The sequence below is a fragment of the Apis florea genome, unplaced genomic scaffold (genome assembly GCF_048593485.1).
Source record: "Apis florea isolate Af1SG1 unplaced genomic scaffold, ASM4859348v1 contig_3078_pilon, whole genome shotgun sequence".
Classification (NCBI taxonomy): Eukaryota; Metazoa; Arthropoda; class Insecta; order Hymenoptera; family Apidae; genus Apis; species Apis florea.
Genome location: NW_028256702.1, coordinates 3,004,030 through 3,269,164, shown reverse-complemented (window position 1 = coordinate 3,269,164; position 265,135 = coordinate 3,004,030). Strand labels below are relative to the sequence as shown.

Genomic DNA, 265,135 nt, shown 5'->3' with positions numbered 1-265,135 from the left:
GACAGTATAACCAATAAATACAACATACGGATTTGGCGGAATAAATATATTTATTTACACGCAATTGCATGTATCTGCTCACGAAACATGAAAGATGAAGATCTGTATCGGCGAAAAACAAATATATATCAATTATGAAATAGTGATGCTACTGGCAATATTCGATCAACATTCAATTTCAAATAAAACTTCAGTGAATGGTTATTATCCCCCATAAAATTATCTGTAATTTTTTTCTATCATTTATTTCTTTAATTACATATTGTTTATTAAATCATTTTCAAACTTCTATAATATCACAATGCCAATAATCTATATAGTCTATCATTCGAAAATATTAAATATATTAGATAGATCTTCTTATATATATATATCTTATATATGAGATCACATTCTATTCTACTTCTATATTTTCGACGATACTATGTGAAATATTCTTGATTTCAAATCTAATCTATTTCCGTCTGAATTTTCAGCTGGTAAAGTTATCAGCTCCAAATATGTGTATCTGTATCAATTTTACCATAGTCAGACTATCGGGATCTAAAATTTTAATGTAAAAAGAAAAATTTTTTTAAAAAATTAATACAAATCACTTTACCGATGCCTAATATATTATTTTTTTCATCATTACATAATACTATTAATGATAATGTTTTTTTGATACTCTTAAACTATTTTCATTTAAACTCATATAACGATTCTAAATTTTTCTCACAATTTTGTATCAGTGGCAAATACACAAATATGTGAAATGTGCAAAAATGTACGAAACGTTTACTTGAAGAAACGTTGTGTTATATCTGGTTTGCGTTGTTCTGCTGTTTTTCGTATACATTTCTAAATCAATTTTTTACGTTATCAATAATATTTTTAATTATAAATAAATTTTGTTTTTCTAAATTTTTAAACGCTTTACTTACTTTAAATGTAGAAAAAGAACAAAAATAACGATCTTCGATTCTAATGTTCGCCTATTTTAACTTTCTAACAAAAAGAGAAAAATGAATATTTTTTACCTGATGGATGTTTAGGTCAAACTTTATGCCGTTTATATATATATATTTAGATACATGTTGTAATAAAGAATCTAAAACTAATAACCAAATTTTCTGCTTCGTTTATTATTTACGATTAAAGACAGTAGAATAAAATAGCCCTAAAGTTAATGGCTGTGCTCCTGCATAACATCTTAAGACTGCCTGTATAAGTTGACGTACAGCTACAAGCATATTAGATGAATATATGAAAACAAATTCTCAAAACATTTTTTAAAGCCACCAGTCTCATAAAATTTCAAAAGGAAAAAAAAAATTTTAATTATTCACTCTATTCTACACCAAAAAATGTAGAAAAACATAAGTCAAAATATATGTATAAGTAAAGATTTCATGTTATAAAATGAGTCCAGACAGTTCATCCTATGATATTTTTTTAAAATTATAGAGTAATATATAAATAAAATTAAATCTGAAATTAATGTTGAAAGGACATACGAAAACACCAAACAGTTTTTTATATACAGTAGTTTTATATAAACTTATCGGTTATATAATCACTTATCGGTTGGTCATAGACATTTGTACTATTGTAAACATTAAATATATGTTGTAATTGCTAATTACAAGTATATAAAGACTCATAATAATTATGAGTCTTTTTACACAAATTTGTAAAAATAAAAAAGTTATATATATATGAAGATGAAGATAAAGTACAAACTGAGGATATAGTACAAGAGGATGAAGGATAAGTTGAAAATGAGGATAAAATACAGAGTGAGAATGAAGAACAAGATAAAGATGAGCATGAAATATAAAAAGAAGACGAGGATGAAGTATCAGATAAGGATGAACTTCAAGATGAAGATGAAGTAAAAGATAAATATGAGGATGAAATACAGGTTGAGTATGAAGTACAGGGTGAGGTCGAAGTAAAAGATAAAGATGAAGTACAACTTGAGGATGGAGATAAGATACAAAATGAACACGAGGATGAAGTACAAGATAAATATGATGATGAAATATAAAATGGTGATGAGAATAATGAAGTACAACATTACGATGGTGTGCATGAAGATGATGATGAGGATGATAAAGTACAAGATGATGATGATTTAGAAGAAGTATAGAATGATGATGAAGATAATGAAGTACAAGATGATGATGAGGATGATGAAGATCAGAATGTTAATGAGAACGATGAAGTACAAGATGATGATGATGAAGTACCACAAGATAATGAATATAGTGAAGTACAAGAAAAATTTGAAGACGATAATGATGAAGTACAAGATGATGATGATGATAAAGTGCAAGATGATGTTGAGGATGATGAAGTACAGAATGATGATGAGGATGACGAAGTACAAGATGATGACGACAATGAAGTACAGAATAGTGATGATGATGATGATGATGAAATACAAGATGATGATGGAGATAACGAAGTTCGGAATGTTAACGAGGATGATGAATTACATGATGATGATGATGAAATACCAGATTATAATGAATATGGTGAAGTACAAGATGAATTTGAAGACGATAGTGATGAAGTATGAGCTGAATATGATGTACAAGATGATGATTGCAATAATGATGAAATACAAGATGAATATAAGACAAAATATAAGATGATGATGATGAAGTACAATGTAAATATGAGGATAAAGTACAAGATGATAATGGAGAAGTACAGGATGCTCATGATGAAGTACAAGATAATGCTGATTTTGATGAAGTACAGGATGATGATGAAGATGACGAAGTACAAGATGATGATGAGGATGATGAAGTACAAGATGATTATGATGAAATACCAGATGATGATGATTTTGATAAAGTACAGGATGAAATTGAGAATGATGAAGTATAAGATAATGATGATGACAATGTACGATATGATGATGACAATGAAGGACAGAATAGTGATGATGATGAGGTACAACATGTTGATAAGAGTGATGAAGTACAAGAAGATGATGATGATGATGATAAAGTACAAGATGATGTTAAGGATGACGAAGTACAGAATGATGATGAGAATGATGAAGTACAAGATGATGATAATGAAGTACCAGGCGATAATAATTTTGATGAAGTACAAGATAATGATGATAAAGTACCTGATGATGATGATTTTGATGAAGTACAGGATGAAATTGAGAATGAAGTACAAGATGAATATCAGGATGAAGTTTAAGGTGAATATGACGATGAAGTACGATATGATGATGATAATGAAGTACAGAATAGTGATGAAGGTAAAGTACAAGATAATGAGGATGATGAAGTACAGGATGATGATGAAGATGATGAAGTACAGGATGATGATGAGGATTATTTGTGGGTGAAATCTGGTCTCAAGAAAATATAGGATCATGAAGTCCCAGGTTTGGATCGGCGCCCCCAATGATTCCAGTGTCTTGAGTTGGGCAGTACACTCATTAAAGAGCGGTTGCAGTTCCGCTGCCGACCGTGATCGCATCTCGGGAAGCTCGAACAACCGTCCCAAATGATGCCTTACAATGGCGTTAGTTTGGCCGTAGTTGCTACGCACGAGCTCCCAGACTTCCTTATAATTATCCTCCGACATCGGTACCGATTCCAGAACCCGCTGTGCTTCACCCTTCAGGCTGTCTTGAGGTACTGGAACTTCTTCATGTTGGTGAGTAAATCATCGCGATTAACCATGGATTCAAAGCGGAAGTAGATCCACTCACTCAAGTTGCCATTGAAGGATGGTATAGCTATCGGAGGTAACCGTTGTGGTTTAAGTGATCGAGGGACCGGTGTGGACGCGTGTGTGGACTCGTTCGCGAATACCGACGCTGCTCGAACGGAACCTAGGTAATCCCTCATCTCCGACGTGATGATATCGAACTCCTCGTTAATCTGGACGTACGCTTTCTCATCCGCCGTGTTCCAAACGAGGATCTCAATTCAGTCCCGCACGGGTTTAAACCGATCCATGAGCTCCATGGCCCGATCCAGCCGCTGCTGAAGAGCGGACGCCGGAATCAGGTCACGGTTTGCCTCATAAAAGGTCCTAAATCACGTCAAGCTCGCCTTAAGCCGACCGCGCTCCTTCACGAGTTTGCGAAGTTCGTCGCTCGACGGCGCCATTGCTAACCCGAACAAAGGAATGAATAAACTCCAAATTCACCGGAACGATGGAATCAAGACAGGTATCGCCTGTTCAGTCCCTGCTGCTGAGGTTGGATGAAGGCCAAAGTCTGCTGTCCTTGATCTCGTGTCCTCCCAGTGAGGAATCTCTCTGACGTTGCTGGGTCTGCCGAAGATGAATGCCGGAAGTCCGTTCTTGCTCGAAAATCCGACTCGAAGGACCAATGGTTTCGTCGCAATGTTGAGATTGGTCGTGTGCGGCCTACTCCACCGGACGATGGCTTTTGTTGAGATTACTATCTCAAACTCGATTGTGTGATCGTGTCCGATGACACGATGCACAATTTACAATAATGGTTGATTGCCCGAGAAGTGTTCGGTAATGTAAACTACCTAAAGGCCTAATCGGTAGTGAGTGCTAGCCAGGAAGAAAGTCGCTCAGGTAGACTCTTTTCCTGGCTGATTGGGAGTGTCCCAATTATGAGTGGGGAAAATGTCGGTGTCGCAATTAGGGCACCGACATCACCCGATGCGCGATGTAAGTCCAGGGCGAGCAGGCAGGTGTTTAGATCCAGAATATTCGACGAGGCGAATGTTTTGGGTAACCTAAGTAAAAACTTTAGCTGTTTTTGCTCGGATTTACTGACGCCTCACCGCGCGGTCGCCGGGAAGCCCGTGACCGAAACCTTCTGGAATGTTCTATTTACAGGTCGCAACAATGCTCGCGACCAAGCCTATCATTCGAAAATATTAAATATATTTAGTTACATCTTCTAATAACATAAAATCACATTCTACTTCTATATTTTCAATGATACTATGTGGAAAATTCTAGATTCTAAATTGTATCGTTCAATCCAAATCCAATCTATTTTCATCTTTCGTGAATTTTCAACTGTTAATATCATCAGCTCCGAAGATGTTTATCTGTATCAATCTTACCGTAGTCAGACTATCGAGATCTAAAATTTTAATATAAAATGAAAAATATTTCTAAAAAATTAATACGAATCACTTTACTGATGCCTACTATTTTATTTTCTTCATCATTACGTAATATTGTTAATGTTAATGTTCTTTTAATACTTTTAAATCATTTTCATCTAAACTAATATAACGATTCTAAATTTTTCTCACAATTTTGTATCGCTAGCAAATGCACAAGTATATGAAAAGCAGAAAAATGTACGCAACGTTTATTTGGAGAAACGTTGTGCTATATCTGGTTTACGTTGTCCTGCTGTTTTTCATATACTTTCCTAAATTAATTTTTCACGTTGTGAATAATATTTTTAATTATAAATAAATTTTGTCTTTCTAAATTTTTAAACACTTACTTTAAATGTAGGGGAAGAAAAATAACGATCTTCGATTCTGATGCCTGTTTTAATTTTCTAACAAAAAGAAAAAAATAAATACTTTTTATTTGATGGATATTTAGGTCGAGCTTTACATTTTATTGCCGCTTATATATATTTTTAGATATACATTATACTAAAGCATCCAAAGCTAATAACCAAATTCCTTGCTTCGTTTCATTATTTACATTTAAAGATGATAAAATAGAATAACTCTAAAGTTAATAGTTAATAGTTAAAAGTTGTGCTCCTGCATAATATCTTAAAACTGCCTGTATAAGTTGACAACTACAGTACAACTACAAGCATATTAGATGAATTTTTTTCTTATAGAAAATAGATTAGAAGAAAAAATATTCAAATCTTTATTACATAAATGTCATTCATATTAACTGTCTCATTTTAATAATATATAGTTTAATTTTTAATTTTATAGTTTTATGAAAACTTATATGACATTTAAGAACATTATGATCCAACTTCCTTCATGACAAAACACAAGGCAGTGGATTGAGAAACGAGCGTTTTCATTTCATTACAAATTGCATTTATTAATAGCAAATGAACAAATCCACGATAATCTGAATATTTATTTCCAACTCTTCCGCAGAAGAAACTTGAACAAAATTTTAAAAAGAATGTGAGAATGTTCAATATAACAAAACTATCAAAATTAATATAGATACAAATTATACGTGAGATTTATATTTATTTATATTTTAAAATTATTATTATTATATAAGCGATTGTTAGTTTCACAATAAAAGTTTGTAAAAATACTGGAGAGAAAAATAATTAAATTATTTACACTTTTATACTTTCAAATTAAAGAAATAATATAGACATAAGAAAATTCAAACACTTCATTAAACACTTGTTAAAATATTACTCTTTATTTTTTATCTCAAACGATTCATATTTCATTTTTATTTTTTTTAATGTTAAATTTTAAACTTTTATAGGATAGTTATAACCTTTTCGTATATATGTTATAATCATTAAAGATTACGTATTATTTTATTACGTATTACGTATTACGTATTCATAGTAATTTTTTTCAATTATGCGTTTAATTACTCTATACTTTATAATTTGTATTGTATTTTTAAATATATTATTATAATATATATGAATTATTATAATATATATATATATATATATATATATATATATATATATATATATATATGGATACATTGTACAAATTATTTGAAAATATAAATATCCAAAAGCTATTAATTATTTTGATATACAATCTTAATCTCTTTTATTTATATATGATTTATATAACGTATTTTTTAGTTGATTTTGATAATCTTCTTTTACTCGTGGTAATGTTCTTTGAACGGTTTTATTTTCTAATTTTTTCATTTTAATTTCATTTTAACATTTCCAAGTTTAGTCCATTAGTACAGAGATAACTTGATGAAAGATTTAGAAATCGGAAGTTATATACGAGGATCAACACTAACGTTCAATCATCAATTTGATTTATGCATGTAATCATGCATCTTAGATCGTTGGACACAATAGAATTGCGTGTTATTTATTGATCAATTACGATTTTATTTGTATAATAATGATCATCATTAATGATTTCGCTTTCCGATTATAATAATGAAAATCTGAATCCAGTGAGTTTTCATGCTGGTATGAATCAACATTTCATTTTTTTATCGAACAAATTTAATAATACTACCTCCAACATTAAATGTAACGCGGTGGATAAAATCTTAAGTCTATATATATTACCAATGCAACATAGAATCAGATTTTTACATATATAAGATAATATTTAACGACATGTAGCACAATATATTAGTCGTTTTCCGGAATCACACAAATGATCAGAAATTATAGAATCTTGATTTTGACTCAAGCATATATGAAATATCCTAAATCATTAAGAAATCTAAAAAAATTTCTATAATGCTATAGTTATTAGACATATTCCAATAACTTTGGAACATCTCGTAAAAGTCAATACGATAATTAAGCAATTATTCATAATATTGTCAAAAAGTAATATTTATGATGTCAATATCTATGAGAATAAAGGGATAATATTTATTTTTAAATACATTAATTATATATTTTATACATATAATTTATAAATACATTAATACAACACATACATTAAAAATACATTAAAAATACGTACTCGACATGCATTATATATAGTATAAACACATGAGGCAAATACAAATAAGATATACGAATATATAAAGTAAAAGTCCGATTTTTTTGTAGAATATCATCAAATTAACTTTTCATTTTAATTGCTATAAAAAAAAATCATGTATCGACTCTAAAATTTCTACTCTAAGATATTTGAAAATAAATTCTCAAAACATTTTTTAAAGTCAACAATATCGTAAAATCTCAAATGAAAAAAAATAATTTTAATTTTTCACTCTATTCTACAATAAGAAATTTGGAAAAACTAAAATCAAAATATATATATATATATATATAAGTAAAGATTTCAAATATAGAATGAGTCCAGACAGATCATCCTACAATTTCTTTTTAAAATTATATATAAATAATATATAAATAAAATTAGATCTGATATTAATATAGAAAAAATATTCGAAAACACCATGCATAGTTTTATATACAGTTTTGTTCCCTTTTCGGTTTGTCAGAGTTCTTTTGTAATATTTATAAACATTAAATATATGCTGTAATTGCTAATGATTAGTATCATAATAATTTTGAGTCTTTCTATACAAATTTTTAAAAATAAAAATGTTATATATATATGAAGATGAAGTATCAGATGAGGATGAAATACAAGATGAAGATGAAGTTAAAGTGCAAGATGAAGATCAGAATGAAGTACAAAATGAGAACGAAGTACAGAATGAAGATATAGAAGAAGTACAAGATGAAGATATATTACAAAATGAAGATAAGGGAAATGTATACGATGAAAATTAAGTACCCGATGAGGATGAAGTACCAGATGAGAATAAAGTATCAAATGAGAATGAAGTACAAGATGAGGATAAAGTATAAGTGTAGGTGAGGACGAAATACAAGATGAGCATGAATTAGAAAATGACGATGAGGATGAGGTACAAAATGAAGATGAGTATGAAGTACAAGTGAAGATGAAGTGCAAGATGTAAATGAAGTATCAGATGAGAATGAAATACAAAATGAGGATGAAGTACAACATGAGGATGAGGATAGTTAGAAGATGAGGAGTTAGAGATGAGTAAGAGGATGAGGTTGAAATACAAGATGAGAATCTAATATAAGATGAGAAAGAAGTTGAAAATGAAGATGTAGTAAAAGATGAGGATGAAGTTGAAGATGAAGATGAGGATGAAGTTCAAGATGCCGATGAAGTACAAAAAGAAGATGAAGTACAATGTAAGAATGAAATACAAGATAAAGATGAGGATGAAGTACAAGATGAAGATGAAGTACAAAATAGAGATAAAGAAGAAGATGAAGATGGAGAAGGAGAAATACACGATGAAGATTAAGTACCCGATGAGGATGAAGTCCCAGATGAGGATGAAGTATAAAATACGCATGAAAATGAGGATGAAGTAGAAAAAGAGGATGAAGTACAAGATGAAAATGAAGCACTAGATGAAAATAAGGAAGAAGTAGAAGATGAATATGAAGATAAAGTACAAGATGAGGAAAAAATACAAGATGAAGATGAGGATGAAGTACAAGATGAGAATAAGAATGAACTAGAAAATGTGCATGAACTACAAGATGAGGATGAGGATTTAGTAAAAAGTGAGAATGAGGATATAGTACAAAATGAGAGTGGAGATGGTGGTGATGGTGGTGGTACTGATGATGATGATGATGATGAAGAAATATTGTAGTTTCTTGTCATACGTAATCTGTATAAATCTTATCCAGAAGAAAATATATAAAAATTTGCATAAAAAATTTGTTATAATCAGAAAATTCAAATATATAAAGATTGTCAATGCTTGTTATTTTCTATATTCTACACAAAAAAGTAGAAAATTACAAAAAATTATTTACATTTAATAAAACTTATATAAATTCAAATATAATAAATTGATATTTGATAATTTTTCAAAGTGATTTGATCTATAGTTTTTCGTTGAGAGTTTAGAAAGAAAAAATTAAAAACCTAATCATTATATATGCTTCTTCTTCTATAATCAATAATATAAAAAATAAAAAAGAAATCTAATTACAACTATTGAAGCTATTTAAATTATAAATATATATATAGATTATAAAATCTTTAAAAAATAAAAAATAAAAAAAACAAATAACGTTTACTTAAAATTTCTTAATATAAAATATTAAATAATATTTATTAAAAAATTCAATTAAAATTATTTTTTTATTTATATATTTTTTTTAGTAAAATATATTTTTATTACTTAAAGATTTATTTAAAACTAATTTTTAGAAATAAATATCTTACCAATTAATAGAAAATCACGGATTAGTGGATCAATATTTTTTTAGATTCCAATTTGGACTGAAATGTTACAAAATAATTTTTGATAATTAATTTTATTATTATAATTATTAATTTTCAAATTTAATATTAATTTTAATAATTATATTACTTATATATTACATACTGTTTTATATATATAATAAAAACGTAAATATAAATGTATATAAATATATATATAATGCTTATGTTTCCATTTCAAAATATCCATTTCAAAAATATATGATTATTGTTTAAATGTTTTATATGAATGTCAATATTGGTAATTTCTTGTATATTAATAATTACTTATATCTTGATCAATAGATTATAAAAATAACGTTTTTTTTTTTTGGATAATGCATCTTGAATCAATTCAAATATTATAAAATCCCATCTTTTTACTATATATATAAACACGTTCTTTCCTTCATTTTTTAACTCTAAAAAATTATTCTTGTTGTGATATTTTTAATGGTTTTATGAAATATATTATTACAATTATTTTCAGTTATACTTTAGTTATGAATATAACTTTAGTTATGATTATATTTTTATCAAATATAATTTTCAGTTATAATTTTTTCTTATGCTAATATTTTTATCTATCAAAAGAATTGTTATTTTAATTTATGATGTGTAAAATTTTTTATTATTAAATAAAATAGTAACAATTAAACAAAATTTCCAAATACAAAAGTTATATTTTCTTGAATAAAATAATAATTTATAATAATTATATACATTTATCATTGTATATTTAAACTTATGTAACTATTCCATGAATTCGAGTAAAATAAAGAAATAAATATTAACAATATTTAAGTTATAATTTTTATAAAATAAAAATGTTTTATAATAATATATTATAATAATTTCTTTGAATAATTTGTGTTTAGAAAATTTTGAATATTTTTCTTCTTCTTTTCTAATAATAAAATTTTTTTAAAATAAGCTTTTTCTCTCCAAAAAATATTTCATATTTATAACTTTATATTTAATATTATGTTAATTATTTATTATTTTATAAATTATTATTTTTAATTATTTTTAATAATAATTTATTACTTTTTTAAATCTATATTTACATTGAAATTTTAATTGAAAATAGTATTTCAATTCTCTCAAGTTTTAAAATTATAAGAATTTTTATAAACGATTTGATGAACATTGTATGTCTTTTTTTTCTATATTTATTAATGTAATTTTATAATTATTTAAGAAATAAGAATGTAAATAAGAAAAAGCTTTCATATGTCTCTTTAGCTGTTTTTCATTTATGCAATATTTATTATCTCCTTCATTCTGAGAATGCCCATGAATCAAAAATTTATGCGTAATATTTCAAAGATTCTATTTGTACACTACATATAAATAGTCGAAAATAGATATTTATATGATATTATAAAATAGATATTTTATAATTACTGTCTATAGTAGTTATTTGAATAGAATATGTTGTAATTTTGACATTATTAACTTTTTTAATGTTGGCGATGGATGAAAGTTTAATAAATATATGTATTAAAAATAATAATAAATGTATGTGTAAATTATGTATGTATAAAATGATCTTTCAGATATTATAGCAAATATTATATTTTCTTAATAATAAATGGACTGTATTACATGTGCTAGCAGGTGGTAGTACACATTTGATGCGGTAAGGTTCGATGGCGAAAACGAATCTACATAGGACCGTGCGAACTTCGACAGCTCTATCTCTTCATGGTCCCTGTTGGATAGCGGTGGGCGTGATCGAGCCCAGTCTAGCGCTAATTAAACGAGCCGTTTCGCCAGAAGGGTAGGTCCAACTTGCTCCATGTTGTCTAATGACCGAGGATAGGATTTTCCGAGTCTGTGGGCGACAACACATCTATGCTTTCTCTCGCAGAAGTGCAGCTGCAACGTCACACAACACTAAGCGAATTAAGCCGATATGGGATATCCTCCTTGGGAAAGGCGCTATCATTCCGGCACGGCCGATATCAGTTGCATTATTGTATGTGTATCTATAATTAAATCTCTAACAATAATTTAATGGAAATCCTCTTCATAGTTTAATCGTTAATAAGAATCGCAAATTCCTAATGGAATACAATATTAAGATAATGATCAATCTCCTTATTTGCAATTCTCTCAAATTTGAGAAAATTCTTCAAATAATTCTTCAATAAACTAATGGTCACTATTGCACATTCGATGATAATCAAAAACTAATCAATATATGTTTGTTATAAATTTTCTGGATTACAGGATGATATATGGATTACAGATACCGTAATTATATATCTGAAATATCCTCGGAATATCACAGTTTGGCTTCATGTTGTAGTTTCAATAATGAACGATTATAATTAATGGTTATACTCTAATAATGATTGCAATCTTTGAATCACATTACTGTTTTCTAGGTGAGTTGATCCACTTTTGATTTCTATCGAGATAGACTCGAATTTTCTATTACTAAAATACAGATTTATAACATAGATCTGATAAAAGTAGGCCATTAGATATTTTGATTGATTGCAAAATCATAAATTGATTATTGATTTCTTTAAAAAAAATTTGCGAATTCTGCGCAATTCATTTCGAGTATCTATGAAATTTGTTCCATTATTCGAATAAATTTCGCAATATTGACTATGACGCGAAAAAAATCTATTCAAGCAATTTTAAAAAAAACTTTATTATGAGATTTATCATTATCTTGAATTGAATTTCCTTGGTAACTAGGCAAACAAATACACAAATAAACTTTTGTCATTATCTTATTGTATGCTTGCTCACTTCTTGACGATAAATATGTATGACATTTTCAATGCTAAAAGAAATGTGCTATAAAAGAAACTATTTGAATTCTGATTCTAGCTCCATCTTTAAATAAGTTATACTTTTTGATTCTCTCCGATTATATGCATTTACGCAGCATGCTCCTCGTTACAGAAGATTGGTGGGTTATTTTTCGGAACAGATGCACTGCCACTTACTCATATTTTTTGCATGATTAGCATGAATATTTTTTCATCGGTTAGAATAAATCTTAATCCATATGAACGTAACTATGTTAGTTCAGAAGGCTTTGATCGCGAAAGTAATATGCTATCTATATCTTGCTTATCAATTCTGCCAACAATAATATTCACATAACTTCAAATGTTTAGGCTAATCATTTTAGATAGTGATATGCGATTTTATATATAGTAAGCAGTAGTATATTATTTATTTATTTATTTATTTATATATGCGCCATAAGTTCATTCAAAAGCATCGCAAAATCCATTTCATCATACTTTCATCGTGAAATAGCAATATATACAAGGATTCTAAATCCGATTGAAACCGATTGATTTCACAAAAGTAATTATAAGTAATACCAATTACCAAAGTGTTTGAATTGATGATTTCACAATAGAATTTATTGAACTGAGAGAATTGAAAATCTGTTTCTTCTGAAAGAATGATTTGTTTTGTAACTCGCGAAATAAGTGAAGTTTTATCTCAATATTCAATTGATCTATAGTTGATTCCGCAAATCGAGTGTCCAAGAGTCTTTGAAGTATTAAGAGTTGTTTAAAATATTATGACCATTAGAACTTTCATTTACAAGACTTTTAATCCTTTGTCCTACCCGCTAAATCTTTACAAGCTCTTATTTTTTTTCAATGGTATGGAATCTATATGTTTTAGAAAATGGCTCCAATGTTGCGCGTATAGTCTCATTGGTATATTTCCGTTCGATAATTGTCTTCGTTTTTTATAATCCTATAATGGTATGTATGTCCTATAATAGTATGTTTTGTAATAATACTTCGGCTAGTTGAAGTCTATACTCGCTGTAATTCTGTTTTTTTTTTCTATATTGTTTTTGTTGTGCAAAATTAAAAAGTGCTATATCAAATATGTAAAAAAAGATTTTTTCGATATCCTTTCAAGCATTCCTCATAATATATTTCCTCATCAGCACGGAAATATCTGCAATTTGATTGGCAATCAATACCAATCATTTCCCTGTTGTAAACAATAATACATTTTGACTTGAAAATAGGATTTAGTTGACTTCCGTTTTGTTCAGTCATTTCTACAGTTTCGTGTTTTATAGAAATGATATGAATGTCTCATTTATCCTTTCACTTTAATGCTAATATGCCATTGCAGCTTTTCATTCTGCATTCCTCTTTTTATAATTTTGCTTTAACAAAAACTCCCAGCATATTTTTTCTATTAAAACATATTGTCCCAACACCATTTGTTCCATTTTCAACTAAAGTTAAAAACAGTTATCTATATTTAAAATGTGTCCTTTATGTAATATTGACTTGATAATTCCATGATAATAATTTCAGGTGCATTGTAATTAAAATTTGTTTTATTGTTAAATATATAATATATTTTAAAATTATAGCAATAGCTCGATACTGACAATTTATAAAATTTTATTCCGAATCTTGTTCTTTTCGAGGGATTAAATTGTTTATAAGACATGCTTAACAATTCATCGATTGCAATGTTCTCTTCCATTACACATACTTTTTTGAATTTTTTATTAAAATAGTTTATCACAGGTTTGATTTTACGTAATTTATCCATCTCATCAATCGTATTGTTATTTATAAAATAATCTAGTGATTTACAAAAATCTTATATCGATGTTTCTTTAATGGTTTTTTTAGATTCATGAATTTTTGCTTTTTTACTTGAGCCATTATTATGCATAATGCAAAGTATATATTAATCATTACATACGTACCATTTTCAATTTTTTTTTTATTTTCATTGATAATTGTTTGTGCTGAGTACCAATTGGTTTTCATGACAATATTATCCCAAAATACATTGTCAAACATTATATACAAAATATCTAACTCTTTTTTACTTTTACCTGACTGATTTAAAATTGCTATTTTTATGCCAGGAGTCTACAGATTTTTGGTTATTTTCCGAATCCATTGTTTTAATAATTGATGATTGATGACTGTTTTCATCATCATAATCTTCAATGATTAATTTTCTTGGACGTTTTTATACAGTATCGCTATCATCACTATTATTATCTAGAATCTATAGAATTACTATTTGCAATAATAATACATTCTCATTATTATCATCAATATTAGATTATCTTTTTACTGACATGAAGATATAAAGATTGTTTAATTCTAGGAAATTATAACCTAAATGAGAATATAACGAAGAATTACACGTAACTAAAGTAAGAAGATACAAGAACCACGAGTCTGACTCATGTTGGTTATGTTTGGTTCGAATAAAGTATCATGAGTCAGATTCGTGTTTATTGTTTTTGGCCCAAATTTCTTATCATGAGTTTCACTCGTCGTTATAGGATAAGGAGTTAACAATCGACAATTTGTTAAATACCTATTTTTACAATTATAGATTAGTTGATCATAGAAAAACATCTATTTTTTCTCTAATTGCGATTGCTTCTTCCACGGTATCCACGCTCGTTAAAAAATCGTAAACATAAATATTGCGTAATATAGATCTCGTTGGATGTATCATACTATTATTTAGACCTATTTGGCATAAATGCGCGTAGCGCGTAAATAGCCGATATAGTGCCATACGTTACTGTATTAAATTCATACGTTTTTATAGGTTTTCTCTTTACAATATGCATTAAAAGAATCGCTTATGAAATAAAAGTATAATAAAAGTTATATTATATATATAATATATTATATAAAGTTATATTATATTATATTATATATATAATAAAAACTTATCGGAACATTATCTTGATATTAGTATTTAAGACGACACGATATATACAACAGCAATCGATAAAAGATCATTTTGCATTATCGGCTCGATTGTTGTACGTCAATGAGACTTCGGTTGACAATTATGAATAATAAAAAATAATAATAATAGAATGATAATAGAAAAAAATAATAATAAAAAAAGAAATAATAATAATAGAAGTACAAAATATTATTGCTTGATAAAATAATTAGAAAGTCATTTACATGTTATGTAAGAGGCCATTTTAGTTTGCCTGTGTAAGCTTAAACAATCTACATATATAATTTAAACTTATATATAAATTTTTTAATATATTAATATTTCTTAGAAAAAATATTTATTTGGACTATAAATTTTCAATATATTGAATAAATTATTGAAATTCAATATATAATATAAGCAAGTGTCAAAATCTTTCTCTTATTTTAATTTTTACAATTTTATAATAATTATCTAATCTTTTATGAAATCACTGATAATAAACATTTTCTTTAATAGAAAAATAGCTTCAATAATATTCTTCAACAAAGTTTCCGGAAGAAAAGATTTATCTTAAGACGTGTCATCATGGATATAATTAACAGTAGTTAGTTGTTCATAATACTATCTCATATAATTTCCAACTATTTGTAAGTTATAATATTATATTCTTGGAATTAAAAATGATTTTGTGAATAACAAATTTCGCATGATCCATTTTTATGATTCTTTTTTCTCAATGTCCGATATCATTCTTTCGGATAATACATAAAATTTGATTTACAAAAACGTCAGTATTATTAAATCATAATTAATAATTGAAGATAAAGCGAAGTGGAAACTAAGTAGCAAATAGAAATAGAAATATTTCTATCGCTTCGTCTAACGTAAATTTCAATTATAATTAAATAAAGTAAACTATTATAAATAATTATAAATAATATAAATAATATATTTATAATTATATTATAAATATAATTATAAATAAGTAGTTAATATTGATATTATTAAATATCACTTAAAACTTTTTAACCAATTTTTGCATACTTGTGTATTTGTTTTGGATTAATTCTTCAAAAATATTACATAAATATGTTATCATTCTATCTATTTATAAGACTTTTAAGAATAGATGAAAATTATATAAAAAAAATAAGATCCGAACTTTATTGCAACATCGTTTTTTACATCGAAAGTGCACCGTTATGAGATATCGTTCTACTAAACATTGTTTCGTACAATTTTGTAAAATCAATAAAACAAATGGAAACAATGCGAACGATGTTAGTGCATTATGACTATTATTTCTCCATTTTATCCTGCGTTTTTTTTTTTTATCTTTTTTATATAATTTTTATAATTCTTTTAAAACAATGCTAGCAGTTATGAAATTGAATTACCATTTTTTCGAAGAATGATATATAATATACTATAAGATAGATTTAGATTTATATATATATATATACATGGTATGAATATATAATAATATAAAATGATTTTATTGTATTTGTTAATGAAAATTCCGAAAAAAGATAGATTTACTTACAAAAGATATCTACAATAAAACATATTAATTTATGAATCAATATATCTTTTATTTGAAATAAAGAAAATAAAAAAAATATGTAATTTTCAATATTTTAATTAATTCAATTCTTGTTTTACAACTATCAATCTTATGTTTTCGTTATTCTTGGATATAACTTTCCTTTTTAGTTAGAATTTATTTTTTTTTTCTTTTTTTACTTACTGATATAATTAATTTTATTAAAATGATTTTTGATTCATCAAAAATTTTTAATTTTTTTAATTATTATCTTCAAATAATAAAAATATAAAAATAATGTTTACATAAATTATATATCTACAATTTAGAAATAAATATGAAATTGATATTGAATTAAATAAGTTATGACATCATGAAAATTTAACGTAATAACAATTATTTTTTGTAAATATCTCAAAAGAGAAACTATCAATTAAGTTAATCAATAAGGAAAAGTTATTTAAAATAGTTGTGGTTGATGATATATGTCAAAATGATTAAACTGCTTCTCCCATAAAATACATAATCAAAAATTTATCTTTAGAATAAAAAAAAATAATAAAATCACAATTATTAAATTAAAAAAAGTCATAATTATTGGTTGAAAAAAATATTGATTTTAAATATATATCACATAATAATCTTATTACTACGTTTTAATATTAGTTTATTAATGTTTCATTTGTTTTCTTTTTTTGCTAAGATATGATCAATATCTTGAAACTTGAATAAGAGATATTTTTTCAAATATTTATTCATAATTTAATTGTACGATTATTCATCAGTTTTTTAAATCATAGAATAAATGACCATAAAATACGAAAATGCCGTACGTAGTATCTGAAATAATCTAATTTTGATAAACAGTCACATACAGTGAAATTAACTATTATTTTAATCATTTTCATTACTGTTGTGTATACATGATAAGATGCAACCATAGAACCCAATAACACGAAATTAAGATGTTTCAAATTGTTCTGCATGATGAACAATATTAATTTTTGTTCTATCACTGGGAGCTCATACCATTCTGTATTATATCTAAAATTAATTCATTACTAATGAATGATTAAGAAATTAAAATCTTTCTTCAACATATTGATGAATTAAACATACTCACGCATCTATAAAAATATTAGAACTGTGATTGATTATCTCTTGCGCAAAATGATTAGGAATAAATCCATAAATAGTAAAGCAAATTACGAAGAATAGGGATGAAATTAATTCATTTGTATCAGTTTTGAATGTTATTGATTTAACAAGCTAAGATAAAAAATAATTAAGATTATCAATTATTGTGACTAATCATTTGTATCAAATATTTGATACTTACTTCAAACATAGAAATACTAAATGCAATCAAACCAAATAACATTAAAAAGTTATATGACATTATTATTTTTTCTTGAAAGGAGTTGATATAACTTTAACAAAAAAAAAAAACAATTTCATTAATTACAACGAAATATTAATTTTTTTACAAATTAATTATACGAAAAATTAATTTAAATTATTATAAGAAAGTATTATTATGCTTTAGAAAACTTGTTTATGATTATAGAATACTAACTTTTTGATTCTTACATGTAAATACACAATTGACATCACTTTTTTGCGAATTATTATATTTCTTTCTACAGAAGATACTCTTGGTATGTTTGCAACAAATGTATGACTTATACGATAGCTGTAAAAAAAACTAAGAGAAATCATATGTACAATAGATAAATAAAATAATTGAAATTAAGTAAATATTATGTAATAACCGAAAATATGAAATAGAAATTTAATAATTAATATGTATTTCAAAAAGCGAATTTAAAACAATTTAATGTTTAGTAAAAAATGTTAATCCATGAATAACTATATCAAATTATTCAATTTATATATTTATATTATATATTATATATTATTTCAACTAAAAAATATAAAATATATATATACTATAATTAATATAAAAATAATAATATTTGTGTCATTTCAAATAAATAATTCATTTTTTTAATTTAATGAGATTTATGTTGTTTAATTTTTTTACCTAGTAATCTTTAACAATCCACAAAGATGTTGCATCGTAGCCATAGATATTGTTTCAGTAGCTATAATTCCTAATCCTCCGAAACTGGTAATAAGGTTCAAATGCATACCAAAAATATAGAAAAATCTTTGTTGATCGACGAAATAATCAATTATAATTGGTACTGTCCGCGGGCGAGTGTGATTTAAAGGAATCAAAATATCTAAAATATTGTTACCGAATATACTCAAGAAGAATACCAATTGCAATGGTACGATAATAACTGTAATAATATTACGCGTTAACCAGTTGTTATATTTAAAAATATCTACAATAAAATACAAAAATCATAACTGTTATAAGTTCAATGTAATAAGAAAATCTTATGTATATAAAAATATTAAATAAAAAAATACTATGTCACTTTTCATGCATTTGAAAATATAAATAAAACTATCAATTAATTATTAATAATTATAAAAATAAATAGTATATTACTTTTTCATATTAACATGTTAGATAAGAAAACAATGATATTTACGAAAATATGTTTTATAAATGAATGTATAATACGACTAATATATTGCGAGCGTTCGATTAGTTTTTCATAATTATTATGTGCAAATGATACAGATATACAGATAATTAATATTTGATTAGGTTTGAACGATTAATATTATTTTTTGTTTAATGCAATTGATATAGTGTGTGTTCATATAATTTAATTGAAATTTAAAAAATTTTAAAAATATTTTATATTTTAATATTTATAATATAATAAGAATTTAAATAATATGATAATTTGAATAACATGACAATTTTCTGTTATATAAAATTATGAAATGATTATAGAGAAAATGAAAAATTTTCGCTTACTAATGAAAGATATTGTTATTCCTTTTATGGTTTTAGAGTATTCATGAATGATTCGGAGTTCTTCTATATTCTTTAAGGAGTTCCAATCTTTTTTAATTTCATCAAAAAGAACTTTTATCTATATTTGTGAAAAATAGAATCTTAGGATTCTTAAAATAAAAAGTTCGAATGAAAATTTCAATAAAATAATTCAAAATTTTGATAGCAATATAATAAGTAATATTCATTTATATTTCTATACTCACATCTTTAATATAAAATAAAAAACTGAAATATTTCATGATGCAAATGCACGTACATGAGATATAGGATAATGAAGTCAATATTAGATTCATGTTCATTTTTAACGTTATGAATGACATTGCCTAAAATTAAAGTATTTAAAATTTTTTTCTTGAAAAAATTAAATTATTATTTTAATCTAAATAAAATAAAATAATCAATTTACAATTATATCATTATTAATAATTCTAACAATTAAAGGAAATACCTGAATAAATATCCCAGTGCTCAAAAGTAAAAAGATGAAAATATTTAATAATTTTGAATATATTGTTCTTTCATAAGGCCAAAGACCAACGCAAATCATAAGAATTCGATTAATGTTATAATATTGACTACCTTCGAAGTCCATTCTTTAATGAAGTTTAAACGCATGTGCGACAGTCACACAACTGAATGCTATTTTTTTTTCTCTCTTTTTTTTTTGTCTTATCGAATATTTTCACAATTTTTCCTTTTCTCGAATATTTTCCATATTTCCGATTCTTATGAAAATTAAATAGTATAATGTTATACTATTATATCGCGTGACAAGTGATAGACAACGGCTATAATTTAATTATATGGTAAGGATCTATTATTGGTAATATCAGAATTGCAAAGGTTTAAGTACATACAATCTATAGAATTTATTCCAATTCTAAGACAATAATTTTTAATTCCGAGGAAAATAAAAATTTCTTATTTATGTTTCTTTGTTAGTTTTATAATGATCGAATATTAATATATGTAGATATACATTCTTTTTTCAATATAGAATGGAAAGAAAGATATAGGAAATACTTTGGACTTTATTTGCTTTACATACTTTTGAAATCTATTATTTGTATCAATTGTTTTACAGACATTCAGACTAAATAATATTAATAGTAAGTTTTAAACGTGATTTAGTATTATTTTTAAGATATTGTAATATTTAGTATTTTGTGTTTGTGTATTTTTTGCAAACGTTTTTGGAATTATTATTCATTTCTAGTTTATTATTTTATTGAAATTGTTAATATACTTTATATATGTGTAATTAATTCTATAATTACAATTAATTAATTGATTACAATTAATATAAAGAAGGATAAGATATGATTCTTTTAAATTTACAATACATTATATAATACAATACATAATATACTAATATATTTTTAAAGATATTTTTAATTTCCTAGAAATTTATCGTTATCTAGTAATTAAACGGTGAAATTTTTATTTGATTATTTTTTTTTTTAGTTTACATTTATCTTTCTTTACGATTTTCTAAAAAAAATTGGTCATTATTTGGATTTAGATGATATTATGAAGAAAGATTGATAGAAGGAGAATCGATTTACAACTTGTTAACATTTTGATACTTTCTATAAATTCTTTGATAGAATCTAATAATCCGAATTTGTTTGTAGTAAAATAAATAGTAAAATTGTTTATCTTTATATATGTGTTTCTTTCAATTCAATCTTACGTTTTTTACTGTTGCTGATAAAGCTTGTTTGTTGGATTGAATTGAACTATCATTTTACCATGAAAATTGTTGTGATGAAAATTTTACATGGTGATTTAATTGTTTTTTTTTAAGTTATCATTAATAGCTATTTCCAAATTCGAAATAATTAATTAAGAAACTTGAAATTTGTTTGTAGTCTGGAACACAATTCTCCACATATATATTTAAAAAATAAAAAAAATAAATTTTGTCTGTTTTCGTATTGTTTAATTGATGTGGGAAGACATACACTTAAATTTATGAATTACGCAGAGTTTGATCATTCATGTCTGCATACTTTGAGAGCAGAATATACGTATGTGAACTTTTTTTATATATTTTGATGTCTGAAATACCATTTAAAGGTATCTCACATTTGTTTAAATATGTGGTATATTGAAATCTTCATTTAAATACGTTGAAAGAACAAACATAAAAAAATATTAAAATTTTATATCGAAGTTCGTGAGAAATAATTTTTATTAATTTTAATTATAATTTATAGATAACCAATTTAGTAAAATTTTTAATATAATTGATATCAATGTATAAACTATATTTTTTTTAAATTTTCATTAAATTTGTCAAGAAAAGTTTAAAAAAGTTGTCAGAAATGATTATTTTATCTTATTATTTTTTTTGTGATTCCAACTAACTTTTTTTATATCTATTAAAATGATTCTTCCAATTTCTCAAAATAATTCATTATAGATATTGCATCTAATTTTAAAAAAGTTATCACGTTTTAAATAAGTCAACATTTTTGATTTTATTAGATTTTTGGATATCTATTTCTTATAAAAATATGCATTATATAAACATCAGCAATCTAAGCATAATTCTTAATAATAATTTAGCGGAATAATAATCGTTATTCAAATCTCTAATTTATATTCAAATTTAATAATTATATTCTAATATTTATACAAAATATCATGAAAATTAATAGCCAAATTTTGATTAAATTAAAAAAAAGTTATTTTCTATTGTTTCTAAAATAAAAAAGTATTATATAAGTCTATAAATAAATATTTCTTTTTTTGAGATAAATTTTTTTTTATTAAGATGGAATCTTTTTAGAAAATTCAAAAAATATTTCTTTTCTAAAACATAAATTTCTTTTTTATATTTATATTTTTTATATTTACATAAAAAAAATTGAAAATGGTTTACAATAATATGTTATTACATGTTTTGTATCAAGTTAATGAATATCAAAAATCTTAAGAAATGTGGGTTATATAAATTTTTTTAATATTTAATAATTTAATTTTTTAATGTTTCCATGTTATTAATAGTGTTATAAATGTTTAGATAACAGTGTTATAAATAAGTTTCTCATAAGTAAAGATGCAAAAGATTTAAAATAGAAGAGCGTGTATAAAGACATTTAGTCATTTGAATACTTCAAATTTTTTTTTTCAGAATCTTTTTTTCAGATATGTTTTTATTCTTAATTAACAAATGAAAAATAAAGAAATTTTTTTTAAATTTTAAATTTTTATGAATAAAAAAGACAATCTTTTAAAGCAAAATTTTTTTACAATGATTTGAAAAAACTTAATATATGATTTTTTTTTTTTTTTCATCATTTTATCTCATTCTACATAAAAAGTATGGCATTATAATAATTCAAAGAAAATTGCACGGTCAATGTTTGTGTCTCACGTATAATGTTTAATATGTTTAATGTATAATGTTTATAATGTAATATTAATATATTTAATATAAGTTTGTAGTTAGAAAATAAAGAATATATCGAATCAGTATAAGAAATTATTATGAATCTTAAGAAAAATATCAAATTACGAACGAATTTTTATAGAAATTATCGATAATAAATCAATAAATAAAATTGCTTAAGGCAAATAATTCATTGTAAAAAAAAACCTAAAACCTAAAATCTTCTTAATATAAAGATGATTATTGCGACATGATTTCTGATCTTACTTGATATAGCTTATAAATTAATACGATTGAACTTCTTTGAAATTGAATAAATAGTTCGGATAAAATAAAAAGATGCGTATTAAAAGTTGTGTTTATTCTTGAAAATAGATGTTTATTCCACAAAAATTTATTACAATTTGAATTTTAGCAAAAAAAGTCTGTTTGTCTGGCCAATCATTTGGAGATAATTATTCGTGTATGTTGATTAGAGGGAGAGAAATTGAACAGACTAAAAGATGATTAAAAATTGGAAAAATGACAAATACAATCATTACGTAACAATCATCTCAGATAGTGACCAAATGATTACAAAGACAAGCGTAAAAATAAGATAATAAATCACGTTAAGTTTTAGTATTAAAAAGTATATATTCTGTAATTTTAATAGTCGAAAAATTAATACTTATTTAAGGCAAAATATTGCTATTTCAAAGATTTTATATTTTAACTTTAAGTTCTATACTTTACGCTGCAACAATTATCAAAAATATTATTAGTAATTTTAGAATTTTAGAATTGCATATATAGATTCAATACTTCTTAAATGAAACTTCATACAATAAATTTAATATTCAAAAATAAAGATTTCAATTGCACAATTTAAGTACAAATAAAAAGTGATGTGTAGTGACGGCAATACAATGCGTTCATCCTTTCAATATAATCTGTTTTTGGCGAATATTATTGAAATTATTATTTTGTAACAACAATTAGTATATGATTTGAACGAAACATTTATATGGTGGAATAATATAATAGATAATATAAATAAAAATTCATAAAATAAATATATTTTGAATATTGATTAAACGTTCAAGGGAATCATTGCCGAAAAATCTATCTTGTATAATGATGCATGCTAATAGCATTAATTTGAATGAATATTTTATTTTTAATTTTTCCGATGCTTTATGCATTCGAAAAATTGTAAAATTATAAAATAAAATTATGATATATAATCTAATAAAATAACAGCATATTTAAAGAATAAACATTGCATATTGAAATATGATTCTTTATAATATGTCTGAAATGGAATCATCCTAATAGATATGTCACAGTTAGTATTGAAGAATTTTTGTTTATTTATGATATATATTATCAAAGATATCAGATATTTTTAAACGCAAAATTCTATTCCAGATAGCAATCTTTTCGATCCTTTCGATTTATTTAAATTTATAATTCAATAATCTCAAAAAAAATTGTAGAAATTGAAAATAGCATAGTGACAAATCAGTGATGATGAAAATACATACTGAATGATTCACATATCGTCGCCATTTACATTTATTATACACCTTAGAGATATTCAAGTAAACATTGTATATAAAATTATCTAATTTCATTCAATTACACAATTTCTATAATGCGAACGAGCGAACATATAGCATATCTACACTTGACTGATAAACATGAGAATTGTGGTCCATTAATCAAAATCTCATATTGCTTTATTAAAATCAATAACATTCCCATAATTAAGTTTAGCGCTATTTATTTATTTATTTAAATTATTTAATAATATGATTTGCATCAAATTATATTAATCATCAACATATATTATTTTCTGAGCTGATTCAATAATAATGCTTTAAATCTAAATTTCTCTACATACCTAAAATCTTTCCCATTAAATCGCTAATATTCAATCGATGAATACGAACATACATAATGCAAATTTGATATTACGAAGCACAATTATGCAGAAATTTATACAAAATAAGTTATAATTTTTCGGATATATATAGTGGTTGACTAAGCACGAAACTTTATTCCTGATTGATTGAAATCTGAAATCCGACAATGAATTTATTTATTTGCATTGCGACAAATGAATGGATGATTGATTCTCCTTCTATAATCGCTTAATGCATATAATAGGTTTGCATATTGCATTTTAAATATAATATCAAAGAAAAACGATCTATTAGGCTATTAAAAATGCAAAAATTTATAGAGCTAAGCAAACATTATAATTCAGAAAAATATAAATATTCAAGAGTTATTCAAGAGAAATTCAAGAATTAAAACAGTTGATCAATTGATAGAAAATCTTGTGTCCTTTTAATAATAATAGAATATTGCAAATATAAAGTAGATTATCGAATGAAATTATTAAATCTCCAAACATATTATATTATTCCAAATATCATGATGTACACTACTACTAAATTGAATGAGATATGAATAATACGAACGTGAAAGACAGAAGACGGCAGAACATAAATTATCATTGAAATTAAATCTTTATATTTAATAATATTTTTATTTAATTATTTAATTATTAAATTTTATATTTAATATTTAATAATATTAATTAATAATAAATTAAATATCGATTTAAATCTTATATCGGTCATAAAGTGAAACGGACATATTGTTCTATGTTCTTCTCAAAAATATCATATTGTATTATATTTTATAATAAATTATTATTATGTGAATAATTATAAATTAATTAGTTGTTAAATAATTAATATATCAAAAATGTATAAACAAAGTTAAGTAGTATAAGGAAGAGCAAGCATCAAACAGATGTATCATTAATAATTTTCAAAAGCATATAATGTTTAATATTGTATGACAAAAATTTTGGATTTAAAAAAACGAAATGTAATTCGCAATATTGCATAAATACATAAAATACTTGTTTACGTATGTAAGTATTTCAATAAGCTGCGAAATGTATTAATATATGACGATAAAGATATATGAATAAGTCTGACCTGTCTGATCAGTGCGTTATACAATATTGATTTTTCATCGATATTAATTTTTGTGATCCGAAAAGTTATACCGAAATCGCATAAAAATCAAGATTATTTATATGTATGTATGTTTTGTATTTATATGTTTTGTATGCTTTGTGACTCGTGCAATGCATATTAAAGTAGCAAAATTTGATTACAAGTGTGTTTTTAGTCACGATGCAATGATTTTTTATGCGATATAATCTCTATTCAATAATATGACATAGTAAGTGCTAAAAAGAAAAGATATTTAAATATCATAAACAAATAGTCATTATTAATCGGCTAACTATAATATTAATTGATATTTAATATTTCTTGATCCTTTAATTTTGGAGAACTATAAAAGTTAACGGTCAAATTTATCAAATTTCAATATCAATAGGATAATTAATAGGAAATTGTTTTCATATGAAATCTTTTTCCTTTTTTGTTAATCAAATAAAAGCTATTAACTTTCCATCATTAATTTCTGTCTCTGCCGATTTAAATAATCGCAATTATATTCAATCATTTTCTTATTAGTTAACAATGCCTTATTTTGATTATGTAATCATATAGGACTTTTATCTTAGAGCTATGAGAGTACATATTTGGAATCGATAACAAAGAAAATATTATATTATTAACTTCATATTTCCATTATGTGGTAATAACTTACATGACATTGGATACTTCGAAGTAAACCTTTCCTGAAAAAAACATTGTGATTTTTTTCGAAAAATCCGATTTCACGTGATTTTAGGTATTTCGGTAGGTCTTTCTTCAAGAGATACCACGCTCAAAAAACGCACAGAAAAGGATATAATTTTCCATAAGTTGATCAAACTATTATTTCTAGTCAATCGATGCACTTTCAAAAAAATTAAAAAAAACACTTCAAAATATTCTCGAAGATAAAAAGTCAATTCATCGAAATCCAGCAAAGTTACTTGCGATGCGTATTATCTACTTCAATTTTTGGTTTTAATTTTTTGTTATATAAATTGAAAATATAACTATTATTATATTAAGTTTTAATTATATTAAAATAGAGCAATGATTGCTCAACATTCTTAATATAATATAAAACTGCTCGAATAGTCCATTATTTTTTCCAATATATTTTTGGAAAAAGCTATTGCTGATTTTTATTGTTAGAATATATTCGAAATCAAGATCTGAATTTTCAAATTCAAAAGCAAAATTTAATAAATTAAGATAATTCTTATTAAAATATTTTGAAATTCTCTGAGGAAAACATTTTCTAAATTTGAATTCTAAAGAAATCAGAGAGTCATCAAAAAAAAAAATCATTGATGAATCAATCTTCGCAAAAGCTGATTATGAAGATAAAAAGACAAAATTAAAAAGAAAATTTCATTATTCCAAAGTATAAATTAAGATTTATAGAGAATAATAATGGAAAATAATTATTACAATAGACCGTTCTTTCCTGAATTAGATATCTTTTATAAATCTGAAATTGCAATTCAGAAGAAAATAGGTAATAAATAATAAGTGGATAATGCAATTCTTTTTGGAAAAGAATCTCTTCTATTAAGTGGATGAAAATGAAAAAATAAAACCAGATATATTTGTTAAAATAATTAGTAAAAGATTAATGAATACTATCTGAAAAATAAATGACAAAACAACGGATTCATAAACTTATAAAAATTAAATTAATGAAAGATAAGAGAAGAAAATCAAATATAAAATCTGGGACTTGAATATAATAAGAATAATATAATGAAAATTGCAAAACAACGAATAAAATTTGAATTAGAATATAAAGATTATATATTTGGTATTTACCAAATAAATTGTGAATGAAATAAATAAAGTTTTGGGAAAATTTGATTATATTTAATGATGAACTTGGTTTGAATAAAAGAAAAGAAAATTTATATTGAGAAAAGTCCGGAAAAGCTTTAAATTAATCACTAATTATTCATTAATTAATCATTCCAATCATTAAATACGAAGATGAATCAATATTAACATGGGAAACTACTTTTCGCTAATTGCATGTAATTTATAATTTATAGAAAGTATATTAACAGGAAATAAATATTTGAATATTCTACAAGAAAATTTAATATAATCAGTTGAAAAAATGAACATCAAAGACTCATTTATTTTAAATAGGACAACGATCCTAAACATATCAATAAAGCTACAAAAAATTTTTTTAATGAAAATAATATGTTGTATTTGTTGCCGTGATTAGAATAAAGTGTAGTAAATCTTAATCTTATCGAGCAGTTATGTATCATCTAAATAAAAAAATTGACGAATTATAAAAATAATAAAATCTTATTCTAAAGAATATTATCAAAAGTGTATAAAATAGGCTAATTATTAAATTAATAAAAAATATGTTAGACTCCAATTAAAGATTCCAAGAAATCATAAACAATCGAATACTTTCTGAAATTTTAATTTTTATTTTATTTTCTAAATTATTTTTTATCAATTTATTTTTCGCATATAAATTATACATAAATAATATTGTTTTGTAATAATAATAATTTTATATAATTTATAATAAGAAAATATATTATTATATATATTATATATATTATATATTATTATATACTGTTAAATAATATCTGTCAATTATTTACTTTATACAGTTTCTAGTGAAAAAAATTTATTAATTTAAATTTAAATTTTACATTTTTTTTTATATTTTTTGAACTTGTTAATATTTTCCATGAGGAATACCTAATTAGGAATACAGTTCGCTTCAATTGTGTTACTCTAAAAAAAAAAAGAGAAGAATAAAAATAAACAATAGCAATTAAAAGTAACAATAACAAATATAATATATAAATTAAAATAATGTTAAAAATAATGTAATTTAATATATCATAATATTAGATTTATTATTTATATTTCTTTAGATTATAATCTTTTAAATCTGCAGAAGAAAATTTAAAAAATAGAGCCAGAAATCAGACAATTAAGGAAATGCTCTGCAGTTTGCTGTTTTTAAAACATTAATAATCTCAGACTACGACACATTATAATATTTCTAAATATTGTTTATAGAAGAAAATTCTGAAAACGATATGATATGGATGAAAAATGAATAAATTTAATAAATAATGAAATAAATAAATGTATACTTGCGCAAGATATTCTGCTCTAAACTGGCATAGAACTGAATATTGATATTGTGATTATTTCAGAATCCTACAAATTTTTTAGATAAAAAATCTGAATTATTGGTATCCGAAGAAATGTCATTTAAAAGAATAATCAATTATAAAAAAGATGGTTTCGCAACATACAATAATTTTATAAGTATAAAAACTGACAATATATATTATATTTCATATTACATTTCGCCTAATATATAATACCATAAAAAAATTCCTTTATTAAGGAATTTTAAAATATTTTAGCATAAAATTCTATAGGCGAAAAAGATTTTTTTGACTATAGATTTAAATCAAGTTAAATCTTCAACTCGAATAACAAAAAAAATGAGAAATACTAGAATTTATATTAAAATTTTAATGATTTATAAGAAAATAGGGTTATGAATTCCTGCCAAACTTATTTTAAAAAATATTTTTGCTGGTAAACTTTATTAATTCAAATATTTTCTTACAAAACATTATTACGATCTTGTACATTACATTTGTAAATATATATATGTATTATACATTTACATATAAATGTGAAATATTTTTGAAGAATGAATTTTGGAACATCATCAAAAGATTTGATATGCAAAAAAAAAAAAAAAAGATACGAAATACAAATCTTGGAGAGATAGAAAAAGCACAAAAATGTAAAAACAAATTATATTTTTATTTAAATTTAAGAATTATTTTTAATATATATATTCACTCGAGTGTCACGAATCAATGCATAATTAACAACATAGAATTTTTTAACATAAAATTCATAAATATTAAAGATAAATATTACAATGCTGGTTAAGTATGCCATAATTTTAGCAAAAAGGAATACGAATACTGAGTGATTAAAAAGATACGATTAATATTAAAAACAAGATTACATTAAAAATTATATTTTACGTAGCGAAATCGTTCGGTTTTTTTAATATCGATCAAAAAAATTACGAAAAATGAATTCAAAATATAATTCGAAAGAAAAAAATATCATATATTTATTACATATATATTTATCACATATTTATATTTATAATAAATATAATATAATATAATATTTATATTTATAAATATTATAATTTAATTATAATATATAGGATATGAAATTTTCACTGAAATTTTATATATAATTTTATTATTGAACATTGCTAGCAGTGTTAGTATTCTGTAGTTGGCATCCTTTTGTTTATCTTCGATTCGTGATCTTCAATTGTTGTTCTATAGCTCGACACTCACACACTCACGTATAACCAAAATATATTCATTCAGCTAAATCAGTATATTTCTTATTTATTGTTCATCTTATAATGAACCAACAGGTTATGAGACCAGATTACGAAAAAAACAATAAATAATCAAGTAAAGTATAGTTGAATTGAAAAACCACATGGGTTAAATAACCGGCCGCGAGCAAACGTGAAAACATAACCCTAATCGTATCAACAAACTATTCGTATCAATAAGCTGAAAAGATTGGAGAATTGGCCTTCATGGAAATTTCAAGTGCGCGTTACTTTGAAATTCTGTGGTGCTTGAGAAATAGTTACAGATGAATCAGTTTTTCCCGCACCAAGAGATGATAGGAGGCGAATCGAGCACGTGCTGCTTGGACAAAACTCGATAGTACAGCTCAACGCATAATCACTACATCGGTAGATGAAAAACCATTCTTACATATTATTAATTGTAAATAATCACTAAGGATATGTGAGAAAAATTGAAATCTGTTTATAAACAAAAGTAATGCTAATGTGCACATGCTGTTGCAACAATCGAGAACCTTGCACATCAATTGCAAATTTTGGGTGAGAAAATTCCAAATCAAATGATTATCATTGAAATATTCATGACATTACCTCCGTCACTCAGACATTTCGTTAGCGCGTGGAAATCGACTCAACCTAATGAAAGAATTCTCACAAATCTTATTTCAAGGCTCACCTTTGAGGAAACGAGGACAGAAACCGAAGAAAGGACAGAGAATGTCGTTTTTGCTGCAAATAAGCATCAACATAAGAAAAATTTTAAGAAAGATAATTCCAGACCAGGCGTATGTCATTATTGTCACAAACCAGGACATTAGATCAAGGAATGCCGAAACCGAAAAGTGACAATATCAAACGAAAAATATATTGGAAGAAAAGAAGAGACACTTATCGAAGCTATGTCTGTAGAATATAATTTAGAAGCATCCAGTGATGCATGGCATTTAGATTCGGGTGCGACTGAGCATATGTCGAATTGTCGCGAATTCATCATATAGAAAATTCCATACAGTAGAGAATTAAGATAGATGATGGAAAATATATTCAAGCAATTGGATCAGAAAATATTGATATTTTTGCTTTTAATGGAAAGAAATGGGTATGAAAATATCTCAGTAATGTTCTTCACGTATCAGAATTGAGCTTTAATTTTTTCTCGGCGAGTGTAACTCTTGACAAAGGATTACAACAATATTCGGACAAATGACAAAATATGTAAATTCATGAAGAATGGAAATATCGTTGCAATGGGAGAAAGAAAAGGTAAGTTGTTCATAATGAAATTTAAAGTCATTGCAGATGAGCATCAAGCAAATATGGCAGTATGTAATTCTCTTTTCTCCTGGCATAAGCGAATGGCTCATGTGAAGAAAATTTTAAAATCTGAGAAATCTGAGAACATCATTTTTAAAGATCAGGAAGTTTGCTACGAAAATTGCATTCTAGGAAAAAAAATGCACAGATTACCGTTCCTGAAAATCAATACAAAATCTAAACGTATTGGAGAACTCATCTATGCAGATCTCTCAAGTCCAATGCAAAAAAATTCACTTAGAGGTGCTAGATATTTCTTAATGATGAAAGATGACTACGGTCATTGGAGAAGTTTATATTTTATCAAAAACAAATCAGAGATACCACGATGTCTAGAGGATTTCTTTAAGAAAACCGATAAACATTTAGAAAAAGGAATAAAAATTTTCAGGTCAGATAACGGTCTTGAATTTGTCAATAGGGAAATTGAAGAATTAACATATCGATATGGTATTATACATCAGAAAACGGTACCATTTACTCCAGAACAGAATGATTTCGCCGAACAGGAAAACAGAATCGTAGTTGATCTGGCTAGAACGTCCTTGCACGCAGGAAAACTGCCAATCAAAATGTGAGTCGAGGCAGTCAATTACACTGTTTATACTTTAAATAGAACAGGAACCAGGGAGAAAGGAGTAACATTGAACTCATTGAACTGTGGCTCAAGAAGAGACCGAACATCTTAAATCTCAGAACATTCGGGGAAAAGATATACTTCCATATCCCAAAAGAAAGGAGACAAAAGTGGGACGTTAAGGCCGAAAAAGGCATCTTCGTTGGATATGAAAACACAAAAGGATTCCGAATTTGGCTTCCTGAAAGAGGACAAATCAAAATACGTAGAGATATAAAATTTACAAATCAGTACTACGAAATCAATTCAAATGAAAAATGGGAATCAGAGTCAAATATCATAAGCATTGAATATCAGAAAGACGACGCAACAGAAATAGATATTGAATTGAAAAACGTTACTCAATCAGAAAACAACGAACAGATGAATTCAGATGAAGAATCAGACGATACAGAAAATAAAAATCAATACGAGCAAAATTGGCGTTTGAGAAACAGAAATAAGATACGTCGACTAGACAGAGTCACATACGGAAACATTGTAATCACGGAACATCATGAATCAGAAGACTATGACGCAATCACATATAGTAATGTGATCAAATGGAAAGAAGCCATGATGAAATCAATTCATTGAGAAGAACTCAAACATGGACATTAGTAAATCCGCCATCAGATCATCAAGTTATAGATAATAGATGGACATACAAACTGAAAATGAATAATGATGGAAGCATATAATGATTCAAGGCAAGACTCGTAACTCGAGGTTTCAAACAAACTGTTAGAGTTGATTATCATGAAACGTTTAGTCCCGTAGCTAGATTTGATTCAATAAAAACTATTTTATCTATTACAGCTTCGAACAAAATGTACTTACAACAATTTGATATCAAAACAGCTTTTCTTCACGCAGAACTCGACGAGGTCATCTATATGCAACAACCAAAGGGATACAAGGATGGAACTAACCGTATTTGTAAATTAAATCGTAGTTTATATAGTCTGAAGCAGGCATCAAGATGTTGGAATCATCATTTTACAGCAGTACTGAAAAAGCATCTCAAACCCACCAGCGCAGACCATTGCATATTTACAAAGACGATCGGGACCGATTGATTCTAACACATCGATTAATTAGCGCAACGAACCAGTCATCCATAAGAAAGTTATTGAACTCCATGGAATTTGAAGTAACATCCAATGAAATAAAGATGTATCTAGGATTACAGATTGAGCGATTAGCAGACAGTTCTATATTTTTGTATCAAGAGATTTACACTAATAAAATTTTACAGCGATTTCGTATGGAAAATGCTAACGCAATAGCAAATAGCGATCCCAGCAACACCACTAACTGTGCGTGGAGGATCATAAAAATGGGCACAAGGAGGAATCAGAGTTCCCATACCGACAAGCAATAGGAAGTTTAATGTATTTGTCAGTAAGCACTAGACCAGACATTACATTTGCATGTGAACAAAGTCAGTTAATGTTTGGAAAAATCGAACAAAATTCACTGAAACGCGGTAAAAAGAATTTTCAAGTATCTAAAGGGAACAACAAAATATGGCATTCATTTTTCAACCGAACAAGATAGCCATATTAAAGCATTCAGCGATGCAGATTATGCCGGAGATACTGAAACTAGGAAGTCTACTGGTTTTGTATTAGGCGATTCCGCAATTGCTTGGGAGTTAACACGACAACGAACAGTATCTTTATTGACTACCGAAGCCAAGTAGCAAGTCAAATCGTGAAAGAAATCATATGGATGAAAAGTTTGATCAATGATCTATTTATATTCAACGACTCTTTACGTGAATAATTTGAGCGCTATCAAGCTTATTAAAAACCCAGAATTTCATCGGAGAAGCAAGCACATTAACGTGCGTTATCATTTCATACGAGACAAATTCAAGAAGAAAGAGTTTTTTCTGCAACATATAGCATCGGAGGAGTAGTAAGCAGACCTGCTAACAAAACCTTTGAGAAGAACAGTATTTGAGATACAAAGAAATCGATTAAATATTAAGAGTATCGAAAATATAGCAGGCATACAGAATTACGACGAACATAATAAACATACATACATTAAACAAATTTCAGTTCACTTTTAGTGAGAGTATTATAGAATATAAAGTTCGCTGAAATTTTATATTATTTTATATATAATTTTATTATTGAACGTTGCTAGCAATGTTACTATTCCATAGTTGGTATCCTTTTGTTTATCTTCGATACGCGATCTTCAGTTGTTGTTCTGTCGCCCGATACGTGCATTCACATATGACCAAAATATATCCATTCAGCTAAATCCGTATATTTTTTATTTATTGTTCACCATGACATAACCAGCCAACATTAACATTTAATTCTGGAGAAAAAAAGAATTATGCGAACCATTCTTTGCAAAGTTGGTACATATTTATAAGAAGAAAAATAATTATTGAATAAAGTAGTAAATAAAATTAAAATAAAGTATAAAAAAAAGTATATTCTTTAAAATAAAATAACTCTTTTAAAATTGAACCGAATTATTTGAATTTCTTTAAAAAATTAGAAGAATTAATTTACTACATGAAGCATAAAAAATTTTTTGAAAAAATTAGAATCATGGAAAAAATAATAAATAATTTACTAATTTTTATTTGAATTTATAATAAAAACATATATTTTGTAAATTTATATTAGTTATATACATATTGAAAATTTTTCATTGAAATCGATGCCATACGTTATAAATAATTAAAAATAGTGAAAACTATAATTTTTCAAAATTTTCGTAATAAATTTAAAGATTTTTATATTTTTTAATGTTTTGTTTTTGCATCAATCGATTTTGATATAATTGATAAAAATTTGTAAAATATATATTTCAAATTTTCATTATAGGCTCAAATAAAAAGCTTGTAAAAAAACAACTTATATATATATTTTTTTTTTTGTAATTCTAATCTTTTTTCAATTTTTTCTAATTTATTTATTTATTATATAAAACTATTCTTTCTTTCATTTTAAAAATAATTAAAATCATTTGATCCAATTTTAAAAAATTATTTTGTTTCAATTATTAATTAAACTTATATTCTTACATTATCTATTACTATGTGTAATTTGCAATAATATAAGCGTATTACTAATGTATTGTTACAAGCTAAAGTAATTAAGTTATATACACATAGCAATAATATAACTATTGATATGACAATTTCAATCTAAGTCAATTTTATTTAGGTGATTATCTCGTTTTGAATTTGAACCATTTATATAAAGCAATAAATTAAAATAAAAAAAAAATCAAATAAAGAATTTAAAATTCCTTTTCTATCTCATTAAAAATGATGATCCTGTGATAATTAAAAAAAAAAAATACGGAATAAAAAAATCATGAATAACGAAAAAGAGTGTGAAAAATAAACTAGAAATCAACTGCCATGAGGCGAATATAATTGCATCATAGAAATCATTAGTTAAGGATTCTTCTTTTTAGAAATTGACGTTCAGCTACATAGTTTATCAAAGTTGAAGCTCAGTTTTAGTTAATCATTCTTGTCTTAAACGTCAATCAGAGCGAACATAAAGAAAACATAACAGAAGTGGTAACGATTCGAAGTCACGAATGATAATTTCAAATAATACTAATTTCGATATATCTATATATTTCGATATAGTATAGGTAATAAATTCAGTGCATTAAAAGTACAGAGTAATGAATTGAATATTTTTTAATAAAGAAAAAATAATTCCAATAATGTCAGATGAAAGCCAATCAAGATATACTTCTAACTCAGATGCGAAAAAAAATATGGAGTAATAAAAAAAAAAACTAAAACAATACATGAAAAAAAAAGAAATATGTAATTCATATATAATTCAAAAATAACAAAAAGAAATTCAGGAACAAAAATCAAAATTATAAGACAACAAGAAAATGTATGGGATAATTGGATGATTCTCAATCGCCAAATAGTATCGAGTCTGGATTGAGTAATGAAAGTTGAAATCACTAAACCTACATCTCCTCCCATTTTTATTAAAATAATAGATCCCGAAAAATTAAGCGTTGATTAATTTTAATCAATTATCTAGTTAAAAAAGTAACAAATAAATTCATATAGAATAAAAAAATAAAATTACTATCCACTTGAAAATGAACATTTTACAGTATTAACATCTCATTGGTTTATTGTTCACCAAGACATAGGATAATTAAGGAAAAATATAAAAATTCTTTGAATACTTATAATACGAAATTTTTAGCACTAGTGAGATTTCAATACGAAGTAGTTATTGAGATTTCAGAACAAATAATCTTAAACGTTATTTATAATAAAAAATCAATTAAAAATAGTTTCATCCAAAAGATTGCATCTATGCATTTTGTAATTTATATTATTGTTTAATGAACTCTTGTAATTTGTCTATATACTATATACTATTATCTGTAATAATATTCGTAAGTGTTCAGACTTTTCATCTGTTGTAATATTTTGATTAAGCTCGAAGATTATAGAATTATGATTTGAGGATAGTTCAAGGAATTCCTTTGTCTTAATGTATAAAAACAAAAACAAAAATTGGACAAAATCCAAAAGAATAGAGGAAATAGAAGCTATAGCGGATTAGCTATAAAAAATTTTTACGAATGGACTATTCTTCAATGCCATAGTTTTATCCTACAAAACTAAAAAGCAATAAAAAACGAAGAAATATATGCTATAATAAAAAACAAATTAAAAAACAAAATCAGGCTCTCATAACAACGATTGATAAAGATATTAAAAGAACTTCTAGATAAACACCTAAGATACCTAACTGCACTGACTAACGTAATAGGAGCTATTTAGAATAGAATATTTTTCATAAATTTAAAAATGTGCAAAAATGATACTATTGCAGTAACAAAAAAAATCCTAAATTATTTTTTTCGTATATATATATTTCTCTTTCCAATTATTTCTAAGATAATAGAAAAAACCATTCATAAGAAACTAATGTGTGAAATTATCATTAATCGATTAATCCCAGACCATCAATTTAGATTTAGAAAAAACTACAACACAATAGAACAAATACACAGAATAGTCAATAAAATAATCCTCATCATGGAAAAAGGTAAATACTGCTTTTTTTAGATGTTGGAAAAGTATTCAATAAAGTTTAGCATAGAGGATTAATAAAAAAAATTATAACTAATTCTTATAATTAATATCTATATTAATATCTACACAATTGCTTCTTCAAATCTTTCAAACAAATACTTCTATATCAAGATCAACAATATTTCATCATTTAAAAAGATTTATACCGGAGTACCGCAAGATAATATTTTTGGATGTATGCTCTATTCTTTTGACTGCTGATATACCAATCGAAACAGATATCGAAATATATATTTTTGTAGACAATATGTTATATTTTATACTCAAAAATATCGAAAATGTAACAAGAAATTTGCAAAATCATTTAAAAAAGATTGAAAATTGGACAAAAGATAATAAAATCAAATTAAATTTAAATAAATGTTCACCTTTATGTAAGTAAGAAACCAATTTCCAAAATCGGTTTTCAAAATTCAGAATTCATCCAAACAAAATCTGTTAAATATATTTTGATCTCTACTTAGATAGCAAATTAAACAGAAAGAAACATATAGATTATAGTTTAAGAAAAAGTCAAGTAAATAAAAAATGGTTCGAGAAAATCCAAATTAGACATACATAAACTTCTGACTTATAAAACTACAATAAAATCAATATGGATGTACAGACTACAAATTTACGCCATAAATGGAAAATCAAATATCAGAAAATTAAAAAATATTCAATTTCATTTCAAGAACTATCTTAAATACATCAGTTATTTGTGAGAAACGACGATATTAGAAAAATAGGAAATTAGTAACCAATTAAAACAAAAATAAAATTGAATTTTTATCTTGATCGGTAGTTCTTTATTTATTCTAGGAAGATTTTCTTTCACATTACAAAATAATGATAAATATATCAGATCAGAAACTTATTAAATAAATATTCCGAAATGATAAAAATAAACAATTTTCATTTTAATTTGCATTCATGCGAAACATTACATAACTATAAAAATTATTATAATTATATAATATAAATATAATATTAATATAATTATAATAATATAAATACAAATAGTGAAAACTATCCGAAAAACTAAAAATTCCTAAGTGTTATTGCCGGACAACGTTTTCGCGATGGATAATTAGACGGTCGCTATGTTTTATAAGAGAGCTGTGTCTTGCTAGTATCGTATCCGACGTTGGATCACAATTTTAGTCTGTACCAATTGACTACCAATTGACGTAGTCAATCTTCTCAGCGTGAAAGGTTGTACGGTAGGGAAGAAAGTGACTCAGCTCAATTCTCTTCCTGGCTAATTGGGAGTGTCCTAATTATGAGTGGGGAATGTCGGTGACCAATAACATCACCTGATTTGCGATATGAGCCAAGATCGGGATAACAGGTGTCTTTTGTATACAACTTGGGTGGCACGCAGCGAGCGTTCTGGTAAAGCTAAACAAAAAGCCACGTGTGTTTGCCCTATCAATGGTTATTTTTAGTTTTATACTAAATTTAGAAAAGTTATATATATGTAAGTTACATAAACTTAGAAATAATTAGACTATCAGTTTCATGATTCAACTTGAATCATGTTTCAACTATGATCTTTCTGCAAGTCTTTAAAAAAAACATATAGCATTGATGATCGTATACCAATAATTAAATAGCATTATAATAAATTATTATTCAATTCCCTATATTTAAGATTTCTTGGAATTTTCAAAATACATCTTTTCAGAAATCGATTTCAAAAGCATAAAGTTAAATCGCAAAAGATATGGAAAATATTGTAATAACTATATAATATAATATCATTATACGCGTAATACTACCTTTTAATTGATCTGTATAAATTCATAATACCTTCACACTAAAAAATGCAAATATTTCATAAATGAAGTAGAAAATTAGATTTTATATTCGTTTTTTTTTTTTTTTTTTGATAATATTTTAGTAATTTTAAAGAATGCAGAAGAATAAAAAATAAAAAACAGACTTCAGATAGCATTTTGATCGTCTAAAAAATATTATTATCAATCCATCAAAATACAACATAGACAAAGAAGAAATAACAAGATAAAGACAACTTAATGATAAAGACAACTTATAATCATTAACGGATAAAATTAATAAAAAAAAATCATCTTAAACTGCGTAAAGAAATTACGAAATTTACTGAGAATAATTAATTTTTACATCGTTTTCTTCCTATGCAGAAACACTTAATTCTTTTTATCAATAAAAAAGAAATTAAAAAGATGAACTCATCAAAATACACAAACAAATCTGCTTTCAAAGCAGTCAAAAAATATCGTGAATATATATAATCATGTTGATTAGCTCACACCAAAAACTAAATTAATATTAAAAAACAAGCACAGCGGAATATAGGGAGTGTCACAGATAAAAAGAATCCTATAAAAAGATTCTAAAAAATTACACTCTTTAAATTTCTTTTAATAAAAAAAAAAAACTAAAATCAACAAAAAAAAATATTTAATTAAAATATTTGATAAAGAATTATTGACAATATATTTATTAATTAAATATTTTAGACAACTCATAAAAATGCAAACAGATCATAAATCACTAATTTTAGAATATCGAAATTAAATAGAGATAATAAAGGCACCTAGACTATAACTTCCAATTTCATTAAAAATCACTTACATCAAAGATAAAAAATATCTAATAGCCAAAAAATTCTCTATCGAGAATCAGCATGAATCTAAGATATATATAAATATATTTTTAGTATTCAAATCTTATTAAAAAAATTAAAAAAATTATAACATTTCCAAAAAAATTTTTTCCAAAATTCAATTAACGAAATATAACGACTCTGGATAGAAATTTTATATAAAACCTAATATTGTATAAACTCAAAAAAGATTATTTTTGAAAATTACAAATATAAACCATTGTAATTTTCGAGTTATTACAACTTTGCATTATAATCATCCAGTACAGATGTAATAACATAACTATTCACTTAGGCAATCGCCCCATTCATTAAAGAATTTGAATTGTTAATACATGTGAAAATCAGATGTTTTTCAACTTAATAAATAAATAAAAAAAAAGTTAAAAAATCAAATAAAAGGTTCGTAAAAATTTTTTTCTATTCTGTTAAATATGTATAAAAAATTTAACAGTCAAATTTTTCATTAATAAAAGTTAGATATAACATTTTTAAAATATTATGTGTGACTACTGAATCATCACTATTTATCAATACAATTTATCAAATTGTGGTTGTTTATACGTAAATACCAAAAGTCAAAAAATTTTTAAATGATTTTTAAATTGATTTATTTTAATTAAAATATATTGTATATAAAAGTCAGAAAAATAAGATAAATTCTAAATAGATAAATTCTATTCTATTTATAGATTAGCTTGAAAATCACTTCAATTAATAAGAAAAATCAACTCGAAACTGAGATATATGAAAAAATTTTATTTAATTTTAAATTTTGTTAATTATACATATATATATAAATTACGATATTAATGATTGTATAAATTTATTAAATGATACATTTAATAAATCTACATTTATTTACAATATTAATCGACAATATATGAAATTCATTAAAAAAAATTATTAAAATAAAAAAAAGAATTCCATTCATGAAAATGCAATGAATCTTTCAAAATATGGAATATTATAAATACAAATATTTAATATTTGAATATACAAAATAAATATTTAATAAATATTTATCAAAACGAAGTATCTGAAACTAAAATTCCAAGAATCAAGCTATCTTAAGATAAAAAACTAAATTAAATATAATGAAGATAGATCAATTGAATAGAATAAAGAAACGAATTGATTCTAATTCTAGAAAAAATGTGATTGTAATTCTAGAAAAAAATTAAAAAAGAAAAAATAACATACAATCCATACAATTTATTTATGTGATATAAAAATAAATTCTATAAAAATTTTATATAAAATGAAAATTACTGCACTAAAAAGTTATTATGACTAACAGCATAAGTTCTAGATAAAAATAATATATAAATAATAAATTAAATATTATTGATTAAAATTTTTATGTTATATATATTTATTTAAATGAAAAAAAATGCACATGATTATATTATACAAAGTTTTCATATCTATATAATAAATTCCATATTTATTCAAATATAAATAATACATAAAGAATTAAACCTCTATTCATTTTAATTACAAAAATTTCAATATTTATTATCATTAAATGTTTTTTCATTCTATTTATTACTACATAAGTACTTTCAAAATCTTCAGTCAACATCATATATAATAAAAATAAATGTGTATAATAACCAAGAAAGTGTGAGAAAATTAAGATATAACCAACACATTTGCATTTTTTAAGACGAATTCAAACTTTTCATCTTAGATTACATCTCGAATTCATTCATAATGAACAATATACGGCATTTCATTCAAATAAAATAGATCTTTAATTTTGATAAATAAAATGGATGATTAATAATTTATAATAAAGCGACAGTCTAAAAAGAAGGGACAAGTCTAGAAATAATAATTCACTAGTTATCCAATAACAAAGAAACAAACAATTTTATAAGCAAAGTTAATCTCAAAAAAGTATTGATTTTCAACATCAAAACACTAATTTTATGTAAAAAAAAATCAAAGAAAACTTATTATTAACTCGTTCTTAAATAATTCTTATAGCCATCAAGATCTCCTATATATCTAAGTTTCTACTATTACTGTATTTTCTATTCTTATGTAATTTGTTCTTTATTATGTAATTTCTATTCTACTATCTAAATTTCAACTAATAGTGTTAATTTTCCTAATTGTTCGTCTCTAATCTAAAATTTTATCTACTACCATTAAAATCGACATTTTTATCTCGTTTTTACAATATATTATAATATTTTTGTAATATTCTTTTGCTAGAAAACTTATAAAAATAAATAAATAAACTTGACCTGATACTTTTATTATTTTATTAATTACCATTTCATTATTCAACTAATACTTTGAGAATTAGTTCAATCATTGAATAAGTATAAATTCTTTAGTTTTTATCTTTTACATTCATTATATATTATAAGTGAATCATCTATAATCATTATCTAAAATATAAATTCATCTTTCACTTTTTTTCAATTCCAAATGATACAACAATTATAGGCTGTATACAAATTAAAGATTAAAAATACAGATTAAAAAATTTTTCTTAATATGAAACACAAGTGCAAATGGGAATATAATACATGATTTACACTCATTTATATATATTATTAAACTCATCTGGAAAATATTATTATTTATTTATTCTTTAATATATATTTATCATATGATAAATTTTGAAATATGGAATACATAATTTAACATGGCACTATTAAAAATAATATATTGTTTTTCAATATAATGAGAATTATACGATGCATAATTTTTAAAGATTGTTATTTTATTATTATTTTTCAATTGTTATTATTTATATTATTTATTATTTTTATTATTTTTTATTTTTATATTGTTATTTTTCGGAGTACATCGTAATAACTCAGTAATTAAAGAAATAGAAATTTCTGATATAAGTTTAAATGATATAAATAGAATTTCCTCTTTTTACAGAATTCTTTTCTTGTTAATGTCATTCTCCTATTCAAGTGCGTGAATCATAAGATATTAAACAAAAAATATCAATTACACTTTTTTTCTGTGTGTTAAGATATATGACAAATATTATAAAATTTTTTCATACAAATTTATGAAGTAGTTATTGTCCAATAACTATTATATATACTACTATTATATTAATGTAAATGATCATTGGATTTATTTTCTTCTACTCTATAAAAATGTCAAAAAATATATAAATAATTTAGTTTAAATAATATTAATATAATATAACTTCAAAATCTCATAAGGATAATCTTAAAAATGAAATTATTTTATTATTGCATATATTCCTTAAAATAATTTAATACTTAAAGAATTCTGGTGTTTGTTTTCATAAAAAACAAATACTAAAGATATAAAGTGTTTTCTTTTTAGTTTCAAGTAGTGACACAACATGAATCTGATTCTAAATATACATAATAATAATAATAATAATAATAATAATAATTATAATTATAATAATAATAATAATAATAATAATAATAATAATAATAATAATAATAATAATAATAATAATAATAATAATAATAATAATATATATATATAATAAATACATAATATAATATTATTATAATAATTCTAGATTTCAAACACTTTTAGCTGAATTCTTTATTCTATATTAAACTAATTATTAAAAAAACATAATGAAGAAAAAACATATAAAATATTTTATTTCTCAATTTAATATAATAACAAATCTAAACAAATTAGATAAATGATATGATTTTTCAAGCCTCATTTTTTTTTTATTTCTATCAATATAAAAAAGAAAGATAGAAAAAATCAAAACAGCTTATAAATATAGAAGCTAACATATAGTATAATAATATAATAATAACACAAATAATTACTACAATAATATAGATATAAAATGGTACTAAAATAAAAAAAAGTACAAGATTTGTTTTTTCATTTTTTATACATAAAATTTCTCTTATTATATTTTTTCTTTAAAATTTTGATTAAAATGATGTAATTGGAATACATTTATTCTTATATCTTAAGCAAATTAACTTCATTATAAAAATCTATCATAAAGATTAAATTATAAAATCCTAAATTCTATCTAAATACATTTAAAATATCAAAAATAATATCGAAAAAGATACATATACCATTTAAAGTAAAGGAAGAAAAATTATTCCAAAGATGACGAGAATGAAATTGATTCATTAGTGGAAAACAGTTTCTAATGAACTTCTACTTGTGCAATATTTAATTTTTTTAATTTTGTGATATTCCAAAGATTATATTGTGTATTTCATTTAAATTTTTGTTAAAATTTATAGTTTGTTATTATAACTATATTATATTATAATTATATAATTATATTATATAACTGATGTTAACAAAAGAATGCAAGACTTTCGCATTACCGATTTATTTGAAATTGTATTCAATAAGTTTCATCATCCTGTTTATAAAAATATATCATTATAATAACAGATACTCAATAATTTTTGAGATATTTAAAATTTATGGTTAAAAAGTTACTCAGTGAATATACTTTCTGCAAATATAAAAGGCGTTGGCCTTTCTTTATTGTATGAATTTTTATTGATATTGTTATATGTAATATGGCAAATAAAAAATTCATTATATAGTAATAATCTTTTTATAAATTTTAGAAATTTTAGAATTTAATTTTAAATATTTTCGGAAGATATAGAAAAATAATTTTATATATATCAATATATAGCAATATATAGCAAAACTTTAGAAGTAGAAAAAAAACAATGGCTTACCAAAAAATTATATATGTATATTATAAAGATTACGAGGAGAATAATTCAAAGACAAAAAGTTATTATAAGTAATAAATGAGTCAAATATTAATGTGTGTGTGTGTGTGAGTGTGTAATTACAGAACAAATATTGATGTTCTCAAATATTGTGTCAAATATGTTAAGAAATGATCGCTCTATCGCATCATATGTATAGGAAATTTGTTGCCACTATCGAACATTTTCGACGAAAACATATATTTTTTTACCGATTGTACCAAATCTGATTTTTCGATTAAAATAAGGAATAATTCAATTTTTTAAATTTTTATACTAATCCTAATAATTTAATTTATCATAATAATTTATTACGATAAAAAATTGACATATTTTTATTATTTTTATCCTTTTATCACTGCTTTAACAATTTATTAACGATAGTAAACGTAATAATTGATATATTTTTATAAAATAAAATTAAATTTATTTTCTGTGATATTAGTTTTCGATTCAACTATTCAATTATAATTGTATTAATATATTTTAAATGCCATTTTATGTGAAAAACAATTACAGATTATTCATATGCTATGGACTGTGTAATAATCGTTTTATAAATTAAAATTATATTAAAATAAACAATAACGATTGAAATCTTGACTGAAAAGTTTATAATATGTGCAATATGAATAATACCAGTAACCTCAACAATAAAATTGATCGAAAGAAAAAGTATAAAAAACTCGGAATATTAATTAATTTTGTTGTCACAATATTTAATAGAGTTTATAAATTTCACGATAAAGTAGGAATAGATAGAATTAAGTAGTTATATAAATGTTCAATAGATGGCGACAGTGACCTATTTGTTTCATTTTTCTATCTTTCTTTTACTAATTTCACTCTACAGATGACATTGATTTCCAAATATCTTTTTTTACTGTTTATTCTTGATGTACATATTTATTAGAATATGCATAATCATTCTGATCTTTCTCGTGATTATTATTTCAAAAAATATGGTGTTTTGTTTTATTATATATCATGATATTATTTATTATCTGTAATTTCATATTCTTTATATTTCTTCAATTTTAATCATCTCATAAAGTAAAGATATTCATCTGATATGAGAAATACATTCATTTGTATTGTTATTCGGTTACCGATACTTTTTCTAATTTTAAATAACTGAATAAAATATCAAGAGTGAGTTACAATATTCTAATATTTGTTTAATGTTGTAGTGCATTAAGAAAAAATTTCAATAATTAGAAATTAGAAATTTTTAAGCCCATTTAATTGCATATTGTTAATTAATTTATTTATGAGAAATTTGATTCATATTGTCAGTTCATATTGTTTAATTTTAACTACCTATTATCAGAGAGATCATTATTAATACAATTTTGGCATTAAATTCTCAATTTTTATTCTCCCTGTTTGTTTTTGATTTCTCAGTATTTTTTCCTCTCTTTATTTTTGGCGTATACAGCTACAAATATATTCGTTTTTTTATATTTTTAAACTTTTCATTAAATTATGAAACATATGAAAAATTTGATACTTGTTGCTCAAGTCAAATAATATAAATATTTATATTCTTATAAATGTAAATATTACCAATTTAAAATCATATTTTATCGGATTCATTTTCAATGTAATTGATGAATCAAATATTTTTTTATAATATAAAATCTAAAATATAAATTATAGTATTTTACTTATAGAAATATCCTAATAAGAGAAAATAAATGAAAATACTTTAATTTAAAGTAAAAATATTGCAATTCATGTTTTCATATGTTTCTATTATTCTTTATGTTCTGTTATTTTATCATGTTATTTTTTTCCAATATCGAATATCCAAAGAGGCATTAAAAAAAATTATTAGAAAAAGAAAAAATTACTAAACATATTTACATGTTTTAATATTTATTCAGAGAACATATTGTTGCAGATTCAAAATGGATTCGTGTTGAGGTGTGACATGAAGGGAAAAAAAATGAAATAATATTTGTTTTTATATAAAAAACATGGATCATATATATGTGTCGTATTTGATTGCATACAGAGTGTTATATATACAGTGTTATATTATATATACAGAGTGTTTATAAAAATGTGAGATATCCTTGGAAGATAGACATCAAAACGATAAAAATAATTCATATACACATATCCGATAAGACTAATTAAGGAGTTAGAAGCATTTTAAGTTTGTGTTAGATAGAGCGAGGAGGCGAAAGAGCAAGAACACTCAGCTGGATGCATGACAGTATCATATTGCAATGTTGTTTATGTAGCAGAAATGAAAGTAAATATATTGATATTTTTTTGTATAAAATTGATTATTTTAAATAAATTTCAATATAAAATAATATACAATGTATATAAATATCATGTAATGTAACTATGCAACATTTTTATATTATTTAAAAAAAAATTTTAATTATGTAAATTGAAACTTATATAATTAGTTATTTAATAAAAACTTATTTCGGACAAATTATAGCAAATTTTACAATATTTGGAATTATATGATGATTGTACAATATCTTATTTAAAATCATAAATGAATCGTATTTCATTCAACATGCTGTATTTATCGAAATCTACAGAAGCAAATCAAAACATACTTTTATAAGATTTCGAAATTAGAAAGATTGAATGTGTTATTATATCTACAATTACTTTTTTAATTATTTTCACATGTATAAAAAAATCCGAAATACTAATGATATTTGAATCAATTTGAATTTCAGATTATTAAATTATTCAATCAAATCATTGACTAATATTTATTTTTATTTCACTTCCCTAAATATTTTTTATTCTTATGCAGAGAGAAATAGTAATTGATCTGCATATCATTTATTAATAATATGAATAAATATTAATATTGATGAATATAATATAAATATATAACACATTAATATCATATATCTATAAAAAATGCATACATATCGCAATTGCTTTATGCTTAAATGAATATTTCAAATTCACTAATTTTTTTTTTTTATACATTAATTTGATGAAATAATATATATTTGTTTAAAATAAAGTTTTAATTAAATAATTTTCATATAAAATTAAATTGTAATAATAAATAATAATCGAAATAATTTTATTCAAAGAAATTAATGTGAATAGTGAATAAAAAAATTCTAATATGTAATAGTATATGTAATGTGAAAAAGAAAAATGCAATCTTTATATGATTTTTTTAGTGGATATAAGATAATGACATTAATATTATATTAAAATAAAATTCAAATATTGAATTTCAACTTTTCTGTTTAGTAATCTCATAATAAAAAATATTGAATTTAAGCATTGCAATTCCAGATATAAATTAATTATATAATTTCTTTTTTTTTCGTTTTAAGTGAAATGAGAATACTTTTATTACACATTATAAATTTAAGATTTACATTAAAGTATAAATTAAGATAGAAGTACATAATATTATATAAATTAAGCCTCGTTGTTGTCACAATGTGAGATTAATTGCAAGCGATAAATTGCTATTGTAATACTAATTTAAGTAATCATTTTATTCCGAATTAATTTTTCTTTTCAAATTTTTTAAATTTATTTAATTTTTATTTTTTATTTTTTCTTCTGTTTTTTTCATAATTTATTTAACATTATTAATTATAATTTATTTCAATTATTTATATTTTACATTTTTCTAATTCATTTATATTAATTATTAATTTTAATCTTTCGTATTTTATTTATGTATTATTAATTTATTTAATTTTCCTTACATTTAATTTTTAAGCGTTAAATGAATCTCGATGCGTAATCACTTCCTCGTAGTGAGACCTGGTAATTGATATCGATTTTCATAAATTACTCTTTGAAAAATTTTCGAAGAAAATTTTCCAAAGATAAATTTTTTAAAAATCGATACTAAATTAAGAACTAAGTACCTACAGTCCAGTTTAGAAAATTGTTTCAATTTTCCTTTGGATAATTTAGTCGTCTAAACTAGACTGCAGATATTATTTTACTAAACTATTGGGGGCATTGTAGGATCGTCGCTGGATTATCATGGGATCATCGTGGGATCGCTGGATTGTCGTAGGATGCGTATGTCTTAGTTTTAAGTTAAGTTAAGATTATAAAATATATTATAGATTTTCAAGTTTATTGCGAGTGCATTTCGTACGAAAACACATTTCTCTAACTTTCTGCGAAGTGTATATATACATATATATAACGAATATATATCTTTATATTCCTTAATTTATCGATTTTATTTAGCTAGATACTTTTACTTTCATTTATTATTCTCCAAATCTAATTCGAGTCACTGTCCATCATTTGTCACGCAAAACAATTGCAAGAATTCATCAAGCTGGTGCTCTATTTCCGACGGCCAGTCGAAGATCCGCGCTCTGATCGATTGGTACCTTTGGATACCAATTGAACTGAGATAGGTTTTGTACGTCGATTGCGGTCTTCTATAAATCGGCCTCGGTGGTTCTAGAATGACTTCCAGTTCCTTCCTGCGTGTCGTTGAAACGACGTCTTGATAATCCGGCTCCGGTGATCCTGGAACGATTTCTGACTCCTTCTTATGATCGTCATGGACATCGTGCATTCGACTACAAGGTCGCTGTTGTAATCTTCTGCTGGTCAATGTGAATATCGTCCGTTTGATGAATCAAATAAGTCGATTGATATAAGTTGTGATAAAGATAGCAGTAACTCCAATTGGTTTTTTTTATTCTTTCTCTCATTATTTATTTTTATTTCTCAATATTCAAATATAATTTTAATTTCGTTTAACTTTTTTCGTGTAAGTAAGAGATATGAGTGTAATTTTTAACGCCAATCATAGATTTAAAATTAGATATAAATTAAGATTTTTTAAGATATAGATTAAGCTAGATCATTATAAAAATAATTGTATACTAATTTAATAAATAATCATTTAAATAATCATTTCATTTCGAATAAAAGATAAATTAAATTATAATTAAATTATAAGATAGATATATAGATTAAGTTTATTGCGAACGAAAATACACTGTTTAACTAAAGGCGAAAAATAAAAATCTTAATTTTTTTAATTTTAAAATAGATCTTTAAAACTAGATGTTTCAAGTTTTACTATAGTTTTCGTTTACATTATTTTCCACTTTCATTTTTAATTTCTATTTTTATAGTTATTCGAAGCGTCTATTTCTTATTTCTTTTGTACTTATCTCTATGATTATTTTTACAATGGTTTTTCCTAGCTTTTCTTAATTCATTATCAACCACATATTGTCATGCAACGATGATAAGAATTTCTATTTCCAATGGTCGGTCGAGTATCCACACTTTGGTCGATTAGTATTTTCGAGTATTCGATCAGAGTTAGGTCTTCTAGTCGAATTTGTCTTTATAATCTGGTGGACTAGAGTTTACAACTCTATGCTTCTTCCTGTGTCATTGGAATAAATAGTTCTTCTGTTCGTTGTCGTAACTCTTGATTGATCACGATTGGTAAGAATCATCTGTCTACTGATTGTTGAAAGTCCAGCGTTATAAATCTTGATATATAACGATGGCAATGATATTATAGGAAAATTAGATTATAGGAAGTTGGTTTTTTTTAAATTTCTTCTTCATTTATATCGATTACGAGTCAAGTTCTTTCTTACTAGACACTATAATTCTTGATATAAATGAATTATAATTTTTTTTTCTTTAAGTTAAATGAGAGTATTTTTGTTGCGTTATAGATTTAAGATTTACTATTAAGGTATATAATAAAATAGATGTATAAATAATATTAAGATATAAGTTAAGTTAGATTTAAGCCTCATTGTTGGACAATGCGTGGGATTAATTGTGAGCGATTAATTATTGTAAAAGATCATTGTAAAAGCAATTATACACTAATTTAAATAATCATTTAAATTATTTCATTCCGAATTAATTTTTCTTCTCAGATTTTTCAGATTTATTTAATTTTATTTCTTATTTTTTCTTTTCTTCTTTTTTCATAATTTATTTAATATTAATTATAGTTATTTGTTTTAATTATAAATTATTTATATTTTACTGTTGAGTGGGCAGTGTAAGCAATAAATAAAATATATGGATTTGGTTGAAGGAATATATTTAATTATATATAATTACGCGTATCCGTTTACAAAATATTTGTAAATATGTATCGAAGAAAAAAAAATATATAGATAGCAATTATGAAAGAGTCATATTGCTGGTAACATTCAATCACAAATAAAATTACAGTGAACTTTAAATATTATAACATTTACATTTTTCTAATTCATGTATTATTATTATTATTATTATTATTATTATTAATTATTAATTTTAATGTTTCGTACTTTGTTTAATTTGTGTTCTTAATTTATTTAATTTTTGTTGCATTTTAATTTTTTAGCTTTAGGTGAATCTCGATGTGTAGTTACCTCCTCATGGTAAAATCTGATAATTGGCATCATTTTCCAAAATTTTTCTTTTCAAAATTTTCTCTTAAAAAAAGAGAACATGAAAAATATTTTATTAGAATGATTTAATAATTTTCATTAGTAATTTTTTTTTTTTTTGGAAAAAATACCAAATTAAGAACTACGCTTTAATTCACTCTTTTACGTTTAAGTTTTTCTTAGTTTAATGAGCTTTCTTTCCTTTTTTATATTACCTTTTATTTTTTACATATTTACTTAATTTTTATCTTAAATTATTTTATTGCATTTTTAACTTTCGCAAATTCAATTAATTTTTGATTGATAGTTAATTTTTATGCTTAATTCTTATTATATTTTTTATATTATTATATTTTTTCATAAACATTTATTATATCATAAACAAGATTTCAATGTACTATAGAAAACTATAATTAATATTATATTATATAATGTTTCAATTTTTACGTGGTTAAGTAAATAAATTTGCATCGTATCAGCCAATCAAAAAATTCTAAATAAAAAAATATTTATATATATATATATATATATATATATATATAGCGTCATTTCTTTTTTGTCGAAAATTATCGCAACGGGATTATTTATTGCCAATGCGAGTGATCTCTCAATTACGCGATAACTACTTAATTCTATCTATTTTTTGGTAATTAACAATGAACTCCATTAAATATTGTGATAATAAAATTAATCAATTTTCCGAGTTTTTTATGCTTTTTCTTTCGATCCACAGTTTTATTGTTGAAATTACTGGTATTACTCGTATTATGAACTTATATTATGAACTTTTCATTCAAGATTTCAATCGTTATTGTTTATTTTAATATAATTTTAATTTATAAAATAGTCCATAGCATATGAATAATCTGTAATGGTTTTTCACGTAAAATGGCATTTAAAATAATAATATACTAATACAATTAAAAAATTGAATAATTATAGTTGAATCGAAAACTAATATCACAAAAATGTAAATTTAGTTTTAATTTGTAAAAATATTATCATAATCAATTATTACGTTTACCATCGTAATATATTATTAAGGATATGATAAAACAATAAAAATAGTAAAGATATGTCAATCTTTTATTGTAATAAATCAATAATAAATGTTAAAAATTGCTGAATTATTGGTCGTTGTACTCGATAAATCAAATTTGGCGCAATCGGTAGAAAACGTATATCGTGACAGTGGCAATGGTCTCCTATATATACGATGCGATAGAGCGATTATTTCTTAACGAACTCACGTGTCGAGAAGATCGGTGATATTTTAATTAAATTTTTATAATATCGAGAACATTTTTGATCGTTTATTGTGAAATAATTATTTATTAATATATTTACTTAAATATTTATTTTATAACGTATTTTTCAAGTTATAAATTTTACTCATTTATTTATTTATTTATTCTTTTATTTCTATTTATTTCGACATTTACTTCTTCTTTTTTTTTTAATTTATATTTCATTATTTTAATTTTAAATTTTGTTTATTTATTCATTTATTCTTTCATCCATTCATTTTTAAATTTATTTCTTGATTTATTCTTTAATTTTGAATAAGTTTCACTTATTTATTTATTCTTTTATCTACTCTTACACTTATTTCTTGATTTATTTTTTTTTAATTTAATTAATGTTGGTCTCGATATTGTTACTTCCTCAATGGTGAGACTTGGTAATTAGCATCAGTTTCCAATTCTTTTTTTCAAAATTTTCTTTACATAAAAAGAAAATATTTCATTAAAAAATATCTGAAATATTTTAAAAATATTTTATCATTTATTATGATGGAAACCAATGGCAAGCCAAGAACAACACATATATGCACTCCAATCTAAACTTTGCATGATTAATTAATTTTTTCATTTACTAGATTGGACTGCATCTAAAATTTATACGATATTTTGGGCTCTCTCTTAGTAAATCCTTAGTAAATCCTCCTCCAATTCTTGATATAAATTAATTATATAATTTTTTTTTTTTCGTTTTAAGTGAAATGAAAATATTTTTGTTACGCGTTATAAATTTAAGATTTACATTACTATTAATTTATATTAAGGTATAAATTAAGATTGATATATATAATATTAAAGTGTAAATTAAGTCTCGTTGTTGTCACGACGCGAGATTAATTGCGATAAATTACTATTATAAAATATTAATTTAAATAATCATTCAAAGATGTCACAATTTTAAAAATTGAAAAATTACATCTCTTTTATTCGAAAATATAACCTAACCTAGAGACGTATAGAAACGAATGAAGATGAGTTCCAACCAGGAACGTTTCCCGCTTGTAACAACCTCGAAAAATCGTATGTATTTCATTTTGTTTGGAGATACAGCGATTCAAAGATTTCACAATTTTAAAATTTACATCTTCGTTATCAGAATATACAACTCAAATCTAAAGAAGAAGAGAAGCGAATGAAAATTGCTCCAAAGAGCAATGCTTCCCAGTTTAGAAAATGAACTGAGAAAACTTGCAACCATTTCAGAAAATCGTATAAAAACTCCGAGGTGTAAACGGAGATACAACGAATCAAATATTACATAATAATAAAAACTGAAAAATTAGATCTTCTTCATCTGATTATAATATATATAATATAATAAATAAACCTTTATTATAATATAATAAACCTAGAGACATAGAAAAACAAGTGAAAATGCATTTAAAAGAGGAATGTTTCCCGTCAAAATCATATGCATTCTTGATGCGTTCGGAAATACAGCGGTTCAAAAATTGCACATTTTTAAAATCAGAAAAATTACGACTTCTTTATCCGAACATAATGATTAAATCCAAAGACTTATTGCAACGAACGAAAATTTGTTCCAAAGTGTATGAAAAATTTCTCCGAATAAGTTGTTTATAAATCTCGCGATATAATAAGTACTCGCAAACATTATCAGATAATACATATGATCGTTTTTCATAAAAATATAAATTATTTATTTTATCAAAAATCTTTATTCTTCTTTAATTAAAATGAATCTTTATAAAAGGATACAATATGTACTATATGTATATATATACTATACTACTATATACATTTATATTTTATTGTATAAAATCATAAAACAAGAAAGATCAGTCTTCAATTTTTTAAAATTAATTTATATATATGTCAAAACGAAATACTTCTTTTTTTTATTATAGAATATCATTTTAAAAGAACGAAATCAATTTTTCAAGTTTCAATATTATTTTTGTTTCTTCAGATAATTTCATTTCATAATGATTCAAGATAAAGCAAAATTTTAAATTATAAAATATTTAATGCTTTATTATCGTTATATGTGAGAAGTGTTATGTGAGAAGACTGTCTTTGAAAATTTAGCTGGCATTTATAATTATATATTTCTGACTTCTTTAAACCAATTGAACTGATTCTAACGGTGATATATTACTGATATGGCTTATTCAAAGACAAATAACAGTGTTCTGGTTCAAAAAATCTATAAAAGAAATGCGTCGATCGGTTCCTGTTTATCATGAGATCTTTGTATATAGATCATCACCCAAGCGAGGCATTTTTTCGAATTTGGTAGGTGTCGCAAATCGGGCATCGGCAACGATATTATTGATTATTGACGCGCTCCACCAAGAAACTATGAACTCAATTGAATCAAAAAGATATTTTTCTGAGGCCGCGAACGTTACTTCCAAATAGTATCTCATAATGATCACGTTGTAGTTTGATCGCCAGATATAATTAGTTTATATGAATACATCGTATTCTAATCGTCGGACGCGATTACTTGCTGCAATATTGTAAGAGATTCTGCACTTTAGATATATAATTCACTTATCTTTAATATACCATTTATATTTGTTGAAGGATATTTTACACAATAAGCAGCCAGCTACCAGTTTACATCCACCAAAACTAATACAACACTACTATTGCAGGTGTAAACATTAATATTTTCTGTTTAGTAAATAAAATGATACTATATATTTGTTAATTAAGTTATTAGAACTGAATATATAACGAATTATGTTAATATAATATTGTTAACAGGTGTGCTAAATTATTAATTTATAACAACGTGATATATTGTAAATATATATAATACTTTAAATCGAATGCTGTTATAAGAGCTAAAATATATTTATGTTATTTAATAAAATTTCGTTTTCTGTCCTTACGTTTACTTATTTTCTATAATTTTTGTGAATTTATCTTTTGTAAATCATATTCATATATATTAATAATATATATTTAAAAATACAATATAAAATATAAACAAATTTAATGCATAATTTGAAAACATTGCTATAAATAAATAATATATAACTATAATGATTATAACTTTATGAAAGTTTAAAATTTGACATTTAAAAAAATAAAAAAAATATCAATCGTTTGAAATAAATAAATATTTTAATAAATATTTAGTGAAGTGTTTTAGTTCTCTTATGTATTATTTCTTTAATTTGAAAGTGTAAAAATGTAAATAATTTAACTATTTTTCTCTTCAATATTTTTACAAATTTATATTATAAAATTGATAATTGTTATATAATAGAATTTTAGAACATAAATAAATATAAATCTCACGTATAGTTTGAATCTATATTAATTTTCATAATTTTGTTATTTTTAACATTTTTTTTTAAATTATATGATATAATTAAGAATTATAATAATAAAGAAATATTTAAACTTATAATAATTTTTATGATTAAATTTATGAATAAACATTTAAATATATTTTTTTCCATAATAAGATTTAATTCTTTATATTATTAATTAAGAACAATATTATTTAGCTACGTCTAATGAAAAGCTATTTTTTGAGGAAGCTACTCTCTGACTTAAGAAAAAATGTGGAACTTATAATCTCATGGTTTGTGTTGTAAAAACAAATACTGTGATGCAATATTCAAAAAATCTAGTGAAAAAAAAAATTGACTCGAAACATATGTAAACTTATTACAGACACAATTACTCAAGTTTTTTTCTCTAAAAAAAGTTGGAGATAAAGATCCAGATTATCGTGGATTTGTTCAAATGCCAATAATAAATGCCACAATTTCTAATGAAATGATGCTCATTTCATAATCTTCTGCATTATGTTTTGTTATGAAAGTTATGGAAGAAGTTTTGATACTAGAGTTCTTGTCATATAAGTTTTCATAAAATCATAAAATTAAAAATTAAACTATATATTATTGGAATAAGAGAAATATTAATATTAATGACTTTTATGTTATAAATATTTGAATATTTTTTTTTTTATAAGAAAAAATTCATTCAATGTACCTGTCATTGTACAGGCAACATATACAGGCAGCCTTAAGATGTTATGCAGAAGCACAGCTGTTAACATTAAGGCTATTCTATTCTATCATCTTTAAACGTATATAATGAAGCAAGAAATTTGGTTATTAGTTATAGAAATTTTTAGTCCTTTAATGTATCTAAAAATGTAATGATAGTGTATCTAAAAATGTAAAATGCAAAGTTTCATCTAAATATGCATCAGGTTAAAATATTCATTTTTCTTTTTTTGTTACAAAATTATAACAGATAGAATCGAACATCGTTATTTTTATTCTTTTTCTATGTTTAAAGTAAGCGTTGAGAAAAAAAACAAAATTTATTTATAATTAAAAATATTATTCAAAATTTATGTCAAAAATTAATTTAGAAAAGTATAAGAAAGAAAGTAGGACAACTCAAATCAGATATATACAACATTTCTCAAAATAAACGTTACATACATTTTTATGCTTTTTATATACTTGTGCAATTGTCAGTGATACAAAATTGTCAGAAAAATTTAGTTGTTATATTAATTTAGATCAAAATGATTTAAGCATATCAAAATAACATTAACATTAACAGTATTACGTAATGATGAACAAGATAAAATAATGGACATTCGTAAGAAGATTCGTATTAATTTTTTATAAATTATTCATTTTACGAATTTTATTCATTTTATTTATTTATTCATTTTATTCATTTTAAGAAAATTTTAGATTTCGATAGTCTAACTACAAGATAGTACAGATACATATCTTTCGAGATGATACTTTAATAAAAATTGTAACTTTTATTTGTTAAAATAATGTCATCCAAATATTTTTTGAAGTTGCGTTTAACCGTAACAGTAATTTTCTTGTATAATAATTTCAATATTAATCAAAATCGATTTTTTAATGAGGAATAGAACATAACTAAGTTTGTGCTAAAAAATGTCACTGCTATCGTTTTCAAAGCCACGTTTGGTTGTATCAATGATTTTATTAAAAAGATTCTGATCAAAATCGATTTTTCAGGACAAAATTCGGCGAGATTAAGCTAGAGAACATCAGTCTGATCGTTTTCGAAGTTACTGTAACAGCAATTTTCTTGAAACTAAAAGTTTGATCAAAATCGATTAAAGGCAATTTTCAATTCAGCAAGTTTGGATTATTAAGTGTCACTAAATTCTTTTTAAATTCATTTTTATATTTATCTAAAACTATATTTTTTGTTGACGTTGGAGCGTTCCGATTTCACACTCTCATTATTTTTTCAAGATTTAATTTTAACTTAATGATATAGAGATTAGTGAAAATAGCGTTTGCTGAATTGAGTGCTGCTAATTTGATAAGTTACTACTTGTTATTGATATTATTCAATTGTTTATTGATATTTTTCCGTTATTTCAATGTTTATTTAATTGCTTTATCTTCTTCAATTATTCTGATTGGTAAATTTTGTTCTCTTAGAAACTTGAAAATTGAAAAATACATTGGCGATACATTCATATTCAACTTGTATTTGGTAAACGATCTTACTGGAATGAGTTCATTCATTATTGTAATTAGACGTTTTTCCGCATAAAAACTTTGTTTAAGATTTATTCAAGTTGTCCTCATATCACCTAGAAAATTGCCATTTTATATCATTACTTCTGCAGTTATTGAAAGTAAAAAAGATATATCTTGAATTATATGTTTTATTGCTAAATCTTAAAGAATTTTTATTCATCCGATATTATGAATCTAACCTCAAGAATTTCGTTGAATGATTTCCTATGAACGTGATGATATAAAATATGCGACGCAACAATCAATAACGTTTAAGTTCGATTTTTTGAAAGCAGAATTCAATTTAAATTCAAATTATATACAATTATATAACATGTTATATATATATAACATGACATATTATATATAATATTATATATATAATACTTCTGAATTATGTTTTATCTAATATCTTTTCAAAGAAATTACAAAGATATATTGATTGATATATATATATTTTTATTAAAAAAAATATTAATATTATCTCAATTTTTTATTTAATAAAAAGTTTTTTAATTTAATTTACAATTCATATCGATTTTATCTAATATGTATTTGAATTATATTAAATTACAATTTTAAATTCTAATGATTAATTGAATGTGAAGATAATTCAATGTGAAGAAAATAATAATTGAAAATGTGATATAAATTAACTATGTTCAATTTTTATTTCCTTTTTTAATTATGAATACAATGTAATATAGTCTATTTTTTAATTATATAATAATATAAAATAAATAATAAATATAAAATAAATAATTCAATAATTTTTAATTATAAAATAAATTTATTTAACAGAGTAAGAATTATTAGAGTAAATAAAAAAATTTATGATATATATAGTAAATTTTGATTAATTGATAGTTTTGAAAAATTTTAGAAATATACGCCATTTGAATATCAAATAGGAGATAGAATTCGAGATAAAGATCAATTACTAAAATGAACAGTTCTTAATTTTGAATCATAAATCTTTTAATTTTCACAATTTTGACCTTGTGTTCTTTGTTTAATATATGACTTTTTAAAAAAAATAATAAATATAAAAAAATTTAATGAATAATTTTTATATAATGTAAAAAAATAATATTTCATTTAAAAAAAATTATAAATTCAAATCCAAATTAATTAGTTTAAAAATTATTAAGAAAAATTTTAAATAAATGTTAATAATATTTATGCTAATATAATTTATTAAATATTTATGAAAAATTAGTAATAAATATATATTTAAAAAAAAGCAAAAGATACTTATGATATAAAAGATATAAGAATATATAGAATATGTAAGAAAAATTATTCTCAAATTCCTTTTGTGAAATGCAATGCAATATTTATTAGTTAAAAAATGTTTTTTTTTAGTAAAAAAGTTACTTTCTAAAACTTTGATCTATTTATATTACTTATTTATCTATTCTAATATCTATTTACATTATTTTTAATTAATTTTAAAAAAAAGTTGTTTAAAATAGAAAAAAAAAGAACTTAATTTAATATTAAAAATAATATATACAAAATAAATGTACATATATTTTTTATTATCAATATAATTGTCATAATATTAATAATTCTTTTTTTTTCTGGAATATAATTTTAAATTTTAATTAATGATTTAAATTTTAAAAGAACTATATATAAATTTTCATTCATTTATTATCAATTATATAAATAAATAAAAAAAATATATAAAAATTATTCTATTAATATTACATAATAATAATAATAATATTCTATTAATATTACATAATAATAATTAAATAATATTATTGCATCTTATTTCAAATTTTTACCATTTTTTTAACTTGTATAATAGTTGTACTGTTAATCCCATTAAAATTTCTTTAAATTAATATTCTTCCTTGTAAAAAAATATTTAGAATTTATCTCAAAACTATTTGAAATATATTTAATTGTAAAAATATTTAAATTAAAAATATTTAATATAATAATATAATAGGGATATGCGGATATAGAAATTATGGTCAAGTTTAGATCAGGCATTTTTTTCGGGATAAGATCTTGAAACTTTATTAAGCATATAAATATACTTGCATATTTTATATGCATATTTTAATCATAATTATTTAATTAATTTGATTACATTTATTTAATCTAAATATATTTATATACCATTTCAAAATACGAAATTTAATTCAAATACGAAATACTGTATTTGAGATATGATTTTTTAGATTTATCTTAAATTTTTAATTAGCTGACTAATGTAACGAAATTCTAAATTTTTAATAATAAATTTTAATTATTTATATATATTTTAAATTTTAATGTTTTATATATATAATTATATTGTCATACAATTACATGTCTTATTTGTAATGCGTGTTTACTATGCAAAAAATAATTATATTAAATATTTTAATATTTGTTGTAAATATTAGTCCAATGCATTAAAATTGCGATGATTTAATGATATCAAAATTTATCTATTAACTATCAAAGTCACATTATAGTCATATAACAAAAAATTTCGGATTATTTGTGCATACAACACGGATACTTCATAAAAGAAGGATCATCCATACAATCATTGCAGTTAAAATTGAAAAAGACAATACCATTAGTAGAATATTTATTATATCTGAGGTGACTTTCATTACAAATGAAATTAATTATCAATTGATTTAAATTTGTTTAATATTTTGATTAATATTTGTTAATAATATTCTAATATATTCTAATTAATATATTCTAATAAAGAATATTGTTAATAATAATAATATAAAATATTTGTTATAATAATATATTAATAATTCATTTCATTATAAAAATTATTTTGTTCTTTTCAATGACGCATATATCAACAATATATCATATTCTCAAAGAGAATGCAGAAGCAAAGTTATAGCAAAGAATAGACATATAAAATTTTATTTATCATAAAAAAATCGGTTCTTTTTAGATATCAATATTTTTTTAGAGATAATTCAAAATTCTCTTCTGGAATTACTGAAATATAAGTGATCACTTATAATAGTGTAACGAAATGAACGATATGTTGATCCAATATAATATATGTTTATTTTATAATTATATAATTATTTTTTAATGATGTTTTATTTGTAATCTATTTAATGTTATGTAAAAGTATCAAAAATTAGTTTGTTTGTCAATGTTAAGAAAGAATACAGAAAACAATGATCTATTGGCATATTTCAAAGCTCAAGTTGGATTTTTTAATGAATAACTAATTTTATTTATTTACTGATGAATTATTTTTTAATTTAATATAAATTATAATTTATGATTTATTATTTTATTTCAAATATGTAATATTAATTGTTCATTTTAAAAAAATTTTGATTTTTTTATATTACAATTTTATCAATAACACAACAATTAATTAATTTATTATTCATGATTCAATATAACTTTTTATCGAAAAAAAAAACATTTATTATATTTAATACGTTTTCTTTGAGATATGTTATTTGGATTTATTCATGCTTGATCGATGACTAATATATCAACACTATTGATTCAATTAAACAAATTTTTTGTACAAAAAAAGTAAATATTGAGAGCACAATTTCCAAATCGATTTTACTTACAATGAAGAATTTCCATGACCAAAACGTTCATCAAATCTTATTCTGTTAGATTTTTTGTAAGGAACTTTCAAAAAAAATAAAATATGAATTAATTAATGATAGAAAATATCAAATAAAAACTTCAGAAACGTGTAAATACTTATTTCATAATATGTTTTATAATGTGTATCATACTTATTTCAATCAATACTTATTTCACAATATTTCTTCAGAAATAAATTACATTGCTGTATTAAAGTTAAGAAACAAAAAGCACTTATTTTAATTTCTAGAGAGTAAGTAAATAATTTCATTAATTATTACATTTAGGAAGATCTAGGATAGAATATATATTATATTTAAGAAAATCAATACATTTTTATTCAGAATTTATTTATCAATTAAAATATTAATTAATATAAAAAGCAGATCATTCCATTTAAAAAATCAAAATGATCTTAAAATTTCTAAAATAACTCCACATAAAAAACACGTACGTTATAAAATATACTCCTCGAAACCATTTAAATCCTATGTCTATGTATAATTTTTATAAAATCTTCTATTTAATAATTATTTGAAATGATTAAATTAGCTAAGTATTATATAAAAATATAACAAAAATATAATAAATATCATGTATAATTCTATTTTTATTTTTATTTATTTTTTTTTTATTAATTATTTATCAAATTTTAGCTATTTTGGCCGTTTCATAAGTCAATTTTGATTTTTTTCTCAATATCAATTTTGAATAAAAAAGAATTGAAAATCCAGTTATTTTCTTTTATTACAAATATTTTAATAATATTGTTGATATATCGAATTATCAGTTTATTTTTATATTATCGTGTGAAATTAACTTTAATAATATTATAAATCAATTCCTTAAATGTGGCTTCAATATTACCAATAAAGTGAAAATGAATTTTTCAAAATCTGTTAAATAGATGTGAATATTTAAGTATTCACTGAACGATTAATCATAGAAAAAGTCAAAAGCTGATAAACAAGAGCAATTCACTCAAACAATTTATAAAATTAATTTATTAAGAAGCAAACTAAATTAATTTTTGATTAAGATTTATACGATACTTCAAAATATCCAAATTTTTCACAATATATTTTGTTTTATGTCTTTATGTATTCCAAAAAAGTTATAAATTTTTAATAAAGTTGTTCTATTTTTCTAACTGTACTTTTCCTTTGCATTATGCCGCTCTTACACAATGATGATTTTTTTTTATTTTTACACGCTCGAAAATAAATTGACATCAGCAAAAAGAAATATCAAATACAGAATGAAAACATTATTAGACTACGATTTTAAAAAAATATAAAAAATAGAAAAAAAATTATCAGTTAATATAGAAATCGAATCAAACATAAGATCTTCTATTTTTAAATTTCAAAGCAGTCTTATAAAAAAAAAAAATTAATAAAAATTCAAAGTTTTATTTTAAAATTTTCACCATAGATACCAATTTACATTCCCAATTTTTTATAAATAATGAATTTTTATAAATATATAATAATATTATCAATATTTATCGATAATTATATCGATAGTCACAACTTTTTGTAAATTAAATATATATATGTTATGATATAACACTATATCACACTAAAAATAATTTTTAGTTTCTATCTATTATAATGTTATTTTTTATGTAGGAAAAAATAAAAACAGAAAAGATATTTTTAATTATAATTCATAAATTTTATTCATATGAATTTTATTTAATGAATTTTAGACTTATGCTCAGATTTGATACTTGGATATATTCAGTAACTTTTATAAATGTCCATTTATAAGTTTTTAATTTAATAATTAAAATTTCTTTCAGTACATATACAATTCTGATATGGTTACAAAAATGATAGTTTTGGCATTATATATATAATTAAATATTTGCTGGTTTTAAGTTTATTATTTAAAAATTTCAAACTATTATATAAAAAAGAAAACAAAGAGAGCTCAGTAATGTTAAAAACATATTCTGTTAAGAAAATTAAAAACAAAATTGTTAATAATATAAATTAGCTAAAAAAGGAGAGAGAGATTTTTTTAATATATTATTCGTTATAGGACAAAAATTATCTAGTTAATGACAATGAATGAACCATTATTAAATAGAATAAAAAATACAGTATACTTTCTCTAATTAGAATGGGCAGCATCTCTTTGAAGGATAAATATTTCAAAGAGATCTGCATTCAGTGAATTTTAAATTTATTTGTTAGATTTATTGCATGAATTAGAATTCCAGAATATGATTACTAAAATGATGGGAAAAAATTATTTTATTATCAAAAAATTTTGAGTTAATTTGATTATAATTTTATTACATTATAAATCTTGATCCATTCAGAAATATAAAAAATGTAAAAAAAATATAAATATAAAAAATAACAGCTATGATTTAACATATTATTATAAATGAATATTATTGAATATTATATGAATATTAACATATTATTATAATGAAATTTATCAAAATCAAATAATATTTATCAATATATATACATTAACAACACATATAACTATTAATTATATGATATAAACTTAATTAAGAATAAGCATAAAATAATAAAATAAATAAAAATGACAGAAAGTTTGCTAAAATTTAATGACACTTAACTATCGATTAATGATTAAGAGTAGTACAATAATAAGTTAATTGTAGTACAAGTGTAAAATAAAATAAAATAAAATACATATAAAGTATCCTTTATGCGATCAAATTTTGACTTTATGTATTCTATAAATTAAAATTTTATGTAAACATATACTATTAAAAGTATTGTTAAAGAATTATAATGATAAATTAAAATATAAAATTAGTGATAAATAATATACTCTTTAAGAAAATTAAATCAGTAATATAAATGTAATAATTATTACAAGATGTCATAGTACTTCCAATTGCAATTTCTGCAATCTGAAAATATTTACTATTCTCATCAATATAAAATTGACAGCAATAAAAGATTGAATTTAAAATTCTTTAAAATTCTTTTGATTTTGTTTTATTTTAGCAAAGAATGTTAGACATTTTGAAATAAAGTTGTAAAAATATTATAACATCTTCTAATGGCTGTTACAAATATTGTTTTAATCTATAGAATACATAAAGTTTGTCTAGAAAAAACTGAAGTATAATGAAAATCTCAAATAAAATTTATAATTTTAAAATATTTAATGCTATTAATTTGTTTATATACATTTTAAATAATTTTAAATAAAACTAAATAAACATCTAATATATATTTTTAAATAAAAAAAACTATTATATTATATAAAAAATTCAAAAATATATTTTTACAAAAACTTATAATAATATTTTTAAATATAATAATAAAATTATAGTTTATTTCATGAAAAATCTATTATAATAAATAATTTAAGAACAAATTTAATATAGAATTTATATGTATATATATAGTATTTATTTTTACTTCATATTTAAATTATATTATTTATTTTACATTTAAAAATTTTAATAATTTGTATTTTTTTCAAATGAATATATTGAATTTTTACTATTGCATTATTAAATAATACTTTCGAAATGATAGTTAATTCTAATAAGATTATTAGAATTTTATAATAATATATTACATTATCTATTATTACATTATATATATTACATTATCTTATTAAATAATGCATTTTAATCAGTTAGATATTTTTTTCTTAAAGGATTTTTTATTTTACTATACTAATACAATACAAGATTTCTTAGATTACATTTAAAAAATAAAATTCAATTAATTTTTTTTATATAATTTATAAATTTTTATTATTTTTAAATATTAAATTATTTCATAAAAAGTTTTTCAAATATAAAATTAAACTCTAAATAATAAATTTAATTTTTCTTTTACAAAAAAAAATTTGTTTTAGTATTTATTCATCATATTTTATTAAAATCACAAAAATATATTTAGTTCTATTATTTGAATTAGTATAATATGTTTGTTTAAATGAAATTAATTCTTTTAAATTAATTTTATAATTGATATAATATAATAACAAATGAATTTCTATGTAGCAGATTGTTTATAATTTTTTGTACTCATTAATTTTTTACCACACATTGCACATATAGCTTTCTTATATGCACATGATTGACAATAATGTGAACCAACTTGATGTACTTTTTGCCTACATATTCTGCATGTCTCAAAAGTAGTAGTATAAGGATTAAATCTTGCCTTTCCTGCAGAAAGTGCTTTATTTTCTCCAACTTTACGTCCTCCACTTTCTACTGTATTTCTTGCACCGTTTTTCCAAGGATCTGGAGTTATGACTTTTCCTAATTTCTTTTCACACTTTTCACAAACCATTTTGAGTTGGATATGAAATTTTTATTCTAAAATAGAATACAATAAAATACTTTTATAATATGTGATTTTTACATTATAAATATAATATATGTTAATGCTTCGCATCTCAACTATAAGACAAATTTATATCAATAATCATTTTACAAGTAATTTTATGTTATGTAAAATGAATAAAAATAATAATAACTTGTACCTATTTATATTACATTATATTAGATTTTTTAAAAATTAAATTGACTTATAATATATATAATATAAAACATTTTTAAAAACTTATTGGAATAGTAATGAATAGATAGAATTCCAAGTTGAAATACAAAACATTAATATAAAACTATATAACAAAATTTGCATTTGTAATAATTATAAAAAATATATTGAAATAAATTAAAATATTATAAATTAATTAATTTTTAATATCTTAAAAGAATTATAAGAAAATAAAAAATATCTTAAAAGAATTATAAGGAAATTAAAAATATATATAAATTTTATTTATTTCATATTTTCAAATCAAAATAGCAACTAATCAAATCATTATTTTTTATTTATTTTTAAGTAATTTTGTTGTAATTTTGTTGTTAAGCATTTATTTACTTCATTTTTAAAGTAATAATCAAGCATTATTAATTATACACATTTTATACATGATTACTTTTTCGTTTAAACAATAAATATTAAAATAATTAATATTATAATTAAAAAAATAATATTAAATAATATTATAATTAAAAAAAAAAAAATACTTAACCTATTAAATATTATAATTTCGTAACTCACGATTAATAGATATTTATAAATTTAATAATATAGCGCTAATACTTATGTAGACAATGTTTCAATTTCTGAGATTTAATATCATGTTTAATATTAGTAAAAATTACATATCAAGAAATATATATTATGCATACACATATATTATATATATATGTATGTTCATAAAAAGTACTTCTTTTAATAACTATTTTATATTTCTTAATGTAAGAGAACTCAAATTATATTTTATAATAGAAATTTTATGATATTTATAGAAATATTTACATGTGGTATAATTAATTTATTACTACATTTATATTATTATGTTTGTATATAAAAAATATCTAAAAAAACAAAGATTAAATAAATTATAAAAATAATATTTTAATTTTAAATATTGTTTTTTTTTTTTATTATATTTTACATTTTAAATATACGTTATGTATTACATATTTATATATATATATATATTTATGCATTATATATTTCACTGATTCAAATCACTAAAAGTAAACAAATCACATAATCGCTGTGATTACTAATTATTATCAAAATACCAATATCAAACTTTTTACTTAAAATCACAGTATATTTTAAATACAAGCACAACAAAATACAGAATAGATAAACATCTCATAAGACTTCATGTTATATGTTTTAAAAATACCAACTCAAAAAAATAAAATATCTTTTATGCCCTCTATGATTTATTACGATCAATATAGGAATTATGTTTACTTTTTAAATAAATATATAATTTTGAACGCTTTTACAATCTTTAATGAATGAAATACGTATATTAAATTTGTTTAAACAATTTAGTATTTAATAATAAGAAGGAAGTCTCAAGATTATATCAATAAAATTTGAAAATAACTTAATAATATAAAAGTAATAATTTTTAATGACTCAAAAATAACGAACGTTTCATATTTTTTTATAGCAAAAAAGATAAATATTGACATTAAATGAAAGTATCAGTATTTATTTGATGTTAAGATGTCATTTCAATAAAAAGATATTTTATATAATATAAATATATAAAATTATGCAGTGTAGTAATTAAAATAAATATCGAAAAATTAGAAACACAAAAATATAAATGAAAGATAATATTACGATTGTATAAGGAAAATCGATTTCACAATGAGATTGCAAAAATTTTAAATAAAAATAAATCCATGATATTGTATTGTAAATAAGTTAAAATTAAAAAAAAATTATTACAAATGAAATTTAAGTTGAACAAAAAAATTGATTGAAAAAAATGAAGAAATTATCATTCTATAAGAAAAAATTCCTCATCTCATAAATATGAATTGAAATGTTTGACAAAGAAATTGAAAATTATTATATATTGATGAATCTTAAACTGAAATAATATTTCTTTGCTCTTTTGTTATATGTTTTAAGATATTTAAAACAAACATTTATATAAAGAAATATTTAATCCACATTAAAGAATAATCTGAGAAATATTTGAATTTTATTTTTAATTTTAAAACATTGCTAGCAACATATAGTCTACATTTAAATCAATTTGTTCCAAATTATTAATGATAATAGTAAAAATTTTATAGCATTTATTGTTAATCTGATTATTTCTTTATTTTGATAATAAAAAGATTTATAGGACAAAAATATCTTGCATATGCAAATAAAAATTTAATTTTCTTATTTTAAATATGTCTTGTTATATGTGTATAAATATGATGTGCTTCTTTAACACATTGTAATTTTTAGAGATAGCTATATGGAAAAGATAAAAAAAAAAATATGGAATTGGAAAATTGAATAATAAATTATATAAATTGTTCTATTATGATGTAGGATTATATGATTGCTAATAAATTTATCAATGGAATACTCGATAAATATATTTAAATATATTTTTTACGATTAATTTCAAAGATAATATTATTAAATTGAGATTATTGAAAGATTTTCATTTCCAATAAAATAATGATTCAAAACATAGCTTGAATGAAAAATAAAAAAAATCCATTATATATAAATTATATATAATATTAAATATTTCACTGCAAAGACCAAATATTAATTTATTAAAACTTTATAAACTGAAATGTGCAAAAATTTCAATTAATATCATAAACAAAAAAAAATTATAAAAGTATGAAATTCTATTGATTGTATTTTTACAAAATCATTAGTTTATAGTATATCGATTAACACAATTATAATATATAAATAACATTAATTATCCAATAAAATATTAATATTAAGTAAAGTAAAAATATGAAGCATCTGAATATTTTTGTTATTATAATTATTAATTAGATGTTATTATTATAAAGATATCATAATGATCTATATTGTTGAATTACTTTTAATATACAATAAATCAATTTTTTATTTTTGTTATTTATTATAAAGTCATATGTAATATATAAATAATCATAAATATAATATTAAATAATATTAAATATAGTACAATTACAATTTGTATGTAAATATTCACAAAATGAAAAATTCTCTGAGCATTGCAAAATAAACAAAAAAAAAACGCATTTTCAATTAAATAAAATATAAGTTTAAGAATTTAAGTTATTGCTTAAGCAAATTTAATTTATCAATGAACTAAATTATCTAAATTAATAAATCTTATACAGTTGTATGAACATTCTCATACAAACAATTAGATCATGTAATAGATAAACAACATATACTAAAAAGAAATAATAAATTCATTTAAAGTAAGAATAAAATATAATAAAAATAGAATATATTGTTAACAAAAAATAATTTTTAATCTTTTGTAATAACAATAAGATTGCTTAAAATGTTTTATAAAACTAAGAAAATCAAAATTGTTAATTTATATTACTATTTTATTATTATTTTAGTTATTTTATTATAAATTTTTATTATTATTTTTATTATTATTTTTTATTTTATTTTATTTTATTTTATCTATAATTAATAAAAATTAGATCTAGAATTAATTTAGATTATAGATAGTTAATGTTAAGTATATGTTGAACCGAACATTTTTTGTATATTATTTTTTTTATGAATAACTAATACATACACATATATATAATATATATATATATATAAATTTTTAACATGTATAATGTAAAAATTTTTATAGATATAATAAAAAGTTTAAAAAGTTCCTATATAATATATTCTGATTTAAATGTTATTTATTTAATTAAAATATTTATTTAACTAAAAATATGAAAAAACATTTATCATAATTAATATTAATTGATTATTATTTAATTTGAGAATTTAATTTAATTTAATTTTTTTTTACTTTTTTTTAATTAGAAATAAAGAAAAATTTCTCATTGATTTTGATGATTTTAAAATATATTAGAAAAAATAAAATTTTGAATAATTTTTCTCTATATGTTAGATTTTAATTTTAATAAAAATTTTAACAAAAAATTACTATTATTAAGTGAATAAATTTTGCCTATGTATATCCGTTATATATAGTACTTACCATACGTCAATATGCGATTGCCGCTTGTTTATTTTATACAAGATTTTCCTGTACAAACAATGGAACATCTTATGAGAGATTGAAATTATCAAAAAAATGTTTTACAAGAGTTATTTAGTTCAAAAAATGTATCATGTATAAATTATTTTTTTGTAATTTAAGTATACAAGATTTCAATCATATTTTTTTTTAAATAAAATGATAATTTTGAATACATTAAATAATTTATTGATAAATAATTTCCTATAAAAAAATACAATTTAATTCTGTTAACAAATCATTAATTTAAAAGATATTTAAATTTAAAAATCAGAAGAGATATTTTTAAATTTAAAAATTATAATTCGAATCTAATATTAGAATTCATAAATTGGAAAGATGATATTAATAATTGAAACCTGATGATTGGTACTAATTAATTAGCATAATAAAATCGTGAAACATAAAACATACATTGAAAATATATTCATTTTCTTAATTGATCATTATTTTTAATTAAACAAAACATAGTGAAATACACATATCAAATAATATTGCTATTGTAACTTTAATCATTTGGAGCATGACTAAATTTAATTAAAAAAATATTAAATATGATAAATATTTTTTCAATAAAAAAATTTTTTTATCGATATGAAATTAAAAAATTATATCAAATTATATTACGAACAGTATATAAATTACAAACATATTTTCGATATTGAATAAATAAACTTCAATATACTTCAACAATATATGTTATTTGAACTTGTTTGTTCGATTAATAGCAAACATAGCAAACAACGTTTGATTAGATTACACATTCAATGATTGAGTATATTAGTATTTTTTTTATTAATAATTCGTTAACAAAGCTGTAATAAAAGTTTTTATAAAAAAAATTGTTGTTTGAAATTATTTTAAAAATAATTAGATAACAAATGTTTCCACATTTTTGGGATCTTCTATATATTTACAAAATTGTTGAAATAAAGATACGATTTCTAAAAAAAAAACAATCATCTATTGCATATAAAGATATTAGATATATATATATATATATATATATATATATATATATATATATATATATATATATATATATTAATTGTAAAATTAACTATATATAATCATCTATATACATTTGTCCATGAATATATAATAAACATTATGAATATATATAGAATTCTATATATAGAAATAATAATATAAAATTTAATCACATTATTTAATTAAAATTATAAATTATTGTACATGCAATTGTATTATAAAGGAAATAATTTATCAATAAATTATAATAGAATAAAAAATAAATTTATTTAATCAAAACTTAAATTTTATTAAATCAAAACTATTTTACTTTGTAATCGATAAACAAATAATTTATTTTTAAACATATTTTTTAAATTATATAATATATATATAATATTTTTTAAATATAAGGAAATAATTACAAATTAAATCAATAAAATTTAAAATTAAAATCAAAATTTAATTTTTTTTAAATTGTAATTTTATTTATATTAAATCTAATTATAATTTTTAAGATAAAATTTTAAAATGAACAATATTTATAATTATAAGAATAAAATAAAAAATAATAAAATAACAACTAAATTAAGAAAAACTAAGGAAAGAGCTAAAATAAATATATATTTTAGACTTAACTTAATGATTACATTTAGATATTTATATATTGCTTTATATTTATTATATATCCTTATTTCTATTTATTTATTTATTTATATATTCTTATATTTATATTTTATTATATGTTATTGCTTTGAAAAGAAAACTTTTATCATTTGCCACATATGACAATTAGTAAATACATTTTATTTTTGTTATTAAGACATGTTATTAAGATTATATCGAAAGTTATTTATAAATATATGCTATATGGTTTAAGACTAAATTAATTCAGGATGTCAGTAAATTAGGATTTTCGTTGTCGTGATATGTATATATTGCAATGTTAAATTCAATGCCATGACAATACGATATCTAATTTTCGATAATGATAATAACATTTAATATTCTGATAGTAAAAATTAAATTTTCATGATCATAATCATGATTGATTTATGATATAAAATATATATTAAAAAGATTGAATTATTCTTAATTTTTTGATATAACATATAAAAAAAATATTGTATATTACTTTCTATGTTTCTATGTTTGTGATATGAGCTGTAATTAATTGCTTAGTAATTATTTGCTTACATCATTTAACTTAGAATACTATATATTTTAAATTTACATAAAAAAAATAATTTTACTTATAAAATAATTTATATAAAATAATTAAATTATATAAATCTTATATATATAATACATGAATATAAATTTTATAAATCTAAAATTTTATAAATTATAAATATAAATCTTATAAATCTTTCTAGATTGTATTAAATCATATTAATCATGTATTAATCATATTAATATATGAATATATTAATATATGACTTAATATATTAAGTCAAATCATAACTTTAAACTATCAAAAATTGTCAATTTTTTTAACATCATCTAATAATTTTTGATAATTACAATACAAAAATGTGATTTTGCTCATTGGATAAATTGTGAATAAAAATCAATATAGCATCCTTGTAACTTGTTAAATATGCTTGAAATTAATTTTACACATACTAATACAATAATAATTTTTGAATCAGTTTCTAAATTTAAGATTAATATTTTTAAATTTATTTACAAAAATTATCAGAAATTATAAAAGATAAGAAGATACAAAAAAATATTAATAATTTTTGATGTCTCAAATTAATGTTAAAATTAATGTTTATTAATATATAAACACTAATATGCTAAAACATTATTTGTAATAAAACGTTCATATTAATTATTGATTGAATGCCGTCAAATTATAATATTAATAATAATAATAATAATATAATAATAATTAATATATTATCGCAATCACATCGTTTTATTTTGATTTATCAAGAATTAATGAAAAATATATGAATGTACGATACAAAATATTGTTTAGACACGCACTATCTTTTGCTTGTAATGGCTACCACAACATCGATTCTCTCTCAACTCTTACTGACTGATTCTCGCATCTCGAAAGCTGCTCGCACTGTTCATTTGATAGATGTCGCTTTCTTCGCACATTTTTTCATAAATATTAATACGTTATTATATTATTATTATATTATATTATTAATATATTTAGTTGCTATTTTAAATATAACTTTAACAGATTTTTGAAAAATCTAATATAAACTTGTCTTTAAAATATCGATATAAGATTTGATATAAGATTTGCTTGGCAAGTTATATTAATAAATTAATATATAAATAAATAAGCTCCAAAAATATATTAAAACTTGTAAGGTTTCTAAAATATAACAAGTCTTGAAGGTAAAATACATTAAAATCTGCATAAATTTATATATCTATATATTATCTATATATCTGTATATTAAAATCTATATATCTTTCATATTTCAAATATTGGTTGCATTGTATAATTAAATTTCTTATACCTAGACTTTAAGGTAAATGTTAAAGAATATCATTTTCTAAATAAAGTGCGTCAAAAAATTAATGGAATAACATTAATATATGTATCACTATGTATTACATATATATTATTTATATATATATATATATATCTTATTTATATTTTATATCTATATTATTATATAAAACTATTATATAAAACTATTATATAAACTATTATATTATTTATATATTATTATATATATATTTTTAATATATAATTTTTATTTTCAAAATATCATGTTTATTAACTGTTTCTATATTTATATAAATATTATTACAGACAATAAGATATAACATAAATATAGAATAATGGGATTACAAAGAAAATAAATGTTTGGATCAGCAATTATAAGTATATCACAAATATAAGTATTATATTTGTATATATTTATATATATATATATATAACATATACAAAATTTTTACAACTTGTCTATAAGTCTCTATCCATCTATATCATTATTACGTATCAATTTTGAAATCTTGTACCAAATTTTGTCACTAAATTTACATTAAATTTGAATATTATAACTTTTTAATGCCAAATTGATTACAAATGTAGCATTATGAGTTTTTGACATATCTTAAAAAATATTTTTAGGTATAAATATGCACGATATTATTAATTTTTTATTTTTATATTACTATATACATGTAGAAGATAATAATTAAATTATGATTAAGATTCTTATTTTAAGATTCTTATTTTAATTCTTAATTTGATTTGATTATTGTAAGCTATTTTAAGTAATTTTCCTATTTTTTGTATTATTTGTTTTTTTAAAAACTTTTTTTGAAAATATCTTTTGCATATTCAAAATATATATATATATATTTGCAGTTCAAATAATAATTTCTCTTTTGCGTATTTTGCTTACCATGATGAATCATTAATATAAAAAAGAGATGTATAAATATGTAAAATAAATATAAATATAATATTTTAAAATATAAATTCAAAACTATTATATATATATATAATAAAAAATAATGATAGTATAATTCTTTTTATTAAAGCAAAATCCAAAAATAAACAAATTTAATATAGTATTTATATATTTTGGTTGTGTATAATAATAATTGCAATATATGGTACTATTTCATTGTTGTTATTGTTTTCTGATATATCTTCTTAGAAAATAATATTTTTTAATATTTATTACATTCTTAGAAACAAAAAGAAAAAGAAGATTAAAAAATTCAATTAAATAATATATAATGCAAATAATTCATTAGTATGTTTTTGCTACAAATCTGGCAAAAATATTGGTATAAGTTTTAATATTAATTTGTTGAAATAATTTGATAACAAAGTTTTGCATTAAATTTGATAATATTTTAATGATAAATTTGTGTCAAAAATTTTCAAAATTTGATAAAAACGCGAAATTTATTTCTAAGGTTATTAATTTATTAAAATTTATTATAAATATAATATATTTTTATGAATATTAATGTATTTTAATATAAATTTTGTCCTATTATTGATATTTTGTAATCAATAAAATCGCATCATTTGTTTGTTTGTTTTCGATGATTTGAATCGTTAAAGAATATATATATATATATATTGATGTTCTTAAAAAAAAGAAAACACGAAAATAAATAAATTTATATTTTTAAATTCTTGAAATGATTCTAATTGATATTTATAATTACAAATAATTCTTAAAATCATAATAAATAACTACATCTTAATAATGAATAGTTATATATCATATATAAATATTAATTTTATTATTTTAATATATTTTATTTTATTATTACTTAAAAATTATTTATGTTTATGTAATAATTAAATATTGAAAGTTATATATCAAAATATTATCTTAGAAAAATCATTCAAAACTTTGATTTTACTAATTCTCAAATTTATTTATTTCTTAAATAAAAAAATAAAGATATTGGTTATTTTTTATAGAAAATAAATAGTGATATTAATTTCTTTATAATTTTAAAAAAATATTTCTAAATAAACGATAAAATAAAAATTAATAATTTACAAAAATATACAATTATTATTTATTTTTATTTATTATTTCTTCAACTGAAATCCCTATAAATAGGGAAAATGTAAATTGTTATTATCGATAAATTATGTAAAACATCTTATTTTTTTAAACATAAAATAAGTCATTAAGTATAAGTTATTTAAGATATACTATTTTTAAGTATTTTATAAAAAAATATTTTATATATATATATATATATATATATATATATTTTATAAAAAAATATATCTATAAATTTGAAAAGAATTTATTTTATTATGAAATTTTAATTGATAATATATGATTATAAGTAAACGTATCTATTATATATTGTTCTATGTTTTTCCTCAATATATATTTTTAGTTCATTAAAATTTTAATAAACAAACTAATAATATGAACAAATTTAATTATAGAAAATTTTGCATATTAGAACTGATGTTAACTTTCGATAGTTTGATTAGAATCATACGATTAACCCTCTAGTCAAAAGCAATGAGCAATGTTAGTGGGGGGTAAGAGGGTTGAAAGAAAATTCGACGCTAGGAGTGGCGTACAAGTATGGGCGCCATCTATTCGTTCAGTGTCTGACTACCCTCTAAAGACTTCTGTACTCGCGATCGTATTACTAGATTATTACGATATTTCGTGTGACAATTTAATTTAGTGCATCATATTATAACAGAGTGACAAGTGTATGTTTTAGAACAATTATAATAAGGTAAATATAAACAATATAAAATCTTTTTAAAAGACATATTTTATACGGGTGGCTACTGTCCTCGATGCCAGACACGCGTTAACATGTTGGATCGATTTCTCTTCTTTGCAAGTCGTATTACGATAAGACATTCTATAGAAGATTTGATTACAATTTTGTAGTTTTCTTTTTGTAATAGAAATACTTGCATTTTGATTTATATATTTTTTTTTTTGTTTTTATTGAACGTGTTTGGAAATGAATAATTTGATATTCGAAAAAGTCAACTCACAAAATCTCTGGATGGAAAGACGCCTACAGTCAAAGCTCTTTCTTTCTTTCTTTTGTAAAATTTTTATAATATAGATAAAAATTTGTAGAAATTTTATCGATTTACATTTATTTTGAATATTTTTAATTCAATACAGCTTCTTCTATTTCTTTACATATAAATAAGATTCGATGTTCGATCGATTTTTTTCTCCAGATTTTTAAGTATGTATTAAAAGAATTAAATTCGAATTGGATTTCGATATTTTTAAAACATAATTATTTAAATAATAAATAATTTTTATAAATATATCATACAAGATTTGCATTATTTACGATGCTTTTATTTTAAAATAGACACAGAAATAATTCTTCTCAATACTTTAATCGAAAAAAATAATTGCTATAAAATACATATTTTTTCTATACAATTACATAAATTTTACATAGAAATTCGAATATTTCTTTTTATAATGTTTGTTTTTGGATTTAAATTTAAAATTTAAATAAAAATATTAAAAATAAATATATGTATATACGTATATACAGCAATATGTCGCTTATTTTTTACAACAATGATATAACTTAAAATTTATAATTTTTAAATTATTGGAATAGAGAAAAATGATTGTTATTTGTAATTTTCATTTATAGAATTGTAAATGTATTTTCAAATTGTATCTTTCTAACTTAACATTTTTAACAAAACATTTTACAAAATTTATATGTAATTTTATAACGAGACAAATCATTTAAAGTCATTTTTTCTAAAGTCATAATTTTTGAGTTGTCATTATTGCAGCAAATGAGCGATATGTAAATGTAAATATTGGTCTATTATTTTTAAATGATATTATATATATTAGTTTTTTCTTGAAAAAAAAAAAAAAGATTAGAATTTATTGATTTGAATAAATTATAAATAATTATTAAAAAGTATCAATTACAATTTTACATTCTATGATAATAAATAAATGATAATAAATAATGTGTTTTTTATATGATTTTCATGAATAAATTATTTTAATATTTAGAAAATTATAATAATATATAAAAACACTCAAAAAGAAATTTATTATATATATAAATATAATTTTGCATTAATTCTATTATGAATTGTAATGTGTTCTATTATGAATATAAATGTATATTTTGTTGTACTTATTATCAACGTTAATGCATTTATTTTATCTATAAAATTCCATTATTTGAAATATAGTAATGATTTAATTATAATAGAATTAATAAATAAAAATAATTATAATTTGTATAAAAATTTTATATTATAAATAAAATATAATATTTTTAATTGAAATATATATTTATTTTATTTATTTTTAATTTCTCTATTGTATCTCAATAATTTTTTACTTCAATAAAAATGTTAAATTATTACCATATAAATAGAAATATTAAATTAACAATGTTGCTAATTCTTTTTTAATATTTTCTTTTTTTGTCATCATTTAATTAAAAAAGTTTTAATTATTGAATGATCGAATTTAAATTTATATATGTATACCTACTTTTTAATAGATATACATAAAAATAATAAACATAATATACATAAATAAGTAAAATAATATATATAAAAATAAGTATGAATGCTTTTTTCTCTCTAAGAATATTATTGTACTATATATTAGCGTTTTATATACAATTATATTTATAATTTATATTACAATATTTTTATACATTATAAATTAATAAAAACATAACATTATAAATTATGTTACAATATTATTTCAATATCATGTCAATTTGCATTTTATGCTAGAAATATTTTTTATTATTTATAATTTTTAAATTTTTATTTTATTATCTTTGTGGCATAGCTTCAAAAAAGCAAATAATAAAATTAACAAAATGTATTATTATTTTAACAATAATTTAATTATTGTTTACATAATTATAAGATTAAGAAAAAATATCATTGATATATTATTATATTTGAATATCATAATTATTATTATTATACTATATTGAACATTATATTACTATTATATTTGAATAAATATTCATAAATAATGCAATATAACAAAAACTAAATATAATATTTCTTAATGCTTAGTTCATTATTAATTAATATTATATTATTAATAATATATTAATTAATATTATTCATTTACTATTTATTTATAATTTGAGGAATAAAGAAAAAAATTTGATATTCTTTTTCTTAATCATTTCTTTTTAATCTTTTTTAATTATTATTTTATAATTTAAATATAATAAAATTAAAATATAATTGTTGTACTTAATATAATTATGAAATATAAAATAAAATATATATTATCATTATTTTTATTATAAAAATCTCAATAATTCAATTAAAATAGTTTCATCATCAAATGGAAAATATATATTTATATTTTTGATATTTTGATAATTCATTATATTTTAATATTATATTAATAATAATTAAAATATTATCGAATGATAATAAAAATTCTAATAAGTGGTAAAGATTATTTTACAAATAATAACTAAACAACGTAAATATATCCCGTAAATAAAAAATATGACATCTTATAAATAAAAAATATTAATATTATTAATATTTTATCACGATTTTCATAGTTATAAAATATATATATATAAAATATTATACGCGCGCGCGTAGATAATAGGCAGAAAATAACGAATATATAAAATTAAAATTTGTTAATTTCAAATAAAAAGATTGAATATATGCATAAAACATTTCATTACAATTTGTATAAAAATTATTATTAAAATATACAAAATTTCTTTAAATTTCGTTTATATATATATATGTATATCGTTATTAGTTGATCCATATGGGTTTATATTTAATTAATTGATTTATTAATTTATTATAGTCAGTCAATATATTTATATATACATATATTTACTTATATAAGAATCATATTTTTTGTTTCTTGTGTAATAATAATTATATTTAGAAATAAAAAATATTTGTTAACAATTAATTATATAACATGTTTTCTTTTTCATATATCGAGCGAAAGATAAACGCATATTCACGTCAATTTAAAAAACTTATAAACTTAAAATTGCAGATAGAAGAATTTAAAAAAAACTTATATAATATATGTAATAATAATATGAATTATTATATGTGGAAACATATTAAATAGAATTATATTAATATATTAAAATAATTCTATAATTTTTAAAAATTTATTATTTTTTCTTCTTTCAAAAAAATTTATAATTTTCATTAAAATATTTTATATAAATTTGTAAACTGTTTATAAATAAGAAAATAATATATATATATATATATTAAAAAAATATAGTAAAAAAATATATTTATTTTATCTTACACAAATTTTACATTTGCATTTTAGTATTATATATAGTTTTTTTATTATATATTTGCATTTAGTATATAATTTACAATTTTGAATTTAAATAAGAAATATATATAAATATATAACATAATATAACATGTTATTCATTTATTTAAAAAAAGATATAATATATTTGATGAGAGAAATGAAAATTAAAAATAGTTTTAGTTGATACTGAACTACTTGTAATTTTATTTTTTCATATTTTATGTGATATAAGATATAATAAAAATTAATATATTTTTTAATTTAAATATCTATCTACTATACATGTAGTACACACACACACGCGCGCGCACATTATCTGTAAAAAATAAAATATAAATGCACATTTAGATATAATTTTTAATTTTTTTTTAAATCATTTTCCATTTGTTATTATTTTTTATTTTTTGGCTTTAAGGAAAGAAATTATTGTGAAACATTAAAATTTATTATATGACAAGAACAGTTAAAAAATCAAAGATAAATAAAAAATAAATGAAAAAAAATTAATAAATTAGAAAGTTTTAAAATGATATTTTTGTATCATATTATATGTGTTATAAATATGTATTATAAATATTTTGAAATCTAATATTTTATATTTATATTACGTAAAATATAATTTTTTCAAATTTTTAATTATTTTAAAAATAAAAAATTTAATTAGTAAATATATAATTTTAATTATAATGTAATATTATAAAACACAAAAATGTGAAATATAATTTTTTTTAAAAATGTAAAAAACTATAAAACTATAGTAAATTTGAAATTAAAATACAATTAAAATACAGTATTTTTATGTTTCTTATTATTTATATCTATTAATTATGTATTTTTAGATAAAATTTTATTCGAATTATTGCATTATTTGATTTTATTTTATTTTAATTTTCGTTGTTATTAAAAGAAATATTAAATAATAACAAAATGTTAAAGGAAATATTAATAATTATTCTATTATTCATTTTATTTATCTCAATGTTTTTATTATATATATAAATATAAAAAGATATTGATAATAAGACATATGAGAAATGGATAATAAATGTGGAAATGGAGAATTATAATAGAGCACAAATTAGAATATTGATGAATATGTGCATGTTAAATAATAACAAATATAAGTTCGATATATGTATATTAATTATAAAATGTAGCAAGATGATTACAAGTAAGCTATGTAATAAACTGAAATAACTTTAAAATATGCCGATTGTATTTTCTGATGCCAGTGACCCTCTATCGATTCCACGCTCAACGAAGCATGGGCCAAACTCGCGTTTTCTCACGTTTTCTGTTATTTTTTCTTGTATTCATCTTTCTTGCTTTATATTTCTTTTTTTAGTTTCCATATTTTTCTTCCACATTTTTTATCCTTTTATTATCTTATCCCATTTATTTGTTTTAATTAAAATTGGTCTTTCTTATAAATTGTATATTGTATATTATTTTCCTTATTTACTTATTTTTTTCTATTCCTTTTTTTTTATACTGATTTCGATTATTCATCAGTAATACAATTATATATTATTATATATATACAAATATAAAAAATATATATATAATTATACATATACAAATATAAAAATATATATACAATTATATATTAATATATATTATTGATTATTATATAATTTTTTGCCTTAACTTACTTATATATATATATATATATATATAACCTTCCCATATTATTATCCAATCTTTTTTTTCATTTTATTTTATTCATTTCAATTTTATTAATTATCATAAAATTAAATTATATATAATAATTATATATAATATTCTATATGTTATATTTAAATTTTTTTTGCATAAAAATCACATAAATAAAATTACGATAAAAATTTCATTTGATATATAAAGTAAAATAACGATTTATAATATTGAAAAATAATAAAAATCTCATGTATAAGTAGAGACAATATAAATATAATTTAAACAAATATAAATTAAATTTATAGCTGGATAAATAAACATTGATATATTATACATTTATATTATTAATAATTTATCTGTTATATTAAAATGATCTCAATTTCAATGGAAATAAAGTTTCTGATATAAATTTTACAACATTTTTAATAAAGGAAAACATTATTTTTTATTAAAGACAGAAATTAAATATTACGTGGGCAGTATTATGTATTGAAAATATCATGTGTAATGCGTATATTTAACTATCAATAATTTAATCAATAACTGAGGTATATACTAAGCTTTATGTTTAGTTTAAAACTGTCCAACTTTATAATTATTTAGTATAATATTATTATATAATAGTATAATATTATAATATAATATTATAATATAATAGTATAATATTATTTAATAATAAATAATGATTAAATTTTCAAGATCAACTTTAAATAGAATCATATTTTTTCATTACAGATCAAAATTTAATATTAAATTTCAAATAAAAAAATGATTAATCTGTTGATCCTAAATTTAACAAAAATAAAGATTATATACAAATGATTAAAAAATAAATAAATTTTATACTTATTAATTTTTTAATAAATGCATTTGAAATTTATTTGAGAAATGTAAAATGTTATATGAAACAGTTATAATTCTTATATATATAATTTTATATAACTCTTTAGAAATAATAAATTTTTTAAAATTTTAATTGTTTATTCATTATTTATTTCATTCTATAAAAAATCTATCAATTAATTTTTTAATTAAGAATATAATATTTGTTATATTATTAATAATTCATTTTTTATTAAAAATCCATTTTAATAATCTATTAATAACAATGAACTCAATGTATTCTCTTTTCAATTTTAATAAACTTGAAATATGTTATAAAGAGATTGTTTCGAGCAATTCTTTTTTTATGTTGTGTAACTATTATGTTATGTATAATTCTAATAATTTTAATTTTGTAATTATTTGCAAAAAAATTTTGATACTTTATGATTGAATTTTGCTTATATATCATGCATCAATATACGATCATTTGTTATCGTATTGCATTATTTTATGTTTTATAAATTAAAAACTTCTTAATCTTAGACATATTTCAAATTTATAAAAATTGGTAAAATATATTACTATATTATATATTATATATTACATATTAATATATTAATATGTTAATTTTAATAATTTCTAAAAGATAATAAATAATTTTATAATAAATAATCATATCAGTTAATAATAAATAATAAAAGCAAGTTAGTAAAAACAAAAAAATAAAATATTAATTCTATTTATATATTAAAATTATTTTTATGAAATATGCAATATCTCATATAAGAATATATTATATTATAATATAATATAATATGATATGATATAATAATTAATAATATATATAATATAATATGATATTATAATAATTGATATTATAATATATATCTTATATGATTCAAGTATTAATATCTTATATGATTTGAGTATGTAATGTTTCAGAATGGACAGGGTATTAAGAGAAATGAATGTGACGTGGCGATGACAAGCCTGATCTTGGAAAACGCAGATTTGAACCGACTTTTCCCGAAATGTCGGCCTAGGGGTGGCCCACCCCCGAGTCCGGGGGCCTCTACACAGATCAGTCAACCGCATGAGAGCCTCTGTCAAAAAGAGGCCGTCTCTATTTCCACCAGCCTCACGAATATTCCCGCGACGACATTCACGAACACTCTTACGACTACTACCCTTGCAATTGCTTCCAAGAACACACCTTCAAAGCATTCACGTCCGATATCGGAAGACATGATCGACCTCGAGCGTGATATCTCCGATAGGTAAGCTTATATTGATTTATCAATCATTGGTTTTTCTCAATTGTAAATAATGAATTACGAAATTTTTTATCTTATACAAGCTTAATTTAACTATATTTAAATGAATATTAAAATCAAAATGTTTTGTAACATCGTATAATAGATTATAAATTATAATAAATATTATTTTTTTTTTATAATAATTAAGTAATTATAATAATAATTTTTTTTATTAATGAAATTTTTGTTATTAGTGATTAATATTAGTATTTTTTAAAAATGTGAAATCAATTTTTAAAATATTTTCTTTATTTTTTTAAGTATAACCTTGTAATGATATGAAATGAACAAAATTTTAAATTATATATTAAACATTATATATAAAACATTTAATACAATTATATTTATATATAAAATATTTAAATTTTAGTGTTCTGTAAAAAATATTTCTATGCAATTTTATGTTAAAAAGACGATATAAAAACGATAAGAATTCAAGAATTGATTTCACGCACACAAAAAAATCTCATATAGAAAAAAAAATTATTACATATAATTATGCTCATTTTTATTCAAATAAATTCAATTCAATTCAAATAAAGGTTTTTGAATTAGAAATTAAACTTCATTGTAAAATAAAAATATGAAAATTTTTAATTGATGTGTCGAAATTTATTATATTAAAATCTAGTTATAATATTAAAACAGTTATAATATTAAAATTTAGTTATATTGTTAAAAGATATAATTTTTGATTTTAATAATTTTATAATTTTATATATTATAAATTATATATAAATATATATTATTTTATATAATATATTTGAAAATTTATAGAAAATTTAAAGATACTAGACATTAAAATATAAAATTTTTTCAAAGCAATTTAATTTTGCAATAGTTGATGATAGTGGAATGAATCTTTCATTCATTATAAAATTAAATTACTTTTGAATTTGTTATAATGAATATAATAAGATATATAATTATAATATTAATTATTATATTATATAATTATTTTAATTATTAATATTAAATATTAATATTAATTTAATATAATATAATTTTATTTTATTATTTAATTATAATATTAATAATAATATAAAATTATTATATATTATCTTATATAATTATATAATTATATATCTTGTAATTATTTATTGAATTCAATTTATTATTTTTTTATTTATAAAAAATTTAGTATTTAATTATTTTTTATATAATATGTATTTTAGTTTAAATAATTTGGAAATAACAAAATATAATATAATAAACATATATACAATAATACAATAAAAATACAATTTTGATATTATAGTTATGTTTCAATATGAAAATGATAATGCTAATTTCAAAATATTATTTTCTTATTAGACTTTTTTTATATACTTTTTTGTAACATATAAATGGAAATAGAAAAAAAAACATTACAGTTGGATATCAATAAAATTTTTTTTTTCTTCTTGAAAAACTAAATCCAAAGTTTTAGATTTAAACAGATTTTTTTTAGTTACTTTGTTAATTGTATAATTTAAATAAAACTTTGTATAATTTACTTTATATAATTTAAATAAAAAAACAAAAAAAAAGAATTAAGTAACTTTGTTAAATATTAATGATTTTAAAAAATATAATAAAAAATCAGTTATAAATCAATTATAGATATTAATATGAATTAATTTTTTTTTATTTTTATAAAATGGAATTTAGTATTTTTTTTAGTTTTCTCATTATAAAAAAATGCTTAAAAATCAGTGAGAATTTCGATAAATTCACACAGAATATATTAAAAAATATATTAATATTAATGACTTATGCATTATAATTTATCATGCATATTTTAAGTTTTATTTTACTAAATTTTATTTATATATCTTATATAATAATAATTATATAATAAAAATTCTATATATATAAATCTGATAAACAAAGTATTTTATAATTAATTTCATATCAAAATGTGGATAAAAGAAAATATTAAATAAAATATAATAGAAATTATATTTAATTCTAAATATGAATTTATAAGAAGTCAAATAAGTTCTGAACTAGTTTCACATATGTGAAAATTTATTTATTTTCTTTATTATATTATATTAATTTTAATTAATTTTTTAAATGCCGAATTAAAAAATAATGTTAAATTTTAGTATTAAGTTTTTTAAAATCTTTTATTTTACTTATTTAAAATATAAACTTATTGAAAATATCTTTTAATAAAAATTGATATCGATTTTCTTTAAATGCTAAAATAATTATAATATATAAGAATTTAAAATTGATAGAATAAATGAATCTTATTTTAATAATTATATTTAAATATAATGATATAAATAATATAATATAAATAATAATTAATCATTATTTTTTTTTATAGGACAACGAGTATGGTATCTGGTTTTACAGGTGAAAGTCAACTAACTGTTGGTGTCAGTGGTAACACAAGCAATGTTGGTGGTCCACTTGGAACATTTAATTCACTTGGTACATTTAACACAAAACCACTTTCTTCAAGTTCCTCATCTGCCTCTGGACGTAGTGAGGATGCGCAACAATATAATAGTCTCCCAGGTAGTGATCATCAAAGTCACTCTCAGCAGGATGATAGTGGGCCTGAGGAAAGCCCTGTATACATTTTAACTTCTGCTAAGGGTGATCGCAGTTATAAATTAAGAGATTCCAGGTAAGTTATTTTATTTTTTATTTTAAAATAAATAATAAGATATTTTTTTTATATTTGTGGAATACAAATTTAATATATATAAATATAACAATAAAAATAAATATTCAATAAAATTTATATCTATATATAAATTTTTAAAAAAATAAATTTAGATATATTAATCATTTCTATAAATGATAATAAGTAACAATATTTTTAAGAAATAAAAATGAATTTTTAAAATTATGAAAATAATAAAATATTTAAAAATTTAAGATTCAAAATATAGAATTATTCATAAAATCTAAGCTTTTTGAATAAGTTTTAATGAAAAACTATTTATAGTAAAATATATTAAATATTTTTTTTATTTTATTTATATAGTTAAATATATACATACAATATTATGTACTATCTAATGACAAAACATATCATTCAATTCTTAATGACTTATAATTTCATGGATTATTACTCTATGATAAATTATAAATAATAATAAATTCTCTAATAAAATTATAAAAATATCAAATCTCTAAAATAATGTATATAATATAATAAGAATAATATAATAAGAAATATGATAATTTTAATAATATTATAGTTAATATATATTCTTTTATTTTTTCCTTTCTTATTTTTTTCATTCTGTTTTATATTTGATTTTATCTTTTAGATATTGTTTGTTCCAATATTTCCAGTATTTATTTTTCTTTTAATATTTTAACATAATTATTTATTTATTATAATTAATTCTTAATCGTTTAATATTCAAATTAATTATTGAGCATTCAAAAAATTAAATATAATCTTTCAATTATATTTTAAAACAATCGATAAACCTGTCAATGACACAATCCACGTTCAGTCGATAAACATTATGCATGTAGTATATGATATTAGGTTATATTGTGTCACTTTTTGTTTTTAAGATGTTTTTAAGTTTATGGTAATTAATAATAAGTAAATATCATATAAACTGTTTATTAATATAAAAATAAATTAATAACGAAGTGTAAGTAACAATCATAATAATAACATAATAATAAATAATATGTCACAATACAGTTTCTTTGTTTACATTATTTTATAAATAGATCAATTTATTTAATAATGATTTTAATCAAAATAAATAATTTAAAAATGAATTTTATGATGAAAATTTATTTGATAATATAAATCTATTAAATAATATGTATAAAAACAATGTTTGAATTTTCAAATGAGTTAATGATTTTCAATAAGTTTTAATAATTTTTTATAACAAAACATATATCAAATAATAATATATTAAATATTTTGATTAATTATTACATAAAAATTTTATATCATAATTATATTTTTTTTTTCTAAGAAAAATTATAAGAAAATTTAAATTTAATTTATATTATTGATAACATAAATTAATTTGTTAATAGCATGATTAACAAAATTGATGTTTTTTTAATAATTTCATTTTTAATATTATTATCAATTCAAATAATGTAATTTTAACATATTTAATATTTAATATATCTTTAATTGTTTATATAATTAAAATAAAAATAATTCATAATTTATTTTAAATTATTTTAATTCTTATTCTAATTATCTATCATCTAATTCATAATTATATCATAATTATTTAAATTCTTAAATATTAAAAATAATTATAAAAAAAATATTAGAAAATTATAAATAATTAAATGATAATCAGAAAATAAAATATATATATATAAAATTATTTTTATAAAGATTATTTTATTTAACCAAAATTTGTTATTTTTTTACATAAAACGTAAAATATTATAATTTTTATTTTATTTTATACATTTATATAATTATTTCATATTTTTATAATGTAAAAATCAATTATAATTTTTGAAATTGTATATTCAATAAGTAAAATGTTATTTATATATATATTATTTAAAATATTATAAATATGAATATTAAAAATAAATAGAATATATATTATTACATAAAGTATTAGATTTAATAAAAAAAATTTTTATTAAAAAAATAAGAATTATTAAATAATTAATTATTAATTAATTATTTATCACATCTTTTTATAATATTTTTGCTTTAAGATTTGTATGAAAAAAATTTTTAGAAGATTCAGAAAATTAAAATAAAAATTTAAAAATTTAATTAAAAATCAATAAATATCAAATTATAATTTCACATATTCATTAATTATAATTTTATGTGTTATTATTTTAAAATAAATTATAATAGCTTTTATATCATAAAAGAAAGTTATAATGTGATTAATGACAAAAAATAATTTTTTTAATAATTGCTAATTATTTATGATTTTTATTATATTATAAAAGAATGTATAAAATATAAAAACATTGAATTATATTAACTATTTAATCTCTTTATATATTTACTTATAATAATTAGCATAAATTTTTTTATAATATTTTTATAATATTCTTCTAAGAAGAAGGGTGAATATTATTCATCATATATTTTTATGTTTTTTTTAATTATATATTTTTTAATATTAATATGACATTATATTAAAAAACTTTTTGAAGTTAAATTATTTGTTGAAAAGTTTATCAATAATATATTAATAATTAATTTTATATTAATAATTAAAAATATGTATCAATCAAATATTGTAATAATTACACTACAAAAAATTTTGATTCATATTATAAATAATATATTATAATTAATTATATTATACTATTATACTTTTTAAATTATATTATACTTTATTCTTGTTTGAAAGAATCTTTTTATTGATTTATAAAAGAAATTAAATAATTTTAAAACAAAATGTTCTTCAAATAATAAAATAATTCTATTTTGTAATATTTATTATATATATTTGATATTTATGAAAACTAAATTTATTACTACATGTTTATTTTAAAATTAATTTTATTATATTATAAGTAACTATAATAATTAGAAAAAATAAAATTATTACAGATTTCTATAACTACAATTTTGATAAAATTAATCTATTATTGCAAATAATTTGTAATTATATAAATAATTTTGAATAGTGTTATGAAAGAATAGTTTATAAAAAAATTTTAATATTGTTTAAAAATTTTATTACATTTAATTATTATCTTCTTATTTAATACTTTTATATTTTTGTTTTTCTTAATATATTATAAATAATTGAAAAAATATTTGAATTACTTAACATACAAATTCTATATAATAAATAAATGTAATATATGTAAAATATAAATAAATGAATACAATTATATCATAATAAATAAATTTAAAATATTAATTTAAATTATTAATTTTTGTTTGAAATTTATTTTTTTATATACTTATATATAAAACTTTTTATTTAATAATCTATATATCTATATTATATAATATTTATTTAATCTTTTGCTGTTAGAAAGGAAAAATTCAAATAATACTTTAGAAATTATCATTTTTATTTTGCTACTAGAAATCTAATAAATTATATAAAATTAATAATTATGTACATGATAACTATGTTTTAGAATTATAGAAATTGCTGGTGGACGAGAAGTTTTTTCTCAAAGTCGAGGTAAAGTAGCAGCTAGAAAATCACGATTTCTTGCAGCATCAAATTCTTTAAATAATGAAGATATTCAAACAGATAACAAGCTATCAGTTAAAAGGAATAATAAATCCCCAAATACTCAAACTGTATGGGAATTAAGAAGCCGGTAATTCAAAAATTATTTTTTATATTCTAAAATTATTTTTACATATTACATAAGTAATTTAAATAAAATCTAAATAAGAAAAATTGTATTTTTTAAATAGATTATTACACTTGAAAAATAAATTATATTTTTAAATTTTTAAAATTTTTTTAAAAAATTATTATATACATAGTAATTAAAAATTATATATGAATGTAAATTTTTTTAGATGTGGTGATACAAGAAAACAACATTCTAATAGAGAAGTTACAGAAACTGTGTTTTCTTCAGAAATACATTCAGTGCGACATAATTCAGCAAAATCTATTGATTATGATTCTCCTAAAAGCAATCACAGCAATCGTATTATTAATTATGATTCAATTTTGAATAGCAATAATATAGAATATGATGTGTCAAAAAATACTGCAGATCTAGATTATGGATTGTCAAAAAGCTGCATAGATTATCAATCAAATCATACTACACCAGCAAGAAGCATGGCTATTGTTAGTGATGGTGAAGTAGTTGTTTTTGATGATATTGATGATAATTGGCAAAATTTGCCACTAGATTTAACTAATAACACTAATCAAGTTACATCAACTAATTTAAGTCTTGAGACTGAAGAATCTCAAAAAGGTCGCATTCCTCCAGAACCTTTAAGTTCTAGCATTGAAAGTACTCCAAGTCCAACGACAGCGTATCATCGTAATACTTCAGAATTTTTTAAGGTATTTTTTATTTTATTTAATATATGTAGGATATTAAAAATATTTAAAATAGTAAAATAATTTAAAAATTATTTCATATGATAATAAATCAATTTAATTTTTAAATTGACTTTATCTCATATGATAATAAATCAATTTAAAGTTGTATATACTAAATAAAAAATATATTTTTAGGTAATTCCAGCTAGTGATTGTGAAGAATCACCATCTTCAGAACGAAATCATAAAGTTACAAGAGTAATTGGTGAATTGCCAATAGCACAATATTCTGAAAGTCCAAGACGTTATGGAATACGTGATACTCAACTTCCATGTCTTCTGTCATCGCCATCTGTTTATATGACACCAAGACCTGGTTTTCCTCAGAGAGTATTACCAACAACACCAAGTCATAATGAGGTATATCTAAAATAAGTATAATTTTGTACATTATAACATATTTTATAAATATAATCAAATATAATAAATATATAATAATAAATATAAAAAAATAAATAATAATAATAATAAATATAAATATAATAAATATAATAATAATAATAAATATAGTATATTCTTTTTTTGATTTATTTTTGCATATAGATTTATTTTCTTTTGGCTTATACTATTAAATTAATGACATCATATAAATATATATATATATATAAATATATATATATATAAAATATACCTAAATATAAAATTATATATACTTATATATATTTAAATTGTCAATAAGAATTATTATCTAAAATAATTTATTGGTGAATTGAATGAAAAAACATTTTAATAAATTAACAATGTAGCACTTAAGGGATGTATTGAATTTTTACAATTTGATTTTTTTATATCTCATTTTTTTTTTGAGATATCAAGATTTTTGCATTTTTTTTTAATATCATGTTGTAAAAAAACGAATTCAGTAATCTACAATAACCTTGTTGATGCGTTGATTTTGAATTGAATCTCAAATCAAATGAATATTAAAAAATTTCATTTGTTTTATTTAGAGTATGTGTTCAAAGTGTGGTCCTTGTATTTTTTTTGCATTTTTTCAAAATATTGTAAATAGACGAACTGTTCTGGAAGTGGATGAAAAAATTTTCTTCAATAATAAGTTTGAACATATATAGCATTTTATTATATTTTTTTCGCATTCATGTATTGAATTTTGTCATTGTATGTATTGTTTTATACTATTATACTGTATGTTTAACTTAGAAATATAAATTAACAATATAAGAAATTAATGTTTATATTATGGTTAATACTTATTAATTTTAAAAGAAACACCGCGAAATTACGATGGATTCACTTGGAATAGTTCAGGAATCTTTATGACATAGTTTTGAAATTTTATTTGATTTTGAGAGTTATCAAGATCAAGATCATATATATATATATATATATATATATTGAATTCGTTTTTCATTGACAACAATATAATATTAAAAAAAAAAAAATTAAATTTGAAAAAAATATCACTTTGATCTCAAAAAAATTGTATTGATTCAATGTGTTTCTTAAAATTACATAATTCATTAAAATCTTTTTTAATTTAATTAATAGGTAATGAATTATTTCATATAATAATTTTTGATTCACTCTGTACATAAAAATTTATAAAAAAAGTAAATATTGAAAAAAAAATAATAAAATAGTTTTTATTTTATTTTATTACATTTGTGTTTATTTTTAGAAGGAAGATACTTCTGCAGAAATCATCATAGAAAAGGCTGTGGTAGAAACAAATATGAATTGTTCTGATAATCATGCTGTAAATGCCTCTTCTCCATCTCCAAAAATTGAAGATGAAGAAGAAGATTCTTTAAAACCATCAATTATTCCAACAGATAACATAAGTAATTTGGTATCATCTGGTGGTAGTACATTTGATTATTTATATGAATTCTCAGAAACTCGAAAAGTACTTGAAGAATTTTTTAAATGTCCACCACCAACAAAGGAAAAGGAAAATAGTATTGAGTCTTTTCCATTTCAGGTACAAAAACCTTGACTATTTCATTGTTATTATAATAATACAAAATACAATATAAGACAAAATACAACACAATTCATAAATTAGATTTTTCCTTCATTTTTGTTTGAATGTATCTATAATATTTTGTCTAATCATAAAATTTGAAAACAAGCTAGATATAAAAAAATTTTTAACCTATTAACTGTGTTGTTTTATTTTAAAAATGTTTATTTATATTTATATTTAAATTATTGTAAAAATGAAAAGATGATATATATATATATATTACATAATAAAAAATTAATTTTCTTTATGATATATAAATATAATTTTCTATATAAATATATTCATCATATACAGCTAATAGGTTAAAGATGAAATAATCGGCTTTAAAAATCGGTGGAAATTCGGAGGAATTTCAACTAGAAAAATCGAAACATTTCCTTTGAACTATTTGTGGATATTTGGTGGAAGTACTATTAAAAATATACTTCTATAGTTTTATCATTGGTTTAATTTAGAAAGAGTACTATATGTTTATTAATTTATTAAATTTGTGACATTATTAATATGATAATGCTTTTAATTTTTTTAATGTTACAGCAAATAATTTAATTCTATAATGTTAATTAATAGTCTTTATTAAAAAGTATTTTGTGATTTTATTTTATTTAAATTTTATTTTATTTATTTAAAACTGATTTTATTATCTATTATTTAAGGATCTAGATTATGAATTACGAAGACAAGGAGGAAGCGCTTATGTTGGTCAACGATTGGCTACTGGTCCACCAACAATAGAAGAAGTTTTAGTACATGAATCTCCTAAAAAACAAAGATCAGATTTTCCCCAAAATGTAAGGATATTTATGTAAAAAATAAATAATTTCTAAATATCTAAGTAATAAATATATTATTTATATAATTTTGTGTATAAACTAATTATTATTTGAAATTAAATTTTGTTGAATTTGAAAATTATTCATAAGAAAGAAATAAAATTTTAAATAAAATATTTTATTTATGATAAAATTATTTTTCAAATTTTGATTTTCTATTTTTTTAGACTGCTGAACATGAAAATAATTTCTTAGACCTCTCAGTAGGCACTGGTAGTAGTGAAGATCTCGGAGAAACAGAGGTTGGACTACAAGTTGGGCACTCTCGCAATTTTACATTGAGTCCTGAAACAACTGATTGCGATAGTAATTGTGGAGATCTTGATAGTGAAGTTTCTTTAATGATGATGGATAATGAGTTGATACCAGCTAGTGGTCTTCTTGGATCAGTGGGTGATTTAGGAAATAATTCAGATTCATTGAGAATATATGCTAGTATGCCAGTTCTTGAAGATGGCTTATCTAGTGGACATGCCAGTGATACTGATAATAATAATCCAACTGTGATGTTGATGAAGCGGCAAATTAATGAAATTGAAAAAGAAATTATTCAACGTAGTCGTGTTAATGATACTACTTATCCAGTTACAACAGAAAACGATGGAAAAGATCTTTCTAGCTTAACTGTTAGTAAAGATATTTTACATTCTTTAAAAACTTCATCACCTGATTTATTTGTTCCTAAGAAAGAAAATTCATATGATACAAATGAGCTTCAGCTTGATAGTCTGGATCCTCTTGGCACACCTCCACCACCAGCACCTCAGGCTAGACAAAGTGTAAATCTGGAAATAGGAGGTGAAGTTGAAGCTGCAATTAAAGACATTAGAATGGCTTTACAGAGGACTAAGACTTTACCTGTGAAATCTTCTACAGAAGAAATACCTGAATCCAATGTCAGTCCAATTTGGATACCAAGGTATTACATTTTCTTTCTTTTTTAACATTTAATATTCCATAGCTTAAATATTCAAAATCAATTAAGGAACATAATTACTTCAAATAATTCATAAATTATTTATTGTATGAAAATGTATCATATAAATATTATATGATATAAAAGAAGATGTAATTTAATGTTATTTCCTTATAAATGAAAATAGAATATATAACGATTTATTAATTTTGTTTTATTAATTGGAATCATTTTTTATATATTATATTTTTTTATATATTAATTGTTGCAAATTATTATATCCTAAAAAAATTATTTATAAAATATTTTATAATAAACTATTTGTTGTAAAAAATTGTTAATTTAAGAGTTATTTTAATTTAAATTTCATGTAATTTATTGTAAGCAAGATAAATATAAAGAAGAATATTATTTCACATTTTTCTTTTATATGATAAGATTTATGTTAAAATTTAAGTTAAAATATCTTTTCAATTAATAATTTTTTATAACAAATAACTTAGTAATTTTTTTTAAAAAATGACAATTTATTAATTAATTATATTAAAAAATACATGATTATATAATTAAAAAAACAATGTTAATTCTTTATATATTCATTTGCAAAGAAATTAATAAAAATAAATTACATCTCTTTTTCTCTATCATACAACTTTTTTATGAAACATTTTTATACAATAAATAATTTATAATTTATTTGTAATGATTATATTAATTGCTCTGTAAATATATAAATATTTAATATATAAATATTAAAACATTATAATTTTAGTAATATAAATTTTATTATTTAATTTTATTATTTAATTTATTAGTTTTATTATTTATTTAAAAATATGAACTATAAAAATTACAAATATGAATAATGTATGTATAACAAAATATTTTTTTAATTATATAAAAAATTATTTTATATGCGATAATATTTTTTAATAATTTTTTAAATTTATATCTCTATAATAAAATATATTTTATTATTATTATTAAGGTATATTTAGTTGTGTTTTATAATATTAATTTGATATTTAATAAATATTATTATGAATATTGTTAGAATTTTATAATTTAATTTTATAATTTACAGTCTTTATCATAACCTGCTAATCTGCATGTCTTAATAAGTATATAAGCAAAGTATATACAAGTTTATAAACAAAATAATCATCTCTTAATAAACAAATTTTAATTTAGATTTTATTATATTACTAAAGATCATTAATTTTATATCTTTAACTTTATTATTAAGTTAATGTCATATACGTAATATATGTAAAATAATGAAATCTAAATTAAAATTTTATTAAATAGATAAAAATATAATATACAAAAAGTTTATAAAAAATTATTTTACACAAAAAATTAATTAATTATTTATATTTTTAATTGAATCATATATATAGTGAATCACAAAAGTATTCGGACAGAGATTTAAATAAATCAAAAATGTTTTGAATAAAGTGTAATTTTTTATATATCAAAAATAAAAAATTTGATTTATTGTTTGAATATTACAAAATAAAAAAAGAACAATACAATTTTAATTTTCGAGAATATTCAAATATATGTTATAAATTTAAATTATCAAATTAAAATAATGAATTTTGTATTAATATTTTTCTTATGTAAAAAATTAAATTATTATATGGATGAAAAACAATAATATTAAAGAAAAAAATAAGAAAATTTATCTAAAATAGGAATAAAAGATAAAATGCATTATAATCGGATTTTAATAAATTAGATTTCAAAGAAAGATTTTAAAGTGTTAAAATCTTCGAGTTAGAAACTTATAAAAATTTTCAAATAAGAGAGATTTAAACGGAAGAAATTTGACATAATTGGAAAATATATATGAATATATATATTAAATATATATATAAATAATATATAATATAATTATAATATATATTATAATATAATAATATATAATATATTATATAATATATTACACATATAATATATATATATATTGTATGCTAAAAAATATATGATTTAAAAATTTGAATATAGCCTTCTTTAACATATTTGAAAATCAAATAATTATCATCATGATATATTTTCCGATGTACAATTTTTATTTGAAAAAAATTTTTTTATATTTTTATTATTTATAGAAATAATCACACGATTATATATTCTATATATATATATACATAATTTATTTTCAAATATATGTATTCTTTTTCACACTTATTTTCATTATTAATATAGATATACACTCAATTTTGAATAATATACATTATATAATAAAATATAATTAAATAAATAAAATCTATTAAATAAAATAAAAATAAAAATTTGTTTCCATTTTATGTTATTTGAAATAACTTTAGTAAAAATTATAATAATTATAATAATAAAATTAATAATTGAAAAAAAAATAATATCGAATGATTGGTTTACATCTTGTGATATGTAAATATAAATTTGTAAAAATATCGATACAAATAAAAATAAATTTTGGTTTGTAAAAGTCTATTGTAGTTCGAATTATAGTTACAGTAAAATAAAAATAAAATAACGTATTTGAACATATGATAAATCATTTAAAGTAAATTTTATTTGAACTTATAAAAATTTTAGCAGTGAAAAGAAGAGAATGAAAATTATAATCTTATAGAGATTTTTGAATTATAGATGTTCAAATTATAGATGTTTTTGATATATCGAGATTTTGTAGTAATAAAATATAATTTTTAACAAAAAATTCCTTAAAATGTATTATAGAATTGAAAAAATTAAAATCAATATTTAACTTCTATAATAAATTAAAAGTAGAACTTTAATAAATAATAAATTTATTTTAATTATTTTAACTTCAATTTGTAAAATATCCAAATATTTCTGCAATATAAAAATTTATTCTTTCGATATTTTTTAAAATATTTAAACAATAATTTGTATTAAGATAAAGATTTTTTTTATTCTTCAATATTATATATTAATTCTATATATTATTTCAGTATATTGCAAAACATTTTTGTTGATTATATATATCTATTCTAGATATAGATTATAAAATTCAAAATTATATCACTATCCGAATATTTTTGTGACAGATTGTATAATTATTTTTTTTTAAGAACATCTAACTAAAATATAGTCTATCGGATGGCAGACGGAGAATTTGCGTAGAAAATAATAGTGAAGAATCGGAAGTTCGTCGTACGGTTGAAGAAGCAGATATAGAAATTGAGGAAGGTCCAGATGAAGAAGAAGCAGATACTGATCTGGAAACTGATCGTTTACTTGGGCAGCAAAGAACGGACGATCAGGGTTTTTATGACGATAAGGTAAGATTTATATGTATAATAATATTGAAAATTTTTATACATACAATTTTCTTTTATTAAAAATAATATTGAATATAGGTTTTTAAGATTATGATCTTATTGATTGATAAAATAATGCATAAATAAAGGAATAAATAAATGTATGTATATCTCTAAGATTAATTTTATAAAAAATAATACATACGTGTATAATATAAAAAGAAATTATTTTCTATTATTTTCTTAAAAAAAAAATATATATTATTAATAATCAATTTTATTTATTTTTATATAACAATATATATTAATGTTTTTTATTTTTTTTTATTTTTTTGATAATAAACTGTCGTTTTTATTTTACACAACTTTGAAACTTTGAAATATAACATAAACATATTTCATATTATTAATTTATAAAGTAAATAAAATTTCTGAAAATATTACAAATTAATAAATATTTTATCTGTTAAAAATATTAATTATAATTGATTTTATTATTTTAATTAATATGAATTTTGATAAAAAATTGAAAAATCTTTATTTACTTATTACTTATTTGATAGAATTTTGATGATAAATATCTTGTTGTTTATTTTTTTCTTATATATAGTCATTTAATTATATGTGATTTTAAAAAAAATTATTATTAATATTATTATTATAAGTAAATTATCAGTACTATATACAGGAAATTATTTATTAATTCGAAATTAATTTTCTTAATTTGTAATTATGTACATATTACAAGGAAAATATTTGTTATTAATAATAATTCTTACATTATATAATTTGTAGTTTGAGAATTTAATAAATAAATTTTTATGAATCTTAATCCTTTATTTAGTGATATCAAAAATAGTAAAATTCTTTTCATGACTTATTATACAAATCATTAATGTAATTGTGCACAATTATAAGTTGTTCGTTATATAGGAAACATATAATATTATAAAATACATAATATATAATACATAAATATTAATATATTATTTTATATATTATATTCTTAATTTTTTTGATTATTATTATTATTGTTACTGTTGTTATTATTATTATTGATATTATTATTATTATTATTATTATTATTATTATTATTATTATTATCATCATCATCATCATCATCATCATCATCATATCATTATTATCATTATTATCATTATCATCATTATTATCATTATTATCATTATTACCATTATTACCATTATTATCATTATTATCATTATTATCATTATTATCATTATTATCATTATTATCATTATTATTATCATTATTATTATCATTATTATTATCATTATTATTATTATTATTATTATTATTATGCTATATGATATATTATATGATATATAATATAATATTTGTGGGATATTTTTGAAAAATTAAATCTAGAAGTCAAACAAATACAAAAATTGGAATATCAAAAATTTCGTTGAAATTTAAGCAACTAAAGTTTTCATTAAATGAAGTAAGATGCATATAGAATATTTATATATATTATATATACATTATTATGTATATATATAATTATATATACATTATTATATATATCATATATATCAAAAGTAAAAAAATATTAATTTTATGAATGTTAAATTAACAGATATTTTTGATTTCAATTTTAAAATAGAATAGTTGGATATATAAAATCAATAAAAAATTTGTACAAATATTTTTAATTTGTAATAAAATTATAAGGTATATATAAAATTAAGAAACTGAATTGTGTTAAAATTATTCTATTTTTCATGTATGATTTAAAGTATTTGAAAAAATGAAACAATAAAATGATTTGATTATATATGACAAAGAAATACGTATTGAATCAATGATATCAATATTTAATATTATTGTTAATGTTAATGAGCAATAAATTCAAAAAAAATTTTTTTTATAAAACTATATTTTTTATGTTATATATTTTTTTATAGTAATAAATGGCATAAAATTTATTATAATTAACGCATTAAACATTTAAAAACATAATAAAATTTAAAATAAATTTTTAATTACAAAAATCTGTGATTTATTATTATTATAAGACTTATTTTTCTATTGAAAGAAAGACATGAATTCTATAATCGCATTTTACTTTTCATGGAAAAATGTACTTGCCATTGAATTTTATTTCTGATCTCAAAGATTTAACATATAATTAGTAACAAATTTTGATATTTAATATCATAATGATCTATAAAATAGTGTTTTGAAAATGATTTAATGTCGATAAGAAAATAGAATAAAAAATAATTTTGGAAAAAAAAAATATTTAAAAATATCAGCATGATATATCTTCCATATCATAATATGTCCTTCAAAATTATATAATATCTGTGTCAAACATTTTTTTAATAGTTATATAATTATATTTATAGTTGAAATATTTATATTATATTATATTTTTTCCAGATAAAATGAACATATAGCATAAATTTAAGATAAATTAATATTATATTTATTTATGCGCAATGATATTAATTTATTTTATTTTATTTAAATTTGAAATATATCTTTTATAAATTAAAAAATTTACTTGAAAAATTATTAAAAATTATTTATATATTTTTTTATTAATTTTATTAATTAGTTGTATATCTTACTAATAAAAGTATATCATACTATAAAATCCTTAATTTAAAATAGATACTACTTTCTTCTTTATTAAATTAATCATTAAGAGATTATATAAAATAAAAATATAAAATGATGTATTTTTTGATATTTATATTAGATACATTTTTGATTATTGTATCTCCGTTTCCCTTTGTCTCTCTCTAACGCAAACTTCAATTTGTTTATAATATATAATATATAAAGTCTCAATAAATTTTTGTATATCAATTTTTGTATTCGTTTTGGCATCTAAAATTGATTCTTAAAAGGTATTCCACGATTATATTAACACTCTATATATATATATATATATATATATATATATATAGAGAGAGAGAGAGAGAGAGAGAGAGAGAAAATATATATATATATATATATATATATATATATATATATATATATATTTGATATATTATTATATTATTATAAAGTATAAAATTAAATTAACTTGAAATTTGATTTAAAGATAAACTTTAATGGGTAATTTTACATATCGTTTTTTTTTTTGATTTGTTTTAGTTAGAATAATTTCTCAAATTTTTTATGTATTGTCTTTGAATATCATGTATATTTTATAAATATTGAAATTTTAACTAATTTTCATTCATTAAAAGTAAATGATAAAGTAAAGAAATTATTTCGATTTTGATACATTGTTAAGATTTTTCTCTTGAGTGAAAGAGAAGATTTTAACATGTTGTTTATTAAAATTATTAACAGAAACCTGTATAAATATCTTTTCGATACTGGGTTAGCTTTAGTACATATTGTTAAAATCAATGAGTTTTTGAGTGATACTTAGCCATCATTCATTGTTTAAAATTATTAATAAATAAAGTTGTTTAACATATTTAACATATATTTAATTTTATATATCATATTTTTAATGTTTGGATTTAATTTGAATTTTTTGTATTTGATTATAATTCTAAAATTGTTGTGTAATTAGTTAGCAATTAATTGCAGTAATATACCAAATTTAAATTCATTCATAATTATATTATGCCAAGAAATTAAAGAATCATTAAAATTCGATCAAAAAATTATTGACGTTTGAATTATTATAATTTTATAAAAAAAATAAATATATATAGTATATGTAGTAGTATGTAGTATTCTATTTGGTTCGATTTTAAAGCATGAAGTTTAGTTTTATATTGAATTTTTTTTTCGAAAATCATTTTTTGTTTTATAACAGAGAAATTGAAGTCGAAAAACGAAGTTTTTAAATTTTATAAATTCAAATGTTTCTATTTCTAATTTTTTTGGAATTTATTTTAAGATTTTGTAAGAAATCTATTTTTTATAATAAATTCCAAAAAATTGATTTATGAATGAAAAGAGCTGTTAACATTGGAGTACCTTAAGATACACCATTATGCGGTCGAACTCACAAATCATATATATATATATATATATATATATATATATATATATATATAATGTATGCATATGATATGATATAAATCAATTCAAATTAAATGATTCTAAATATTAGAAATATGTTTAAAATTAAACATATGTCAAAAGTTCTTAATTTTATTTATTAATAATAATCTTTTTAACAACCACAAGTAATGATTAAATCCTTTTGAAAAAAGTTAGTGAGTAAAATGATCTTAAACATATATCAGATTAAAAAAAGTAAATCGTATAAAAAAAATTTTATTAATGATTAATCTTTATTTTTATAAATTCTAATTATCTATATAATTATATCTATATAATTAACCTTTATTTTTATAAATTTTAATTATCTATCTATATATATATATATATATATATATTTTAAATTATTTTTAATATTATCTTCATATAAAAGATATATAATATTTAGAAGTTATATGAAAAGAATATTATACATAACACATAAAAATCAATTTCAAATTAAGTTCAAAATAAAACTACATAAAGGATTAAAATAAATAAAAAAAGAAGAATTTAAGTGCCTTAGATAATGCATGATTTGTGTATGGTATTTTATTTTAAGATTAAATAGTCTAACATGATAAATATAATTGGTGTTATATAGGGGTGGAGGAAGCCTAAAACTAGGACAATGTTACCACCGATGAGTGGAAAACTGTCAACTCCTAAACAAACCCCCCCAAAAAGTCTAAGTGTCGTTCCAGTAGAGAGCTCATTAGTATCTTCGGAACCGTTAGCTTCGACTTCCACTTGTGTATCCACTTCCGCTTCTGCTTCTATTTCACCTCCTCCTATAGTTTCCGTTATACAACCAACGCCTTCCGATTGTGATGTTACCACTTCCACACAATCTGCAACAAGTCCACAGAAGACTACAGCTAAAAATTCTCCCTCATCCCCTCAGAGTCTCAAAGAAACCAGCAACAAGGTGAAAAAGGTACCTCTTCAATTATATTATATCAATCTATTTTTTCCTTTTTTTTTCTATCGTGGCTGATCATATTATTAATATTTTGCTTTTCATTCAATTATTCTTATTATTAATTATATTTTCAATTAGCAAATAATAATTTGAGAATTTTAAAATATTTAAAAAAAATTATAAAATATCTACAAATAAATAATTGAGAAATTAAATCTATGAAAAAATTGTTTATTTAAAGGAAATTTATGTAATATAAATAATTTTTTGTATATAAAGTAATGACATTGATTTTGATAATCCTAATATATTTTTCAGTTTTTAATAATATATTTATTTTATTTTTTAATCAATATTATAAATGTATTATAAATATCTTCAATGTTATAAATGTTCAATTTGTGTAAATGTTTGTGCTATTATATTAATATACTTTTATATTTTATAATAGAAAAATGTTTAATTAAAAACTAATGTTTGATATGATTACATAGTATACATATACATATATACTAAAAATAATTGATCAAAAATTCATAATTTTAATAAAATGTAATATCTTAGATATAACAAATATTCATAAAATGATATGTTTGCAATTCTTTAAATGCATAAACTATTTTAGTATTAAAATAAAATAAAATAAAATTCTTCATTACTAAAATTAAATTTTTTTATAACTTTAAGATTAAGAAAATATAATTTTTAAATTTTTATTTTTATTAATTTTGAAAATAAATGATATAATATTAATTCAATCTAAAAATACAGAATTAAATTAATAATTGCTTGTAATATAATATAATTAAAATTTTAATTCAGTTTTTTTAGTATTATTTCTTTTATTTATATGTGTGGAATTCATTGCAAATAACTTCCAACTTTTTTTTCTTTTTAATAATTAATTGTAGATATAAAATTAATCCAATCTAAAAATATTAATATAATTTACAAAATATACAAAGTAATAATAAATAGTTACTTAATATAAAATACAAATATAATTTACTTTATTTTTAGTTTGCTATTGAAATGTTGAAATGAATGCTATTAATAATTTTTGTTATTTTTATTATTTTTATAATTATTAAAAACTTATTAATCGAATTTTACAACATTTAAATTATAAAATATTTTAAAATACAATATTATTTATAAAAGAAAAAAATTAAAATTAATTTGCTGATTAACTTCTTTCTGAGCGATCTTAATGAGCTTGAAATATGTTTTTAATTATTTTGAACAAAATTTATTTTTATATATATATTTAGTGATAAGTTTTAATTTTCGAATTATAGTAATTATTTAAAATAGTTAATTTCAACTTCAATGATTTAAAAATATATTATAAAAATTAATATTTTAAATAAATTTTTTTTAAATATATAAATGATACTCGGTTATAGTTTTCGAGTTATTTACTAAAAAAAAAAAGATTGCTATTATTGTATAAAAGTTTATATGTTGCAACATATGTGATGTAACGTATCTACTATTTCTATATATTCATAATGGCACCCAAAAAAATCAACAATCAAAAGGATATTTATGCATTTTTTCATTGATTTTGATTTAAGTATTTTATGTATTTAAATCCTCTCATACTAAATATTACATATTGTTTAGATATTGTAGATTTTTTAGAATCTACAATATACTTTATTTCAGTGAAATATGAAATAAAGAAAAATAATATAAAATATAAAAAATAAATAAATTTATAAACTAATTCATAATTGATTAAAGTTTTAATAATTGAAATTTCAACAATAAATAATATGATATAGCTATTTTCATAACTTCATTCATCTAAAAATTGTTTTATATTTTATTTATACATTTTCCGTGGATTCAAATGTCAAATTTTGCAATAAATAGATACTAAATATAATGATATTAGTTTACATATATATATATATATATATATTTTTTTTTTCTTTGCTGTCTAAATATTTTAAGATTAAAATTTAACTATTTTTGATTTCGTTATAGTTTGTAAATTATAAAAAATAAAAAAAAAATTTCAGACAAGAATTTTATTTATTTTAAGAAATATGGAATATGAAAAATATCATTTAGTAAAAAAATTTTTTAATTGTTTATATAATTAAAAGTTATAAACAAAAAAATTAAATTTATTTTTAAATTCATTACATTTTTCATGTAAATTGTAATTAATAGTTTAAGTAACTATAAAATAATATAAGAAAAAATTCTTTTTACAAATACAAACTTTGCGGTATTGCTGTATTACTAATATTGTGAATTTCCCAATAATCATAGAATTTTTGAATTCTCTATACTATGTAATGAACAAACCTAACATTTACATATATAAAATAATTTATATTATATACTTCTATTTTTTATTATACAGTGAATAAAAATGTTATTGAAAATAAAAAAAATAAAGAGTGATATATAACGTATATAAGTTTTTATAAAAACTTTACATAGTTATTAAATTTCTTTTTTATTTTCTTATGTAACTGATATTTACAATGAGATTTAATAAGCAATTGAAGAGTAAGAATATTCATAATATTAGAAGAAATCTATAAAAATGTCACAATTATTTATATATATTTTTTCAGCATACATAAAAACTTTGCATGAAAATTTTCTGATCTTATTATATAATTATGACATTAATATGTATACAAAATAATGTTATTAAATTATAATCTCTCATTCGTAATCAATTTTTGTCATTAAAGTTATAATATAATATATTTTATATTTAAAATATATTGGATATATTGGTTAAAAAATTAAATAATTTTGAAAATCTAATAAATTTTGTTTTTTCGCAACAATTTCATACAATTTCATTGTTCCATATATAATAATCATGTTACCATACAATCAGCATATTAAATTTTTATATTTCCAATTTTTTGAAGAATTTCATTATATTATATTATATAATATATAATTATATAATCATACATAATCATATTATATAACATAATGAAATTCATTATATTATATATAGAATTTCTATCCAGAAAGAAAGAAGTTTAAATTCTTCTATAATTCTTCTATAATTAATAAAGATATAGATTATTAAAATAAAATGTATATTAATGTTAGAATATTTTTATAAAGAACTATATATGTTTCATAATATAAAAAAATATACTATATAAATAATATATAATATAAATTATTTTATTTTTGTAAGTATTAGAAAAACTTTGTTATGCAACATACAAGATTTAAAAGTTCCAACTTGTATAATTATCAAGAAATAAAACTCAACAATATAACAAAGCTTGTTATTTTTTGCTTGTAACTTTTTTCTAATTATATAAACAATTTATAAATTTTTTACACAATATTATACTATACAATGAGTAATTATTGTTAAAAAACTTTTTCTTTTATATCTTATAGTTAAAATATATATATCTTATAATACAAAATTATAAATTATTAAAATTTTCAAACATCGGTTTATTATATATTATTTTAATTTTTTATATTATTTTTATCTTCTAAAATTGAATTTATGCAGCAAAAAAAAATTGTATGATATTTACATGTATGATATACATATTATATCTATATATACATATCCAAAAATTTTTAAAATATTTTAAATTTTTTCTAATTAAAATAATAATTATACAATTTAATGGCTTTTCTCAATTTTAAGAATTTTACTATAATTTTTTTTAAATAGTTTTGTTTTATTAAAAAAAGAAATCACTCGGAATAAATAAAATATAAAATAATTCTTTGGCGATCGAAAATAAAATGATAATAATAGATACTAAATATGAGACTGAATAATATGATGATTTTTGAAATGTTTTAATTCGATATACATTAGAATTGATATATTTCAAGTCTATCATTATTTATGACAAAATAGTTTTTTAACGGGTTCTTTCATTATATATATTAATTATCTGTCGTTGCAATGTGTTTTTTTTTTTTAATAAAACATAAATAACAATCATATATTTAACTATATACTATCATAAATGAATATGTTATAGACAAAATTCTATAATTATAAAGAATTAGTATTAACTAACATATGTAATACTCTTTTTTTTAAAAATGACAAAAATTACTTTTTTGATTTTTCTCTTTCTTGATTTTTTTACTTTAATGATAAATTTCGTTTTCGTTTAATAATAATAAAGTCATAAAAAAATAATGATAAAGTTTAAAAAAAAACTGATGTAAAATAACCAAAATTAAAAAAGTTTGTAAATTTTATAGTTATTGTTAAAATTTTCTTCTTGAAAATTATAAAATTTTTTACACGATCTATATTGTGATGATACAGATTCTTTTTATAGGAATACAAATATTATTTGCTGCAATTAGTGTTGTAGTATGGTTTCTCTTTTACTGCTTTATATCGTAATTTACAGATTTATGCATTCAGAAGCCATTCAGAATTCGAGATTGTTTTTAAATATACATTTAATTCGAGAAAGTTTAATATGCATTTTATCGTTCTTCATTTTCATTGATATAATGTAAATGATGTTTTTATACATCGTGGCACAAACTTCTTGAATGACTTTTACATATGCAAAAAATTTTTAAATATATTATATATTCACTAATCATATAATTAGCTTATAAATTTTTTTATGAATTATTATTATTATGCAAAATATTTAAAAACATAAGCAAACATTTGTAAAAGTTATGTAATTGGTAGCTAAGTGATTTTAGAATATATTACATTTAATGCATGAATGATCTTTCATATTCTTTCAATTTGATGTTTACATTATGCAAAAAAATCTGCAATTGTGTCGGTATTTAAGCGAACTCATTTATATTTCACAAACTTACAACATTCATTTTTTATAAATATAATTATTTATTATCATTTTTTTATTTGATATTATTTTGATGTTTTTTATTAATTAAATCTATCAATTACAAAATATAGATAATTAGATAAAAAAAAAGAAATGAGAGAATATGAAAAAAGTAAAAAAAGTAAATTATCAGTTTCAAAAAAATCAAAGAAAATATATCATTATCAATATTATTTATATATTTATATATCATTATCAATATTATTAATATAGATGTATATCCAAATATCTAAAAAAAATTTCTGAAGAAAATATATATAAATGTATATTAAGTTTGTTAAAAAATATTCTAAATAATTAGTATCAATTTGTAAATAATATATCATCTAGAGTGATGAATTTAAATTTACATTTATATTAAAGAGAAGAGATATTCATGATGAAAATAAGAAAATACAGAACAAAATTTGTATTTGTGATTATTTTAACGATAAATAAGTTAGATATATTACAATTTTTGATATTATTCTAATAAAACATAACGATATTTAATAAAAAACAAAATATATAATTGATCTGAAATATTTCACAAAAATTGTTAAGATAAAAAATATTAAAAGAAAATAATATATTACAACTTTTTTGTTTGTCATAAAATATTGATCTATAATCAGTGGATTTATTTGGAATTACTTTTTAATGAATTAGATCAACAAATATCATAAAAAAAATTTTACACGAAAGTTTATTAATTTTTTAAAAGCAGTATATAATAATATCAGAATACTTTAATATATAGCAAATTTGTTAAAATTTATAAAAATTAGAGACTATCAAGCATTTATTAATTTTTTTATATTTTACAATATTATAATTTTATTTACAATTATTGTAGATACACAAATACTTGTTTATTTTGTTGTTTAGTAATAAAATAAAATTATTTTATTACTGATTATAATATTATTATCGTTGAATAAATATATTTTTGTCACGATATAATTTTTTATTTATTTATATTGTTATTGCTTTTTTTTCATTTTTTTATTAAAAAAATAAATATTAACTAAAATACCGACACAATTGAAAATAAAGAATACAATATTATTAATCATTAAATGAATATTATTTTGAAACTTATTTATCTAGACAATTAGATTTTTAAAATTATTGCATGAATTGAGAGATTTTCATAATTTATATAAAAGCACATATAATTATGATATTATATAATAAATTTTTACTCATTTTACTAAGAGAATTAAAAATTGTATGTTTGACAGGAAAAAGAAGAAAAGAAGAAAAGCAGAAATAAGGAAGGTAATGAAAACTATTTCTATATTTGTGAGTACAAGCAAAATATTATTTATTTTATTCTTATTAGTTATTATTATATTTTTTATAAAATTATTATAATATAAATAATATTAAAATTATTATAGTAATTTGTTAAATGAAAATTATCATTTATTAAATAAATAGCTAACTTTAACTATTATTCTCATTATAGTAGTTTAAGAATATATATAATCATATTAACAATAACTTATATAATTCATATAATTGAATACTATAAATTTTTTTCATCTCTATTTTCATCCATTATAATCCAAAATATCATATATATCATATATTTCTATAAATATCAATGATATCGATATATTACTTTTTAATTTTTTTAAATTTTTTTTGCTATCATTGATGAAATATAAATTTTATGAAATATATAATTAATAAGTAATTTTAAGATATATTGTGATGCAAGAATTGATTATTTATGAATAATTAAAAATATTATTAACGATTATGCATGGATTAATTATTTTTTTTATTAATTTTTTAATATATTATATTTTCAAAATATAATTAACATATCAATAATAGAAATAACTTAAATATATTACAATATAGTTTTTCAATAAAGTCTTTTTATTGTTTATTATAAGTAAAATTTTTACAGAAATTAATAATAACATTAAATAAGAAAAAATAGAAATTCTAATCACTTTTATTTATTGAATGATATTTTAATGATATTTTCAATATATTAAAAACTATATCAATATCGAAAAAATATATAAATATATAATAAATCAAAAAAAATATCAATAATAGATAATAAATCAAGATTATACAAAATAATCGTTAAATTTTATTTCTAAAAATATATTTAATTAAGTTCTTTTGATAATCTTTCTCTTTTATTTTTATTATTCTTAAATAAATTCGAAAGAAATTTATGTGAAAATGGTTTTTTAATTCACTGGAAAATTTTTACATAATCTTTAAAAGTATTTCTTAAAGAACAAAAAATTGTTTTCTCGAAAAAGAGAAAAAATTGTTAAAAATTATATAGGAATATTAGAAATGCTTATCTTTGTATTATACTTTTTCAATATTCCAACATATTAGCGATACATTTTTCAAAATAAAATGTTATGTTTTCGAAATAAAATGTTCATTATATATCAATTTTTAAGGATTTATTGTAAAACAAATATTTTAATTTTTAAATTCATAATGACTTAGTTTATAAAAATAATTTCTAAATTAATTGAGAAAATTCAAGAAAAAATTATTTTCACTTTCTTTCTAGCATATGTTTTCTAGTATATTTTTGGAGAAATTTGAAACTCTTTAATGATTTAAGATAATCTCATAAGGAAATTTCAATAACTCGAAAATTCACTTTTTTTTTTAAATTTTGGAGATTTTTAAGAGATTTCAAGAGATTTCAAAACCGGATATATATTTTTTAAATAGTTATAAATTATTTTTTAAAAAATATTTATAGTAAAAAATGACTATTCATTTTTTCTTATAAGAATTTTTTGTATCCATTATAAAGAAAGGTTTTAAAAATATGTAGAGAAATAAGATAACATTTAATTTAATTAATTTCATTCGAAAAATATTTTCATCTTCAAAATCCGAAAAATTGCCTGATACTTTTCTTGAGACTTTTTACAAACTTACAAAATTAAAAAAAAATCAGAATTTTCAGGTTATCGATGTTTTCTTGTTGCGTTATAAAATATGACAAATGTTATTTGATTTATTTATTAAGACTTTTTAAATTGAATAATATTTTGATCAATGATTAAAAATTTTTATACGCTATTCTTCGCGATAAAATAATAGCATATCATATAATTTTCAGCAATTGCAAATTGATATTTTATTCTTATATATTTATTATTTTTTATTCATTTCTCTTTTTTCATATTTTCTAAATCTATCATGACACATTATTTTCATGATTAGATTCAAATTTAGCATAAAAAAATATAAATATAAAAAACTTTTCCTTTTTTAAACAACAGAATTGATGTGTTTTAACATACATACGTTATCATTTTGTTGCATTCATGTTTCATATAAATTAAATTTGACAAAAATATAAATTATCATTTATCTTCTTTTTTTTTTTTATTATTAAAAAAGATAGTTTATATAGAATGTCTCAAAAATGTGAATATACTTATTAATTAGAAATTCCTGAGATAATTAAGCAATATTTTCCTTTCAAAAGGAAAACTTTCGACATGACTTTATTATTAATTATTAACAAAAAATAACTTAAATCGCGAATAATCGAACCGTATTAGCTACGAGCCGTTGATACAATACGAACAAGTTCAATTAAGCTTATATATCGAAGAAAATATATTGAATGTAACAAATATTTCTTATCGACAGAAAATTATATCGAATTATATCTTATTATAAAAAAAAATGAATATATTAATTAATTGCTATTTGTATAGAACGATAAATTGAATTTATTTCTCATTCAAAATAAATAATATGATAGAAAAAAATATAAAATTTTTCTAATAAATTAACGATAAATAATATATATATTTGGAATGAAAAAAGTAAACGATACAAATCTTAAATTAAAAAACATATGACCAAATAAATAGATCAAATTATTTACGGAAAATTTTCACTTTAAAATCATTCTTTCTTTCTAGATATTTTTTTTTAATGTTGATAGTATTCGTTGATTAATGTTGATAGTATTATTAGTATTGAACTAATAATTCTTAATTAGATTTGCATGTAACATTAAATTGATTACAATTAAAATACCACCGAAAAGTAACATATGCGAAAACAATGTATTATCGAATCAATTATTTATCATTCACTTCATTGTAATATCATTAACATTGATCAATTGTAATTACTCGTAATCTAATAAAAAAATTGAATTTAATTTTTCTTTCTTATTGTTATATTTTTGCATTAAACATTTTTGTTTAAATGTTTGTATTATAAAATTGAAACTAAGTGGGTGATAGAAGATTGATGAGTATTTCGGGTAGAATCTCTGGTCATAAATGAAAAGGGGTCAAAATGATAATAGATATTGTCTCATTTTGATGATGAATAATGAACAACGATTCACAATTTGTAATCGTGTTTGATGGTCAAAATATGATATTAAGTTTTAATAAATTTCAAATTCATACTAAATTCATGCTAAAGGCTTTATAGAAAATCTTTTCACGATAAATTTGAAAGTTACACGATGTACATACATAATATTAGCTATCGCGGATCAATTTTTTAAATGATGATGACCTAAGAAAGCTAGGAAAAATTTCTCGAATTATGTTTAAGACGAGTGTTGTATAAAGATACATAGTTTTAATAGTTTTAATAATTCTAATCAATAATAGTAGTAATGTTTAAACTATGAACTTCGTCAAGATAGTAATATTGGTTGAAGCTGTCATAGCTAGAAATAATTTCATATAATTTCAAACTTACATTGCACTTTAGCCAAACTGAAGTGTCTTAAAAAATATTTAACGTAATTTAATAAAATATTATTCACAAAAATGATATTGTTTTATAATATTCCTCATTTTAGAAGCCAGAAAAAATATTTTCATTATTTGTGAGCCAATAGTCTCGAGTGATTCAATATAATACAATCAAATTATAAACAATTTTTAGTCTTAAACTATTTGCATATTTCAATGGAATTGTATTTTTAATTTTTTTTTTTTTTGACTTGTGTCTATTATTCATTGCACTAGAAATTATCAGTGATAATTATGAAAATTCAAAGATTTATGATATGTTATTTGCTATTTTTTATGTCACACAAGTTATGAAAATATTTTTTAAAAATATTTCAAAAATAATAATGAATCTTAGTGTCGTAAATTTCATTTCATGAATCTCCCAAATTCATTATGGATTTTTCATGCGCATAGTCTTTTTATAGTTTGATATTTTGAATTTAGAATTTGTTAAAACTTCGAATTTGTTAAAACGTTTTGATTACCAGATATGACTATATATTGTTTGTTATTGAAGTTATGAAGTATATCATATCGCATCTATTAATACAATCTACTGCTCATCATTAAGATGAGAAAGAAATACTCTTTTACTTAACTTTAGTAGTCGTAGTAGAAATTTCAGCTCACATATGCACTCATCCAATTTGCGATTACGAATACAAAGATTTAAATAAAATTCTGCTGCTACAATATCGAAGAAAAATTAAATTCAATTCTTGATCAATGTTGATGATTTATTTATAATTATAAGATATTTTTCGATGATGTTTTTTCTATAATCAGTTTAATATAATGCACAAATCTATCAAGAATTAATTCAATGCTAAGAAAATATATTAAAATTTATAATATATAAAAATATATTAATGTTAAGAAAAGATATTGAAGGCAGAATTTCGAATTGAATTTTTGATAAATAATTGATTTTATGTATTTTATGTATTATTTGATTATTTGTTTTTTAATTTAATAGGTTGTAATGTATCATTTATTTTTTTATTTATTATTTATTATATTATTTGTATTATTTATTGTTCATTTGTTGAAAAATTTTATTATAAATTTTTTATACAATTTGATATATATTCATTTTGAATAACGAAATGAACTCGATTTATTCGTTCAATACGAATAATAATTAATTAGTTTATTCATTGTTTTTGAATAAGATATAATTCGATATAATTTTTATCGATAAAAAAATATTTATTATATTTAACACACTTTCTTTGACATATTGAATTACTTGAATTTGTTCGTATTCGTTCAGCAATAGCTAACATTATTGTCGCAGTTCGATTATGCGCTATGATTAGCCAATGTTGTTTGTTAATTATAAAATTCTTACGAAAATTTTGTTTTGAAATTACTTCAGGAATATTCAGTTAACAACTATTTCTAAATATTTTTAGGATATTTTTATAAATATCTATATAAAATTTAGATATATTGTATTAGTCTCGAGAACTATTGAAAATTATATTGTAATTTTGTTGCAGAATATATTAGAATGGATCTTATATTTAGCTAAAAATTTTTCAATTTCTTTTTGGCATAGTATTTTTAGAATTGTATCATTGAACAAATTTTAATGTATAATTGTAAAAATAAGATGTGCAAATTTTGAAATTGATTGATTGTATGAAGTGATATCATATCAAATTTAAACATTTTTTACTAGTACTAATTTACTTAACATCTTTATAGTAATATTTCATTAGTATATATAAAGAATTTATCTTTTCTTTAGATTTTAAAAATATAAAAATAAAATATATAATCGTTATAAAAAAAATTATCATGATTTTAAAATGTCTCAAGAAATGATCTCGAAAAAAAAATTTTTGATTGCATTAGATAAAAAAAAACAAAGATAAAGTAAGGCGGCCTTATTTTCAATATATTACTGTCTCGTTCTATGTTTGTCTTTCTTCATACAATGCAAATTTCAATTGTTTATTATCTATATATATAATTACCAATTAATTGATCTATTAACTCTTATATAAATGTACTATTAATATTTTGTTTTCTCTTTTCTGTATTTCTATATATAAAATATAATTGTTGACTGCACATATTATCATATTCTCCAAAAATAATTTACTATTCACGATTTCCTTATAAAACCATAGTAATAAATTATCAATAGTATTTTTATAATAATACATCTATTCTTTTATATTATTATATGTATTATTATTATATTATTATATCTAACAAGTTTCAAACATTTAATATAGTTATAGTCTTTCATCTTTTGTTTTTCTGTTAATAATATTATTATTCGATGTATTCAAATTTAATCTGTATACAAATACATTTTTTTTTCAAAACTTTGTTTTTCTTTATAATATCAGAAATATATTTCTAATTTATTTTTATTTTCTATATATTATATATAATGACATTTTAATTTCAGCAATTCTTTAACGATATAATATTTTTATAATAAAATATGGTAAGATTCAGCAATAAATTATTGTTTAAATATAAAATAATTTATTTGCTTATAGGCAGATTTATTCAAATTAGATTTTCCACATATTGTCTTAACACGATAGAATGAAATATATGTATATACAAAATAATTTATTAAATATTATTTATGCTATTGTAATTATTGATAGAAAAAAATTTTCAGATAAAATTAAATGATTTTAAGAACATATTCTGATATTAGTAGTTTTTTTTGTAAATGGATGAATAGACATATAAAGATCATTTTTTTAAATAGAATCATATATTTTTTACTGCAGCAATTGACGTATGTTTTAAATTTCAAATTAAAATATTTTTTATAGTAATGATTTTTAAACATGAATAGTTTAATATTTTTTTTTATAGAGAATATCAAATTATATTAACTAATATAATAAAATAATTTAAATAATTCCATTTAAAAAGCGTTAATGACTTTTATATGTGTATCGAGAATATGTATGTTTGATATATGTATACTCTATATACTTAAAAAGAAACTAGTATCAGAATATCCTTTCTGGAACAAATCAACCCTAATATCAAACATTTTTTGCTATCAATAACGATGATGGTAAAAATCAAAATAATAATATCGAGTGAATTATTTTACATATATAAGATATTCCAGAAAATTGACAAGGTTTAATTGATGATTTCAAATAATTCTTTCTAAAAATTTTTGTTTTGAATTTGATAACGAGTTATTAATAAAAAAACGCTGATTAATCACAAAACACGTAGATTTATTACTTTGAATAAATAAGTTAAAATAACATGTTTTGAAACAAATGTATAATTATTAAATAAAGATTATATCAAATTATATTTTATTCATGAACAATGGATAAATTTAATTAATTGTTATTCATATAGGATAAATAAATCGAATTTATTTGTCATTTAGTTTATTTATTTTATTACAATCTAAAAAATTTTTCTTTTATCACTAAAACAGGAAATTTATCGAAAAAATAATATAATTTTTATTACTAAAAAGGATTTGAAAAAAAAAATACTATTGTGTAAAGTTTTGTCTATATATACATTGTCTATACATACATACATATAAATATACAATTACATCATTTATCTTTTATTTTTTTCTTTTTTATTATTTACAATGAATAATGTAATGAATAACTATACAAATGAATCAAAGTAATTTTTTTAACATTGAAATATTTTGAATTTTATCATTGAAATATCCATACTGACTTTAAATTTAGAAATCATCATTTTACATACATTGTTTAGAGTATATTAACAATGTCGGTTCAAATATCTCATAGAAAAAAATCGAATATTGTTAAATTAAGTGAGCAGAAAGGAAATTGGAAGCTAGATTAAAAATTAAAAAATTTTCGAAAATTTTTGTTAATATGTAATCATTATATATACAATTCTTGTTATCATGAATATCTTGTAATATTAGATGAACAAAATTTTATAATTATTTTATGACAGTTATCGTAACTGCATTCTCATTATTTTCAAAAAAATAAAAAATTCTATGTTATCTAAAAAAATAAAAATTACTATTTTTGATATTATATCAAATATTATATCAAATAATCTTGGATATGATTAATTTACGTTGCTGAAAACTGTTGAATTTTTTGAACTCCGAATTACATATCTAAGATTTTATTTATTCACATATTCACGATGTAAGATGGATTTTATTCCTTATTATAAGATTGTGAATGAAATCATTATTTTTTCTGATTATTTCTTGAAATCTAAGTATATTATTCGTAACAGATAATTAGTTAATTTTACTGCACGCATTAAATACATATATATGGATATATATATATAATGCAAAAATTTTTTAAAGGTTTAAATTCGAGAACGAAACGAGAACGATCAATATTTTTTTTTATATTAATCTTATATAGTCTTACATTTTGCTATAAATTACTGAAAAAATCTTATTGAAAATGCTCATCAAATATTGTATCGCTAATTTTGTAACGGATTTCTAATATTAATATAACAAATACATGTCTTTTGTATTATTATTAATACAATGAAGCATTGATTTATCCATTTATTTGTAGTTTTGTAGTTTTTTTATCCATTATAATTTTTAAAAAATAAACTTTAAAAGTGTGAAACACTTTATATATATTAAAATTAATTAATATATTTAGTATACACTAAAATGGAAAAATGACTTAATTGACTATTCTCTATACAATAAATTATATATTATATATTATATGTTACATATGTATACATTTAATGTTCCTATTTCATATACAGAATGTCTCATCTGAATTTGACATTTTGATTTTCTCACTATTATTATTCACGAAAAATATTTCAAAATATTTATGAATGAGGAGAGCATATTATGATATTGTTCATTTTTTTTTTATAAATACATAAAAATCATGTGAAAATCAATTTTTAAATGGAATTTTTTAATATTTTTTAATATATTAATAAATTGGTATTCTTTATAAAAAAAATATATGTCTAAAATCTATATATGTCTAAAAATTATTTTAGAATTTTAGAATAAATAATAAAATTATTTATTTTAGCAAATATTTCAAATTCAAAGGTATTTTTAATAAAATTTATTATATAGAAACAAGAAATATACAAAGTGATACTCATTTGTTTGTACTTTCTGTGTCTTCCAATAGTTTTATAAAATTTCAAAATTTCCAAAATTGAAATATTTATTTTATAATTAAACTAATAATTTTTAAGCATATAGATATATATAACTTAATACTTTTTTATGGAAAATGTTAAACTGTATCTATTAATATATTAAAAAATATAATTGCATTTAAGAAAATAAATTTGATCTTCATATATATTAACTTTCGAAATTAATATTATTCAACTTTTATTTAAAACATTTTTTGCTACGAATTATGATGCTGAATTATGAATATAATTAAATAATATACCTTATATACAAAATCAGATCAAATAATCTATATAATCTATGTATGATTTTTTATAAAAAGAATAAAATTTTTTCATCCGAGAAAATTGAGTTTGTAAATTTTCGAATACAAATGAAGTAATTGATTAATTTCTGATTGGATACGAATTATCAATAAAAGATTATTCTACATATGAAAATAAAATATAGAATTAATTTTATTTCGTTTGATTAGTTTTAGAAAATTTTAAAATTCATTGATTATAATTATAAATTCTTAATTCTAATATTCAATTTTAAGTTTTTCAAAAAAAAAAAATTTAAACGACAAAAATTTTATTCTACATTTTTCATTTACTATTTTCACATGTAGAATAATTTTGATAATAGTATCTAATTAAAAATTAAACATTTTCGCTTATATTTAAAATATTTTTAAATTTCGTTTTCTCCTTCATAAGAAATCATATTATGATTCATATATATATATGAAGATATTATGCTTGATTTTGACAATATTTCTGAAAATCATATTATTAAAAATACTTATTTTATGATTCTAGATTATATTATTTTTATACTTTATATTTTTTTGTCATATTCTGTTCATATATATCATTGTTTTCATCTGTATCTATTATTAAAGTATATTGGTAACGATGTTTACTGTATATTGGAATTGTGAAAAATTTATTAATTAAATTAATTTTATATGTTCTTCTTTCATTTAAATCGACATCTTTGTATCATGAATTTATATATTTGGAATGTTTTTTATATCTTTGAATTAATAATTTATTAATAATTTAATTCATTTTTAATATAAAAATTCATTTCATTTAATAAATTGTTATAATTAATATAATTATTTATATGAAATAATAATTTAATTAATATAATAATTTTTGAAATATATTCTATTTTTAAGCAATGAATTATAACTTTATAATTTTGATAATAACTTTGATAATAACATATTTTTTACCCAATAGTTTCTTTGTTATTTTATAAAACTGTTTTACTGGATTTAAAATAACTGGATTTAAAATAATTTCCTATTTTTAATTCTGTAAATTGTTACCAATTACTATTAAATATGCTGTTATATTCCAGCGTGTGATAATATTTCTTTCTAAATTCAAAATTTTGTTAAACTTTGGCGTAATTTCGTAATAATAGAATTCAGATTTTAAATGCGTAATGCTATAATATTTTTTTAATTATATCGAAAAGATCTTTATAGAGTTATGCATAATTAATTGTAATATATGTATTTTTTTAATATATATAATATTTGTTATGTATATATTATTATTTTTCTTATTAAACCACAAACATTACTTTCATTATCGCTAATAGTTTTAGATATCATTTTCCAAATATAATCGAAGTAAGAAATTTGTTTCTGTTCTTTTTTATTATAATCATAATATTACTTCTTTATTATCAACAATAATATTAATAATTTTAGATATAATTTTCCAATTTTATATATATGTATTTTATGTATATTTCATTAATTTTAACACTATAATAGAATAGAAAATATGAAATCTATAATATAATTAAATTAATGATAAAGTAATGATTCGTTTATAGTGAAATATAATTAATCCAAAGTTTTATTTTATTTATTTTATAAATGTATTATGAATAAGTAATAATTTTTCTTTTATTTTTTTTATACTCAGACAAATAAATTTTTAATAGACATATTTTTGCTAATATATTTCTATTCGGAATTTTATATTTCACATATTATTTAATATTTATATAAAATTAATAAATTCTTATTTACTATGAATAACTCATGCTATTATTTTATTATTGCAATAAAATGATAGGATTTCTTTGTAAATGAAATCACTTGATTCAAATATGTTTAGAATTTAATTTGTCTCAACTTTGAATCAGAACGATAAAATGTAAGAAAGATTTATTTAGAAATTTAAAAGAGAAGAGTATAGAAGGAGAGCTCTCAAAATGTATTTCATTTGAAGTATAAATATGATTTTATACATTTTATCAATAAATACCGAATTTTAAATTCAATTTTACTTATAAATATTTTAAAAATACTCATATCGAATAATATTTTGATATTATTAATATTTATTATTATAATGCTGTGTTGAGATCGTAAGCTTATCTTACGATCTGCATATATTGCACAATGATGCCTTACTTGTATTACCGATCGAAGGATCACCTACCACTGTAGGAACTTTATATTCGATTATCTTATGAGCTCTAAATGGTGATAACTTTACTCTTTGAGCTCTATGATTCTAACTGTGCTTCGACTAACTGTATCGTCGCCGAGATCTGTCTGTCTTCTCTATGACGACTCCATAGTGTCTTCTCTAATACTCTAACTCAACTAGTCTTGTTCTCTACTCTAATCAACTACACAAACCTTTCTCGAGAGATTACACTTCGACTACTCACTTACTTCGACTACTCAGTGCTCTAAACTTTGACTACCTAAACGTAAATTCGACTACACTTATCGCGAGTCTTGGTTCTCCTTTTATCCTTGCATTGCGTGCAAATGCACACAAAGAGGAACCAATCATCGCGTCGAAGGGCGGTTTCAAGGGATGGGTCTTCGCGCCGTAATGCATGCTGGACCTTTACTTTCATTTTTATGGTGGTTCATCATAAAGCGCGCAAATGCGGCTCGTAAAATGATCGTTGTTATGGTTTCTGTTCAAACTAACATCTAGAGACCATTACGAAATCCATACCTGCTCATAAATTACTATAAATTATATGGCAGGGATTCGAATTGTTAATGGCAAAACATGACCTGACCATTTCACGAGCCCGGGCCTTAACATGCTGTACATTATAAAGACGATTAATCAATAATTTATCTTTGTCAAAATTTTTTAGTCCAATTTTATGAAAACAAAATATATTATATTAAAGGAAGAAGAATATTATTCATAATGCTCGTAATAGCAATATTAGAAGAGATACATAAGGAAGTTTGATATATTTTTGATATATTTTCTACGTTAAAGGTAAAAAAAAAAAAAGAATACTCTATAGAATTGTGCGTTTCTATTATTAAATTATTTAAATATCATTTATTAAAATAACTTAATTCGAATTATATTTAACTTATTTGAAATCAATGAATAAAAATATCAGTATAGCAACAAAGAAGAGAAAAGTACAATACTTATATGAATTCATCGTCTTTTGAATTGAAAGATTATATTATTATATCGCTTATATATTATATATTATATAAGCGATATTACGATAGATATTGCCGCGTATCTAGTTGAGCATTTTCATTCTACTATTATATACTGCTATTCTATCTAATGTAAATTTATAATATTTGTAATTTGTTACATTAGTTATTATTATATTTTATCGGACATATGTATATATGAATTTTTTGTATTGTTTTGTTATTTAGAATCTCTTTTAAGGATATTCTATATTTTTATAAACATTCTGTAGAATAAGAATCATATTGAATATTAATCAAAGGATAGATGAATCTTTTGGACGATCGATTTTTGAGCCTAAAAGATAGAAAAATTGATATACAAAATATTGCTTAAAACTTGTTTATAAAATTATAAACAATTGAAGTTTGCATTAAATGAAGCAAGATAATATAGAAATAATATTATTCTATTTCTGTTATATCTTCTTGTATTTTTCTTTACTAACTTTTTTTATTATTATTAAATCGATATTTTTATGTTATTTTTTATATTTATATGTTTTGGATCCACCTCGAATGGATTCTCTAGAAGTGTTCTATTTATGTCCAATTTGTTCATTCAACTCATTTGAGCATTGATTTGTTCGAATGTCATTTTTTGATTGAAGATTGTTTGATATCTTTGGAAAGCTTATTATATTCTGCATTCAGAAAAGGTATTTTTTAATGAATTTTTAATTTTATTTTTTTTTTAAATACTTTTTCCAATATGTTCATTATTCTGCAAATTTTCTTGTCAAATACTTTATAAAAACTTTCAAAGATAAATTAAGAAATTCTCAGATATCTGTCTAAAATTTTTCATTTTTTCAGGTTTTCATTTTTTTACAAATTTAAATTCTTCATTCTTATTTCAGAAAATATTTAGAGACAAAATTTTTCTTATTTAGACATTTATTTAGATCTAAATTAAAAACATTTGCCTCTAAAAACCAAGATCTTTTTGAAAACGATATTTTCATTAGAATTTCAAGAATGTGATGCATATGAAAAATGTCTATTCGATGAAAATCAAAATTAATTTTCAAAAATATCCAACATAAATTTTTTACATAAAAATCTATTATTTGGGATGACACTAATATTAACATCTTGTAAAATATATATATATATACACACTTTATTTAGTATATACATACACAAAGTGTCCCAAAAATGTAAAAATATCTTAATTGGAAATTTCTGAAGCAATTTCAAAAAACATTTTTCTTTGTAAAAAATTTACGACATTGTTAACAAATTATTAATGAAAAATATTGACTAATTAAGCGTATATTAGTCAAGTTGTGATAATAATATGAATAATATGAATAATATGAATATATATATCCATATCCGCAAATAATCCGTTGTCCAATATGTTGTCCATGAATAATCCATAAGCAAATATTTTATCTTTTATTGAAATAGAAAATAAAAAACAAATCTATACATTAATAATGAAGAAACATGCAAATAAAAAAATATATTAATACAATAAAATAAAATATAAAATAAAAAAAAATAAATCTCTTAGATATTAAATATCTCAATATTACAGCTAATTGTATAGAAATTACTATAGAAGAGTTACACGAAAATTAATATCTTTTCTTTTTATTTTCTAATCAATTTTTTATAATAATTTCGAAATTATTTTTAGATTTTTAGATTTTAAATTACTTACTTTCACGAAAATTTTAAATAGAATTGTTGTCTAAATTTAATTCTCTAAAAAGATTGTTTCCATACTGATAGATTTTGAATACAAATCTATTTCTACAATGATATGATAATTTTATAGTAATTAGTGTTTTTATTTCTTTTTTTTTTTTTCTTAATTGAAAAAACAACTCCATAAACTGCGATGGCAATTCATTCAGAGATATAACTAAAAATAAATAAGATATATAACATTGCCTAAGTATAAATAATCTATATATATTGTTCAACTATATATATTGAACAGTCGGAAAACTAAATTAATGAAAGTAATTTGATAGTACATAAATGAAATATAATACGTAGATCTTTAAAAAGAAAAAATTTTTTTTTCAGATCAGAATTTTTTTTCTTTTGATCAGAATTTTGTACAAAATTTCTGCACTAATTAGAGCATTATCTATTAAAGAGTATACTCTATCTCTGTTTTACTTTGTCTTTGCAAATTACTTTGCAAATTTCAGTTGCAGTTGCTATAATTTAATAAACAAGCTTTAATTGAAATTTTTTATATTAATTTTTTATATATGTTTGGCTTCTAGAATAGTCCTGAAAATATATTAACATATCTCATAAATATATTAATATTTTATTGTTTTATTAGAATTAATAAATAATGGTATATTTTCAAAAAAATAATTTTATTTTTAAATGAAAAAAATAAGTCAAAAATATAGAATAAAATTTAAAAAATTTTTTTTTGAACTGCGTTTTCAAATAAATCAAATTCAAAAAATTTTCAAGAACAAACGAAATTTGTTACTTTCTCATTAAATATAAATGAATTATTGATAGGAGATAATTTTACAAAATAAGAAAAATAATAAAAATAAAAAGAATGTAAAATAAATTTTTTATAAAAAAAAATTGAATTTGAAAATTCATTGATTACATGATCACATGATTCCTTGCATATTTTTACAAGAACTTTTACAAAAACTTAACTCTGAAATAAAATTTTATTTCATATTTTTTGCTTATTTTTACATGTAATTATTTATATAGTTCATTCACATTAATCCAAAATTTATTAATTTTACTTACATTAAATTATCCCATAAGTTCTTATCGTTTTCTGCTTTATTATTTAGAATCATATATTAAACATATTTTTAAAATTATGAAAAAAATGTAATTATCTTCTTATTCTATCCTAATATCTTCCTATTTTTTTAACAAGAACATTATATCATTATTATAACATTTGCATAGTTTTTCGTTTTTTGAAATCATTTTTTAGTGAATTAATATCATTAAATTTTTTTTCCAATAATCTCTTTGTTTCTTATACGTTCTTCTTTTTCGATCTCATACAGCAATACAACAAAATATATTAACATTTTCTTTTAATTCTGGTATTTGATTATCTCAATGTTGTTTAATAAGATAGATTTGTAATTTTTTATTTTATTTTACTGGAAAGTTTAGTAATCATATTTATTGATTGAATTAGGCAGAATTGAATTTCTAGTTATTTTTTTTCTATATTTTTATATAAAAAAAATATTTTATATATTATAATTAATTTTATATATAAAAAATGATATTTCAGGAATGATATATGCTTATTATATTTGTTTGATATATTGTTTTTTGTTATATGAATTGTATTTTGATTATCTATATAACTTCATCTATAATTTTGTGTCTCTTATTTATTGAATCAATATATATTATAATTCTTTATATAAAAATAAATTTAAGTAGTAGGCAATTATTAATTTCGCTTCAATATTTGATAATTTTCCAACAAATATCACAAAAATATAAAATATCATAAAACCATTGCTACTCTTTCTTATTTCGTTGTCATCTGCAAAATCCACATTGCTGAAACAAATCACTTTTTCTTTTTCTTTATAGAGCTGCTTTGTTTTAAAGTTTTCTAAATCTGAATTTTTCTTTTAATATCACAATATTTGTTTTACATTTATTACATTAATGTTATAATCTATAAATATACTAGCAAATTTTATTACATATGCTAGATCCCTAAATATAATAAATTTCAATATTTTTTGTACAAAAAATTATTAGATTATACTTCTTATTTCATATCTTGAATCAATTCCAGTTTTTGAACTTTAAAATTTTAGAATTTCTTATTGTATTATTTATTTTATATTTTTAACGTATTATCTTTGAATTTATGTCTCTTCCTTCTTATTTTATGTTCATTGTCTAAAAACAATGTTAACATCTTTAAATGATAAATCAAAATTTTTATTTATTTAAGAAGATTATTTAAAAAGATTTATCTTTTTCTATTTTCTGTTTGATCAAGAGCCTGTCATCTATAATAAATCAATATCAATGATTTTTTATCATTCATGAATCTATAATTTTTTATCTTTGTTTCAAGTTTGTTTTATTTTAAAAATTTTGTGAATTTTTAATTCTATGGCAATAGTATATGTTTTAAGTCATATATTGCCTTCTATAGATTAAATCTCATTATTTTTCTTGTCATATTCATTAGATATTTAGATATTATGTTTTTTTTTTTAAATCTCCATGTAGAACAGCAATTTTTATATCGATTATTATCATGTGTATCATTTTCTTTGCAACCAATGTAGTAATCATTTTTACATTGATGAATAGATTAATAATTATGTCATAGTAATCTATTACAAATTTCTGTTCATAATTTTGTGGATTTTCAATCTCGTTTTGTATTTTTTATTCTTTTTAATTTTTAGAATTCATTTATTATATATTTGCTTTTTTTCTATCAATTTTCTAAATTTTGTTTTGTTTCAGTGATGATTTCTCTTTTTCTAGCTTTTTTTGGACTATTTATTATTTGTTGATATGTCAGATTTCAGAATAAAACTATTCTTTGAGAATAGTTCTGAAAGAATAATTCTTTTCCTTTAAGATTTTTTTCAATTCTTCTATAATATTTTCCCGATTCTTTTATAATTTCTTTTTCTATCATATCTAGTTTGATTTTTGTATTCTATTTTATTTTATTTCTTTTATTTTTTTAATATAATTAAGCATTTGCAATTTTCTTTTGTTTCGAATTTTATAATATATTTTTTTAGATTTCTTTAAATTTTACGTTTTTAGGATTTTTTTTTTTTTTTATTCCACTATCTTCATGCACTAAAAACATAAAACCAACAAACTTCAGTTTTTCAGTAAAATAAAGTTTGAGTTTTTTAATTTCTTTATTTACATATGTAATTTTAAATAATTGTATCTTTTGCTATTTTACTTTTTTATATATAATTTTCTTATTCACAATGCAGTTTGTTAAATATGTTGCAACATATTCTACATTTCTTTTTTTACATTTGAATCAAATAACAGATTATCCATCAATATTTTAGAATAATATTAGATATTATTTCTGCTTTCTCATTTTGTAGAATAGAAGATATTGAACTCTATATATTTCTATTATAACTTTTTTATAACTTATCTATTCTATTATTTTTTTTTTCATTTATATATTATTTTCTATTATCATTATCATATGTGTATTAATTTCAATCCATTCATGAAGTTATGGTATATAGTAATAAAATTGATTTATTATAAAGTTCGTTATTACAAAGTTCTAAACGATTAAGCGAGCTTGAAAAGAAGAGAAAATAATAATCGAGCATTTGTCTTGATATTCACATAAAATATTTGAGTATTGTATTTTCTTAGATTTTATAATATATCCTTATAATATAATCTCGATATAATAGAATGAATATAATAAAAAAATCAATGATAGTTCGCGATTAATACATGTGATTAATCTGATCATTTTCTTTTCTATAATCATTTTATTGAAATTCAAAATTCGCTAATGCAATAATATCCCAAGAATCTTTATTCTTATCTATTATATGACTTATTTTATTTTTGAGCTTGTTTTCTGCTCAAAAATAATTTTCTGTAATAATTTTCAATTGATTTATTATCTTCAGAAATATTACTTTTTATGTTTGATCTATTATTCTATTATTTTGCTTATAATAAAGTAAATTTTAAAAAATTTTTCTCAAAATATGAGAAAATTTTTTAAAATTTTCTTGAAATTTTTAATAAAATTTCCATTCTTAACTAATCTCTACATTCTGCTTATCCATTTTCAATACTTTCACATTGAAAAGTTCAAAATCTCAAATAAACTTATTTTGAATACATAATAAAAAAATAAAAAAAAAATGATAAGCGAGATAAAATAAGCCATTTTTTGTTTTAAATTTTCAATTTTATTTGTGAATAGAGGGATTACTATATTATATTATATGATATTATATTATAATTTTGAAAACAAAGCGTATGAAATATAATTGAGATGGTTAGATGATCGTACAATCACGTGATTTATCCTATATAATAGACAGTCGACTTTAATTTTTGAACAATTTTTAATTATATATTGAATTTTACATAATATAACCATACGTGATTGCATATATAATTGTTTATATAAAATATCTCAAAAGTCAATGAATTAACAAGACTTAATTGATGATTCCTGAGCTGATTTCAAGCAATACAAAATGCATAGACTTGTAGTACTGCGACACAAATTGAAACTAGTTCAAATAAAGAAATCAAAACAATATGTTAAGATAAATATATTAAATAATTATTGGATAAAAATTATATCGAATTATATTTAATTCATCAATAATAATAATCAAATCATCAAATTAGTTGTTATTCATATAGGATGAATAAATTGAATTTGTTCAAAATAAATAATGATAAAATTATGATACAAGATAAATATAAAGCTTTTTTAGCAAATAAATTATAAATAATATATATTTGATTAAAAAAGATTGAAAAAAATTCATTTTAAATTTTCGAGAATATTTGGACAAATTATATATTTGTGTTATAATAAAATTAAAATAATTTTTTAATAAAGTATGGCTATTAACATGAAATGAAATGAATAATGAAATTAAAAACAATAATCATCAAAAATGATTTACTTTTAAATAAAAAATGAATTAGAAAAATAAATTATCAGAAATATAAATATTTTATTTATTGCAAAAATGCAATCATTATTTAATGTATTTAAAAATTATTTAATATGAAAAAAATTTTTATATCAGAGTACAATAAATCAGAGTAATTTTTCAAATAATAATTTTATTTATGAAATTAATATTAATAAATAACGAATGACAGAAATTGAATAATTTTAATTTTTTTTTTATTTTTCTAATTTGCATTTTGATTATATCTCTATATTTATCTATATAAATTATGTCTCTAATTAATCATTTTTCCATGTAAATTATTATTAGAGTTAATTATTATTTTTATATACATATTTTACAAAGACGATATTTCATTTTTTAATATTTATATAGATCAATTGTATAATCATCTTATAAATTACAATCCTATTCTTAAAATTAATTCTTCTTAAAATTCTAAATTTATGAAATTTTTGTTTCAAATGAACACTAATTAATTTTATTTTTATTATTCTTGTCTTGTTTCAAGATTGCTGAATATTTTTGTTAGTGTCAAATATTATCAGTGTTATTTTTTATTCCTAAAATATTTAAAATTTTTTATAAAAGTATTCTAAAATAAAAATTTTGAAAATTAAAAATTCATGAATTTGTTTGAAAATTAAAAAAATATAACCTAAATGTTCAAGTGATAATTTAACAATATAACCATTTAACAAAACAAAATATTTTGTAGTATGAGATAGGTAAATGTAATCACTTATCTGATATATGTTATCAAAGTATCATCAATAATAACATCTCTTATATAATTATGTATCATCTTATAAGTTAATGATCTTTTATAGGTTTTTATTTATATACGTATAGATTTAAAATTTTTAACTAAAATGAAAGATCCTAAAACTTTTCAACAATCAAGAGTTTTAATATATGTAGATAAATAAAAAATTATTCATTATATTATAAATAATGAAAAAATTGATAACTGAATTATTATTAAGGGATATAGAAAAATTAATAAGTGAACAATTGAAAAAAATATCTAAAAAAGTTTATAAATTTCGCAAAAAGAAAAAATCCGATTGTTAAAGAAAAATATTCGATTAGATTTTACTAAAAAAAATAAAAAATAAAATTATTATATAATAGAAGTTCTTGAATATTGAGTACACAAAAAATAGAATTTTTTCATCCAAACAAACATTAAAACATGGAAATAATTTTCTAATGCAAAAATATATATATACCGACTGTTATATATATACCGAATGTTATAGATTTGTTGCACAAAATTTATGAAATTATGAACATAAAACATTTTAACAATATAAAAAAAGTTTCAAACACTGTTTGAATGGTTTTAGAAAAAGAATATCGTATTAATATAGACGATTTTTTTCTTCATGATTATTTTCTAAAAATTTTGTTACGTCGTTGATTTTTTACTATAATATATATATTTTTATATTTTTATTATTATCACATATAATATATATATAATTAAAATGCATTTAAATTTGATCATATGACATTGAAATAATTTTGAACATGGAAAAAATAAAATTTTGAAATGATATTAAATATATGAACTTATTATGTAATGTTACAAATAAAAAAGTAATGTCAACACTAATGCAAAAATTCATGAATTATTTATTAACATATAATAGATAAGTTTATCTATACCTCATAGTATTATTGGAAAAAGAATGATTAATATATCTATAAATGTTTTATAAATATAATAGACAAGAAATATTCTAAGTATAAGTATTAAGTATTCTAAAGACAAATTGAAACAATTTTTATTTATGATAAAATTAATTGATGTTTAAAGGAGCTATATGAATATACAAAGGATAATTTATTAATTAGAAATATTCATTTCTTCCTTTTTATATTGATATTGATGATGATTGAAATTTTATCAATATAAGAAATATTGAAGACAAAAAATATATAATACGAAGAAAATGTGCAAAAAGTTGATGTGATTGTTGAAAATCTGCATCGTTAATATCAAATAATATCAAACTAGAACGAAATTAGTATTGAATATTAAAATATATTGAATTAGCATGAAATATTGATTATATGTTTCAAATGAAAGAAATTCATCCATTTTGTTCATCTATTGATTCATAGCAAAAAACTTCATAAGTAGATATTTTCATATGAATATCATAGAATGTCATATTTTATAGATAAACATCATATAGATTTAAAAATGATGAAATATTTATTAGAAAAATAATATTTTTTTATGAGTCATTATTTACTAATAATAAACTAAGAATAATTTACATTGCATAGAAATATGCATAGAAATATGCATTGCATGAACACAGAAAATTTTAATTAAGATAAAGAAACAGACAAGCAAAAACAATGAACAATAAATGTTTGATATAATATTTTGAATAACAAAATTATTGATTATTATTCCATTGACAGTATATTGTCAATGGAATAATAAAAAATATGTAACATTTTTATTTAATGATCTCGATGAATAATTAAAAAATATATCATTAAATATTTATGAAAATATATAATACTAGCATATTATACAATTCATTTTTTCCAATCTATATAAGTTCTAATATAAAATTTAATTCATTGAATTGAATATAATCATAAAAAAAGAAATTGTGGAATATTTTATAAAATTATAAAATATAAAATTAAACGTATTGAAATAATTAAAAATAATTTTTAATTATTAATTTCTAGAAAATGTTTTTTATTCTAACCTTTCAATAACATAAAAAAGACAAAAATTATTTAAAATGATTGAATTGATGTAATTAAATAATATCTATCTCAAAATAATTTTTAATATCATATTGATGAAAGAATAGTTCTTTCATTATTTTTATTTATTAAGAAAATACTTTTATAAGAAAATACTACATATATAATATATATAGTTATAATATATATTATAATATATATATAAATTGTTATATATAAGATATCAATACATAAAGATATAAATATTATTAAAAAGAAAATAATTATTTTTTTTATTTGCGAAAAAATTTGAATTATAAAAATTAAAATTTTTGTTATTATACATGTAATATTAAATATTAAATATTACATATAATAATCTAGTATTGATATTTAATATATAATATTTATAATATATATATAATTTATTTATATATATATAAATAATATAATGTTAATGATAATTTATAATGTTTCTTAAATACATAATTTAAAATTTCAATAAAAATCATTTATTTTAATACAATTAATTAAAATTAAATATTATTTAAGATTTAAATAATATCTTTACTGCCAGACATTTAGAATTTTTTTTAAATAAATGGAAAAAATAATATTATATATTTTCTATTCTGTTTTATTTATAAATTAACGAACATCAAAATAAAATAATAAAATAATTAGTATTATTGTAATAGTAATTTAAAATAACATGAAATTTTGATATATAATTTTGAGAAGTCACAAAATTATAAAATATTTAATATTAAGTTAAATTAAGTCACAATCAAATATATCTTAATATATTTTACAATGATAAATATAATTATTAGTATATTAGTATAGTTTAGTCATATCATCATAACCTCATAAGTATATTTTTTATATTTAAATCTACAATATTGAATCTAATTTTCAAACGTTCTTTCTAATTGTAAAATTAATTCTAAGAATATGAGATTAAATTAGTCTCGATTATAAAAGTCAAATTTTTTTGATTTTTTTTTTTTTATTTTAATTTTTGTTAATGTATATAATAGTATTTCTTTCTTGGATATTTATCATAAAGTAACTAATCAAAATCAGAAAATAAAAAATCAAAAATTTTTCTATTCAAAGATACAAATTTGAAATTTTTATTCTCTTGCAACAAGAAAAAAGCAATGAAGAAAACGATATCTCTTCAAATAATATTTTCACATAATTTTGGAAATCGAGGAATAAATCAAATCATTAAAGAAATATAAATATTTGTGGAATATTCATTAGTCAATATCGCAAATAAAAATTCAACAAAATAAAACATAAAATAATATAAAATATAATAACACATTTTAATCAACATGTAATTTTATTCACTATAATTTGTTAAATGGAATAATTTTTACATTACGCGATGCAATGTATTTCTTATAAAATAGAAATTGATCAATTTACTTATAATATATGCAGATATATATATTATATATATAATTAAAACACTTTAAGAAGACGTTAGAATCTTAATATTTTTCATTCAATCTTATTTATCTTTTTTTGTGGTTAACAATCTTAATGCTGATTAGTGCTAGTTACCTGCTAGTTTTAAAAATATTGTTAATATTTAATATTAGATGTCTAATGTCTATTAGAGAATTCCTTTTAATCATTTGTCTTAATTCATAATACTAATATCTAAAAAAATTGTTTTTCATTTGCTGCATTCCTGTTGGATATTATTCGGTAAGTGGCAATAGTTATATAAGTAATAATAACTATATATATATAAGTGCAGTTAAAACCTCAATTATCTAAAATGATTATTCGATTATTCCTAATAATTTATTAATATAAATATTAAGATATACAAATTATAATAAAAGTTATGTAATAGTTTGAACAATGATATAAATGTTGAATAAAATTATTGGAAGAATTAAAAATTATTGAAAGATTTCTAACGAAGAAAATAATGAAAAATATAATATCTGAAGATAATATCTAATCTAAATGATATTCTTGCGTATTCTAAAGTATTCATTGCATCAAAGATAACCATTAGTATAAAGCAAAAAAAGTATTTCTAAGAAAATATTATTAATTTTGAAAAGTATTTGATAAGAATTTTAGCAACTTAAAAAGAGGAGAATAAAAATGGTTAAAACATGCAATATATAAATATGAATAAATAAAAAATAATATATAAAAAATTATAATTTTTCATATATAGTCATATGAATCATTCGATTATTCGAAAAATTCGATTATTTGATGATTTTGAAAGATTAGTTTGAATAATCGAGATTAATTCTATTGTATTAATAATAAAAAAAAAAGAATTTATACAGGATAGCTTATCAAATATTATCACTTCACTTTATTATTGATAGTGAAAAATTTTTTAGATAGAACTGAATAATTTAAAAAAAGAGATATTCTGATATTACGAAGTTTTTTTAGGCACAAAGAATATATAAAAGTCGTTAATGTTCTCTTAAATGTGATTATATTTTTTATTACATCATTTGATATAACTTTTATATTTTCTATATTTGATATAACTTTTATATTTTCTATAAAATATAAAAAAAATTAAAAATAAAGAATAAAAATCATTAATTTAGAATATTTTAATTCGAAATTTGTAAAATTTATTATATGAACAATTATAGACAAGAAACTTAATATAAACAAGGAAAACATGATAATAGAATATTGTTTCGCATATTTTTTGACTTTTATAGTAAAGTAGTAAATTTTACAAATTTCTCTTAAACTAATGATTGGATACATTTTAGATATATTAATATTTTTTTTGTAGAAAATATCAAGTTATAACTGATATAGTACAAAATATATGATTTTGTTAAAAATGTTAATTAATGATCTTCATATCTTTCCATTTACAAAAAAATTATTACTACAAAATATGCATTTTCTCTAACTATTCAATTCTATGTGAAACATTTTTTATTATAGATAATAATAACGATGAAAATCGAGATTGTAGTATCTGGTGAACCATCCTGTATATCTATTCCAATTCGCATGTTTTCGATTAAATTTCTTTATTAGTTTTAATTTTTAAATTTCTTTATAATTTTTTTTTTATAATATAAAACATTAAATTTTGTAAATAATTTGAATAATGAATCATATAAAAAGTTTAATTGATAAATTTCTGTGAATATTTCAGCTCTTCTCAACGATTCTTCAGTCTTAATTGAAGGAGTGTTGTTTCGAGCGCGATACCTCGGATCTACTCAACTTGTTTGCGAAGGAGAACCCACCAAATCTACACGTATGTGCCAAGCAGAAGAAGCTGTATCTAGGATAAAGGTACGCTTGTTACTATCATATTCTATGTTTATATTTTAAATATAAGTTTTTTATAATTTTTCGTTTCTCATCTGTAAAATTATATTTTTATTTCTTTAATATCAAATTTTCTTTAACTATTCCACATTAAATTAATCTAATTTAGAAATTAAATTTTTTGAAAGCATATCCTCATGTTTTAATATCTTCATCAAATGATATATAAAATATGCATATTATATTTTAATATTGAATTAAACAATCTTTTTACAAAAGTTAGAAATTAGAAAGTTATAATTAACATTATTAAAGTTATACGACATCTTATATTTTCATTGTTTTATAATTTTAGAATTACATTCGAGATTATATTTTCGTTGTAATTTTATTATCAATTAATATTTTGTATGTATCAACAATTTTTTATTTAAATAATTGTATATGCTCGATCATTTTTCAGATAATACTTTTTTGAAATTAAATAAAATATAAAATATTATATTTATAATATTATTTTTTTAATTAATTTTTATATAATATTTATGTATACTATTATCTTATATTTCTATTTTTGCTTAATTTTCAATGATAATAATAATTCTATTATTAGCTATTCATAAATTAAGACATATAAAATGAGATATATAAATATTATAAGCTTGCAATTATTGCAAATAACGATGTACTTTTCTATCTTAAATTAAATAATTTATATACTAATCATTTAAAAATTTTTAAAAAATTGGTTCTAATAAAAGATCTTCTTTTGCATTTTTTTTTTTTTTAAATAGAATCATTATTTAGATAGCTGTTATCATACATAATATGAACTTAAAATCATTAATCAATTGTCATTAAATTTCCATAGTTAACTTAACGAAGAATATTATATATATGTACAAAAGAAATTTTAGATTTGATTTTAAAAATCAAAAAATATAAAAACTTTTCTATTCTGTTTTTGAAAATTATTTCATTAAATAATTCATTTCAAAATTCAAAATATTCATTTTTTTAGTTACATGTATAGTATTGAATAAAAATATAATTCTATCTTCTATTTATATATTTCGTGAGTTAAAAGTTATTATTTCAAAGAAAAAAATTACATTTTATGTTGTATACAATTATGAAAATGAGTATATGAAACTTTAAATCTTATAAAATATATAATAAAAGACTTATGTATAATGTATAATAAAGAGTACATAAGAAAGTATTAATATTCTAATATTATTTAGATAATGCATTTTAATTTTTTTATTATATTTTCTTTTAATTTATTAATGTTGATAATTGAATTGATTTTTACTTGCTTTAAATATTTTTTAAATCACACAAAATATTTTTAATAATATTAGATTGATGATAAATGAATCAACTATTTTAAAATTTTCATATCTTTTGAGTTAACTTTTGCAATATGAATAATAACATTATTTTTCTAAAAAATGAAGTCACTATCTATAATATAAAGTGCATTCTTATTTAATTATTTAATTATTATATCTATTTGATGTTTTTGATTTTACGCCTAATATATTGAATTATATATTGAATGATGAAATTATTTGTTTTCTCACATCATCGATATGACGATCTAAACATAGTTTTTCGTTTCTTAAATCATGGAAATTTAATTTTTTCATTTTATGTTTTCATTAATATGTTTTATTGTATTACGACATATATTGCCTTGTTATATTACAAACGTTTCTTAAATTTGTATATACCTTTGCTTCTTCAACAATTTACCTTGCAGTATATCTTCTTCATATTCGAAATAATTTATAAAACGCAAAAATTTGTTTTTATAAAAATCTAAAAATAATATTATTCATAAATAAAAAGTTTTCATATTTATTTTTATTTGTAGTCAAATAGCTATTGAAAAAAATCTGGATAAAAAATAAGAATAGAAAATATATTTTTTAATTTTATCGATCAAAATTTCATGTCTATATTCTTTCTCCTACTTTTTCATTGTTCTATAAATTTGTGTTTTTTAAAAATAGCATGGAATCTATAAATTTAAAATATACATTTTCTTGTTTCAAATATACGAAATATATAAATATAAGATGTAAACTATCTTATATTTTTGTTCATATTGTATTTATACAATATAATTAATACTTAAAAACATAGATATGTTCTTTTCATATAATGTTTCAATATAATTCTTTAATATATGTTTTATATTATTATAATAATATGTATAAAATGTAATATGTAGAAAAATTATTTCAAATAATTGTTATTATGTTTAATGTCTATCCATTTACAAGATGTTAATTCAGGAATATTTTTAAAGATCGATTTAGATAAAGAAATTAAAATAAACATAAAATTTGACATATATAAATATCGATTAAGATTACATTTATTAAATTATAAACATTTAAAATTTGCAGTTTCATTCTATTTCTGTTTTTTATTTAAATTTGCAAACTTCAATTGCTTATAACTTAATAAATAAGTTAAATCGATTATTTCTATGTATACATATATAGAAATTTATGTTTGTTTTACAATCGACTATATACATTTATTAATTTTATGAAAAATATATTGATATTTATATTATGCAATTATTCTGTATCTATAATTATAAATTAAATCATATATATTAAATCTTATTTTATGAAATCATTAAAAATAAACTCAAAGAAAAAAGTTAATAAGATAATATATATATATGTTACTTTTTCACTTTTTATTATCTGTTTTCAATTCTTGAAATAAGATATATAAATTCTTACATCTTAAAAACTTGGAAGTTATAAGTTTGCAATATATACAATATTATCCGCTTAAGTATGACAAGAATCCATGTTATAACATGGATATGTAACGTAATATGTTATATTATTATGATATAATATATAATATAATATTATATTATTATAATATTATATGTAATATAATAATAAATATATAACATATTATATTATTTATTTAGGAAAGTGTATTCTAAAAATTCTTCTTATCGTATGTATCGAAAGTGAGACTAAGAAACAGAATAAATAAAGCATATTTCGTTTTATCGTTGTTTTGAGCCCGAAATAAAACAAAAGAAGTTCTAATAATTGATAGTAGGGATAATTTCCTGATAAGAAATATTTAGGAAAAAAATATGAGATATTTAAAAAACACACACACACACACACACACACACACACACACACACACACACACACACACACATCGTATTATAGACTTTAGAGTAAAAAATGAAATGATAAAGCAATCGCACAATGAAGCATAAATTTTAAAATTATTCATATTCATATTCATTTTGTATAATTAAATAAGTATAATTTTTTTATAAATATAAATATGTACATAATCTATGATTAATTTCAAAAATAAATGAAAAAAATTAAATAAAACAAAGATAGGAGAAAATAATTATCACAAAAATTTTTATCAATTTCGAATATTGAAACAGCTATAAAAAATACATGAACATGTACAAGATATACAGAATAATAATAAATTGATAAAATATCTTTAGATCGATTTTAGAAAACGAAAACAATATGATATACGGTAATTCAAATTTTATATAGAAATGCAAATAATTTTTCAGACAAAAAATATTATAATTATATAAAAAAAGATTTTTTTATATAATTTCATATTCAATAAATCATAACTTTATATTACTAAATATCATGATTTTTTGTTACTAATACAAATCCTTGACATAATATAATATAATAAACATAATGAAATGAAATTCAATTGTGAATATCTGCAGATTATGAGCAAATCGTGATTAGAAAATTACGTGCTTCACTTTTGATTGTGTGATTAAGTCTTCTAATATGAATTATATATTATATATTACAAAACAGCTACAGTGTGAAACGTTATAATATGAATTGCTGAACATTGATTGTTATTGAAATTAAATATATCGACTAAACGAATTTTGATATCGATTTATAAAATTTATAAAGTTTTTGTAAATATTCAGAAATTTTGTTTTATTCTTTATTCTTCTTTTCGTTTTTAAATTTTTCTTTCTGTTTTTCTTCTTTTTGGAAAATAATTTTTTTGCATCGATAAATTTCCGGTTAAAATATCTAATTGACATTTATATTTTTTAAAATATCTAAAAAATAATCTTCTTTCTTGATTAAGAATTCTAAATAGAAACTCTTTTTTACTCTTGAAATTTCCAATTTTTAATAAAAAATTATATCTTCTATAATTTTATATATATATATAATATTTTTTCTTAGAAATCAAAAAAACATTTTTGGGAAAATGTTGTAATAAATATTTACGAACAAAGTAAAGACACTAAATGTATGGACGTTAATTTAAATTAGAACACAAGATGAATTAAGTGATCAGGTCTGAGATACAGTTGAAAAGAAGTATTTGAGTTGTTCGCCTCTTTTCATGTTATTATTTATGTCATATCATTGATTATATCTATTTCTTATATTATCTTATAATATTTTCTTAGAACATTTTATTGCAATAATTTTTTTAATAATAGTGCTTTAACACTCAATTTTTTGCCCACTATGTTCATTCCTATCTCTATTGTTGTTATTTAAATTTTTGAAAATTTTTGCAATCATCTTTAAACATTTTAAAATAAAAATTTGATACTTGCAATTAAATCCGAGTTTGTTAGCTCATTTCTTTTCTTTTGTTTATTTATTAAATTATTAATAAATTATGTGATGTTTAATTATTGTATCGCATGTATCGATTATTAGTATTTTATTCATTTCTATTCTTTTTTGAATTATCGCTCTTAAAAATTAATTTTCCTGTCCGAATAAATGTCCATTTTATTTACAGACGCCAAAATGAATACTATTATATTTATAATAATTATATAACATAGGGATTTTTCTACTAATGTATATATAATTCTTATCAATCCTATAATTCTTCATCAAAATAGGAAAAATATATATTTTATTATTATTATTATTTTATAAAATATTTTTGATAAAATGATAAGAATATGAATGTATTAAAAAATTTAACACAAGACTGAAATAATCAATTGAATTTTTGTTTTCTGTTCAATATTTCTTATTTTAAATTACATACATTTCGATTATATCAGTATATCCATTGAAAACTGTATAAATGTTTTAATTTTTTCTACACCTACTGATGTTTTGGAATACTTTTTATTGATTGCAGAATTGGGTATTAATCTCTTAAAAAAATTAAAAATTTTGAATTTGAAAAGTTAAGTAATTCTTTATTAAAATGCTTGAATAACATTTATTTGTAACTATTATAGTTGATTCACTCTTCATATAATTATTGAAATAAGTTATTGAAGTAATTTTATTCTTAACTTCAAATATAAATTTTGCCTATTTATGATTGAATGTTCTTCGAATATAATTATTTTGATTAATGAATAACTTTGTTTTATAAGAATTTTTATACGAAGATTATTTGACTACTTTATTAAAAAAATACGTTTAAATATTATTTTATTAAATATTATTAATAAATTAATATTATTATAATTTTATTTTCAGTCACGGTTTTAATAGTTATATATAAAGCAAACAGCTTTATCTTCACTTTAATTCATTTGTTTGTTATATCAAATATTTGTATAGAATAATAAAAGCGAAAGTAAAACTATAAAAAAATTATAATTAAGGTTTACTAAAATTAATAAATATTCTGCAAATTAATAATTTTTCTTCTTCATTTGTAAATATTTTTGACGTTATGAAATTTGGATAAAAAATTGTATTTTTATTATTTTTATATTTAATTATATATTTAGATAAAGTTATTTTATTGATTTTGTATTTTTTAGTCATTTTTATTTATTTTCATTAATAATTTTCAATACAGCATTTTTAAATCAGGTGAATTTATTTGACAACTTTTAAACTTTCATTTAAACGACATTTATTAAAATATAAATTTCACATTATAATTTGTTTGTTGAATATCTATTATGAATTATGCAAAGTTAAATTATTTATTATAATATGTATCAAACCATCCTTGAATATATATTTTATATCTTTCCAATTTTAAAACAATAATTCTAACAATATTTAAACTTAAACTGAAAGAAATAAAAGTAAAATTAATGATATTTCATAAATATATCAATATATAGTAATAAAAACCTTATATAAATTAAGTACATATGAAAAAACTTATATTTTTCAGCATGAAAATGAATCCCTTTAAATAAAATAATTTTACGTTAATAAATTTGCTTAAAACAATCTTAATATAATATCTATACAGAATATTCGATATTGAAGCATTTCTCTTTTGTTTTTAATCTGGAAAATAAAAATGTATCAAATTTTTCTATCTATCAATCCTCTCCAATCTTTCTATATTATATATTTATATATTTGTGATAGATAATATATAATATTATTTGTAATAGAAATATAAATATTGAATTTTCATTATTCAAATAGTAAATTTCAATTATTTTGTTGCACTGTCTTTATAATAAAAAAACATTTAATTTGATTCACACATGATTATATCATTTTCATTGAAAAACTTTTAACAAAAAAATTAAACATATATAAATTTACATATAAACGTATATATAAACATTAAAATTTTATTTTTCTTATTTCAGTAATAAATCATAATGTAGTTTTCATCTTTTTCTTATAAATATTTGTCGTATAATTATACGTCATGTAAATTTCTTACACAAATAAAAATAATTAAATATATACACGAATAATTAAAAATATAATTATTATGCAATAATAGTATCAATGTTTGCAAATCAAAATTTGAAGAGAAATTCTAGCTTCTATGCATTTTGGAAAAATTGATAAATTAAATGTAATATAATAATCTACGATTTTATGTGTTAATTGCTTTTATGGATATATATATTGAAAGAGAGATATTTCTTTTCTATTTACAATTAAACATAGTTTGTCTATATATGAGATAATAATAGATTATTATTCTATTTGAAAATTCTCGATTATTTATCAATTCTAAAAATAAAAGATACTACTTAATTTGGCTAATGTGATACTATACTATTTTTTAATTATTACTAACATCTTCTATTTTAGCATTCAAAGAATTAAATAGAGGAAAGGAAGAATGTATAAAACTTAAGATTCGATCAGTATAGAGTTATAAATCATAACTCTAATATCTAAACCAAATTTCCAAATTGGAATTTTCTTTTCAAGAGAAAATTCGCATTTAATATTAGTTTATTGTTTAACATGAATAAATCAATCAAAGATTTATCTAATCTTTCAATTCTAATATTTATCGCATCAATATCTTCTTCTATTGTTCTTTTTCTTTATTTTTCTATTATAAAATACAAAAAGAAAAATTTACTTTCATTAATTTATATGAAAACTATATTTTTTATTTTATTTATAAATGATATTGCATTTTATTATATTTTTCATGATTTGTCAATTTTAGAATTAATTCTACTGTAAAAAGTTTTTTGTAATTTGAACGTGCAATAAATTTTATTTGGAAAAGATATTCTATAGAAATAGACTTAAAGTATTTAATTTATTGAAGAAAAAATATTAAGTATTTAAAAAAAAAAAGATGGTTTCAAATTCATTGATAGAACATCCTCGACAATACGAAAATTTTATTTTAAAATAAATTATTGAGTAGGATCGATTATAAGTTTAAGTAGCATTTAAAAATTAAGGGTATATAATTTTTGAAATGAATATCTTCATAAATTGTAATTTATCTATTATGTTGTTTTTTCTAGCTATTATTATTAATAAATGATATAAATTTTATATTTGAGTCTTGCCATTAAAACGGATTTGATTATTTATCAAATAATTACCTTTCTTTTGAGCACTTTTTGAAAGAATTGCTGATTATTTCTGATTTTATTTTTGATGTTTTTAAGAATGTACATTTTTTTTTTTTTTTGCGAATTTTTTCTTATTTATTCAATCTATTATTTAATATTCAAGTATTCTTTTATTTCGTATTTCAATTTTAGAAATAATATATATAGTATAAGTAATTTCTTTGATCTATTTAGAATTCTTGCCTAAAAAATTTTTAAAATTTGCTCTTTTATTTACTATTTTTGTTCTATTAAAATTTTTTTTAATTAAGATTTCTTTCTCTAAAAACTTGAGAACATTGAGAACATTGATGAATTTATGTTGTAAATTAAGAGAATAATTATTAATTTTTTTAAAGTAAATGACTAGCTATTTAGAATAATTATGATGCAATTTTATTTCATGTACGTATTTTATTACTTTTTATTACTTTCAATACTTTTTAAATTATTATGAATTATATTCAATTATTTTTGCAAATTTATTAATAAGAATAATGATATTGATAAGAATAATGATATTGATAAGAATCTTTTGTCTCTTGTATATAATTCGTCATAAAATTTTTTGTCATATTTTGCAAATTCAATGATCATTATTTTATTGACTCGTATTTCGTGCAAATTCTTATATACATTTCATACTATTTTGTGTTGATTTTACAAAGAATATGTTTTAATATCTCTAAAAAACATTCTTTTCAAAATTTTCTGTTCGTTGAATTATGATGCTTCATTAAATTCTTCTCTTTTTATCGAAAACAATGTCATTTTCTATTTTTGCTACATCACTGTGTGAGATATATTCTTATTAGAAACTTCACAATTATTTAATATCACCATTTATTATTTTGTAAAAAATATTATTATCATTTATCAATTAGATTTATTATTTTATTTTTTGACATTGTAAGATAATTATTTTAAAATATTATAACATTTTTAAGTGATAATTTTTCGTACTTAAAATCAAATTTCTTTTTATTTCTTTTAATATATTAAAATCTAAACTGAACGACTTTAAATATTGCATAAATATGCAAATATGCTTGAACTGATTATTCGAAAAACCATCTACTATCGTAGGATTGTAATTTATATTATGAGCTTTGATTTATTTTAACTGTTTGCAGTTAATTAATCACTATAATGATTCTAATGATCTATACTTTGATGCGAATTGTATCGTTGTTGAATTCTAACTGATTTGATCTAGAAAACTGTTACCGGTTTGTTTTTCTTCCAATCATTACTTTTCGAGAAAAGTGGTGGGGATTAGAGGGACCAATAGTCGTGTTGAAGAACGGTTTCGAAGGATGGGTCCTCGCGGAATCGTATCGCAACACATGGAGATCGAGACATTTGTGCTCGCTTCCATGATCTGTCGTACTAGGCGCGCAAGTGTAACTTGCGAAGTGGCCATTGCTGTTATATTTAAATTGAGGATTTGGAAAGCATTAGGGAACTGTATCTGCTCATAAATAATTGATAGAGTATTGAAAATATTCAAGTTGTTGAAAATAAAATCCGGGCTATCTAACCGTTTCACAAATCTTCACAAATCAATTTGTCCTTAATCTAATAAATATACATTCTATTAGTTTCGATTAAATATCATTGAGAAATTACATTTTTAAATATTCAACTCAATTATTGCTATAATTAATATAATATACAATCCGTAAACATCCGAGAATGATATGCAAGAATCCAAGGATCGCTATCTGTGAATATTAAAAAAAGGTTCTATCTTTCATTATTTATTCTATCAAAGAATAAAAAATTTTCCCTCTCAATTAGTGTATTCTTCAGAGCTCAATGCAAAAGAATGAAAATAGGATAATTGATAGAGGAAAGTGGTGATGTAAAATTTGAGAACGAAAAGGAATTTATTATCTACAATACAATACAATATAGAATAATATAAAAAATTTATATATAATTTATTATATAATTTATATATAATTTAACTCAGTTTTTTTTATAATTTTGTTTACAATTTATTTCCACGCGAAAATCCAAATTATTGTTGTAATTTTTAAATATATATATAAGTTTTGAATAATAATCAAATATCATAAAATTTTAATAAATTAAAATTAAAAATTCATTTTTTTTTTGTTTCATTTATTGTTACTTAGAGTTTTTTTTGCAAAATTACGTAAAAATACAAAATACAAAAAAATTTTACATTTATATTTATACAAATATTTTATATTTATTTGTTTTTTTATGGAAATTATTATTTATAAGATGGACAAAGGTATAAGTTTAATTATAAAAGTTGTATAATTTATTTATAATAAAAATTATTCTTAATAATTGAAAATTGATTCATGATGTAAAATTAATTAAACAATTTTCATTTTTCTATTTTTTTGAAGTTTTTCTATTATTTCTAGATTTTTTCACATGTTAGCAATTGTTATTCTTAATTCTTTGATTATGGAATTATTTTTATATATTCTTCAAAATACATACACTTCATATTCTTCAAAATAGATTTTCGATAGAATTTACATTCACGAAAATGATAATATTTTATATATAATACATATAAAATTTTCCGGCTATATTAAATTTTGAATATTATGATCTCTGAGTTTGAATGCTATTACACGGCAAGTAAAAATATTATCTGATTGAAATTTAAATATTGTCATTATTTTTTTTATAATATATGGATGTTTTAAGAAAAAATTTTGATAAAACATAAATAATCTCAGCATTTGTTTTTTGATCTAAGTAGATTCTAATAGTTCTTTATTTAAACTTATTATTTCATTGTTTGGAGAAAAATTCTTCTGTTTTCAAATTAATTTTTTCAAATTAGTAACTCTCTTCATTGATATTATTTATATTTTATATTATATTTATCTATAAATATAATATAAATCCGGAAAAGTTCACCACTTTTGAAAAATAATTATAGCATTGTTTTTTTTCAAGAATTTTATTATTTTAAGAATTATTTTTACAAATAAAAACATTACTTAATAAATAATTTATTTTCATTTTCAGTGAAAAATATAAATATTGTAAATCAATTTCAGCGACATATTCAAATTAGATCATTTACCGAATAAAATTAACATTGAAAAATAACAAAAAGAATATAATTTATAAAAGTGTTTTATAAATTAATAATAGTAATAATAATAAATGAGAAATATAATAAATTAATTATTATTTTGTATATAAAAATTAATTTAAAGGAAAATAAGTTTTAATATATGAAAGATATTTATAATTATAAAAAAATAATTTTGCAAAAATATTTTTTTCAAAAAAAATTTTTGCAAAATTATAAAAAATAATAAATAAATCTATTAATTTTCTTTTTTTAAAAAATTTATAAGACCGATCATATTTTTTCCATTTTTCTTGATTTTTTTTATTTCATATAATTTTTATATTTTCTTCATTCTATGTAATTTTTCTACTTTTCTTTCTAAATTATCTATTTCTTTCGTATTACCTTTTTTGGATATAATTATTCAATTCCTAAACAAAAATTTAAACACAAATAATCAATTGCACATATTTTTTTTTGTCTCTATTTAAACTTTTAAAATTTCGCTTCCATTTACGATATTAATATTTAAACATAAAATTATGGGAAGAAATTAATAAGAATAAAATATAAAAATATTATTATTAAAACATTCTTAATGTCATAATATTTAAAGAATAATTTTGAAAACACGAATCTGAGGAAAATAATAGAAAATGAATATTTTTCAAATTTCATTTCACTTCAAAATATCTCGTATTTTAAATAAATATAATTTTAAATAAATTTTCAAACATAATTAAATAATTCTCTAATATATAAAATATGTAATAAAAGCTGCAACAACTTTAAAGATTAGTAAAGAAAAAAAATAATACATATTATAAGATAAAAATTAATTAATCATCCTATAATTATAACTCAACAAAATTAATCCGAACAGAAAATTGAAATTTGTTAAGGATTACGTTGAAAAATATTTTTACCATATTATATTATTTTTAACAATAAAATTTAATATAGAGATAAAATTAGATCCAAAATATGTGCACGTTAAAAAATAGGCATAAAATAACAATACATGAGTTCAATTGAGAATGATTAGTTTATTTTTTATTAAAGATGTAATAATGAAATAGTTTGTTTGAATATTTTTAAAATAGAATTTAAAAAAAAAATAAACAAAAATTAAAATTTGGAAAAAATCACCATATTGACAATTTCATATTACATAGAATATATCTCTATTATTTATATTTAATTATATAATAATTAATATTATATATAATCGGTCGAAAAAATATTGATACATATTTTAAAATATAATTTTTTTAAAATTGAACTTGATTTTTTTTAAAAATTAAATAGAATAATTTATTAGATAACATGTAAAAAAATTAAGTCCAAAAAAATTATCATGTTTTAAAGAATATGCCAATATTTTTTTGACAGACAATATATTGCATGCTCTCTTATAATCTTTAAATTTCAATTTCATCGAACATTTATAAGTTGAAAATCGAACTGTATTCAAAATCATCATTTTCTGAAAAACAATAGTTAAAACAAATTTTTATAGTTTTTATAGTTTATATTTATAGTGTAAAAAATTACAAATGTCAATGTAATTTACATGTCAATGTCAATGTTTATTTTGATAAAATCAAATATTAATGTTTTGTTATTTTTCTTGGTTATATATTATTAAAAATGCAATTTATAAGTATAATATGCTAAAATTATAAACTCAATAATCACAATTTATAAAAAAAAATCAATCAATATCATTTTTTTAATTTCAATTTTTTCGTAATTTTTTCAATATATTCGCTTCTCTATAATGATTAAAAATGTTCTGTAACTGTAACTAATAACTGTTTCGATATTTTTGTTTGTTTATATCTATTATAACAGTGCGAGAAATAGGAAAATAAATTTTTCTAAATATTCTTAAAATCTAAACTTTGGATTTTGTGATTATATATTTTTTATTATTTTTATATTATATATGTGTAAATAAGTATTTGATGTTCTTATATAATATGTGAATAATAACAATTAATATGTAATAATAATAAAATTAATAATAATTTTTGTACATTTTTTTCTACAATTAATGTACAATTTGATATAACTATTATTATATTATCCAGTTTAAGTTTCATTTTAATATGTTTTTTTTTTACAATTTAAATATTATCATTAACAAAATATCATTAAAGATAACTACTATGCGTCGTCTTACATGTTTTCATTAAAAATAGGAAAATCAATAGAAAATAATTTTACATAGTGATTATTTAAAATAATTTGTCTAAGTATTCGCTCTAACTAATCGCTATATTTTACAATATGTCGAGCTAAACTTATTTATTGTTAGTTTCAAGGATATAAAATTTGATATTAAAAGTTTTCTAAATACATGATTTTTTTTTTTTATTTATATTGTGATAGAAAGTTTTAAAATGAATACAATGATTTACAATTGAAAATAAAATCACTCAAAGTTAACAATGAAAAATAAATTATTTTAAAATAGTAAATAATTTTGTGTCTTTTCTTATTGTTGATATATGAATTATAGAAAAAAATAAATAAACATTCAATTATATTTGTTCTCTCTCTATATTGTACTATTTTTATTAGCTATAAAATATGTGTTATAATAATTCTTTAAATTAATTTCAAAATGCATTATACAAGAAGAAAATATAATTTTTAATCAATGTAAATGTCACAAAATTGTGGAAGTAATAGTGCATTTATATTCTGAAAGATTTTCCGTATCAAATTTTCAAATGTTTTTTTAAATAACAGAAATTTTTCAAATATGGATAATAAAAAACGATACAAAAAGAAATTTTTTAGTCGAAATTTATATGTCAATATAGTATATATCAGCAATAAGAAAAAATACGAAATTTCGATCAGTGCTTTGAAATAATTTATTTTCCAATGAATTTAAATAAATTTTAATTGTATATTATTTATTTTTAATTGCCGATTATTATATTTTTTTGAAATACAATTCTATCAGATGTAAATAATGTAATGTAAATAAAAAATCATCATTATATTTAAAAAACTTTGACAAATTATCTTTCTTCGAAATTAAGCAAATTTAATTTCATATTTTTTTTTTCCTATTATAAAAAGCAAACGATTTATTCAGATATTTTAAACGCCTCATTTTGTATAAATATAGATAAATCGAAAACAAAATAAAATTTTGTCATATAAAATTTTTTTATAAATTTTTAGTTTAATAAAATAATATTATTTTAATAATATATTTGATAAAATATTCTGATTTTATTAAAATTATACGAAACATAACTTTTTTTATTATTTTGATTGATTTAGTTTTTATATAACTAAAAATATAGCTGATTTAGTTTTGTATCATTAAATTATAACATTTTTTTTAAAAGAAGAAAATTATATATTAAATTAAATATAATTAAAATACAAAATTAAAATAAAAATATATAATATTATATAATATAAAACTTTTATAAAGAAAGACAAAGAATGAAAATCTTTCATTCTTGTATTATTTCAATGTATATATCGTGTCAAATTTAAAATATGCGAATGTTTTGGATGCAAAATAATTTCACCAGATATATCAAACATATATATAAGATATTTTTATCTGATTAATTTAATGTGGAATTATTTTTACTGTTTTATATAAAATTTATCATGTTAGATTAGAGATACTATATTTTACGAATTTTTTTCTTATATTTTTCTTCGATAAAATTTACCGATAAAATTTTATTATATCTATTATGTCTATTATTCTATCACACAAGTACGTAGTTATAAACATATTAGTTTAATAATTTAATATTTAATAATAAAATATAATATTAATATTTTAAATTAGTATATTAATAATGTTAAATTAATCGTTACATATGCACTCATTTATGCTCTGTATATGTGGTAGAAATTATGTATAATTTTTTATGATTTTCACATTTATCATATGTTGTTTATTTTATTTTAAACTATTGCAATTGCAGATTAAGGTAGTGTCCTTATAAATCATTAAACACTTACACAATTGATCTTTTGCACAATTTATTTTAAAAATGCATGACCTTCAATTCTTCAAAAACATAGATAAAAAGCTATTGCTATCATAAGCATTTTTCTTCTGTTAATTTTGTGATTTGTCATATGTCAGATATGTTTGTACATATAAATGTTTAATATACGTAATATATTATAAAAAGATTTAAGAAGAAAAAAACAAATACAAGAAATTTATGTATTGCACAGAATGAGTGCAATACATGCAATTTATGACAAAATAAAACACTTAAAATTAATATTTCCATTATCATTAATTATAATTCAAAAATTTTTTAGGATAAAATTATATGATTGAAGAATTATACATAATGATGAAAAAAAAATTTTTTTCAAGATTATTTTCTTTAGAGTTCAATCATGGATGTTTTTTTTTTTTTTTTTAAATGAGACTATATACTTTTTATTATATTAAATTATAGATGATTTTAAGATAGATTGATTTAATATATTATGATCTTGAAAAGATTTTGAATTAAGAAATTAAGATTTGATCAAGAGTACAATCACTATGAAAATTATTTTATTTCAATGAAATTAAATGTTTAAAATCATGATTTTTAGTACTTCAATACATATATTTAATTATTTTCTTCAAAGACTTTATTTTTGATAAAATATTCTGTTCGCAAACGTTATCGCGGACTATAAACAGAAGATCATTGGTGGACTTAAATAAAACCCGAAACTGTTATCAAAGTCATTGATAGGGCAAATACACATGGCTCTTTGTTTAGGTTTACCAGAACGTTTACTGCGTGCCACCTAAGTTGTATACAAAAGACACCTGCTATCCTGGCTTTGGCCCGTATCGCAAATCGAGTGATGTTATTGACATTCTCTACTCATAATTAGGACACTCCCAATTAGTTAGGAAGAGAGTCGAGCTGAGCCACTTTCTTCCTGGCTAATCTTTTCACTACCGCACAAACTCTCGGGCAGAGCAAGTCGTAGTCAATTCGTAATCGAGTGAAATCGTGCTCCGACCGTCGGACACGATACTTGTACGTACGTGCGAGGCACAGTTTTCTAATAATCCATCGCCCGACGCTTAACTAGTCCACCGCGACGAAGTTAACCCGGCTACGGCGATAACATATTCATACGAAGCATAATATAACTCTTCAAATCTTATTTTACTTGATTTATGGGGAAAATTGAAAAATATTTACTGCAAAAAATCAATTGCTCTAGAGAATATAAAAAGAATAATTGTATCGAAATTTCGTCGGAAATGATTAATATACAGGACAATTAAATTAATTTTTAAATTCAAAGTCATATATTATTTAATAAATTTTTTTGGCATTATTTATTACAATAAAAAATTTAATACAATAAAAAATATATGATACCATTTAAAAAAATACATATTCTTAAAATAGAATGTAATAAAATAATAAAGGTTTTTTTCATCATTATGTACGATTCAAATCATATAATTTTATCCTCAAATATAAAAATTAATAACGCAAACATTTAGGTTTTATGTGATTCATTTTGTATATATTTATAGAATGTTTTCTTAAATTTTTTGCTTTTTAATAACCCCCATCAACAATTTATCAATAATTTTGATCATTATTATTAATATAAAAATTAAATTTCAATTTTCATTTTTTATGATGTAAAATTAAAATATATTCTATAAATATTAATGAATTAATGAATTTTATTATTTATTACAAAAATACTTTTTAAAATAATATTTGTATCGAATGTACAGGATATACAGTAATATCAATATTTCAATATGTAGAATAAAGAAAAAAGATTATATACACATATATTTTTCTTTTATTTTTATTTTATATCTTGATGAACTGAAATAGATGTTTCATATTCGAGAAATATCAAGAGATATTGAAAAATTATTAATTACATCCATAAAATTGCAAGTATGTGTTAAAATATACAGTAGTCACGCTTATTTGCATCTCTTATAAATATAAGCATACTCTTTGTAAAATTAAATATCGATTAGTAAAATAAAAAATCATTTATTAAGATATTTTGTATCTTATAAAAGTGAAAGTGAGATGTATGATTATATGAACTTTTCTTATTTCTTCTAGATTATTATTAAATCAGATTCTAAAATAAAATCTGAAATTCTGATATATTGCTTTCATCCTGTATATTATAAAACATTCCAATATAAAAACTTATTGAACTATATTAAATAAATCTTTTCTAACTTATATTTGTTTTCAAATATAAAAAATTATTTTATTTTTTAAATTTAGAATTACTTATTTATGAAATACATTTTAGAAAACATTATTGTATTGAATCTAATATTTTTTATCATATTTTTTAATTGCATCATTTTAATAAATTTAATATCAAAGATAAAATAATCGAATTTAGTACATGATAGATATATAAGTCTTTATATCTTTTAAAAATATATTTTTATAAATTTATAAAGTATGTATAATATATGTAAATAACAATAATATATTATATTGATACATTCATACATATTAAAAAGCAATTGCGAAAAATAGGATATAGAATCTTATAATAAATATGTTATAACTTTTCATTCACTTTATTATTAAATTTCAATTTATAATTATAATAAATAATTGGTTAAACCTGAGAGTTTTTTCAACAATTTAGAAATATTGCGAAAACGAATTAAAGGTTTGTTTTTTATTTAACGATTTTTATTTTAATATTTTGTAATTTTATATTAAACAGATAAATAATTTTAAAAACAAGTATTACAAATAAGGTAATCTTAACATTTTTATATAATTATGAATTTTTGAAATTAATTTAATGTTAATTAACAACAAAAATATAGTCAAAATTAAACTTAATAAAGCATAAAATAATTTTTAATAATTTTAAATATTGATAATATACATCTTAAAAAAAACATGAATTTAAAGTACTTAAAAATATTTTTAAATTTTTATCAAAAAAGTTATTATTTTATATATATTTTATAATTTTATAATGTTATAATTTTATATTGTATACTTTAAACTCTAATAAAAATTTAGCATTAAATGATTGTTAATCAACATTTTAATAATATAAAATATTAATAATTTAATTTCAATTTATATTTCAATTTTTTATTATTTCATTTATAATTTCATTTTCGCAATACAAAGTTTATCCATTTTAATAATATTTATGAATAAATTTATTTCTTTTTTAATTTGATAATATAAAACATTAATTTCTGAGTTTATGCCAGAAAGATAATCGATGAGAATATTGAGCCAAGTTTAAAATAAAGTCAATAAAATTCATTATTTTAACGAGAGTTAAAATATCAGAGTTTTTCAATTGTTTATATAGTAGTGATATACTAATACTAATACTACAAACAATAAAAATCTATCACAAATAAAAATATGATAAAATATTTTAAAATGCATTTAGATATAAAATTAATATGGAATAAAATATACAAAAAAAAAATAAATAAAACAAATAAAACAAAAAAAAAATAAATATATTGACTCACAGACAAATATTTTGAACCAAATTCTAAAAAAAAGCTGATTTACAAATCTATTTGGATATGTGAGGATATATTTCCAACTATGGAAATAATAGTTATTAAAAGAAATTGAAACAATACAATCTAAACATCATAATGCTTTCATAATAAAAAAAGTTCACATATACCTCCTTAATAAGACTTAATTAACGAGAATTATAAACATTTTGTTAGGTAAAATTTATGTTAAATAAAATAAAATTGTTCAATTGAATATATAATAGCATCATATAGTGTCGCTTACATATCTCTCAACAAAAAAATAAATTCATATTCATTGTTAAATATATGCATTTACATATCTATTTTCAGCATTAGATGTTTCAAAATTTTAGTTTAATATAATATGGAATGTATATGTTATATAATCTGTCATTTAACAAAAATTTCTCAACAAGTTATAGCAAATTATTATATAGAATATTCAGGATTATATTATTTGTAATATTTTATTTAAATTCATAGTTATATGATAATTATAGTTATATGACAATAGTTATCTGAAATCTATAGGAATAAACATATTCCCATAAGATTTCAGATTAGAAAATTTGTTTCTATAATTATTTTTTTAAATTATATGCTATATAAGTCATGTATAAAAAAAAAATCATCAATGATACTTTTGATTAATAGATATTTATATAGATTTCGCATTTTTAAATTTTTATCGTGATTTTTATATTTAACTGTATTTTTAATAAATCTTTCTTTTTTTTTATTTTTACTAAGTATACTATATATGATCTATATACATATATGATTATTATTGATTCATAGATCTCCTCATTTTTGTGATATGATTTAAATATACAATATTTGAATTTCAGTTTTATAAATAGGTCGTTTATTATAAATAGGTAGTTTTATAATAGATAATATCATTCTATATCTTAATAGTATTTGCTTTGATGCTATATAACTTTTCTCGGGTTATTTTAGATCTTCCGATTACTATATATATAGAATATTAATAAATTTATGAATTTTTGGATTAATTTTAGTGATCGAAATAAATACAAAAATAATTATACACAAATATTGATTGAAGTTTATTTATTATTATAAATAAATGAAATTTATATTACACAATACGAGATAGAAATTGTAAATGAAATTGTTTTTTTCAATTATATTAATTTATTCCCTGTTATTATTTTATTCCCTTATTTCATTTAAAACAAATTTAAATTATTTATAATATATAATAAATAAGTCTTAATCGATTTTTTATATATTTAATTTTATATTTATTTTAGTTTTAGATTTAGATGGAATATTCAATGAATTATCCCACGAATATATTAACATTTTGTTCTCTTTTAATTCTCTTTTAAGAAAACTTATGGTAATATCCAAAAGATTAACAATCAGTTGCATTATTAAAGAAATCTGATCGATTATTTAAAAATAAAAATTAAATTATTAAAATCTAATCCAGAGAATTGCGAAGTCTTTCGCAATTAGATGTGCTTTGAATTCATTTGACTGAAATATTTTTGTCTTTTTTCAATTTGAAAATTTTAGATTTTATTATTTAGATTTTTTTAGTTATAGAAAATTAAAAAATTTCCAAACATGATTATTTTTAATAAAACTAATTCTTTTTTTTTATATCTATTATAATTATTATATTTTAACTGGAAACAAAAGTTTATTGTGGATAATGATGAATCTCATGCTGTTAAATGCTTCATATCTTATTGTATCTGAGAACTCTTTAATCTTTCTTTCATGTTAAAAATATTATTATATTTATCTCTTATTTTCGAATGATTTTTTAAAATGTTTCTTTCAATGATTGATTATTATTATTGTTATTTTCTTTTTTCATTATTAAAGTGAAAAATTGTTATATTTTTCTTCAGCTATTTTTCTCTTTTATTCTCTTGTTTAGAAGATCTTCTTGCATTGATTGCATAAAATTAATTACATTTGTTTTTTTCATCTGGAATTTTTTTATTCTAAGCTAATCTTTAATAAAAAAAATCTAATCTTTGTTATATTTCTTGAGTTTTTCACTTTAATTAATCTATATTCTTTCAAATTTTTGTAATATTCAACAAAAATGCATTTTTTTTAGAATTGAATTTTTTATGTTGTGTTTAGGATCATCGTACAATCATGCCTCAAAAGAAATATTTTAATTTTAAATTTTAAATTAATTTTAAAGAAAAAATGCAGATCTTTCTTGTTGATCTCATCTTAATACATTCATAAAAATACTAAATTTTTTATTTTAATTATTACATATAGATAAGATTATAGCGATTGTATATATCGATAAACAAAAAAGAGAAATATTCCTCTTACCTTTATACCGACTCGAAAGATTTCATTTCAGACACAAACGATATAAATCCTTTGAATTTGTAATTGAATATTTATAGATGTCACCACATTTTTCTGTCCATCTATATATATATTGTAAGACATTTTGTTTTTTGATAATTTTGTAAGAGAATAAAGTGAATTTTTTAAGTGAATTACTATCTTTACATTTTTTTTTTTTTTTTATAAAACATAATCCAATTTATTTAACATATAGCATACGTTCTCAATGATTATCTTTTTATTCATTTTATTATAGAAATCTATGATAAAATAAATTTAATGATATACTCTATTAGTTTTCAAACTCTTCATACTCTTCCATCTACAAATTCTTTTTTTTTATCATTTTTAATTTTCTTATCTGTCTCTTTCAGGAAAAGATTTGATTTTCTTAAAATTCTTTATTTCATTTTTATCTTTGAAAAGAATTGCCAAATATTATTCTAATATAATCATTTATAAGAAATATCCTGCAAGTTTTTATTATTCATTTAATTCAACGTTCAAAAGTTGCAGAAATGGATTCTTTGCGAAGACAATGTATTTATCATTCACTTCGCAGTCATCAACATTGATCAAATATAATCAAATTGTAATTCAGTAAAAGAATTGAATTTAATTGCTCTTTATTTTTTTTCTATACTTTTATTTTATATATATACTTACATTTTATATATACATTTTAGCACTAAATACTTTTATTTAAATCTTTATGTTCGCGATCGTGAAGCTGGATGATAAAATATTGAGGAAATACTTGAAATCTTTAATTAAAGTTGAATAAATATATGAATAACGAGTTTCGATACACTCTTGCCCCAGATCGGATATAGTTTTATACATCAACTACTTTATCCTTGATGAGATTTATGGTAAATATACGCTGATCAATAGTAGTTCAAAAAATTTTTTTTAGGAATTATTCAAGCAATTGATCCATGATGTCGTTGATTTAAATTCAACATAGAAGAGCATTTTTCATGGGTATATTTTTGTACTTTGATATACAATTTTGAATTATTCTAGGCTGAATTCTAGCATTATCTATCGAATATTATTCATCATTTTTCTTTATAGTTATTTTAAAAAAAGGGTTTTAATGTGCGACAATATTATAATTGTTCTATTATAACTGTATTATTCTCTTATTGCGTGTATTTATGATTTATTATTATTATTATTATTATTATTTCGTAATGTTGAAGTTTAAGAAAAAAAAAGAATTTATCAATAAAATTTTTTAAAAATAGTTCATTTCATATTCTTCAAGAGAAACACAATTATAATCCGGCCTAGTTATTAAACTTTATTAAACTCATTCTTTATATATTGTGTTAATATTCCTAGGATATCTGAAGTCGATTATTAAAACCAAAACAAACTGTTATATAACGGTGTAAAAGTTGGTATACAAAAATATCAATTGATGATTCAATTCAAATTTGTGTTAAATGAAGCAAAATAAAAAAAAATATAAACAAATTGAAAAGAAAATATAACGAATACAAAATCATATATATATATGTATCTTAAAACCTGAAAATATATAAAATAAAAGCTATATTATATATAAATAATATATATAAATAAATATAATAATTATCAGATTAATAGTTTTATTGTTGAATTTTTGTAGTTTTAATATTAATGACTTTTTGCATTCTTTTATAATAGAATAGCAAAATTTTAGTTTAGGGTATAGAGTCAAAGATTTGAATTCATAATATTGACAAATATCGCGTTTAATATAAATTATATGGATTATAAAAAATTATATGAAATAAAAAATCTATATAAATTATATATAAATTATAATTCATCTCTTAAAACGTGCTTTATTTAACCAACTTAATCTAGTTAACTTATAAACTTGCATTACATGTACATATAAAACTTAAAAATAGTTTATTTATAAATATCTCGTGCAAGCGCAAAAATCTTATATTTTATATTTTATCTTTATAATTATTAGATGAATAAAAGTAAATACTATTATATGTATTATATTTATACATTTTTGCATTGATAATTTACTTATAAAATATAATTGCATTTCCACAAAAAAAAGGATATGCAAAGCGATATTCTTTTCTTCATACTTTATTTGTCTTTTATACAATAAATTTTGTAAAATTCAAGTCAATCATTTAAATACTAAACGTTCCTCTTGTTTTAAAAGGTATTTAAAAATATTGAGTAAAATCGATATTTCAAATTTTATCGATGTATCTTTATTATTACTGTTTATCAAAATTGTAATAAAGTGAATTATGATAATATAAAAGTTTATCTATTTTACAATATTAAATAAGCATGATATAAACTAAATATAAAATATATATTTGGAAAATTATGACCTAATAAATAATATTTACATATATATATCAAGCATACATATAAATTTCTTCTGCATATTATATAAATTGGATTTTTCACATATTAAACAATTAAATTACTTTTGTTGTTTTAAATTACACTGTTTCAAATTATGCTTTGGTAGTTTTATTAATTTGTATGTTTTTTTTATTAACGATAAAATAATGTTTTTCTTATTTCCATTCGCATTTTATCTCAGAAATAATATATAAAGTCATACCGAAATCGCAATATTTGTATAATAATCTCTTTTTTCTTTAAATATATATTTTTATACATATAAATGTGATTTTTTCCAGTATTAAATCTATATATAATATTATCCAGTATTGTTATCTATATGCATCTAAGATATACATATAATATTTTATTATATTTATCAACTCCAACTATATAAATATTATATATGTGACGAAGGATAATTTTATTTTTTTCTTTCTTCAATATTTCATTTTATTTATTATTACATTCTTTATTAGAAATTATTCTTTATAGAAATAAAACAATTTTTAAATTATTTTTTTAATAATTACATAAAACAATTTCGAAAGTATTTGATTTTACTGATTTGATTACTGATTTTTATTTTTTGATTAGGATCTTCTTCTTGTTTTTTAACTGTATATTTTTAAAATTTTTTCAATCAAATTTTAAAAATTTGATTAATTCTGTGCTGATAAAAAAATTATCAATGCATTTAAACAAATATTTTATTATAATAAAATATTGACTATAATATTATGATAATAAATTAATCATAATATTATAGTCAAGTTCAATTTCATTATTAATTTTCAATTTCGCATCTCAATATAATAAAAAGTTATGTAAGAATTTAATATTCCAAAAGTTTTATATTCCGCTTATGATGTTTTTTATTCGACAAGTATACTATGATATTTAGGTTACAAAAAATTTCTACTCATTAGACTCATTAATACACAACTCTGTAATGTAATTTAAAAATTTCATTAACATATTCAATTGTTAGGATTAAATTTTACATTAAATTTTTCATGATTCGATGGAAATGTTTTTTCCATCGATTGGAAACATTTAAAAATATTAAAAATAAATTAAAATCTGTACCAAAATGATTTATTTTAATATATACCGTACGCTATTATGCTTAATAGTATGCTTCGTGAATTTTCAGTGAATTTTCAATATAGAATTGTTAAACAGAAAGAATTATAGTTTAGATTTTTTTACAAAATCATATGAATTATTTTGATCATAATATCTTATCTTCCACAATTTTTATATTTATTGTAATATGAATTGAACTATCTGCTTGAGAATCATTGATATTAAAATTCTTAAAAATATTTATTTTCTTTCTTTTAATAATAGAGATAATATTGTTATTACTCTTGTAATCAAATTCGTTTATTATTTTTGAATTTGTTATTCTCTTTTTGGAAACTATTGGATCACTAAAAAGCATATAAATAAAAAATAATACATATAATACATACATATGTTGTTATAATAAAAATATTTAATATTTTAAAATTATCAAACAATTATTTATTGTATTATATACTTGATACTAATTAATTCATGCTGAATTAATTAATATAAGATAATGAATTTAATATATTCTTGTTTTTTATTTTTCATTTTTTTGTGCAGAAATAATTTTTTTTTAGGGAATCAATAATATTTTCTCGTTTAATACCATAACCATGTTCTTTTATTGTGTTTAAATTAATTGTTAATTGTTGTGTTAATATTAAAAAATAATAATTTTTACCTCAACAATATAATTTCAAATATATAAAATAATTTTCATAATATAATTACCAAATAATTTATAAATTGTTTCATTTAATGAAAAATGAATAATTTAATTGAAAAAATGTAATATATACTATAATATAAATACATGTAATATATACTATAGTACATATGTATATATATATATATATTTTTTTTTTCGAGAATTTTTCTTTCGAGAATACTTTTCGAGAAAGAAAGATTCAGTAATCGAAAATAATTGTAAAAATTAGTTTTGAAATTTTTCATATTTCAAATCTAACTTTAAAAAAATTTATAATTGTTTTTGTACGAATAATTATTATAAATTATAATAATTACGAATAACAATTATTGAAAAAATTTGTTTGATTATAATAAAAGAATCGAAAATTATTTTTAATTATCGTTATTAATGATGCAAATTTTATTTTGATTGATTATAAATGTAAATTATAAAATTAAGAAATTTTTATTATAAATTGTTAATTTGAAAGCTTTATTATAGAATTTACAAATAGATCTTTACAAATAAATTTTTTTCAAAGTAGGGCCCTTAAAAGCATTTTTTTTAAATTTACGAATACATTTTTATAAATCAATTTTGAAATCTTTTTTTCGATTTTCTATCGAAAATTTTGAATATCCTCAATTTTTATTAATATTAGTATATAAATATTAATATCTATTATTTTAACCCAATCTATCTATTTTGATCTACGATATGAATCAATTTTTAAATTTGATATTTTTTAAACTTATAATATGTAAATATATTAAAAATATATACTTATATAATTAACAGCCATTAATTATATATAAATATTGTGTTCAAGAATTTGTCTTTCTGAAATATTTTTCTTATAGATCACTGAAAATATATATCAATATTTTGATAATTATATAGAAAAAAAAAGCACATGTTATCGATTTAATAATTTTTAAATTTATTATAAAAGATAAGATTTTTAACAATTTTTTTTATATAATCGTTTTTTATATAATCTGACATTAATTAATAATTAACAAAATTAATAAAATTTTTAAAATATTTGTAAAAAATTATTGCTATTATTATATAAAATTTTGCCTATACTTATACGTTTTATGTTTAACTTATATATTAATATATGATTGCTATTTATCACCTATTTATAAACATAACTGGCATTAAAATGTATACTCATCTATATTATTGACATACTTAACATCTATACATTCATAAAAAGCTTGGACATTCTATAGATTCAAAAATTCCATCGAAAACGAAAATAAAATATTAACAATTAAAAATTATATTGATCAAATAAATGTGATGATATTTTAAATGAATATATATAAATGATATTTTAAAATTATAAAAATTTATAATAATAAATATTGATAAATTAATTGTGAGCTAATATTTCAATCATCATCAAATTTCATTATAATTTTAATCGCGCAAAAATTGTTTTATTTTCATATTCCGTGGATTTCAAAGATCTTTATAGATAAATACTAATTGTACATATGGTGATTTTCCAAAATATCATAAGCTCAATATAAGTAAGAGAAAAGATATATCATTGTTATAAAAAAATAATTTTTGTCACTATATATATTAGTGATCGTAATATATATTTAACGCAAGATAAATATATATCGTATGTATACACATACATTGAATGCATTACGAATAAAATTCTATATAATAATATAATAACATTCTTTTTTTGCAAATATCTCGAAAATTAAAGCTGATCGATTATATATGTATCGATGATACATGTATATAAATATGATATATAGTTTGCAACATAGTTTGATTAAATGCTTGTTTTTTCAATATTATTTTGAATCATCATTTATATATCATTTTGTATATCATTAAATTTTAAATTATTTTTATTTTTCATTTTTTTATAATGGATTATATTTAATTATAGAATTATTATAGAAGATTATTTATTTAGTATAAAAATATTTTCATATTTTATAAAAGAAGATCAAATGAATTAAACTATATATAATATGTAATAATATATATTAAATAAAACAAAAAAAAACAATATTTTCATAAAAAAAATTTTCAATAGATTATATATTTTATCATTTTCATTTATAGTTTAAGAAACGATTTGGTTTACACAGTTATATTGATTTATACAGTGCGTTTAAATTGTCGTATTTCTACATAATCTTTATGGTATTTACAAGATCTTTTAGAAAAATTAATGATTATTTATATGAATTTATTTATATAAACTTGTCTTTTAAAATTATATTCTCAAACATTTCCAATATTTAAATTTGATAATTTAGATAGTAATACTATCTAATTTATATTTATATTATTAATATATTTTTAATTATATTAACAACTTTATTTCTTGCTTCTTATGCAAGTCCTTAATTAATTGAAATGTATTATCTATTTTCACTTTATTTTAAACGTTATTTCAATTATTATGCTTCGTTATAATAAAAAACTTTATTTTTGTTCATTTTAATGTCTTAATATCTTCTTTAATATCTTTTTTTTTTTTACATCTCCATTATACAAATTAACGTAATGCAAATTTCATAAGAATTTATGGTACTTCAAATTATTATTAATATTCTATGTTATTTACGCAAAAAAAATTTTCTTCTTTTTTTTAAATCATAATATTAATGAATATTTATCAAAATCTAAATTAAATTTCTTTTTATATTCATTTTAAAAAAATAGTATAGTTTAGGTTTGACATATTTTAAGTCTATCAAAATCTACAAGAAAGTAATTATGATTAATCTTTATATATATATATTTTTTAATTATCTGGCGTAATATATTAATAGATACATGATGATCATAAAATTTTATTTTTATTCATTTAGAAGAATTCTTTTGAATATATATATATAAATAAAATTCAATGTAATAGTAACGATTATTTTTTAACTTAAATAATTAAAAATATATCCAAATATCTCGTAAATTAAAATCAATGATTATGTTTTAAATGTAATGTATACATGTGATTATTTCTGTTACTATCAGAAATACAAAAAAATGTTTCAGATAAAAATTGTATGATATTAAGAGATATTATTGTGATGATATATCGTGATGATATAATTATTGAAAACTTTAGAATAATCTTTTGTCTTGATAAGGGAGATCCTCATAAATGATTCAAAAATTTCTTGCTAGATCAAGTTCAGAATTACCGAGATAATTATCATAATCTTCGGGATAATGATTTTATGGTAACATATTGCTGATTTATAAATTAGAAAATTTTTAACTTTTTATAGATTTTTAAGATCGAATTTCTAAATCAAAATTCGAAAAACTATGTAATATATAATGTATATATAAGATTTAACTCTAGGTCATTACACAAAACAATTAAATGTCTAATATATGCAATAATATGAATTATGAATCTATGAATGTAAAATATATCTATGAATTTTTCGACTTTGGATTATTAGACTAATTTATATATGAATTTGCATATCTATGAATTTGTATATATTTGTATAACTATAAATATAAAGATAACTAATATTAATTAATATATTGAATCGCTTTATTATATATATATATAATCGCTATTCTATAAATGCTAAATATAAATACTTATTACATTGTATATACTATATTATATTATATACACATTTGTGTGATAAAATTACATATCTGTTTAATTATTAACGCCGCGCCATGGTATTTCGTTGACATATTCTTGCAAAAATGTTGCATCATTCACTGATAACTGTTCTATCTAAAAAATTTCAATCACATGAAAGTGTTAAAAATATTTTTACAATGGAAAAATGCCGGAGAATGGAAAGATTTGACAAGATTATTAAATAAGAAATGGATTTAACATGTTTATCGCTACTTACTCATATTTAAGTGACAGGTTTGCTTCCATATGCTGACAGGGGAGGTCTAATTATGGATGACGTCTTCTTGTTCAAGAAAAATAAAATTTTAAGGCGTAATTTTAAAAAAAATTTAATGGAATATAAATATAAAATATTGAAATCATAGAATTTAGAATTTAACCATTTTGTATCTTTATACAATTTTAAATTTAAAATTATACCGTATGTGATAACATAGGAGAGTGTTACGAATTTCCACCGATAATACAGACTTTGACTACTGAGTTGAAGATGGACAGTCAATTAGAGGTTTATATTCAGATTAGAATACTTGAGATTGACTTTGGAAAGTTTCCAAACGATTGAAACGAACAAAGTAGGAAGCAAAAAAGTTGAAATAGAGGTGTTACAGTCTGAGAACAATTGACTCAAAATCGGTGTTACAGGTGATTAATGAAAACTAAGAACTAATATAATATATATAAATATATCCCAATTAAATTTTATTTTAAAATATACAAAATAAAAAAATTAAAAATACTCACATTATACTATACTTTTTATTAATTTATATTTATTATAAAATATTACATTATATTACGCCTATATTATAATATTCGTTAAAACAATCCAAATACATTTATGGTGATTTTGGACAATTGGGACAATAGTAATTTTTTTAACATTTTTCTCCTGGCATTCGATAATTTGTCTTTTCTTTTGGTAACATAGGACGTATGTTCTTTTTATAGGCTTATCCTGGTAATTCTTACGAACCTCTAAATAGTAAGACACTTTCTTTATTTTCTTTCTTTTATTGTTTATGATAGTATTTTCCGAGGACATTCATTCTCTAATTAGAAGTTTTCGGAATTTTCTTATTCCCATTTTTTATTTGTGGCTTTTTGATACACGATATGTGCATTTACGATCGTTATTCCTAAGAGAAAATGTAATCCTAATTTACGATACCACTTGATGCCACTTGAGTTTCATTTTCTGACCACGATAAGTGGAATTCGAGCTTGAAGTTGAAGTAATGAGCTTGCTTTGTATAATATTTCAACATTCCAGATATTCATGAATATCTTTATATTTTAGCATCACAATGTCGTTGAGATCTTCCCGTGCTATTATTTCATCTCTTTTCAATGAGTAAGACATAACAAAATTTGGCATAAATTTTTTGTTGTAACATGCAACAACATGTGCCTTAACATTTAAAAACTTGAATGCTAATTCGTAATTTATATAAAAATTGTTCATGAACAAAGTACATCTTTTGTTTAGCAATTTGTCTGTGCAGTAAATTCAGTGCAAACATATCAACGGTCAACTTTCCTTTTTTCACTTGTATTTCGTTCAGCATACACTTTCGCGGATCATATGTATCCTTCGGTGGAGCAAAGTTTAAATAGTTTGATCTGATACTTACACAATTTAGTTGGTATGTATTGCCTGAATACTAATCATCTCCTCCAAAGAATCATTGTCTCGTCGATTACAATATCTTGATCTGACGAAAAGACTTTTTGATAATTGTCTGTATTGTCTTGTCGATATGTGTATGAGTGGTAAAACTCTTCCAGGTCTACTATTCTGTTCTATGTTTTTCGTTGTTACAAAATGCAAATTTGTTAATAATAATTCAAATCAATTACGAGACATTCTGCTGCACGAAAATGGAAAATTATAAATAAGATCCGTTGATCAACATCTAATGAGCACTGTTTGTACCAGACTCATTCAAATCATCATCAGTGCAATAAATATTGTAATTTCTTCGGAAATGGTAAATTTCGATCGAGTTCTTCAGTCGAGCGAGTGATCGGTCGTTCCACGTTGAAACAATTTTTGTTCTGCATATCTATTAATTTCTGTAACTAAAAAGCTTATTACTTTTTCATCCAAAAATAACGAAAGAATTTCACTCGAACTCATAACAAATCCAACAGAAACCCACTTTTTCCAGTGAATCATTTCCAGGAAATGATTGTTGCTTGTTAACGAACTCGTTCCATTATATAGTGTCCAAGGAATCATCAGCAGTGGTCAATTCCTCTTCTTTATTTATAACAAGCTCTTCTAATATTTCTTCACTTGCATTCCTCATCATTCGAAATTTTATTTATAATCTTTCTTCTAAACTCACTATTTCTTCATCGCTATTCTCTTCATTATCATTTATATTTTCACGGTGTGCAAAAAACATTTTGAATGTAAAAAATCACTGATATATCAGAAAAAGTATGCTTCTCAACTAATTGAACGAGATCTCTTCTGCAATCTTTTTTCTAAAAAATTTATTGCTCTTTGGAATTAAATAATTTTGTAATCACTTAAAAGTTCGGTAACATTAGGTCACGCACCACGCATACGTCTATTCGAATAGCATCGTTGGTACTTCCATTTATCGCTCTGTTTACATTCTGGCTTTCTAACAATAATATTTGAGCCCGTGAAAAACTCAACTAAATTACGCTGGGCGACGAACGTTAAATATATCTCAGTCCACATAAGGATTGTATATAAATATATGAAAACGCTTCATCGCTTAAAAAATTCAAATGATTCCTAATCCCTCTTTTAAGATTCTCCTCAAATGAAGTATATACCAAATCAGACACCATCTATTCCCTTTTAAAATAATGCTCATAGTACTAATCTATAATTTTTAATATTCAACAACAAAATTAGTTTGTGTGTGATCCCTTTCACTGATAAAATTTCTGCTAGTATCCACATGGATCCCGATGTCGATCTCAGTGCGAAATGAAACAATACAAATAATTGATAAATCAATAGTTCAACGGTAATTCAAGATAAATAGTCTAGTTATAAAGTTAGCAAAAAATATAAATATAAATTTTACGAAACTGCGTTCTCTCTCTCTTTTCTTTTTTTTTTTTTTTCGATGTTAGAAAAGAGTTTATGCAGTCCATTTCGTAGAAAAACTTCTGGTTGGAATCACCCTTAAATTCTATATTATATTATACGTTTTTATGTATGTCACGTACAATATTCCTATTTACGAAAAATCACATATGATTTTTTTACATTCATGAAGTATATTCGTCCAACTGAAATGAATTTACTGTCCATTTTGAAATGTTCTCGCTTTTTTTGAGAAAAGAGTTTGAATGAATTGAGATTTTTTAAAAATATTCATCCTTCTATAAATCAAGAATGAAATCGACATTGCTGAATCGATGAATACTACTGGATTCTCGATAATGGGTCCATTGCTACAGAGATCATATTTCACATTGATTTTCGAATTTAAATGGAAGTCATGTGATCTAACACAGCGCATTTCCATAGAATATGACGCAAATATCGTATGCAACAGTAATCAATTCGTACAATTTCATAAACTACCCAGCGTTTTCTCGATATGTACTGAATGGTATTTTTATCAATTTCACAAAACCGTCGAATACCACTTCTATTTTCATCATTGAAATCATATTTTCCGAATTCATATCAACATTCGGAGAACAAAAACGCAAACGGAAAATAAAATCGAACAAAGCAATCCAAGTTGTGAATTTCACGACGTAAATAAACAACTATTATTAGACAGATCTCTAGATAATTTTCTAAATTTGTAAAGTTGTATATGTATTTTTTCACGGTTATCATCATATGGAAATATTTAAAGCATTCTCTTCCTTTTAAAAAACTCATTTTTTGAGATCCATGAAATTCTTTGAATTTCGAACTTAATTTGTCTATTTGCATTTCATCAAATTTATCAGCAATGTTGATGTATTCCTTCCAAATATGCTGCTATGATCTTTGCTTCACTGTTAGATTCCGTGATTTCTGAACAATACTTCTCTGAAGTACTATATAATTATTAGTCAATACAATTATTTATCCTAGAATAAATCATGTTAAACATGCATGATTAGAAGGGACGTAAATGTCCTGTGATTATCTCTTTTCTGATTTCTTCTTGGATATACAATCAATCATCTAAGTCTCTATATAGATTGATTCTCTTCTTGGATACTACCTTGGTGTATTCCGGATACTTTTGTTACGTCCAGCGAAATATTATTCTATGATATACACTTTCTGGATGTGCAAATGATTATTTAAATTTCCATGGAGAAACTTCATAAATTATTATGATAATGATGTTTGATGTTTTGATTCCAACGAATCAATGTTCGAATCGAGATCGCTCCAAATATCGAATATTTGAGTTTTCAGAAACTATGTGCTAGTGGAATTAATGGATTGTGTTAGATGCACATGATCACCTTGAAATTGGCCATTCCAATGCGTCTCAAGTTTTTCTATCATATTTAAAAGAATGTTATATAATAATATACACTCATTTTGTGCAACCGATCATCTAAGGTTTCAGAGAGGTTGAAACTTTTCGTGGATTTTCCAAATATTTTGACTCTATGAATCAATGTTAATATCTTCTAGTTGACTTATGAATTTTTCGGAGTTGACTGATTTTGCATGTGGTATGATTAATTTGAAGGATTCTATATGAAGGAAAGGAAAAGATTAGTCCTCAATAGCCGATAATAAGTTTTTTATCAGATTAAGACCAAGCCCCTAAAATTACTAAGAATAATTATCAGGACCCATGATTCTTTAGAATCTTAATCTTCTTTAGAATAATAACTTTATACTGCTAATCTATAAAATGTAATATAAATTATGAAACATTCTAATTTTTTCTAAGTGCTTAAGATCAAATTTCTAAATCAAAATTCTAAAAATTATGTCTGGTATCATAAAATTTATAATCTATACAACAAATGTTGCGTGTTGATTTATATTGAATATAAGAACTAGATATTAAAACTTAATTTTTTTAATTATTTTATTTACAAACATTAATTTTTAATAAAATTTAACACTATAATTATAATTTCCACAAACAATGAAATATAATTATTAAAAACAAAATTTGGTTTTATTGTAAATTATATTTGCATAATAACATATATATATAAATTATATATATCAATATTTCTCATTTCTATAAAGATAATATTAAATTTTTAATAATTCAATATAATATTTCAATAGTTCAACAATAAAAGCACAAAATATTATCTTTTTTATGATTTTTTTATAATTTAATTAATTAATTTTTTTTTGTTAATAATTCAAATAAGTATTTATCTATTTTTGTAATTTTAAAACAATCTGAAATAATTTTATTTTTAATTATATATATAACTTAATTATATATATAATATAACTTATTATATATAATTAAGTTAGTTTTACTTAAATAATGAAAAATGAAATTAAATAATATTTAATATAAATTGAAATTCGTCTTTAATATACATGGACTAAATGTTATTTTATGTAGAAATTTTATGTAGAAATTATTATCAGTTATTCATAATTTTATTTATTAATACACAATGGAATTCTACTGATTTATTGATGATGCCATGGATTTCAATATGTTTAAATATTCCAGATTATTGAACTTTAAATTTTATCATAATGATTTCTTAAGAAAAAAAAATAGAAAAATCTTATAAAAATAAACTTATATCGAAATATAATATACGAAAATTTTTTTAGATATTTTTTAAATTTTAATATTTTATTAAAAATATTATAATAATATTAATATTATCATAAATATATATTATTAATAAAAATATTATGATAAATATTAAAAAATAGTGATTTTTGAAAAGCAATATATTAATATAATATTCAGAGATTATATTTGTATAATAAAAATATTATTATATAGTTGTTGAAAAAACAAATCACTTCCTGGCTTTTGGGTTGATTATGGAATAGATAATATCACAAATATATATATATGTATTTTAATTCAATATCATTCCAACTTAAATGAAGAAAAATAGTCAGGATAGTAGTTAGAACAATATATTACAAATATTAACAGAATTATAGAAATCTAATATAGAAACTTTTGCAACAGAGATAATAGATATTATTAACAGATTTATCCAATTATCAATAGCTCAATGAATACAGTTTAACAATTTAAATCAGAAAATGTAAGGAAAAAATACTATTATTTTAATAATATATTCCAAAAACATTGATAAAAGATGAAATATCGAAAAAAAATTGAAAAATCTTAAAATCATAAAATAAATAAAAAAAGTAACAAAAGAGTAAAAATTTAAAAAAATTAAATAAACAAAAAATAATATATAAGATTTATTTTTCGGTGAAAATTTTTCAGATTGTCCATATAAGAACGTATTTTCGAAAAAAAATAATTATTAAGTGCTAATGTGAGGAGTATAGAATCGTACATTGTAATAATATGAGTAGATTCAATCTTTGATTTGTAAAAAATGATTTCATGAAGGATATTCAAAATTTTTAAGTATATATAAATAATATAGAAATATTTTATATAAAAAAAAATAATTTTTCATTTTATTAGACTTACAATATATATTTTCTAATTAGACTATAACACTGAAATAAAGATCTTAAAGATGAGGTAAAATTCAATTTATATTTTTTTTTTTAAAATCTATGATTTTTTTTTTGTTTTCTAATATTAAAAATCTATATATATTTATGCTTGCAAATATATTTTCTTTTTTTAAATACTAGTTAAATTTACGGTATATTAATCATTTTAAAAAATATAGAACTCTAGAATTTATTTCATTACGGTTTGTATTATGATTTTAATTGTATATTGATTTTCAGTATAGTTTGAATAAAGAATAATATAAATATGTGTATATGTGAAATAGAGCTTATAATCATTGCTCAATAATAAACATAATATATGATTATAATTGAAATTATATCAGTCGAATTATTCGATGCTAAAATAGATCAGATCTATTTAGAATATCTAATATATAATATACTAGCGAGATCTCAGAGAGATAATACAGTTTAAAATAAAATTGAAATTAAAAATAATAAAATTGTATTAGTTTTTTGCGAAAAATACATCTCAATTAGATATAAGATATTTCTATTTTTACGAAACATCTTTGAAAAATTGATGAACATCAAAATAAATAAAAAAAAGTTGCTGCACAAAAATATTTATATTGATATTTATTTATTAATCTTTAAATAATTTAAATTTACATGAAATAGTTAAATGAAACGAGATAAAAACAGAAAAATGATGGAATGAAGATAGAATTTTTATCTCCATCTCACTTCGTTTAATTCAAATTTAAATTATATAACTTAATAAAAAAAGGTTCAACCAACATTTTTGTATTATACAAGACTCATTTAATAATTAATAATTCTTGTGTTTATTTTTAGTTTCTAAAATCGATTCTCAAAAAATATCTTAGGAATATATTAATATCATCGTGCATATATACATTTAGTTTATTCCTAAGTAGATATCATTAAATAGATATCTCATTAGTAAGAAAATGTTCTAATATATAAAAACAAACAAAAAAATATAAAATAAAAGAATAAAATTTTTTCGTTTAAATTTATTTTTGAAAAATCGAATTTGTAAATTAATATGATATGTTATTAATAATTAATTATTTAATTTATAACGAGTATATCTGATTAATAATGATTATACAATATGTACGGGATATATAAAAAATAAGTATAAAGAATATTATAACATTCCTACATCTTTGGATCGACATCTAAAAATTTGTAAATAAAAATGCAAAAATGATTTTAATCTCGAATTTCAAGATCTTTGTATTACATTGTATTCTATTTATATCACAAAAATAAAAAGTATCAAAACAATCAGTCACAATTCAATTATTCTTTTAAAAAGACACTATTAAATTTTCATTAGTTTTCGAATTTATTTTATTTATAATTTGTTTATACCATTCGATCAATAAAAAAAATAACATGTAGATATTCCAAATTTATTATTATATATCTCATATTATACGCTAAATGACAGATCAGACAAGATCGAAAAAAATCCATAAATTTTATGATAATACCAGTAATAGATCGTACATAGTCATAGTAATAGTCTTTTCTTCGGTTATTAACAATAGAACGAAAATATGTTGAAGAAAAAATAGATTAGAAATATTCGAAAAAAGATCTTCAATAAATTCGTTTCATAGATGTTTTTGAATTTCGTTTTGAATTTGAAATTTTCTTAAAAATGAATTTAAACAAAAAAATTTTATTTCTATACTCGATCACTTTCTTTATTCTTTATTATATTTTCGAAATTTCTTATAATATCTTTTTTTCTTTTTTTCTGTTTTTTTTTCTCGTTATTTAAACAAGATCAAACTTGAAACATGTATGCATCAATTCAAGCGATTTTTTAAATTAGTGGCTGTCATGAAATCTTATCACTTCCAATCTTGCATTATCAACTATTGACTTAATTCTATTAAATATATAACAGATCTCTGGAATATCTATATTCAATAAATGCTATCTTTCTTATACTTGACTAAAGAATATAAAAAAATTATAAATAAAATAAATTTGAAAATTAATTTAAATTTTATATTTTTTTCAAAAGAATGATTGAGTTACGATTTATAATTTTTTTGAAACTTTTTATCTTTATAATAAATAAAATACGATACAATAAATTTGATCTTAAATAGATCTTAAATAGGATCATTTTTATTTATAAATCTTCACCGATTCAAGTATAATCATTTCATACTTACTTTTTATACATTTTATATACTTAAGTCCAATATATTATAATTTATTCGTATTATATTCATATTATAGTTTTTTATTGATTATTAATTGTATCTATATAAGAATTATTCAATTTCATGCATATTCGATAAATTTTCGAATTTATTTTTCTTAAAAATCAAATCTCCAATGTAACTTTATTTTTCCTTAAATTTCTTCATATAGATGTATTATCCCCTTGACTTTATTTATATGGAAAATTTTGTGGAAATTATATTGAAAATATATATATATATTCAAGTTGTTTTTAGAAAAAATGGAAATATTTAAACTTTAATTATTTTTCATATGCAGGATAATAATTCAAATAAATTTTATAAATTATAATCATGAAATGACAATATTATAAATTTATTATATTTATATCTATACTTTTTTTTTGTACTTTTTGATAGATTTTGATATTTCAAAACATATTCAACAACATAATATATATGTATATATATATTATATCTCTTTTTAGATATTATATATATAAATATAATAATAATTTACATATAAATCTAAATATAATATCTAAAAAAATATCTACAAAAATGAAAAGAACAAAAATTTGTATTTAATAGCATTACTAATTATAAAATTGATAACAAAGGTTTGTTGATCTTTCAATTATTTTATGAATGAAAATGAAAATCATTCAAAGCATATTTCATAAATACTTAACATAAGAATTATTAAATAATATCTTTTCAAAAATGTTTGTCTCATTTTTATCTCTTTGAATCATTATATAATAAATTATTTTGTCAAACAATATAAAATTTTAAAAAAAGTATAAATAAATATAAGAAAATTCAAAATATTGTCATTTGACAAATATCATTATAAATTTGATTTTACTCAATATATCCATATGAAAAATAACTAATAATTTCTTTTCCTTTTCTTCTAAAAACTATATACAAGAAAAATGCTTGAGAATATCTAATAGCGTGAATACTTATTTAATTGAATGCTAATAAATATTCAAATTATTTCTATTACATGTTTAACATAATAATATACATACATATTTTGAATACGTAATATCCATGATAGAGAAATATTTTTATTTGGCTCCTTTATTTTTTTATGTATAATTTCTGCCCTATTTTGCTTCATAGATTGTATGTAGCACAATATTTCTTTTGCACGATCATGTATTATAAAAACTTCATATAACAAACAGTATTATAGTATGGAACGGAAAAAAAGTATTATATTTATGTTAATGAATTTCTGTGTTAGCAACAAAATGGACCTTTCGATGTTTGAAATGAAAATATCACATTTTAATTTTCCTTTATATATATATTACTATTATTCATATCACATAATAATAGATATAATACACCGAAAAAAAACATTCTAAAAAATAGAAGTATATTTTTATAAACTGATTAATATTTCTTTATAGCCTGTCCATATGACAGACAATTGTTGACAATCTATTAATAAAAAGATACAAAATACAAGATTTTTTTAAGACAATTTACAGATGAGTATAAATTGTATATTATTTTCCGTTAAATTGAAAAACAATCTCTATAGAAGTATTAATAAACAAAATATAAAAACTCATAAAAATATAAAAAAAAAAGAAAAAGAAAATGTTATTGATAATTGATTTAAGAATTACATTTATTTTGATATATTAATTATTTAAATGACTGTCAGGTTCTAAACACAAAAATCAATATTTTTCTTTTACTACTTTTTACAGAAAATTTTCTAAATTAAACATTCTTAAAAATTTAAGAATTTTTAATCAAATCCATTTATTTATTTATTTATTTGTTTATTCGATAAAGAAAATTATTATCATACCCAAAATCTTTGACTAAAACACTTCCAGAATTATTTTTGGAAATTTTTTTTTAAAACTATATACATATATTATATATTCTATAAACCATGACAACTTGGAAATATAATTAAAAAAATTGAATTATCAGAATAGAGATAAATATCTCTGACTAAAAAATATAAATAAAACGAATATCTGATATTCATGTGTTGTATAATCAATATAATTATTGATGTTAGTCACATGTCGATATTCAAAAACAAATTTATATAACCGAAGACAAGACAGAAATCTTAAAGTTTCTCAAATATATACATCATGAATTGTATCAAGCATATATATCTATTTATATCTATCTATATCTAATTCCTCTCATTGGATTTCGTTGAATTATATTTACACATATATAGTATACGGTATTCTGATCTATATCTAATTGCTATCAGATTACATGCAAATTATTTAAAAAACAGTATCTATCAGTCCTAAGAAACATTTACATTTATTTATTTATTTATTTTTTATAAAATAAAATAAATATATCGATATATCGCTTTTTAATGAAATAATTTAAAATAAATCGTTAAGAATATAATTTTAAGTAAAATTCTTTTTCCTTTATATGCAATTGATTGCATATAAAGGAATTGTCTTTAGTTTTCGAAATATATATTATTACAATTATGATATTTTCTACTATATTCTATTATATGCTCTAATACAAGTAGTTATCTTATGTCATTTTTATTTAGCTATAATGTGTTCTGTATCAAAGATAGCAATCTACATCTTAGACCATCATTCAATAAATCATTTTAAATTAAGTTCAATTGTTTTGATTAGATTGTGATCGCCAAACGATATAGAAATCATGAGAACCACGGGAAAATTTGATTTTCGGATTTTGTACATATTGAATATTATATTTATTTCTTTATTCATGATATTATTCGATGTAATTTTTTTAATAAAAAAATATTTGTTATATTCTATAATATACTTTCTTGGAGATATATTTCTTGGAGTCGATTAGCAATACGTAACTAACGCTACTGTCGTGATTGGCCAATATTCTTGATTAAATTCGTTAACAAGACGAAAGTTTTGCAAAGAAAAATGTTGCTTAAAATTATCTTATCTTCAATTTAGGGATATTCCAATATTTTTAGAACACTGTGTATATTATCTGGAAATAATATTTTATATGTGTTTTTTTTTTTATTTCATGTCAAACTTCATATTAAAAAATTGAACATAATCTTCTATATTGCAAACATATTCTACAAAATATCTGGAAAACTATTATGTAATAGTTATATAATAGATATAATAGTTTATAAAAAATATTTATTTTTAAATGTAATTGTAAAATATTTTTAAAAAGTTTATTTATTTAAACAGTAATAAATATTAGTATATTTGTATTATTATTAATTAATATCATAAAATGTTGGTTCATTTTTATAAAACATTTTATAAAAATAAATTTTATAAAAAATTTGTGCATAAAAGTTAAACAATGGTAGAAAATGTAAATAAATTACAATTTTGATTTTTGGCATTATAATTAAAATTATTTCATTTGGTTTCTTTTCTATTTTATAGGAAATTTGTTTTATTTAAATATCTTATAAAAATTATTTGATATAAGAAGATGCATTATGCAATAATTTTTCTATAACTGGATATAGATATTATATTATAAAAGTATTTTTTTTTCTTAAACATAATCATTAATTATAATATATCTTATTGTTTCTCTTATTATAAAAAAGTATTAGATTATTTATAATCAAAGAAACTAAGGAATCTAAGAAATATTAATTAAAGTAATTTTAAGTTTGTAAAATTGTATGAAAAATAAGGAACAAACGAAACGATATTCATTCATATTTTTCATAATCATTCATACAATTAGTTTTACATCATCATTAGAACATCAAGTTATAATATCTTCTGAAGTGATGATTTTTCGACATAGTTTGTAGGAAATAACAACGATAAATATTAAACATTAAAAATGATTTTCCAATATGTTTTACGCATTTATCTATAAAAAACTATTAATAAAATTATAACAATGCATCTTCTCATAATAACTTTTGTTATATCAAAGAACTATCTTTTCATAATATTCTTAAAAGATATTTAATACATTTAGATAAAACTCACTTTAGATACAACTTTAGATACAAACTCTGTATATAAAATGAAGTGGTTATACGTGCACGATTTTTAATATTGAAAAATTTTAACAATTTATGATTTCATGAAATCTTATATAATTATGATATATTATATTTTATTAATTGTTTTCAAATAATCAAAATATAATGTATGATCTGCCGATGACACTATAGTATGATTGATATAAGATTCACTTAATAGAATTATCGGTCTTTAATAAATATATATTTTATATATAAATGATTGTAATTAAAGTGATGTCAAAAAATAAATAGTATAGTTATAATATATATAATTATAATAATAAAGTATATGTATAATAATAGTATATGTAAAATATAATATTAACTTTGCCAAAAATATTTTTATATTCTCAGTAATTATAAAACAAAAAATATGAAATCCGTCATTTTTATGGATTTAGTTGTTTTAATATTAACAATAGAATTTATAAATGAGATTATCACATTTACAATTATATTATTATATTTTAATATAATTTTATTTTATTATAATAGTAAGAACTCAAAGCATAATAAATGTATACACTTATAAATATGTTTATATAAAATTTTAGTGAATTCATCAATTCAATATAAAAGTAATTAAATATAAATTATTTTTACTAAATATACATATTTATTAGAAAGTTTGCTACATTTGTTATATTTGTTACAATAGATAAAAACTAACAATAAAAATATATTAAATTTAAAATAAACTCATTAAATTATTGATCGCCTATAGTGATTGGGAAATGATTATTCTTATATATGTTAATAATAATTATTTTATTTATTATCATTTATTATCATTATTGAATCAATTATACATAGAACAAACAATTATTGTAATTATATCATTATATATATATTGTACGAAATCAATCAAAGAAAGAATCACATAATACAAGCAATATATTTGAACAGGCAATCATACCTTGGTATTTTATTTCGTGTATATTTTTATTAAATTAAATATGAAATTATATATATTTTTTAATTGAAGTTTATATTTGATTGGTTATGAATACTTTTAATTTTCAAATTAATATATATATATATATACTATATAATATGTATATTGTGTATATGTAATATACATGTAATGTATATTATTAATAAGTGTATGCATTTACGCTTCTTCTGTAAAATAATATAATTATGGATATTTGAAAAATCAATTCTAGATCCTAAAACATAAAAGTTGGTACGAAAATATTGATTAGGATTTATTCATTTATTAAATTATATAGTTGAAGTTTGCGTTTGTCAAAACGAAATATAAAAAGAGTAAAACTACTCTGCTTCTGTTATATTGCTATCTCATTCTGTTTTTGCTTCATTTAACGCGAACTTAAATTGCTCACAATTTAATAAATAAACTTTAATCAAGATTTTTGTACATCAACTTCTTTTATCTGTTTTGAATTCTAAAATTGAATTTCCAAAGGTATATTATATAAATGTAATTAACATTTTGTCAATCAAGATATGATTTCTTATTATTAAATTCTAATACTTTTCAAATATAATACTGTTAAAGTGAACAATAACTTCTATGATCACTTTTATTGTCTATTTGTGAAAATATTTAAGAAAAAATCAGTAATTTATACGACAATTCTTTTTTAGACTTCAAAACATAGTTGAGTAGTTTTCGAATAATGAAAAATCATTATAATTTTTATTTATTTTTGTGTATAAAATCTTCTAATAATGCCGTGTTAAATGTTTAATGTTTCATAAAAATCTTAAGAATTTATTAATCTATGCAAATTTGCATACCATCCTAAATTTAAACATTATTTTAGGATATTTTATGTATGAAATAATACCCTTCTCTCTCTTTCTCTTCCTCTCAGCATGATACCAGCTTCTATGTTCCGTCAAAGTTGTTAGCTTATGTTTCAAATGCTTTTCACGAATTTTTTTGTCTAACCTGTGGTTTCCATCACATCGATACTTGATAGTTTGTAGTTAATAAATAACACATAAATAAATAACACGCTAATGGAACATTTGGTAGTACAAATATATTATAATATCAATTTTATATTAAAATATTCATTCTATGGGGAAAAAGAAAAATACAAAAAGTAAGTCGAATAAAATTGAAGTTAAAGATAAACTATCAATTTTCTTTGCTTCGACAAATAATTTATGTGTTGTTTTTGCAATAGAAAAGAGAATGAGAAAATGAAGATAAATTTGAAAAATAAATGCATCAATAGAGAAAGAAAGAAAAAAGAAAAATCGAAACGCGAAAAGTTTATTCGTGATATTAATGGTGCGCGATAATGTGATTAGCAAGAACATTTGTTTGTTTATCGTTACGGAAGGAAGGACCGCCGGTGGCGACGGATATGCAGGCTACGCTATTAAACTATGGGGGGCAGCATGAATTTGGTCGATGCAGCGTTGCCTCGCAAAGAAGCCTCGAGGAAGATGAATGCGATTCAAGCGAAGAACTTATAGGAAATACTTCTGGTGGGGGCCAGTCCGAGTCGCAGACTGTGGGGCTCCAACCAAAACTGGCCCCGATCAGTGGCTCTATGGAGCCAACCACTGTTTTCAGACTTCACTTTCTCGGATCAATTGAAGTTGAAGAGGAAGGGAGACGTAAGCGCCTTAACAACCACATAGTGCGGGAGGCTGTGACTAAGATCAAGGTCCGCCCTCCAACCCTTAGATGTATCATATTTTATTCTATAATCGTTGTTATGTTCGACTTATCTTAAAAATTACTTTTTGTTCATCCTTTCTCTCTGCATCATCTTCGCTTTTTTTCATTGACAACGAGTATTCAAAACTTTATGGATTATTTTTCGAATCTTTTAAATTTAATTATTTAAATTTCTAATTTTTAATTAATAAATCTTTAATATAAAGTGATAATTCAATATTGATTAGAAAATATTAAATAGAGATTATTTTTAAATATCTAGCATTTTTTCAAATGAATTTCGTAATGAATTTTATGGTCAATAGAAAAAAATAATAAATTAAAATTAATATAAAATCTTTAAAAATCTAATTGCATATAATAAATTTTAACGTGACATATTAAAATATTTATGATAGATATCATTTATCAGACATTGATTATTTACATTGTGTTTTGTTTAAAATTTGAATTATTGAAATTATATTTTTAACATATCTATTTCTAATATGTTTTTAAAAATTAATTATGATTTCTTACATTTTTCGAGAAATAAAAAAACTTTTTAAAACTTTTGATTTTTAAATAGTAGATAAATAATAGAAATTTGATTAGTTGAAATAAAATTTTTAAAAGTTATTAAAAATATGATATAGAAATTTTGATAATAAAATAACATTTTTCATTGTTTTTTATTTGATTATCCTATAAATTCATATATTCTATCAATCAAAATTTTGCATTTTTTTGTAAAAAGAAATGTTTGAATAGAGTCAATTCATGAATCACGCATAGACTTACCGAAAAAAGTATTACGAGTATAGAATCTGATATCATACTCAATGTAGAGAGTAGTAAGCAACAAATTAACGAAATTCGACGATATTATTTAAAAACTATTTCTTAATATTAAGTGCATAATACAATATTATCAAACAAATAATATCATTAAATTCCATTAATTTATTCTTTCTTTACTATTTCTTACATAAATTGTGATTATCAAACTCTATTATCTTTATAACAACTCTGTTGTGATACAAAGCATGCAAAATAAAATAAAATATTCGGCATTAACATAGAAGAATCAGGAGAGAATAGGGGAATAATGAAACGTGACAAGAAACCGCGAACCGATTTATTTTATGAGATCATATATCAGATATTATTTCTCTCTCACTCTTTTATTATTATAAGTAAATATATTATATTATATAATATATTATAAATAAATATATTATATTATAATATATTATAAATATAATATATTATAATAAGTATAATATAATATTTATATTATATTATACTTATATTACTGACCAGGTAATAAAGAATGTGACCAGACTTTCACCACATCATTACGTGATACGTGATATATGCGCTTGATGATAGCAAACGCATATTATAACGTAACGTATTTTTCAATTTGCTATAAAGAAATTGAACCATTTTTGAATCAGTGATAGAATGGATAGCATATATGGATATTATCCTCTAACAATTTTATTATTATATAAATTTTATCCCGTATGTTGACAATTGTGCGAACAATACTGCGACATGCATCAAAAATGACTCAGTTCTATTAATCAATTTAAGCTAAGTCAATTTTACGTAAATTAAAAAATTTTTAATACTTAAGATATTTAAATATACGAAAGAATAATGTTCTTTTATTTTTTTAATCATTATGCATATCAAGTGTTATATTTTGTCAAATATCACGAATTATTACGAATTATTACATATTCGGTTCTTAAAATTCTCTAAAATAATACTTTTATGTTTTAAAGAAAATGCATATATTTTTTTCATTAAGAAAATTTTTTTTATTTTTTTTTTTTTATGTTCGAAAGATTTATTTTTATATTATATATTTTTCACAATTATTGATATTTAAAAACTCTTAATATATCAATAATATTTTTTACTATTGTAATAAATGATTTTGTTATATCAGACTGAACATATTTTTTTAATTTTATTATACTCTGATATTTTATTATATTCTGTAAATTCTAAATATTTATGTTTAAAAAAATGTCCATCTTTTTAGAGCAATTTTTATTGCGATATGGTTACGCGCATTCGATTACATTGATTGATAATCAAATCAAAAAGTAAAAGAGAAACAAATGAAAAGAAGAGACAATTCAGAAGCAAAACACATTCTGAAAATTATTCTTCTTTTTACAATATATTTATTATTTATTACATTAGCTTGATAATTGCAAATATTCTAATCGATATATTCTATTAGCTTAGGGATGAGAACTACAGTAATAACTGAATATATATTATAATTTTGTATTTCCGTATATCTTTTTTAAATCAATTATTATTTTATGTTATATATTATATTATTATATATTTTATGTTATACGTTATATATATAATGTATAAAGTATATAGTAATATAGTAATATAATTCATTATATATAAATATACATTTTTTATATAAAATATAAATAATTATTTATTTTTTATATATATATATATTTTTTATATATAACATAAATAATTATTTATAATATATATTTATATAATTTAATATTTATTATTATATAATTAATTATTATTATATATTAATATATAATATTATCATATTTTAAAAAAAATATCAATGTGAAAATGTTTTTAATTTCGATCAGTTAAATCGACTAATTAAACCACTGTGGGATTTTAATTGTGAAAAATTTTTACAAAATTTTAATGTTATTATATTTTTAGAAATGTCTTTACTATTATATTTTGAGGAATGTTATTTTTATTTTTATAGATAAATTATATTTATATATATATGTATATTATAGAATGGAATATTTACGAAATATGTTTTAATAATTTTAATCATTTTTTAAATAATTTTTATACAAAAGTGATTTTTACCATTCTTAAAATATCATTTCATAGATTAAAACTAATAATGTATATTTGTAAAATATAATAAAATATAATAATATATAATAATTTATATTACTATTACATAAAAATTATTATATTTTTTATATCAGTAAATATTTTTATACCATTATATAATAACATTATTCAATTACAATAGTGTTAATTTTTGGTAAATAATATTTATATTAATAAAAAATAGAAATTAAAAAAAATATTACAATTGTTTCATAATCCGGCACAGCATGTTATGCAATATTTTTTTTTAAATTCAAATATTAGATTAAATTATAATAAGAAATAAAAATTTAAAAGAATAAATATAAAAATATAATAATAATAAATATATTAAATATAAATCATAATTCTTAAATAATTATAACAATTTTAGCTAATTGAACTATTCAATTTCACAATTGTGATAAATATATAAATCATGTTGTTTAATATATCTTCATATGCTCAATCGTTATATTTTATGCATTGCTCATTTTTCTTTCGATAATAAACAACACACACACACAAAAATATTTGAACAACAATATATACTTAACTTTAATGATCTATACCTTTATTAAATTTTTTTCTATAGAATATTTATTGCATTTTACAAATATAAACAACCATTTAACTAACCATTTGATATAATAAAGTAATATTAAAAATGAAATTATCACAATTATTTTTTCTTTTTTTTAAGTTAGCTTTTTAACTTGCTATTTTAATTATAATATAATTATTAATTATTATAATTATTATTTAATTTTATTATAAATTTTTAAATATTCGATTATTTTTTGATGAGAAAAATAAAATAAAAATAATAATAAATAATTTCATTTAACATTTAATATTATTTTATTATATTAAATTAATTATTATATTAATTAATTAAATTAATTAAATATACATTACTTGAATTATTTCAAATATTTTATGAACAACTCTATATATAAATCAAGACATAGATATAATACTTTTTATCTTCATTATAAAATTCAACACTTTGTTCTTGTTATTTTTACAATTTTTTCTTTTCTTTGGATTACTTTGATTTTCTATTCTCTTTTTTTTCAAATTCTATTTTTATTTTATAAAAATATTGGAAATACAATATTTCACGACCGTATAAAAATTACATCAGCCAAAATCAATAATATAACGTTAGTTTTAATCCTGACTATTAATCCTGACATTACAATTATTCCCTCGATTATGATTTAGAACATGAATTAGAAATTTTCAATAAAAAAAATGTTAAAAATATTAATAATTATTATTATATTTAAAAGCTATTAAATCATTAATTTACTTTAGATAATCAAAAAGTTATTTTGATCATTATGTTAATTACATATCTATATTGATATAGGATATAAATATATATACTTTAATTGTAATTTTGCATCATTTATTGATAAAATTTGCGATAATGGATTTTGAATTATTTATTACTTTCGCCATCTTTTAATCCTGCTTTCTTATTCCTATTTTTAATAAACCATTAAACATTAATATTGAATCATTATTATAATGCAAAAAGAAACTTTAAAATTTCTAACAATTTCTGAAAAATATATTAAAAAATAAGTTAATCTTTCAATTTTTTTAGTTTCTGAAGTAGAATTTGTTGTACAGATTTGCGTCCATATTAAAATATTAGAATTTTTTTTAATTTTATGTTATTTCAATGTTGAAAAATAAACAGATTATTTGCAAACTAATTATTTCGTTATTAAAATTTCTATTATTGTTATTCATTATTATTTCTATTATCTATTTGTTATTTAAATTATTTACAAAATGTGAATTTATTATGTTTATTAATTTTATTTGATACGATTTTTATTATATATAAATTAATATTAAATATTCTATTTCTTTATCAGATTTTTCAATTGATTAAATATTATCTTTTATAATGCTTTAAAAATTCTTATTAGTAAATTATAAATATTTATCTTAGTAGATATTTTCAAAATTATAAATTAATTTATTTTTTTTTTATTATTCTATATATTTATAAAGAATTATAAATATTCAAAAACATAAATATTTTTAATATTTTTTTATTTAAACAATTTAATTCTTGCTTTGAAAATTCTGAATTCATAAAAAAATTTTAAAATAAATAATATGAATTTTAATCTTTATGTATATTATTTATTGTAAATAGTATATATATATATACTATTTATTCTCTATTTGTATTATGTTTTTAAACTAAAATATATTTTTTCTTAGCTAAATTCTTATTTTAGGTTATTGTATTATAATCGATATTATGTCGTGGTCGTTTATAAGAGAATAAAAGATCACATAAATTAGTTTTTATTATTTTATCATCAAAAATCGAAGATATGAAGATTCTAAACGAACCAATGCTTATACTATTACTGGAAATTATTGTAAAATAAAAGATTCGGACTTTATAATTTCATATATTATGTTATAGGTGAACAACAAAAATATGAAATATTTTTTAGTAAAGTTTAATTATTTTGTATTATTTTGATCTTAAAAAAAGTTGTATACAAATTTTAATGTAGTCCTTGGTCAAAAAATTAAAATCATTCATAAATATCAATATTTTTTTCTTTTTAATAAAATTTAAAGGCTTAAACAAAATTTAATTGCAAATTTTATCAATTAATAATATATTTTCCACATATATATTAATAATGTATATTAAAAATATTAATAATATCTTATTATTTTTTGTTATATCCCCATAATCAGACAACTTTTCTGAATAAATTCAATTGAAAATATCCGGAATTTAGTTGTATACAAATTATCATTCACTTAATTTAAAGATGAAAAATCGGATTTTAATAAATTCATTTAAAAATAAAGAATATATTAAAACAATATATACGGAGCATATCAAAAGAGATACATGCTGCGATCAAAACAAAGAAAAGAAACACAAATTATTAAATATATGTTTGCTTGCGTGCATGTATATATACTTATAAATGAAAATATTAATCAAAATAGAAGATGTTCAATAATTAATAAAAGTTAGTATAAAATTTATCATTTAAATAGCATAGTAAAAATATGAAAAATGTTGAAAATTATTAACGTTCTTAATTAATGAATGGTATTAATGTATATACTCAACAACTATATATTTTTATAACAAACAGAAAAAATATAAAAAATTTAAAATTTCTTCAATATCGATATGATTTTATAATAATATAAATTTAAGGAAAATTTATTCGCCGATTTTATATTAAGTTAATTATGATAAGTTAAGATCAAAATTTTAGATAATTTTTGTAATTAATATATTGATCATTTTTTGAAACACGTTTATATTATATTATACGTTTATATAAATATATTAACAAAAACAATTAAACTTGATCTGTTAAAATAATATTAATAAATAAATAATATTAATTGTTAGAATAATTATACTAATTATTTTAGAATCTTATGTTTAAAAATTTTATATTTTGTTATATTAATACAGAAATGAATATTTTACGACCGAATGATATAGTAATTAAATATAATTTTAAATTAAACGTATATTTGATATATTTTATAATATATTTTATTTTAACAATTTTTTTAATAAACTTATAATTGTTAATAATTTTAAAGATATACATGAATTTTTATATTTTAAATTATCGTGTATAATTATAGTAAAATATTAAAATATAATTGTTAATTTGTATTTATGTATTTACATTATTTCAATTATTTAAGTTTTAAAACAATGCTATTAATGCTGTTATCTTTAGGCCATAATCTTATGACCAAAATTATGCATATTTTGAAAAAAGGAAAAAGCGAAATGTGATTATTTTGCGTTTTATATAAAATCTATTCTATAATATATAATATTCTATAATATTCTATAATAATATTCTAAAAATATTAAAACAACTAAAAACAAATTATTTATTAACATTATTATTAATATTATTAAATGTTAGATTAATAAAGAAAAATTACTAAATATTAAATAACTATATAAAATATAATAATTACATTACTATGTACAAAATTAAGAGGAGAAACAAAACAATTTAATGAAAAAATTTTTAATGGAAACTGCTAAACAGAAAATGATAACGCTTATTTTCAGTCTTGTTTTTTTCTTTATAAATCGGGAATTTTTAAGAATTTTTAAATGATGATATATTGTAACTCAAATATTTTAACTCATGAACTAACATTATATTAATAAAATTATTTAATTTTAATTTTTTTCTTAATTTATATTATATTATATTTATATTGAATTATGAGTTTAACATATGAATTTAACATTATGATCATGAAAGAGATTCTGGATTTATTTAATACTTTTTAATATAGTATAATTTCTTTTTTCAGTTTTGTAAAAACAAAAAATTACTGCATCATGATAAAATAATATTTATTTATGAATTACTTTTTTTATATTTTTTAATAATATTATATTTACATAACTTTTATACATTATTTTATTATTTAGTTTTGAATAGATTTTAAAATTCACGGATCAATTCTTATTATTATTTGAAATTTTAATTTAAAATACAATTTATATTATCAGATATAATTTTGAAATAAACTACATATATATTAATAATTTGCGAATACTTTAAATCTTTGTATGGTAAAGTTTATTAATAAAAATACATACAAAAAAATTGTCTATTAAGAATATACAAAAATCCAAAAATTAACTGTCTCAAAAACCGACAAGATTTATTTAATTCCTTTCAAGCAACTTTTTTTTTTTTACAAAAATTTTTGTTTCAATTTTATCACTAAATTATTAATAGAAAACATTGATAGCCCACATTCAATGTTACTGCAGTGATGTAACAATGTTTACGCACTAATTGGCCATTTTTTTTTTTAATATCTCATTAACAAAATTGAAACGAAAATTCTTATAAAATTATAATATATAATAAAAATATATAATATATAATAAAAATATTATTTGAAATCATTTCAGAAATCATCTTGTCGCTTGCTTTTTATTACATATTGTATAATATCAAAATGTAATCATATATACATATTATAAATATATATGTATAATAAATTACAATCTATTTATGTCTTATATTATCTTCTATATGCTATATACATACATGGTATATACTATATATACATATATATGTGTATATTATACATAGATAATATATTTTCTCTTAATTTTATTTTTATATTATTATTAATATCCATTATATTACATGGAACTTATATTAAAAATTATTTAAATATAAAGTGAATAAAAAACAGAAATTTTATTATGTTCAATACGTATACAATATAATATATATGTAAATAGATTTTAATTTTTATTAAAAAATAGTTATAGAAATTGAAAAATTTTTAACATGATTGGTAAAAAAACATTTTTATAATATATTTTTACAGATTTTAAAAAGTTCCATAATTTTTCCAACTTGATAAACCGATTATTTTTATAATGAATATAAAATATAAATATTTCATATTATTATAATTTATAAAAAATGTACTTATTAAATAATGTGTGAATGATCAATTTATTAATAAGTCATTTTAAAAAAAAATATTAATAAAATATATTATCTGAGATATATTTAATGTTTAGATATATCTTTTATAAAAATTTTTTCATCATTTCTCAAATAAGTGATTATTTCAAATTTCAAAAATATTTGAAATGTAGAAAAATATATATATTATATATATGTATTATAGAAAATTTTTTATTGATAATCTAATATTACTATTATTCTATAATCAATTATTATTATTCTTTTATCAATTTTGATTACATTATATGTACTTATTTTTATTTATTAAAATTCTTTTTTTTTTATTATACTATATTATTATTTTTTTATATTATATTAATATAATATAGTTTATTATATAAATTATGAATTATAATATATGATATATATAATATATAAATTATATAATATAATATATTATATTATATTATAAATTTTATTATTATTATAATTTTATTATAATATCTTTATAGTATTTTTGATAAGCAATAATTTATATTTTCATTGCTAATTTATCAAGGAACAATTTTATATTTGGTTTTCGAAAAGAATAAATATTCGATGTTGGAAGATTTTAAAACAGAATATGACATCCATATATAGATATATATTAATAAAATGAATTTATTTATAAGAAAATAATATAAAAAAATTTTTAACAAAATTTTGATATAAATGAAATTCGTAATATAATCCTAAATCAATTAATTGAATTGCAATGTGCAAATGAACAGAAAATATATGAATGAAGTATATAATAAACTTAATTTAATATATGAAATAAACAAAGAAAAAATAAATATATAATTTTAAAAGAAAATATTTCTTTAATATTTTAATAATTTTTAATTAGAAATTATCTATTATTACTCGTTGTCAATGAAAATATATATAATATGATTATTTAAATAAAATATATTTTTAATGTATGATATTTTTTATAATTATATGTATAATAAATTTAATTATAAAATTAATTAGAAAATTAATAGATTTTCTTATTAAACTCTCAGGTTTACAGAAATTTTCCATTTCAAGTTTATTAATATAAAAAAAATAAATATAGATAATTCTTTCACAAACTTTAAAAAATTGTATTTTCAATATTGAGCATTATTTTATATCATAATCTTAAACGGATGATCAACAATAGATTTACAACATCTTTTCTTATTTCTTTTTATTATAAAATATTATTCATTTTGATTAATTAATGACTTTCTTATTCTATTCTACATGCCGCTTCTTCATAATAGGCATTGGTACGTATTCTTTTATTATAACTTCTCAATATTTAACAAGTTTTATTGAAAAAGTATAGTAATATAAAATAAAATAGATATAAAAATAAGAATTGTACACATTTTAATATTTTTAGAACGTAATTTTTAGTAAATGATATAATTGAATAATATAATTGTGTTTTCTAATAAAATGTAGAATAAATTTTATTATTATTATATATATATTTAAGACTTTAAATAGTAAAACTAAAAATTACGAAAAAATGAAAAGATATTCTATAAATTTTTACGTAAATATATTTTTTATTTCTAATCATTATGTTTTAGAAGATAAAATATTGCTGATAACATATTTTAAAATAAATTAAAAATTATTATATTAATAAAAAATTTTATTCATTTTTCAAGAAAATCAGATTTAAAAAAAATACAAATTACTATTTTCCAATTAAATGATTTATTAAAATTATTGATGAAAATAATTCAATATCTGAAAATAAACAAAAAATTTAGAATAAAATTCTATATATTTGTTGTTTGATTAATTAGGAGATGTTGTTTTATAACATCTGTTAAAATTTTTGAATTGAATCTTTTGAAATTCATGTACAATATTAAATATATTGATATTTCCAAAACTAAAATTGATATATATATATACATATTTTTAAATAGTTGTTCTAAATATTAATTCTGATATATATAACATATATAACATATATTTTATTATTGAAATCAATGATCTTTTTTTGTATAATTATCGCATATTCTTAATAAAAAAAAATTTATTAAAAAGATGTAGATTTAAATTATGTAATAAATAATTTAATAATGTAATTAGTAATTTAAATTTAAAATTAAAAATTTTAAAAAGAAATGTAAAATTGCAGATATTTTTTAATTGTCTCAAGAAATAAGTTTCATTTTTTTATAAGAATTGTTTTTAAAAGAATAATTAATATTATTATTTTTCAGATTTTTAAAATTTCCAATGATAATGTAATATAAAAAAGAATATATAAATAAATGATTGATGATTAATTTCTTAATTTTTAAATTAATTTTTATTTATAAATCAATTATACTTCTTCAATAACAAACGTAACTTTTAATATTCATATTTATTTTTTATTATTATTTTATTCATTATTTAATATAAAATAGAATTTAAATATTTTAATTTCAAAAATGTTATTCAAATATAAAAATATATAAAAATATGTACGTACAGGCACCAGATGGCGAAACACAACCAAGTACAGAAGTTGACTTATTCATCTCAACAGAAAAAATAATGGTTTTAAATACGGATTTGAAAGAAATCATGATGGACCACGCGTTAAGAACAATATCATATATAGCAGATATTGGCGATGTAGTAGTCCTAATGGCACGAAGACGCTTTGTACCGCACGAAATGGAAGAAGCACCAAAAATCAACAGAACTCCAAAGATGATTTGTCACGTGTTTGAAAGTGAAGAGGCTCGATTCATTGCACAAAGCATTGGACAAGCATTTCAAGTAGCATACATGGAGTTTCTTAAAGCGAATGGAATAGAAGATCATAGTTTTGTAAAAGAAATGGATTATCAGGAGGTACTCAATTCTCAAGAAATCTTTGGTGATGAATTACAAATGTTTGCCAAAAAAGAAATGCAAAAAGAGGTAATTTAATAATTTTTATTATATTTAATTTCATAAATTCATAAGCTTAATAAATATGAAAATAGTCTGATGAATTATAAAAATTAAAATACAGAAATATTATTTTTAAATATATTTTATAATAAAGACATATATTAGAATTTTGAAAAAAGTATTAGCACAAATCTTTTTTTATAAATATAATCATGAATTCATTTATAAAAAAAAATAATTTTTTATTTAATTTCTTTATTTATAATTTAAAATTTAATCATAAATTTAATCATCAATTTAAAATTCAGAATAATTTTTAATGAAATATAAATTTTAACACACTTTATAAAAATTATAACAATATTCGTTTTTTTTAGCAATTTTTTTACATTTTTTTTTTTTCATTTTGAATTTATAAATTTAATTTATAAATTTGAATAAATGAATATTAAATTATATTTAATAGTCATTTAATTAAATATTGATATTTGAATATGTTATATTATATATTCATTCTAAATATTTATTACTTGTATCTATTATATATATATACTTTTTTTATTATACATAGATTTTCCATAAAAAAAAGATTTTTGCAATTGACACTACGTTTTATTTATTGTCAAAAATATTATTAAAATTCACTATTAATATTATCTAAAATAATTTTTTATTTTTTATGTTTAGTATAATAGATATTTTTTCATAATAAATAGTAGAATCGATTTGATACAAGAAAATACACAATTTGAAGCGACGAGATGTTCAACTAACTATATTAAATATTTATACGTATTAACACAATTTCGATTCCATTAATTTTACTACATGAAATGATATGACATAATTGATTGTTGAATTCATCTACAATGTTCCGCTACAATATTCAAAATTAACTATTCTTCAAATAAGTAAAACTATAGTATCGTTTAAAAAAATTGTTTTGATTTTTAAATGTTTTTCACTACTTCACTCATACAAAAACTATTTATATCATATAATGTATCCTTTTATACTAAATAATTTTTGTAAGAAATTATTTTAATAACTTCAATGTCTTACAAGATATTCTCATTCGCATATAAATATAACCTATGAAATATCCTTTAATAATATAGAAGGAGATTAATCGCAATTAATTCTTTTGTACAAATTTAATACGTTTTTTAAAAAGAAAATGATAATATATATGTATTAGAAAAAACAAATAAATGAAATTTTCAAATTTGTGAAAAAGAAGAATTAATTGTGATCAATTTAATATAATTTGAAATGATATCATTTTGATTAGAAATATTTATTTTTTATAATTTATTTTTAATATTATTTAACAATTATATTTTAAAAAATTATATCTTACTATAGAAATAGATAAATTAATTTATTATTATTATTTTAATATTTATTTTAAATTTTTTATTATAAATTGATATAAAAATTTAATTTATATTAAACCTTTTATTATTTATTAATATTTTATTAATATTATATTTAATTATATTTAATTTATATATAATTATTTAATTAACATATAATTTAATTATATTTAACTTTTTTTTCTATAAATAATATCTAAATATAATAATAAATAATAGTTTTTGATTGATAAAAATTTCTTTTTATTTTTCAGAATTAAAAAACATTTCGTTATTATATATTTACAGGTTGTAGTACCAAAAGCAAAAGGTGAAATTTTAGGTGTGGTAATTGTCGAATCTGGATGGGGTTCTATGCTACCAACTGTTGTAATTGCAAATCTGGCACCAGCTGGTGCGGCTGCTCGTTGTGGACAATTAAATATTGGTGATCAGATAATAGCTATAAATGGTGTTTCGCTAGTTGGCTTGCCTCTCTCTACTTGTCAGACTTACATCAAGAACTCAAAGAATCAGACAGTTGTCAAGTTAACTGTCGTTCCGTGCGCGCCAGTAGTTGAGGTCAAAATCAAAAGACCTGATACCAAATATCAGTTAGGATTTAGTGTACAAAACGGAGTAATATGTAGTCTATTGAGAGGTGGAATTGCTGAAAGAGGAGGTGTTCGAGTGGGTCACAGAATTATCGAAATCAACAATCAAAGTGTCGTTGCTGTACCGCATGAGAAAATCGTCAATCTTCTTGCCACATCTGTTGGTGAGGTATGTAGAATTTCTTTTTAATTTACAGTAGAATTACAATATTATCTGAATCTTTCGAAAGATGAAAAATATTTCGTATTTTTATTTATTCATATTCAAATAAGTGAATTCAATCAATAGATAATTAAATTTTTAATCTCTAACTTTAAAATCTTGTTTGGAATCATTAACATTTTGATATTAGGAAGATTATTAATCAATATAAGTGTTAATAAATCATTAATTCCTTTGTTTCTTTTAATAAAATTTCAAAATGTGATTAAAAAATATTTAAATTTTTTTATTTTTTTTTATTATTAAATTAATTTTATATTCATTCATATCATTCATATTTAACATTTGTTATAAAAACAAGAGAAAAAAATATTAAAAATATATATATTTTTTGATCACACAAATTAAAATATTAATTTTTTTAACATGTCATGTTATCGGTTTGAAGATTCTATTAATAATTATTATTTTTTCGTTTTTTATTTTTATTTAAAAACAATCTTCAATTATTTAATTGTTAATGAATATTTTTTATTTTTTTGATTGCAAGACTTATTTATTGATTTATTATTTATTACTTATGGATGATTGATTGATTTTCAAACTCAAAACATGGAAAAATAATAAATATTTTACAAAATTTTAAAATATTCGTAATTTATTTGCAATTATTATTTATAATTTATTTTTTTTAAGTTTCAAATTATTGAAGAATTAAATATGTAATTATCGCAATAAAAAAGAAAAAATTATTGAAAGTTCGATTCTAGAGAACAAAAAATTAATATATACAGTTTAAATTAAAACAAAAAATTATAAGCAATTTAAATTCGCGTTAAATGGGGGGAGAATAGAATGCAACTACATGGCATGGCATACAGTATAATGGAGATTAAGCAATCTCATTATGTCTCTGTCTTATGTAATACAAACTTCAATTACTTGTATTTATTAATAAATTATATGATATGCTTCTGTTTATTAATAAATTTTAAATAATATTTAATAATTAATAAATAAGTTTCAACCGACATTTTTTATACCAACTTTTGTGTATAGAATGATTCTTCATAGATATCCTATGAATATATTAACATTGTATATATTCTTTTTAACAATTTTTAAATTTTCTCATTTTCTAAAATCTAAAGAATATTTAAAAAAAATATATATTTTTTTTATTTAAATATTTTATTTAAATAAATTCAGATAAAGGGAATTCTACAGTTCATATATATTTCTTACTGTCGATTTAGATTCAGGCAAAAATTTTATTTGTTTTTAATCTCGATACAATAACAATTTCAATGATTTTACATTATTTATGCAAATGTTTATATTTATTTTATAAAAATGTTATATTTCATATTCATAAAATATACATTCCTTATATTTTTATTTAAGAAATATCTTAAAAAACGATATAGATTAAATACTTGCAACAGAAAGACAAAATGATTTATGTTTTCAATCATTCATATTATATGATTTTAAAAAAAATATAAATGTTACTATTTTTAGAAAAACATTTTACTTGAATAAAATGTTATAAGTGAACATATCTATCAGTAAAAAATTTAACAAATTTGGTAGAATTTTAAATATTTGAATTAAAATATTAAAATTAATAGTAAACATAAAAACTAAAATAATATTATTAAAAATCATTAATATACATAAATTTTCAATAAATGTTTTAAAATATAGAAGAACTTATTAATAAATTATTTATTCATATTTAAACATATGATTTCATTAATAAAATAGTTTATATAAATAAAAACTATTATTATTAAGATAAAGATATAAAAATCATCTATTATTATATATTGATTGCAAATCTCAATTTAAAAAAAATTGAAAAATTAAATTTTTTAATATATTAATTCTTGAAAACAGACACTTTAAAAAAAAAAGAAAAAATATTCTGGATTTTGAAAATTTTGAGATTTCACAAATTTTCGAATTTGAAATTGGCAAATTTAAAAATTAATTTAATTTAAAAATTAAGTTTCGACTATCTTGTTTTTAATATAAATATATTAAATAGGTATTTTTTAATTTGACTGTACATAATAAACTTAAATTGTAGATATAATTTTAAATATACTTTCAAAGTATCCTATAATAAACAAATGTTGTAACGAGATTCTAGAATTAATTTGTTTAATATAATATATAATATATTCTCTCCATTACAAAGTTATTTTGTTAATATTTAAACATTATCATAATTATATATACATTATACAAATTACATATTATATATTATATAAGTTATGTTCTAAATTTTTAAAATGAATTTATTTTTTTAATAAATCCGTTTATATATATATAGATGCATGTATATTAGATGTAATATATTAATATAAACACTTTTAATTTTAAACACTAAAAAAAAAAAACACAAAAGATTACTATACAAAAATTTCATTTATTTATTAATTTAAATAATTTAAGTTTACATTAAATGAAATGAAGATAAAATGAAATTGCTCTAATTCCGTCATCACCGTCTTATTATATAATTGTTTCATTCTGTCATTATTTTTATATACTAATTTTTGTACTTATTTTGTTCTCTAAAATCGATTTTTCAATTATGATCTACGAATATATTAATATTTTATATATATATTAAGAGAATATATATATATAGAATTTCGAAATCACAAGTAGCCGGATAATAATTCTGCAAAAATAAAAAAAAATAATATTTTTTTATTATTATTAATAAAATAATTAGTTTTTTTCAACAAATTTTTTTTTAACAAATAAATAATTAAGAAAATAATTTTATATATAAAAATAAAAAAATATAAAAATTTCATTTAAAAATTAAATTCGAAAATTTGTTATTTACATAATTATAATTATTATATATCTTAACTATTTATTCTGTAAATATTTAATTTTCTTCTTAAAAACATAAGAGAGAACATAAACGATAAAATTTTATTATATATTTTTTGTTTATTTCCATTTGTTTATAAAGAGTTATAATAATTCTTTTATATCCAATCAAGAATTAATCCATTTTATTTGTATTTAAAAAAATTTTAAGTTTAATTTATTCGAAAATAAAATTAAAAATAAATAATTAAACGAAAAAAATATTATTCTATTCTTCAATTTATTTTTATATGTATATTACCAAACATAATTTACAAATATATATAAAATTTGTACTATGACCACGTAATATTGATTTTTTCATGTCGCTTGCATAATAGAGCTCCTCAACAAAAAGATAAACTTATATCATTTTATATAAATAATCAATTTTGGAATTTCTGTATAATATAATATGCAATAAGTAGTATGTAAGTTATCATTAACAAAAATTTATCCTAAAACAAGTAAACAATAGTAAATTACAGAATATTCAGAATATACAGAATATCGTACAGAATATTGTACGATATTCGATTTAAATCAAATGGATAATCGTTGTAATTTTCATACGTGAATCATTATAAGATATTGTGCATGTACTTGTTAAAGTTCATGAGAATAAATCAAAATATATTTTTTATGAATATTCTATATATGTATATCCTACACATGAATCTTTTTTTTTTTAAATATTTTTATATTTTCATATAAAAATATATATATATATTAAATGCTTTGAAACAATAATGCAAATATTTTTAAAAATATAAATATATAAATTTTGTTTTTGTATTATTAAAAACTAGAAATATCAATTTATGTATTTTGAAAAATTATGTTACAAATTATATATATGGTAATAAATTTTATAAATATATTACGAACTAAAAATATTAATTTATATCTTTTGAAAAATTGCGTATCACATAATAAATTTCATAAACATTCAATATTTGTTCGAGTTCTTTCCTTATATAAATTAAAACTTCGACATAATGCAATAAAAATTTATTCAATTTTTCATAAAATCATAAAATCCATTATAAATTCATGATTTAATTAAATATTAATTAAATATATTTCTATTGCGGTATAATTAGAAGTAATAATTATACAATAATAATTACAGTATTTATGTAATAGTATTTAATATAATTAAAATTATAAATATTTTTTTAAAAAAGATATTAATTTATTAAAATTTTAATTTATTTAAAATATTTTTTTTTTGTTCTAGAAAAAAACGATAATTTTCTTTATGATGAGTTTTTTCAGTTACTTGTAATTCATTTAGTTTTCAAGAAGTAATCTGTTATTGATGTAAAAATTTTGACAAATAACAAGCAATAGAAATAAACTAAAATATTATTAATAAAAAAACCAAATATTATAATTTTTTTAAAAATAAAATAAATACAAAAATTAATATATAAAATTCATATTTTTATATATAAGAATCTTATTATCAATTTTAAAATATTTATGAATATGTATGCATAATAATATCTTATATCAATAATAATTCTTTTTTCAATTTCGTTTTTTCCTAGCGAAGGAGAAAAATATTTAAGAATTCTTAATTTCTTTTTAATTTTTCTTTAATATATATATATTTATATTTAATTATATTGCACAAGAACTATATCTAATTAAATCTAATTATTATGATTCAATAATAATGGAGCTTATAATTAAAATTAGATAAAATTTTTTTTTATAAGATTAGATTATAAGATTTTTTTAAAGATTTTTGGTATAAACTCTTTATAATATCTCTCTCTTCTAATTTTTTTACTTAAAGTTTAACTTCATTCAAAGTTTTTTTCAAATTAAACGTTTTTCCTTTGTACATATCTTTTTTCTATAAGCTTTTTAATTGTAATAATTTTTATATTAATCAAATTCATTGATTGATTATTTTTAATAAATGTTGAAAATTTTATTAAAAATATAATTGTTTTGTATTTAATGATCTAATATTTTTTCTTATTAAATTTATTCCTTGCCATCTTATTCATATTCATATTTAATTTAATATTTAATGATAATAATAAATATAATAAATTTAATAATAATAATGTATAAGAATTACTGAATATTATGTCAAAATTAAAAAATTATTTATTTAATCAAATTATTTTATATTATTATATAATTATTATTATAATTTATATTAAACATAAATATATTGAATATATGTTATGTTTAAATAGAAATATAGAATATATGTTTATGTTTAAATAGAAAAGTAAATTCAATAAAATATATCTAAATTGTGTATTGTCTAATTATGTATTAAATTCAAATATTATTTACGAACTATGTATATTTTGTTTCAGATATTAATGAAGACGATGCCCACGTCGATGTTTAGGCTACTAACTGGCCAGGAATCTCCAGTGTACATATAATCGTTTGATTTCCTGGCTGATATGCGTAGTGAACAGACAATACATCCGCCATACACTACCATATTACTCACTATTTTATTCTCTGTACAGATTTACTCTACGCAAATTGCTTTGTGTTTCGATTCTTGTGAAATTTTATTCGCATATTCTCACCAGCTCCTGCTTAGCAAAGCAACAAACTTTACGTAAACACGTTGCGATAAATATTAATATATTGAATATTTACATACTGCAAAAAAAAAAACAAAAAATATATCTATATACATAATATATACATAAACCTTTTATTTATGAATGGGATTCTCTATGTCTGTTTTCTATTTGAAAATTAAAACGACTATTAAAATATTACTTTGAGATGTTAAAATTAAATTAAAATATAATATTGATACTTCCCTTTATCTAATGTATTTCTCTTTTCTTTCATCTTATAAAAGAATTACTTTAGTGTATTTTATGTATCCAAAAAATTATTTTCATCTTTTATTTAAATCTGTAATCTGTAACTGAAGTAGTATCGATTACAAAAAATTCAATATTAAATAATTTTTGAAATAAAGAAAAATAGATAAAGTAGATTCTATTGCATATTTATACACATTTATTTTTCATTTATATATGTATTTGCTCTCAGAAAAAAATTTTTTTTTATTTTATATAAAATCATCCTTTTATGAGGACGATGTTTATTATAAAAATAAAATGATAAAAGATATTTATTCGCAAATACAGATATAAAAAATTAAATATTTCATTATTACACTATTATTCACTATTATTCATATATAAATATATAAACATAATAAATACAGAAGTATATTTTGCGGAATCAGCATTGAGAATCGCATTTCATACGATAAGAAAAGCAAAATATACAGTGCACACGATTATACATAGCACAAAGCTCTTACCACCATTTAGAGCAGGGCTGGAATTCTCTGTACATTACGTAGATAACAACGGAGTATGTTTCTCAAAGGCCTTTATATACTTTTTTGGCTTCATAGAAATCACATCGTTTATTTAATCTTTTTTATCCACAGTTGTAATTTCATAATTTTTTTTAATTTTTAATATTAAAATGTATTATATAATATTTTGAATGTGACATTTCATGTTAAACATTACGGTAGTTATACGGAAGAGTACTCCATAGTATATCTATTAGTTCTATTAGTTCTATTATACATAATATTTTTCATCTTGATTAATGATTTTTTTTTTAATAGCTATTTTTTTTCAATAAAAATATATCTTTCATTATTAATGATAACATTAATTAAATCATATAATTATTATTAATATTTATAAGAAAATATAAAACTCAGAATTATATGGACTAAAATGCATTATTAAATATTTAGTATTTTATTTTATCAAAATCATTATTATCATATAAAGCATTAGAACATTAATCATATGAATAATATTTGTTTTCTCAATGTCTATTTTAAATACACTTTGATAATTATTATAAGATGAAAAGATTTAAAAAATTTAACATTTTAAAATGTTAATTTTTTCTAAATATATATATAAATAATTAGAGAATTTCAGAAAATTTTATTTATAAATTCTAAATTTAAAAAATTTTGTTTAATAATTAATAATAACTATATATTGAAATAATTCCATGATCTACAAAGCAACGTCTTTATGTAATATACTGCGCTAAAGATAAACGCACTTATTTTTATTACTGATGAATGATGATACCTGATACATCATCAGTTATAAAGGATTTATATGGTGCAACATTATTATACATTTTTTCATCATTAATATAAGCGAGTACAATCTTATTAATTGTACAAGCATTTATAATTATCACGATTAAAACTCTCTTATTAAACTATTTAAAAAACTCTATTTATGGAATATGAATATGAATATGAATATGAATAAGAAAAGAAAGAAATTTTAATTTTTAATCTAATGTTGCGACTGAATAATTATTAAAATTTATAAATTTACAAACAAAATAATATTAACATGGAGAGTTCTCTTCTATGTAAATACCGCGCGTTGTAGTATATTTCATCTGTTTTGTTGAAAATTTTTCACATTTTGTTTTAAACTATTAAGAGAAACAGGATACGCAATCTTAAAATTTTTAATGAAAATTTGATAAAATTTCAATGCCAAAGTACATTAAATAACGAATCGCATAATAGCATAATTTTCTTCTCTCTTGTAATTTATCAGTAATAATTTTTTTTCATTTTAAATTTCATTTTGATTCACATTAATTTTTTTGTATATAAACTTTCATAAAAATTTAATATTTTATTTAATTAAATGTGAACAGTCATAATTGAAATTAAAAATTTCATTTTCAATTCAATTTTTTTTTTTATAATGCTTTGTTTTTAATATAAACAAAAATGTGAAGAACTCATGATAGTTTTTTCTTTTTCTTTTTTTTTTTTTTGTTTTTATAATTTAATTATTTCAAATATTTTTGATAAGAAAAAGAAATATTTTTCTTTTTTCTTTTTAATATTACTTTTAATTTATATAATTTTATTTATTATTATTTTGCTAGTAAAATAAAGTTAAAAAATAATAATTCATATATGCATATAGGTACTTTAAGGTTGATAAAAACTATATATACTATAACTATATATATAAACATTTTTCATACATTATTAAATGAAACAATAACAAATACAATCCGCATTATTATAAACCATTATCGTAAAAATGAAATTTTATGTTAAAGAAACGAAACTTGGTATATTTTGAATAATGGTTTTAAAAATAAGAAATATGGTTATAAAAATTTTATATTTTTTCAATAAATATAAATTACATTAGATATATATAAATTAAATGCAAAATCAATCTTTTTCTTTAAAGAAATTTTTCAAAATTTTTAACATTTTCCTTTTCCTTTTTTATTTCTCTTGTATTTAATTTTTGTGAAAAAAATTTTTTTTGTTTTCTATTTTAGTATAAAAATTTATTTAAATTGTTTCATAATTATTTTATATATGTATTTTAAGAAATATAAAAATATATCCATATATTTGATAAAATAACAAAACTTTAAAGTACCTATTTTAATTATCTATTAAATTTTCTTTTTTATATTGCAAAAATATAAAAAAGTTTAAATGCATAAAGAAAATGAGAATATGACATAATGAAAAGAAAAAAGAGTACAGAGAAAAAAATGAGTATAAGAGAAAATAATTTAAATAATTTTACTGCTTGTATCTTTATCTACATTTTATAATTACTATCCAATCTGTTTTATTATAATGTCAGATAATATGTACCTTATACTAATTTTATTTTGTCTGCATTTAGTTAGTGCCATTTATAATGCCCTGGAATTGAACATTTTATGTTATTTTATGAAGTATAAGTATGCGCATACTTGTGTAACGGATCCGAGTGGAAAATATCTTTCATATCTAATAGAAATTTTTTATTTAAATATTACTTACATAATTGATGAACAATGTTTCATTTTGAAAATTGCATTTAATACATTGTCGAGTGCACACAAATATACAGCACATTTTTAAAGATAGCTATAAGAATATGCTGCAACCAAAGAAATTATTTCTCAACGCATAAAAATTTAATGAATTAAATGAAAATGCTTATATATAGTACAAGAGTTTTGTGTCAATTTGTTAAAATTTATTTAAATTTAAGTATATGTCTATTAAAAAAATATAACTCTATTAAACAATATACTAATATAAAAAGTTAATTTCTTTCACTTTATCTAATACCTTATAATTTGACTTAAAAAAAATTCTTAAAAATTATTATAACAATTTTCTTTATAAAAATGCTTAATTTATCGAAACGAATGTTTTTAAACAAAGATACATCAACACACATATTACAATACATTCAAATAATTTATATTTATTATAAATATAAACAAAAATGATGTATCATGCGCTAATATAAAACAAATTTTTGTTTCAAACATTCAATTTCAATGAGAAAAAAGGTATTATATTTCATATCGTAGTCTTTTTTTCATAAAATATTTTTATTTTATTTTAAATGTAAATAAATTCATAAATTCATAACAAATTTTCAATTTAAAGAAAAAACAGAATTAATTTAAACCTTAATTATAAATTTATTTTGTATATGTAATGTCTTCAAAAGCAAATATGAATAAATATAATAAAATTACATATATAAGAAATTATGTATATAGATATTTGTTTAATTTATATATTATAATATTATATATTATATACATAAATTAAGCAAATTTATTAAATAAACACATTATTATGTTTTTATATTATGCAATATTTTCATAAATCTAATTTTTAATTTAAGTTAAATTACATTCATAATATACGAAGAAGAATATTCTATATAAATTATAATTTAATATTTTACATTTCAGAATTATTCATTTTTATATACAATAAAAAATTTTATTTTTAACAATAAATAAGGTCTATTCTTTTTTATTTCTTTGAAAATTTTGTTTTAATTGAAATATTTTATTTTAAAAATCATATCTATAAAATTTCCAAAAATCTAAACAATATATAAAATACGAATCCACTCGATACGTTTCCCAAGAAATAAACTTTTACATTGATCACAGATTTTCAATTCTACTATTTCATTTTTAATCTAATCCATTAATACAAAATGATTTGCATTTATTAATATATTTAATTAATATTATATAAATTATTAAAAAATATTTTATTGTTTTACATATTTTTTATTACTTTTGTTATTATTACTTTTGTTACAAAATTTTTTTCTTATTCTATATATATATATATATAGTGTGATACATAAAATGATGAATATGTCAGAAATAATTTTATTAGTTTATTTTTATATTTTAATTAATGATTAATTAATTAATTAAAATACATATAATTTCTTTATAATGATATTTATTATTTTTTTCAAAATAAAATTTTGTATTGTGCAAAAACAAAAAAAAAAAGCACATCTTGTAATTAATTATACAATAAATAAATGAAAAAAAAATATATTGTTTATTAGTCTGCCTTTATTTGAAATTATACTCTATATTTTATTCTGTCAAAAAACGAAGTATTTATAGCATTTTAATTATTACAGTAAATTTTAAAGTATATCTCACATGTACATGTTTTTAGAAGTTGCGTTCAAATATTACAATACAATATTTTCAATTCGATCATTTTTAATATATTCATATCTCTTAAGCGTATTAAATAATCAAGCAAATATTTTTTACTTGTTTCGATGAATTACGGCTCCATTCGGTTAAAAAATATAATTCTTCAAATTATTTTTTTAATTAATTATCAATATTTTTTATTTAATATTTTTTATTATCATATTATTTTATTATCATTATCATATAAAAATTGAAAATTGTCAGTTCTTGATAATGTCAATCTTTTCATAATAAAATCTTTTCAATTGCCGCTCAAATACTTTTTAGTTACTGTTTATTGACAATATAAAGACAATTGTTCCCTTATTAAGTCAAAAATATAAAATTTACTTATCATGCCGATTTTAAATTAAACTTTTTTTTGTTTGACAATAAGAAGATAATATTCATTTATTTTTTTCATTAAATATGTTAGAATTTCATAAATAATTTTGAACATAAATAGTACTCCTTATATTTTTTCTGGTTGTCATTTTAATATTCGTCTTCTACTATATTCATTATAAATTATAAATAAATTATAATATATCATTATAAATTCATTATAAAATATGTTTAATATTTTTATTAGTTATTTAACATATGTTTCTAGTTATTTAACAACAATTTATGACAATATTTTTATAATTTGAAGCAATTATATATATAATATATATATATAATTATAATATTAAACATTTTAATTTATATAATTATATAAATATATTGAATTATATAAAATAAATTGAGATGTAATATAACAGAAATAAAGCTATCTCATATTATCTCTTTTATTTCATTTAAAATTTTAATTTCTAAAATTTTAGTAAATTTAAATTATTAATAATCGATTTAAGTTATTAATCATAATTATTTTATTATATCGCTGCTATAGTCCAAAATATAATATCAGATACTATTTAAATTACCAATTCGTAATTTCGATTTCGATGTTTCTATGTTTCAAATCTTTCTATCAAACAAATAATTATAATACAATATATGAACAAATAATACATGAAAAAATATGTAAAGAAATAAAAACCTGAAATATATCGTAAGTAATAAAATAAAATTTAATTTTACAATTTTCTATGTATGGGAGAATATTTTTAATAATACTTTTAATCAAAAATTATAAATTCATGTCAAATTAAATGATAAAAATTATCATTATTTGTTTCTCTTAATCTGATCAAAACGGTGACAATAATAAAATATAATAAAAAATATAATAAAATTCGTAATATCGATTATTAAATGAATATATATTCGATTGATCGTAAATATATTTTTTTTGAAAATGAAGTTTGCAGTTCGTTATTGTTGATTTTTATCATATTTCGAGCTCTTTTCTCATCACAAATTTCGGATCATTCTATGTAAAGTTATTAAAAGTAAATTTTTAAAATTTTTTGAGATGTACTATCAATTTTTTTCATTATATCTGTATGATTTATTCTGTATATACATACTATTTTACAAATAAATGAAAAATATTTTGGATTTAAACAGAATATACAAAAGATAATGTTATGAATAAATATATAAAGAAAAACATGAAAAGACGTTAATTGCTATTTCATTTATATAAAAACTTGCATTATTTATACGTTGAACACCAATTGATTTATAATATTTTCAATTTCAAAATATATTATAAGTACTTATATATAAAATTAATATATTTTAGAATATTTATTATTTAATAACGAACAATATTTAATTAATATTATTATTAATATTATAATTATCAACTATGTATTTAATATTTATAATTTCATTCTTTTATATTTTCAATTCTATATTATATTATATTCATATATATATATATATATATATATATATATATATTATTCATATAATGATTTAGAATATCTATGAAATATGGCAAGATCTGATTCAACATATTAAAATAACAAAAAAAATTCATATAAACATGTCACCTAATATAATCTTTTTTTTCTTAATTATATCTTATTTTATATTGTAATATTTGTTTATATATCTTTAAAGAAATTGTTCAAAATAATCATTTTTATTTTCAATAAAAATATATACATATATATAAATATATATATCATAAACAATTAAACTTATTAAATTTTTTAAAAAAATTAATATATCTTTAAAAATATACTTTAAGTATATTTTCCAAAACAATTCATTCATTCATATATATTCATATATATAAGATATTTTTAAATCATTTTATAATTGAAATAATTCGTTTTCAAGATACGATTATCAGAAATTGAAAATAATCTTATTTCATTGAATATATATATTTATATATAATATTTGCATATTATTTCATTCACAGTATTTAAATAATATTCGACCTATAAATTATAGAAAAATAATACACTAACACGAATTTTGGATCATCTTATAGTCCTAAAGTTATTAACAATCAATTCCGTCGTATCTATATTAAAAATTTATAAAAAATTAAAATTATTTATTTTGAATTAGCCTTATTGAATTAACTTCTGTTCTATTTCTTATATATAAAATTATGTATTTTGAATTCCTAAATATATGCATAATTACATATTCATAATTATACATATACATATCTATATATGAAACATTGTAAACAATAAAAAAAAATTCAAAATTATATCATACGGTAAGTTTGTTTTTGCTATTCATAACATTTTATATATCAAATTTATTTATTTGAAGAAATCAATCAAGATTTTATTTATACATACTTCATTACTTTATTATACTTATTATTTTATATTTTATTGCAACGAAAATATTATAAAATAATATTTGCAATAAGAAAATTTCAAATATTTTATGTAAAAAAATTTTAAAAAGAAATTAATTAAAAAATTAATATGTAAAAGATTATTATTATAATAATTAACATATTAAAGATTAATAATTTACAATTGTATTTTAAAGAAATATAAAAAATTATATTTTTAACATAATTTATATATTTTATATGTGTTAATATAATAATTAATATATAATATAATATAATATAATATTATATATATATAATATATATAATAATTAAAACTATTATTTTCATAAATAATAAATCTCTCTAAAATGTCTATATCTTATATGAAAAAAAAAATATTTTATCTTATATATATAAAAAAAAATAATTAAAGTATAATAAAATAATCAACATGTGAACAATTGCAATTTTGAAAATATTGCATTTCTAATTATTTTTTCTTCTAATTTAAATATTGTTTGTCACATAAATTATTTTTCTATATAAATTTAAATTATGTTATATTTACAATTGTATAATAATAATATATATTTATACAGAATGTTAATATTTTCACTTTGGAAGGTTATAAAAACTAAAAATATAAAAGTTAATATAAAAGTTAGTATGCAAAAATATCAGTTGAGATTTATTTAAATTATATAAATTAAATATATATTATATAAATTTTACTTATATAATATTAATATATAAAATATATATTATATAAATTAAAAACAATCAATGAAATGAAATTTAAATAAAGTGAAATAAGATAATGAAATAATTTTATTTCTGTGCATCATCATCGCGCCGTTTACTCTATCTCGTTTTATCTAACACAAACTTAAAATTAAATACATTTCACTTCTTTCTTATAATTTAATAAATAATACTCAAATCGACATTTTTTCATAATCAATGTATTAAATTACAATCAAATTTTTGTAATATTGTATTTATTTCAATATCTAAAATCAATAATATCTCCAAAAAATATCTCACAAATTATTAATATTTATATATTAATATATAATATTTAATAATATTTAATATTTATATAATCATATATATAATCAGATAAATTATTATTTCAAAAATTTTCATTTTTTATTTCATAAATATATAAAATAACAGTATAAATTTATCACAATTTTAAATAATTGATCTACGATTGATTTTTATATATATTTTTAGGGAATTATAAAAGAAAAAAATCTTAAAGAAATTCACAATCGATTATAAAAAACATAAATAACATATCGTGTAATTATATATATATTATATGTATATCAATATTAAATAATGTGTCCTCTATTATCACTAAATCTCTGAACTCTTTCAAAATCCATGAAATGAATTTATTTATACATATATATAATAAAGAATTCTGAAATTTATTCTAAATAAATTTTTCAGAATTTTCCAAATTTTTCTGTTTTTCTTCTTTTTCATAATATACATTACATTCATTAAAAATATTGAAAATAAAAAAAAATTTATAATCCTTCAATTTTTAAATTTAAAAAATGATAATATAAAATTTTTTTATATAAATACAAAGTCTTTTTTTTTCTTTATGCACTTATAAAATATAATTTCAAAATATTTTATAAACGCTTCGTTGTAAAAACATATTCCTAAATGCATCATTCTCCTTATAAATGTTACATATGAATATTAAAATTTAGAAAAAAAAAAAATAATAATAATAATTTCCTTATTACATAAAGATTGCATTCACATAAGTGAAGAAAATAAATACATTATTTAAAATGTAAATAAATAAAAAAATGAATTTTGGCATAGAAATGTTTATCTATATATTTAATGAAGAAAAAATCGATATGAATAAAATATATGGGATCAAATGTTTATATTGGGTAGCCGAAATTTATCTAAACTTACCTTAGTCATTATATTAAAATAAAATAACATATCTGTATATATATATATATATATATATATACATACATATATAATATACAGGTAAAGTACATATAAATATAAATATAAATGCAAATATAAATACAGATATAAGTATAAATATATATGTATACAAAGATAAAACTTACATAAAATATACAACTATAGCAAACCATCCTGACTGTCTAGCCATATTTTAATAATAATATTATTGTCGATTTTGCGTGATTAATGAAATTTTTTTTTCAAATAGTAATATAAATTAAGTTTTTATTATTCTAAATGTGTGCGTCTTATATTTACGTTGAAAAATTGTAAAAATCATGCATTAGAAGAATTCTAAAAGTGTGATACTATAATACAAACAATATTTTATTGCATAATGCATGTATCTATAAGAAACATATGTAATATTCAATATTCAATATATTATTAGTAAAATGCACAGTAAATTTGATATAATTATTTAGAAAAAGAAAAAATAGAAAAAAAAGAATTATTAACTCAAAAAATTATTACAATTTACAAAATTAATATATACAAAATTTCTTATAAAATTGTACAATAAAAAAAATTTATATATAATTTATTATATATAAATATTTATTAATTTATTAATATAAATTAAATTTGGAATAATCAAATTCAAAATATATAAAACTATTATAATGAAACGCATGAGAAATTAATTATCTCTTGATAAATTCTGTAAATGGCATTGATGTATTGATTCAAACAATTCATTAAAAAAAACATAAAAACTTATTTTTTTATTATTATATTTTTCAATTAATTTATTTATAATGTATTTCATATTAAATGAAAATTTTTAATATAATTCTTAAACAAATATAATGCATTCCAATAAAAATTTTCATACTGAATATGTCTAGCCATATTTCATATGAAAATATTATTGAATTCAAAAAAACAATTTGATAGATTTGATAGAACTAATATAAAAATTTATCACTCATAACGTGTAATTAACAATATGGTAATATTAAAAATCATTTATATTGATAAAGAGGAAAATGTATGACATTAGAAAAAGGCAAATATGAAAGAAAAATAATATAATGTTAAAAAATAACTTTATATGATGTTAAAAAATTGAATTTGTTATAAAAATATTTGTAATTAAAAACAGAAATAACGAGTTTCTAATTTCAAATTTTATCAGCTAATATAGCTTAAAATTATAATTAATAATATTATATCGTGTATGAAAAGCGTAAATTTTAAAATATTCCTAATACATACGAATGGATATCTAAAAGAAACATATATATTAGAAATTTTCAAAATTTTTCCATAGAATAAAGATTGCTGTGTAGAAAATATTTTGATAAAGTTTTTATTATTAGACATTTATTATTATAGAATAGCATTGGAGATCAAAAGATGCAAAAAAAAAATGAACAGTGATTAAAACATGACATATCTTAACAAAATTCTTATTATATTTTAATTTACTTCATTAAAAAAAAATTATTTTTATAACTTTTGAAAAATTGATACATAATAGAAATGTCAGAAAATAATTTTTATATTCAAATTTATACTTATAGTCAATAAATTAATTTCTCATTATTGAATATTGGATTATTATTTATTTTTTGAAAAAAAAATATATATATATAACTATATTTATATATATATAATAAATATATATATTAAATAAATATATTATATCAATTGCTTTTTTATTAAGCACAATAAGTAATAAACAGTTCTTAGAGTTCTACAGTTCTTTTTTTTATAAATTTTATAAAATATAACAAAGTAATATATAATTATAATAATTATATATATTTTTCTTCTAAATATCCATTCATTTATTTTAATCTAATTTATTTAATTTGAATATAATTTAAATAAATATAAACTCATTTAAATATTTATTTGTTATATATATTGTTATATTAAAAAAATGAGTTTTGGATTAATTTAAGGGATTAATTAATATTTGATTTATTAATTATACAATTCATATTAAAACAGGAAAAAACGTATAATTTATTATAAATGTCTAATTCAAATTGATGCAAATATAGTTTTAATATAAATTTATTATTAATTTTAAAAAATTTTATTTAAAAAAGAGAAAGTCATCTTTAAAAATTAATTTTAATAAATTAAATATTGATCAGGCAAAGTCAGTACGAACAATAAACACAATATTACTTTAAACAAATTAGTAATAATGTAACCCATTTGTAACGTCGATAAATAATAAAATAGTTTGCACAGCTTCAATCATAAAACGTGCTATAAGATATCGTGACTATTCTTATCAATATTGTGAATGTACTTTAAGTTATATATATATTATAAATTAGCTACTAGAATGTGTATATGGTAATAATTATGGTAATTATATTAGTCCATATTAAAATAATAAGATATACTTTTGAATTCAAACTCTATATATATGTTTATCATTATATCATGTATTCATGTATACTTTTTTCAATTTATGCCAATTAAAAGAATATTACATTTAAATTTCAAAATATATATATATGAAATCTTTTATAATTAATGATAAAGAAATGATTCTAAATGAAAAATTAAAACGAAAATAAAACAACTTTTTTATGCGACGAAAATTAGAAACTAAAATATTCTAAAAAATAATAAATATTATTTTTATTAATTCGTAAATTACATCTGGTCTATTTTCAAGTATACAAAGTGTTACAAAAATGTGGAAACATCTCCGTTAATTGGAGATTTCTAAGATAATTTCAAGCAACATTTTTCTTTGCAAAAACTTTCATTATAATTAAAATAACAAATATTTTTTTATCGATAAAAAATTATATTGAATTATATCACGAATAATAAACTATAATATTTAACACACTTTCTTCGATATACATTGTTTGGATTTATTCATATTCAGTTGATATTTATATTCAGTAGCATATAGTCAATGTTATTGTTGCGATCCGATTAGGGCTATATGCTTCGTGATTATCCAGTATTTTTTATTAATAATTAATTAATAAAAAAAGCTATAACAAAAGTTATTGCTTGAAATTATTTCAAGAACTTTCAGTTTTGAGTTATTTTTGAATCACTCTGTATAAGAGTGCGATTAGATTAGATTAAATGAATGTAGAGCAAAAGCAAAAATTCATTCTTTTTTAATAATAATAATAATAAGTAAAAAAAATGTTTGAATTTTGTTGGACAAACATTCGTTGGTTTAGTCAAATACATTATACGAATTATAAAAAGTTGCAATCGAGTAATTAAGTAGATATTTGTTGAATAAGTTTTGATCGTGTGCTCAAAATTATAAAATGATGATAGAAATAGATTTACATTTGTATATATTTATATATATACATTTGTATTGTGTTAGTATTGAAAAACAATATTTTTTTATTTTTATTTTTATTTTTTTTATAAAAATTTTCTGAACATAGCAAAATATTTTTGATTAAAATGAAATTAATTCTTTGCACTCGTATTTATATTTAAGAAAGTTATCAATCAAGTAACAAGTCCTTAAAATGTAATTATATTATACATACAATGTAAATATATGTATACTAATAAAATGTAGGCGACCGTATAAAGACATACGATTGCAACATCATATAACATATCGTGTCACACGTATATGGCATACAAGTGTAAAAAGTTAATATTAAACACAATATAGTTTGAACAATATTTTTTATTAATGTTAAATAATTTATTTTATCAAATTACAAAATTTTATTTAGCATATTACTATTTAGCATATTTGAAATATCAAGTACAATATTGATGAAAATACATATATCATTCGATGCGAAAAAAAGATATGCTATTTCATTAAGGCAATGAATAAATAAATCTATATTGGAAAATATAAGGAAATAAATTTCACACACATTCGATAAACAATGGAAGAATAAATTTTAACAAAAAAAATATAAAAAATAATATGAAAATTATATTATTATATTTGTTAAGGATAAAATCAAGACACTTGTGAAGACAATCTAAATTTTATTTTCAACAACTCGAGTATCTTCAATAGTGTAACAATAATTTATGAGCGAGTATAGTTATAACGCTTTCCAGATCCTCGATTTAACACGTTCGTCGCCACGTCATCCATATATGGGTGACGCTTTTTTTTAAGAAAAATAAGATTTTAAATCGGAATTTTGAAAAAAAAATTAATGAAAATTAAAATTAAATTTTATTTTATTAATATAAAATAAAAATATTAAACTATTTACATTATACTATATTTTTTATTAATTTATATTTACATTATATTATGATATATTATGATATTCATTAAAACAATTCAAACATATCTGTGGTGATTTTGGACATTTAAGACAATAAATATTGTAATTTTTTTAATATTCTTTTTCGCTTTTTGACGTTCGACAATTTGTCTTTTCTTCCGATAACATAAAATGCACATTCTTCGTGGTAATTTTTAAGTTTTAGGTTAATTTTAGGTTTTTCTTGGTAATTTTTACGAATCTCTAAATAATGAGATATTTTTTTAATTTTATTTTTTTTGTTTTCGATAGTATTTTCCGAGAACAACCATTCTCTAACTAAAAGTTCTCGGAATTTTCTTATTTCTATTTTTTGGTTTGTAATTTTTTGGTATACAATATGTGCATTTACAATAGTTGTTCCCAAAAGGAAATGTAATGCCAATTTACGATACCATTTAATATTTTTTCGTATCGTTGTTTCATATGACATCATTTGATCCCTTCTATCAATACCGGTTTTCCCATTATTATATACAATTACCGCCAATGGTTTCATTTTTTGACGACTGCGATGAGTAGAATCAGAACTCAAAGTCATAATGGGTGGATGCTTCGTTGATAATATTCTAACATCGCAAACATCTCTCCATTTTAGCACCACAATACCATAGCACGGGATCTTTCCGTGTTATCATTTCATCTCTTTTCAGTGGGTGAAACATAGCGAAATTTGGCATATATTTTTTGTTGGAACGTACCGTTTCAACAACATGTGTTTTAGCATTTAAAAACTTAAGTGCTAATTCATAACTTGTGTAAAAGTTACCCACAAATAAAGTTTGTCATTTAGTAATTTGTTTGCAAGTTTAATGCAAACGTCTTCGGTTATGCCAACTTTCCTTTTTCCGCTTGCATTTCTTTCAGTATACATTTTCGCGGACCATGTATATCCTTCGGTAGAATAAATAATTTAAATAATTTTTTTATTCCATATTTATGATTTAGTTGGTATATATTGTCTAAAACTAAACGCCCTCTCCAAGGAACTATTGTTTCATCAACTACAATATTAACAAATATCAACAGATATAACAATAATAGCTATTTCACAAATTGCATGCCTTGCGACAAACCACCGTGGAAACGAGCGCAAAGATCCTGATCCCTACACGCTGCGATGCGATCCATTTTTCGAAAGATTGGAGAAAAAAGCAAGATCCGCGATATTCTTTTAGATTAGATCAGAATTACAATTTAAATCAGATAGAATTCAGCAATGATACAGTTCATATTAGAATACGGTTAGAATCATTATAGTTAGTCACAAACAGTTAAAGTAAACCACTATTCGTTTACTCAAAGCTCATAACATAAACAATAATACAGTCGAACAACATTAGATGATCTTAATCTTTGGTAATAGCAATTCAGACACCATATTTGTACAATATTCAAAATCCTTTAAAGTCCTTTAAAGTTTAGACTTTAAGAATATTATAAATTGTATATAATATATGTAAGTATCTATATAAGTAAATGTAATTCAAATTATATCGTATTTTAATTAGAACAATCTTATTAATATGTTAAAAAAATTTTCAGATAAAAGAAATAAAATTAAAAATATTATATTATTGTATTATGAATTGTCAATTCACGAATTCTAGTTAAAAAAATCACATCACATGTTATATTATATTTTTGAAATGAATTGATTTTGATGAAAGAATTAAAAATCCAATGACAGTATATAACAATAATATATAGGCATATGAATAATGACATGGACAATGTAAATAAAAGACTACTAGGAACAAAGAGATATTATTATTTACATAAATACGTAAATTCATATCCATTAAAGACAAAACTGTTATGTTTGAATTAATTGGCAATTCAGTTATTAATATGAAAGAATTGAATGACATATGGCTGTAAAATTAAAAAAATAGTTAGCTCTATTCAATAAGATACAATATTCTATTCAAAATTTTCAAAGCAAAATTTAATCAAAATCTTATTTATATTATATTTCAGTAAATTATTATCTCTTACTCGTTGAATGTAAAATGATAACAAATTATGACTTTAGTTATTGGGATAAAATTGGAAATTATAGCTCAATTAAAATCAATTCCTTATGTCCCTCAAGGATTACTATAATTAATAATCTAAATTCGAAAATTATGAATTTCGAATTTATAACAATATATGATAACTAAAAATTAATAAAAAAGGATATATCTTATTAAATTTTGATAATCTTGAGATATATTGTTGTTGATGATAATGTAATGCATAAAAGAAATCAATAAAGAATATTTGCCAGCAGAATGTTGATCATATGTATTATAGATTACAGAAGAATATATGGGTATTGGTTTCATCGTGGTGTTGAGGTGACCGGTCATGTGCGACCTACTCCACCGGACGATGGCTTTTGTTGAGATTACTATCTCAAACTCGATTATGTGATCGTGTCTGATGACACGATGCACGGTTTACAATGATGGTTGACTGTCCGAGAATGGTTCGGTAGTGTAAACTGCCCGAAGGCCTAATCGGTAGTGAGCGTTAGCCAGGAAGAAGTCGCTCAGATGGATTCTCTTCCTGCCTCATTGGGAGTGCCCAATTATGAGTGGGAAAAATGTCGGTGCTGTAATTGGGACACCGACATCATCCGATGCGCGACGTAGGTCCAGGACGGGCGGGCAGGCGTTTGGATCCAGAACATTCGACGGTCGAGGCGAATGTTTTGGGTAACCTAAGCAAAAACCTCAGCTGTTTTTGCTCAGGCTTACCGACGCCTCACCGCACGCTCGCGGGGGGGGTCCTCGACCGAAACCTTCTGGAATGTTCTGTTTACAGGTCGCGACTATGCTTGCGACCAGGTATAGATAATAATGATTCGAAAAAATAAAAAAAAAGAACTGTTTTTTTTTTATTTACTAACTTATACAGGACAAGATTTTGAACACTTTTTGCTTATATTAATATAACTGAATCTTAATTTTACATATAATACTTGTTCACGAGATTTATAAATATTATATTCGGAGAAATTTTTCATATAAAAAACTCTTTTTGTTCTTACCGCGCGTGCGCCTCTATTGAACCTAAACAAAGAACAGTTATCTGAGAAGACTGTCTTTGAGAATTTAGCCGATACTTATAATTGTATATTTCTAATGTACCTCAGACGAACTAAACCAATTCTAACGATGACATATTTCAGATGCGACTGATTCCAAAGACAAATAACATTATTCTAGTTTAAGGAATCTATAAAAAAGATGCGCCGATCTGTCCCTGTTTATCGTGAGGTTTTTGTGTACAGATCACCACTCAACCGAAGAATTTTCTCGAATTTGGTGGATGTCGCCAGACACTAGCCGCGATATTATTGGTTATTGGCGTATTGGCCCCACCTATTGGATTGGGAAACTGTGATTCTTCCAATTGAATGAAGAAAGGATTTTTCTGAGGACACTTGCTAAGAAGATTTCATTGTAAACATATCGTAATTCGATGTCAGATACGATAATTACAATAATTTTGTTCTAATATCTCATCGTGCTCTGACCGTTGGACATGATTATTTGCTGCGACTTTGTAAGAAACTCTGTTCTCTAATAGACATACTTTCTACACGTGTAATCATAGTTATACAATCCATCATCTTTAAAAAGTATCCCACTTGTTACGGTATCTGTCTAAGGACATTTGACAAGTACCCAGTTATTAGCTTATATTCACCAAAACCAATACAATACTACTATTGCAGACACTACTAATAGTTACTACTATTGTTATCTATATTGCCTATATTATTATGCATTCTTAATATGTGTAGATAATCAAATAAATATTATTGTTAATATTTATCTATAGCGAACAAAATATATAATGTTTCTTCTTGTTTGCTTATTAAATATCTGATTTTTCTTTAAAAACTTTTTATTTTAAAAAATATAATTTAAAAGTTAATTCTTAAAAAATAACAATAAAATCTTGAAATATTTATTTTCCACATGATGATAAATAACTCTTTAGCGATATGCATTTTAATTTTATATGAAAAATCAATTTTGAATATGTATATCATTTTATAAATAATAAAAAAAGAATTGCGATAAGTTTCATTTAAACTATTGATTAATTTTTGTAAAAAAAAAAAAAAAAAGAACAGATTTTTCGCTTTTTGTGAACAACTTAAAAAAAAATTTATATATACAATTATATATACGATTATCATTTTTATTGTTTTAAATTTTCACAAAATTTCAAAAAATTTTAAAATATACGGATATTATAAAAATGTAAAATATCTTTAGAGAAAGAATTTTAAACATCAAAATATGATGAAAAAAGTTCATATATACATATATTCAATAAGGCTTAATTAACTAGTTATAAGCATTTTAATATTGTATTAGATAAGAGACGGCGAAAGAATAAGAACGTTTAGCTATGTGTGCGGTAGCACCATGTTGCAATATTACTTGCATGATCTCTCAATGAAAGTAAATGTACTAATATTTTTTTACATATAAATGACTACTTCTGAATTTTAGTATAATATATAATGTACGTATTATTATTATTATTATTATTATTTAACAAAAATTTATCTCGAATAAATTTCAGAAAATTCCAGAATATTGATACTATACATCACTTTATTTAGAAACATAGATAAATCATTGTATAAATATTTTATTTAAATTCATAGCTAAATTGTTGTATGACATTCAATCTGGCTATTTACTGAAATTCATAAAAACAAATCAAAACACACTTTCATAAAATTTCAGAAAGGTTAAATATGTTTTTTTGTATACAACTTACTTATTCTCACATATACAAAAAAATTATTAATAATATTACAATCAATTTAAATTCTACAGATTAATGCATCAATTTTTATTTCGTTTGAATTCAATGTTTTTTTATGTTTTTTTTTTTATATAAGATTACTAAAAAAAAAAAAAAAAAATAGTTGAAATTTAATATCTATATTATATTTTAATTATATCATATTAATATTACGTTTTATACCCATTAAAAAAATCATATAAATATTGCTTTTCTTTTTCATATTACTATTGCATACTAGCGATATTTTTATTCATTATTCACTTTAATTTCTTTGAATAAAATTATTTCGATTTGTTATTTATTATTTATTATTGTAACTTAATTTTTTATGAAGATTATTTGATTGAAAACTTTATTTTAAACATATATTTAAATATGTATTATTTCATCAAACTTTGAATTTGACTCTGTGGCAATATGTTACTGAAATAGCATTGCTAACAGCTCAATTGATGATGGACATTAGAAAAATAGAATTAAAGATAAAAAAAAATGATATAACAATATCTAAAATCGAATGTTTATTAAACAAGAATACAAATGTATGTATTAAATAAAAATACAAAAGCCTAGGTCTCATCTTTCTCATTACTAAAATATTCTAATCTCAATCTATTCATTGATATTCGGTTCGTATATCAAAAATAAAAATATAAAAAATGCAAATTAGTGAATTTGTAATTTATTCGAAGCATAAAAAAAGTAATTGTAATATGTAAACATTTTTTATGAATATGTGATATTAACGTGTGATATTTATTCGTATTATTAATATATGATGTCTAGATTGATTATTATTTCTCTCTACATAAGAATAAAAAAATATTGAATGTAATATTGAAATAATGATAAAGATTTTAGTTTATTGGCTCATATTTAATCATCTGAAATTCAAATTAATTCAATTTCCTTTGATCCGGATTCAGCCGAATACAATCAAAAAGTGAATATTCAAAAGTAAGTTCAATTCAGAAATGAGTGAACAGTGATGAACAGTAATTAAGAATCCTTATCATCAAGAAATTTATTTTAATATCAGAAACCAGTGCGTTCTTGATTCGACTTAAAATGAAGATCAACGCAATCATCAGCACGAAAAGCTGCATCGAGCTCCCGTATTCAGTAACATTCAGCACCAAACATCTTGCGGCCCCGAAATAGCCAGCATTCTAATTTAAGCATCAAGCAATCAACTTAACCTCAATCTAATCTCCCATTTAATTTCAGTAAGCAAATTCTTGTCTTTATGTTAACAGAGATGGAAGCTCAATTAAAAGTATTACGATTGTGATTTGATCAAGACGAGATTCAAGAAATATTTCGAAGAGTACGCTTATAGTATTCAAAAAACAATATGAGACTTGCAGTTCTTTATACGACAAATACGCAAGAAAGCATAAAATAAATTGTCGCAGACATTGAATTAGAACACGCAACTCATCGCGACGAGTTTGAAAATGCGTATTTCAATGGCCAATGATAGAAGATTTCATAAAAGACATACGCGTGTCAACAGAGAGAAAAAAATTTTCCTTTATTAGAACCTGTCGCGTTTTTCTCCTTTACCCAGTAGCAGTATTCAGCAATTTTAACCCAAATAAAATTGCCAATTTTTGACGGAAGAATTGAAAGTTTCAAAGATATGTTTGTTTCATTAAAAGTTTCATTCAAAATAATGAACCTTTATCGGATTTACAAAGATTTCATTATTTGTCATTAAAGATTCACGTTACTCGCACGATTCAATCCTTAAGCTTATCCAAAATGAATTACAAGGAAGTTCACGAACGCGATATAACAAAAACACGAATCTTTCTATTTATTATGCGGACGCACTTTTAAATCTGTCACCAATTAGAAACAGATCTTCCATCGCGCTAAGATTTCACATAATTCATTGATCATGCAAAAAATCATCTTTTCGCATTAGAGAAATTAAATGAATCCGTACAATCGTGGGATACCATAGTACTATATGCTTACAAGAAAATTAGAAGCAATAACATTAATGGCAAGAACGATCATTAGATTTAACACGTAAACCTACTATTAAAGTCAAAGGCATGAATGATTTTGGATATTGTACACATGTAATGATGTTACTGCTCGAAGGATCACCTACTACCGTAAGAAGTGTATAATCGTTTATATTATGAGCTCTGAACGAATGGTGATACTTTAACTCTTTGCAGCTGATTGTGTGATTGTATTTTGAAAAACTGTATCGTCGCTGAATTCTGTTAATCTTCTATTCTAATTCAACTGCAAGACTGTTGCAAGCCTTCGTTTTTCCTCCAATCTTTTCGTGAAAATGCATACTGAGAGGAGGTTGGAAGAAATCAATTGTCGCGTTGAAGGGCGGTTCGAGATCGCATTGCAGCGTTAGGACCTTTAGCGCTCGCTTCCGTGATGGTCCATCGCATAGTGTAAGTGTGACTTGTAAAGTGTCCGTTGCTGTGGTATCTTTGTTTAAATTAAAGATCTGAAAAGCGTTAAGAAAACCATGCCCGCTCATAAATTATTGTTAGTACTCGAACTATTGAAAATAAAGACCAGACTCGACCACTCAAAAATCGCTTCACAAGTCTTGTCCTTAACCCCTACGTTTAAAGAATTTCCACGAAGTTTTAAAAGAGCGGAAACATATTTGGAGAGTTCAAATAATTCGCGACAGATAATCAACAGAAACAGAAACACCTAACAAATAATTAGCAGCAATATCCGACGAATTCTCCTGCGAATCGACCAGAGCAAGCGACGGCGTGGTAGTTAATGTTTTCTCTGTATGTTCAAAAAATTTAAAGAATTAAGTTTAGACGAAAAAACCAAAAATTGTATAGGCGAAACTTTGCTTTAATTATTTATAATCTGAATACGTACACGATTTTGTAAAACAAACACGGAAACATCACACATTATTACATCGAGACAATCTGAACTAGAAAAATTCAAAGCCTCTTCAATGGAAAGAATAGTTCGACAAAGGATACCTCATCAGCTTCATCCTGGATCGTAAATGTTACGGCTCGTTCCTGGTTGAGGAAATATGCCATATCATCAACCACGGTTGTTTATGTGAAGGATAGCCAAGAAATGCCGAATTAAAATTCAAATTCTCAATGTAATTTTATTATCCAGAAATAACAAAATATAGGAATAAAATATAAATGGAATGAAATGTTTCGAATATTGAAGGTTCAGTTAATTCTGTATTATCTACTTAGCATTTCTTCCAAATATAATAATTTTAGCACATTTCTTACCTGATTATAGATAAAATTACTATAGATTTGCTTTCATTAACAAAGAAAAATTTAGAAATACACTAGAAATACATCCACACATTAACCATGCATTAGTCTCAATTTAATCAGTATAGAAAAATAGATATGTTCATCAGCACAGACTTATTTTGAACATTGTTGCATAAATCAACACCGAGCAAGTCCTCGCTTATAAAAGATTCAATTCGATTGGATGCTCAATACATTCACATGGCATAACCAAAAAAAAACACGTCAGATATCACCTAACTAGAAATTTGAATTTGGATAAACTTGCCAAATTTTGGAAAATAGAAAAAATATCTGCAAAATTCGAGCAAGGAAAAATTATTGTAAAATTCTCAGAAAACATACAATAAACAACAGATGGGCGTTACATAGTTAGTATATTGTTTTCAAAATAGCATACTTTAATTAATTGATTCGTGCGAATAGGAAGCAATTGTATTTGAGAGAAAATTAGTCAGACATCAAGCAACCGCAATTGCAAGCACAATATTATTTATTTTGACAGAGTATGAAAGATTAGAAAACATATGATTCAACTAACGTTTCAAGATGAGGAAGATCATTCATACTATCTATCATACCACGCTGCCTCCAAGATTAGTAGCACGATAACGAATGGATTAGTAAAAACTTCATCGGGCCTATTGTTAAATGATACTAAGATAGTATCATAAGACCGTTCAGGACGATTTATTTTCTATTTTACTTTGCCAATACAAATATGTCATGTAAGTATAGTCATATAGAAAAAAATATATCGCCAAATATATTAATTAGAATCGAGGATCGCAAATTTCAACGTATTTTGTGATCGAATTGGAACGAACCAGAATATATATGAATTAAATGCAAACATCTATGATACCACGTCTGCATTATTTCTAGCCATATGCGTATTACGAGAAATAGGAATCCGATGAGCTAAAATCTTTCCAGAGAACAGTCGAATCATAATGAAAAACTTTTATGTCGATGATTTACTAACAAATGTGGATAATACTTTGAAACTTTAGTACAAATAATGGGAGATATCGGACTAAGACAAACTAAATTTCTTTTGCGAAAATGGGCTTCCAATTATTTAACCATTTTAGCTGATTCCCATTATTGTTCAGATAGAAATAGCAGCTGAAAAGAATCCTAAAATATTAGATTTATTATAATCGACCACTGATAATGAGCTTCAATTTTCTATCATTTTTACCATACATGACTGAACAAGCGATATTATTCGAAATAGATTTACGATTCGTTAGGATTAATAGTATCAGTTTGGACAATTACTTAGGCAAATTCGCATGCAAAATTTGTGAAAAATTCAATTAGAATGAAACGAATCAGTCCTTCAGGAAATCTATTCTGATTAAATGTTATTTCGATTGGATTTAGAACAATTAATAGTTCTCAAAATTTTGCGCCGCGCAGCAAACATAGAAGACACAGAGTTACATAGCTTCTCCGATACCTTCGAGAAACGGAGTATATGTATTATTGTATAAAGCATGGCTACTCTGCGCGAAATTCAAAATAGTTCCACTCAAATTAATTTCTCTTTAACAGTTGGAGCTTTATGATACGCTTTTACTAACGCAATTGATGTCAAAGGTTAAAGCTGCTTACTTTAAACATTATTCATAAGTATTATTACAAGTCAGATTTCATCATCGTGCTTGTATGAATAAATGATTCACCTAGCAGATGAAAGATCTTCATGGTTAATAGAGTTGTGGAAATACAAGGCATATGCGATCATCAAGCATGGCGTTACATGATACATAATAATTCGGCCGATTGTATATCTCGTAGTGCGGGTTCTCAATCTCTACAATCATTCTTCTGTGATGGTCCACGTGATTAGCAGCAAGTACTAATGAGTGACCTGTTTCAGAGAATAAATCGACAACTATAGAATATAAAAATTGTCTTAACGAGTTGTTAACAAGAAAACAATTTATTGCAAAAGTATATGAATATGTATGTATATCTGCTTCAGATTATAGCTTTATATTAGATTTAATAATTCATGCATAAAAACGAATAGAGATTCGAAAAATCAGAGAGAATTTAGAAATTTGACTATTGCCGAGTTGATGCAAGCTCGTAAAATGTATTAAAACGTCTTCAGAAAACCTTTTCAGCCGAGTTATTATGTCTAAGAACAGGCAAAACTAATAAATGCTAAAATCTAATAAATTATTTCCATTGTGTATATTTTTTACAATTTTTTAAACAAAGATAGAATTATAAGAGTAAATTGCGAAACGCACCCACAATTTCAGAAAAGACCTGTAGCACTTTCCAAGCACTCATTTACAGAAATCATAATAAGAAACGAATATTAGATTATTACATGCGGGATGCCAATAGACAATAGTATCATTGCGGAAGCAATATTGATCCATGCTAATTCTCGATCAAAAAAATCGTAGAAAAATATATAAAGTATTTTCAGACAAAACCACGATCCTTAGAATGCGTAATGGGTCAGTTATTTGCAATTCGAATAACGCCGGTTTGGCCATTTTCTACATGCGGTACTACGCGGATTCGTTTCTAATATGTGAAAGAATCTATAGCAATATCGTAATGAAATCTTATTTATATATTATTGTATGGATGGCAGTCCGTGCTAACATCATAAATGGCGGTCCAAGAAGACGGCAGCATTAATGTAACTCCGTCAAATGAACTTTTTGAGAGGGCAACAAGGACATCCGTCCTCTCCGGGAACTCCAATAAAGCAAAGCGCATAGAGTACCGGAGGTATTCGTAAAGAATTTCCAGTATTTTCCGGAAGTGGCAATGGAAGATCACCGTGGAGTGTTTTAGCCAATAAAAATCCGGCATTATTCAGGCCTTTCCCTTTCTCAAAAGATCTATGAGAATTTCCCCTACATTAAAAAAAAAAAAAAAGTTCGTGTCAAAAAAAATCACTTCTATTAATTATGTTACAATTTTAATAACTCTAATGTTATGATTCAAAATTGATATAATCCAAATATAATATAATATAGTCCAAATATAATATAATAATATTTGCTATTTTCTGTATTTTTTATTATATTCTCTAAGTATTTTTTAAAAATGAATAACTTTAATAAAAAAATTTTAATAACTTTTTTTGAAAATCTGAGTCACAAATTTATATCAAGAAGTAACTTTAATACTAAATAAGATATGCAATAGAATAATAGAATCATCACTTTAAAAGATAGATTACTGTTCAAAAATATTTTATCAAATGACTTAAACAATTTCAGTGAATTCATATATTAACTTACAAATAAATTATTCGATTTGTTGGATTTCTTTGATTTAAAAATATCTTTGATATGTCCGAGATATATTTAAATTTAATTTCTTTTTAGAGCTTCGATCATCAGTTTTACAATTATCAATTTTATTATTCATTAACTATCTCAATTCATAATAAATTCACAAATTGATTTTTATGAAATTTTTTAATATGATATTAATGATCAATGATGATATTAAAAAACAAACGAAAATATAGATGCTATAGTTGACTCACAATATAATAATAAATTCTTTTTCTCCTAAGCTAGAATATATAATTTAAATATTATGAATGTTATAAAAAAAAATCAAAGAAAAAAATTAAGTTATGGCAAATATTCTGAAGTGAAGCAAAAATAAGAGAATTCAAAAAATCTTTTCAAAAATAATTAAAGAATTTATCTCCTAAATTCAATATTAATTACTCTTTGGAGAGTTGTCAAAAGACTAGTCAAACAAATAATTTTTCTTTCCTCTTCATTTTCCACATTATAGTTAAGCATGGAATCCTACAGATAATCTCATTCGCTTCTTATTTATTATATTCAAACCAAAATATTTGAATATATTTCAAATCACTATCAAGCCTTTTTTATCAAATTTTTTTTCCAAATTAAAAAAATGATTATATAAATCTAAATTTCTAAAAAAAAAAGGCTCCAAGACAATAAATGATAAAATGATCAAAGAGCTAAAATTAATCTAATCTAACAAAAAAAACAATAATATTCATTTTTAATACCATTTTTCTTACTTATATCCATCCTTATGGAAACTATTAGTTATTGTATTCATTCGTAAATTAGAAAAATTTCTATTCAAAAAATCTTATCAGTCTTTTACCAAGTCTATTCAAACTTTACTTTTAAAAAAAAATGCTAAATAAGCTGCCTATTATATTAGAAGAAACAATGATCATTACAAATCAATTTAAATTTCAGAAACGACATTCAATAATAAAACAAGTATATCAAATTATATATAACATTAGTCGAGAATTGGAAAAAAGAAAAAAAATACTGCTCAACAATATTCCTGAACATAAAATATTGGTATATAAAGATATATGCTAGATTATTATATTCAAATTCAAAAAGATATTGTATGGTCTCTATTTAATTATACATTATTATTTAAATAACAGAAAATTTTTACATGTAACAATTGCAGTTTTTCCTATTGAAGCTAATGTATTACAATAATATATTACAGTATTTGTTTTTGAATCATTCTCATATTCTATCTGTATGTTTCGACATATCAACTACAAGTAATTCTATTATAACTCTGCAGCTAAAGATCCCCAAATAGCTTTTACAATTCTTCAAGAATATCTAAATAACATTATAGCAATAGTGGCATATCAACATAAATAAAAACAAATTTAATATGTTATTTTCATTTTATATAAACATATCCTTAAATAATACTAAACAATACAAAAATCCCAATTAAATCTCATTTAAAAATGATACTGATGATTACAAATAATACTTAAAATCTTAAAAATTCTATTAAACCAAAGATTAATTTGAAAACATCATATCAAGACTAAATTTTTTTAAAAATAAAAATAAATTCTATTGATTCCTAAATAAATTTTAAACTTTAAAAAAGTAAACTCACTTTATAAAGCCAATTAAAAAATTTGTATCGATTTCAATTGTAGAATATAATCAATTTTTATTTTAATATTGAGATCCTTCAATGATTTCAATCCAAATCTATGATAATCAATGAACTCATGTACAAGGATCTAAAAATATCTAAGAAGAAATTAAATGTTGAACCAATTATGCTAATTCTTTACTTTCATAGCTTTTTAATAGATCAAATTATCTTTGAAAAAAACATTATACATTCAACTAAAAAAGAAAAAAAAAATACTATATTTATGTTTATTACAATGTAGTAATTCTATTTTAAGATTATATCTCATGCTATAATGCAACATTATAATTATTAAAAATTTTCTGTGAAAATTAGTTTTTATTAATATTTTTATTATTATTATAAAAAAAAGAAATTAATGAATATTTGAAGAATGAAAATACACAAGTTTTTTTTTATATATTATTAGATTTGTTAACAGATATATCACAATATATTTGCTTATCAATTATGATTTTAGCATAATAATTGTCCTACATATTATGTAAAATAATCACGATTATCTTTGATTATAACAGAATTCAATGAATTGATTGCAATAAATAATTTTTATGATTATTCTGTTCATGACTAACATTTTACTATGTTAGTTATTTTAATTATTAGATTTAAGACATATGAAAATCAATACATTTTTATTCAGATTTTGATAATCTAGCAATTTATGATATGAAAAGTAGATTGTTCTATTTAAAAAAATCAAATTAAAAATCATTTCATTTAAAAGATGATCTCGAAATCTCTGAAATAACTCACAAAAAAATACATACTTTATTTTCTTTAAAACCATATCCTTAAAATTTCATATCTTAATATTCTCATAAAGTTTACTTTAATAGTTTTCAAAATAATTCAAAATAATCAAATTAGATATTATATATAATATTTCGCTCTTATGCACAAATATATTAGCTGGCCAAATCTTAAACATTTATAACATTATTTTATTGCTTCTATAAGACTAATATTTAATTATATATGTCTACATTCAATTAGTAATCTTAATGTTAATAAATTTTAATATTTTATTATATTAATATATTTATATTTTAATATAATTTTTTTTATTCATATACAGTCTTGTTATTTCTAATTTGTCTTCTTTTCAATGCATCTAATGCATATAGCTTTTGATTAGATTTATCTAGTTTTCAAATTTCTTAATAAATTCTTCCTAATCCCAAATTATATGATAATATTTTTTCTTTCTCCTTTTCTTTTAAATACGTACTGAATTGTCCATTATCTTTATTCATTTCTTAGTTTTATTTGTCTCCATTTTTGTGATCTTTACTTTTAAAATTTCTCATTATTTTTTTATTATCTCTTTATATATTTTTATTATTTTCCAACTTATGTCAATATCCTTCAAGATTTATATTCCATTTCTTTGAATTGTTAAGAATGAAAATCATTGAGCATGTTGTTATTTTTTTATTTATACTTTCATGATTATTGCGTTCAAATTTTTATATTTACTCATCTTTCTTTGTACTCTTTCTTATAGCTTCTTTCATTCTTTATTTTTTTTTTTTTCTATATATATTTATATTATTTTATTTTTCCATTTTCTGTTTTTAATTATTTAACATCTTCATGTTTGAATGATATCTATTCCTATAACAAATTTATAAGAAAATTTAGTTTTAATTTAAATTTGAGAACTGAGAATAGTGTTCATAGAATGCTAATCTGCTCTATTCATCAAAATGTACAAGAGATTCAAAATAAAACTTGGAATTTTTGTTGTTTAATACTTTTCATTTATAAGAATACTCCAAAATTTACAAATTTTTTGATTCAGAATCAATCAAGTATCTATCAATTAATATTTTTTTTCTTCGGTATCTCTTATTAATCGTGAATCTCTCTTATCCTTCTTTTGAGTCATTATAATAAGTGGATTGAATTTTATTCAGTTTTCCTTTGATATTTTTTTTTTAATCTTAATCCATTCCTAGTGTATACAAATGAAAAAAAAACATGACATAGTGCATATTTACAAAGGAAAGTGCGTCAATAATTTTTAAAAAAATTATGATTTTCTTAGAATATATGAAATATACATAAAAATATAAAATAAGATAAATATTTATAAAAAAATATCACCTTTTGATCTCAATGATTTTTTAATATATTATTACGATCATCATGCTGAATAATATTATAAATTTTTTATTTATCAATCGTTCTTTACTAAAAAATTATTAATATAAAAAGGAAACCATATTCAATAATTTTGAAAATTGTTAAAATCATCACTTTGAATTTTTTTTTATATATATAATAAACAAACTTTTTTAATTTTTGAGATATTTACTGCTATTATATATACAAGCATTTCTTAAGGTTTTCTTTTAAATTAAAAATAAATATTCATATATTATGAACATATATATATTATAGAAATGTATTTTATTCTCTTAGTTTTATTTCCACCATATAAAAAAATTTAGTCTAATTTACTTCTGAAAAAAATTAAAATAGAACTTGGATTAAGTTAAATTTTTATAGAATAGAAAAAAGAATCCATCATTGCATATAGTATATGTTGAAAATATATAAATATTGTATATTGTATATTGTAAAAAATGAATTATATGAAGAAATATGAAGAAATTTTCAAAATTTTAAATATTTTTCAAGTATTTTCAAGCTATTTTATTAATTTCGATTGTTATTTATAAAATACATAATTATTAAAATGTTATTAATATTATTAAATATTATAATATTATTAATATTATTAAAATGTTATTAATAATCATTAATAATAATATAAAAAATGAAAAAAATTCTCACAAATTCAACAATATATTTTTATATCACAAACATTTTATTCTTTTATAAATAATATTTTTTTTGTATAAATGCTTAATAAATAAACTCATATCTTGTTATCAAAACAAAAAATTCATAGAATTTCATTTTAAAATGACAAAATATATATGTGTATATATATATATATTGTATAACATTCAAATACAATGATCTGTTGATTATATATTGATTATCAATTATTGATTACTTCATCTTTTTTGTTGAGAAGTCATAAAAAGTCAATCTCAAAATCAATAAGAAATGTAGAAACATAGCATAAAATTCAATAAAAAAAGTGCATTAAATTTTCTATACATTCTATTAAATATAAATGATATTCTAAAAATTATGTATTTATTCCTAAATTTATATATCTTTTTTGATCATAATTCTTCAACAATGGTAACTAAAATTTTCATAACATTATTCATGATGATAATCTTAACAACATATTAGAAGATCATGAAAATCAATGGTATTTTTTTTATAAATAATTATCCAAAATAAAACATGTTGAGAGGCTTAACTATTTTCTAGATTATATATACTTTATATATATTATTTTATATATACTTTAATCAAAAACTAAGCTAATTTGACTTAGTTCATAAATTATCTTTAAAAATTTCTTGATTAATTAAATTCTTAAATTATGTTTATCTATTATTTCAACTTTTCTTTTTTTGTCATTCATGATGGATATTTAAACAATATACAATATACTTTGTACTCATATTTGTTCGGCAGAAACATTTACTTTCTATTTATTTATTGATGTTGAAACTATATTTATAGAATTGATTTATAATATTATTAAAATCCAATTCACACGAAAGTATAATATTCCTCTATTTGCTTCTCATTAACTTGCTTTTTTTTCTCAAGCATTCCTCTTCAATTTTTATTGATATACCTTTTTCTCTTCTTGTTCTTCAGTATTAGTCTTAAGTATTATATTTTATTATGTATTTTTATTATTATTTAAATAGTATTATAGATAGTATTACTTTTAATATACAAATAGTTTTTTAATGTAATTTCTGATTTTCTTCTTTTTCTTTTTTTTTCTTTTTTTTTTTTTTATTTTTATTCTTTCTTTTCCTATCTCTATTTTATCTCTCAATTTCTTTTTCGTACTTCACTTGCTACTAAAATAATATATTTCAATATCCATTTATTCATTTACTTTATTTTGTTTTATTATTTTGAAAGCTTTCTTATTTTTGTCCATCTTCTTATTTATCTTTTATCATCTATCAAAATTTTATTTACACATACACATATGTTTATATGTTACATGTACATATATTTTTTTCACTGTATTCAGTTCATTCTTATATTTTTTTTCTCTATTCTAACTTCTCTTACACTATCTTCAGCTCATTTTATCTTCTTTTTAAAAAAAATATATATATATTTCAGAGATTGGTATACTCATTATTTTTTTAAATCTGTAAGAAAATAAAAATAATTTAACAATAACAATAACAAAAATAATTACAATAATAAATAAAAAGATAAATACAATTTTAGATAGCTTAAAAAAAGAAACTTGTCCACAAATTTAACATATTATGAAAATCAAAATTATAATTAAACTTTATTTTATAGTGTCAAAAATTATTAATTTTCTTTTGTATTTTTTATAATAGTTTTTAACGAATAAAATCCAAATATATTAATTTTAAGTTTAAGAATCTATCAATTCAAAACTTATTTCTATATAAAATTATCGATTTTATAAATTGATAATATACTATACTTGATAAATTGAATATTTCATAAATTATTAAAACATCATACTAATTTATATCTAATCTGTTCAATAAATAGTTTGCAAATAGATAAAGCCATTTAGAAGCGATAAATCAAATTTCGATTGCATGTATTATACATCTTTTATTTTTTTGATTAATTCACATAATAAAATATATATATTCGTATAATAATATAATTATTTATACAATATTGAATCGATTCAATAAAAATAATTTATTATTTAAAATTTATTACAGTAATCAATTTATTTATAATAATCATTGTTAGATTTTGTTACTTACGATAAAAAAAAAATTTATCAATTTTTCAATTTTGAAGATATTATTTAATAAATTTAAATAATGATCATCACACGATTTCACTCATTGAACAAACATAAATCAATATGGTGTTCTAATAATTTGTCAAATAAAAAAGCACCAATGCATTTCTAAACTTAATTTTATGTTAATGAATTAATATTTTTGAATTCTATAAATCAAAAACTAGAAATAAAAAAAAGTTAATAATTTTATTCTCAAATAAAGTTCAATCAAAAATTATTGTTTATTTCTTTTAAATAGAATTGTATAGTAATAAAAATTATGTTAACATAAGTAGAAACAAAATAACGATTATGACAATTGTGTAGGAAATATCAAAACATTTCCCATCCTTTAATTCATTCATTTAATTCATGCCAAAAATATCGATATTAAGATATCGAGTATGCACTTCGATTTGTTTCTATATTCAGTTGCTGCTTCAAAAATGCCAAAAGAATATTCACTTCGATACAAATTACATCGCAATTTTCTTTGCTCACATATAGTAAATATATTCATAAAATTTGCTGATTTCTTAAAGTATGTATATTATGTGTTTAACTTATAGTAGAAAACTTTTCAATTAATAATTTTATAATGAATTTATGATAATAGCCTATGACTTATGTTCGCAATCAAAATGGCGTAACATCTTAAACTTAGACCATATATACAATACTGTGAATAATTATAAACTTATCCATATTTTTCTAATTTTCATCAGAAAGAAACAAAGATAGAAAAATATATACTTATATACTTTCAAAATATCACATACAAAAAAAATAAGAAAAAAATGTTCTTAAATCTGAAAAAAAGAAGAATATCCTTTAAAAATTACATTTTGTAAAAAAATATAAACTTGATATGTAATTTTAACATTTTTATATTCTATTAATTTTTCTTTATTTTTTATTATTTGTGATAAACAATAAAAAAACACTAATAATCAATGTATTTTCTTCTGTCATCTCTGTTCAAATAAATTCTATTCATTTTTTAACTTTAATAACATTATTAATTTGTTTTTAATCATAAATTTGTTTTATCAGAATATAAAATTAAATATTAATTAGATATTAATATAATAATATTAAATTTAAGATTTAATGCTAGCATGATAATAAATTAGTTTCAAATTCTTTAAATCACATTAATATTCCATTGATAAAATATTTAAAAAAAAATCTTTGTATCATTTATCAATGTAATAAATAACAATAAATAATTATATAATAATAATAATGAGTTAAATTGAATATATAAGTTGAGTTTAATATGAAATATAGGAATATCCTAAGAAAGTAATTTTTGTTGAAATATTTAGAAAATATATCAAATATTTTTATGAAAACTAATATTGTAAAAACATCACATTGATACTAGACTAAAAATGTAGAAAAAAAATATAAAAAGCATATAGAGATTTTACAATGAAAAATGAAAAAAAATTTAATTGAATAAATCTGATACTTATAATAAATATTAGTATAATCTAATAGTAAAATTCGATCAAAATTAATAATCTAAAGAAATAAGAAAAAATCATATTCTAAAAATTTTTAATATTTAATTTTCCAAATATTGTAATTTTTTATTTTTTTTATTTTTTATAAAATTGATATATACAAATTAAATTGATTCATTAAATTAATACAATTGTATTTATTATAATAATAAAATATAATGATGACAAAAGAAAATCTAAATAACTTATTACAAATATTCCTAGTTATTTATTACAAAAGACCAAAACTAAAATAAAAATTGATAAAATACTAAACATAAAAATATTAAAATATTAAAATATTAAATTACATTGAGTTTATATTTTTTTCACAATTTAAAATAAATTTTAAGAAAACATTTTTTTTTCTCAGATTTATGGGAAAAAAATTTTATTTTTTGTTTCCTAATTTTTCTTCTATATATTTATGGAAACTTTTTTTTCAATTTTTATTTTCTTCTTATGAAAATTATAAAAATATGGATAAATTTATAATTATTGTATTTATAAACATGGCTTCAGATAATTGCATGAAGATAAAATCATTTACGTGACATCACATATGAGTAAAATGATGATCGAAAATTTTGTGTACTCTCAAAATAATATATAAATATTTATATTTTTATTTATATATAATATCCAATTTAATTTTTAATTATTAATTGTTCAATCTGAAATATATATTTTATTTTATTTTAATATATGCTTAATATATTTTATAATTCTTTCTCATTTTTAATCTTATAATTTTATATAATTTTAACATTGTAATATATATCTTGAAAATTATAATTTCAAAAAAAAAATTAAATTTTAATAGAAATATTGATATTCAATTTGTAATTTGTTATAACTAATTTTAATTTAAAAAAAAATAATAAAGAACAGTATTAAACTATTATAATAAAATTATTATACTTTTTATAATTATTGATTGCAAAATAAAATAGTTTTGATAAATTTACTTCTTATATAGAGATTTCAGGATAAGATATGATAATATAAATCTTTAACATAATTATATGCTTTGGATGAATAAAATTTTAAAGTAATTATAAAGCTTTTTAGTTTATCAGGATAATGCTTTTGTCATTCTTTGTATTTCTTCATATAACATATTTGCAATAACAACAATTATTAATAATTATTAAAAAATTATTCACAGAAATGAATTCTGATATGTAATTTATATAGCTGCTTGTAATGTTTGATACAATATTTATTATTTTGAATTTTTTTTTGATATCACATTTTTCTTGTTATTTTGCTTTAATTTAATTCATGGATTTTTATACATAGGCCATATTTATAAATATATGGTTTAAAGTTTATATACAAACAACTAATATTATAAGTATTATAAATTTCGAATCAAAATCCGAAATGTCTATAACTTAATTTTAAACAAATTACATTAATATTTGTAAAATTTCAGGTTATGACTAAATAAAACAAACTGTCAAAGTAATAATAGACAAAAAAATATGCAAACTTATCCTTTATCCTTTTCCTTGTATTTAATCATTTCGCGAGTATTAAGTTTGAGTTTGGTTAGATTTTAATTTCAATCCATTGTAAAGTATAAAAAAAATATATAAAGTTTTAATCTTTAATTCTTGTCATAGAATTCTTTCATTCTTTCACACTTAATATTGTATACATGTAATATAGTAATTTATATAGTTATTAAATAATTAAATAAAAAATATATATTTTTTTTTGGTAAAACAAATTTTAAATTTAAATATATTTTCTTTACAAAAGAATATTTTTCCATTATAATTGATAAAAAAGAATTTTTTTTTAAGAAATTAAAGAAATTAGTTTTAAAAAGAAAGATAATTTAAATTTGATACGCACTGATATTTTAACCAATCAAATTGATTGTAAAAATTCAGTATCATTATTTAACTTGCAAAAATCCCCCAAATTCACAAATTTGTATTCAAATAATTCTTGAACTATTTAATAAAGATAATCATTTTTAGATTTTATAATTAACTATCAAAATTTATAAAAACATTAAAAAAAAATTTTAATACCTTTGAAATTTTAAAATTTAACTAATAAAAGTTTATGAAAAATATTTACATATATATTCTTATTTTAAATTTATTTTATTATTAAATATATTGTATATTAAATATACAATATTTCAAATACTTTTCAATACTTTTTAATAAGTTTATAATTAAATATAGTTTATATTATTTTATGAATTAATCCTTTTATATTTATTATAAATTTTAATTTTTATTAAAAATTAAAATTAATTGCTATTGTTATTATTGTCAAAACATTTTTTTTAAATCGTAATTTTGGCATATCAATTGACATTTATTAACATTTATATTTTTTAATCATAATCATTAAATATTTTTTTAAAAATATATAAATTTGATAAATTTAAATATAATGAAATATAATAATTCTATATAAAGAAATATAGTAATAATATAAATAAGTTTTAATTGCAATGTATAATCTGCAATGTACATTATCAATGGAGTAACGTAAGATCATATTTTTTGGGTATGGAATAGCGCTTGTAAAATACAATATGTCTACCTCTCAAAAGAAGAGCTTGTTAATTAATCATTTTTTGGATTCCTTATATAAAATTGTTAATTACATGGAAATTCCATTTTAATTTAGTGATTTTTTTAATTATTTGACATGTAAAATGAGTTTTTCCGTGAAAAAAACAGGTGGTAGAATGTGGCATGAAGCGCGAAAGCAGGAAAAAAAAATTCGTGGAATGCTAGTAGATTATCGTCGTAGAGCTGAACGTCGACGAGATTATTATGAAAAAATTGTAAGAAATTAAATTGATTAATGATTTTTACATAAATTTTACATAAATTACTAATTAATATTAAATTTATTTATATTTAAATCTAAACTTTTTTTTTAATTTTTAACCTAAATTCATTTCTAACTCATTCATTACAGTTTCTTAAATTATCAATAATATATATATAAAATATAAATTAAATAATTTGCACAATTCTAACTATATTTTTTTTCTTTTGCTATATATTTTATATATATATATATTGTATATATATATAAATTAATTACAAATGCATACTTTTTTGATTCTCTTATGTATTTTATTTTTATACATTTATATTTTTCGTAGAAATCAGATCCTACACAATTTCTACAACTTCATGGAAGACCTTGCAAAATACATTTGGATCCAGCAATTGCTACAGCTGGTGATAGTCCTGCAAATATGTAAGTAAATATAGTATAATTAATAATATTAATATGCAATTAGTAATATTAATTGTAATATATAAAATGTTAATATATTTATAGGACAGTTATAAATTAATTCTAAAATTCAAAATAAATACAAAAGTTAATATATAAAGATATATAATATATAATATATAAAGATATTGATTACTTATTTATTTATTATTTATTAAATTATAAACTATAATTGTTTAAATTTATGTTAGAAAAGAAAGACAGAGATAGCAAGATGGATTATGAAATAGATAATGGGATATTTTACTCTATCTGTTTCTCATTTTATCTAATATAAACTTCAATTGCTTATAATTTATTAAATAAATCTCCATTGATATTTTTGTATATCATTTTTGTTTATTTTGGCTTTTAGAATTAATCCCTCAAAAATATCTTATGAATATTTATATATATTATTAAATCTATCATCTAAATATTATTCCTTCAATGATTCAAATATCAAAGTTGTTTTTTTAATTCATTTTTTTTTCTAATACATGAATTCATTATTCTCTATAAAAGATATAATTATAGCAAAAAATTATTGATTTAAGAGATATTTTAATTTTAATATTGCAAAATAATATTAATATTTATCTATTATCTATTTATTTATCTATTTTATTTTCTTAACAATATCTTTTTATTATTATTTCAAGTATGATTTTATTAAAAAATTTGTAAAATAAATTTTCATTTTATATTATTACTTTAGATATTTTTGAAATTTTTTTTAGAATAATCTCAGAACAAAAATGAAAAAAAAAAAACATATTGTTAATCAAAAATATATTGAATATTTAAAATTCAAAATCATTATTGTTATGTTATATTTTACAATAAAATTATTTCACATTTTTTTACATTCAAATTCAAATTCATTATTTTTATGTCATATTTTAAATTTTATGAAATTATACATAAGAAATGATATTATTAATAGATTCAAGATAACATTGTGCTATATTATTTTATATTATATAATTTTAAAATGATTATAATTAATATATAAAGAAGCAATATTTTTTTATATTCATATATATTTAAATAGTAGAACTTTGTGATATTTAGATCAAATTTTGAAAAATATATGTAGTCAAGTAAATTATTGACTTAATAAAGATCAACCATGAATGTATTAATTTTAAAATAAATTCTATATATAATTTCATAGATAGTAAGATTAAGTTAACTTGCATATTTATTGCATAATATTTATTGCAATATATTAAAATATTGAAGATTATAAATTATTTGAAAGACATATTTTATGTATTAAAAATAAATATTAAATAATATAATTAAATATAAATTATGTTAAAAAATGAAGTATTATAATAATAAAATATAAATAAAGTAAAAAATTATTTTATAATTTGAAATTATTTTATATATAATTTTATATATATTATATATATTATATTAATAGGATGCCATGGCAAGGGAATGAAGATAATCTTATTGATCGATTTGATGTTCGTGCTCATCTTGATTGGATACCAGAAGCACCAGATTCTATTGATGTAGATATTGCTCTCACTAGTGAAGACAGACATATCAATTATGAACGTTACCGAATCATTGTTCAAAATGAATTTTTAGGAGGTAGAAAATTGCATTTATTTAAAACTTACATTTTATTATTATTTTAAATTGTTTGATAAAAATCTTCAATATAGTAACGGAAGAAAAATTTTTACATCAAATACATTTGGAAGAACAGTTCGGTTCATCAACAAAATTAGATGCTGCTAGAGATAAGAAAAAATCATGTAATAATGTAGCTATTGGATATAATTATGAAACAGAAGAACCAATATCTGAAACTGTAAAATCATTGGATATTGTTATATCTGATGAAAAAGCAGATGATGAAGATAGTGATATTGATTTAGGTAAAGTTATATTTTATAATTGTTATATACTATATAATATATTGTATAATATAAACATAAATTTAATTTTTCTTTTTAGATATTTGTGTAGATGTATCTCAAATAGAGCCCTCACAAGCACATGAAATGAATTTAGTAGCTCAGAAATATGGGCTTTTGGGCGCTGATTATTTTAGTTTCTTAACACAAGATTTTGAAGAAGCTGAAACATTAAGACAAGCACGTAAACAAGAAGAAGAAAAAGCTATGTATTCGGTAAAATACTTTATAATTTTGCATTTTATAAAATTATATTTATAAAATTATATATATTTATTTTTATATATATTATATCATCATAATCATTAATTATATTATATTAATACATATTATAATAAAATTAATGATTTTGATTATATATTGATATATTATATATTAATTATATATATAGAGTGAAATTTTTAACTTTATCATTTAAAATAGGAGTATCTTGCTAGCTATTATAGTTATTTTTTTTCGGATTGTTAAAATCAGATAGAGAAAAAATTCTCTTCTATTCTCATTTTCAATTGCAAAATGAATCTTACCATAAGACTATACTATAAAAGTAACTATAAGACTAGTTACTATTATAAATAAATATACAAATATAAAAATTTTGCAACAAATTATTAAGAGTATATATATATTTATATAATTATCATCATATTTAGTTTATATCCAATATATATAATAATTATTAGACTATTTATAAAATTGATCAATTGATTCAGAGAAAAAATGTAATTCCTGAAGTAATTCAAATAAGGAATTAGATGATCAAGAATCAATTATCTACAAAAAATTTGACATCTCTAATTTAAAATATCTCATTTCTTTTAGTCAATATTAAAATATTTTTTAGATAAAAATTAAACGATTTAAAGGGAACTGTTATTAATTTTCTTGCAAACAGATATGTACATAACAATAGATATGTATATAAAAGATATATGAAAATCAATTTTATTTTTTAAATGGAATTATATTAATCCTTTGCACTTGTATATCACTATCCTATATTTTATTATTATAAATATATTATAAATATAAATATATTTATGTTAGTATTACATTCTAGAAACTCTTGTTACAATGTTTTCTTTTAGTTTCTGCTTAAATGTGTGTATATATATAAAATAAAATAAATAAATAAAAGATATATATATTATAATAAAATTATAATAATAACATATATGTGTAATATATATAAATATATATTATGTAATATATACACATATTATATAGATTTTTACTGATTAAGAGATTAAGATGCAGATAAAATTTATTTTATATATATTTATATATATAATTATATTTATATATATATTTATATATTTTATTTTTCAAATTTTTTTTTCTAAAACGACAAGTTAACTTATAATATATTCCCATAAAAATGTTTTCATTTTGATTGAATATGAAAATTCCGAATTGATTGGTAACCTTCTTTACATGTTCGTCGTTACATCATCCATATATGAATGACGCTTTCTTCTTCAAAAAAAATAAGATTTTAACCATTTATATTTGTATTTATATTTAAAAAAATTATCAATCAAGAAAAAGAGCCTTCTAGAATGTTATATTATATTATACATATATTTAATAATATATTTATACATATAATTAATATATTAAATATATATATTTATACATATATTTGTTAATATAAATATATGTATAATAATAAAATACAGGATAGCGATTATGGCGACATATGAATGTAAAGAGTTAAAGCGGAATTTTAAAAGAAATTTAATGGAATAAACACTGAAATATAATTATAAAATATACTTCGGAATCACAGAATTTAAAATTTAAGAATAATAGAAACAGAAAATAAGGACAAGTATGATTTGTTAGCGAATCACTGCATTTTTATACAATTTTAAATCTAAAATTATATTATATATGGTAACATAGAAGAGTGTTATTACCATCGATAATATAGAACTGAGTTGAAGTTGCCAATTAGAGACTTATATTCAGACCAAAATATTTAAAATTGATTTTGGAAACGAACGAAGTAGGAAACGAAGAAATAGAAATAGAAATTGAAAACAACTAATTCAAAATCGATATTACAGAAGTAGTTAAAGAAAACTAAGAACTATATAAATATTTCCCAACTAAATTTTATATTAAAATATATAAAATAAAAATATTAAAACTACTTTCGTTTATCGTTCTGTTACGTTCTTACGGCTTTCCGATAGTTTGGGCTCCATGAGCTGGATCACGCTGGACGACGAACGTGTTAAATATAGTAGGAGTGCAAAGTTAATAGAGTAATGCACTATTTTATTTTTCAAATTTTTTTTACTAAAATGACAAGTTAACTTGTAATATATATTTCCAGAAAAATATTTTCATTTTGATCGATTATGAAAAAAAATTCCGAATTGATTGGTAACTTTCTTAATATAAATACGAATACAAAGAGTTAATATACTAATATATTATTTGATATAATATTTTATTACTTAAGAATTTATTTTCAACAAAAATTAACAATTTAATAAATATTTTTTTAAATTTTGTAAGAGTTATATAAAAGCTAAAGCAATATTTATTTATTTATGTTTTCTTTTTAGTATTTCATATTTTATTTTATTTTATTTTACAAAATTATTATTATATTTTATTATATGTTTTCTTTTAGTATTTCATATTTTATTATATTTTATTTTACAAAATTAAAATTAATATAAGTATATGATAATTTAATAACTATTGTCTAGATTACTGTTTAATTCAAACTTAATAGTGACTATAATGTTGAAATCACTTTAAATTCAAAAATATGAAATTAATCAACAGAAATGATGAAATAGACTATAATTTGAATATTTATTGTAATTTGATGCATAAAAGTTAATTTTTAAACATTATTTATATTTTTTTGTAATTATTAAATTAATTATGAATTAATCTGTAAGAATAAATATTATAAGTCTATTAAATTTATATTAAACAAAAATTTATATTTTCAAAAAAATAGCAAATATAAAAATTATTTTTTCCTGAAAAGAATATCGTTAAAAGAATATAGTTATTTGATTTAAATAAAATAATTCACATTAAAATATTTTCATATTTTTGAAAGTTATTACATACAAATAATTATTGAATTTGATTTGATAAACTACAAAATCACAAAATAAGTAATACCATTTAAAACAGATGACCTTATTTTTTATTTGAAATTTTTTTTTGAAATTATTCTAAATTTTTAAGTAATTTATAATTACTTATTTTATTTACAAAAGATTTTTTTCATATTATTATAATGTAAATATCTTCTAAGTGTAATAAAGTAAATTAAGATGTATAATATAAAATTAAAAGAAATATTAAACAAAAAGAAAAAATAGAAGAAAAAAAATTAAAATTGAAAACAAAAGAAAAAAGAATATTCTAGTGTAATATTTAATACTTTTAATATATATATATATAACTAAAAAAAAAAAAAAAAGAAAGAAAGAAACTGTTAATTTTCCCATTAATGAAAATATATAATGAACATAAATTTTTTTTATATAAAATATTTTTTATTAAAAATGTTTTAAATAAATATTATTAAATTAGATGGCAATTATTTAAATAACAAAAAAAATAATTTAACATTATATTTAAAAAAAGAAAAAGATAGGCAATCTTTTCTATTTCCAAAATTCACTAAAATTTTTTTTAATATATATAAATATTTAATTTTTAAAATAAATCATTTAATTTTACAATAAATCATATCAATATAATTGAGAAAATAGTTTATAAAACTCTCTTTACTATCCGCTCTATACTATATATAACTCTATACTATATATAGTGTATATATATAATATATAATAATATATATACTTATAATTATATATAATTTTATATAATATATAATAATTTGGATATAATTTCAATTTAATATATATTTTCATACATATAATATTACATTTTATAGGGTAGAAGATCACGTAGAGAAAGACGAGCATTTAGAGAAAAGAAAATGATTGGTCGAGTTATGAGTCCACCTAGGTATAGTTATTTTTATATTATATTGAAAAAATACATTCATTTAATCAACTATTACTAAGTAAATAAATAATATATTTATATCTTAATTAAATGTTTTATAAAATATTTATAATAATTTGTTTTATCTTTATTAGTTATGCAGCAAGAGAAAGTCCTGAATATAATCCATACAGAAAATCATCATCTAAGTCTCGCTCGAGATCTATTTCACCTGTAAACACTGGTCAAATAACTTACATTACTAGTTTTGGTGGTGAAGAAGAAACTTATGGAAGTTCGTCTCATGTTACTTCTTCTAATTCAAAAAAAGTTAATTATTCTCATCTTAGACATAGAAGATCAGACAGTCCAGCACTGAACGAACGAACAGTAAACAGAAAACTTTCGAAATCAAGATCTAGGAGTTGCTCTCGATCTATTAAATCTAAATCATACAGAAATCGTGACAGAAAACGTAGTACATCAAGATCAAGGTAAGTTTATTAATATATATGTATATATACATATATATATATATATAAATAATTATATAAGATATTAATCCTTTGCCCTCCAATGGTGACTCTCAGGCATCATTTGATAATGCGATAACTCCAGAGATGACTTTCTGGCACCATTTGGATTGATGCAGCAATTCGAATGGCGACAATATTTATTTATGTTTGATTTTTTTAAAATATCGCTTCATGAATAGATTTCTAAGCTCTTTATAAATATAATCTTATAAAATGTAGAATAATATATCAATCAAATGGTTAGATTTTTTTATCTAAAGTTAGACCGTGATCGCGGATCGAACTACATATTCAGCGTTAATTCGAGTTTGACAGTCGTGGCGATAGAAATATTATTTTCAAAGTTTCTGAGTTTTTTAAGTATGGAATACTGTAATAAAATTAGTTCAAATGGATATAAGTTTGATTTTTCATTATTAAATAACGAAATTATTTCTATTCATTAAGAAATTGACAATAGAGAGAAAGAAAATTGAAATGCAGTAAGAAAAGATGAAAAATAAGAATAATAGACAGTGAATATGAGAACAAGTTATTGGGATATTAGTTCAATATGAGTTTTTCGTTATTAAATAATGAAATTATTTCTATTCATTAAGAAATTGACGATAGAGAGAAAGAAAATAATGATAAAAATAGAGATGTAGTATAAGAAGATGAAAAATAAGAATAATAGACAATAAATGAGAGCACATTATTGAGATTGTAAAGTTTGTAATGATATTTTATTGTGATATTTTGGTCTGGAAAACTGAGGGTGCTTCTTACTTTATTATTAAAATATCACATAACAATATATTTCAACAATTTAATATTCAATAAATTATCTTTCTTTATATGTAAAGATAGGTAAAATATAGGTATAGGTATAGGTAGGTATAGGTAAAATATTAAAATATTGAAGTTTTATACATTAATTTGTACGTGAAATCATTTTAAGTTAGCTAAGAAATTCACCGAATGGGTGCGGAAAATCGTCTGGAGTTATTGATTCGTCCGAGCAAAAAAGATCCGGAGTGCAAAGAATTAATATATTCACATTATTGGAAAATTAGAAAAATATGAATTAAGTTTTATTTGTTAAATTATAAATAATTTAAATTTATATTATATAAAGCAAGATAGAACTAGAATGAGATTTTATCTCTATTATTTTATCTCCATCTCATTTCAAGTAATAAAATTGTAAACAAATTTTAATTTTAATTAAATTTCAACTAATATTTTTATAACTTTTTGTATTTATTTTGACTTCTAAAATTTAAAGATTGTCCAAATATATATTAATTTTCTATGTATAAGTATTATATAAATATTTATATCATGGGTATATTTATTAATTAATTATAATTAAAGTATTGTTATACATTTATTAAATAATATAACATGTAAAAAATGTAATACATTAAATATATTTTCTAAAGTTTTTAAAAAAAATTAAATAAAAAAGAAAGATATTTTTATTAATATAAATATGAATAAAAATAAATAGTTGAAATGACTATAATTTATTTCAAAGTTATGACATTTTACGACTTAAGAATGTAAATTTGTTTTTCAAGTATTAATCATAGATTTTTTTCTATGGAAAAGTATTTTAAAAATATTTTATATGCAATAAAATAATTATATTTTAAATATAATTTCAAATATTACAAACAAAAAATCGAAAGCATTGTACAAGATATGCTACAATAGTAAATATTTAGTTTTTGAAATTGATTTTAGTATAATGATGTATAAAAATTACTTTAAAAAATAAAAATTTTAAGTAAAAATAAAAATTTTCTAAAATTTTTTCAAAATAAATCTTCTTTTTTCATAAATTATTAATATTCGATAAATTTACAATATATATTTTATAATAAAAAAATACATTAATTTTAAATATATATGATATAAATTTTTAATAATTTTCATATAATAAAAATTTATTTGAAATATCAAATATTATAATAAATTATAAAAAATCATTGATAATTGATTTATAAAAATCTTTTTAAATAATAGTAGGATTAATAACAGAACATAGAAATTGTAGAAAATTTTTAAAATATAGTGATCTTACATTTATGTAATTCATATTATTATATTTTTATAAATAATGCAAATAATTTGTTTTTTGTTATATATTTTTTAAAGACTTTAAAAAGTATATATTAATGAATATAATTGTATTATATAATATAATTAATATAATATAATATAATTAAAATTATTATATAATTATTTACTTAATTAAAATATTATACAATTATATTCATTAATTAATATATACTTTTAGTTTTAATTTTTTTAGTTTTATTATTTAGTTATTTACAAATATTTTCTATTCTACACATATATTTTCATATATAAATATATTTGTATATACAAAATTTGATCAAAAAATTTTTAAATTCAAATTTTTTATTTATTTTAAAAAATATACTTATTTATTTTATACATACAAATATATTTATTTATTTTATACATTGATATAATTGTATATAGTATTTGTATGTATGTATTAGTATATTTTGAAATTTTTAAAATACTTCTAAAATGCATTTTTTGGTATAATTTTTATTGATTTAAAAATTTTGCCATTAATAAATAATATTTTTGTAAATAAATTAAGGATTAAAATTGGGAACTTTTTAATTTCGAAAATATATTTATTATATATAAATTTAATTTAGATCAAGAAGAACACGTTCAAGGCATAGAAAAAGTACACGATCAAGAACAAGAAGTCGTTCAAAACGATCACGAACTCGAAGTGAATCCAGATCTCGATATAGAAGTTTCACTAGATCTCGCTCACGTACTATTTCAAGGTCAAAAACAAGGTCTAGATCTCACTCACGTCCAAAAAGATCTAGAAGTTCATGTTCGAGTAGTATATCCAGATCAAGATCAAAATCAAGATCTAAATCGCATAACAGGAGTCATTCTAGAGATAGTTATCGTCGAAGACATTATTCTCCATCAAAGTCAGTATCTAAATCTCGATCCAGAACAAAATCTCAGTCTAGATCTAGATCAAGATCAAGAAGTCAATCCAGATGCAAACGATCTCACAGTATCGAAAATAAAATGCCAGCACTGCCAAGGTATAATATACATTTTACTGAACATATATCTTTATTATATTTATTTTTCTAATAATAATTTTAAATGATATTTTTTTAGATATTATGGCCGACGTGGAAAATCGTCAAGTTTGGAATTAGAATTATCAGATAATGAAGAAAAAATTCCTACACCAACACCAAAACCAACGGTTACTAATATCACGAGCATGTAAATTTATATTATACTAATATATATTATTTTATGATTTTAAAATCAATTTTAAATACTTTTTCAATTTTTATTTATATTTTAGGAACAAGCCAAAAGCAGGGTTAAGTACAAATTCTGGTGGCGGACACAAAGTCAGTAAGAACCATAACGCTTACTTAGTCACTTAAAGCACAGAGAATAAATGACAGTATATACTCTTTATATAATTATTCTCTCAATGAAGAACTTTAACAAGTGCTACTTGTTTTCATTCTGTTGTATCATATATATGATACAATTATATTATTGATATTTCACATTTTAAAATTTATTTTAATTTTTTTTATTTAATAGTTAAAAAATAAAAAAAATTTAAATTTTATAAATTTTAAAATATAATGCAATTTTTATTTTACTTATGAATTTGATATTATAATTTCAATTTATCTTAAAGTAATAGATATTAAAATAATTTTTGTTGTAACAAGTTTCTCAGAAATAATTTTTATAAAATTTTTTTACTTTTATTATATTATCAGAATGAAAACATCAAATATTTTAGTGGTTTGATATATTTGTTTTGTAGACATAGTAACGTGAACAAATTCTGCAGTATAGGATATATTTAATATTAATTTTATTATGTAATTGTATAATAAATTTTTTAAGATTTTAATATAAATTTTATTATATGATATGAAATTAAAATTATTGTACAAACATATGTTAATAAGATATATGCATATATACAAATGTTTAAATATCATAAAATTCATATTAAAATTTTAAAAATATTTTATATTTTTAATCAAATTTTTATGATTAAAAACAGACTTTTAAGAGTTAAATTTTTCAGTCACTGAAAATCACACCTCAAGAACGACTTAAGAAAAAAATGCAAGCTTTATTAAATAGGCAATGTAAATAAAATTCATTAGAATTTTTAAATAAATTTATATATTGATATAATATTAAGATTATATTTACATTTTAGATAAAGCTGATAAAAAGGCAGAGCAACTTAGAATTGAGAAAATGGAACAGCAAAGACAAGATAGAGAGGATGAAATTAGAGAAATGTCTTTGAAGTTACGTAGAAAGTATGCTATTATTCTTATTTTATATATTTTTTTTCTTTTAGTTCTATTGTCATCATTGTTTAATTATTTATAGACAAAGAGAACGAAGACATCGTTATGAAGGTCATAGTTCTGACTCGCATTCCTCTATATCACGTACACCAAGTCCTGGTCGTAGCCCGCGAATTATACGTCGAGAAAGAAAAGAAAGAGATATGAGGAATTTTGAAAACGATCGTGAACGAGAAAGAGACAGAGAACGAGATAAACGCGATGATCGTGAAAAGTTTAGAACTGAATCTCGTAGAAGATACAGAGATTCACCACTTCGTTCTTTGAGTCCAAGAAATAGCCGGTAAAATTGCAAATAATATTATAATATTTATTATAATAATATAATATCATTATATTTATTATAATAATAATATAATATTACAATATTTATTATAATAATAATATAATAATATTATAATAAAATAATATAATAATATTATTATTATATTTATTATATTCATATTAAAGAATTCCAGAAATTTTTCGTTATTATCTATTCTTTTAGAGGCCTAGTTGATTATTGACAAGAAAATGCAGTTCTTCCATTTGGTGGATTTAAAATTTCATTAAAAACTTCCTGTATTGCATTCCTTCCATAAAATGATCTAAGAAATGCGATAAAGAAAGATATAAAACTTTATGCTCATAATTTACAATTATTCTTCACTATTGATTAATATTGTTTAATCTTATGTCATAAGAGAGTAAAGCCAGTTGTTTATTTACCTCTCATTATTATTATTCAAACTTATATAAACTTTGTGTCTTATAACTATATGTGATCGTCTAATTCTAAATAAGATTAAATAGTAATGTAAATAAAATTATATTTCAATGAATAGTATTTTTATTTACGCATTTAATTTTGTTTTTATTTTCAAAAAAAGATTTACAATTTGTTAAATATATCATTTATTATAATTATAATTAAATTTTATAAAATATTTTATAAATATTTTTCATATAAAATTGTGTACAATAATGTTTTCAATTTTGAAAAACATAATTGTAATACATATATTTCTTTTTATTATATAATAAATAATTATTTTTCTATAAGTTTAATAAATTCATTATTAATTATTAATGTTAAAATTATATATATAGTGTGCGCGCGCGCCCGTGTAATTGCTGTAACAATGATGTAATTTAAAATTTACAGATTTTAAGTTATTGATTTAGAAAAAGTTATTATTCCTACTTTTTATTGATAAAATTTTTAATAAATTTAATGTTTTTATATAATTCTTATATGTTTTTATAAAGATTTAAATCATATAAAGCTGTTTTTCTTAAAATCGGAATTTTTAAGTTATGTTAATATATATGATATATTATTTAATAGTAATTACTAAAAAAAATGTAATTAAATAAATTAATTCCATTAAATAGCTATTCAAAACATGACAAATTTATATATTTTAAATTATTTATATACACAGAAAAATAAAAAAATCATAAGTTTTACTAGAATTATTTCTTGATAATGCTTTTGTTACTTAAATTGTATATATTTCTTTTTTTTTTCTTAATTTAAACTTAAAAAGAACAAATACTTGAATATTTATTATTATAAAACAATAAAGATATAATAGAGCAATTAAAAAAAGACTTAAAATAAATAATTTAAGTCTTTGTATTAACAGTAGTACGTCATTTTAAATTATTCTTTTATTAATTAGAATATTGAAATTTATTTGAGTATGCCCTTGTTTTACACCATATCTCAAAACTGTTGGTAACTAATATGGCGGAATAGATAGATGTTGATCCCTCAAGATCCGGATTTCTTGGATTCAAATATTTCTACATAATAGAGTTTTTAAGAAGAAACAAGTTAGCTGTTATTCATTTATATCATTATTAGTACGCGTTGTAATTATCATTGAGATTTCGTGTTGTGTTGTACTTAATTGTACTAAGTATTATTAATAATAAGTGCGTATATTACTTATTAGAGCAGTCTACTTGGCAAACAACTGTAACTTCGATTTTTAACTTGAATGTATTATAAGTGTCATTTACAAAATCAAGAAATATATAATATAGATTTTTAAATTATTTTGATTTTAAATAAAGATAATACGACTTACGTAATGAGAGTGTTAATATCAATAATATATATTCCATCGAAGGGTTAAGAGGTGCGTTTATTTTTTATTTAAAATTTAATATAATAAAAAATAGTTATAATTGTATTAAGTATATGATTAAAAAAAATTAAATATACTTAATAATTTAAGTTTCATAATATGTTAATTCGTTTCAATATATTTGTAATATGAATATTTTATCCAAAAGTGTGCTTTTATTAATTACTTACATATATTTTAAACGTAAAAATTAAAATAATAAGATGACTATAAATTTTGAATCAATTTAATATTATCTTAATTTCATCATAAATTAAAAAGATTTTAAAAATATTTATTGTGTAAATTTATTTTGATGTGAAAGATATGAAATGTCAAATTTCATTCATTTCATGAATTTTTTTGAATTAACATTCAATAGTTAAGTTAATCTTTCAGAAACATGTGTGATTTACCAAAAAAAATGAAAGATTCAAGTGTTAAGAACAATGTGCAAAATGAATCAATGGATCAGTTTTGTCCAAAACAAAGTGCTGATAAAAAAGAACCTGTATTAAAAAGTACAAATGAAGATGTTCAACGTGCAATTGAAGGTTTAAAGGATATACCAGATGAGGAACTTCAAGAATTTCTTGACGATGAAGATTTTATGGAAGGTTTAGATGTTGTTGATGCTTGGGAAGGTGATGAAGAAAAAGGTCGTGATGTTGAATTTAAGACTAGCCATATCAAAGATCAAGAACAAAAACGTCCTTCTAGGTAGTTTTAATAATAGAATTCATATTGTTATAGTTATTTATTATATTGTAGAAATGAATTTGTTATATAATATTACATAATAAAAATATGAACTATTATAAAATATTATAATAACATTTCATGTAGTATCAATTTATAATTTATTTGTATATGTTATGATTTTAACAACTAATATTGTATCATATAATTAATGTATTTTATATTTTATAATTTAAGTTTTTTCCTTTATATAATTAATAATGTATAAAAAAGAATGATTATAAGCCTACTTATAGGGAAAGATATCGGCGTGATTATAAAGGATCTTATAATCGTGAAAGACCAAAGAGAGATGAAAAAAAACATGAAGAAATTCGTCGTGATCCTTCTAAGAGCACAAAAGATATAGAGAGGGATAAAATACGTACAAAAAGAGATATTGAAAGCAAACTCTTAGCTGAAAAGGAAAAAGCTATTAAACATTTGTTAGACTCTGACAATGTTGTACCTCCAGGTACAGAAACAGAAGCCATTCAAAGCATTACAGAAATGCATATTCGTAGAAGCCGAGAACGACGTAGAAGTTTAGAACGTCAAAGAGGAAGTTCATTACGACGTAGAACTCCAGATAGAATTAGGATAAATTCTCCTCGGCGAAAATCTCCATTATTATTAAGTCCAGAACGTTGTAGAAGTACTCTCAAAATGAGTAATGAAAGACATCGAAGTCCATTGAGATTTAGTCCTGATAAAAGAAGAAGTCCAAGATTTAATTGTACTCGTAGAAGTCCTTTTGGATTTAGTCCAGAACGCCGAAGAAGTCCACTTAGACGTCTTAGTTGGGAACGAAAAACAAGTACAGATAGAAGATGGAGTGCCGAACGACACAGGAGACGTATAAATATACATGAACGGTGAGAAGATAATATTTTTAAACATGTAACTGTTTAAGATTTATTATCGAAATAAAAATATTTCTTATATATAAATCTTCTTTGTAAAACAAATTTATATAAAATCTAAATTTGATTGAAAAATTTTCATATTTTTATTAAATTGTAATATAAAAAAGTTATTAACTTTTTAAGTTAATAAAAAATTTTAATATAAACTTTAAATTGTCAAGCCGAAGAAGTCGATCTCGTGATCGACAACGAAGTCGCAGTATGGAACGTCTTAGAAGAAAGATCAGTCGCTCACCAATTAGTAGACGATATAGTCCACGTCGTCGAAGTCGAACTCGAAGTAGGTCGTTAGAACGTCGAAGAAAGCGATCCCCCTTTATTAACGAACTTACAAGACAATTAAGAAATGAAGCTATAATGACATCACATATGAATACTGGATATGCACATTCTTCACCTATGGATGGCATATCACCTTTAATAAATAATGTATATCAACAAGAAACAGAGCCTAGATCATCAATGTCAATGCCATCTTATATACATCAAACTGTATTGGCACCATCAATATCATCAAATATAACAACTAGTGGTCCAGCATTTATAAATTATGAAAATTCATCTCAACCAATGAATTTTGATTCAGTTTCGTTACATCCATTACCTCAAACTGAATATGTTTCTGGTCCAGTAATGTATAATCAACCAAATACTAGTTCAATTCAACCAACACATCGACCAGCACTTCTTCCAGCACCAATTTCTTCACCACAACATGAATCAACTGCGTCTACAGTAGAACATGTACAAACATATAATTCATCTCATGGCATTCCTTCTACTCGTCAATCTCCAATTCAAACTTTCGAATTTTCAAATAAATCTAAGGATGCAATCTCTCAAAACTACAGGGAACGCAGATTTACAGATTCTTATAATGGATATCATGCTTCACAAGAAGAACGATTAAAGACACCTGAACCACCAGTCATCTCAGATACAAAAGTAATTTTATTATATATTATAATAAAATGTTCTTTTTTTATATAGCCATTTTATTCTGTATTATTAAAACCACAAATATCATTTTGAAATTAATAAGCAATAATATTTTTGTATACCTTTTCATATAGTGTGCAGTTTAGTTTTTGAATATTATATAAAAACATTAATATTTGTCTTATGAATTAATTTTACAGCAATTTGAAAAAACGAGTTTATCCAGTCTATTGGAAGCGTCTGTTTCCGCAAAAGGTGCGAAGATATTTTTATCTAATTATTATTTGAAGTTATATATATTATGTTTATTATATTTCCAAATGTATAATTTATATCTCATTTTTTATATTTTTTAGATTCAACTAGCCTACCTGTCTTATATCCAGGTAAGAATATTTTAATCATTTGTTAAATAACTTAGTTTTTTGCTTTTTCATTTTTATCTTTAAATAAAATAATATCATTAAACAAATTTTCAACAATATTTTATTTTCAAATAACAGAAATATTAATGCATTAATTTTATAATTCTATTTTTGTTTCATAATAGGATTCAATCCAGAAATATTAAAACATTGTGAACATGCTCTACGCGAACTTCCTGTGGAAGATCTTCGTTTAAAAATGAAAGGACGATTTTTTTATGATCCAAAGAAGGAAAATATACGAAGTGATCAAAACATATATTCATCAAACTCCATACTTTTGCAAAAAAATAAAAATAAAATATATTGGGAAGAAGAAGAAGGTCAACATCTAACTTCTATAAAGCAAAATGTACAAATGCATCAAAAAATTTGTCAAACTGATGAAATAGAGACAAATACGAAATTTGTTCAAGCGAGTGTTACTATGGTAGATTTTGAAGTACAAGTATATCCTCAAGATTTACAATATGCTATTAAAGAAGAAAAAAGACCTATTATGGATCGTCTAGATTGGAATGTGCGTGAAATGTTTGATTATACACCTAAATTTCGTGAGGCCGATGACTTGAGATGGAGTTTAAGTAATTCTTCTCAAAAAAGGACTTGGAATAGAACAGTATCTCCTTCTAGAAGGATTGATGATCGTGAACATCGTATAGATTCTGTATCTTCTTTAGATCATGGTTCAAGAAATATGAAATTAGGATCTCCAATAAGAAACCGAGATAATTTCTCCAGTCATAAAGAATCTTTACAAGATCATTATGGTCGTGAAAGATATTCTCCTAATTATAGACATTCTTTAGAAGAACGTGATGAATTTCATGAAAATAGAAGTGATCATAGTCGTGGTGAAAGTCCAATGATATTAGAAGATTCTGCAGAGGAATTAGAATTGGAACACACATTCCAAAGAGGAAGTGATTGGCATGGAAGAGGAAAATTATCAAGAGGTAGATCAAGTCCCTTAATGAAACATGTGTACAGAAGAAAACATTCAGGAGGAAGATCTTATCGAGGACGTGGAAATTTTCGTGGAAAATTCTAAAATTGATTGTGTAAAGCACAAATCTCAAATGTAGAATTATGTAATCAAATATATCAATATTTCAAAAAAATTGTAATCTATTCTTGCAAAAATTTGGAATGAATTTATGACTTTTTTAATATATTAAAGTTTTGTATTATGTATTATATTTAAAAGATATATTAAAATTCTAAAAATTATTATTGAATAATTTATGCTAAAGTTTTATGCTAAAAATTACTATTAAAAAACATTTTAAATATAAATTGAATTTGAACATTATATAATAAATTAAATGTATATTCATATAAACGTTCATTGCACAAATATTATATTTGTGAAATTGTAAATTATAAAATTTATAATGTTTACTAAATAAACAAACCACCTGACAATATGAACAGTGTAAAAAAAATTGTTAGTAACATTAATAACATTAAATAATTAAAATCGAAAACAAAATATACATGATTACAAATTTTATATATTATATTAATTTATTTTATAAATATTAGTCATTTTCATATATGTAACTAAATTGTTTCACTAAGATATTAATATTAATTATATTAAAAATCATGATAGAAATAAAATAATATATATAAATTCTTTTAATTATGATAAAATGATTATAAATATTATGCAAAAGAAGTATTTTTGAAAACATGAAATATAATATTTTTAAATAACTTATTTTCATTTTTGTATATATATTTATATATGTACATTACATTTTTCAACTTTTCTCAAAATAAAATATTTTCTTTATAAAAAAAAAAGTAAATGATTCTGTTATTTAGGATTTTATGCATATTTGTGTATATAAAAAAAATTAAATAATAAAAAATGTTAGTGAAATATATTATTTTTTATTAAATTATATATTTATTATATATATATATATATATATATATATATATATATATATATTTAAATAAGATCAATTATAAACACATCATAAAACAAAAAATATTTTAAGGTTACAAAATTTTTTTAAAATATTTCAAAATGAATATATTTACATTATTATTTTAACACTAATAATTTATTATATAAAAAAAATTATACTTTTTAAAGGAAAGGAATGAAATAATATAAATTTTAATATAAATAATATAAATTTATATATATTTCTTATATTTTAATTATAATAACAATAATAATAACAATATTATATATATATAAATATATCAATATTATACTCATTAGATAAATTATGAATAAATATGAAATAATCAATATGTTCTAGTAACCTGTAAAATACGCTTAAAATCACTAACTTTAAATACGAATAATTTTTGAACAAATGAATTCTTAAATTTAAAATTAACATTTTTAGATTTCATCAAAAAATATTAAATAGTGCAAAAAAAATAATTTTTTCAAAATAAAGTTTAATCAAATATAGCTATTTATAATATATTATTTCACTGCTAAATTATTTACATAATTTATCATAGCAATATAATTGCTAAAAACGAACATTTTATGAAAATACAAGATTACTAATTAGTAATTTCTAGTAAATTGATTGATTATAGACTTTTTTATTGAAGCGTCGAATAGAAACATTTGCTGAACTTACTTTTATTATGGCTTATAGGCACTATTACCAGAACGAAGAAAAAACGAAAGAATTGAAAGAAAAAATAATATAATTAGTGAACTTTCAACGGTATGATTCTACAACATACTATAAACAAATGGGGATATGTAGATGTAAAATAAGAATGACAATGAAAGTAATCTCTTAATGTCATTCCTTCAAGAAGGAATTCTGTGTCAACGCTATTAGGTATTTAAAATTAGTCAAGAAAGGTTTTCTTTCCTTGAGTGAAGTTATATTTTTTTAGCATTATTTTTCATAATGCGCATCGGTATATGTAATATAAATAATATTACAAAATTATAATATAAGAGAATAAGTTGATTAATCATTTTTAGTCTGTAATACGATAATAACGTAATAACGATCTTATTAAAATCGAATTAAGAAGATAAAAGATAAGATCTCAAATATAAATATAAAATATTATATAAATATTATTATATTATTAGCTATCGATATTTACTAGTTCCGATAATAATAAAATTTTTTTTTATCTAGAAAAAAAGCTTTCTTGATTGATTTTGATGATTTTTAAATATAGGAAAAAATTTTTGAACAACTTTTTTGCTATACATATAATTACCATTTCATCTTAGTTTTCGAAATATTTATAAAAAAATATTGCTATTATTATTTTATAGAATTTTATACATATATCTGTAACTGTGTATATGCAATTATTATTTCTATAAATTCTATAAAATTTTATAAATTCAATCTATTTTTATAAATATATCACAGATGCCCAATATATGTAGTAGATTGGTTGGAAAGCTTATAGATTATGATAGGTTTTATAAAATATTATAAAATTTTTTATTATAAAATTTTTACAAAATTTTTAAATTCAATCTATATTAAGTTTAAACATTCCATAAATCCAAAGGAGATCATTAAATAATATTTCCTAATATCTAATAATATCTAAAGCTAATGAATTGATTAATATAAATTTTTTTCTAGTCATCATATTGATAATGCTAACAATGATTATTATTTTACTAATTATATCATATCCAAATTTGATATAGATTATATGTCAAGCTCATTACAATTCATGAAGAGTAAATTTTTTATGAGTTCGCACATTATGTATGTTTAATTGTTTGTTACCACAATTGTTACCATTTACATTACAAAGGATAAGTGATATATGCTTATACAGATATTGTATATAGAAGAAATTCTATATAATACTAATAATTTTTTTTTTAAATATCTCGAAAACTAAGACCAAACGGAAATTATAGATGCATAGAAAAAAGTTGTTTAGAATGATGATTTTTATAAAATTATATACATAAAAAGTCATAAAAATCGGTAAAGAAGCCTTTTTTCTAAATAATTACCATATATTACAACAACTACTTCAAAGTCAATTATGTACAATAGGTCAATTAAATTCATATTTATTATTAGTATCTATAGCAAATTTGGCGATTAATATTATATTTAGAATCTATCCTAATTATTAAATCTATCGGCCAAGAATTTGTTTTTAATTATGTTTAATGTCTTGAAAACAAGATTGTAGATGGATAGTAATAATAATAATAGCACTTTATATATATTTGAGCCAATATCGTTATTATATCATTTGACATTTGACAATTATTACTATAGCGAAGATTATTATATTATTAATAACATCTAGATAAATAGCGTTCGATATATTTAAAAACGTTTATAAACACAATTTTCAATGTATAGTTTTTCTTCAATATTTTAGAAACTAATAAATAAAGTTATAATTTTAAAAAATCATTTTTTCAAATTTATATAATCGAGGCCTTTCGAAATTACAATCAAGATTATAATTAATATATAATATAATATATAATAATATAATTAAAAATATAATCATTTTTTATAATAAAAAATTTTCTTTAAAATAACAAATGCAAAAATATTACAACAAATATTATAATTATATTATATTATATTATATTATATTACTTCTATTTTGTTTTATCATCATGTATTTAATAATTTAATAATTAATTAATTAAATAATAATTTGATAATTATTAAATTAAAAGTTTACACAATATAAATAATAAAGTTATACTTATTAATAAAAAGAAAATTTGAAATAAATACTTCAGATTTATTTAAATTTAACTTTAATTTAATAATATTATTAATAAATAATATAATTAAAAAAATAAATATTATAAGATACAAAACATCTTTACAAATATAAATTTCAAAATTACACATTTTTGGTCCAAAATTAAGTATTTAATATGTGCATATAATATACAAATGTGATATTAACATTTATTAAATTGTTGTATGTGTATTAATGTTTGTTTTATTATTTCAACTAACTTATCTCTAGCAAAACATGCAAATTCTTGAAAAATATGATCATCACAATTTTTATTATTTAAAGTTAAAATAATTTTTAAAGGATTTTTCTTTTTAAACATACATATAAAATCTAAACTTATTCTATTTGTCCCTTTTTCCTTATTGTAATTTTCTAGTACTTGTTCTGATATAAAAGCTTCCTTTTGAAGACAACTCAAACTGGGATCTAAAATAATATTGTTAATTCGTCTATTACGCCATACACAATGAGATCCAGTACAATGAAATATAATATTTTGCAGTTCGTCTATACGAATATCTGATAATATATCAATCTTTTGCTGTTTTGCTCCTGTTTCAACTGGAAATATTTCAAGTTGTAATTTGAAAACTTTTTCAAAAGTATCTTTTACTATATTAAAAACATTAGAATACCAATCTTTTCTGGAAAATTTTTTTTTTTCTATATCTATATATGTTTCCATATTATTTGTTTCACATTGAAATTGATTTGCAGAAATAGTAATATTAAATTTAAGATTACTTTTCTTTTTTATAACTGTGGTAAATAAAGTTTTTATTAGATTTCTATAATTATTTTTGCTAGTCATTGCACAAATTTCTGCACCAATTGCACAATATTTTACAAGAGAATTTAATGTAGAGAACTTTGTATTTGCTGTAACATTATGACTTAATTCTATAGGATCTTGTACACACATTGGTTTGTTAATAATGAATTTAAGATTATCATCTTCTTTTACATATGTTTTATATCTATTCATACATAATGGTAAATTTTCTATTTCTTTAAACTCTGATTCTGTATGTATCATTCCATCTATTGGACATATTACTTGTGATTTATATTCAAAAGTTGCATAAAAGAAAAAAAAACCATGAAGAAGTTGTGGAATACTATTCTTATTTGTAATTGGTGGTAATACTGTATTTTCATCAAAATTAGCTTGCCAACCATTTATAATTTGTGGTTGACATGTATTTTGAAGCACCATCAAAGGTGGAATAATATTAACAGATGGTTGTTGTAAATAAAAGATAATTAATAAAACTAAAGCATAATTGGATATTTTTTGTCCATTTGATATTTTAAAATGTCGTGCCCAATATTTAATAATCATCATTAATGGTTTCAATCTGTTATCAAGAGACAAACAATATTTTATTAAATAACTTTTATATATACCTAAAATATTTTTAAATGAAATATCACAAGAAACATTTGTTCTATTATAATAAAATTTTATAATAGGAGTTTTCGCTTTTGGAATTCCTATTATATTTGAAAAAACATCATTCATTCTGTACATAATTTTTTTCACATTTTTAAAAATCTTGTTCATAGTCCATGAATCTGTGGATGTATTTTTATTTTCATTTATTGGTTCACCTTGAATAGAAATAATATATAATATTATTATAAAATGATAAAAATAAATAAGTATATATAAATAATAAGAATATATAATATAGATATACATATATTCATACCAATATCCATGTATATATCTAAATCACATTCCTTAAAACCTAATCCTGTTTGACTTGAACCAAATCTATATGTTTTACATTTTGGAAATATCACTTTAAATATTTCATCTAATTGTGTACAAACAGATTCATATTTTGTTTCTATTTCAATATCATTAAGTTGTATTGCATTCAAAAACATCATTAGCTGATTATCAAATGTAGTTCCTTCGTCAAATATATATTTTATGTTATCATAACTTATAGAACCTCTGTTTTCCATGATATTATTTTTTCTCTCTGATTTTGATCTTTTCAAATCTTAAAATAAAATATTTACAATTAATAAATATATAATCTTATATTTTTTAAATAAATAGAAATACTTACTGATATGTGGTTTTCTTTTTTGTATATTCAATTTTATATTATTTATCCAAATTGGTTTATTTAATAAAATTTCTGTAGAAGTTCTATAATATTAAAAAATTATTTAAAATTATAATTATAAATTTATAAATTAATATATTCTAATTATAAATATATTTTTTTATTGTTGCAAATTAATACAAACTAAAATATAACAATAATAATATTAAATATTCTTTACCTGTCATAAAATTCAACTGTGAGGTAATTTTGACAAAATTGATACCATTTAATTGTACCATATTGTTGAAAAAAGTTAATAAGTTTACGAGCAGGAATAAATTTTGGTAACGGAGAAACAACAATTGATCTCTCCATGACTTTAGATTGTTGAAGTCCTTTTAAATGTCTTTTACCTGCAAGATGACTTTGCAAGGTATGTTCATCTTGAAAATATAGTGAACACGTATCACAATATTTCGACATTATTGATTATATGTCCAAATTCATATAATACTTTTCACTTTTAATTTATTAAAATTTTGTTTGTTTTGTTCTTTTATAATAATTAATATTATACATAACTTTTATATTATATATGTATAAAATAATTAACTTAAAAAAATGTTATATATTAAAATACTTTTTAGACATATAATTAATTGGTATTATTTTATTTTTATAAAAATTATATATATATATAAATAATATATATATATATATATATATATATATATATATATATATATATATATATTCTTATTGATAAAATTTTATTAAATATTTCCTATCAACAAATAAATACTTAATATAAATAAGTAAAAAATTTTTCTCCAAAATTAAAAAATTAATTATTGTTAAGAAATAATAAATTAGATTAATTATATAAATTAAATTAATAAAATTTTATAAAGAGTTTCATAAAATATATATTGTTAGCTCATATCTAATCAAATATTTATGTACAATAATTAATAATATTTATACTTTATTATAAAATAGTTAATAAATATTAACTATCCTACATAAATATATATATTAGAATATAAGTTGAGGAATATTTTATTAAAAATATTTAATTTTTCACAAAATGCTCACTTTTTATTTAAAAATAAATTTTTTCTTTTTTTTTTACTTTCATTTTCAAGTAATAGTACATAAACGTAATATTGTTCATAGTTTTATATGTTTTAATTGTTTTTAGTGGAGTGCATTATTGTTTATTTTTTTAAACAGTTTTTATGAGTGTATGTTTAAATTTTAATTTATATAATATATTATGTTAAATATTAATTTAATATATTATGTAATATTTAATTTTTTTTATAACTGGAAAAAGAAATAAAAATATTTTTCACTCGTAGTAAATATTGTATATTTGAGTTCATAAATAATATGAGCAATGAAATTGCTAATTTAGTTTTTATAAGTTATGACATATTGATTTCAACACTGATCAAATAATAATTTCAGAAAGAAATTTTAGAATAAAATGCACATAAATATCACTTTCTTACTTCACAAAAAAGATCCACCATCTTGTGAATTATATGATATTACATGGCTGTTTAACCTTAAACCATACATATGTATATAGATATAACTTCAGATAATTATCTTGATTCAAAGATAAAATCATCTTGTGACATCATAAAATAATCGAAATACTTTCAAAATAATATATGATATTATAAATATTTACAAAATGTAATTTAAGTATTGAACAATTATCTGAAATATATATTTTATTTTATCTGTCAATTTTTATTTTTTTATAATTGTATATAATGTTTATTATAATATATTTCTAGAAAATTATAATTTCGAAAAAATTGAATTCTAATTAAGATATTAAAAATATTTATTTTGTAATTATTTTATTAAATTAATTTAATTTAAAAAATTATTTTAATTTAAAAAAATAATAAAAAAAAAAATTAGAAAAAAATTATTTTGAGGATAATGGGCATAGGATATTATAAAATGTATTTTTAATATAATTGTATGCCCTTGTTGAATAAAAATTTAAAGTAAGTTTTTTAGTTTACTAGAATCTGCTTCTATTCTTTACAATTTTTCATACAATATGTTTAAATTATTATTAATAAACAAATATAAAACAAATATGAGAGAGAGAGAGAGAGAGAGAGATCGATTTTTATGATTGTTGATTCAAATCCATAAAACGAAATTTTTTAAAACTTTTATTTTGCAATATATATATATATATATTTTAGATGTTTCTTAATAAATAAATAAAGATAACTATTCTGAATCTTAAAATTTAAAATTCAGAATAAAAGAATCTTGGATTTAAATTTTGTGAATCTAAAAATTTTGATATATTATTTATTATTATATATAAGATATTGATAATAGAAAAATGGTTTGTTATATGAACATAATTTGTGAAATATGTATATATATTTGGTAATATTTATTAAGTATTTATATGTATATATACAATTTTCTATTTTGAATTCGTATTTGTATATATACATATTTTTATATATACATAGTGTAAATATACATATTTTTATTAGTATATATTTATATTAATATATATATACTATATATATATACTAATAAAAAATATATATATATATATTTCTATATATATTATTTATATGTATATATATATTGCTAAATTCTATTACGAGTATGTATGTAATGTATTCTAATAGTATTAAATTGACAATTTAGTTATTCAATTCTCTTAAATAAATAAAAATCTATCCAGTAAGAAAAACTGCGTATATTGTGCTGAGTGCAGACAGTTTGTAAGGTTTTTCTCATTCTGTTGACGATGATTGCATCATTTGAGTGAAGTCTACTGCATTCTCAAAAATAATATGAACATTTAGAAACATTATACCAAGTGATTATCACTTAAATAAGAATGTAGCCATCACTCTGGTACTCTATCGAGATCAATTCGGTTCAAATACTTATGAGAGCACGATAAGCACGAAAAGAAACAAATTAAGTGTAGAAATGCGTTCACAAATCATTTCTTTATAGAAAGAAAGGTATTCTGTAAAAAAAATTGCAGAAAAAGTAGAAGTTTTAAAATCTTGTGTGAGCTACAATATTAAAAAATACGGAATTTGTTCTTCTGTGAAAAGATCTGGAATACCTGGAAAAACGATTGAGACAGAAGATCGTCATATTATCATCGTCATTATAACTATAAGCAAAAGAAATAAGAGGGAGACAGCTTCCGAAATAGCTGCAGAAATTAATGGATGTGTCCCATCCAGGAACACAGTAATTTCAGTTTCAACAGTAAAAAGGCGTCTTACGAAGGCGGTCTCAGAGTGTTGCGGTTAAAAAACCATTGCTAAAGAAACAAAATAAAAAAAAGTATTATAGACTGATGAATCCAAGTTTGAAGTATTTGGATTCAAGTGGCATGTTTTTGTTCATCGAATTTCCGAAAAATTAAATGACAATTGTGTAATGTCCACAGTTAAACATGGAGGTCATTTCGTGATGATATGGAGATGATTTGAAAACAATATGATGGGAGATTTAATGAAAATAAATGGAATTTTAAAAAAAGAAGAATATTTAAACATTCTAAGAGAAAATGCAATTCCATCCGGACAGCGAATAATTGGCAATAACTTTACATTTATATAAGACAACAATCCGAAACACATTTCTAAAATATGTAAAAATTATTATATACAATATTATATACAATAAGAGAATGAAAAATTTTCTGATATGAAAATAATGAAATGGCCATCCTAATCATCCGATCTGAATCTTATAGAAAAACTAGGATCAGTTAAACAGACAAGTCCGGATATCCTAAATCAGAAAAACATATGTTGGAAATTGTAGAATCCATATTGATAGCGAAATAATGAAAACGTTAATAGCTAGGATGCCCGACTGGTAAGACCGTGGTCATGAAAGCATGCGATATGTAGATGAAAAAAAGATATAATTATTTTTTATCATTATTGAGATATTTAATTAATTATTATTAAAATATTTTTTTCAACTGTATACAAATTGGATATATATATATATTAGTATTTGAAAATCATAAGTTAGGAGTTAAATTTATTGCTATTATTTCACTTTTCACTTATAAATTCACTTATAAATTTATTTAGCACTATTTACTGTTAGAAAAAAATATCGTGTCAAAGGAACAAGAAGGATTCTTTATTAAGAGTATCTATTTCCATCTCTGATATTTTTAAGCAGCGTTTATAATATTATACGTTATAAGAGATTTCTTTTGAATATTTAAAATTGTGAATAGAGGAATTTGATTTACAAATAAGATGTAATAATTTTTATTTATGAAGTTATCTTAGAATAAATCACTTAAGCTATAATATTTTGAAAATTAATTATTTTCATATAATATTAATATATATAATATACTTATTAAAATTCCTACTGAAAAAATTTAATGAAATTTTGAATATTGCATAAATGGAGTGCATAAACTATCGCTCGAAGGACTACCTACATTGTTATAAAACTGTACAATTGTTTTTATGTGAGCTTTGAATGAACTAATGATAAATAACGATTAAATATTGCAAATAATAACTAATTGAATTTTATCTGACTTCTGAAAAACTATCACGTATTTTGGTTTGATTGCAGTGTGTAAAAATCAAGACTTCTATTCCGTCGTCAGATATTTGGCGCATAAATGTGACTTGTGAAGTGACTATCACTGTTATATTTTAGTTTCGACTGTTATTGAAGATCTGGAAAACATTAGAGAATTATATCCATTTATAAATTACTACTAAAATTTAAACTGTTGAAAATATTAGAACTATTGAAAATGAAAATTCAAGCTGTCTGTCAAATTTTTTTTATAATAGTCCATAATGCATAATCAGTTATGATTTTAAACATTAAACAGACTTTAAACAGATTTTAAACAGATTTAAAAATAATACTAATAATATTAATAAAAATGAATTCTAAAATAATGAAGGACAAATGTTATTATAAACTATGATAATTCATTTTGGTGAAAAAATTATTCATATAATGATATTTTTGTTAAAATCATTTACTTTTTAGAATTTTTTGTCTTTCAGTTCTTTTTGGATACAATGTTTCTTCTGATATATATTTTTTTTTTCTTCTGATTTATATTTATAATAGATTGATCTAATAATATTACAAAAAATAATATTAAATAATGTTTTTCTTAAAATATATATTATATTTTCTTAAAATATTACATTTTGTTAATATATATTTGTATATAATGCTTATTTCTCAGAATCTCTTGCAATATGAGCAAAAGTTTTTATTATATTATATTATCCACTGATTTTTTTCGGGATTTTTTATTTTTTATCTTTATAAATATTTAAAATGATATTCTTTTCATTTGTATTAATGTTTTATATGTTTTTTTATGTTTTTTTTTAATGCATTTTTAAATAGACAATATGTCAATAGTTTCTCGTTTATAATCAAAATTTAAGAATAATGAAAAGATAAAAAATATAAATACTCATAAAAATCTGATTTTTTAATCTTTTCTAAGAACTTCAAGAAACAAGAATGCTATCGAAAGAAGTAATAAATTGTTTGTATTGTCTTTTTTTTTAACTGTTCACTAAAGAAAGTAAAAAATATGTCCTTAAAATTTTCCTATAATTGCACATTTGAAAATCATTTAGATTTCTGTCTAATTTTGTGTACAAGAAATCATTATAATTTGGTGCTAAGTTAATTTGAATATTTGAGTGTCATCTGACAATCAATAATTGTATCTGTATCGAAATCACACGAATGAACTATTTTCATTATATTATATTTCTGATTCGTTGAACTTAAGCTTACAAATACTTATATACAAATGTAAGCTAAGATATCAAATTTGTATGTAATATGAAAATCTATATGTGAATGCGTTGGTATGAGAGATAGAAGAAGGATGTGTGGTATGAAGATATCACATGCATAAGTAGTATGTTAATTCATTAATCGATAAAATAAAAGAACATTAATGACCAGAGATGAATTGAGAATTCGAAAAAATCAGTTAATCAGATAACAACTGCAATGTTACAAATACTTAATAAATAATATATTTCTTTCAAGAATTGTCACTTTCATTTCTATTTTTATAAATTCAGAAATGAGATCCAATCCTAATTTAGTGAGTGAAAAGCAACGTACGTCTCATATATATATATGAGAAAAGAAAAAAAATTATTACAAGTATTTTCTATTGAAAACAAACTGAGAAATACATTCAAAAAGATTTAATTTCGTGGTAAAAGTATAAAAATTGTATAAAATAAAAACTTAAGAATTTAAATTAAAATGTTGAAATATAAAATTGTAATAAAAATGATAAAGAAAATAAATGATTTTAATAAGTGATAAAATTGAAGGAAATTTTGAAAAGAAAGAATGGAAAAATGAATTAATCGCCAAACTTATAAATGCAAATCCAAAAAATTTTTGAAAAAGAGAAATTTATGTCAAGCAATAATTTGTATAAGAATGTACATTGAGATATAAAATGGTGAAATGAACAAATTGAAAAACAATAATTTGAATTGATAAAAGAAGAACAAGAATTGTTAGCATTTGCAAAAATTGTATTGTGCAAAAGAGAGAGAGAATTGATAAGTATGAAATTGAGTTAGATAATTTATTCTATGATAAAACTATCCTGGCAAATGTCGCTGGACAATGAAGAAGCAACGATTGAGGAATATATTCAATAAATTGAGTATATTCTATATATTTGAGTATATATTCTATAACAGATATATTGTTAGCGTTTAAAGGAATAATTCTTCAAGTTAAAACAAAAAGAATCATAAAAAACATAGTTCTAACAGTTTCGATAAGAGATCCAAACAAGAAAACAAAACAAGGCGGAAATGAAAACAGAAAAAAAATGACAGTAAAAACAAAGACACAATCACAATTATAATGATCCATTACAAAAGACTATAAGAAACTATAATATGAATAAGATATACTTTGTTTATTTCAAAATATATCAGGCATCAGATTATTCAGATTGTTGATATTCGGACAATAATAAAAATATAAGAAAATCATATCAATCTGAAATGATGATTTTTTTTATGATGAATCAAATGTGAAGAAAAAATGAAATTTTTATTTTTAAAATTAATAATTCGAATACGCATCTTGAATTTGGATACGCAGTTAGATAGAAAATAATTAAGAAAAAGTTTACAGAAAAAGAATTAATTTTCGGTTGAGCCTTCCAAATATTGAATTACATAAGAATGAATGATTGAATGAATAAATTACCAATTTTGACATTAAGAATAAGATTCAAAATAAATTTTTATGATAAAATCAAAGAAAATATTCCAATTTTTGTAATAAAGGATATATAATATTCGCGTGTCCACTTTGTTAGAGAAGAATATTAATAAAAAAATTTAAATTAGTAAAGTAAAATCACATTGAGAAATGTAAAAAATACTGAATATTCAATTTAAAAATTTAGAGAATAATAGTTAAAAATATTACTCGTATTAGCAAATTATAATCTAAAAACAATACGAATGCTAAAAGTGCAAAAAAAAATCAAATAAAAGATTTTCCTATTTTTTATTTCTTTAAGCTAATAAAAGACATTGAAATAAATACTATAATTTTGAGTTAAAAATAAATTAGCCATTTATGCTTTACGAAATTTCGGATATATTTACAGAATATAAAATTTAAAATCATTATTAATTGTGATGCATAACATTGACTTTGAAGAAAAAAGAATTAAATTCGTGAATTACCTGATCAATTAGATAAGATTTTTTAGAATTAATAAATTATGATTATATTATAAAACTATAAAGTGAATGAAGCTCTAATGTATAAATATATTAATCTAAATGATTATGATATTGGAAACAATCACAATCACAAATTGAAATGAAATTCGCTAATAATATAAATCAAAATCCGATTCATTTTTGAAATAGATTGAAATGAATTAAGACATTAAGAAAACAAAATATATCAGCTACAAAATAATTTATAAAAAGAAAATAGATTATTATTTTGTGTAATAATATTAAATGAAAAGAAATATCATTTTTAATGTCATATTATGATAAGATGAGACGTTTAACGAAGAAGAAAATATTAATGTGATTTTGTTGAATTATTGGTTGATGAATGATTAAAAAAATTCATTCCATTATAAAAAATTATTTAAAGTTATACTTTCATCAGATAAAAAAGAAAGCTATTTGCATTTTTTTCTAAAGGATATATATTATTTATAAATTCATGTGAACTTTATTGATCTTATTA

The 265,135-nt window shown here is 20.1% G+C and overlaps 6 protein-coding genes and 2 long non-coding RNA genes across 22 annotated transcripts; 4 read left to right on the top strand and 4 right to left on the bottom strand.

Moving 5' to 3' along the window:
- Window positions 1–17,997: 17,997 nt before the first annotated feature.
- LOC116414992 (uncharacterized) lies at window positions 17,998–20,765 on the bottom strand. The gene is made up of 9 exons (XM_086908444.1): window positions 20,616–20,765; window positions 20,371–20,490; window positions 20,126–20,243; window positions 19,271–19,532; window positions 18,803–18,919; window positions 18,566–18,656; window positions 18,350–18,495; window positions 18,138–18,270; window positions 17,998–18,066 (listed from the first exon to the last, which is right to left on the bottom strand). Exons 1-9 carry the CDS (start codon window positions 20,757–20,759, stop codon window positions 18,016–18,018), a joined length of 1,182 nt encoding a protein of 393 aa, XP_086764570.1. The 5' UTR covers window positions 20,760–20,765; the 3' UTR covers window positions 17,998–18,015.
- A 25,429-nt stretch (window positions 20,766–46,194) lies between these two features.
- On the top strand, window positions 46,195–48,130 carry LOC116414999 (uncharacterized). Its single transcript, XR_004225558.2, has 2 exons — window positions 46,195–46,552; window positions 47,304–48,130. It is a non-coding gene; the product is annotated as an uncharacterized LOC116414999 (long non-coding RNA).
- A 17,725-nt stretch (window positions 48,131–65,855) lies between these two features.
- On the bottom strand, window positions 65,856–73,819 carry LOC100867980 (cysteine-rich PDZ-binding protein). Of its 4 annotated transcripts, XM_086908514.1 has the most exons (3): window positions 73,748–73,819; window positions 70,745–70,792; window positions 65,856–66,542 (listed from the first exon to the last, which is right to left on the bottom strand). In XM_086908514.1, the coding sequence occupies exon 3, from the start codon at window positions 66,514–66,516 to the stop codon at window positions 66,214–66,216; it is 303 nt and encodes a 100-aa protein (XP_086764640.1). In that variant the 5' UTR covers window positions 66,517–66,542; window positions 70,745–70,792; window positions 73,748–73,819; the 3' UTR covers window positions 65,856–66,213. The 4 variants fall into 4 exon arrangements, with proteins under 4 accessions (XP_086764640.1, XP_086764641.1, XP_003697139.1 ...); XM_086908515.1 differs by lacking the exon at window positions 70,745–70,792 and having other exon boundaries at window positions 73,748–73,813; XM_003697091.4 differs by lacking the exons at window positions 70,745–70,792; window positions 73,748–73,819 and adding an exon at window positions 67,268–67,931.
- Window positions 73,820–76,833: 3,014 nt separating this feature from the next.
- LOC100868101 (uncharacterized) lies at window positions 76,834–197,524 on the top strand. 2 transcript variants are annotated; one of them, XM_086908512.1, is made up of 17 exons: window positions 76,880–76,972; window positions 83,956–84,305; window positions 86,662–86,967; window positions 90,417–90,605; window positions 90,814–91,318; window positions 91,493–91,717; window positions 92,997–93,299; window positions 94,001–94,135; window positions 94,345–95,096; window positions 98,197–98,386; window positions 103,005–103,337; window positions 109,396–109,432; window positions 134,127–134,269; window positions 178,054–178,383; window positions 189,278–189,712; window positions 191,350–191,823; window positions 197,052–197,395. In XM_086908512.1, the coding sequence occupies exons 2-17, from the start codon at window positions 83,962–83,964 to the stop codon at window positions 197,121–197,123; spliced, it is 4,773 nt and encodes a 1,590-aa protein (XP_086764638.1). In that variant the 5' UTR covers window positions 76,880–76,972; window positions 83,956–83,961; the 3' UTR covers window positions 197,124–197,395. The 2 variants fall into 2 exon arrangements, with proteins under 2 accessions (XP_086764637.1, XP_086764638.1); XM_086908511.1 differs by lacking the exon at window positions 178,054–178,383 and having other exon boundaries at window positions 76,834–76,972; window positions 83,971–84,305; window positions 197,052–197,524.
- Window positions 197,525–221,546: 24,022 nt separating this feature from the next.
- LOC116415001 (uncharacterized) lies at window positions 221,547–232,574 on the bottom strand. 4 transcript variants are annotated; one of them, XR_015292187.1, is made up of 4 exons: window positions 227,899–232,574; window positions 226,431–226,789; window positions 224,277–225,938; window positions 221,547–222,244 (listed from the first exon to the last, which is right to left on the bottom strand). It is a non-coding gene; the product is annotated as an uncharacterized LOC116415001 (long non-coding RNA). The 4 variants fall into 4 exon arrangements; XR_015292186.1 differs by lacking the exon at window positions 221,547–222,244 and having other exon boundaries at window positions 223,747–225,938; XR_015292188.1 differs by lacking the exon at window positions 221,547–222,244 and having other exon boundaries at window positions 225,838–226,278.
- Window positions 232,575–233,237: 663 nt separating this feature from the next.
- On the top strand, window positions 233,238–245,695 carry LOC100864141 (uncharacterized). Of its 2 annotated transcripts, none has more exons than XM_012491310.3 (14): window positions 233,238–233,550; window positions 233,878–233,975; window positions 235,426–235,601; window positions 235,676–235,891; window positions 235,971–236,146; window positions 239,868–239,941; window positions 240,076–240,414; window positions 243,138–243,551; window positions 243,631–243,741; window positions 243,827–243,875; window positions 244,580–244,643; window positions 244,718–244,823; window positions 244,897–245,157; window positions 245,362–245,695. In XM_012491310.3, the coding sequence occupies exons 1-14, from the start codon at window positions 233,419–233,421 to the stop codon at window positions 245,378–245,380; spliced, it is 2,235 nt and encodes a 744-aa protein (XP_012346764.2). In that variant the 5' UTR covers window positions 233,238–233,418; the 3' UTR covers window positions 245,381–245,695. The 2 variants fall into 2 exon arrangements, 1 of the variants encoding a protein (XP_012346764.2); XR_015292185.1 differs by having other exon boundaries at window positions 233,251–233,550; window positions 243,827–243,879.
- Window positions 245,696–246,590: 895 nt separating this feature from the next.
- On the top strand, window positions 246,591–251,529 carry LOC100865243 (uncharacterized). Of its 2 annotated transcripts, XM_003697149.4 has the most exons (7): window positions 246,591–247,000; window positions 247,388–247,708; window positions 247,984–248,601; window positions 248,814–249,597; window positions 249,792–249,846; window positions 249,948–249,977; window positions 250,142–251,529. In XM_003697149.4, exons 2-7 carry the CDS (start codon window positions 247,392–247,394, stop codon window positions 251,065–251,067), a joined length of 2,730 nt encoding a protein of 909 aa, XP_003697197.1. In that variant the 5' UTR covers window positions 246,591–247,000; window positions 247,388–247,391; the 3' UTR covers window positions 251,068–251,529. The 2 variants fall into 2 exon arrangements, with proteins under 2 accessions (XP_003697197.1, XP_012346763.1); XM_012491309.3 differs by lacking the exon at window positions 246,591–247,000 and having other exon boundaries at window positions 247,282–247,708.
- Window positions 251,530–254,741: 3,212 nt separating this feature from the next.
- On the bottom strand, window positions 254,742–258,432 carry LOC100868225 (speckle targeted PIP5K1A-regulated poly(A) polymerase). 6 transcript variants are annotated; one of them, XM_086908439.1, is made up of 5 exons: window positions 257,927–258,432; window positions 257,070–257,244; window positions 256,850–256,932; window positions 256,481–256,780; window positions 254,742–256,379 (listed from the first exon to the last, which is right to left on the bottom strand). In XM_086908439.1, the coding sequence occupies exons 2-5, from the start codon at window positions 257,204–257,206 to the stop codon at window positions 254,929–254,931; spliced, it is 1,971 nt and encodes a 656-aa protein (XP_086764565.1). In that variant the 5' UTR covers window positions 257,207–257,244; window positions 257,927–258,432; the 3' UTR covers window positions 254,742–254,928. The 6 variants fall into 6 exon arrangements, with proteins under 6 accessions (XP_086764565.1, XP_086764567.1, XP_086764568.1 ...); XM_086908441.1 differs by having other exon boundaries at window positions 257,070–257,274; window positions 258,346–258,398; XM_086908442.1 differs by having other exon boundaries at window positions 258,346–258,398.
- Between the last annotated feature and the right edge of the window lie 6,703 nt (window positions 258,433–265,135).

Excerpts from the sequence above, each read along its gene's own strand:
- LOC116414992 (XM_086908444.1), bottom strand. The coding sequence starts at position 20,759 with ATGGACTTCGAAGGTAGTCAATATTATAACATTAATCGAATTCTTATG. Across the intron at positions 20,244-20,370 it reads TTTTATTTTATATTAAAGAT|ATAAAAGTTCTTTTTGATGA; the intron begins GTGAGTATAGAA and ends TCACAAATATAG. Across the intron at positions 18,271-18,349 it reads TCTAATATTTTTATAGATGC|ATATAATACAGAATGGTATG; the intron begins GTGAGTATGTTT and ends AATTAATTTTAG.
- LOC100867980 (XM_086908514.1), bottom strand. The coding sequence starts at position 66,516 with ATGGTTTGTGAAAAGTGTGAAAAGAAATTAGGAAAAGTCATAACTCCA.
- LOC100868101 (XM_086908512.1), top strand. The coding sequence starts at position 83,962 with ATGTTTCAGAATGGACAGGGTATTAAGAGAAATGAATGTGACGTGGCG. Across the intron at positions 103,338-109,395 it reads CCAGCAACAAGGTGAAAAAG|GAAAAAGAAGAAAAGAAGAA; the intron begins GTACCTCTTCAA and ends TATGTTTGACAG. Across the intron at positions 191,824-197,051 it reads TTGCCACATCTGTTGGTGAG|ATATTAATGAAGACGATGCC; the intron begins GTATGTAGAATT and ends ATTTTGTTTCAG.
- LOC100864141 (XM_012491310.3), top strand. The coding sequence starts at position 233,419 with ATGAGTTTTTCCGTGAAAAAAACAGGTGGTAGAATGTGGCATGAAGCG. Across the intron at positions 243,742-243,826 it reads GTTACTAATATCACGAGCAT|GAACAAGCCAAAAGCAGGGT; the intron begins GTAAATTTATAT and ends TTTATATTTTAG. Across the intron at positions 243,876-244,579 it reads ATTCTGGTGGCGGACACAAA|TCACTGAAAATCACACCTCA; the intron begins GTCAGTAAGAAC and ends TAAATTTTTCAG.
- LOC100865243 (XM_003697149.4), top strand. The coding sequence starts at position 247,392 with ATGTGTGATTTACCAAAAAAAATGAAAGATTCAAGTGTTAAGAACAAT. Across the intron at positions 249,598-249,791 it reads CAGTCATCTCAGATACAAAA|CAATTTGAAAAAACGAGTTT; the intron begins GTAATTTTATTA and ends TTAATTTTACAG. Across the intron at positions 249,978-250,141 it reads CCTACCTGTCTTATATCCAG|GATTCAATCCAGAAATATTA; the intron begins GTAAGAATATTT and ends GTTTCATAATAG.
- LOC100868225 (XM_086908437.1), bottom strand. The coding sequence starts at position 257,314 with ATGTCGAAATATTGTGATACGTGTTCACTATATTTTCAAGATGAACAT. Across the intron at positions 256,781-256,849 it reads AAAAAGAAAACCACATATCA|ATTTGAAAAGATCAAAATCA; the intron begins GTAAGTATTTCT and ends TTTTATTTTAAG. Across the intron at positions 256,380-256,480 it reads AGATATATACATGGATATTG|GTGAACCAATAAATGAAAAT; the intron begins GTATGAATATAT and ends TTTCTATTCAAG.